The 246,151-nt window shown below is 35.3% G+C and overlaps 34 protein-coding genes, 1 long non-coding RNA gene, 1 other non-coding gene and 2 pseudogenes across 44 annotated transcripts; 19 read left to right on the forward strand and 19 right to left on the reverse strand.

The window, feature by feature from the left end:
• Window positions 1-475: 475 nt before the first annotated feature.
• Window positions 476-3,587, reverse strand: LOC7469638 (adenylyl-sulfate kinase 3). Of its 2 annotated transcripts, none has more exons than XM_052455666.1 (7): window positions 3,183-3,587; window positions 2,803-2,943; window positions 2,241-2,390; window positions 1,912-2,081; window positions 1,715-1,799; window positions 1,584-1,630; window positions 476-912 (listed from the first exon to the last, which is right to left on the reverse strand). In XM_052455666.1, exons 1-7 carry the CDS (start codon window positions 3,385-3,387, stop codon window positions 814-816), a joined length of 897 nt encoding a protein of 298 aa, XP_052311626.1. In that variant the 5' UTR covers window positions 3,388-3,587; the 3' UTR covers window positions 476-813. The 2 variants fall into 2 exon arrangements, with proteins under 2 accessions (XP_052311626.1, XP_002313178.2); XM_002313142.4 differs by having other exon boundaries at window positions 1,963-2,081; window positions 3,183-3,584.
• A 6,900-nt stretch (window positions 3,588-10,487) lies between these two features.
• LOC7478739 (uncharacterized) lies at window positions 10,488-12,132 on the forward strand. The gene is made up of 2 exons (XM_002313877.4): window positions 10,488-11,114; window positions 11,502-12,132. Exons 1-2 carry the CDS (start codon window positions 10,584-10,586, stop codon window positions 11,670-11,672), a joined length of 702 nt encoding a protein of 233 aa, XP_002313913.2. The 5' UTR covers window positions 10,488-10,583; the 3' UTR covers window positions 11,673-12,132.
• A 3,592-nt stretch (window positions 12,133-15,724) lies between these two features.
• LOC7478738 (GLABROUS1 enhancer-binding protein-like) lies at window positions 15,725-17,254 on the forward strand. Its single transcript, XM_002313876.4, has one exon. The coding sequence runs from the start codon at window positions 15,875-15,877 to the stop codon at window positions 17,018-17,020; it is 1,146 nt and encodes a 381-aa protein (XP_002313912.1). The 5' UTR covers window positions 15,725-15,874; the 3' UTR covers window positions 17,021-17,254.
• Window positions 17,255-19,018: 1,764 nt separating this feature from the next.
• Window positions 19,019-21,474, reverse strand: LOC7469635 (uncharacterized). Its single transcript, XR_002983800.2, has 6 exons — window positions 21,297-21,474; window positions 20,878-20,939; window positions 20,520-20,635; window positions 20,341-20,419; window positions 19,846-20,072; window positions 19,019-19,660 (listed from the first exon to the last, which is right to left on the reverse strand). It is a non-coding gene; the product is annotated as an uncharacterized LOC7469635 (long non-coding RNA).
• A 1,752-nt stretch (window positions 21,475-23,226) lies between these two features.
• LOC7469634 (uncharacterized) lies at window positions 23,227-25,543 on the forward strand. The gene is made up of 4 exons (XM_002313875.4): window positions 23,227-23,394; window positions 23,687-23,936; window positions 24,614-24,674; window positions 24,781-25,543. Exons 1-4 carry the CDS (start codon window positions 23,330-23,332, stop codon window positions 25,356-25,358), a joined length of 954 nt encoding a protein of 317 aa, XP_002313911.1. The 5' UTR covers window positions 23,227-23,329; the 3' UTR covers window positions 25,359-25,543.
• A 2,838-nt stretch (window positions 25,544-28,381) lies between these two features.
• Window positions 28,382-31,478, forward strand: LOC7478737 (uncharacterized). The gene is made up of 13 exons (XM_002313874.2): window positions 28,382-28,492; window positions 28,589-28,685; window positions 28,803-28,883; window positions 29,056-29,138; window positions 29,236-29,342; window positions 29,433-29,540; window positions 29,632-29,741; window positions 29,946-30,219; window positions 30,309-30,383; window positions 30,503-30,556; window positions 30,648-30,737; window positions 30,830-30,928; window positions 31,243-31,478. The coding sequence occupies exons 1-13, from the start codon at window positions 28,465-28,467 to the stop codon at window positions 31,294-31,296; spliced, it is 1,260 nt and encodes a 419-aa protein (XP_002313910.2). The 5' UTR covers window positions 28,382-28,464; the 3' UTR covers window positions 31,297-31,478.
• A 1,034-nt stretch (window positions 31,479-32,512) lies between these two features.
• Window positions 32,513-32,586, forward strand: TRNAN-GUU (transfer RNA asparagine (anticodon GUU)). Its single transcript has one exon. It is a non-coding gene; the product is annotated as a tRNA-Asn (tRNA).
• Window positions 32,587-32,686: 100 nt separating this feature from the next.
• Window positions 32,687-35,639, reverse strand: LOC18102085 (probable beta-D-xylosidase 5). Its single transcript, XM_052455667.1, has 9 exons — window positions 35,307-35,639; window positions 35,052-35,219; window positions 34,909-34,971; window positions 34,589-34,745; window positions 33,931-34,242; window positions 33,694-33,871; window positions 33,485-33,663; window positions 33,248-33,344; window positions 32,687-33,202 (listed from the first exon to the last, which is right to left on the reverse strand). Exons 1-9 carry the CDS (start codon window positions 35,592-35,594, stop codon window positions 32,971-32,973), a joined length of 1,674 nt encoding a protein of 557 aa, XP_052311627.1. The 5' UTR covers window positions 35,595-35,639; the 3' UTR covers window positions 32,687-32,970.
• Window positions 35,640-38,120: 2,481 nt separating this feature from the next.
• Window positions 38,121-44,515, forward strand: LOC7478736 (vacuolar-sorting receptor 3). Its single transcript, XM_002313873.4, has 12 exons — window positions 38,121-38,726; window positions 39,296-39,988; window positions 40,108-40,196; window positions 40,339-40,408; window positions 40,495-40,578; window positions 40,843-40,919; window positions 41,005-41,086; window positions 41,859-41,941; window positions 42,022-42,088; window positions 42,969-43,097; window positions 43,180-43,289; window positions 44,043-44,515. Exons 1-12 carry the CDS (start codon window positions 38,417-38,419, stop codon window positions 44,139-44,141), a joined length of 1,893 nt encoding a protein of 630 aa, XP_002313909.1. The 5' UTR covers window positions 38,121-38,416; the 3' UTR covers window positions 44,142-44,515.
• A 774-nt stretch (window positions 44,516-45,289) lies between these two features.
• LOC7478735 (transcription factor bHLH84) lies at window positions 45,290-47,534 on the reverse strand. Its single transcript, XM_024608612.2, has 5 exons — window positions 46,756-47,534; window positions 46,355-46,618; window positions 46,199-46,264; window positions 46,037-46,102; window positions 45,290-45,897 (listed from the first exon to the last, which is right to left on the reverse strand). The coding sequence occupies exons 1-5, from the start codon at window positions 47,347-47,349 to the stop codon at window positions 45,805-45,807; spliced, it is 1,083 nt and encodes a 360-aa protein (XP_024464380.1). The 5' UTR covers window positions 47,350-47,534; the 3' UTR covers window positions 45,290-45,804.
• A 10,089-nt stretch (window positions 47,535-57,623) lies between these two features.
• On the reverse strand, window positions 57,624-62,608 carry LOC7469632 (uncharacterized). The gene is made up of 9 exons (XM_002313138.4): window positions 62,304-62,608; window positions 61,974-62,054; window positions 61,269-61,389; window positions 61,073-61,167; window positions 60,905-60,976; window positions 58,963-59,178; window positions 58,768-58,876; window positions 58,263-58,449; window positions 57,624-57,999 (listed from the first exon to the last, which is right to left on the reverse strand). Exons 1-9 carry the CDS (start codon window positions 62,325-62,327, stop codon window positions 57,912-57,914), a joined length of 993 nt encoding a protein of 330 aa, XP_002313174.1. The 5' UTR covers window positions 62,328-62,608; the 3' UTR covers window positions 57,624-57,911.
• Window positions 62,609-64,030: 1,422 nt separating this feature from the next.
• LOC7478734 (mitotic checkpoint protein BUB3.1) lies at window positions 64,031-68,546 on the forward strand. The gene is made up of 9 exons (XM_002313872.4): window positions 64,031-64,302; window positions 64,378-64,508; window positions 64,653-64,735; window positions 65,558-65,824; window positions 66,276-66,351; window positions 67,145-67,225; window positions 67,879-67,957; window positions 68,043-68,143; window positions 68,220-68,546. Exons 1-9 carry the CDS (start codon window positions 64,180-64,182, stop codon window positions 68,305-68,307), a joined length of 1,029 nt encoding a protein of 342 aa, XP_002313908.2. The 5' UTR covers window positions 64,031-64,179; the 3' UTR covers window positions 68,308-68,546.
• A 6,476-nt stretch (window positions 68,547-75,022) lies between these two features.
• On the reverse strand, window positions 75,023-79,259 carry LOC7469631 (ATP-dependent Clp protease proteolytic subunit-related protein 1, chloroplastic). Its single transcript, XM_002313137.4, has 9 exons — window positions 78,876-79,259; window positions 77,508-77,623; window positions 77,135-77,338; window positions 76,908-77,012; window positions 76,674-76,736; window positions 76,345-76,456; window positions 75,706-75,767; window positions 75,459-75,641; window positions 75,023-75,378 (listed from the first exon to the last, which is right to left on the reverse strand). Exons 1-9 carry the CDS (start codon window positions 79,120-79,122, stop codon window positions 75,295-75,297), a joined length of 1,176 nt encoding a protein of 391 aa, XP_002313173.1. The 5' UTR covers window positions 79,123-79,259; the 3' UTR covers window positions 75,023-75,294.
• Window positions 79,260-88,276: 9,017 nt separating this feature from the next.
• LOC7469630 (zinc finger protein ZAT10) lies at window positions 88,277-89,497 on the forward strand. Its single transcript, XM_002313871.4, has one exon. The coding sequence runs from the start codon at window positions 88,522-88,524 to the stop codon at window positions 89,272-89,274; it is 753 nt and encodes a 250-aa protein (XP_002313907.1). The 5' UTR covers window positions 88,277-88,521; the 3' UTR covers window positions 89,275-89,497.
• A 12,157-nt stretch (window positions 89,498-101,654) lies between these two features.
• Window positions 101,655-106,880, forward strand: LOC7469629 (BTB/POZ domain-containing protein NPY2). 3 transcript variants are annotated; one of them, XM_024609008.2, is made up of 5 exons: window positions 101,655-101,781; window positions 102,746-103,521; window positions 104,276-104,345; window positions 104,833-106,008; window positions 106,179-106,880. In XM_024609008.2, exons 2-5 carry the CDS (start codon window positions 103,460-103,462, stop codon window positions 106,710-106,712), a joined length of 1,842 nt encoding a protein of 613 aa, XP_024464776.2. In that variant the 5' UTR covers window positions 101,655-101,781; window positions 102,746-103,459; the 3' UTR covers window positions 106,713-106,880. The 3 variants fall into 3 exon arrangements, with proteins under 3 accessions (XP_024464776.2, XP_002313906.3, XP_052311872.1); XM_002313870.4 differs by lacking the exon at window positions 101,655-101,781 and adding an exon at window positions 101,791-102,144; XM_052455912.1 differs by lacking the exon at window positions 101,655-101,781 and having other exon boundaries at window positions 102,276-103,521.
• A 4,737-nt stretch (window positions 106,881-111,617) lies between these two features.
• Window positions 111,618-113,050, forward strand: LOC7469628 (LOB domain-containing protein 39). 2 transcript variants are annotated; one of them, XM_002313869.4, is made up of 2 exons: window positions 111,618-112,075; window positions 112,245-113,050. In XM_002313869.4, the coding sequence occupies exons 1-2, from the start codon at window positions 111,892-111,894 to the stop codon at window positions 112,682-112,684; spliced, it is 624 nt and encodes a 207-aa protein (XP_002313905.1). In that variant the 5' UTR covers window positions 111,618-111,891; the 3' UTR covers window positions 112,685-113,050. The 2 variants fall into 2 exon arrangements, with proteins under 2 accessions (XP_002313905.1, XP_024464259.1); XM_024608491.2 differs by having other exon boundaries at window positions 111,699-112,069.
• A 4,224-nt stretch (window positions 113,051-117,274) lies between these two features.
• Window positions 117,275-124,791, reverse strand: LOC18102086 (QWRF motif-containing protein 2). Its single transcript, XM_006379106.3, has 6 exons — window positions 122,873-124,791; window positions 120,152-120,271; window positions 118,992-119,108; window positions 118,813-118,902; window positions 117,763-117,870; window positions 117,275-117,675 (listed from the first exon to the last, which is right to left on the reverse strand). The coding sequence occupies exons 1-6, from the start codon at window positions 124,307-124,309 to the stop codon at window positions 117,595-117,597; spliced, it is 1,953 nt and encodes a 650-aa protein (XP_006379168.2). The 5' UTR covers window positions 124,310-124,791; the 3' UTR covers window positions 117,275-117,594.
• Window positions 124,792-129,595: 4,804 nt separating this feature from the next.
• LOC7478731 (uncharacterized) lies at window positions 129,596-133,959 on the reverse strand. Of its 2 annotated transcripts, XM_024608229.2 has the most exons (4): window positions 132,798-133,959; window positions 132,599-132,678; window positions 130,267-130,310; window positions 129,596-130,072 (listed from the first exon to the last, which is right to left on the reverse strand). In XM_024608229.2, exons 2-4 carry the CDS (start codon window positions 132,675-132,677, stop codon window positions 129,854-129,856), a joined length of 342 nt encoding a protein of 113 aa, XP_024463997.1. In that variant the 5' UTR covers window position 132,678; window positions 132,798-133,959; the 3' UTR covers window positions 129,596-129,853. The 2 variants fall into 2 exon arrangements, with proteins under 2 accessions (XP_024463997.1, XP_024463996.1); XM_024608228.2 differs by having other exon boundaries at window positions 132,599-133,959.
• A 140-nt stretch (window positions 133,960-134,099) lies between these two features.
• LOC7468614 (40S ribosomal protein S29) lies at window positions 134,100-135,246 on the reverse strand. Its single transcript, XM_024608230.2, has 3 exons — window positions 135,077-135,246; window positions 134,483-134,582; window positions 134,100-134,360 (listed from the first exon to the last, which is right to left on the reverse strand). Exons 1-3 carry the CDS (start codon window positions 135,136-135,138, stop codon window positions 134,352-134,354), a joined length of 171 nt encoding a protein of 56 aa, XP_024463998.1. The 5' UTR covers window positions 135,139-135,246; the 3' UTR covers window positions 134,100-134,351.
• Window positions 135,247-135,958: 712 nt separating this feature from the next.
• On the forward strand, window positions 135,959-137,215 carry LOC7478730 (uncharacterized). The gene is made up of 4 exons (XM_002313867.4): window positions 135,959-136,094; window positions 136,235-136,374; window positions 136,515-136,640; window positions 136,763-137,215. The coding sequence occupies exons 1-4, from the start codon at window positions 136,056-136,058 to the stop codon at window positions 136,938-136,940; spliced, it is 483 nt and encodes a 160-aa protein (XP_002313903.1). The 5' UTR covers window positions 135,959-136,055; the 3' UTR covers window positions 136,941-137,215.
• A 243-nt stretch (window positions 137,216-137,458) lies between these two features.
• On the reverse strand, window positions 137,459-139,928 carry LOC7469626 (FAD-linked sulfhydryl oxidase ERV1). Its single transcript, XM_024608255.2, has 6 exons — window positions 139,614-139,928; window positions 139,179-139,256; window positions 139,014-139,061; window positions 138,183-138,247; window positions 137,803-137,880; window positions 137,459-137,697 (listed from the first exon to the last, which is right to left on the reverse strand). The coding sequence occupies exons 1-6, from the start codon at window positions 139,827-139,829 to the stop codon at window positions 137,586-137,588; spliced, it is 597 nt and encodes a 198-aa protein (XP_024464023.1). The 5' UTR covers window positions 139,830-139,928; the 3' UTR covers window positions 137,459-137,585.
• A 3,526-nt stretch (window positions 139,929-143,454) lies between these two features.
• LOC7469625 (probable polyamine transporter At3g19553) lies at window positions 143,455-145,853 on the forward strand. Its single transcript, XM_002313866.4, has 2 exons — window positions 143,455-144,808; window positions 145,211-145,853. The coding sequence occupies exons 1-2, from the start codon at window positions 143,844-143,846 to the stop codon at window positions 145,752-145,754; spliced, it is 1,509 nt and encodes a 502-aa protein (XP_002313902.2). The 5' UTR covers window positions 143,455-143,843; the 3' UTR covers window positions 145,755-145,853.
• Window positions 145,854-149,195: 3,342 nt separating this feature from the next.
• LOC18102087 (uncharacterized) lies at window positions 149,196-151,517 on the forward strand. Its single transcript, XM_006379107.3, has 2 exons — window positions 149,196-149,324; window positions 149,678-151,517. The coding sequence occupies exon 2, from the start codon at window positions 149,800-149,802 to the stop codon at window positions 150,865-150,867; it is 1,068 nt and encodes a 355-aa protein (XP_006379169.2). The 5' UTR covers window positions 149,196-149,324; window positions 149,678-149,799; the 3' UTR covers window positions 150,868-151,517.
• Window positions 151,518-152,325: 808 nt separating this feature from the next.
• Window positions 152,326-154,423, forward strand: LOC7478729 (uncharacterized). The gene is made up of 2 exons (XM_024608497.2): window positions 152,326-152,493; window positions 152,829-154,423. The coding sequence occupies exon 2, from the start codon at window positions 152,964-152,966 to the stop codon at window positions 154,035-154,037; it is 1,074 nt and encodes a 357-aa protein (XP_024464265.1). The 5' UTR covers window positions 152,326-152,493; window positions 152,829-152,963; the 3' UTR covers window positions 154,038-154,423.
• Window positions 154,424-155,275: 852 nt separating this feature from the next.
• On the reverse strand, window positions 155,276-158,511 carry LOC7478728 (uncharacterized). Its single transcript, XM_002313132.4, has 4 exons — window positions 158,023-158,511; window positions 156,657-156,885; window positions 155,894-156,018; window positions 155,276-155,802 (listed from the first exon to the last, which is right to left on the reverse strand). The coding sequence occupies exons 1-4, from the start codon at window positions 158,380-158,382 to the stop codon at window positions 155,716-155,718; spliced, it is 801 nt and encodes a 266-aa protein (XP_002313168.2). The 5' UTR covers window positions 158,383-158,511; the 3' UTR covers window positions 155,276-155,715.
• Window positions 158,512-161,968: 3,457 nt separating this feature from the next.
• On the reverse strand, window positions 161,969-164,786 carry LOC7478727 (leucine-rich repeat protein 2). Its single transcript, XM_002313131.4, has 7 exons — window positions 164,432-164,786; window positions 164,065-164,197; window positions 163,842-163,913; window positions 163,335-163,478; window positions 163,163-163,234; window positions 162,990-163,061; window positions 161,969-162,306 (listed from the first exon to the last, which is right to left on the reverse strand). The coding sequence occupies exons 1-7, from the start codon at window positions 164,508-164,510 to the stop codon at window positions 162,240-162,242; spliced, it is 639 nt and encodes a 212-aa protein (XP_002313167.2). The 5' UTR covers window positions 164,511-164,786; the 3' UTR covers window positions 161,969-162,239.
• A 941-nt stretch (window positions 164,787-165,727) lies between these two features.
• Window positions 165,728-168,491, reverse strand: LOC7478726 (uncharacterized protein At2g23090-like; annotated as a pseudogene).
• A 5,791-nt stretch (window positions 168,492-174,282) lies between these two features.
• LOC7478725 (uncharacterized) lies at window positions 174,283-179,309 on the reverse strand. Its single transcript, XM_002313129.3, has 6 exons — window positions 179,170-179,309; window positions 177,375-177,515; window positions 176,687-176,845; window positions 176,403-176,575; window positions 174,575-176,321; window positions 174,283-174,483 (listed from the first exon to the last, which is right to left on the reverse strand). The coding sequence occupies exons 1-6, from the start codon at window positions 179,185-179,187 to the stop codon at window positions 174,427-174,429; spliced, it is 2,295 nt and encodes a 764-aa protein (XP_002313165.2). The 5' UTR covers window positions 179,188-179,309; the 3' UTR covers window positions 174,283-174,426.
• Window positions 179,304-183,383, reverse strand: LOC7469623 (probable prolyl 4-hydroxylase 9). 2 transcript variants are annotated; one of them, XM_024608122.2, is made up of 8 exons: window positions 183,163-183,383; window positions 182,958-183,071; window positions 182,344-182,501; window positions 182,168-182,270; window positions 180,765-180,860; window positions 180,330-180,395; window positions 180,120-180,239; window positions 179,304-179,568 (listed from the first exon to the last, which is right to left on the reverse strand). In XM_024608122.2, the coding sequence occupies exons 1-8, from the start codon at window positions 183,271-183,273 to the stop codon at window positions 179,476-179,478; spliced, it is 861 nt and encodes a 286-aa protein (XP_024463890.1). In that variant the 5' UTR covers window positions 183,274-183,383; the 3' UTR covers window positions 179,304-179,475. The 2 variants fall into 2 exon arrangements, with proteins under 2 accessions (XP_024463890.1, XP_024463891.1); XM_024608123.2 differs by having other exon boundaries at window positions 182,958-183,085; window positions 183,163-183,314.
• Window positions 183,384-187,502: 4,119 nt separating this feature from the next.
• LOC18102089 (probable E3 ubiquitin-protein ligase RHY1A) lies at window positions 187,503-190,242 on the forward strand. The gene is made up of 3 exons (XM_024609010.2): window positions 187,503-188,017; window positions 188,914-189,101; window positions 189,522-190,242. Exons 1-3 carry the CDS (start codon window positions 187,802-187,804, stop codon window positions 189,964-189,966), a joined length of 849 nt encoding a protein of 282 aa, XP_024464778.1. The 5' UTR covers window positions 187,503-187,801; the 3' UTR covers window positions 189,967-190,242.
• Window positions 190,243-194,258: 4,016 nt separating this feature from the next.
• On the forward strand, window positions 194,259-196,034 carry LOC7469619 (uncharacterized). The gene has a single exon (XM_002313860.1). It carries the CDS (start codon window positions 194,259-194,261, stop codon window positions 196,032-196,034), a length of 1,776 nt encoding a protein of 591 aa, XP_002313896.1.
• A 10,033-nt stretch (window positions 196,035-206,067) lies between these two features.
• Window positions 206,068-209,507, forward strand: LOC7469617 (probable protein phosphatase 2C 63). Its single transcript, XM_002313858.4, has 4 exons — window positions 206,068-206,579; window positions 207,277-207,650; window positions 208,361-208,597; window positions 208,999-209,507. Exons 1-4 carry the CDS (start codon window positions 206,309-206,311, stop codon window positions 209,266-209,268), a joined length of 1,152 nt encoding a protein of 383 aa, XP_002313894.2. The 5' UTR covers window positions 206,068-206,308; the 3' UTR covers window positions 209,269-209,507.
• Window positions 209,508-211,721: 2,214 nt separating this feature from the next.
• Window positions 211,722-214,560, forward strand: LOC7478724 (uncharacterized). 3 transcript variants are annotated; one of them, XM_024608319.2, is made up of 6 exons: window positions 211,722-212,002; window positions 212,127-212,148; window positions 212,287-212,392; window positions 212,912-213,019; window positions 213,124-213,265; window positions 214,290-214,560. In XM_024608319.2, the coding sequence occupies exons 1-5, from the start codon at window positions 211,942-211,944 to the stop codon at window positions 213,223-213,225; spliced, it is 399 nt and encodes a 132-aa protein (XP_024464087.1). In that variant the 5' UTR covers window positions 211,722-211,941; the 3' UTR covers window positions 213,226-213,265; window positions 214,290-214,560. The 3 variants fall into 3 exon arrangements, with proteins under 3 accessions (XP_024464087.1, XP_024464086.1, XP_052311577.1); XM_024608318.2 differs by lacking the exon at window positions 214,290-214,560 and adding an exon at window positions 213,431-213,770 and having other exon boundaries at window positions 211,723-212,002; XM_052455617.1 differs by lacking the exon at window positions 214,290-214,560 and having other exon boundaries at window positions 211,726-212,002; window positions 213,124-213,770.
• An 11-nt stretch (window positions 214,561-214,571) lies between these two features.
• LOC18102090 ((S)-8-oxocitronellyl enol synthase ISY1-like) lies at window positions 214,572-215,631 on the reverse strand (annotated as a pseudogene).
• Window positions 215,632-217,109: 1,478 nt separating this feature from the next.
• On the reverse strand, window positions 217,110-220,703 carry LOC7478722 (pentatricopeptide repeat-containing protein At5g02860). Its single transcript, XM_024609128.2, has 2 exons — window positions 217,749-220,703; window positions 217,110-217,328 (listed from the first exon to the last, which is right to left on the reverse strand). Exon 1 carries the CDS (start codon window positions 220,433-220,435, stop codon window positions 217,946-217,948), a length of 2,490 nt encoding a protein of 829 aa, XP_024464896.1. The 5' UTR covers window positions 220,436-220,703; the 3' UTR covers window positions 217,110-217,328; window positions 217,749-217,945.
• An 849-nt stretch (window positions 220,704-221,552) lies between these two features.
• Window positions 221,553-223,668, reverse strand: LOC7469615 (uncharacterized). Its single transcript, XM_002313126.3, has 2 exons — window positions 223,121-223,668; window positions 221,553-221,903 (listed from the first exon to the last, which is right to left on the reverse strand). The coding sequence occupies exons 1-2, from the start codon at window positions 223,424-223,426 to the stop codon at window positions 221,784-221,786; spliced, it is 426 nt and encodes a 141-aa protein (XP_002313162.1). The 5' UTR covers window positions 223,427-223,668; the 3' UTR covers window positions 221,553-221,783.
• A 4,008-nt stretch (window positions 223,669-227,676) lies between these two features.
• Window positions 227,677-229,761, forward strand: LOC7478721 (classical arabinogalactan protein 9). The gene is made up of 2 exons (XM_002313855.4): window positions 227,677-228,269; window positions 229,432-229,761. The coding sequence occupies exons 1-2, from the start codon at window positions 227,760-227,762 to the stop codon at window positions 229,510-229,512; spliced, it is 591 nt and encodes a 196-aa protein (XP_002313891.1). The 5' UTR covers window positions 227,677-227,759; the 3' UTR covers window positions 229,513-229,761.
• A 7,610-nt stretch (window positions 229,762-237,371) lies between these two features.
• On the reverse strand, window positions 237,372-240,547 carry LOC7469614 (uncharacterized). Its single transcript, XM_002313125.4, has 3 exons — window positions 239,708-240,547; window positions 238,592-238,939; window positions 237,372-238,494 (listed from the first exon to the last, which is right to left on the reverse strand). Exons 1-3 carry the CDS (start codon window positions 240,170-240,172, stop codon window positions 237,871-237,873), a joined length of 1,437 nt encoding a protein of 478 aa, XP_002313161.2. The 5' UTR covers window positions 240,173-240,547; the 3' UTR covers window positions 237,372-237,870.
• Between the last annotated feature and the right edge of the window lie 5,604 nt (window positions 240,548-246,151).

The following is a 246,151-nucleotide window of genomic DNA, read 5'->3' on the forward strand; positions in this document are numbered from 1 at the left end:
TGTTGAGCTTCGAAACCTTCTTACGCTGGCTATAGCAATACATAAGAGAAGCTTTGATAACGGCTCACCTGTAGCTTGTTGACTTTGGGGTTACGCGCTAAAACAATTGGCTTCGAAGGGTTAGAGGACGGTGAGAGAGACTGCGAGATTGCTTAATCAACCAGAAAAAAAGACATTCCAAAATACCTTTTCTAAAGCTGTCTCACGGTTACCTCCAGAGAAATTCTCGATCCAGGCGGATAGAAAAAACATCACCTCAACCAGAACAATCCCTGTCTTGGCCAAAACTAGAAACGAGAAATGAGACTGACAACAGCAGTATGGCAATACTCCACCTCTGCATATGGAAACACTTCAGGACATCTCATGAACTAGAACTGCTGAACTCGAAATTCCAATTTCTTCAACAGTGTTGTAGCAATTGCAACAAAAAGTGGCAGAGAGAAAAGAAGCACAATCAAATATGAAATGCATAGAAATCAAACAAGAATATACGCTCTTATTCTTTCCTTTCTCTCTCTTTCGGTGGCATAACTACGTCCCCCACAGAAACATTCATAAGAATTTTACATATTCCCAAGCCAGTTCCAGATTAATTAATAAATACAAATCAAAAGAAATTAAATTTCCATCCGTGTTGCGGAGGCCAAGAAGGTTTCGTTAGTTAATTGATAAATTAACTGACAAAACACCGAAAGACTAATCGATTTATTTGATATTTATCAACTACGGAAGTGAGCAGCTTCCTCCATTGCTAGTAATACTCCAATAACAAAGGCATCATGACTGAGAGTCGTGATCGCAGCAGCAATTTTATGCTTGGAGATATCCTTTTACCTCCAAGTAAGAAATCACCTTCTCAGCCATGTCACATGGGGTAGAACAGTCTCCTGTGTTGCATTGCAATACTATCTGAAAAAACTTTAAGCAATAAATACCATATATTGATGATATGCAAGAATGTTACAAGCTAAAAGAAGAATTAAATAGTGATCGTGGTACAAGAAACTATGTAAGAGATGAGAAAGAGACAACTACGCTTCTTCACAACACATTGGTAAATATCAATGCGAGCCAGCTACATAACTGTAACGACAACAGAATAGAGGTGATCATGGTAAAGTTTGTTATTCACCCTAATCTGCACCTTCTGCTATTAATATAACAAATTCTAACAACAGATTTCTTAAACCACGTAGTAAGCATGGTTCTATAATGTTCTCTTTATGAAGTCACCCATTTTCAGTAACAAAATATATCCCACGAGCAACCCACATGCACAATATAAAGAAGAGTGTTGGTTAGTTTTTTATAAGAACTCGCAAATTAGCATTCTTTCTCCGCATAGCTTTTTATATAATCTGAAGACAAAACCAAATATCATTATAGCTTTCTTGATGCTTGACGCAGAACCAAATTAGGAGTCCGCAATTTATGAGTTTCATCAATCATCCAAATGAAAGAAAAAAAGCACATTGCATTCCCCTTAGCGGCGAATCATGCAGGTGTATATGAATGTTTTCACAGTGCATCCGTGAGCATTTGTGCTGGCCAGAATATTTTGTTTTGCTCCGTACAATTACCTCAGCATCCAATGGTGGTTCATATGGATCATCAACGCCAGTAAAACCTGTAAGATATAAATGAATGTTAGAACTCTTAAGTCTTAACAGTTAAGTTAGAACTCGGTTGCATTGCGGTTCCCTAAGAATACCTTTGATCTTTCCAGCACGAGCAAGCTTATACAAGCCTTTTGGGTCTCTGTTCTCACAAACTTGGAGGGGAACATCCATAAACACCTGTTATAATAAGCTCTGTCAGGCATGATTAGCAACATGAACAACATCTGAAAGTCAGATCCAAAACTAAGAAGTAAAGGAAAGAAAACAAAAAACTACAATCAAACCCAACTTGCTGCACTTGTAGTTTGAAAAATAAGTCATAAGCTGGCGAAGCACCAACCTCAACAAAATCATCGCTTGGTAACATTGCACGACATTCAGCCCGGTCCCTTCTGTATGGAGAAATCAGGCAGGCGATGCAAATAAATCCAGCATCTGCAAAAAGTTTTGCTACCTCCCCTGAACACAAAAGAGGCAAATTATAAAATTTCATACTCAATCATCTAAAAGTCCATGAGTGTGAGTAGACATTCCAACTGTTGCACAAGCACATGATGGTATAGCAAGTAATTCTTTAAAGAAAAATCAAAAGACGTAAACATTTATTACAGGACTTACCAACTCTCCTTATATTCTCGGCACGGTCTTCTGCTTTAAAACTAAGGTCACGATTTAGACCGTGCCTGATGTTGTCGCCATCAAGAATGTAAGACAAGCTTCCTCTCTGGTACAACATGTGACTCAAGGCACATGCTACAGTGCTCTTCCCTATCAATTGAGTTTCAGGGCATAAGAAGGCATGAAAGAGATATAGCAAGCGGAAGAAAAAGGAGAGGACTAAATACACAAGTTATCTAGAAATCTACAACTTCTTTCCCATAGTGGCAATAGAAATCCAAAGTCAACGAAAAAACAAAAAACAGAATCAACGCGATAAATGCTAAGCTTCATGTCTGTTTGTGTGAAAGCACTCAGCAAAATTTAAACAGCATCCTTTGATTCAAAAAGTCAGAACAAAAAACACACCACGGGAATTTAGGCCAAAACTAGTAAAACATATAAAGCACTGTCGATTTAAATCAAACAAACTTGGTCAAAAATCAGTTGACAATCAACCCAATTTTATTTAAAAGGAAAAAACAAAAAACAAGAAGAATTCAATGAAGGAAGAACAACAAACCTGAACCACTGAGACCGGTGATCCATACAACACAACCCTTTTGTTTGAGAAGCTTCTGTCTGTCAATTTTTTCAACAGGGCATTCATGCCACTTTATGTTTGTTGAGTTTCCCATTGTAGACAATCGGTTATGATTTTTGCCTATCCAAAACCCATGTCAAGAATCAATTCAAAATCCAAACTTTACAAAGAAGAGCAAGAATCCATTCGATAAATCCCAATCGCAATTAATACCTTAATTAACACACTTTTCAGTAAAAAGGACATCAAAAGTCAAACACCGTGGAATTTTTTACCTTTTCACCAGCTAAACTTTAATAAACTGGTTGGAATCCAATTACAATTATAAAACAAGTATTAAACCCAATAAAGAAAGTTACCTGCGTGCCCATTTGGCAGCTTATCCTCCACCTTGCCATTCACATCCAGTTTAAGCGTCCGGGTCTCTTCCATGGCAGCCTTGATCAGGCAAACCCCTCTCGGTTTCAAATCAAGGGGTTGATTACCGCCACTGAAGCTAAAAAATCCGAGCCTTTTCGAGCTCGAAATTCCAGGCAGTGCTGGCTTAAACCCGGAAGCATTCATCTCTCAAACAGATAATTAATATACATATAAAAATGGTATAAACGTAAGGAAGGATACTGTATATTAGAAAATCGGGGTGTGATGAGGTTGAAGATGGGGTTGTTGAACGCGACAGTTATAGAAGTTTTGTAAAATGTGAAAATTATGGAAAGAAAAGAAGACAGGAAGGAATGGAGGTGGTTTGATATTTTAATGATTTATTGAGGCTAATAAAAATACTGACACGACCTCCTGATTTTTAACTGACATGGGATTGTATTTTTAATAATTGAGTTTTGTTTTCGACAGCTATAATTGCCACTGCCCGCTAGCCGTAAATATTTTGGTTTTGTTAGGGTGTTTTTTTTTATTTAAAAAAAATAACATGGTTTGGTAAATATTTTGGAAGAATAATATTGATTTGAAAATATTTGGAAAACAATAAAGTTTTTAACTTGTAATATCGATTCTAACTCAATCATGTTTTGTAATATCGATTCTCATAAAATTATTATTAAAAGTAGTGATTGAACACAATTGTATTTTTTAATATCAATTATATATACAATCATTAACAAGAATAATAAGAATAATAATTGTGTGATGATGTTTTTTTTCAAAAAATAATTAACCTTGTCAAAATTCAATTTAAAATTTTATAAAAAATTGATGGCTAAAATATAAGATTCAAGATCCAATTATCAAAGAGATAAAATGATGCGGAAGGTGAGAGAAATGAGGGAAAAATAAAAAAGAAAATAGATTACCAATGACACACCGAGGATCTTTTTTTGACATATTTGATATCGTTATAAAAATTTAGACGAGATGATTTTAATTATATACTGAAAAATCACTAAATAAGATCGTAATTAAACTTTATATTCAACTCATATAAATTTTTTAAAAAATTGAAGTTTATAATTTATAAAATATAAAAAATTAAGTTAGATATAATTATAAATCTAAACTCAACTCAACTGTATCGATGAATACCTAAATATTTGAAAAGTCTTGCCTTTTCTTCGAGTTTTTTTAATGAGCATGTTTTTTTTAATAAAAAAAGAAAAAAAAACTGTATGTGTCTATTAAAATAGAACCTATTATATATATATATATATATATATATATATATATATATATATATATGTGTGTGTGTGTGTGTGTGTGTGTGTGAGCGAGCGAGCGAGCGAGCCGGCCGAAGAGAGAAACTGCAAAACTTATCAAAATAAAGGGTGCACTAAAACCATCAACGCATCCTTTTTTTTTTTTTTTGGGACAATCAACGCATCCTTTATTTTTTTAATTGAGTTATTCTAGTTTGTAAAAAAAAAAATATAATTTCCTGCTGTGTGATGGAATAAAATTGAACTCCCTGAGCCTGAATTTTCTATTTAGGGCCGTTTAGAACTTTAAATTTTTTATATTTTTAGATTATTTTAACATATTTATACTAAAAAACAAATTTAAAAAAAAATTACTATCGTACTCACAGAAACAGCTGCTGGTATACACTCTCCCTGTGATTGCATTTTTTACTGTCTTTTATAACCAGCAAAAATTTGAATGATACCGAGATACTTAATCTTTCTATTAAAATTCTTCAAGATACTTAATGTTTTTATTAATTTTCTTTGTGAAGGGACACAATATAACATATTTGATATTTTACCAGTCGCTTAATTTTATAATTATAATTACTTTATTAGATATAACAACATTTACATTTGAATTTTTTTTTCTTACAATAAATGTCTAAGCAAAACCTGACAAAAAAATAATTAATACCCCTAGAATTGCCCTAGAAAAATTATATACATACTCTCTTTATAGCCTGTTGGGCTCTGCGGTTGAACTTGCGTTTGACCAAATTTTAAATTTTTTTTTTTTTGCTAAAATTGAGTGCGGTTTGTATTTTTTGGATCGTTTTGATGTGCTGATGTCAAAAATAATTTTTAAAAAATGAAAAAACATCATTGGCATGTATTTCGGCACGAAAAGCTATTTGAAAAGCAACAACTACCACACTGTCAAACACCCTCTTAGTCTGATATTGGAAAGCTGGCTTGCATTTTGTCGTGGGGCAGCTTAATTTTTTTTTAATTTTTAAAAATAATATTCAAGTATTGTTATTGTGTTTTAAAGCATTAAACAAACTTGCTGCTCAAGCTATAAACTCTATTAGGTCCAATAAAATGATTTGATTTCATTATATAATAAAAAAGATAACGACAATAAATTTACCGTATCTAAAGAGAAAAGGTGATAGCGATGACCTGCAGAAAAAAGAAAAAAAATTCAAAAGAAAAAAAAATTACAAAATTAAATTCCAAGATAATCCATTGTTGAAAAAAATAAATTAAAAAGCAACAAAAAAAAAGAGTCTCGAACCAATCAAAGCTAGCATGGAAAACTCGTAACCTGAGTCGTAAGATCTATCTATCATCATACAAAGTAAATAAAAAAAATAAAAAAACTTATTTTTTAATGAACTCGATATTGAAGAATGAAATCAAAAAATAAAATTGATTTAACACAAGATAAAAGGAAAGACCGATGTAAATTTGGGTTAACATTTCATGCCCTTGACTCGAGTTGTAAGACTGAAAACAACAAGTGAAAAAAAATTACGAAGACCAATTCTTAACAACTCAATATCGAATAATGAAATTTAAAAAAGAAAATCAATTAAAAAAATAAAAAAAAACAATTAAAAAAACAATGATAAAATTTGACATAAAAATAAAATAAAATAAAATAAATGATTAACCCTAAATTAATCCAAGCTAGCATAGCTAACCCACAACATATGTTCTAAGGCCATACTATCCTTGTAGAAAAAAAAAAATTTAAAAATAAAGAAGTTAAATTTTTAATAAACCTAGTGTTGAAGTATAAAAAAATCAATATAAAAAAAAAGATTGAAAAGACAAATGGCAATTCAGGTTAGCATTTTATACTCGTGATCTAGGTCACGAGACTAAGATCCAATAAAAAATCTCAATTTTCAATAAGCTCAACATTGAAAAACAAAATTTAAAAAAAATAATAAAAAAAAATCATATCAATGTCAATCTAGGTTAACATTTAATACTTATGACTTGGATCATGAAAACTAGATCACCGTAAAAAAAAAAAAAACTCAGAAAATTCAATTCTCAACCAATCTAACGATGAAGAATAAAAATAAAGAAAATAAAATTAATTTTAGAAAAGATAAAAAAACCAAATATAACATAAAAATAAAATAAAATGATGACGGGTGAAATTGAAAAACAAGTTTATTTAGAAAAACAATACATATAAAAATATAAAAATTAAAAGAACAAGAATGATATAAAAATTAAATAAAATTAAATGACTGAGAATAAAATAAAAAATTCTAAATAAATAAAAACTATAAAACAAAATGAAAACTATAATTAGAAAAAAAACAAAATAATAGGATAACTTTCAAGTTTGACCGAACCAATATAGATCTCGAAGGAGGAGAAAAGGATTTCACTATCACCGAACGGTCGTTGAGATATTTTATTCATAAATCTCAACCAAGAATTATAGCCGGTCTCAAATCAAGCGACTTTTTATATATCCTCGTCGGCATCTCTAACCTATTAATTTCATGCCCAACAAAATTATCTTACGCAATAAATAACCAATCAAACATCTTACCAGTTTCAAGTGTCGCGAAAGTTCTGGAGTCAAACAATAAATTCTCTCTGGACTGTATTTTTCCTCCCAAAAGGGACGCAACAACACGTCATCTGTTTTCCATGCAAGTCCAAGAGTGTTTTATGACAGGTTCATGTCCAGGCTATATATATCAAGCGCTAATTAATAATCTTCGTTGAGCTAATCTAGCATGGTCTTTCAAATGATCTATTTCAAGCCGATTCCCTAAAAGTTGGGCTCGATATTGTCGTGCCTGATTCCCATAAATCATCCTGTCTCTAGGAACTCTAAAGTCTAACCCCTCGTAAAATTGCCACTTTAAGACCTGGCCACCGCCCACCGTAGGCTTTACTTGGCGGCGTTAAGGCACACGCTTTGCCTAAACGGAGCCCATCTAGCCACTCCTATCATGAATTTGGTTATTTTTATTTTTATATTTTAAAAGTATTTTAAAAAAATTATTTTTTTTACTTTAAATTAATATTTTTTAGTGTTTTTTAATTATTTTAATGCTATATTTTTAAGTAAAATATATTTTAAAAAAACAACCATAACCCAAAAAAACCCATAACAATTTATGATTAAGACAGTTCTCTTACGTAATCATTCCTAGAACATTTCTACCTTCCTTCCCATTCAAGAAGAGGATGGAGACGAGCACCTAACCACAAAAAAAAAAAAAAAAAAAAACAAAAAAATTACTCGTAGCATTTATTCTAATAATAATAATAATAAATAATAAACAGAAAAAGACTAGGAAGAGAAATACGGTTTTTGGTGGGAGAAGAAAGGCGACGCGGGACCCCACACCATAATAAATACGTCCATCGTTTCCTTTGACAGTTGTCTCTTTTTGATAAGCTGTGGGGTTTGTCAGAAAAACACGTATGATAATGGCCTTTTAAGATAAAAATACACGAGGATAGTAGAAACTGGAGTCACCATAATAAGTTGGATCCAGCTGGATGGAAAGTGTCACTTTTCTGCGAATTAGAAGGAAGTAATTCCCTACTTGAATTTATAATTCAGATTTTTTTATTCATAATTCAAGATAATCGCGAATATACTTGACATAAAATGACTCATAACAAACATATTTGAATGGAAATAGCTATAAATTAAAATTCACGATTTATTTTAATTTTTTATTAAAAAGTAAAGTTGACTCGATTTGTAGTATTTTTTTGACCTGAAATTTACTTTTAACCATAAATTTATAATTTCTTATTGAAAAAACCTCTAAAAATTAAAAAGAATTATTTATCTATTTACAAAATCCATCTCCAATGGAAAAAATCTCTTTTAATTTAAATATAAAAATTATTGTCAAATCAAGTTTGGCATACGAAATTATTCCCTTTTCTTCCTTATATTGAAACCATAGTTTTTATACATGATTCCAGAGGATAAGTTCTAGATCACTTTCTAGATCAATAGGGAGGTGAATTAACTTGAATGAATTTAATTATTTTTTTTATAAAAATATAAAGATTATATACATTGAAAAAATAAATTAAAAATAAAATTATTAGATTTTAAATAAATCTTTTACTAGCTGATCAGATTACAGATTAATTTTTCATTTATTTTTATTAAACCTGGCTCCGCCTAATTCTCGGATCAAGAATCAACCAGTAGGTCAAGTCAGGTTTTAAAGCCGTGGTTGAAACTGCTATATGTAGTTTTTGTTTTTTTAATAATATATAATAAAGTAGGGGAACAAATTCACTCAGCGAAAGAAAATAAAGAATACACGGCACACCACACACTGTAGTCAGATGCAAAAAGAAAGTGGATTCGACTGTGAAGAAAAAGAGAGGTCGGGTTTGCCTGCCCGATATCTTTCCAAGACGGGCCCGCCTGATGACGAAGAAAAGTCGAATCTCGGACTAAGAAGTCGGGCTTTGAATCGAATCAAGGCCCATCCTCACCCTCCAAATCTAGCGGCCTCTTCCTCTTCCTCTTTCTCGGTACTAGTCCTGTATATCTCCAGCAACCTTTTTCAATAACCAAATAATTAAATAAAAAGAGACAGAAAGAGAGCGCGAGATGGAGAAAAATGAAACCTCCTCTTCGTCCCTGGCAATCTTACCGCACAGCTCAGTAGCTCACACTAACGCTAAAGCAGTTAATAAATTTCTTATCCCGAATTTCTACGTAGGTTGTTTTATTCACAATTATTTCACCTCGTGCTTGCAAATTAAGACAATTTCATTCGAATCTCTTAGGAATGGCCGTCGATGCTGTTGGAAATTTGATTAAACAATGTGCTATAATATTTGTTTTTTACTTTAGGCATGGAAGGAGTGACAAATAGGGACGACAATGGGCATTGAGATGTTAGGTTTCAGGCTCATATCCTACCAATTAATTATTCCTTGGTTAAAAAATTTATACATTATAAATTATTTATTGGTTTCGGGTATTTATTATATGCTATTATTAATTATCCAATAAAAATTAAAATAGTATATTTCGAGTTAGGTTTTGGTAAATTTTAAATCGAGTTTGATAATATTTATATTTTATTTATTATTCGTCGGATAAAATAACTATTTAAAAAACATTTATTTTTTCAGATCATGAGCATCTATCATGTTGATTTTAAATTGCCATTATGATGGACAAAGAACAGTTTATGAAATGAGTAAAGGATCAAAGTATTTTGAGAGGGATGGAAAAAAGGAGGCTTTAACGAGGCAGAAAATCGAAAACAAGCGTGCTCAATATGCGAAGCTTAGTTCTGCTGATATCTCCCATTATCAAACAGTAAAGCTCAAGAATCCCTAATAAATGTTTCTGGTTTTTCTTTTATTCCTCTTGCAATTTATATAGTTGACGATGCACTATAATTTATAGGTAGCAGATAGAAGAATTTTAGAGCTCGGAGCGACGCTTGATCTTTCGAGGATTTGCTTGCATGTGGAAATGGATGCTTTGCATGCGGCTGTTGAAAGTGAAACAATGAGAGTAATCCATCGTTGAAAGGGAAACCAATGGCTGCTAATTATGATGTTTGAATTGGATTAACTGTCTGATAAGCTTTGCAGGCAAGAAGATTTGGGGTTCGTGCTGCAATGCCTGGTTTCATTTGCACGTAAATTATGCCCAGAGTTAATTTCTCTTCCTACAGATTTCAAGAAATATACTCATTACAGTAAAATAACTAGAGAAGGATAGTCAGCATGTTCTTAATAGAGATTATGTAACACTTAAGGTGGTAAATGGCCCTGATTAACTAATTAATTATTTGCAGTACAGGGTCTGTACGGATCGTTAACCTCTAACAGAAGCTACTTTTATCTTCTTCCTACTATACGAACATAAGCTGCAAAGACAGGTCGTCTAGTAAAATCTGTCATCTTTAGGGACCTATTTTAATTTTTAAAACTCGACATAGGACTTAGGAGTCCAATGGTGATCCAATATATATGTGCCACGCTTCACCACAGTGGATAACATCAAAACCTCTCAGCACTGCCTGTCTCAAAGTGTCCATTCTCTTTCATTCTGCTCCGCCACTAAACACCTGGAAAAAAATAAAAATGGAATTGACACCCATTATTCCTACCTTCAAAATCTCTTTGCCAAATCCAGGAAGACAAGCAAGAACCCATATCTCTTGCTTAATTACTCCAGTTTCTTATTTATCACCACCAGACCAAATGACAACAACAAAAACCCACTTCAATTCCAGCAACATTCAATATGAGATTAACACTAACAATATAAAAAACGTAGCTGTGCCAACCATGACTGAAGTATTGGCTGCATCAAAGGCCCAGAACCTGGACCTTCAGCTACAAACACTAGGACCCTTTTTCAGAATCACAGCTAAGAGTCTTGAAACTCAAAATGAGCTTGGGAGAGCTGAAGGGCTGATAAGGGTCTGGTTAAAAGGCAAGATTCTCCATTTGGATTCAATAAGATTGAGAAGAGAAACACTTGGCATGGAAAAATCAATCTTTGGCATTGGTTTGTTCATTGGAGCTGTTGCTATTCGGTACGGGTATGACTCTGGTTGTAAGACTGCTGAGTTGCTTGCTATTAATGACTCTGATCTTTACCATTCTAAGGTTATTTGCCTTCGCTCACAATTCTCTTTTTAGTTTACGGAAATCGAAGCAGCCTATTCCGTTCTCTGCTTTAGGTCTTTGGATAAATTTATCTGCTTTCGTTACCTTTGATTGAAGAGCTAAAGTTGTTTTGATCTGATTATTTAGGCAGAAATTCTTCAATGTTGTGGATTACTGTTAACTATTTGAACCCTTTAGTTATCCACATGGTCAATAAAATTGTGCAGGTTACCTGTAATGATAGGTCAATTACACTGAGCATCAGGACTTGATTATTTATTGCTTCCAAAATATGATAATGGTTATTGAAAAACATAACTTCTTGGATCTTCTACCGAGCAGATGTAAAATCCTTAACTGTATTTGCTTTGTCTCTTGATTTGCTAGCTTGTTAGGTTCTACACTAGAATTGGGTTCAAGGCTGTGTACGAAGTGACGGGCTCGACTATTGGAGACCTTCCTCACATGTTGGTCTGGGGTGGCATTGGAACCCGAATGGATGCTGATGTCGAAGAGCTTCTAATAAAATGGTGTGCCAGGTTCAAAAGTCGAGAATGAAGGGTGATACCCATTGCTTATGCAGTTTATTCTGCAATCATGTGGTTCAAAGGATGGAGTTCTGAACTGAAAAGAATTATGTTTGGCTGAAGGCATTAGCCTAAATTATTGCCCTGATCTATTAGCTCGGAGAAATATAATGATTTTCTTGGAAAATGCTTATACTTTGCGGTTGATATCAAGATGCCAATAAATTCTATTGCTGGTTTGATGAGGCCAAAAGGAAGGAAAAGGTATTGCTCTTTTGGTTTGATGGTGCGTTTCAACGGCAAGACTCGAAATATAATTATTTGCCACTTAAGTTGCAAGTCATTACATTGTAACATGATGTTCAAGCACAGAGCTTACCAGAAGAAATATCATCGACTATTTAGTGATCTGCGGTCTTCTAATACCAGCTAAATACTTTCTGTTCAAAATCTTGTAGGTGTTCAAGCAATGAAAGCAGTTTTTTCTTGAATTTTTTTTTATGGAAACAATTTGCAAGGAAATGTGGTCATGATGTTGGAAATATGTATCCACTTTGTCCTATCTAGTTCAGATTTGAGCATGTAGAATTTAGTTTCCACTAGAAATGAATTGCAACTCCCATTGTTTTCCAAATGATGCTGCTCTTGTTTTGCAGTATGACTTCAACCAAAGCTTTTTCAACATCTAGAATGGTCCATATCATTTTGTCTCATTAAAATGAAAAAAACACTTGCCTGCCATATTCCAGGAATTACATATCACTGAAGTTTTTATAGGATATTAAACAATAGAAATTTTCAAAATTGTGTGTAGATTTGGGTGGGTGCTATTGGACTGATCCAAGTAATTGATCATGATGAATTGCATACTCAAATGATCAGAGCAGTGACTTGCAATAGAAATGTAGGATCTGTCAGACAACATGGCATCTAAGTAACAACAAAAATACGATGTGATGACTTAAGAGAAAACAAGATACAAAACAAAGGAAAGAACCATATAATACACGACAAGAAAGCTTGCAAACAAGATGGATGAAACTAGGAAGAACCTCTTGCAGGCATTTCAAAATCAGAGAAGAGTCTAGGACCTCAGGGTACCCCGTCGCTTCTTGTAAAAGCAGTGAATCCATGTTGGCCTTTCTTGCAGAGCACCAACAGAAGGTAATGAGGTATCAGAACTGCATCAACTGGACAAAACTGAAGAATGAAGGACTTTCAGAGCACGAGGGATAGAATCAGTCCAATTCCTGGAAACGTGTCAAGGGATTGGCATTAAATACGGTAGAAATTGTCAAGTTTGACTTGGGTTTGATTTCATGCTCTATCAGAGTGGCCATAGTCCAGGATCCTCCGACCATCACAATGTTCTCCTTTATTGAAAACCTCCTAGTTATCTTTGCTGCTGCCGCAAATTTCCTCTCACGATCAAAATAGTGTGAATATGTCGCCCCGAGATCGTCACCCTTGCGTGTCCTGAAAAGTTTGGAGAGAATGCGTTGTCTTAATGTCTTGGGCAACAATGGATGACAACAACCACACGCAGAAATCATGCATAATAGAGATATTAATTGCCAATAGAATCAGATGCTTTGTTTTATTATTCTGATTCTATTCACAGTTGATATCTCTTTTAACGCTGACACTGAGCAGGTCTTTTTATCTCACGACATGTTGCGAGTTTAACTAGAAATGATTGTTCATATTTTTCATCAGTGTAGGTAAATTAACTTACAGAAAAATTGATGCTTCACAATTCGACTTTGTCATGCGAATTCCTGTGTCAAAGACGCGAAATTGTCTATCATTTGCATCGTAAGCTGTCCTCATGACAGTTAATAATCAAGTTTAGGAAATCATGACAGTTAATGCAAATTAATCTCTTGTTATTTGTTTCCCTGTTTGTAAATAATCAAGCTTGATACAATGCCAGCACTATATATATATTGTAAACCTTGTTTCTTTCTTAATAATGAAAACATATTCTCTGTTTTTATGGTATCAGAGCATCTCGTCTGGGAACCAAAGCAATCACAACATCAAATTTTAGCCAATCTTCACAAAGGACACGGCTTCATCTGCAAAATGGGATAATCCAAATCATCCACTTTATCTTCACCACTCAGATCAGCCAGGTGCCATCCTGTACGGCAAGCCTTGGTGGAAGATAATTACAGCACATGGAGACAATCCATGACTATGGCTTGGACAGTGAAAAATAAGGTTGGACTCATAGATGGTTCAATCAAAGAACCAGACGAGAGCAATCAGGAAGAAAGTCAACAACGGAATCGGTGCAACAATTTGGTTAAAACTTGGCTGCTAGGATCAATGTCCAAAGAAATTGCTAGCAGCGTCATCAATTGCAAAAATGCTAGACAAATGTGGCTTGATCTGCAGGAACGATTCGCACATACAAACGTGTTCCAGCTATTCAATGTTGAGAATGAGATTCATGATTTTGTGCAAGATAACATGTCTGTCGGATCATATTTTACAAAACTGAAGGGCCTATGGCATGATCGTGATGCACTCTGCACCTTTCCAATATGCACCTGTGGATCACTTAAAGAGACAATCGCATATTTGGAAACGCAGAAAACAATGAAGTTCCTAATGGGACTTGAATAGAAATTTAAAGAAATAGAAGAACGCTAAACTGCTGTGAAATAACTTCGTTTGCATAACTGGCTTTGCTGTTTTTAAGATTATCTGGGAAAACACTCAATTCTTGAATGATATACAAAATGATCCGATGATATCCTTGGCATAAAAAAAGAATCGTTGTTAGGTTGTCCAATTATCAAAACGTTCTCCTTCCTTGATTGAAACATCCTTGAGATGTATTGATGATGTTATCATCTTATATACGGATCCAGCGATTTGCAGGCTTCTAGTTATTAATGGCAGGAATCACTTCTTTCATGTTGAGGTATCTATCACATGGTATCCAATTTCAGTGTCCCCAGGAGACAGAGAAGACATGGGTGAGAAAGGCCGGGGTTTCCGATGATCAAAACAAAAGATCACAGTTTTTTTTTTTTTTTTAATCTCAAAACTACTGTTGTTTTGATACAAAACATAAAAAATCTACTGTGTTCTTTGTGCACACGATTTTTCCATGAGAAATTTTAAAATTCACCAGGATGAAAAGGCTGTTTGGTTCTGCGGTTGAACCTGTTTTTCACTTAATTTCAAATTTTTTTTTTTTTGCTAAAATTGAGTGCGGTTTGTACTTTTTGGATCGTTTTGATATACTGATGTCAAAAATGATTTTTAAAAAATGAAAAAACATCATTGGCATGTATTTCGGCACGAAAAGCTATTTGAAAAACAACCACTACCACACTGCCAAACACCCAATGTCAGTACTTATTCAATGAATCCATTTCAAGGAGAAAGACATTAGCAAGAGAGAGAATCACATTCAATAAGAAGATTTTCTCCCATCTCAAAAAGTAGTATTATTTTACTATTAATTTTTGAATTGATTATTTTTTTGTTATATTTGAAATTCAAATGCTACAACCTAATATGTGGTCATATTTTCAACGGCTATAATCACATATAAAAAGAGCTCTTAAACTATTATTCCCATCCATCATTTTCATATGGTTGAAAGAGAGAGTTTTATAGAAAATATAATTGGAAGAGATCGGTGCAAATGTAGTTTTTTAATAGAATATATATATATATATATATATATATATATATATATATATATATATATATATATATATATTTTAAAAAAAGATTAAAGAGCAAAAATTATTGTCGTTGTATATAAGGATTGCTATTCACAAAACTTAAATAATGAGTAAAACATCAATAATCCTCTATAAAAAAACATACATGCTAGGCATTATAATTAAGTAGTTATATTAGAGAGCGTGAATGCCTACTCTCTTATAAAGTAAATATTGATATAATTATTTCTTAAAAATCACAAAATCTAATTAGTTTCCTCTTGATGATATTAATAATACTAATATTACACGTTAATGAATCTCATTGGCTGTTAGCTAGCATTACTCCATATTACAATAATAAAGTTCGGATGGTTAAAAATTAAATCCTCCAACCGTGAGAAACTCAACGATAAGGAAACCGACAGGCACACTCTCTTGTCCTCCTTTAAAAACTTCTTGGGGAAGACTCTCTTTCTTCTCTCCAAGGCACGCCGCCGCTGCTAATCAAACTCTCTTCCAAAACCCTATCCCTCTCTGTTTCTCTATGGCACCAAAACGTGCTCCTCCCGTTGAAGATCCACCTTCTGCTTCTAGCTCCGAAGAAGAAGAAGAAACTTCCAGTGGTGAAGAAGAAGCATCTGATGATGAACAGAGCCACCCCTCTCCTCCACAGCCACAAACCAAAACCATCCGAACCCAAAACTCAGCCCCCAAAAAACCCGAGCCCACCACTCAACAATCTGAATCTGAGCTCGAATCTGATTCTGGGTCGGAGTCAGAATCCGAATCTGAATCCGAACCCGACCAGAGTGTCAAGCCTATAACCTCTAAACCAATGGAGGAGACCCCACCGAAGGAAGCAGCAGCGGTCAAGAAGTCCAGATCCAAACCAGCTGTAGCCGCCACTCCGGAGAAATCAACAGCTGTGAAGAGGGGTAACGGGGCTGATCGCGATTCGAAAGACTTGAAACGGGCTAAGAGCAAGGAATCCGAGCCTGAGAAGTCCGAGGACTCCAAAAAACAGCTCTTTCAAAGGTTGTGGACTGAGGAGGATGAGATTGCGCTGTTGCAAGGTATAATTGATTTTATTGCAGAGAAAGGTTATGACCCGTCAAAGGATATGAATGCGTTTTATGATTTTATTAAGAGGTCTTTGCATTTTGATGTGTCTATGACTCAATTGAAGGATAAGATTTCTAGGTTAAGGAAGAAGTTTGAGAATCATGTGAAAGGGAAAAAAGGAGAAAGCAAGATTTTTAGCAAACCGCATGATCAGAAGGGGTTTGATTTGTCGAAATATATTTGGGGCAGTGAAGGGACTATTAAAGCTAACGGGAAGAAAAACAATAATAGTAATGATAATAGAAAAGGGAATGCTAAGAAACTAGAGGCATTGAAGGCTGAGTTGGGTATGGATGTGGGGGAGGAGGAGAGAATGGAAGTTGAGATGGAGAGAGATTCAAGTGTCAAAAAGGTTTTGAAGTTTGATGGAAGTGTGAGTGGTGGAAAAATGGATGATTATGTGGTGAGAAATGGATTGGATTTTGCGCATGGAATGAAGAAGGCAGAGATGGAGGAGAAGTGGAGGAAGTTGCATATGGCTGAATTGGAGTTGTTTTTGAAGCGGAATGAATTGATACGAGAGCAAGCAAAGTTAATGCTGTCAGCTTTTAAAGCTGACAAGGATTAGTGTGGTCGAGAAGATACATGTAGAGGGGTTTCATGGTTTAAGTAATAAGTGATCTTGTTAGCTTTTCCTTTTTTGTTTAGGTTTCATAATCAGCACTAAGTTTGGAATGTTTAGCTTCATAGATAATATTATCCGTAGTCCTTTTGTTCTGCACAATTCTGTTTTCAAGGCTTAACTCTCATTTAGTAGCTATGCTATGTTTTATTTCTCATTTAGTAGATGTTTTGTTGTTTATTTCTCATTTCTTATTTCTTATTTCTTATTTCTTATTTCATAGTTATTGTGTTTGATTAGTGGGTTTAACATCAATAAGTTGTTCATTTGTTATCCATCATCGCCTTGTGGTTTGATGTGCTCTGCACAAATTTTTCCATAGGTGCTCTTAACAGTCTTATCTCTGTAGTTTATTGGGGAAATAAGTTGTTTCATCACCATATTGTTTGATGGTTATATGAAATTTGTCTTCACTTTCTGAAAAAGTTTACTCAAATTATGACTATATGGTGTGTTGCAGTAAGAACTTGCATAAAAAGTATGTTGTTTCAATTTATATCAAGGAAACGTTTCTCTCGTAGTTAATATATCCTTGAAAACAAGTTCGGCAGATGATAGAGAAACTATTGGCTTCAGATCGATTGGTGGATAACTTTTCAGATTATTATTATTGTTTTTTTAAGCTTATCTGCCTTATGTTGGATAATATCCACACCATGTGGGTTAATGATGCTTAGCGATAATATGAGATGGCTTTGTGAATGTGGCTTGTTCCAGCCTAGGGTATTGGCACACACATATGAACTTGGCTCCGAAATAGAGTAGAAAACTGAGATCCACTTTAAGCAAATGAACTTGGCTCCATTTCCTATCAACCTTTCGGACATTTCCTACTGAAGGCTAAAGAAACAAAACAGTTGATTTCAGAACTGTCCAGAGGGACTGGACAAGGAACTGGGCTTATTTAAGACCGGGGATGTATCATCTATGATATATAATTGGCAGGTTTGCTTCGCAATAACTCTGCTATTAGAATCGATGGCCTGCTTTAGCAGGAAATGACTAGGGCCTGAAAGTAATCACCCAAAAAGTAAATGCACTTGTTGACAGTTTCTTGAATACCAGTCAATTATAGAGTTTGTTTTGATGACAAAACAAAGCATAGAGAAAATCCCGCCGCTTCTTTATTTGCCATTCCCCTCTGTGCATGACCTTTTGCAGGTAAGACCTTTTGCAGGTAAAAACAAAGGACTTATAAACCAAGAAAGGGGAACGTAGAAATCTTTGGTTTTTCAACAGAATAAGAGCACACAGGAAACTCTTTGGCACAATTTCGACTTGAGGGAGAACAAGAAGAAAAACCACTTCAGTTGATTTTCTAATACCAAAACCAGAAAAAACAGCCAGCACATTTGATTTTCTTCTCCATAGTAATGAATAAATGATGTCTGGTCGAGAATGGGATGGTGTTGATTCCGAAAGGAAATATGCTTGATATGGCATCTGCCTGCATTTTGTAGTCACGTATACTGATTAAGATCTTCTGCTTGCTGTTTCTTGTGTTCAAGGGTTAAAGCAGTTTTCTCCATAATATTTGTTAAAGACTGATTTGACTAGTTGCATCATCAGTGAATCGGTGTATGAATACATGATAATTAGAATTATGTGTGTGACAACAGTCAATCTTTATGAGTTTGAGTGGGTAGAAATTAGCGTCAACTGAAAAGGATTTGCATTAACTGTTGTCGGCAAACATAACGATTCAACGGATGCTGTTTCAACTTTCAACGACAAGGAGGGTAGCTGTCCGTTGTTCTTTTTTCTTGGTTGAAAATGAAAAAAAAAAATGGCTACCTGTTATATAGTTGCCATTTAGAGGAAATAGAAAAGCTCTATCCTGAGGCTCTCAGCTCTGCTTTGTGAAGAAGTAGTAGCCTGCGTCTGTGGGTGCGGTGCTATTGGACTGACCTGACTAATTGCGTCATGATGGATTGCATAGTCAAATGGTCAAAACAATGACTCACATTAAGAGGCACAAGACAATCTAAGACAACCAAAAATATGATTGCTTGAAAAAAGTGTACTTTTGTAGTGCACAAGGCAGACTAACTGCTCAAGTGAATCAGGGTTTAGGTAAATGGTCATAGGAACTTTTCAGCTGTTGGATTTCTAACAGAAGACAAAGGAAAGTCTAGTTCAAGCCTCCTTACCAGTAACTATATATGTTATGGACATGGTAAAAGCAGTGTATTTGTTTGCCTTTCTTTCAAAGCACCAGCAGAAGGTATTGAACGATCAGAATTCCATCAGCTGGACCACACAACTGAAAATGGAAACCTTTCAGATTTCGAGAGAGAGAGACCATATCTGATTATGGGAATCCTGTCAAGGGCTTTGGGGTCAAATTCACTAGAAATTTTAATGCATGTCTTGGGTTTGATTTTATGATGCAGGAGAGTAACCAGCTTCCCACGACTGTCAAACCTTGCCTTAACTGTCGTTTTATCATCCATAATCCATGTTCCTCCAACTACAAGAACATTCTCCTTTTCTGAAAGCATCCGAGAGACCACTGCTGCTTCTGCAACTTTCTCATGATCAAAATAATGAGCATATGATGCCCATAGTAAGATACCCTTGTTTGTCCTGAAAAGTTTAGAGAGAATGAGTTGCCGTAAGTCTCCTTCCCTGTTTAGGCAACTATAGATAATAACAACAGACACAAGCCATAAGCATGATGACTATTAGCAGGTTGTTTAACGTATAATATGTTGCTAGTTTAGCTAGGAAAGTCGGTCCAATTTTTCACCAGTGCAGGTAAAATAACTTACAAAGTAATTGATCCATCAAAATTTGGTTTTGTCACTCTAATGCCTGCGTTAAATTCGTGAAATCTCTTTGAAGCAAGATTGTATGGCGTCTCCATACCAAATGCAAGGTGTGGAGCACCAAAAGTTGCAGAAAGCTGAATTATATGGCGGCTGGTTGAAGGAAGTCTCGTAGATAAAGCAGCATTTTTGTAGAAGTATTCTACTTTATACGGAACTAGAAGCTGCACCTGCAGTGGACCAGAAGAAAAGGTGATTAAACTTCTACATTTCCAATCAATTTGGGTAAGACGAGATAAAATGACAAATTTTTGTTTAATTTGCATATTTTGTCTCAATGCATCTGATCATTTGAGTAAGAGAAAGGACATTATGCAAGGAAACAGGAATTTTATCATTTCTTTCCGTGTTGGAGAATCATACAGTATTCAATGTGATTGAATTTAGGAACCTTAGCTTCAGAATCTTACTCAGGTAAAGCACAAAAACAGTCTATACCTTTTAGAGCTATGATCTGGCAATATCAGTGAAAATGTATCCTTCATGGTCGGCGATGCTCAATGTAAGGTTGTGAAATCTTCCATAAAGCGAAAGAGATCAGATAAAATAATAGTGAAGTAACAGAACATGATTTTAAGTTTACAAGTAAGAGCTGAGAACTAAATCCACGAACTCACTGGTAATTTTGAGTCAACATCGACCTTAACAGAAGCATGAATATCTTCCTGATTGTATTCTGCTGTAACACCTGCAATTGAACCTTGCTCTATCTTGCCAGCATATTAAGTAACAGCTTGAACAATGCAAGACATTCAATTTTTCATCAATATATGGCATTACAAGGAAGGATTAATCATAATGTGGAACAGATCTGTCAAATTTCATCTTAAAATATATAAGAAGAAATTTCTTGTTTTTCTTGTATAGAATTTGAGAGAATCAATTATAGGATTTGATAACCAAAAAAAAACATCAACAAAAATTGAATTCTATTACTATTGCGAGAAACTAGGGCGAGGGAAATTATCAACATACCAATCCAGTACCATTTCTAGTCGAGATGCTGAAGTAGTGATTAATTTTGTAGCTTAGAATGTCTGCAAAAATTGAACAATAACAAACCATTACAAAATTTGCAGAGAAAAGGCACCATAGCTTAAACTGAAATTTGGGAGAGCTCCCATTATCAAGAAAGGTGACTAGCACCGCAAAGAAGTCAAGTAAATGCACTTGTTGAGAGTTTCTTGAAAACGGAGTTAAAAAAATGAAGAAAGTAACAGAACCCTGGAAAAACAAAGGGATGAGTGTGTTTTTCAAGAACAGAAAAGGTGAATTGAGAGAGAACAAGATGCAAATCAATAAAGCAAAGAACAACATGATATATACAACCAGAAAGCTTGCAAACAAGAAGCACGAGTTATTCATAAAAGAAATGCATGCGACTAAAAAAGAACCTCTTGCAGGCTTTACAAAGTCAGAGATTCGGTGTTCTTTCTTTCTTTCCCTTTCTTGATATGATTAGGGTCACCCATTTTGTCCGTGTAGAGTTTTATTCAGGGGGGGAGGTTAAAGGTTAAAGGTAGCAGAATGGAAGGTTTCTTTTTAAACTTCTTGCTAGCCTAAAAGTTCTTATGTCGTTTATAAATTTACTGCTTTTCTGAAAAAAGAAAATGTGATTTATATGGTCGCTTTGAAACAAGATCCTGCACTGTATAAGCTTGAGGTGCGGTGGCATACGTGGCAATTTAAATGTGAAATTTTGGGCTTACCAAAAACTAAGAAGCTATTATCTCTTGAGAGAGTAATTTTAATCATTTTCAGTTGAAATATGGGCTCTTATTGAAAAGAGAAATAACGAAAATCGATAGCAATTTCAATCATTTTTAGCTATACACTTTATAATTCTTAAAATTCAAAATATTTAAAAATAAAATCAATCTGTTAAATAATTGATTAATTTCTTAATTTAAATAATCTTATTCATTTTTTATAATTAAGGTATGAATTTCTAAATGATAGCAAGTAGTGCATGATAAGACAAGTGACCAGTTACTATAGTAATAGCAGGTCGTGTTTGGTAAGTCAGGTATCCAGTAGCCGGTACTTGCAAAAATTTCTTTTGATGGACGTGAGTAGTTTTCAATAGTAAATGAGAAAATACAATGATATTTTGAAAAGATAAACTATAAAAATATATATGATAAAAATATTGAGAATAAAGAGATTATGAACTTTTAACATTAAAGTTTTATGGTGGATTTATAACCCATAAATCTTATTATTTTACTACAGCATGCGAAATAAGTTTCCAAGCAATGCAACACAACCAATTTAAGGGTAATAACATAACAAAGAATAGGATCAAAATGTCAAATTTCTGACATGAAATACAAAGAAAGTTCTTTTCTTTTAGAGGTGAGTATTTTCAGTTCGGTCTGATTTTCATCTAAAAAATAACAAAACCAATTTTTCTTTTTAAAAAAATCAAAACCAAAATCGGTTCAAACCGATCAGTTTCGGTTCGGTTAATTGAAGGGAAAAACTGAAAAAAAAAAACGGTTTAATTTTTTTTGGCTTTTTAGAGCTTTTTTGTGAGTTTTGATGGGGTCATTTAAAAGGCTTGTATTGATATAAAAAACCTATATTCATTATTTGACTTTTCTTTACCAGATTTCATCTCAAATGACAGGAGAAATATCTTTTAATTTGCAACCAGTGGTTTTTTCAAACCAATCAACTCTAATTAAAATCCAAAATAAAATTATACAGCAAATAACATGGAAAAATGATTAAGACATTGAAAACAATGGGCTTAGACCAAGAAAACAATGCCTCTGGTAAAACTAAAGAAATACAATCTACAGGAGTCCCTTGAAATTGAAATAAAATGCATCAATTATCTCTATCCCAGCACCCACAAAAACAAAACAAAAGAAAAAATGCTGCTATTTTAATATTATTGTTAACTAAACCATATGTCTTTAACATTTTATTGCTTGTATTTTCTTAGAAACCAAGTAAGAAAAAACTGTAAAGAAAAAACCCAACTATTGAGGCGCGCATGCATGAACATTAAAAATACATCTGGTTCTCTTAAATAGTTTTCAGTTTAACAAAATAAGTTAATATAAACTGATAAAAACTAAAAAGAAAAAAAAACAATTTTGAAAAAAAGCAGCATCAAGTTTCTCATTAAATATTAAAGAAATTCATGTTAAAATTTTAGAATTACCAATAATATAATGTTACTAGTATTAATTATTCACATAAATGAAGCTTAATTATTTTTTTATGAGAAGAATGGACGGTTTAGATTAAGAAACCAAGTCAACCCCGTAATTTAATAATCCAATCGTGCGAAGATCGAATAACAGGGTCCTCTGCTTCTTATCCAGTGAGGAAAACCTCACGGTATTTCTCTTATAACGCCACTTCACTAAAACCCTAAATCACTGTTCCACCACAATCATCCCCTTCTCTATTCGCGATGTCTCGTCGAGAGCGCGGTTCTGACTCTAGGCGACACCGTTCTGGCTTCGACAGAGAACCCAGGTAGTCTTTTACGGTTTTTATGTGCTGGGTTCTTAATATACTGCATGCCCTGCTTTTGTTGCTCTATAGTCATAATTAGTCTGTCACTGCAATTCATGGTGCGTGTTCTCTAGTTTTCAACCAGTCACGGCCTTGGTGTTTTATATGCCCTACATTTTGTTGCTAGGTAGCGGTAATTGATGAATCACTTAGATTCATGAAGTGGGTTTTTTTTGTTTTAGAACCAAACATGACCTTGGTAATTGAGTTGATGATGTTGGTAATGTCTGTGAGGTGTTTGGTTTTCTTGAAGTCCTAAGAGGTCAAGGAGAGATGGAAAACCAGAGACAGAGAGAGTAACAATTGACTCTAATTTAGATCAAAAGAACCGGCGCCGGTTGCAAGATGCATTGCCTCTTGAGACCCCGTCTGGTCCGGATTCTGCCAAGGTGGAGTCTGGTGGTGTGAGCAAAGAAACAGACAAGAAACCAAATGAACACGGTGAAGGAAGCAAGCATTCTTCTAAGCCAACTGAAGTGCCTTGGTCTCGGTCCTTTTTTCAGGTTTTTTCTTTTTTGAAGTAATTGTTGATATGTGGTTTTGTGGAATTTGTTCTGGTGTCTCATTGTCATTATCTAATGGATGTGAAATCTAGCGCAGTTGAGACAGTAAGTTCAGAAGCTAAGGTATGCTTGGGTGCCTATGGAAATAGAAAATTTGAGTTTGTAGCCATTATAGGACTTAGTGGTCTGGGATTATTTCTATACTTTCCTGAAATGCCATTTATACTATACAGTGGTTGTCTTTGTAAATGTTTATTTGCTTGAGCAGTTCAACTTTTGCAACAAAAAAAAAGGAGAGATTTTTTTTCCTTGACAAATCTTTGGTATCATAGAAGTTTTTTAGCTAATGTGTTGCATGAATTCTTTTAATGACTGGAAAGAGGTGTTTACATTTGCTCACCTTGGGGCAATATGGATCTCTAATACAATAGTATTCTCTATGCATCCTTGTGCTTGTGGGACAAAAAAATAGATTTTAGAGTATTGAATTTATGTAATTGATCATTTGCTCTGGTAAACGAGCAGTATTTCTCTCGATCTTAATTACTGGGTTTTTATTCAGTGCATTCAAAACTTTTTTTCTGGGCTGATGCTGTGTGATTGTTGTCTGCCCCATGCCTTTGAAAGCCTCCATATATATAACAATCTTAGGCTTGCCTGTACATGTCTTTTAACAGCATGATGAACGTGGTAATGCTGGGCAAGGTGGTCGAAGCTTGGGCCGGAGATCTGCTACTGGTGGGTTCCTGATTTCACTTGCATGACCCAAATAATTCTTTGACCCTGTTATTTTTTTATTGTCAAACAATTTCACATACTGTTCCTGTGTTCCTCTCTTTTGAAGAGCGCCGATTTAGGGATTCAAAGGATGATCGGGGTGAAAGGACAGAAAACAAGGCAGCAACTTATGATTCGCGGCAAAGAGATGAGAAGCCACGAGGTAAGGGGGATGACAAAAGTGTATGGGGCCATGATGGTTTCTTGAAAATGGAGGCTGAGCCGCCACCACCTGTGCGGAAAAGACCTGCATTTCAGGAGAAGAAAATCCCAGCGGAGACTGACAATCCTGACAAAGCAACTGTGGAACCTGCAAGGTCAAACCATTCTCATCGTCCTTTGTCGATTAGTGAAAGGAGGGAGGAAAGAGACCGTAACCCTCGCTATGTAGACAGACCCGAGAGGCCTGCTGCAGGAAATAGAGAAGTGAAGAAGAGTGACCTTGCATCAAGAGAAAGATTTGGTGGTGATGGTGGTGGAAATTACAGGGGAAGAGAGAGATTCAGCGACAGACAAAGTTATCGCCCAAGTGGTACGCGAGGAGAGAAATGGAAGCATGATTTGTTTGACGACGCTGATAGGAGTCCAACCAAGAAGAACGAAGAGGATCAAATTGCAAAGATTGAAGCACTCTTGGCATCATAGGAGGAGAGAGGATGCTGTGAAGTTTTTGATCTGCACAATGCAGTGTGTTGTGTTTTTTAAGATCATGTTGAAATTTTGTTGATATTCCCCCCCTTTCAAGACATTTTGAGTGCAGAGTTTCTGGATTGAATTAATTTCTCTTATGAATTCTATTTAATAGTGCAACAAACAGTTGACTTGGCCAATCTAATTAGCACTATGAAAAATGCTACATGCGTCAGTTCATTCCTCAATTACGGACACTGGACGCCCGCCTTCTGGCTCATATGGTTTTGATCTCATTTTGTAGACATTTCTGACCTTCTCATTGTTATTGTTGGTGTTATACTTTATTTCTTAAAGCATGTGTCAATGCACATGCCTGAAATTGATCAAAGGACAGCATCATATTGTTACAGTCATTTATTTTCCCCTGGTCTCTAAGGGGTGCCCTTGAACTCGAGATACTTGGAGGAGAAGGTACCCTGCCGACTGGATGTGCCGGCCGTTGACGTGAATACAATCATTGTCTTGAGTCTCCTGACTTCGATTAGTATGATTTAGATTATTTTATTGTTGAAAAGAATAATTTATACAATCTTAATATGTAAAATCCGACAACGTTAACATAATATAGATGGTTATATAGAATGACATGTGAATTTAACGTTCTTATTCGAGGTTGTAATTCAAACTAATTTGTAGTTTTCCTGTATTTTTAAAGAATATTTATTTTTATATTTATCATTTACATCTTTAAATTTTTTTAAAATAAAAATATTAATAAAGTATCAATGACATGTCGTATAACTGAATATTCATAAATTGATGTAGTATACATATCAAACCATATTGTATCCGTAAATGCAAGGTAATGGTTATTTTGCATAAAATATTTTATAAAAAATATTTTTTTAAATTGATAGATATAAAATTTCACATGACAAACTAATAGATTTAGTTTATTTTCTTAAAAATATTATTAATTTATTAATTTCTATAAATTATTTTATAGTTTATTTATTGAAAATATTTTTTAACAAATAAAGATTTATAAGACATTTTATGAATAATAAACAACTCACAATACTATAAAATTATTTTACTCACCATCATTATCGTTAGCCCCTCCATCTTTAAGCCATTTGCATCGTCAATTGTCACAATCTCTTTCAACATTTCTACGACCACTGTCATTTTATCGCTATTATCTTTTCACTGTCCTACCACTCTAATATGTCATTGCCATTGTTCTAACAAGACTATATCCTCTTAGGGAGCGTTTGGTAGTGCGTTTCTACCTGTGTTTTGTGAAAATTTGAATTTTTTTTTTTTTTGCTAAAATTGAGTGCGGTTTGTACTTTTTGGATCGTTTTGATGTGCTGATGTCAAAAATGATTTTTAAAAAATAAAAAAACATCATTGGCATGCATTTCGGCACGAAAAGTTATTTGAAAAGCACCCGCAACCACACTGCCAAACACGCTCTTAGTCATTGTTATTGTCTCTATTACTAACATTTATATTATCTTCTCATTAGCGCAATTATTGATATTTTTTTATCAGAAGAACATGTAATTATAATTTCATTACATCGTAATTTTTTTTCCACATAATTACCTGTTAAATATTAAAAACAAATATATAAAAATCTTAATTAATAAAAAAACTATGTAAATAAACGCGCTCTAAACATGATAAAAATAATGTCATATCAAATAAAACACTCCTGCTACTTAACCATCTAGTAGGTGGTTCAGTAGTAAGAGTTTGGGATAAAAGGGTTTGCTTTCCCTGTGGTCTTAAATTCGAGTCACGTGGTTGCTAATATGATAGCCATTGGATGTTTATATAGTCATTACTCGTTAATTTCAAAACCTTAAAGATTAGTCGAGGTATATAAAAACTAGTTCGGACACTCATGTTAACAATAAAAAAAAACTCCTGCTACTTATGCTTTCCTGGTAAATCTTAAGGGTAAAATGTCATGATGACCTTGAATAATCCAATAATTCTGCTGTATATAATAGAAATAACTAGTCGATGAGCTCGCGGATTGCCGAGGGTTGAATACAAAATTGTATTAATTTTTTTTCAACTGAAATTAAAGTTTAAATGAAAAAAAAATCATTCGATATGTATGTTTTAATATTTAATATTTAATATCACGTGTGTATTTCTATATTTAAATTTAAACATATTCAATGAATACATCTCATTTCAGTAAAAAATAAAATAAAAATTCAAACGTCCAATTAAATATCCATTTCATAAAAGAATATAATTAAAAGGAAACCCACAGTCAACAATTAAGTCTTATAAAAGCATGTGGAAGTCAAAATTGAAAAGGTTGTTATTTCAGATGCAGTTATAAATTTTTGTAGGAAAATGATAAAATTAAATTATATTAATTTGACATGCTTATGCTAATACACAAATAACAAAAAATAAATATCTAAATGCTAACCTATTTACAAAGAATATTTTAAAAAAAAATATGTTGTGTTAATCTATCTTATTTTTTTTTTATTATAAATATTTTATAATGTTATATCGATAAATAATTAATTATAAAATATTCTTATTATCATAAATTCTCGCTTTATATAGAACAAACTTATTTTTATCTAATTATATATGTGTGTGTTGAGTTATAGTATTTATAATATGTTTATATTTTCTGACCAACAATATTTTTAGTTACGTTCATTAAAAATTATAATATAGCTTGTATAAAAAATCTAGGGCAGGAATTAATTTTAAAGGGACTAGAAAAGAACACGGGCCAGGTTGCCCAAGGTCACTGAGCTGAGCGAATAAGGACCGAAGCGCATGTAGGCTAGCAAGACTGGGCCTAAACAAGAAATTTAAAAAATAAAGGGGCTCCGGCTAAAACTATAAAAACACGTGGCTTTAAGAACCGAATGAGAAAGGGAAAGAGTAAAGTAAATGTCTAAAAGGCCCTTTATCTTAAACTCCTGACTCCGAACTCAAACAGGACATGGCTCCCACCAGTCTCCCTATAAATACATTACCCTCCTTGTTTAGCTTGTTGCTTTGCATTCTCCTTTACTTGTCAGCTTTCTCTGTTTTCTTACTTAAGCTCTGGTTCCCGAACTATATTAAGATGAAGGCAAAAAGATTTCATTACCCAGGTTCACTGTCACAAAACCCTTTTCTGCTGCTGCTGCTTTTTATATGCTTCGTTTAACAAGAACCGTGTTTTGTGATCTAATTAATTTTGTTATCAGGTTGTGACATTATAGATGATTATGGTGATGATCAGTTTGAGATTACCGGCCCTAAGAAACTGGAAGCATATTTGGAAAAAGTTCTATCTAAAAAGAGGTACGCTGTTTAGTTACTTGGCTACAATCTTTTGGGAGTATACTTGGTTCCTTCTTGCACATAGACTTCCAATCTGATATTAATAATTGCTTTTATTTGACTTTTTGGTCAATGAAGGAGATTTGCCGGAAAGGAATTACTACCGCCTATCGTTGAGGCCTTAAACAATGAGTTGGAGCTCAAGTTTGTGGAAAATAAGTAAGCAATTTCTTTACAGAATTATTTTTTTTCCTGGTCCCACTAGAGTAATCTTACTTGGAATAAAATTAAATTATACAAGGAGGGAGAGGTAGCATCCAAATCACAATATAGGGTTTTCTTTATGATGATGAGTCGATGACTCTCTAATTTTGCTCATAATTCTATGCAGCTTGTTTACAGTATTGGGTTTTTGCCTACAATTCATAATAAAAGGGCCTTCCACGGAGCGACAGCTTGCATTAAATGCACTTGGTTAGTAAAGATTTTAAGTTATATATGATTGTCTTTGATGGTTTGGCAATTGGTGTTCAGTGGATGAATTCTGTTGTTCTTGTATTTTGTTTTATAGGTTTGTTGGCAATGACCATTGACAACGAGGATGATGCCCGTGAATTATATAGAAGCTCCCTAGCTGTTCTTTCTGAGACTCTAAATTCTGGGACTGAGACCTTGAAGGTATCATACACTCGTTGTTCTCTATTTCTATAATGATTTTAAAGCAACGAAGGTAATAACACTTGGACTATCTGGCTTTTTCATGTGCAGATACTGGATTCCTTAGCTATGATCACATTTTTCTGTGCAAATTATTCAAACGAGACGGAAGAACCAATGAAAATTATTTGGACATTCTTGGATGCTGACTCTGATAATGTATGCAGTTATTTTTAGCACTGATGTGTATATATATCTTGAAATTTAATAAAAAGAAAATGCTCTCACTTGCCACTTGATTTCATCTCAGGAAGTTGCAAGGAAACATTCATCAGCTGTTCTAGCTGCAGCAATTTCTGCCTGGTCTTTTCTGCTCACAACCATGGAGACATGGAGACTCAACGAAGAACATTGGCAAGGGTATGTACATTGAACACAAGCATTAATGTAGAATTCCTAGATTTCACGGACATCCTGATAGTTTGCTTTTTACATGAATGTGGAGGGTCTATAATAGAGTCAGTGAATTTTTTCACGAGAACGGTTTTCTTAAACTGCTTGCAATGCATATTTTTCATTGCTGCATAAGGGTTTGGAAATAACAGATTGTTTTAACAAATGCAGAGCAATTTCTTATTTTACCAATGTACTAGAGGAAGGTGATGAATCTGTGCATGTAGCAGCTGCTGAAGCTTTAGCCCTGATATTCGAAATTGATTGCCTCAAGAAGTTCTCTACTCTGGTGGATTGCTCACTCTGTGAAGAGGATAGAACCCTGATGGAAGATTTACTTAAAGAAGAACTGAAGAATACTATTGCAGAGAAACTGAAAGCAAGGGATGAAGACTCTGCTAGACAAGGCACCATTGCAAATTTAGATGTGCTGAACTATTTCGAGGTACTGCTTAATTGATTTTTTTTTCCTATGCCCATGCACATATTTCCCTGTAGCCAGCTTACTAATATAAGTTCATTTTTTTACACCAGAATGGTACTGCCCCAGAAGATGTTACTATCGGTGAAGATGGACTAGAGTTACATACATGGTCTCAAATACTAAGGGTAACCAATTCTTCCTTCTAGTTCATTTAACTCTCCGTTTATTTCCTCTAGCTTCTGCACCTATTTCTAAGTGTTTTAGCCCTCAATTTATTTATTTACTTTCCTTTTTTATTCTGCAGGTGAATTTTTTGAAGAATCTTCTAGGAGAAGATCGAGTGGAGAAACACAGCATGGTTTGTTTCTTGATCTCAACTATTTTCATTGTTGCCTCATTACACGTTCTTTTTTGTTTGAAATGCATTAACGTGCTCGCTGTTTAAACAGGAAAAAGAATATCTCCATTACATTTTCTCTGTGAGACCAACAACTTTTAATTCTTCAAATGTTGAACTCTACATACCAATCAGGGAAGAGGTTAGTTTATGAGCTAAAATTCGAATTGTCTCTGCGTGCTTGAGCGAGTGGCAGCAAGTTTTGATTCCTTCTGACATTTTTCTACTTTGTAGGCCACTGTTCGATATTTTTATAAAACAGCCATGTCTCCAAATTCTTTCATCGCCAAAAAAAGGACTCAGCTACGGAACAAGCAGCGCTTAATATCAGAGGTAATTTCATTTTACCATTGAAATGGAAAGATCTTTTTGCCTTAAGGCCATTTAATTCATCAACACCTTTAAGTCAAAACTGAGAACACTTTGAACTAACTACTGATCATAAACTCTCCAGCCATCAATTTTTCGAACCACAGTTGATAGTACCAAGTTTGTTTTATTTATTTTAATATTTTTGTTCGAAGAAAACAGAGTACCGAGTTTGATCCAGAGGCCAACTCTCCTTTATTGTTAAAAGCCACCCCATTCTGTATCAAAATACTAGTTCATTTGTTTGAAAATAACATTCAGCCTTTGGTAACTTGCAGGAGGACAAGGTCAGTCATTTCTTGGACAATGATGACGGGATTCAATTGGCTTGAAGAAGATGTTTCAAGTGCTCAGAGTGACAACAAATTCGTGAAGCTTACAATTAATCTATTTTTGCTCAATTTTTTCTTCTTCTTTTACCAACTAGATTAGAGTTCACTGTTTATGTAATTAACTGGATTAATTTTTTGTTCCATTTAATAAAAGGTGACAGGGTGTCACCCTTTTTTGATAAGTTGTAGCGTATTTAGACCATTGAATGTGTTGGATGTGTCATGATCATGTCAAAAGCATTTTGCAGACCTCAGCCTACTTTCATTTCTCTGTCTAAAACAGTTTTTTTCTATGCACTTGGAGTCTTCGTTAAGATGGAAAACTGCTCTGCCTCTGCAACTATCGAGTTTGAGTTGTAGAATTGAGCAGGTGGCAATTCTTACCACTTGGGGTGAGAAAAAAACCGAGAAAACCGGATAAAAAACAACTGAAAAAACCAAACTGTAAAAAAAAAAACCGACCGGTTCGGTTTTATAAGCATGAAACCGAAAAAACCAGAAAAAACCAGAGCCAAACCGGAAAAAACCGAGCCAAACCAAAAAAACCAAGCCAAATCGGTTTGAACTGGTTTTTGTTCTAAAAAACCGAACCGAAACCAGTCGGTTTGAACCGGTTTCAGTTTTTTTTTTAAATTTTTTTTGATTTGGTTACTTTTTTTTAATAAAAACCGAACGAAAATGATCACCCCTATTTACAGCAGAAATAACATTGAAAACCAAGGATTTGCGTAGTAGATGTTGTTGTATAGGAAATCAAGGATTTAGTCAATGATTTTGAAGCCGTGTTTTTTTTTTGTGCGCGCGCACGCTCATGGGGGTGTTTAAGTATATGGTAACAGATCTGCAAACTGATCGGTAACTTGTTAAGGCAGCTAGACTTTCCTGATATCCTTTTGTATCAGTGACTGCAGTGCAGAAGGATGTTGCATCGAGCAGTCGTTAATGAAATTGACATATTTTCTGAAGTTTCTAATTTTAATATGTTTCACTTTGTTATCTATTAGGGTTATTTTGTTGAAATTTTCAACGCATTACCATTGGCAGACGGTGGAATTGCCTAGTGGTGTGTATTCTTTGCTATGGTTTCTGGTAAAAGAAGAAAATCTTCCTAAAACAGTTCCGAGCTACCCATCTTTTATGGCAAAACTAAGTTAACATGCTACTATGGGGATTCCCTACTTTCACTATGATATTTGAGTTGGACTTGATCACACAAGCTGGAGTAGCTCAGTTGGTTAGAGCGTGTGGCTGTTAACCACAAGGTCGAAGGTTCAAGCCCTTCTTCTAGCGTTTTGTACCTTTTCTATGATTATTTTTTTCTTTAAACTATTTTAATGTACAGATATCATAAATACTAGCTAGTTTAAGGTCAAGAGGTATCCTCAGGTCAGCTCATCTCAATCTAGGATGAGGAAATTTTCAGTTCTGTTTCTATTACATAGATGCAAATCCTCCCACACTACCGCTTTGAGACAGCCTAAGTGCCTAACGATGAGGTGGTACCTCACTTGATGCTCATTAGGAGACCCAATCATAAATGTATGCTTTCTTGTTATCCACTTCCTCTACCCCTCACCGTCCACAAGACCAAGTCCCTTGCATGAATCTCCATCCAAAGTTATATTATTTTTGTTGCCTTTTTTCACCTGCACCCTGTCAAATGCAACCATTTGCTTATTTCATGGACTTGTTACCTCTGCTGGTCCCATTGTTTCTCATGCCAATGACTAGACCAAGTTGCAGATTGGTGCAATTTACACTATAAATATCAATTGCTTGGCCATTAGGTTTAGGGTCTTGTTTGGAGGAATAAACTAGAGAATGCTGCTTGGTCTGAGAGAAGAATTTCAATGGGACTGGTAAGGCAGAAGGAGCGGAAATAACAAACTCTGAGAAAGTTGAGTAGCTTAGTACATGACCAAATTCTTATAATGATTTTACTGTGCAGAACCTGTAGGTTTTTCCAGGGAAGTCATCGGTTGAATTAGCTCTCATGTTCACTTGATCAGAGTACTCTTTTGGATACCATGTAAAAGAGGACCCTCCAGCTGATAAGTAAAGAGATTGTCAGTATGAAGGTGGTTTGTAAACTTTTTTTTGCCTCGAAATAAATATAAATTGGTAATAAAATGCTCAAACATGAGACGCAGAAAATCATTTGGTGTTGGAATTGAGATGGAAAGATTACCAGGATCATCATGGTCTCCAAATATGACCTGAGCGACAACGTCTCCTCCAGCTTGATCAGGATAGCCTACGCACAAAATCCCTCCAATCTTGCTCTCATTCTTGGCAAAAGAGATATCGATAGGACTAGCGGACATTATAACAAGGATCACCTTTCCGTTTGTTGCATTAAATACTTCTCTTGCAAGATTCTGTTTTTATCCTGGCAACATCAAGTTCTCCCTATCCAAGTCCTTTTGCTTAATAGATTGATCAAGTCCCACCACCAATACCACCACATCTGATGTAGTAGCAGCCTTAGTTGCTGCGCCAATAAGCGATTCACCGGTGCAATTTATGAATGGACACCTGGCTTCATATGTAACAGATGAGATATACTTATGCAGTCCTTGTAAAGGGGTAAGGTATTTACAAGGCACACCAGCATAGATGCCACAGTATCATTACCATTTGGTCCGATAACAGCCAAGTATTTTGTGGCATTTTTAGACAAAGGAAGAGCTTCATTATTGTCTAGCAAGACTATCCCTTGCTTTGCAACATTAAGTGCAAGCTTTTGATGTTCTTCACTGCACACATCTGATGGTCCAAGATTTCCAAATGGGTGAAATTGTGGATCCCCGTCAAAGTAACCAAGTCTCATGGGGACTATATAACTGTAGATCAAGGCTCGGTCTATAATAGATTCTTCAATTTTGTTTAACTTGACTGCATTCTCTGTATACCTTGGCAAAAAATCTCCACAATTCATGTTTAATCCTGCATTACATGATCATCTTGTAGTATCAATAACTTAAAAGAGTTGGAATCTTTTATCGTCACAGTCATCAATGATTTGTGCAAGTGCACTGTATACCTGCTTTTAAGTCAAAGGGTTACTGCATCCTCGGGCGTGGCCGCATATCGGATTCTGTCATAATAAACCCCAATGGAATCACATTCTGAGACAATATTCCTGCCCAAAACCGCACAAATAAGTAGTTAGGAACAAAAGTTTAAACATGAAATTCATATAAATCAAAAGAAAAGGTTTTTATGGTCCTGTTACATATTGCAGTATTCATGTAGGCGTGTGAAAGAAGTAGAGCAAAATCGTCAAGATTACGTTGTCCTTTGATAACCCCTTTGAGCAGGTCTGAATCAGCACAAGTAGGAGTACCATTAACCCTGTTATATGAACACATCACACTACTCACATGACCCTCCTCTACACAACTTCTAAATAGTGGTTGAAAAGTGCCCACTAGATCCTTCTTTGTCACCTTCAAAATCAAAACCAACATATATAACCTTGTTTTCAATGTCCAAAATTGTCATCGGACAATTGTACTATAGTAGAAAGGACTCATCAAGAGTGATATATGCAAGCCTCATTGACACATTGATGCAGCGAAATGGCAATTCGTATATGAAATTCATGCATACCTTGGTATCAAAGTGAAATCGATCTACACCTTTCCATTTGTCAAGATCATAAGCAGTATAATGCTTACAAAAACTTGATACGTACCTTAAGCCTATTGCCAGTGGAATTCCCTTCCTAGGCCAACTTCTTGCAAGCCCCTAACATAATTGTCAACATATTTTGACACCACCAAAGGATCCTCTCCTGGTGTCTCCTGGCCTCGATCCCTCCTTGGGTCACAAAACACATCAATAGTGGGACTCCTATATGTCAACCCGGCTAAACCCACATTATACATGGTTCGGGCCTCATTTGACACCACTTGTCCCATCTTAAATTAACCATAATCTTGTATTAAAACTAGCAGCAGACAAAATCACTGCTGGGAAGCTAGTGGCGCCAGGTGCTGTAAATGTACACCATAACCGACACTTGCCATGCCATGAAGTGCCTCGGACCACCATTTGTAAGCAGGGACACCAAGCCGGGAAACTCCAGCTGCATGATTTCCTAGTTGTTGCACCTTTTCTTGTAATGTCAAGCGAGAGATAAAATCCTTGGTTCTGTTCTCATGAGATAGGGATGCGTCACAGAATGGAAATTGGCTCATTTCAGGAATGTTCTTGTCACGGGAAAAATATTGAGCGAAACAAGAAAATATTAGGAGCAATGAGAGAAGAAGTCCTAAGAAAAGTTGTTTTTTCATGGTTTCTCTCACAGTTCGCTTTGTTTAAGAAGTGATAGTGTTAGGATGCTTAGGCATAACAAAAGTTTCTTTAGCTACCAGTTACTAAACAATGATATGGTCATGAATTTTTACAGGGGACAATCTGATAGCCAGGTAGCTGAAATGGTGTTCACAATCAAAAAAGTTCATCAGGGCTCAACCATTGAGTCATGTGTACACAGGCCTGACCTATGGGGAGAGCTAGGATGGTGGTACGCTTCCAACACTATCATGAAAACAACATTTGTCCACTGTGATACTCGCTATTTATTTTTTATTTATTAAAATACTAAATTATCTCTTATGTAACTTGATTATAAAAAAACAAAATGAAAATATGAAAAAGCCCTTAAACACCTGTTAATAAAAATTTTGTTTTTAAATATAATTTAGTTATTTCATAACCAAACTTCCATCCATGCATGGCCACAGTTAGATAGATGTACAGAAATGATTAGCAATTCATTCTGCCACTGAAGAATGCTGCTCTCTTCCAATTTTTTTTTTTTAATTTATTGGACTTCACATGACTAACCAAGCTAGAATGAAAAGTTTTTAATGTAATGAAACAAGAAGGTCCAACTAAACTAATCCAAGCCAATCATATAACCTGTTGTGGGCCTGGCTCACCTAACAGCTCCTCCTTTCAGAGGATACATTTGAAAACAAAATCCTGGTGGTATGATGCCGAGAAATTGGATCAGCACGAACATTTTGCTGTACAATTCATGGCTACAGCTTGAACTACGTACATGCATGGCCAAATATGTTCCTGATATATAACAAAGAGACTTCTTGTTTTTCATCGATAGCAAAGAGACATCATTCGTGACCAACAGTGCCATACTTCGAAGGAAAAGTGATTAACTGAACAAATTTTCTCGTTACCATGCTCCTAAATATCCCCGAACCTGCAAGAGAGGTGGGGCAGTTGACTTCTTAGTTTTCTCCAAAAAATCATAATAGCCCCCATAGTTTGCCCTCTTCTTTTATATGTTTACCCCCGTACGTAGTTCAAAATTCAAATTTGCAAGCTCAGATATTCGCCATGGTGAGCCCCCATCAATACGTGAGGGTATATGGTGTAATTACCCACACCACAAGAGCCCAATACTGTAAATTGTTGGGTTTCCCTAGAACTTGGGGATAAAACAACCGTCCAGAATTATAAATGTCACAATGAATGACATGTCCTTCTAAGATTGGCCGTGCTTTGTCATCCGAACTCGTGACTGGTCAGCAGGGAAGACAATCCGATTTGGCCAACTTGTAATATTGACCCGTGTATTGGGTGGTCTAGAACCACTGGAACCCCGGAATTCTTAACGCCACCTTCTCTTCTTATTGCTGGATAAATTTAATTAACAACAATTTTTTTTTTAAAAAAAGCATACCCCCTAGAAATAAAATATTATTTCATTTAATTTTAAGAGATATAGTTTAATTGATTAAATTCTAAATTTAATTTTTAAAAACCACATGTTTAAATATCATAAATTTCAGGTCATTAAAAAAACCATTAAAAACTTATCTAGTTTTTAATTTTAGTTCAAAAATTTAATCGAGTACACGTGACCCAAATAACAACAATTATTAAAAAAAAAAAACTATTTTCACATTCATATATAGTTCTCCCAAAACATTTGGTAACCGACCCCATGAGCTAACTCTTATCTAGAAATTTATAAGATAAACTTCTAAAAACATATAAAATTAAATTCGTGCCAATCATTTCCAAATATCTGTCTCAAAACATTTAAGACGAGCTCTTGAAAGATCCAAAGGAGCATTAAGGAATAACCTCTATCATTTCTAGGATTTTAACCTAATTGAGCGCTAGTTGCCCATGTGAATTGTTGACTAAGGTGGTAAGATTATACTTAGCTGTGAGACTTGGATCTTGTATTCTTGATTGTTTAACTTAAATACCAAGACACTTGGTTGTTAATTCTAAGGGATAGGCAGGAAGTTAAGGAGTTTTTTTTTATATATAAAAAATGATGACTTGTAACAAACGAAAAGGAAATTATTCCAGTTAATTTAATATTAAAGGATGCATTTTAAGATCTTCAAGAGAAAAAAACTTAATATTAATCTACCTATAAAATAGTTTGAATATATCTTTATTTTATTAAAAAAAGAATGAGACTTGATTGTTAATTGGTGTATTAAATAAGTAAAATTCTTATATTCCATATAGAATTCAAACCGAATAAATAAAAGCATGTCATATAAAAAAATACGCATCAAGTATCTATACATTAATGAAGTCCCAAATATTCGATCGAAAAAAGTTTTGATACACATGAATTAGAACAAATCTATTATTTGACTAGTAGAACTAAAAAATAAATAAATATTTCGTTATTTCACAAATATCTCACACCTATATTTCGGCTCTATTTTTTTTAAAATAAATTTCGATGATGAAAAACATCATCATATCTTATCACATTTGGTATCATAAATCATAGATGTTGATGTTATCGGCAAATGCTAATAAACGAAACACGTACACAGCAAAAAACGAAGAAACAAAACAAATCCCACTCGCACGCATCAGCAGTAACTGCTTCTATGATCCTTCCTTTCTTTTTGTCGACAAGAAACCCAACAATTAAACCAACCCAAATTTTTAGATTTCCTTTTCATTTCTTACAAAACCCAAAAGAATAAATAAATAAAACCCACTTTAATTTTTTTTTGTACGCATTCAAAGACCCAAACTTCTTTCATTCAGCTCCATTTATAGATCAAAACAAGCAAAACCCACAAAAAAAGTCCCAGCCTTTTAATAAAAAATGGTGCTAAAGAGACTATCTTTGAGTCTCTTTTTAGGGTTTTTGTTTACTTCTTTGATAGTACCAAGCTCTATAGCTAGATTTGTTGTTGAAAAAAACAGCTTGAGGGTTACATCACCAGATAAAATAAAGGGTACTTATGATAGTGCAATTGGGAATTTCGGGATACCACAATATGGAGGTAGTATGGCAGGTGCTGTTGTGTATCCAAAAGATAATAAGAAGGGTTGTAAAGAGTTTGAAGAGTTTAGGATTTCGTTTCAGTCGAAGCCTGGTGCTTTACCCACTTTTGTTTTGGTGGATCGTGGAGGTATGTACCCTTTTGATGTTTTTGGACAATTTTTTTTTCTTGTGTGTGGCTGGTCTAGGTTTGCTTGATTGGAGAGACACCTTTTTGTTTTTTAGCTTAATTTGATTGGTTTTTGTAAGATTTGTGGTGTTTTTGTTTGGTTTTGGTTCATTGTGAGGTGCCCTTTTGTTAATTTTATCAAGTTGTCTTTTTTTTCTTATTTATTTATTGCTTAATTTGACTGTTGTTCTGATGTTTTGGGTCGTTTGTGATTGGTTGGGGAGCTACCCTCATTTTGTTTTTGGTTTATTTGAGGGTTTTCTTCTTTAGGTTGTTGACCCCATGTTTGATTGGGATCATTTGCTTATTTTAGCTACTTTTATTAAGTATAGAGAGGTTCAAGGAGGTTTCCGTTTGTTTCAGATCAACTTGCTGAAATTTATGTTGCATATGCTGTTTAGGAATCAGCATTCATTGAGATGTGGGTTTTGTTGGATTTGGGACTTCCTCCTGTTGAACTACAGTCCTCTGAGATTACCAACATAGTTCTCTTGCTAAATCTATAATTGGTTCATTTGATTGCTTTTCAGATTGCTTCTTTGCTTTGAAGGTCTGGAATGCCCAGAAGGCTGGGGCTTCTGCAGTGCTTGTTGCGGATGACATGGAGGAAGCATTAATAACCATGGACACACCTGAAGAGGATGTTTCATCTGCAAAATACATTGAGAACATAACAATACCGTCTGCTCTTATTGAGAAAAGTTTTGGTGAAACATTAAAGAAAGCACTTAGCAACGGGGATATGGTCAACGTGAATCTTGATTGGAGAGAAGCTGTTCCACACCCGGATGATCGTGTGGAGTATGAGCTTTGGACCAACAGCAATGATGAATGTGGGGTTAAGTGTGATATGTTGATGGAATTTGTGAAGGATTTTAGGGGCGCAGCACAGATACTTGAGAAAGGTGGTTACACTCAGTTTACACCCCACTACATTACCTGGTACTGTCCTCAAGCATTCACCTTGAGCAGGCAGTGCAAGTCACAGTGCATAAATCATGGAAGATATTGTGCTCCTGATCCTGAACAAGACTTCAGCTCAGGTTATGATGGGAAAGATGTTGTTCTTGAAAATTTGAGACAACTATGTGTTTTTAAAGTTGCAAATGAGACCAAAAAACCTTGGGTGTGGTGGAATTATGTAACTGATTTTCAAATCAGATGTCCCATGAAAGAGAAAAGGTACAACAAAGAATGTGCTGATGCTGTCATCAAATCTCTTGGTAAATATTTCATAACTTCTTCTTATTGTAAGTATACTATCAATCACACTAGAAAATGGGAAAAACAAGAGTTTTGAATGTGTTGAATGTTCCATGTTGTTCACTTGTCATTGCTTCAGGGCTCGATGCTAAGAAGATTGATAAGTGTATGGGAGACCGAAATGCTGACTCTGACAATCCTGTTCTGAAAGAAGAGCAAAATGCCCAGGTAATTGTCTGTTATTCTTATTCTTCAGTTTAACACAACACTTTAAATCTGCAAGTTTGGATGCTTGTGCTTATCTGCAATCATAGTAATCTCTGATATCAGTTCAACCATGTATAGCTGCTTGACAAAGACTTTCATGTAGGTTGGAAAAGGATCGAGGGGTGATGTAACCATATTGCCCACCCTTGTTGTCAACAATCGTCAGTATCGAGGTCTGCTATTGCCAGCTTGTATATTGGATGAAAAGTTACATTTGGGTGTTTATTTATTTTTCTTTTTGAAAAACTTGTGCTTACAGGAAAGTTGGAGAAAGGTGCTGTTCTAAAGGCCATATGCTCTGGTTTTGAGGAAACAACAGAGCCAGCGGTTTGTTTGAGTGGTGGTAAGTTTTCTTATGCTATTGATCATGATTGCCCTTTGTTCTGAGGCCATCATCTGATGAAATGATGGACAATCCTGACTAAGTGGATTTGAGTGCTTGGTATTGTGAGCGGCCACTGAAAGCATGCTAGGCCTCGAACCATATTACATTTTAGATCACTGGTTGAATACCCTGACTTGCTGAGACTAACATCTACCACTGGCTGCCTTGGTGACTTGTGTGCACTCTTAAGTAGTTCATGATCGGGGAATCTTGTTGATGCAGATGTGGAGACCAATGAGTGCTTGGACAATAATGGGGGTTGCTGGCAAGATAAAACAGCCAACATCACAGCCTGCAGGGTATGAATTAAAACTTGCTGCGAGACGTCGCTCTCTGGCTTTTGATATCTTTAGGTCCTTTAGACAATTGCTTTTATCTATGCAGGACACATTTCGTGGGAGAGTATGTGAGTGCCCTCTTGTCGATGGTGTGCAGTTCAAAGGAGATGGTTACAGCCACTGTGAAGGTGAGTTTATCCTTTTTTTAAATCAGCAGAAACTTATGAAGAATGTAATAATATAGCTGTTCATTCATTTCAGCAAAGCTTGGATGTCCTGCTGATGATTATAAATAAATGTCTGAAAGAAATTATTTTATGGACAATTGTGGGCTTTTATTAGAAAAAAAAAATACCTGCAGTACTGATTATATTCATATTCAGTATAATTTCAAGATTGTGCCATAAAGAAAATTTAGTTCCATGGATGGCACATGAATCTGACCTTTACTCGAGAGACAACATGTGTTGTATGAGAGTTTGCAGGTGGAAGGTGGGTTGACTGGGCAGGAAAGTTCCAAACCTAGTCAACCAGAATCAAATGTGTGAGTTGGTTTTCTTTCATTTTAATTGTTTTGGGCTGCAGTGGGGGGGGGGGGGGGGGGGGGGGCATGGTTTCCAATAGCTGTTCTAGCCATCCCTTGCAAATAACTCAAGTAGGATTTGATCCTAGGTTCTGGACTCAACAGCAATAGATTTACTGCCTAAGCTATCTAGCTTTACAGTTGGTGTATTCTGACCCAAGGTTTGGTGGATCTTACTCTGTTGATCATGCTCCAATATTAATTGTACCTTTTGAGGATTCATACTTGACGTTTGACTCTCAGATGTTAGTGATAGATGTGTTTGCACACATCATAAGAGGCAACTTATCTTATTTTCTAATTTAATCTTTTTGTTATACTTTTGTACCAACATCTTAAAATGTGCTATGCTTTAAAGTGACTATATTGTTTTGCAGTGAGTGGATCTGGGAGGTGCAAGATAAACAATGGAGGCTGTTGGCACAAATCTCGGGATGGACACACCTTCTCTGCTTGTCTGGTTAGTGATCATCATGTTTCTCAACTTGTTATTATCCAGTAAATTTATTCATTCCAGTTTCTAATTTTTACTGTGGACAGGATGTTGATGGTGGTAAATGCCAGTGTCCTCCAGGATTTAAAGGTGATGGTGTGAAAAGTTGTGTAGGTAAGATATTCCTCCATTGTCTTCCTTAATATTGTGCTTTTATCAGGATGGAGAGCTTGATTCATTTTGAAAGGATATTTAATGACCATGCATGCAAATTGAGTCTACTGAGAATTTTATGGTGCCTGAGGTGTAAATCACCAACAGAACAACAGGTCATGTTTGGTTGAGAAATAGAGCATAATTGTTAGGTTGAGGACATACAGCCATATACAAAAATACCAAGTCACTGTCTCATCCCCACCCTTGCCCCCCATTGTGATAAAGGCCCTACCAACAAAAGGTTGTACTTTACGCATTCAGAACTAGCTCCAGCTGTCCCCATGTCTCCACAAATGCTACATGACAAACTCAGCTCTTCCCCCTTGCTTCAACAGGCACTTGATTGATCCTTGTTGACTCTCTTCATACTGCTTTGAAGTTAGAGATTGTCATTTCATTCTGTCCACTTCCAATGTTAGGCCTTTTCTCTCTTCCCTCGTGGTACTACTTGGTTATTGGTTATCCAGGTGCACCTAGTACTTGCCCTAGTGAGTTGGTTATTGTTGATTCATGCATGATTTCTCAGGCACAATTCCACGCAGGTCAAATCTAATCTGCAGTTGTCTAAATCCCTTGCATTCAATTTAGTACATCTATTATGGGATAAATCAAATGTTTTAATTTCTAAAATTTATCTGTGCTTAGGCCATCAGGATGCTCCGATTATACTGATTTTGCTTATAACAATATTTTGAGTATCCACCTCTTGCCAAGTCAAAATTGTTTTGGGTTTTCTCCTTGACTACAGCTGAAACTGAAATCCTGCCAGAGAAATCTGTATGTTTGCCAATGCTGCTGCTTAATATTTTATTTCTTCTACTTATGTTTGACTGTACAGATGTTGATGAGTGCAAAGAGAGAAAAGCCTGTCAGTGCTCTGCATGTAGTTGCAAAAATACTTGGGGAAGCTATGAATGCTCTTGTAGTGGGGATCTTCTGTATATCAGAGACCATGATACCTGCATAAGTGAGTTAGAAATTGTACCTCCTTTGTTTGTTTATGCGATAATGTGGTCCTTGTTTTGATGCCCACCCATGATCAATATCAGGTAAGAGCGGCACTGAAGTGAGATCAGCATGGGCTGCAGTTTGGGTCATTTTGTTAGGCCTGGCGATGGCTGGTGGTGGAGGATATCTTATCTACAAATATAGATTAAGGGTAAGCGTGGTGCCCATCATTTTTTCCCTTTTAAAACCATACCTTTGGTTAAGTTTTACCTTGTTTTTTGCACACTTCAGACATCTGTCTATTACACAAACATTTAGAATAGTGGCGGTCTCTCTATAGTAAAAATCTCTATTCAACTTTTTAGATCCACTATCTGAAGCAATGGTGGTATTGTGGGCTTGCAACCTAGTGGTGGTTGTTTTAAGCCCCAGGAAGGCTAGACCAGCTATTTATGCAAAAATGAAGAAGAATAGGATTATGTGCAAAGTTTCTTTCCAATACACTGCTTTAGTTGGGCCATCTACTACTGTTTTTAGGATCTCTTGTGAAGCAGTTTAGACCTCATTTCTTTAGAACTTCCTTCCAGTGTTGGCATAATAGCTTGGAACATTTTAGAAATGATGGAAATCACGGTATGGTAACTATGTTAACCACTTGTGGCGAATTTAGTTTAAATTGTCATTACTATGGGATAGATAGCTACATGTGGGTTAGCTATGCCTGAATGCTCAAAGGCTCAAAGCCAATCAAATCGAATCTATGGGCAGACTGAAGCTTCTGGGTTTTGGGTTTAACCTTTGGTTAGAAAACCTAAAGCAGCTAGATCAATTAGAGTTGACGTATATGAGTCTGGATTGCTCTTGACATGTTATCTTAAAAGTTCTATGCATACCTCATCGATGTACTTGCGTTGCGTTTGATATGCGTACTCTTATCTTTTTTCTTCTTCTTTTGCTTTGGCAGTCATACATGGATTCAGAGATAAGAGCTATCATGGCACAGTACATGCCTCTGGACAGTCAAGCAGAAGTTCCAAATCATGTCCATGACGAGCGGACTTGAAGAAAACTGTCCTCTGGCACAGTGCATGCCTCTTTTGAAGGTTGCTAGTAACAGCAGTGTTGAAGTGGTTCTATGATTGCCCTTTATCCTTTCAACGGTTTTCAGCGTGGATTTTACACCTGTAATGTACATGGACAATAAAGAGTGCAGATTAAAATTGTACTTCGTTTGTTAGGACTGTAAAATCTTACACTTTAAAGGATTGGATTTGGGCAGATAGCAAGGGATGTGGCTGTAATGTCCAAGAATTTTCGTTCCCGCCCCGTAATTTTTACTTAATTTATGATTACCCTGTAACCGGTCCACCCCCTTTAGACAGGCTGACCTTTTTTGCCGTTATATTTATTTAAATTCAAGTAGCTTTGACGCTTTCATTTGCACGGACGATCAAATTTATGTTGGAAATACTGTTGCCTTGTTCCAATGCGGCTGCCAGGTGAAGCTGCTATTGCCACTTGATGTGTATCTGCTCGTTATCTTTTCTCCTTCCCTTTCCTTTTTACTTGCAGTCACGCAAATGGCACGTTGCAACTACGAAATTATGTGTTATTTACATGAGAAGAAACCATGAACATTATCCGGTGGCTTGTTATTTATATGTGATGTGGATGATCAATGCTCAATGATGTGTAGGACTTCTCCTTGTCTGTTCGTTGGAAGCCCCAACGGGCAGTGCCTGGTCTGGCCACCAGCATCTTAATTTTTGGCCTGAAAGTGGTAGCTGTTAGCCCCTGGACTTTGTTGTGGGTACTTAATCAAAATTCACTTGCAGTTTATATAGACAAATCTCATAATCAAGCTACTCATATTTTTCCAAAAAACAAAATTAATCTGTCAGCGAACCCGTGAATTTGACAGAAGGATCATTTGGCAAGCCGCTTCTTTAGCTGCTACGTTAAATCAAACAAAAGCTAAGGTGGGAATAATTTCTATCGAGGAGAGAGAAGGGAGAAAGAGGAAAATTAAAGGAGCATTTAGAATTGGAGATGTCTTTCTGATTGAAGTTGATCATGACCAGGAGCATTCATATTGGGATTTTATCCATTTCACTTCTTTTATATTGTTGAAGTGCTGCCTTGTCCTGAAGAGAGAGTTGGCTCCTAATCTCTGGTCTGTTCACCTTGAGCCTCTTCTATTGAGCCGAGAGCTTAACACAGTTAGCCATCGAAAATATTCTTTCCTGCAGATTTTCTAAGGAAATTCCTTATGGTTGTATAAAAAAGAATGCACGTTCCTTTATTATATGCAAAATCCTTATTTGTCATCTCCAAGGAAGATAAAAACATCAGTTGAATTTAGCCATATGTACTGACAAATAAGCAAACACAGATCAGCAAATTCTTTGGTTTGTTTAGATATTAATAAAAAGATAAGCCACCAACTGAAAATTAATGACTGTTGGATAACCAAGTTCATGTATATTCTTATGAACGAACTTTTATATTCAAGTATAGACTCTGCTCGAATAATGTCCATCATGTCAAGGTGTCTACATGAAAGAATTTTTCACGACGATCACTCCTCGTGAATTAATTTTATAAGAGGACCTTATATATACTCAATACAGAATAAAACCATTACAAAGTGGCAATGACTTTATTTTAATCTCATCTATTAACAGATATAATCAAAAGCACCACCCTCCTCTTAACTTCTTCTATCGTCATGGTGCGGTAACCTTCAGATGATCAAGACCGATGTCCATCCCGTTGTAAGCGATAGGCGCATACATCCACAAGTCCTCAGAGCTTAGCAGCTGCAGGATTTGAAACAAGAAAATGACAAAAAAAAATGTATCAGAAAATCTGTTTCATGTCAAAATATCAGCAAATTTAAAACAAGCACCATTAGATATATAATTTTTCTTATAGAGAAGGATTTTAATTTGTTCTGACCTTAATTTGGAGTTGCAAAAACTTCACATACTGGACAGCTTCTTCAAGCATTGTGCTAATGTCAACCTGCCATATCAGTAAACCAATCTTGAGAATTTTGCAGATCACAAAATTCGTTGATTGATAATATACAGAGATGATGCCGTGAGATGTACTTCATACCTTTGTTCCGTTGGGGACAAGGGTTTGTAGAATTCTCAGCCTCTCATTTATTCTTTCTCTTCTTTTCTGCAAGACACAAAGGAAGATTTATCAACCACTGTTTCTTCAAATCTAGTAATTGAAATGCTGTGCAAAAGCATTGAAAGGGGTAGTCACCCTTGCATAGAGACTCTGGGGATCAGTGGCTGCCCCCCTGCTGGCTCTTGTTTTGCCACTTGAGTTGAGAGTTGCAGTCCCTTTCGAGCTCAAACTTGAACTCGCTCCTCTATTGAGCTCATGAGAGGCATTGGATTCATCCTCTGAGCAGCAACCGCTTGAGGCAGGCCCATTAAGGCCAGCATTACTTCCTTCATCATTGTTGCTAGTCGAGGCAACCTTCTGGCTCTTCTTTGAACTTGCATTCCTCTTGTTCTTTTGAGCCTAAATCATTAGAATCAAAATAAGACAGTGCCTTGAAAACCAAAACCTTTTCTATATGCTCTACAGCAGAAAATAGAACTCCATCCAGTGCAAATGTAGCAGATTCTAAGAAGGTAAATGCTGGTTATTGTACTTACATCTCCTGAATTTCGTGATCTTTTCTTAGAAATCTGAGGTGGGTTGCTGCTTTTGTCTTCCAGGGGTAGTTCAGAAGCTGGCATCTCTGGTTCTCTCTTGGCCCGAAAATCGTTTTCAGGAAGAGCAGCTACAGTCTGGTTTCCACCAGGCTCCTCATTGCTATTGCTCATTTCTTGGTTTGAGCAGTCATCGCCTTCAACGAGATATGAGTCTCCCATGCAAAAATCCATTGACATTGAGCTATTATTGTTAGCCAAAATTGGATGAGAATCACTCATGTAGTAGCTATCTTGGCTTGTGTTGGGAAAAAGAATGCCACTGCCACCACTATAACTACTACTCCCTTGTGAAAAATGGTGCAAATTAATATTAGCAAAATCCAAAGAATAAAATAAACATTCATTAGCCCCTTCCATGTCCGTTGTTGGTTCGTGGTTAGGCCAGAAACTAGATGGAACTCCAAAGTTTGAACTTGAATCAACCTGATTAGGACAGTTACCAAGCAACTGTGCCATGAAATCAGCCTCCTCACTAGTGTACATTCCACCAAGAGAACTCCACTCTCCCTCTGCCATAGATCCAATAGACTCCATCTCTTTTTCTTGTTTTTTTTTTTTTTTTTTGGTAGCCTAATAGAGAAAGGGTCTTTTGTGTTTTTGACTGAACTGTTAGAAGCTAGATTAGCACGGTGCTTGAAAGGAAACAAGATTAAGATGGCATATTTATACCCAGCAGCAATGAAGAATGTTGAGACATACATTGACTTCACTTGTGTAACCATATCTGAATTCATTATTATAAATTATTAGTATATGAAAGGGTCTCAATTCTCTGTAACCAATTGGGACCAGTCCGTAATGGGGCCCAAGTACAACTCATCTGTAGGACCTAAATCAAGCAATGATGGAACTAAAATATTCAGCAACCCTTCATTAACACCCTAATCTTAAACTTAAAAGACACATGAAGAGAATGATTGTAAGCCTTAAAAAGTTGTTTAAGGGACTTAACTGTGTTTCTGTTTAGGATAACTGTATAATTATTTTAGGATGCAGGTTGAGAAAAGGTGAGATTTGGTAGAGGATGAATAAAGAGAATCACACCTGGCAATAGCTAGATAGACGTGGGAGGTTCTTGTTGAATATGATAATACAAAAAGAATTTTGTTAAAGAGGATGAAAAGGACATGGATAAAGGACGGCTAAATGTCGTGGAGGGATGAGACTTAACATTCTGATCAAAACTAATTGGAACCAGACAATATATCGGTTTAATGGATTCTCTGTCTCCTCCATTCTAGCTACCAAGTGTTCCTTGAACTTAGAATCTGTTTCTCTCTATTAAGAACCCAATCTTAATCAACTCTTAAACATGACATCAGTCTGTCTACAAATACAAACAAGATTTCCTTGATCATTTCATTTCTGTGGGGCTTGTTTAAATGTTCTAACTTTACATCATGCGATATCAACTTAGGACGTCGATATACTACGTATTTAAGGCAATATATATACATGATGTTGATGATCCTTCTGATTGTAACATGGTACTGGGATCGATTAACTAATTTTAACCTTCTGTATTTTTTGTGTTAAGTTGTCTGCGTTGAATTCGCACAAGTCTTCTAGCTAGGTCAGTATAGAGTAACGAATTCCGGCATTCAAAGCAGCGAACTGATTCTTAACCTGTATGGTTTTGCATGCATGGTTTCCAAGTCAAAGACATTAATGCTAGCATCCCGTTTGTAATTTCCAAAGTAGAAAATTACTTTTAATTGTAAGCACATTCCGCAGATTGCAGAGCCATGTTGTGTAAGAAAAAAAATAACGAGAGTCCACACCCCATGAGCTGCGAGATAAGAAAATAACATTAACAAAGATTGGGAACAAAACCCAAAAAATTTCCATATTTCTACAAAGACCATATAAAACGTTACTATATTATATTGTAGTGAATACGTTTCACTTTGAACTAATGATCACCGTGTGAGTAATGAAGAAAAACCAAGGTCCTTAATGCCATATCCCAAAGTCCTAGAGCTACCTCAGAATCCGGCGATCCTTACGCTTTATGGAACGCGTAAATCAAGCATTCTCAAAAGAAAGCTCAGAGGAAACTTCGATGAGTATTTTCATATTACTTACTCCACATTTTTAAAATTTGGCGCCGGCCATTGCACGATCTCTTGTAGGGGTGATGTTACCTTGTTTTGCTGAAGTATTAATTGTACAGGAATAAAATCTTTGCATTGCAAAGATATTGGAAAAACTCTTGTAAAACTGATGTTGTTTCTACACAGCAGAATGAGAATATTACATTTAAAATTGCTGTTTCTAATACAGAATGAGGGGTGTAAACGTTTAAAATCTTGGTTTCTTGATTCTTAGCTGGCCTGCACGACCCCTTCAGAATGAGATAGAATGCAGCATCTCTTGTTGGCTGGCATATGGTGCATGACCCCTTGCAATTAAAAGAACCCCATGAAGAGACACTTCAAGATTTCAATCATTCTATTCATAATCCCCCGCCCTCGATCGTTGGTTAAATATTTCTCTAATTTACCATTAAATTAGAGGGAAAATATCTAATAATAACGTTGCCTCCAAGGATGGGACACGTTTATGCTTTGGTTAATATAATGCCTTACGTTGATACTTACAAAGTATTAAGTATGCAATTAATGTAGTTTTTTTTTTATTGTTTTCCTCCTAACTAAGTGAAGAATCCAATAATAAATTGAAGTATCTTTAGCTTCAGAGGAGTTATAAAGTGAAAATAAGGCAAGCAACTTCTGTCTGTAAGACAAACATATTCTTGTTAAAATGAGTAACAGAAAGACTTCACTCCCAGGTATAGAGATGATTTCGACGGACAGACGTACGTCTGAGAGGATTGAAATCAAGTAGCTAGCTAGGGTTTTCAATGCTAAACGAAATCAGTAATTATTTTTTGTTTGTCGAAACTAGTTCATTGGTTTTAAGACTTGAATGAAATTAAGTTCATCGAGCGTTAGCATCACATGGACTCAACTTGCATTGAAAGTCTCATGATGGATTTTTTCCAACCATGATATTGTTTTCTTTCTTTCTCTGTTTATATATATATATATATATATATATATATATTATTGTTTAGCTTTTGTATGCTAATATTAGTTTTTTTTTTCAATTGAATTTTATATAAATTATTGATACTTTTGATGAATGCATTCACGAAAAAAAGTTATTCGTGATCTGACAATATCTTACAACAATATTCTCACAATTTTACTGTACCGATCATAAAGCTATAGCAGGCATGCATGAAAAAAAATAATCTCTTGATACGCCAAATCATTGTAGAGAAAACCCTTACGTGCAAATTAACAATCAAATCAAGTTGTAATAAATCCACATGCTGTTTATTGATGGGGAAAACGACAGCTCCCATTAATACTATCAATAATTAATTTATTAACGAGTAGCTAGTGTCGCATATTTTGGCCTCTATATATGTTTTGCGCGTTAAGTGTAATACAAGTCAAGAATCCCAAAGAAAATACTACTCTTCTCAATTATTACGATCAGTGGAACCCTTCCAAAAAAAAAAAAAAATTAGATGTATATATAATAAGTGGCCTTATTTGGTGGTCAGCAGCTGGTGCACGACCTCCGCGGGCAATTAAAAGAACCCCCATGAAGAGGCACTTCGCGATTTCTATCATGAATTCATAATCTCAGCCTCGTTTGGTTACTTTTTTTCTTTACAGTTAAATTAAATTAGAGGGAAAATGCAGTATAATAAATTATATAAATCTCACTTAATAATTTAAAATTTTGGATCGAAATGGTTTTTTGACGTGGTATTAGAGTTTTGTCGACCAAGCGGTCACATGAGTTCAAGTCTTACTATTCTCATTCTATTTGATAAAAATTAAGTACAACATAACATGAGTCTGTGTAAGTTTAAAAAAAAAAATTCACTTGATGATGTGTGTTACCGAATTATATAAAGCATATCTTGTGACCTCATCTAATAACAATTTAAACTATATATTAAGTGGAATTACTTCAATGTACGTAATTATGTGCAAGTTTCAAGTTCAAACGACCTCACTTACATCACTTAATTAATTAATAGCTTAAATTTTTAGGTGAAATGATTCTTTGACAACTTATACATTAATGCTAGAGACTAAATTTCTTTAGAATCGTCTTAAAAGTGCAACACCTTCTTTAACATGATGTATTCAAATAAATTTAATAAATTCTTTTCAATACTAATTCAAGGTTTAGGTACAACCGATAATAAAAAATATTATGTATCCTTAATTATCAAACCTAGACATTACGATTGATTTTATCAAACCTACCAACAGATAAATAAAAAATAGTATAAAGATTACAATGGATCACAGGTGCATGGAAGGATTGTAAGGTGGGGGTAAAACCAGAAATTTAGGATTGAGAGTGGGGGGCTAATAGGAAAATAAATTATTTTAAGGTGCAAAACATGTATTTCTAATAAAATAGAATTTAGATTGAAGGGTACAATTAATAATTTTAGAATTAAAATGTATTTATTTCCAAAATTTAGGAATGAAATGTCCCAACCATCCGTCGCATATCTGCCAACCTTCGTGAAAATACAAATACTAATAAATAAATTAAATCCCCTTCAGTTTAAGAAAAAGATCAATATTATTCAGTAATATTTTCAAAAGAGAATTATTAAAATATAGATCAGCCCTGTTTTCTAATTACTTACTTGTTTGTATACAATATAAAACCTTAAATAATATAAAATAAATTATTAAATTGAGCTCTTAGCTAATCACTTATAATTTGTTTTTTGCTATTTACTTGTGTTATTCTTTACTCTTTATGAAAAAATACTGTTAATAGTAAGAAAAAAGAAAAAGAGGCAAGATTTACTATTAAAAATAATTTATAATTTTTTTTTCATGCATGTATTTTTAATTTATATTCACATTATGTATAATTGAGAAAAAAAAAACTGTTTACGTTAAAAATGATGCCTAATAACATAATGTTAGGTGAACATTATTTAGTAATTATTATTTTAAGAGTCTGGAGTTTGGCCACGTCACAACTCCCATCGGCTAACAATTAATGTTACTAAAAATACAGGATAGGTCATTGGTGCCTTTCCTATGCTACGATGACCTAGAAGAGGAAAAATGATTGACGGCAATGAAATTCCTTCCCCAAAAAGGAAATCTCACTAGAGACAATACCCTCTTTTCTATTTCTTCTGATATATTAATATTAAATTCCATGAATTAATATTCTTTCAGACAGGAACCTCCCTGGAAGTAAGAGTTGTCATCTGTGCACAAATTTTAATTCGGGGAGAAACGCCACCAAAAGAAAACTATTAATTAAAATAATAATCACGAAATACGTGCAAAATAGTAATCAAACATGATATTTATTAATGGAGAAAACGACAGCTCCCATTAAAACTAATGAGGAGGGAATATATATATATATATATATATATATATATATTAGCTAGCACTACTTACATATTCTATCCTTGAAGTTTTGCGCGTAAAAGGGCAAGAGTAATTAATGCAAGTCAAGAATCCCAATAGAAATATATCTCCACTCTTCAATTATAATGGGTGGAAGCCCTAAATTAAAAGGGATAAATTGCATGAAATAAAAGGAATTATGAATTGTTAAAGACAGATAAAACAACTTGCAATTTTATTCGCATATTCTTAGTAATCATCCCTTACTTAAAATAGACGGATGTGTAGCCTCTTATTAAGTTTTTTTTATACTGGTCGTGATATATAATTCCTATTTTATATCTAAACTAATGTTAGCCCTCCCGTTGTTTTTTTTTTTTAAAAAAAAAAACAAATGTTGGCTGTGATGATTTCTGTTTTATATATATTTAGGCTATGATAAAGTATTGAGATTTTCTATTCGCTGGCTGAATTCTGTGACTAGTGGATGCCGTAAGGCACTGAAAGTTTGGTGCTTCTTCTTAATTAAAAAAAAAAAAAACCTCATGGCCTCCCCGTGCGAGCATATAAAAGATTGGACGAGCGTCCCTAACGAAATTTTTGTCTTGTTATCATTAAGAGTAGAAGTCTTTAATCATAAGCATTGACATCCATTAATCGTGAAATTAATTTATATAATTATGGTTCTCAAATATTTGTATTGGACAACCATTTTGGCTGCCCAAAGATAATATTGCAAGCTAATTAAGCCCCTTTCTGACCTCCGATCAGGATGGATGCAAAGATAACTGTTGAAGGAAAGAAAATCTGCTACCTGTAAGGGAAGATACGGGATGCTATTTTCCCTGCGCAGAAGATCAAGTAGAATATTATTCCTCCATTATGTATTAGCATATATATCAGTAGCCATTTACATTGTATGTTACTTCATATATAGCTTTTCCTTTTCTTGTATATAATCCCTGCCCTGCATTGCAGAGATAAAGATTAAGTATCAGAAACACTATCCGACGCTTTACATATCAATTACATTGTGCCATTTTTGTCAATAACATTGCAAACTAAGCAAGAAGTAGTAGCCCTAATCTTGAAAACGAGTAAAAAAAAAAAAACCTAGCTGTCGTTGGTAATGTAGCTGCCCTTTCATCTCCGTTGTTCTCCTATTTTTTTTCTCATATCTTTTATTTGTTTTCTTTTTATGGTGTTTCTCATATCTTTCTCATAAAAAAGAGAAAGCACTAATGAAATTCTTTTGTGTGTATATATATATAGAGTAGAGAAGTCCTTCTTCTTTTTTGACAAGCTTTTTAGATTGGCTGGAATGCCATGGACGAGTAATTCAATTGTTCATGTGTAGGGGTCATCTATAATTTTCCAATACAGTGTTGAAGCATATTTATGAATACAAAACAATAATATCTCGACCGGCTCCTGCTCTCTTCACATTCAACAACAATAATAATAACCCCAAGCAAATCTAGTGTGTCTCGCTCTCACCAATGTATTCAATCATGAACAACAACAAAAAAAAATTGCATGACAGAATAGCAGATGGACAAGATAATATGACTTCATTAATTCTAACCAGCTCTGTTGTGACGTTGTCCTTTTTTCTCTTTCTTTTAGGAATAGAGAGAAGAATAGTTCAGTGTTGCTCCTTCGTGCTGTCTAGGAGTTGAATAATAATGATTTTTTCCCTTGATAATGATTTAATTGCAATGAAGACAGAATATATATTATGCTTATATGAGAATGCAAGCTTACCATTTTGTCATAATAATTGAATTGCATTCATCACTATGCTTCCTTCAGATTCTGCAAAGGTCAGTACCCCTCCCCTTTCTATTTCTAAATCCAAGGATTTTCTCATAATATATATATATATATATATATATATATATATATATATATATATATATATAAAGTGTTTAAAAGGAAAGAACAATAATTATTTGGTTATGGAATTCATAATTAAAACACAAAGATTGTCTTATAAAATATTTTCATATCTTGAGAACGTAAATTGTATTTTTATTGTTATAGTTTACATTTTCTCTGATAGTAAAATATTCTCTTTATAGTTTACATAACAAAATTTTCTCTGATTTAGAATTTAATTTATACAGAAATATTTTAAATCAAACAAAAAACAATATTAATTTAATAAAACTTAGTTAATTTAGATAAATTTTTAGTAATTTAATTGACTATATCAAACTCGATATATCAACACCAAAAATTTTAGTAAGAATGTGTTTTTTTCAGATCACACTAAGAGTTGCACTTATTTATATTGTAAAGTTGCAATTAGGATGTTAATTTGCCTAGTTGGAAATGTCGTGTTCAAAATCAGATACCCATTTTCTGACTTGTCTTGGGCCAGGCTATCTCGATTTTTTTTTCAAGTATTTTAATTTTTTATATTTCTTTCTGAAATTTTGCAGCTGGCAGATTAATATTATTTCTTGAGGAAAGACAAATTAATATTATTGAAATAGAGATATTTAGTTTTTTTTTTCCGATTGTAAATAGGATAACAACTAGGATGGTCACATCACCCACCGAGTTCAAAAGGAATCATCTTGAATAAGAAAAGAGATGATGATAATTGAAACTATTTGCCGCATTAGAGTTGAAAGAGTGGCTTCAATTTATTGACTCGAAAAGCCATCTGGAAACTAGCTTAAGGCTGTCTCCCAACTACAAAATCTTAGGCTTGTGGAGGCATCATTATTTTGAAAAAAAGAAAAAAAAACCTTATTAATAAACATTTTTTAATGGCAATGCTGCCTTGAATCTATGTTATATTTAGGGTTGTCCAGTTGGTGGGAAATGGTCCCCTGTGGGACTTTGATGATGCCCATTTGAACCCATTAGAGTTTTTTTAAAACCTTTCTTAGTTAAATTTGAATTTTTTTAAAAAAATTAATATTTTTATGATTTTAGTTACGTAGTGATGTCAAAAATAATTTTAAAAAAATAAAAAATATATTATTTTGATGCATTTCTAAGTAAAAAATACTTTGAAAAGCAACTGTTATCACACTCTTATACATTGAGAGTGTTTAGGAATGCGGTTGAAATCGTATTTTTTAAAAATTTAAATTTTTTTATTTAAAAAATAATTTTAAAAAAAAATATTATTTTAATACATTTTCAATCAAATAATATTTTAAAAATAAATATTATTATACTCTCAAATTCATTCTTAATCTTATTCCAGAAACCCACGGCTAACTTAGAAGTTTCGGTAATGTGGCGAACTGGGCTTAATCTTTGTCTACAGTTTTGAATGATAGTCTCTTCTTCATAAACTACTAGATCATGTAACGATGGAATATTAAAATTTAAATGCTTAAGGATAGAATTCATGATTGGAAGACCAACACAAGAAAACTTGAAATCTCGAGAAATGTCAGGATTTGAAATTGTTAAAATTTCAAGTCCATGTTCTTGTCAAGAGACAATCATTTTCTAAATGAAATTTATTTTTACTGTTTAATTTCATCTTTTCTATTCTGAAATAATAGGCCAACATTATAAACACAATAATTGTATATGTTAACTCAAAGTTATGAATTATTTAGTATATAATCTATAGAATTTCAAATTCGTGATATTAATTATTATAAAACAGGCTAGCTGATTGTTTCATGTTACAATAACTGCGAGTGATAAAAATTAATGCAATTACGATTTAATTAAAATGTAATTTAGAATCGTTTAAAAAAAGATACTATTCATTCCGCGAGTTGTTATAAAAATTAATATAAAAGTAAAAAAAATAACTAAATTGATTTTTTAAAATTCAAAATCAATTAATTAAAAAGAAAAACTGAGAAAAACCGATTTAATCTTTTTAGATTTTTTTTAGGCAAAAGCTAGAAATTAGACAAAGAAACTATTCAACAAACATAGAAGGAATTAAACAAAGAAATTAGTCGATACACATTAATAAATATATAACACAAAGAGGAAAGAACTTACAACTTAAAAGAAAAGGATAAACGATTAAGGTTGCTGCTTTTAGTTTTAGCTTTGATTTGGAGTTAGAACTTCATATTTCTAAAGAGAACAGAGACAGGAAGATTGAGATTTGAGAGAAATCTTGAAAAGGGGTGGCGGTTGCCCTTTTTGGCGTTGACTTAGGGTTAAAAATTATATTTGTGGACTATGAAGAGACAAGAGACAGAGATATTGTGGGTGGGGAGCGGCTGTTGGGTTTGATTTAACCTTTATAGTTCAAAAAAACCTTAATATTTATGCTTAAATTTTTATCAGTTCAGTTAGGTCCATTTCTTTAGGTTTAAATTTTTAAAACCGAACCGAATTGAATTTTTTTTTTTGTTTAATTGGTTAATTCAATTTTTTTTAGTTTGGTTTTTTAATTAAATTTTTTTATTATTTTCTCGTAATTGGTTATTCAAGTTACCCTTATACATTTCATTGTTTTGACATTAGCAAAGACACTATTTAAAGTTTAATTAGATAGCCCATTGACAAACTACAAACTGCAAGATACACCTTTCTAATTCTTAAGATACGAAGTGAGTTTATGTAATGGACTTGTTCCTCGATTTATACCACTTGTTTTCCAGTGCTTTCTTTTTGTAAGGTCAATGGATTGGAGAACTTGACCTGTGCTTTCGACTCCCTCAATATTTGCTTAAACCCAATTTTTTGATATTTAGTTTGCTTCTAATCAAAGGTTTTCTAATGTTGGATTGTTTGCAAATTATACTTCTGAAATTCTCTATAAAAAAATAGAGAGAGAGAGAGAGAGAATAACAATGCTAAATATTGAGAAGAGGGCACGGCGGGCAGTGATGGGCTATATAATGAGGATATGGGACGGGCTAGTGGTCCTTGCCGGTAAACAAAAGCTGAAGTCAAAATGCATGGGCCGCTAATGAACTACAATGCAGAGGAGCACCTGTGTGTAATCTTGGTGCTTCCATCTCTTCCACTAAATCAGATAACGCGCCACCTTCGAGTAGGAAGCAAGGGAATTTCCATGACGAGATAAGTCACGCACTACAAGTAGAAACAAAGATCAGATAACCTCAATTTTACCAACCCAATAGGGTCTCAGAAAGAATTTCAGGGTAGGGTCTATTCCGGTTTTGTTGATGCCAATGACAGGAAACAGTTTTGAAGAGCATTAAGCATGTTTAGAAATGTGATTGTGCTTTACATCCAGAAATAAAATAATTTAGTGACCATGCTTTTAACTCGAAAGCTATTGTAGACCACAAAACATACATGAGAGTGACAATTTTCCTGGTCCATGGAGTTAAGCTGAGCTCCTTCACAAATCCAACCAACACTGCGGGATGACCAGAAATGGACTAAACAGGTAAAAGAAAAGGTAAAAGGGGAAGAAGGCCTAGCTCATGAACCTTTCAACTGGTATTTCTCCAAGTCTTATTAACTAAACATTAGAGAATTACAAAAAACAGGCCAATTTAAACGAAAACATCTATCCTTTAACCTGATTCTCCAACTCGACTATGAATAACCCAGAGAAAGATCTTTTTACATTCACTCAAACACAAGTAACAGGTGCATGCATCAGTGCAGCCATACAAAATGGGAAGCGGCAAAAGCACCACTGACCAGCCGGCATGCATCCAAGGGTACAATGTATCATTATCCTGTTCCATCATAACCTTACATGCATCACTGCTTCTCATCACCTGGCTGCTCCTCTCCAAAACCCCGTTGTGCAATTCTGTAATACAGTATGCCCATAGTTGCCATACAAGCCCTGCAAAAGATCACAACACACTTGCATTAGTGAAGACAGCTATCATAGTGTGTGCTTGCGCTGTAGAAAATAGTCTTTTGTGTCATGTTCTGAAATTTGGGCTCATTGTTCTGGTTAGCAGTAAATCAATTCGAGATAACTGCTTATATATAGGACAAAAACCACACCCTTCAAATTTGGAAGCCTTTACCAAATCAACAAATTTTGTCACCCTATCAGCAAAATATAATACACTGGTCCAAAAAAGGAGGGCTGAAAATTACATGATTGCTATCATGAGGAGGATTTTTCTTGGATCCATCCTTGAATGTTTTTGATTCCTTGTACGACCTTCTGAAGCATCATCTGCATTTAGTGCATCTTTACGTGGAGGTGCAGTAACTGGTAAAGTTGGTAATGCACTAGACCAGAAAGGAAGCAAAGCTCTGAGGAACTTGTGACGAAATGGACCTGCAATGAAAATAGTTGAAATTGAGATGGTATATAAAACCAGAGAAAATTATAGAACCTAAGAAAACTGATTTCAAAAGAATCAGTATCAGCATATCAAAGAGTTCTGATTCGCTAATGATGCTGTGTTTCTGTTTTAAAAACTTCTGATCAACTGCTCACAAAAATAAATAAACTATTTGGAATGATTAGTGTAGTGAGCAGGATAAGATTATAAAAGGTGAAAGTAGGCTCGCAGATAATGGTCTTGTAAAAAGTCCAGCAACCTTCATCATATGATTTGAACTAAACTTCACATATAGGCAAATTTATACTCACCCCTTCGACTGTACTTTTTATGGTTCCCATCTTCATCATCTGCAAAGTATGAAAGTTCAGAATTTTGCCGCTCAACTTGTACGCCAACCTTTCGTGTTGTAGCAACAGGCTGGTTTGCATTACGAAACATACAAGAAATTGAAGTCAGCAAACAAATTGTTTTGAGTGGGAAAAAAAGGAAGAAAAAATGCTTACAATGCCAGTACTTGAGTTTTTCATGTAATTCACCACAGAACTGGGGCTCTCAATCTCCTTAATATCCGACACAGAAATTTTAGAAGGCCCTGTTCCAGTTTCACTTGTCACTGAGGGTGACGAAGAAATGGCAACCAAAGGATCTGAGGTGAATGCAGGAGGTGGTGCCGGCAATGAAATTGGATGGTTTCCAAACAAGTTCTTTTCCAAACCTGTCTGCATTTTTGCAAAGATAAGTTATTAAAATCCTACTTAACTCAACAACACAAGAAAGAAGACCATAACTTCAGCCCCTGTTTCAAGTATTCTTCAGCTAGGTACAATTTAAAAGAAAATGGATGCCAAAGAATTTTCCCCATTAAAGTGCAAAAGGTGAAGCCTTCCTTCTTTTAACCAAATAATAACTAACATGATAAAGATAAGCACAAAAATACAGGAGGAAAAAAGGAAATTTCTATCATATCTGTTAAATTAAAATCCTCATTCATACAATGCAGAAAACCATGGTTCAAATACAAGACACAGCAAAGATCTTTCGCATTGGGATTCTGTCTAATTGCAAAGTCTATGAGCCATCAAGCACCCAGCACCCAACACCCATATTAAACTGTTTGTCAGTCATCATATCAGCAACTTTTAACTGTAGCCTATCACATCAGAGCTCGTATTAAACTAAATCATTCATTCATGCAATTCGCAACACCATGGTTCAAAATCCAACACAGCTGAAAAGATCTCTCACCAGGGGAATATATCAGTCTAATTGCTACTAAGAAGGCACTAAAATGCTAGGGTATACACCTTTTTGAGGATTCACTGGTCAACATTTTGCAAGAACAAATCTACAAATATTAGAAGATGGACATGAAAAAACTATCCGTCCTCAAGAAATTAAACTCCACCAGCAATCTCACATAGCCTAAAATCACCCAATCCAAACAGTTGGCATACCAGGAGGATAATCCGCCTTCCATGACCATGCAACTCATATGTCATGACCCTCTGTCTGTGCATGTGGTGTGAGAAATGCATGTGTGAGAGAGGGAGAGAGAGCAGTAGTCGAGTTGGCTTAAAACTCCCTAGACAAGGAAGCAAATTTGCAACGTGATTACCTTTGCGTTATTAGTATTGCTTTACCCCCAGGGATCTTAGCTTTTAACAATTAGAAGCTATTCAATATAGAACAGATTTATGAAGTTTCCACAGAAAAGAAATCAACAATTAGCACATACATCTTAGGTAACATGCAAAAAATGCACCTCAGGGCTTGGGCTAATTGCAATTCAGCGACTGTTATAAAATTTGGCACTTAAGTGTCATGTGATTTGTTCCATTCACATTGGCCTTAACATCATTAGTTTAGTAATAATGAGGCTAAAGGTGTACCATAAAATTCTTTGCCTCCTAATTTTTTCCATAATATTTCTAAACTAACAGATTAAACTTAATGATAATGAAGCAAATTACATGGCATTGAACCACCAAAATTTAAGCCTTTGTCAAGTGCACATGATCCAGACCATATGATACATATTTTTCATTTTACCCTATCATAGAACCGCCATAATTTAAGCCTTTGTCACGTGCAAATGACCAAGACCATGTGATACATATTTTTCATTTTACCCTATCATAAGTTGGCAGAATGAAGCAAGGAAAGACGAGGATAATTAAAGATAACCAATTGAAAAATAAAATAACCACCAAAAGGTAGCAAAACTAAGGATTTAGTCATATAAGATATAGATAACAAATATTCGATGCAAGACCTACAGTGTACTAAAGTTACATTCACAATGGAAGTTATGTAGTTAGATGGTATGATAATTAATGAAGTAAAGCAGCAGTGCAGCATCAAAAAACACAAATACCCTGATAGATTGCAACTATTCAAGCACTAATGATGGAATACAGTAATCCAAAATCCAAGCTTGAACATTACCTGCATTATAGCTTCTTTCAGCTTTGAATGAAGACGAGATCCAGAGTCTTTCACACTTTTAGGAGGCCATATCTGCACCAACATAGCACCATATGGAAATAAATCAGGGATACAGAAAACACTACTAAAGTAAACAAATGCTGGAGATGACTTTCAGGGTTGTCTTACTGGTGTTGAACATGAAGGACACACATATCCAGCTGGTGCAGTATGCGGAGGGAAGCTTTTGATATGTGAAACCAAACAATTTGTGTGTATAGCATCTACAATAACCCCAAAATAAAGGGAAAATCAAATATTATCTTGTGTGTTTAAGAAAATTTTGCAACTAAAAGCATGTAACTATATCAGCAATGACTCATACGCAAGCAACCCAATCGAGTGGTTTGAGGACCATCCCCCTCTTGAAGCACAGCTTGGCATGAGCAACATTTCGGAGGCCAATCATACTCTCCATCTATTACCCATTCAGAGTATGTACGAACCTAGAATCAATGTAAACATTTGTATAGAGTGAGCCAGTAAGCCTTACAAAATGAACTTTACAGAAACATTTTTACATTATATATGCAAATACATACAGGCACATGTCCACAGTCCTAACAAATGTTAGTTTCATTATATGTTGAAGAATTTTAACCAAACAAACACGTCTAATTCTAATAAATTGTAACCTCAGGCAGTTTCCAATCAAGACATGGATGCCAAAAGTTTCAAAGGGCACATTGATATTTATCCCTCTCTTTTTTCTGTTCTTTTTGGATAGATGATTTGTCATCTCATCCAGAATTTCAAGCTTAAGGAATGGATACCGTGTAGGCAGTCACTTTGGTGCCATCAACATGTTCCTGCTTCTGCCCTAATCGCATCGACTCTTCAGTAATTCCTCTCTTTTAATAACTAATATCTGCTGAATTCTAACTACTTGTCCTATTTCACAACCTTTTTTCGCCTTCATTCTATGCCCTTAATATGTCAAACATGGATAGTACAATATAAATGAATGAGAACCACAGTGCAAACCACGATGCAGCAATCAAAGACTAGTTATAAAGTTGGATGTAAATACCACACAAATTTGATGCTCTGGGAAGCAGATACAATCCCCGCAAACGGGAACCTTGTGCACGAAACAATATAACTTTGTAGCCTGAAACCCAAAAAAAAAAAAAAAAAAAAAAAATCAATCTCCAATTCAAAGAATGAAAAACGCATTGAAGAATGCGTCGAGGAAGAAAGAAATGAAGAAACGCAAAATCATTTACCCTAGATCGAAATTAGATTCCAAGAGTAGGCGTTTGATATCAAATTAAGAAACAACCAGATCTAAATATAAATATCGATCGATCAATCACAAACAACTCAACGCCAATCGAATAAGAGAGGGGTGAGTGCCTACCTTACGGCATTTGCAGACCACCATTGCAGAGAGCTGGAGGAGAATCTAGGAAGGGAGCTCCAATTTTACAAAAAGAATTTGCTAAATGGCTAGAGGGAGATCTAATTGATAAATAAAAATCTGACGCTTAATTATGAAGACTATTTTTCTTCTTCGTTTTTTTTTACTCTTTTCAGTTAATTGAATTTAGTTGGTAAGTATGTCGAGAACAAGAAGAGAGAGTCCCTATGGATTCGTGATTTTGGCCATGGAGATCCGTTTCTGTTTTTACATTTCTCTCTTTAATATTTTTCTTTTTATTTTTAAAGATGGTTAGAATGGCCTTGATCTAAGAGTTTGGGTCGAGATATTTCTAGCTGACTCGATGAAAATTGATTAATGGGCTCGTTGGGCTCGTACTCTTCCGCCCCCTTAATCTCTCTAACTTCATACAATAGGAACTGATGCAGGCCAGCTCAGTTCCTATAAAATAACATTTTATAGTTTAAAAATTTATTTATTTATTTATTTATAGTGCTCCTACATTTTATTTTTTTTAGTTTGTGATATAAAAGATGAGGGGTGGAAAGTGGAAACCATAATATATTTTGGGAGACAGGTCACACTCAAAGTGTCGAATGTTTTTAATTTGAATCTTGAATATTTTAGCTTTTCGTAATAATTAAGCATTTTAACCTTTCAAGACTATTATATATTCTATCCATGATCTTTCCTAGTTTTCTCATTTTAAAATTCATTCTAGTAGTTTATTTATTTCGACACCCCTCTTGCGAACATTATTTCCTTCCTGTAAATGACTATCATAAAAATTAACATGATAAAAATGAAAATATCTTATCAAGGTTATTTTTCTTTTCTCCAAGTCTAATATTTAAATTAGCTTATAATATTTTATATCAGCTTATTGGCAAGGTTTTAAAAGGATTTGTTAGCAAACTTGTTAGCGTAAATAAGTTAAGTTAGTGTCGGTTAATGTGGTAATTATTGATTTTTAAGGTGTTTTTTACATTAAAATATATTAAAATAATATTATTTTTATTTTTTTCAAATAATTTTTAACATCAGTACATAAAAAATCTAAAAATAGCCTAAAAATTATTATTTTTTGAAAAATAATGCACTACAGAGTAAATCAACAAGGTGTTTGGGAGTGTGACAGCAGTTACTTTTCAAGGTATTTTTTATTTGTAAATATATCAAAATAATATTTTTATTATTTTTAAAAAATTATCTTAATATAACCACATCAAAACAATTCAAAAATATAAAAAAATTGGTTTTTTTTTAATAAATTGTTTGCCCAACAAAATCCAATACTAACGGTGTGTTTGAGATTTTGGTGGCGGTTCAAAATGTTTTTTGTTTAGAAATGTATTAAAATAAAAAAAAAATTATTTATTTAAAATTATTTTTTACATCAACACATCAAAACAATCTGAAAATATAAAAATATTATTTTAAATAAAAAAAATTAAAATTTAAAAGAATATAATTAATACCATATTTCCAAACACACCTCTAGCTAAGCTTCAACTCGGTTAATTTATAGATTGAGCTTTTAAGGAAAAAATAAACGTTTAAATTAATCTATTAACCATGAAAAATGAGCTAAAAAAAAGAAAGAAAGAAAGCAAGAGGAAACACTGCGGTGAGCATCACCCTGCCCATCAGTAATACTTAGGCTGCCGCCATCTCATTTCGAATTTAAAAATTCAAATTCCCTCTCCTATTATTATTTTTTTTTGTAAAAAAAAACAGTAATACTTAGGCTGCCCCTGCTCGCACTTTCAAATCTCCTTCTTCCCCCTCAAAACCCTAACAATCAAAACACCGGCTTCCTCGCGCTTTTTTGAATCTCCGTCAGTAAAATCACGCGATGACAGCTGTCATCCCGCCACAATTCTCCGGCCGCGAACTCTCGAATCCCCCAACCGACGGGATCTCGAACCTCCGATTCTCCAATCACAGCGACCACCTGCTCGTCTCCTCATGGGACAAGGTACACCCTCACCAATCAAATCACTCCCAATCTTAACATTTTACTGTAACTCAATTTTTAATTTTGTTATCGTAGACTGTGAGATTATACGACGCGGGTACTAATGTTTTGCGAGGAGAGTTTATGCACGGTGGTGCCGTGCTTGATTGCTGCTTCCACGACGATTCTTCCGGTTTCAGTGCCAGCGCCGACAACACCGTGCGACGGTTAGTGTTGAAGTGGATATTGCACTAAATTGCGAAACGTGTGGATTTAGGAGTTGACTTTGACGAGTAGTTTATTATGTGAAGAATGTGTCTGGGGATTTTCTTTTTTATACTGGTCAAGATTTTTGAATTTTAATGATTTAGGTTGGTTTTTAACTACGAAAAGGAGGACATTTTGGGAAGGCATGATGCGCATGTTCGTTGTGTCGAGTACTCTTATGCTGCAGGTAGGTGTGTTTAAATTATGATTCATTTGATTGCTTATATATTGTACTTTTTTATTGCCGTGGAGGTTATGCTAGTTTTGTTTGCTTTGTAATTTTGAAAGTGAAGTAGTTCTGGTGCGTATAACTTGAGCTTGTCAGATAAAAATCTGCCTCTAAATTCAGCTTCATCGTTGTTGATCTTGTGGACACTTGCATGTATGTCCAACTTGATTTGTTGTGCTTTAATGTTGTCTATCTGCACGAACTAAATGTGTGGCTTATTTGGTTATTGCTTTTGACTTGGATATTTTTGTTAGCAACAACAATGGTATATTTAGTAATAAGCCCCAGGGTTGCAAATGCGCAATCCAAGTGCAATAATGGACAATTGAGACCTGAAGCAGTAAAACAGAGTAACATTTGAAAATGCCTAAACCAGTCAATCCAAAGAAAAATAGACTGGGAAGGTGGAGAATGACTAATTAACACATAGTCGAAGCGTAGAAAATATTTTAAGCTCTAAAGATGAACAAACAGGCAGGACTACAAGAAAGAGGAGCAGAAAATGGCTTGTGGTTACTGGTTTCATGTGCTCATCGAACTTCTATTTTTCAACTTTTACTGGTCTCATGTGCTCATCGAACTTCTATTTTTCAACTTTTCTGTCATGTTAGTTGCTCTGAATAGATATCATACTGCTCTTGTGCTTGTGTTCGCTGTATTTACTTGTAATGAGGCTCTAAAGAGTATTATATGGAATATAATGGGACAACCTTCTCCTTATTTAAAAAATTATGCCGTATTCCTCTCTTTAATTGCTTATCCATCTTTCTTTGACTACAGGGCAAGTAATCACTGGTAGCTGGGACAAAACACTTAAGTGTTGGGATCCTAGAGGAGCTAGTGGGCAAGAGCGCACCCTCATCGGCACATATCTGCAACCTGAGCGTGTTTACTCTCTATCTCTTGTTGGAAATCGTTTAGTAGTAGCTACTGCAGGAAGACACGTCAATGTCTATGATCTACGAAATATGTCTCAACCTGAGCAAAGGAGAGAATCATCTTTGAAATATCAAACTCGATGTGTGCGTTGCTACCCCAATGGCACAGGTATTGATCATAACACTGAACTGACATTGTTTTCGCTGTCACTGTTGCCATATTTTATGATGGGAGAAATCATGTCATTTGGGCTCCCTCTCAATTGAAAGTCACCCTGTTTGCAATGCATTTATATTTGCTTGTGCAATGGCTTTCTTAAATTTTATGTGTTATGAGGTTATTTCTATTTTCTTGTATTTTGCTTTAAATCTCAAGAAATTCACTTAAACAGAAAAGTGATTAAGGAATCTTCTAATACTCATATAGCTTAGCTCTATGTTCTGCTCTTCCATGAATAGCATCCTCTTGGCTTCAATTAGTTCAATGTGGTATATTATTGGCAGGAAAAGTGTCTGGTATATGCAATGATGATTTCCATCTATGTCATGAATTTGTCTTGCATTATTGGTTTAAAGTTCTCTCATGGATGACTCTTATTCACTTGAATTACATGATGCAGGATATGCACTCAGTTCTGTTGAAGGGCGAGTAGCAATGGAGTTTTTTGATTCTTCAGAGGCCAGTCAGGCAAAAAAGTATGGTTCATTTTCCTCTGCACCATCCAGCATAGTGCAAATTTGATTATGTTCTTCTCCCTCATCGTCTTTTACATTTATATGACTTTCATGTCTTTCGGTTAGATGACCAAGGAAATAACTGGGTGGAACACTTCTAATGTTGCATGATAAATGTTTATACTTTGCTCCTCTTGCATGCTAATTTCAGGAACTAAGGGGTGTTTTCAAACAAATCCGTGTGATACAATAAAGTAGAACTTTTTGTTATCCTCTATAGCTCTTCCTCTGTGGGAGAAATTTTGAGGATGAATTAGTCTGTCAGCTCATCCCGGATTAGGTCAATAGCAATATGAAACTTGTATAAAGAGTGAATGGAACCTACATTGGATATGTAATAATTAATCCATGTATCATGCCACTATTGACCTAGTTTATGGACGAGTTGGTAGACAGAGCAACAATTTCTCCTTCTGTGGGATGAACTTTTTGTACTTTCATCTGGGGTGTACTCTCTATTCTCAAAAAAGTTGTGGTTTCTTGTTATCATTTTTTATGTGGTCTCTCCATAATCTGGCGATGATATGCATGTCTCATTTGTATAAGTTATCTAGTCATGAAATTGCACTTAGTGTAACTGTGTAAAAATGAAAGCAGCACATGTATCTTAAGGAGATAAATCCTCCATCGTTTATTTAATTGGATGCCCTTAGGGTATAACTATGTAAAAATGAAAGCAGACTCGTGTATTATTAAGAGATAATATCCTTCGTATTTCATTCAATGGTTTTGATAAAGTTGAAACTTTATGCAGATATGCATTCAAGTGTCATCGAAAGTCAGAGGCTGGAAGAGACATTGTCTATCCCGTAAATGCTATTGCTTTCCATCCTGTGTAAGTTTCTGAATGCTCTCTATACATTGGATTTATGAACTTTTGATTGACAAAATAAGATGGATGGACAGATTCTATATATTCACCAAAATGTTGATCTTCATCGTGTAATACTTTCTCTATTGTATAGTCCCTGTCCTTGTAATGCAATTGTATCTAGCTCAAGATAAATGACTCGTCTGCTGTTTAGTGGCTGGGCTGGTCTTGAGTCTTGACTTGGCAAAAGGTTACTCTAAATGAAAATTGTGTGAATAAATGGACTGGAACAACAATATGATGCCATAAGACACGAACATCAAACCCCAACTTTTATGAATTTTGAAATTCTTGTTAATGATTAGCAGACATTCACCACTTTTTCCAAGCTGACAAGTTCTCATGGAGTAATTAGATGAATTTTTTCTTCATAGAGGAGCATTCTTTCCATTTGTCAGATCCAGGAGTCCATAACTATTATTTTTGCCTAACTTAATTTCATTGAAGCATCCAAGTAGTTATGTCTTGATCAAGATTTTAGCCTGATTTGTTTCTCCATTTCTGAACTTACAATGACTGAAGTTGATATCTTGTTTGGCATGTGGTGATACTACCATCTCGTTTCTCTTTGACTATTTGTTGGGTCACTTTATCTTACTTCCAGACTCAACTTGCAGCTATGGTACATTTGCAACTGGAGGTTGTGATGGTTTCATCAACATATGGGATGGGAACAACAAAAAGAGACTGTATCAGGTACATGATCACTGGACATCTGAAAGCATTAATTTACTAGTGGAAAGCTTATATCGTGTTCTTGTTGTAATTTTACCCTTTTCAGTACTCAAAGTATCCATCAAGTATTGCAGCACTTTCATTTAGCAGAGATGGCAGTCTATTGGCTGTGGCATCAAGTTACACATATGAAGAGGGAGATAAACCGTAAGAGTTGTTCTAATCTCACTCTCCGTCTCTCTTCCATGTTGTTTGCTCTGATTGTTGCAAGTTCATTTTGCAGGCATGAGCCAGATGCTATCTTTGTACGAAGTGTGAATGAAATAGAAGTCAAGCCAAAACCAAAACCATACCCCAACCCCCCAGCATAACTTAGCCTGGTATCTTGGATATGCAGTGTCTTATGGTTTTCTAGGCTTTATTCTTTCCTATGAAGCTCTCCAAACTTGATGTGAACTAATCCTTGAATCAAGTTGGATTGTCCCTGTTGTCTCATATTATTTTAAGTGATCATATAGGTTTGTGCTAAGAACTTTGGATTCTGTAAGTATTCGTCTATCTAGTCTCCTAGATATACAACTGAATGTGACCGAGCAACTCTTTCTTATCATTATGCAAGACTTGCAGCTAAGACGAGCTTAGGATGAGGTTTTTTTTTTTTTTTTTTGCAAGGTCTAGAAAGCTCTGTTTAAATGAAATCAGTGACAATCTGATAGGACCACCGGCACAAACACTTTAAATGGAGGCTCGATTGACCAGGGGAACAATCTGTAAAGAGAACTGGATAAAATTTAAATGGGTTTTTGCTTTCTAATGTTCATATGGCCTTGTTTTTTTGCCACTGATTTGGCGATATTTATAGTCATTTAAATAGAGATCCCTAGTAATCACCTCATCCTTCATCCAATAAATGAATGTGCTAATACAGTCTGCTGCATCTAAATTCTATATTTGATTATTTAATTATAATTTTGTAAGGACTATGGACACCACCTATCTCCACATTGGTATGATATTGTCCACTTTGGGCCTAAGCCCTCATGGATTTGCTCTTGGGCTATACCCAAAAGGCCTCATACTAATGGAGATATTTGTCCATCCTTATATACCCATGATCCTCCCCATTTCTAGCCAATGTGGGACTTTGGTCGTATACCCAACAATCCTCCCCTCGAACAAAGGACCACCGAGCCTCCCCTCAAACCGATCATTCATCCGTCCACTCTCTACCAACCAGGATTCTTCATTCTCTACTTCACCGTGTTGGGGGTCAGAACACGTCCATGAAGCATCCGGAGAGCACTACCTGACTTGAGAGTTTTTGCTCTTTCTAGGTCAACTCCTCTTCACCGTGTTGGGATCAGGACACGTCCATGAAGCATCTGGAGCACACCGCCTATCCAATAGAGCTGATCCATGGATTACATCGTGATTGGGGGCCCACCACCTTTTGTTCGGCATTCCGAGGATTCATCCATCATGGCTAACTCCGGGGCCTGGCTCTGATACCAATTTAAGGACTATGGACAAATATCTCCATTAGTATGAGGCCTTTTGGGTATAGCCCAAGAGCAAATCCATGAGGGCTTAGGCCCAAAGTGGACAATATCATACCAATGTGGAGATAGGTGGTGTCCATAGTCCTTACAATTGGTATCAGAGCACATGGTTTAAAAGGGTGTTTGATTTTTGCTCAAAAATGAAAGTTGTCAAAATTGTATTTTGACCATACCACTGTGTAGAGGAGGCCGAGACGAAGCCACTGGTGAAAACGGCGTCAAAATCGGACGTCAGACATGGCCGCACTCTCCATCACTCTCCGGCAAGGCGTCTGCCCACGCGCGCAGACGCGCCCCACGCGTCTTCTTCGCCCGGATGAGTTGACCCGACCCGAATACCAGTTGACCCGACCCATGTGACTGACCCGGATATGAATGACATCAGCATGACGTAAAAGTGACGTCAGCGTGAATAGTAGACATGCCAGGGATGACATTAGCATGATGTAATTGTGACATCATCATGTACAGTAGCATGGCCCATAATGACATCAGCATGATGTAATGGAGATGTCAGCATGTACAGTCATCATGACATGTCAGCGTCCAGTCAGCAGACACGTCAGCACAGTTGGACCCACCGGCCACGTCATCAGCCACGAGCCTAGCCTAGCCGAGCCGAGTTGAGCCGAGCCGTTTGGAAGCCGAGCCGAGCTGCGAGCCGAGGGATAAGATTCTGTGCAGCAGAGTCTACGTGCAACCGGATCTGAGATTGAATCTGGGCCGCTCATTAGGCCAGAATTGTTTGGATCAAATCTTAGCCGTCTGAAATGCGATTTGGACGATTTCAGACTTGTTTCCAGCTAATTTGATCATTCCGGATGCAATGGTACGATCCGATCGTTGAGATTTGAGACCAAAAATGGCGGTGGTGAATTAACAAAAGAGATTGCCCGATCAGGAGGCATCTGAAGGTCATCATGGTGGTCGATGGAGATGAAGAAGAAGAAGGTGCACATGTTTACCCAATTACATTTGTTGAACTGCTAAGTGGGGAGAATTTTAATTGCTGTGAAGGAAGGCAAAATTGGGACACTCTGGACACCCGATTATGTGGACAATTTGAGGTGTAGAGTGGAAACTGATGAAGACCAATCTTGACGAATCTAAGCACTGGTAGTCTCGCCAGATGTTGAGAAATGATGTATTAAACCAGTATATTCCAGATCACTTGTAAAGGAAAGCCGCAACAAGCTAGCAAATGGTTGTATATACGGAAAGACAGTACGATGGATAGATATGGCCTAAGAAGTTCTGTCTAGGAGATTGGGTTTTAAGCGGGACCAGTGTGACCCCTCCAATCTTTCCTGGGAACTTGCTTAGTGGAAGGATTATCCATACGGTACTATTTTCGTATATATAGCAGTTTGTAATGAAACGGTTGAAGACTAGCAGGACGACGGCACAAGGGAACAGTTGGGTTCCGTATGATCAAGGATCTGATGAAGTGGTGATTTCTCCAAAGAAGTTAGATTCGGTGACTGTGATTTCTCGATGGGAGAATTGATGAAGACCCTGATAATGGAAGAGGAATGCAGCAAGGGGATAAAGATTGGCACCCTATTTTGACTTGGACAGGTGTTATGACAGGATGAGCTGCTGTCAAACATAAGCAAGGAATAGGGGAAAATCTGGAGAACAGAAATTGCACGAGAGCACACGGAGATTGTGCAGGAGTACACGTAGGATCCAACGAGGTACTGTAATGAGACAACAGGTGCAAGGAGAAGAAGTGTTTCCAGATGAAGCTCAGAGCAGAGACTGTTAAAGTTTGTATAACAGGAAGTCTCTTATGCTCTTGATAAAGACAACAAGCGAAGACCTTTCCAATGCATGCAAGGATGGAAAGAGAGCTGTTGCAGAGGCACCTAATTGAGGGGGTGCAAATGCCTGTGATACAAGGCAACCGCCTATGATGAAAGGCGAAGACACCAAAGAGAATTGGTGTAGGTGGAGCTGTCAAGCAGAAAGGCACAGAAGCTCCAAACATAGAAATTGAGGTGGAGGATTGCGAGAAGTATACCGCAACTTTCTCTTTCTATGTAGTCAGTGGCAGTAATCTCTCTCATAAGTGCACATGGTGGTAGAGAATTTTGGAGCCACTTTAAAGCATCTCAGCTGAAGGAGGATGCGACCGCCCCATGACAACGGGCGAAGACACCGTAGAGAAGGTGTGAGGGCTATGAGAGGAGCCCCAGTTCAGACCGCCCTATGACAACGGGCGAAGACACCTTAGAGAAGGTGTGAGGGCCATTAGAGGAGCCCCAATTCAGACCGCCGCATGACGACGAGCGGAGACACCTGAGGAGAAGGTGTGTGGGCCATGATATGAGCCCAGGTCAGAACGCCCCAAAGCCGATGTGATGGCTAGATACAAGTGGACAGGTGTATGGATAGCCAATGAAGTGGTTATGATGAGTATGGAGACAAATGCAGGATTGACTTTCATGGATATTGCCCCCATGCTAAAGATCAATGAGCTAGAAGACATTTGCCTTGGACAATAAGTGTGTGACTTGTGGAGCATTAAGACGCGGCTGCTATGAAGAAGCAGAAGGGCATGCGCAGGTTCCGAGAACGAGTTGACTCTTGTCAAGGTGGTGAGCTCGGTAATGGCATTGTAATACTCAGAGTATGAAGACAGATATGGATCAACCTTTAATGGGCTGCCCCCATGGTTAAAGGTGGAGAGCTACCTGGACTCTTACGACTAAGAGCGAGAGACTCACGGAGAAGTAAGGCGTGGTTCCTAGGGTGGAACAGAGGGCAGGCGCAACTCCTGGATGAGTAGACTCTTGGAAGAGTGGTGAGCTTGTGATCACATTGAAATACTCAATGACTGTCGCACTTGGAAATATTTGTTTGAGGGGGTGTTGGAAGCCTTGGTGTAAGGCTTGAAAAATCATTCTGGACCGAGCATGGTTGATACGCTCGAAGGGGAATGTTGTGTTGAAGACGCTCTCAAAATGAAAGCTTGGAAGAACTGCAGAATGCAAGCTTGTGCTGAAGAAGCAAGAAAACAATTGCCCACACAAATGGCAAAGGGGGTGATTGTTGGGATATTGCCATTTATTGGCAATACCCCACCACTAATTGTGGCTTAGTGGAAGCATCACTAATGCCACAATTAGTGGCATGATTTCGGGACCCATTGTCCCCTTGATGTGCTGGAGAAGGCTGCTAAGAAATGCATATAAAGGAGGCTTATATTTGAGAGCAAGATTGAGAGAATTGTGAGAGTGAAGTGACGAGAAGAAGAGAGAAAGAGGAGCTGCTGCCATGGGCAGCAGCCCTGCTGCCATATGCAGCAGAGTGTGTTAGCTGGGAGTTGAGTGATCCTCCTCCATGTATTTATTGTATCCTTTCTCTATCTCTAAATAATATGGACTCTCTCCCGTGGATGTAGGCGGTTTTGCCGAACCACGTTAAATATTGTGTCAGTGTGCTTTACCCTCCGATGAGCAACTATCAGTACACCCCCGGTCCGCGCATGAGGTGCCGGAAAACCCCAACAAATTTTATTAGGAAATGCATGAGAATTCTATGCTACTTTCGTTTTTCATTCCTGAGCAAATTATAACATGAGCCACAAGAATGTTTCTTGGTGGAAATTGAATTATCAGTTATCACTCTGATGGATGGGCAAACCGAGGCCGCCATGCAGTGTGCGCCAACTCAGCTTTAAATGGCGTGTAATCAATTTTCATTTGGATATAGACGGTATCTCTTTATTCTTCGTGATATTGACCACATTTCTGATTTCTATTTGCATTTTAGTGGGTTGGTCTGGTTTGAGTGCTTGAGAGTTACTTTAATAGACATTTCAGGGGCTATTTGGTACAGTGGTGGTAGAGTTTATTTTTTAAGATAATTTTTTCATGAAATATATTAAAATAATATTTTTTATTTTTAAAAATTTATTTTTATTATATCAAGAAACACAAAAAAAATATTTAAAATAAAAAAAATATTTAAAAATTAGCTAAATGATGGTTCAATTATTGCACCAAACAAGAACCTAGTAAAATTTTTATTTATTAAAAAGATAAAATATTGAAATTTCTTTTCTTAAAAAAAAGAATAGATTAAAATGTTATGTCCATCAATGTTTAAACTTTAACATTTTGCGGAGTTTATCTCCGCAAAATGTTAAACTGTAAGTTATGACATTATCCGCAAAATAACCTAAATTAAGAATATATTATTCCAATTCAATTGTTTTAAGAAATATCACAAAGAAAACCGACCATCTAGGCATTGAATTAAATTGAGAAAAATAATTCCAGTTTTTTTATTAAAAAAAATTGTGTGCTCTTAGTTCATATATCTTCCCAATAAGTCAATAAATCCTAACAAACCACAAGGTGAAATGTCACGCAAAAAACAAAAAAATCAGCTGAGTGAATGCCACTTGATTGAAATATATTTTTTGATGAAATTTTTAGTTATAGAATTATTCAAAATTTGAAAGGAAAAGCTGCAGACACATATTGCGAAATGCTAACTAAAGCGATTTGCATTTTGAGAGGCTTTTGCATCCTATCGAGGATTTGGTATCAAGTTTGTGAACATGGCTTCGTGCTTTTAAAATTTTCGTTTTGTTTAAAATTAATTTATATATATATATATATGGATAATTTTGATGTATTGATATTAAAAACAAGCTTTTAAAAAATAAAAAATATATTTTTTAAATAAAAATACATGCAATGTTATATTTATGGCTTGTGCCATGACTGTGAGCTGATATTTGATTCTGCGTCCTCACTTTTATGAACTGGCTACTTTGAAGCCCTCTAGTCAGCAGGGTCGCCATTTGTCTCTTTCTGTGCTGTCCTCTCGTCGAAAGATTTTGTTATAAAGAATTCGCTATGCATGATAAAAGTACTCTTTTTTCATTCTTGAAACTCGGACGAAGACATTGAAATATCATAAAACATCCTTGGATAGGAATGCCTCTTTTATTTTATTTTATTTTATTTTATCGAGAAAATTACCCTAACCCTTTACTTCTCAATCAAGGCCATCATAATGAAGCTCCACAAACCATGAGATTAAATTTAACTCTTTCAAACCTGCACCACGTAATATTTCTAAACCATAGTTATCCAGTAACCCGGCTCGGGTTTCCTTTCAAACCAGGTAACCAGTTGACCCAATAATAACTCAACAGTCAACCCGTAACTTAATTGACTTAACCTAGGTGAAACTTTGTCAAGATCAACTCTAAGAATTTTTCAGTTTTTATCCAAAACAATATATTCTTAACATTTTTTTTTGCAAACAATGTTGTTTCTTTAAAACAAAACCCAAAATAATATTGTATATAGTTTTGGAATAAACCCGATCTAACCCATCAACTCACAAGTCGACCTAGCCAACCAGCATTGCGAGCCTTAAGCAGGGTCTGATAAACAGTTTCCTGTCAAATTAGCTGATTTGGAATTAGCAGTTCAGCACCAGCCGTGCTTCTAAATTACAGACGAGTCGTTGGTAAGTTTGTGCCCTGCGCAGAAGAAGTCATCTCTTGACGAAAAAGGGGGGAAAATCTACTGTTCAAAGAAGATCAAAACCCAAATACGGATTTGTTTGCGTTACATTACTATTATGAACCAGTGGCCTATTGTTAAATGTAACTTTAACACAGCCCTTGGCCAAGATACGCTTTGTACACAACATTTTTTAGATAAGCATACGGATCCAGAGCAATCTGGCCACAGTGACAAGCGCTGCCATCAACAAAAGAGTGTCCTACCTTGATAGTTTCCTCTGTATGATAGGCTACACTGTATTTTGTCATCACCTAGATCCTGATGGAGCTGCTCTTGGACCAGCAGCTTGTGCCTTCATGGCTTTTGTTTGAGCAAGCAACGCATCATAATCCTGGACATTGAAGGCATATTGTCACTGAATGCACATAAAATCAAACACAAAAGAAAAGCCAAATGCAATGAAAAAATTACCCGTTTCTCAAATGCATCATCATTTGAGCTAAGTAACTTGTCTGCAATCCCATAATCTATGGCTTCTTGAGCTTTGAGATATTTTGGTCGCTGGATGTCTTTAACAAGTTCTTCCTTCGGTTTCCCAGTTCCTTTTGCTAAAAGCTCGATATAATACTCAGTATTCGCATCCAATTCCTTGGCCTGAAAAAAAAATTGTTAAAAAGGGTAAAGGAAGTAAAGGGGGTGGGGTAGGAGGAGGGAGAACCTTGATCCACATATCTACTGCAGCTCCACTTGATCGGTTGACTTTAGGCAAGTATAATTTTGCTGCAATTCAGAATCAAATTATTAGAAGCTCATGCTCAAAACCTCTATATTTACTTGAAACAGGTGCAGATCAATGGCCCTATAGTCTGAATGAGCAGTCAACAGGCTGCATGCACTAGTCACTAATGCCAAGGTCATCAAATAGATCAGGAAAGCAATAAGTACAGCCTTTTCTACAGGTTCCAAACAGCTAGGATGGGGTAAGATCATCAGGTTAAGCCGCAAGTTCCTCTGACCCATAAACACTGTCCAATAACTATTATACCACTTTCCCTACATCTGGCAAAAGATTTTAGGTTATAGAACTTCACCATATCAATCACTTCAATTGTTCTCATGCATCTTTTTTCTCAAGAATGGCACCTTAGCAGCCATATCATCCATATAGTTTGAAAATTGTGAACAAAAATTATTTTTAAACCACATTCAAGTGCACCTAGGATCTCTAATTTTAAATTCTTAACAGACATGCAGAAATGAGAGAAATATAATATTTCCATAGTTCCAAATAGGAATTTCATTTTTCAAAACAAGTCAAGATAATCTTTTTAACTGTAAAGAGAAGTTTGGATCATACTGGACGAGTTTGGCTGTAAAGCGCGATAACCCTTGGCTCCAAGAGATAGAAGCATTGCTGCTTGACCATATGCCATGCCACAATTCACGGTATAGATAGTTGATTTGCAGTACTTCAGGCAAATAAAAAGAGATGCACAGGATAAGTTTCAAGCACATTAAACAATCGAAGAAAGGATTGACAAAAAAAATAAAAATCCTACATGCACACACACAACAAACAAACACAAACATACGATGTTACTCCATAGCATAAACATATAGTGACAAAATAATTGAAGATCTTATGATGAGCTTTGTGCAGATAATATTTTATATTATGATACTTACAGACATGATGTCTGCAATGGCATATGCTTCAGTTTCAGATCCAACAGTCTCCATCTTCTCATTCTAAACAGTAAGAAACCAAGTTAGAGAAGATAATTACACATATTCAACCAAATGAATGTGATTTCAGGCATCATTAGAACACAAGTCAATCAATGGCTTATCTAGATAAGCGACACATACATGTTGCCAGAAAAGAAAAGGAAAAAAGGATAAAAACAATCTGGGGCAAACCTGTGTCCCAGATGAGTTTATATATAGATATATAGGCTTTGAAGGGTCTTCATAATCCAAATACATGAATTGAGCAACAAGAAGCTCTGTGACAGCTGGTACAATCTGCAGTTAACAGATAGGACATGTAAAGAAGATACAAGTCAGACAGAAGGAAAATGGTAAGATAGATAAACAATTCTAGTTGATACTGAGGATAGTAATGAAATTTATAAATAATTTCTCACTGGCATTCCAAGGTAGCATATCCGAGCATCTAAGAGCAAAGAAGGCAAATCCGGAGGAGCAGATTCAGGTCTTCCATATCCTCTGCCCCCTCCACGGTACATGCTTACGCTCATACTATATTTTGAAGGACCTTGATCCATCATGCCTGATACACTATACATCCCTCCGTGATCCAGATAGTTCTTTCTAGATGAGATGCTTTGCTGTCAGAAAAGGTAAGGACATAACAATCTCTCAGGATAACCACTATAAGATTTAGGCTCTTAGATGAAATCAACTTTCAGCAAGCAATAAGAACAATTATTATACAATTAATAATTATAAGATCATCTTGAAGCTAGAAAATGATTTCAAGGAGTAAGAAGAAAGAACCTCTGTGACACTCCCTGACTGACGACGAATGGGATTATCTTCAGTCATGAACATGTCCATTTGTGAAGGAGTAAGACCATAAAGAGATTGAGGTACATTTTTATAATTTTCCATCACTGCAGAGGATGAGATAAAGAGGAAGGGAAGTTAGGATTTGAAGCTTGTCATGTATCTGGAAGAACACACAAATTCAGAGCTGCTGGGGAATTCACAAGTAAAAGAAACTAGAAACGTTGCAGTTCTCAAATTCTAATACAAAAGTCCACTTTGTATTTCATAAAACCAAAGAAAGATAAGTATCCAAACAAGCACGGAGATTCTAGTTAAATGGCATGAAATTCAAGGTCTCAACTTGAATAATTTGGCGTCATGCCATTCAAAACAAGTCGGTCTACATATTAACGGCATAACCTGAAAAACATTAAATTTCTTTCTGAAAATATGAAAAGTTATCCTATAGCTCATTGCATAGTAATGCAATTGAGATTTGTCAAGCTTATCGCTGAAGGGAGATTACTGTTGAAACTTTGAACTGGAAAAAACCAACTGAATTACCACCTCTAACAAAAACAAACACCTATGGTATTATCTTAAGAGCAGGTTCTTGATTTGATGTGACCTGTAGCAGACTAGCCACTAGGTCGCTTCAAAGGATATGAAGGACTCATAAAAGAGAGAACCTGTGGGAGCAAGAGCACATGAGAGCTGAGGTAGGGAAAATAAAGCCCCCAAACCATGTGTACTCTTGGGAGACAACTATAGAAGATCAAACCCCTCAAAACATCAAGCAAGTGCTTGACCACTATTCTCTAGGTGCGCACAACATTGATCAAAAGATAACACAAGGGCTTTTTGAGACTGCTATTAGTATTATTTAAGTAACTTTTTCCAAAATGCTGCAATTCCTCCACCACCAGCCTGCTGAAATTATAATTCTCACAGTTCAACTCCATCTTCTTCTCTTCAAAAGTATCATCCGAAATGCTTTTTGTAGCACCAAAATGTTAACTGAAAAGGCCCTCGTAACTACAAATTCAATACAGGCCCTTGCTAACCTCCTAACTAGAAGCCTGCCATGATATGAGTACCATGCCAGTATACTGTGTTGTTATAACAAAAAAAAAAAAAGGGTTTACTTTCTTCCATTCAACACTACCTAAGCCAAGGTTGAAGAGCAGAGCCCGTGTCTCAATTATCATATAAAAAAATAAAAGGCAACACAAAACACAACAAAACCCAAAACCCAAAAGCTATTGATGATTCAAGAATCAAAATAAGACTAATCGCATGTATAAATCAATCAATAGAGCAAACAATAAGAAACTCAAATAACAAAGCAGAGAGTTAGAGAGGGAGGGAGAGACAGACATCCATCTTTGAGATTTTCTTCTCTAAACTGAGTGGGAATATGATTCAGTGGGTTCCCAGATGCAGAAGGGGACTTGTAATAGCAGCATCTTTGCTGTTGAAGCACCCTTTGATTTCTCGGATTGCTTAATAAAAAGAGGCTGGCGCTTGGGAGAAAGGAAGACTTCTGTTGCAACCCGGTAGCTGGATATACCAGTTCTGGGTTTGGAGCTGCGAGTGGAGATAGCAGAGAAGTTGCCATAGTCATGAATTACCCGCACAGACAGAGGGGGTGATTCTTCTTTGATTTCTATTTGCTATGCCTTCGAGATAGTGAAGCTTGAGGTTTTTGTGCTTTTGGGAATTTTGGGTCTTTTTCTTAATTGAAGTTTTTATCTGGTTCTAAGGAAGAACAACAAAGCACTGCTCTGGGCCCTTCACTCCCGATTCTTATTTCAAACACCACGGTCTTTACTAGTTACTTGTTAGCCCATAATTTTTCATGGGCTTGGACCATGGTCCAGCCCACTTTCGTTGTATCGAAACACAACACCCAACAAAATCACCATTGGAGTTGGAAAAGGGGTCTGTGTGGTCCACAATTTAGAACAAAGCCTAGCAGGTGACGGTTCCAAGAATTTTGGAGTAACTTGTAAGTTGGTCCTTGACTTTCCCAAATTTCAATGCTTACATGGGCCTTCCTTGTCCTCCTCGTCGTTAGAAACGATTAATAAAAACAAAGGAGACCGCTACTTAGCCAGATTTTCGTTTAGATAGAAACTTTGGAGGTCATCATCGCTGTTAAATTTCTGTCTCACCTCCTTTGAGACTCCAATTTGTTTTTTCTTACTATAAAAAAGGTTCAAGAATTTAATATTTATGTGTGTTTAGTATTTTGGTGCTTAATATTTTTTAAGAGTATATTTTATTTAAAAAATATCAAAATAATTTTTAGTATTTTTGACGTTAAAAAACGCTAAAAAATAACATTAATTTAATATTTTTAAATAAAACACATCCAAAATAAGAATTTACAGCACTTCCAAAGTGAAATTGGTGGAGTGGGTTTGGGCCTAACAGATTTCAAAAGGTAGGGTGGATTTAATACGTTGAACTGCCCCTGACCCGTTGGTTCAGCCACCACCGGAGCATCCTCAGCTGAACGGCATGCATTACATTTGCAGCTCCCTCGTCAACAGTCAACAAGATCACTATTCACTATTCACTATTCACTATTCACTATTCTCTGCTTTTGAATATTTGGAAGAGTCCCCATTCACAGTTTACAAACAGAAAGGAAGACAAGTTCCGCTCGAAATTCACGTGTGAAACTGTAAAATATAGTTTATTCATTGGTCTTATATTTGACCTCCACCGCTCCAGGTTTGGTTGACGGGAAAAATATGGTTCTGGGCAAGATCAGAACTCCATTTTTAACACAGCATCGATACGATCTGGCAGTAAAGATTAAGACGAAACTTTAATAATTAAGAGTGGAATATTCGCATGCTTTTGGACTTCGATCCACAGCCATCAGTAAGGCAACAGTAACATGATCGATGTACCCTCTGAGCCTCTAAAACTAAAGGCCATTCCCATTGTATAGACTCTCAAAACTAGCTCTTTAAAGTTTACAAGCAACTTAACCAGACGAGATGGTACGTAGTCCTTGACGTCATCAAATTCCAATCCCGTCTCGGGCCTTGTCTTAGCCATCGTTTAAGGCAATAATTCAACATAAAACAGTAAAATATTCCAATGATAATAATTATAAAAAAAAAAAACAGCAGTCGGTTGACATCATCATTCTATGGATCATCTTATTTCTCCCTTCCAACTTGTTGCCAATAAATTAATAGGAGTGTTTTGGTGAATTAAAACATTTTAAAAAAAATAATTTGTAAAGTAATATAAGTTGGAAGTCATGGATGATATCTATAACATATAAGACGTGACGTATAGTATCTATCTACGACTCGTTTAAATATTCTAATTTTTCAAATATTTTTTCATATGTTTTACTCTATTATTTTATTTTTATTATGTTTTTTTTATATATAAAAAAAAAAAAAAAAAAACTCCAGGGAACTGTGGCTGTGAAGAGATGATAATCAACCAAGAAAAAACCCTTTGTAGGTATATAAGATTCTAGTTTCCAAATTACCATTTGAAAGCAGTGGCTTTATTTATTCAAGGCGTGTGCCTTCGGCGACGACATTAATTAATTGGATATTATTTCGTGAGTGTGGTACACTGTTTTTCGAAAATATTTATTTTTTAAGAATATATATAAAAAAATATTTTTAAATAATTATTCTCAACATCCATGTATCGAAGTAACTTAGGACAAGCCAAGCCTTTCGTGCCAAGAATCAAGACTATTCATGAAAGAAAAGAGAAGGATCACATGCACCTCGACACTTACTCCAGCAATTATGAGTTGGACCACGAAGCAAAGTGTGAATCTGTACTCCTTTTCTTCCTCCGACCCTATTGGATAAAGCCTGTAAAAGTGACGTCTGGGATGCGCTTCGGCTTGGACCATCAGCTATCTTATAATCTACAGTTTCTGACACGGCATGGGTTTAGCTTAAGATCACTTGGCATCACAATTAAAGAAGCCGTGTTCATTTCTATTAGAAGGGATCGTGGATGCTTACCCTCTATAATAACAACCAATGAAATGAAAAATTGGAGGAAATATTCTTTCCATAGGAAAAACATGGGACAAAAATATTCTTTTCATAAGTTTTAATTGGTGTTGTCAAATTAGATAGTATGCTTTCCTTTTTTTACATGGTAAAGTAATTTAATTATCCTTGAAATATATATATAAAAAAAAATTGATATGTACAAGCTTTTTAGTCTTTTTATTTGTTTCATAACATTAAAACGACTAAATTACCTCTAAATCCAAATTTTGTTGAACTTGTTTTTAGGTGTCTTTTCATGTTTTCATAAGGTATTTTTGTTATAATTAATGTGTTGAGAGGTAATTTGATATTTTAATTGATATAGAAGTTATTAAAAGTAGCTAAGGTGTGCATTGCAAACATCAACAGATAGGTGGTGTCCGGCCACTTCAAATGGTGCGTGTGGCGTTGTCCAATGGCCAGACATGAGCTTTCAGGGTGGCATTGGAATCTCCCCAATCATCTTTTCAAGCCTAGACGATAGATGCATGTAACAGACCTTCAATTTGGCATTAAAGGCCTTTATTTTTTTCTCTATCTACCTCGATTCTCGAACCTCTTTTTAATTTTTTAGAACGGCTTTTTAATTTTGTTTCCTTAATATTCAACTCATGTTCTTTTTATTGCTATCTTTTTTATTTATAATGATTTATAAAATTAAAATTGTTTTCCAATTTCATCTTTCTTTGATTTTTTTCATTTATCATGTTTGATTTTTTTTTAATCATTTTCTTGATTTATTTTGTTTTTCAATTTTGTCTCTCGTTGCTTTATTTCATTTATTCTGCATGTCATATCTGGTCCTCGTTATTTTGACTACTATATGTTTTGTTTTTTTTTTTAATTTTGGATGATTAAGAATTTTACATTATGATTTTTGTTAGTTTGCCTTCTAACGGGGTAACATTACCCAATTTAACTTTGGTTATTTTTATGTTTATTTATTTATTTTTTATAATTTTATCGTTTGATATTAGATTTCTGGGCTTTCAGCTTCATGATTTTTGCTATTTTTTTATTTGTATGGTCCCAACCTCACAAGTGGACTGAGTGGACTGCTAGTTTGTCATTGTGACTAGAGTAATTGAACTTCAAGTTTTATTTTATTTTTCTCTTTAAGAAGTTATAATGTGTTTTGGTTTAATTTTTGTTTTGTTATTAAATAAAATGGTAGAAACTTTTAATAACAAAATGTATATTTTTTAACAGCAAGCTTATTTTTTTCTTGATTAGTCATTTTTGTTATTTTTTGTTTATGTTTTTTATAATTATATTATTAAAATTATTTAATCTATCCAAATGTACTAAATTTCTTTCGCTCTTGTAAATCGTTTGAACATTTTTCGGGCCGCCATTCTAGTTTTATCAGACGAATCTTCACTCGGGCAAAACATTAAAGTCAAATTTATGGTAATTATAATTACCATCTACACATTCATGAACAGAAATATACCCAAACAGCTTGCTCTTTAAGACATATATAATAACAAGCCTTTAAAGGCTGCTTACAAGCCGGGTTTTATTTCTTTAGTGTTTGGCATTGAAAACTATTTTAGAAAAATTATAAATTTTTTTATTTTTTATTTTATTTAAATTAATATAATTTTAATATGTTGATGTTAAAAATAATTTTTTTTAAATAAAAAATATTATTTTAATCTATTTTAAAATAAAAAACACTTTAAATTTAAACAAATGCTAATATACTTCCAAATACCCTTATTAATCATTTATTTTGCTGACAACAACCTTGAGTCACGTGAAACTCAACTATAAATCCGCAGAACTGGCCCTTCAAGCTTAGCGCCACGCCCCTAATTAAGTTGTAGGTACCTATCCTTTCACTTGTTTTTTTCCAACTTAATTTATTCCCATCTAATCCCTCGTGCACACAGTAATTACACAAATAAAAGAAACTAATACACACCAAAGCATCCCAAGTTACCAATAAATATCTGAGAAGAAATTGATGTTAACAGAATTCTGGCATCCCGTTAATCTGGCCTCATTACCGAATCATCGATAACGTCACTCAGCTAACTTCTTCACAGTTAAGTCACCTCAGGAGATTGTCCACATTAACACGTGTAGTTAAGGTGGCCTTAAACAGACTTTAACACGCTTGTCGCTTCTCTTTCTTTCCTGTTTTGTAGGTTAGGTAATGATGGCTGAAGCAAGGCCACTGGAACTGTGGTAGGGGATGATAAACAGGAAGAAGGGCTATACGTGGCAAGACCTACATCAGAAACTCCCACGTGGCAATCTGTTAGAGATCTCTAGCCAAAGGATGGCTTAATGTGGTCATCAACAATTGCTTGTCGGTTTATCTCTATTTGTTTGCTAGCGTGTAAAAACCAGCCAAAAAGAGGTGACACGTGCCTACTTTAGAAGACTGGCTCGTTGCTTGCCGTGTGCCCTCACGGTTGCGCGTCGGTGAGCATCAGAAGTCTACTCTCTCTTGTTACTACTAAACTGTACTAGCTAAACTATCTTGTTATTTAATACAAATAACACTGTATGCCTCTCTCTCTCTCTCTCTCTCTTTTTTCAATTTTAAAAAGATTGAGGGATCCTCATCTTATTCACCAACCTAATCTCTGTATTTTTATATTAAAAACATGAGAAACGATTTTCAAGAAAACAATGACAGGTGGGTTTTTATGGGGGATGTTTTAGAATTTTTTTTTTAGTTTAATGTGGGTATCCGGACCAGTTTACACGTACCTCAACTAATTCTATGGGTCCTGAAGTTAACGATCATGTAAGCCTCCAGTGACTATCATATGAGCAACCACAGGGCTCGAATCTGAGATCACAAAGGGAGCAAACCTCTTAGTCTCAAGCTCTTACCACTGGACCACCACCTAGATGGTTGGATGTTTGTGAATTTGATATTATTTGTCTTGATTTTGTAAGTGTGTTTTATTAAAAAAATATTTTTTTATTTTATAAAAAATATTTTTAACATCAACATATTTAAATGATTTAAAAATATAAAAATATAATACTAAATAAAAAAATAAATTTTATCAAATTTTTATTTCGACCACAATCATAAACGAGGCAAATATTTACACGAATCTTGATTCATTAATTCCTTGGTATATGCAATTTTGTTTTTTTTTAAAAAAAACAAAGCATCCAAATCAAAAAAAAAAAAAAAGGTTTTGATATTCCTATCGTTTATCTTCTTCTACTGCAACTGACTAAAAATAATAATAAAACAATGCTATATGTTGATTGTTTCGAACTAGCATGGCTAGTTGTTCTTGTTTGGGTTGAAGATATTTTGAGAGTTGATAAATTTATCAAAAGAAATATCATCTCACCATTATATATCCACACCAGTAAATTCAGATATCAAAACCTGTACGTGCCTATAATTTCTATGCATCGACATAGGGGTTATATTAGAAAATCACAATAGTTAATTTATTTTGAGTATAATAATTAGAGAATTTCAAGAAAATTTACGGAATATATATATATATATATATATTATTTTTTATATTAGCATATCAAAACAATATAAGATTATAAAAAATAATTAAAATTTAAAAAACACTTAAAAAATATAAAAATAAAAATAAAATTAACATACTCTTAGCAAGGGGGTTACTAGCGGGGAGTGAAGCGGCTTGTTTTTTTTTTTTTTTTTGGGAAAACAAACGAGGGATAATCATGGGATTACTGCTGCTATAGACGTGGCAAAGAGTGGGATATTGTTTTGTTCCTGGGCGAAGATTAGACAGATAGCTGTCTTTCTAGATAGCCAACAAACAAGAAACTACCAAGATCCTAGATAAGGCCAGTTAAAAGCGGCAACTAACAGAGGAAGATCTTGAGGACTTATCAGCGCGTGAGAGTAAATAGTCAAAAGGGTAGAAGCACCTAGGAAGCAGGACAGAAGCATGTTTGTTTACTTCCAGAGAAGGAAGACCGTCAAAGCCTCAAATATATCATACCACAACACGTTTACATGTTCGAGATACGGTAACAAAAGAAACGGGGACGAGGAGGAGCAAGGGCGGAGCCAAGAATTGTTTTTATCCTGGGCTATTAAATAAATATATAAATATTTTTTAAGATCGATTATTAACTTATATATATGAATTTTTGAAATTAACAGTAAAGTTTTAATTCAAATACACTACCCAAAATATTAAAAAGTAAATTTGAAAGTACATAAAATTAAAGCGAAAATAAAAATAAACTCACTATTAAAATTACATCATTTGATGTTTTGTGGAATATAATTCATCTATAATCGAATCTGAATCGATATTGTAACAACCCCTCAACCGGGATAAAATAACAATCTCATGTCAACTGAAAAACAAAGTAATTAAATTTTTTTCCTCTTTCATTTTCTCCTTCCTTCACTTGATTCTTCCCTAGATTAGTGTTTTATAAGTTGGACTTTGTAAGTTTACGAGGTTATTCTTTCACTTTTTTTATTTTTTTTCTTAGATTTTTTTTTATGTTTTTCCCTTATTTTTTTCTATTTCTCTCTCGCCTTTTCTTTTTTTTATTTTTCTATTCTGCTTCTACCCAGTCGGCAACATATAAAAAAAAGGAGGAGCTGATTTGTTTTATTTTTTAATGGCAAATAACCATTTTACTCTTAATGAGTCATTTTGCTTTTATTTGACAGTCCTTTTTTTGTTAGCCCTACCAAGCTCCGTTCATTCTAAAATTTTAGCCAGATTTTATTCAACATATTTTGAGATCCCTCGTAAAATTTCAGCTCGATCTGATGGTCGGATTGAAAATTACGTCCAATAACGTAAAACTGGTCAAATTGTGATTTTTCATCAAATTTCTAAATTTCTCCAAAAATTCTGAAATTTTAACCCAAGCTAAAACATCATATTAGAAGGCTCCACGCAAATTTTCAGAATGTTTTGATAATTTAATTGAAAATTACAAAAAAAAATTACATAAAACTAGTCAAAAAATATTGATAAAATCTTGACCTAGACTAAAGCCCACCGCAGCCTTTGCCATACCTCCGCCTATGAGGAGGAGTAAGAATACCTTAACCTGCAAGGAAGATATTATACATGGATCGTTACTGCTAGCCAATTATCGTGTTTTGTGTGAGCACTCTTTAGTAGCTGTGAAAAATGCCAACTAATGTAATAATTGCGGTTACTTTATTTTACATTTTTCTTAGGTTTTTTTTTTAAAAAAAACACAAAACAAATTATCCTTCAGTTTTTAAGGAAATAAAGCTATGAAATTGTTGTGACAATGATTTGAAAAAAAATATTTATAAAAATAATTTTTGGTTAAGGTTGGTTTGATATTTATAAATATTTGGTTTGAAATTAAAATTGAATAAAAAATAGTTTAATGTGCTTGGTTAATAATGTTTTTAAATTGAAGTTATAAAATAAATTTAAAAAATATATATTAATATTGATGATTTTTAATTTAAATATTGTAGATTTAACTACTTCTATTACATCATGAAATGAATAATACTTAATATAAAATATTTTTTGTTGTTCCATTAAACTATCTACAATTTCATCACGTATGAAATACATCCGACAAGGACTATAATTTTATTGATTTCGTAAGCGCGCAACATCAGGTAAAATATCATCAAAAATAAAATTGGGATTGCGATTAAATTCTACAAATATTACGTCATCAAACAATCTCCTTTTAATTTATATAGTGTCATTGAATAATGTGAAATACTAATTTTTTGAATAAAATACAATTAAAAATAAAAAATAAAATTTAATTTATTTTTATTTTACCGGTTCAAACCCGATTCAATGTATTTTTAGCGTTGAACTGGACCCGGTCCGGCTGCAACAGTTGAGTCACCCTCCACGCAGAAAAAAAGAAGAAACAAATAAAAATTACTTTTTATAAACTAAGGTTCGACTCGAACCTCAGTTTTTTAGTGTAACTTATGTCAAAAAAAATATGGTTTGTATTTTAATTCGGTGCTTGCTTCTTGCCGCTGCAGTGCCCAACGGGCACGAAATGTTCTTCGACAATCTCTCAAAGAAACCCAGATTGCTTTCCGTGGAGCACTCCTCCTTTTCCTTCACTGCTCCTCCGAAGCTAACTTGACTATTGAAACTAGCTAATCCACGTCGAGGGTAAATTCATTATTATCGATTATTTCGCCAAAAGCGGCCTGGTCCATGCTTTATAACAGTTCCAAAGCCATACTTAATTCTACGTGGAGGAGAAGAAAAATACCATTTGATAACGAACATCAACATGACTCGGAAACCAGGTAGTATAAGGAAGAAAGGTAACGTGGCAGTATTAATTTGTTCTTGCTTAGTCACGCGCGGGGAAATTTAATAGTGACTTGCTATTACTTTTCCTTTAAAGAAAATTAATACTGATATTTATTTGTTCTTTTTTTTTAAAAAAAAAAACCTAATGCCATTGGTAAGAAGGAAAGGAATTGGAAAGGAGCAAGTCACTTAAATGGAATAATCTTGGAAGATATTCCAAGATTTACTTGGGAGATGCAAAACCCAACTATAAAAGGCAATAAAAATATAATCTTTGCGAGTTTATCCACCTTATTAATGCCCCCTTCCTGACCCAATAAGGCGTGCTCCACACGATCAAAAAGACCCGAAGACTCTAATTACCCTTTTACTAATTTCTGTGCCATCGGAGGTTAAAAAGGCTGGCGTAGCTTTGTTTTGACTTTGAAATTAGAATTAGTCATCCTCACAACCTCTCCATAGCAGCTCAGTCTCCACAAATCCCACCCCTCTCTTCACTCTTTCGCTTAGTTGACCGACTTCCCTACCCGCCAACTCTCCCACTCCACCCCAGCTTCCTCTATATATAAGCCGACCCTCTCTATGCTCCTCACTCGCTAATCTCTCTCTCAATCTCAATACCTTCCCTTCTCTCTTCGGAAAAACTTATTTGTTTCTTACTCTCTTCGCTTTCAAAAGAATTCAATATCATCAAGAATCCCAATTATGGCTCTTGAAGCTCTGAACTCTCCTACAACAGCCACTCCTTTCAATTATGAAGACACATGTGTTAAAAGGAAACGCTCCAAGAGATCTCGTAGTGAGTCCCCTTCAACGGAGGAAGAATACCTTGCTCTTTGCCTTATCATGCTCGCTCGTGGCGGCTCCACCACCTCCACTACCACAGCCAACAAAGAAACCGCCCCCCCAGCACCCCCCCAGCCGCCGACCTTGAATCTTTCATACAAGTGTACGGTTTGCAACAAGGCTTTCCCTTCTTACCAGGCTCTTGGTGGGCACAAAGCCAGTCATAGGAAATCCTCCTCTGAGTCCACCACAGCCGCCGAGAACCCCTCAACCTCCACCACACCTGCAACTACCACCAACACCAGTGGCAGGACCCATGAGTGCTCTATCTGCCACAAAACTTTCCCTACCGGCCAGGCCTTAGGTGGGCACAAACGTTGTCATTATGAAGGTACTATTGGAGGCAACAACAACAGCAGTACTAGTGCTGCAATCACCACCTCAGACAGTGGTGCTGTCGGAGGCGGCGGCGTAAGCCAGAGTCAAAGTCAAAGAAGCGGTGGTGGATTTGACTTTGACCTGAACTTGCCCGCTTTGCCTGAATTTGAAGGTCCAAGAATCGGTCACCAAGCACTATTAAGAGATCAAGAAGTGGAGAGTCCTTTGTCAGGGAAAAAGCCAAGATTAACGCTATCGCTTCAGAAAGAAAAGACCGGCGTGGTTTCTTTGTAAAACTGAATTTTTAGAATTGTAGATTAGGTTCAATTAGGAAGATTGTTGGATTTCTTTGTTTTAATTAAGCGCTATTATTTGTTCTTATCTTTTAGGGTTTGCTTTGATGATGAGTTGGTTCTGTAAAGAGAATTTCTTCATCGTTTGTAGCCTTCCTACGCTACTGGACATTAATTCATTCTTTAAGTACTATTTGGGCAGTAATATTTATAATTTTTTAAAATTGTGTGAGATTGATATTCAATTATTAATTATTCTCGCGGATATGAATGGATTTCTTCTTCATGGCATATTTCAATTTTACTCGAATATTTTTATTTGGGATGGTTGAAGTCTCTAAAGTCTAAACGCGCTTTAAAGGCCTAATTTAGGTAAAGAATACAGTTCAATTTCTGATTTTAATTTTCTATTTTTCAAAAAATAAATAAAAATGTCAGAAGTTCAGCAAACGTGATGAAACCGCTGGTAAATTCAAATATAAAAAGAAAAGTGAAGGACGAGGTGCAACATTTTAGCTTGGTTTTTTTTGTTATGATTTTTTTGAATTAAATAGTAAAGGTCGGTCTCACTGGCCATGGCGACATGTGAATGTTGAAATCAAGCTCCATGCATTACAAATCTTGGTGCATAGTATAATGCCAAACCCATCAAAGCAAGCCAGGTCTTATAATATTCAGCATCCCTTTTTGTGTGGCCTGATACTGAAGCAAGTCATCGCCGCGTGAACAGCGCAGATCCAGCAGGCAAGAGGCCAGGCAGGCAGGGGATTCGTAGTGGGAGTGGTGGTTTTTCCAGACAAAGAACCATCCCATGCTGATCTAGAGTGATCTGAAGTCTAAGCCAATAACCTCCCATGTGGATCATGCCTTTATACACATGCTGGCATGATGACGTGACGTCTTTTGCGTGGCCTAGGACACCTGTAGATGTAAGAATTACTTGCATAGCACCTACTCTTTATATATTCTAGGCTCAGACTTGATTCTGAAGGGTATCGCCGGCGGATCGAATACATCTGTCTGGATTTCATTTACACGTTACTGTTGAATTGAGGTGGAATCCTCAATATTTTTCCCGAGAGTTTTGGCCGGATACCTAATGAATATTGCAGGTGAGAATTTTGAAACAGCCCACGAAAGAAAGAGAGCAAGAAAAAGAAAACGACGACGACTCACGGGATCACTTACATGGTAGAATTCTGGATTACAGGACTGGGGCATGATTAAAAATGAAAATATTGCCCTCTTAAGAGAAAAATTGGTGTTAAAATTCATCAAGTTATTTTTTAGGTAAATTATTCAGTACACAATAGAGCGCACAGCTTGCGGTCTTACAAGGAAATTAATTAACTAATTAATTAATATAATATTATCTATTGTCAGCCAATGAAAATATAGGCTTTTAAGGATCAGACAATCTAGTGGTTAGAGATGCCAGGTTTTCACATGAAAAAAAATCTTATGCATGTATAATAAAAAAAAAAGAATAAAACGAACACAAATTAAGTGGTCCAATGCTGAAATATTTAATACAATCGGGTCCTATATGTCCATTATATACTTAGGAACACATTTAATTCTATCAAGAACCTACTAATTACAAAAAACAAAAAACAAAAAACTTAGCGCTTGATACATTAGATTCTGACCAGTGCTGTATTTTATAACATATTCTCCCCATACGCGGTATGAACTGTGATTTTTTTCCTGTCAAAACGTTCACACGCGAACCTGTCCAATTATTCTTATGTTTATATATATATTATTCTCCAAGCCTCAACGTGGCCAGAATAACGAACAACCATTTACAAGTAGCGGTATGGGAAGCGAGGGCTGAGGCACTGAACAGTGGATAATGGATATGGATGCTTGAAGGGGTCAAGATTTTGATGATGCGTGCCGTGCTATCAATGCCTAACCACACAAGATAATTCTTTCTTACACACTTCTCTATCTGTAAGGATCGATAATATGAAAACAATGCAGTAAGCTACAAAAGAGAATTTCCTCTCTGGAATGGACTCTACAGTTAGAACTGAGAAACATCAGCAAGATTCCCTGGTTTGGACAGTTACTCAAGCTCTCGATACAAGTTAAGAAGGGAGGAGTGAGCCTCTTGGGCGACACGTACTATAAGATAAGATATATACACGTACACTTTAATGAGGGTAGGGTATAATTTGCTTAATGGAGGAGCTTTAACGCTTCCAAGGCATTGAAGAGAAGGCAGGAAAAAGTCGGGAGTTCTTTGCGTGTGGGGAGGTAAAATATGAAGGAAAGGTAAGAGTACAACCATCACATGAAAATGTATGGTAATTAGTCCACCCACGCACACTGTTAATTGCAGGACTTGTGATGGTTAGCCTCGAATTAGAGAGAGCGTTTAAAATAATCCCTGGTTAATTAGCAAGCGTGGAATATTCCTCTACCTCTAGCAGCCATTCGTTTTTGTATCTATATTTTAATGTTGTTTTTAGCGCATGTACCCGGAAAGAGAAAGACCAGGTAACACGATTTAAAAAATAAAATAAAAATAAAGCTATATAAATGTACTTGGTCTTGAATTGTTAACAATACTTGGTTTATGGGAGTGCTTTCCCCCCCCCCCCCCCCCCCTTTTTTTTTTTTTTGCTTTTATAGTAACAAATTGTAAGTCAATTTGTTAGAAAATGGTACGGTTACGAATAGGAAATGAAAAAGACATAGGAAATTAGTGGTTTTTTTCAAACTTTGGAAAAAATATTTTTTTTTGTAAATTTCATACTTTATAGAGCCTCAGCGTGCATGACTATCACCCCCGCGATGTTTTACTTGTCTATTGAGCTTACAAGATGTTCAGTAGATCCGGGGATTAGTTGTGGTGCACGTAAGCTGGCCCGGACACCACGGGTTATAAAAAAAAAAAACATGTGGGAAGTTTTTTTTGTTTTCTGGTTGATTTTAGATTTTTGTATAATATTTTTTAAGGTTATTATGAATTTATCAAGGTATTTATAATGTTTTTTAGGTATTTTAGATTAAAAAAAAATTTAAAAATATTTTTTTAAAAAAAAAAACAGAGTGCCCAGTTTTCCAACAACCCTTTATCACAAAAAATACTAGCCAGTAAATGAAGGATTGTCTGCTGCCACAAACGATACACCGTTTGTGTTTTTTTATATAAAAAAATAAAGGGACAACGACGAGTCTTCTGCTTTTATTATTGGAAAAAATAAAAGTATGGCTCGCAAGGTATGCTTTTTTCATGGGCTTGAAGCGCGAGCCAAGTCTTTTTACGAGTGAAGCGCATCTCCTGTTTTTATTTTTTAAAAATAAAATTTGTTGCTTGATATAAAAAAGTCTCATACATCTTGGTTACGTATAATTAAATCAGGTGAATGATTTAAATTATAGATTTAACAGATTAATTCAAGTTAATTTATATTTTTATTTTTGTTAATTTTTGAATTTAATATTTTAATCTCTGATTTCTTCCCTTGACTATTTTTTTCTTCATTTACTATCAATAAAACGCACTGTAAGAGCCTACATATTCATTTAAAAATAAAAAAAAACTATGCAACGGCAGCGAATCTCGAGTCAAGTGAGGTTCTAAACATGGTGAATTGAATTAATTATGTCACATGAATGTTTTTAGGAATGCTTGCTAGTTTTGGTTTGCTAAATGATCTGGCCTTTTAGAGTCGCATGTTTGCCAAATAGTTTAATTTTTCGAAATTAATTCAAACGTGAAAGACGAGTGCTTGGAAATCTGTGATTTTATTAGAACTACATTGGGTGGCCTCAAAACTACACTGTCCGGTGTAAAGTTTCATCTTATCCTCTTTTTTTTTAGTTGTTTTTTAAAATATTTTTTACTCAGAAAAATATATTAATAATATTTTTTTATTTTTTAAAAATTATTTTTAAGATAAACACATCAAAATAATTTGAAAACATCAAAAATATATTAATTTAAAACAAAAAAATTCAATTTTTTTCAAAAACGTTTTTCAAACGCAGTGTCATACGCTAATCTTGCATTCCAAACAAAATTTGGGCAAATTTTATTTATTTATTTTAAATTATTTTTTAATATATTTTGATATCGTTTTGATGTGATGATATTAAAAATAATTTTTTTTAAAAAAATAATAAAATATTATTTTAAAACATTTCCAAATAAAAAATACTTTGAAAAATAATTATTATCCTACTCCCAAACACTTTCATCAACTTCAAAGAAATATTTAAGAAAAATTAAATTAACCTGAAATCTATAATTATATCCCTAACCAGAGGTGAGATTTAAGAAAACAAATAAAACAAGGATTGCAAAAAGGACATACAACTAGATTTTGATCTGCTGAATCTTAAAATTTCTAGGAAACATGTTTTGAAAATATACTGTTATATTGGCTTGCACAGTGAGTTAATTTTTTTAAAATTTAAAAAAAAATTTAAACATATAAAAATTATTTTAACCCTCTTGAGTTTGGCATAGATATATACCAGACCCAAGCAAATTCGATCTGACAAAGACCCAAGAACACATTTATTCACTTGCGAAAAAATAAGAAATGAAAGGAAAATATCTAAGATGATTTTACACTGCACAGTAAAATATCTATGATAATATTCGCACACCGTTTAGTATTTGTTATAATTTTAATCTCGAAAACTGCTCTACTGACTTTCACAGGTGACTCTTGCTGTCTTAAAAGTCCTAGATGAACACCCAGATAAGAAATAATAGCCGTTAAAAGATAAGGTGTGTCCACTTATCCTTGCGGGATAACTTGTTGAGTTTTGCTGGGCAACCCGATCCATGTATCCCCCCTAGCTAGTTGCCTTGCCACTGACATCATTCGTGTTCGTTCGTTTTTTTCTAAGCGTTTGGGAACGTGATTCAACCTGCATTCTTAAAAGATTTAATTTGATGTGCTGATGTCAAAAATAATTTTTAAAAAATAAAAAAATATCATTAACATATATTTTAACATGAAAAGTTATTTGAAAAGCAACCACAACCACATTGTCAAACAAGCTTATCAAGTTGCAGCTTGTTCTTCACATTCTACTTCATGTATCATTTCCCCTGCGCCGAAGGGGTCGATATCAAATAGCTTCTCGTGCTTTAGCATATTTTATGAATAATACAGCTTTAGTACTACTCTTTGCTGCTCCAGGATACCACCACTGACATCACTGTCAAAATAGCTCATTTGAAATTTTGCCATCATATACATGAACTTACAAACTAATAGGTTAAATTTAACAGTTAAATGAACAAAAATAAAGAGGTTGAGTGTTCGGTAAGAAAAATAAAAACATCAAATAGCGTGACAAAGTGAATTTCATGTATTAGTTTTTTTTTGTCATGAGCTTAATAAATTACTAGCTAATTCACTATTGCTTAAAATTATTATTTTTTTATGTTTTTAAATTATTTTAATAGTATGTTGTTAAAAATAACTTTTTAAAAATAATAAATATTATTTTAATAAATCTTCAAGCGTAAAACACACCGAAAAACAACCTCACAACACTCCTACCTACTCCGGAGCCGTCTCATCAACAACAGTACAATTAGCAATTAAAAATGAGGAGTCGTCACTTCCATCCCGATTTTTGTTGTTGATGTCTTCCTGATTATTACAAAACATTGGTAGAAATCCCGGGCTAGCCACGCATGCATGCACCTCGTGCTATATGGTGATTATTAGTTTATTGTTTCAGCCACCGTCGCTCTCCGAGACTAGCTAGATAGGGTGGAGGCATGCTAAACACAAGGGCCATTGAATCATTCTTTTACTGGTTTTTTCATCGAACAGTAGTCATGGACTGAATTATTCAGTCCTTTGAATGCTTCCCACTGCTTGCATCAGATCAATATTGTTTTCCGATTTGGCAACTTTACAATAAAACACTAGGTCAGCTAAATAATGAACAATAAGTAGTGGTGGTATCGTGCCATTTATCTAGTGGCGCAGACCCCATGACCCGGGTGCATTAAATAACTAAAAAATTATCTATTTAGTTGGTGATTTAATAGTAAGATGACCAAAAAGTTTGTTCTTTTTGTGTTCTCAAGTTTGAGCTTTATGGTTGTTAATATTGATGGCTACTAGAGACTTACCTGGTCTTTAATTTCATGATTTATGAGGATTAGTCGAGGTACATGCAAGCTAGCCGAACACTCCACGTAAAAAAAAAAAAAAAAACTAAGATTTAAATCTTTCCCTAGAGATATCAGCCTGTCGCTATCAGATTCTTATGGGTCATGGCCGATTTTAATGTATATTTCTGCTGGTCCATTTGCTAAACAGTTGGGTTTCATTCGAGGGACACGGCCCAATAAGAATGGGAATAGAGAGGAGTGGGCCAATAATAGCAGGCCGCAGTGAGAGCGATGTGGCCACAGTCGCAAAGTCCATTGTCAGTAAGGAGAACGACATGCCACTTGGATTTACTATTATATTGCTCTTTGAAGAGAACGACGGCCCTTGATTACACACTTCCGACCCCGCGAAATCAAAATCCATCCCCTACTAAGGATTTCCTTGAAAAAAAATATCGCTAAAGAGCAATCGTTAAAAGAAAAATCGAAAAAATACCCAACAATAGGCTGTTCGTAATGAAATGATAAGGCAATCTTATAAAATAATGTTTTTATTTATGATAATTTTTTTTCCAAATAGGAGTACTTTAGAAGAATGCCTTTTCTTCTCTTCTTCATTTCTTCCATCTTTGGATAATTCCCCTGAACTAAATTTAAAAAAATATTAAAAATAATAATTTAAGTAAAAATAAATAAATTTTTAATAAAAAACATATTAAAACTTAGTACCAAACACCCTAAACTAGAGAGTTAGCCTCATAATTTGATGGCATGAGCTGTCTTACTCAAGCCTAAAACTTTGTCGCAAAGTTTTCGGCTTTTAGATGGTAAGTTCCTCAACAATCATTTCCTCGTGGAGGCACCATGATCACAAAAGCTACAGAGGAAAGCCGTACTAGCTCTCATTATATGGGCAACATACAATTTGGCATTAACATATACAATTTTACGGTACTCGTTCCTGGCATCCCTTCTTCTTCTTTTTTTTATTAATTAATATAAATATTCGTATTAATTTGTGTATATTTCGATTAATTTTATAAGTTTTTAAATTAACAACTATATAAATCTTTAATGACTATAATATTAACAATTATAATATTCAAACTTGAAATTACAGGAGAAATAAACCCCATGATCTTAAGTTTCTTCCTAACTTCTCTTTTCTTATGCTAGAAGTGGATGTATTGATAGGCTTGCCACCCTATTGTTTTAAATGCTACTCGTTCTTATTCCACTAACTTTTTCTTAAATTAGGATTTTTTTTATATAAAAAAAAATAGCCACGTGTACAAGTTTGAAGTGAATTGATGTTAATTGTAGCACGGATGTGGGGATACCATCATGTCAGGGACAAGATTTTTAACTGTCCAAAATAATGCTTTTTATTAGGGGATTTTTTTTAATTTGGGATTTAGATCATGCCGTGTTTGAATCTTATCATTCATTTTGAATTTAATGATTTAAATATTAAAATTTTTGTCATTTTTAGCATATATTAAAATCAAAATAATATCTATTTGTTTCGAATCAAATCATTTAGATTTAACATAAAATAAACAAACACTAGAAGATCCCAGTTCATAATTTTGTTGATTTTTTTTCATTGGAGAGAATTTGTCAAACCAAGTGCTATAGGGAAACCACACGAGGGATAGGAGCACAATCGGGTTGGTTCTTCTATTGATACAGGGATTGTCACGTATCATGGTTATTTATAAAATCCAATAGCAGGTTAAACAGGAATTCAATATCTAGACTGATTTAGATTTAACAAGAAATAGAGGAGGGAATTAATCTAAGTACTCTGTTTAAATCTTAGATTGACTCGTGTTTTAAGTTGACAAGCTAAAACCTGATGAAATAGCTATTGATTTTAAAAAAGTTAAAATAATATTATTTTAATTTTTTTAAAAAAAATTGAATTAACATTCTTAATTTGTAATTCTAAGTGACTATTTGTTTGCGTGGTTTACTTCAATTCCGTTGTTGCGTTTGCTGTTGAAGCAAACTACGGAAAATTGATGTTTGGTAATAAATGAAACGTATATTATTGTTCATGGATCTCATTATTAATTCGGTTTAAAATGCAGGGTCGTTAAAAGCAGCTCAATGCTGTTTTTTTTTTATTCACGTGAATAGTGGAGTCACTTTCTACTGTTCTAGCCGGACCAGGTCGGGTCCAGTCTGATCCAGAGCTAAATGCATTGAACCAGGTCCGACCCGGTAAAATAAAAAAAAAATTATTTTTTATTTTTGTAATTGTGTTTTATTTTACCTGATGTTGTTGCGCACTTCAAAAATCAAGGAAACTGTAGTCATTGTTTGATGTATTTCATACATGATGAAATTGTAGATAGTTTAACAGAATAATAAAAATTATTTTATATAAAGTATTATTTATTTCATGATGTAATAGCAACATTTACATCTACAATATTTAAATTAAAAACCTTTAATATTAATATGTATTTTTTAAAATATTTTATAACCTCAATTTAAAAAGTATTATTAACCAAACAGTAAATTATTTTTTGTTCAAACTCAATTTCATCCACAGTTTTAATCAAATATATATAAATACCAAAGCAACCTCGATCAAAAATACTTTTATAAAATTGAATTAACCTTCTTAATTTGTAATTCTAAGTGACTATTTGTTTGCGTGGTTTACTTCAATTCCGTTGTTGCGTTTGCTGTTGAAGCAAACTACGGAAAATTGATGTTCGGTAATAAATGAAACGTATATTATTGTTCATGGATATCATTATTAATTGTGTTTAAAATGCAGGGTCGTTAAAAGCAGCTCAATGCTGTTTTCTCTTCTTCTTCACGTGAACAGTGGAGTCACTCTCCACTGTTCTAGTCGGACTAGGTCGGGTCCGGTCTGGTCCAGAGCTAAATGCATTGAACTAGGTCCGACCCGGTAAAATAAAAAAAAATTTATTTTTTATTTTTGTAATTGTGTTTTGTTTTACCTGATGTTGTTGCGCACTTAAAAAATCAAGAAAACCATAGTCATTGTCGGATGTATTTCATACGTGATGAAATTGTAGATAGTTTAACGGAACAATAAAAATTATTTTATATAAAGTATTATTTATTTCATGATGTAATAGCAACATTTACATCTACAACATTTAAATTAAAAACCATTAATATTAATATGTATTTTTTTAAATTATTTTATAACCTCAATTTAAAAAGTATTATTAACCAAACAGTAAATTATTTTTTATTCAAACTCAATTTTAACCAAATATATATAAATACCAAACCAACCTCAACCAAACATACTCTTATAAAATAATTTTTTTCAAATCATAACAATAAAAACTACCACAATAACAAACATTTAATCTTGTCTTGGATGAAGTTTTATATTAGCGGGCTTCTCCCTACTTTGATAGCCTCTCCCGGTAATGAACAAATTATCATCTCCTGGTTTGGTCCAAACCCATAATAATAATAACAATAATAAAAAAAAGTCTTTGTCCATGTCTGAACAAGCGAGTCTGCAGACACCCTTTCTCCATGTCTGTGCTCTTCAAAAACAAGCAAGGTTTTGTTTGGCAAGTATTAGTTTTTGTGCTTTTTTTATCGGAGGTTGTGCATTGTCTCGCCAAACAGGTTCTAAATAATAAATCATGCATAAGCAAAAGAAAAGAGAAAGACAATTGCTTGAGCAGTGTTACAACAGAAAGGAATCATCTCCTAAGCATAACAATACACCAAGAAAAGTATCTCCTCGATGACCATTTAAACCAGAGAGGAAAACACATTGGGTGAAATGTTAAGGAATTACACACCATTTGGTGTCATGTTTGGATGCTTTCTATTTTTTTTTTAAGTGTTCTTGTAATGATTCACACTAATGTCTTATATTTCGATAATTTTGATATTATAATTTTAAAATTATTAAAAAGATATTAATTTGATATTTGTTAGTAACAAATATTTTAGAAAAACACTTCCACTGGCACTATTAAAGACACCCTTAATCGTGAATAAATAAATTGTGAGGGTGTGGTAGTGTACATCACCCCTGGTATATTTTTTATTAGAAAATAATGAGCAGAAAAATAATTATCTACACATGATAGAAAACATCATGCATTTCATACATGCACAAAACACCATACATTTCATATTCCCGCATGTTTTAAATAACCCCATAACATTAACAACACTTATGTTTTACTTTTTTTTTTTTTTTTTGCAAGATCGGTCGAAAATAAATATTCTACAGAGTCAACACCACGACTTGAATAGGAATTATGACTGGGTGGGTGGTGTTTGTATGTGATATGGTTAATTTTTGAAGTGTATTTTTTAAAAAATATATTAAACAAATATTTTTAATATCAACATAGCAAAATTATTAAAAAAATTTCAAAAACAAAAATAAAAAACTTTTAGAAATATGAATTTTTACCATGCTACTCGTTCAATGTTGAACGAATTCCTTTAGAGACCAGATAATTGATCATATTACTTTGGTTTGACTGGTGAATAGTTTGTTAGGAAATGCTAGATAATCACTTCTGGTAAAAAGAATTGTTTGGAAGTATGACTGCGGTTGCTTTTTAAAGTGTTTTTTATTTGAAAATTTATTAAAATGATATTTTTTTTATTTTTTAAAAATTATTTTGACACTAGCATATCAAAATAATTTGAAAATACCAAAAAAATATTAATTTAAAACAAATAAAAAATAAAATTTTTTAATTTTTTAAAAATATTTTTAAAATACAAAAACAATCATATCTAAATCCTAAACATTCTTACGCGTGCTTAAGCTACCTCGAATTTGTTATTCGTGATTGATGCACGCGGTTATATATGATTTCTGACTGTTTGGTTACTTTGGGTTAGTATTTAGAATTAGAATAAAAATATCGGTATAGAGGACAAAGATAGGTAAATACAATGAATTTGTTTATAAAACAATTTTGAAATAAATATATGTATTTACAAGACAGTAGTGCATCGAGGTATGTTTATTCTTTTTTGTTTTAATCTCTTTTATTCCAAGATAATAACAAAACATTATAATATTATATTATTTCCCAACCCATCATCAAATTTTATTAATGCACGTAACCTATTCTTTAACCAACTGGGTCCCCATCTTATGAACAATCCCCCATTATATTACTCATATCCTAAAATGACAGTAAGAGTTTGACAGAGAACATCAAGTTCTCTTAAAAAAAAGGGTACCTTGGATGGGAGCCATTAATGGATTCGGACGAAGGGATCTGATTGAAAATTCTCAATACATTGAGGACTCGATTGATAAAAGCACAGGTTAGATGCAACTGGGAAGTTGTCTGGAGGTCATGAACTAAAATGAGGGGACCCACAGATTTATCCCTTCTCTTAAATTTTACAAATGTTTTTTTTTTAGTTTAACGTTGGTGTCCGGGCCAGCTTGCGCGTACCTCGACTAATCCCACGAACCCTGAAGTTAACGACCATGTAAGCCTCCAGTGGTCATCATATAAGCAACCACAAGACTCGAACTTGAAACCAAAAAGGGAACAAACATCAAATGTTTTTTTTTTATATAAAAAAAACGGTAAACTGTTTCGGTATGACATCTTGCAAATATATCCTATAAAGGGCACGCGTTGATTTCTTTTTCCTTTTCTTTTGGGTTTTAGGACAACCATCTCACACATGTGACTCTTAGTTACACTTTCCGAATAATAATAATAAAAAAATAAGACTCAAGGTGGTTACCATATGACGCCCTCTACTAAGGGTTTTTTTTCCCTCTCAAGATTCAAACAAAAAAACGCATGTTTTAATACTGTTTAATATGGTTTTATTAGTGTATTTTATCGTTATTTTTTAAAATATATTTCAAACATCAATATATTAAAACAATTTGAATACATAAAAAAATTAATCTAAGTAAATAAAAAAACAAAAAAAAATATTTTAGTTTTTCAAAACTACTTTTAAAATATAAAAATAAACCCATTTTTTTTATTACAATTACAGTACTCTGTCTCTTGTAACAAAGTATGATAACATTAGGGTCATTTAGAATTCCTCCAGCAACTCCAACTTGCAATAATGCACCATAAATTTAGCACAATTCAAACTCAAATCTAAGGAAAAAAAAAAAAACATCAACATAATCGACACTTTTTTCTTCTTCTTTGCCTTTTTAGGGCACGATAATCATTTAATTAACTTTATTCAGAAATGGGCATTATTTGCATCCTTTCTTTTTGAGAGAGAGGCAGAGAAGAGTGATGGTACTAGTAAACAAGTAACTGTGTAAATTGAGGACGCAAAATCCTAAGGGCTAAAAGGTGGGTCATTTATTAAAAAGGAGTGAAGTGGCAACAAAAAAGCTAGCTGTGTGTCAGTTTTGGCGTGCATGACTGAGCAAAGGTAGTGGCGAGTCATGAGTGCCCTCTTCTTTAATGCCCCCTTCTCCAAAAACTGAATGAACTTCTCTTTGCTTTCTTTCTAAACGAGCAAAGAAAATCAAAGACAAGATTTTTATTTTAGGTTTGATGTAATAACCAAGCAATGTAGGATTGTTAGTACACTCATATGAGATAAAACATCTGTTTCTAGCTCATGTTTTTGTGTAAGAAGTTGTGGGATCTTGAATTTCTGTAACTAAGTGACACCTCATTTCTAGGCTATATTTCTGGGTGATCCCCTTAGTGTTTTGTCGTGGTTAATTTTTTTTGGCACTTGAGACTCAAAGTTGCCATCTTTTGAGTGTCACTAATATTGCAATTTTCGGTGAGTGTTCTTCCAAGAGACGTCTATCTATTTTGTTTGTGGATTTGTTGTAGCTTTAAGTCTTGGCTTTAAAGGCTTGTTTCTTTCTTTTTTGATGATTTTTGTTGTTAAAATGGGGTTCTTTCGGTGGGTTTATCTACATTGGTTCTAGGAATATGGTGGTAATATTTATGGTTTTGTAGATTTGGATACTTGGGGTCAGTTTTGGATTTTGTTGGGGCTTACACGGAGAGTGGCTTTGGGGTTTTGTCTTTTGGTTTCCAAGTTGGTTATATTCATACGTCAACATGTGGGGTTTTAGGGTTTTACATTATAGCAATTCTATCCTGATCTTTGGTCACAATTATTTAACTAGATATTTGTTATTTAATTAGATTTCTGTAACATATTATGGTAGATTCCTTTGATTTCAGTTTCAATTTTCTTGTTGGTAGTTGATGTTTGATAGTTCATTACTACAGCATTTTTGCGATGCATAAATCTCATTTATTCCCATGCTTTTGCCTTTTTCTGAAAAAAAATTGAAGATAGATGCTTGTTGTCTGCGTTTTTGGTGGTTTCTTCAACTGATACCAAGATGCTGTTTTTTTTTTCTTTGCAGGTTTTCAAAGTTCAACGGTAAAAATATACATATTCTTTATACTTGGAACTTGGAACTTAATTAAGCTGGATTGGTCTTGCTGATATGAATCTTTTAATAAAGAAGGAAGAAAACAAAGTAACAGAGTAATCAGAGGCGGAAAGATAAATAAATAGGGTGTGAGTGAGGTGGAGTCAGATTTATGCTTGTGGGTTGTCTCTAATTAGTGAATTGTTTAGTGTAGAGTGCCTGTTGGCCATGTCTCCTGGGCTGATTCATTGCCTCCGTACTCCGTGGGCTTTGCCGCCGATTTAGGCAACAGCCATTTCTTTGGCTTTCATTTTATTTAAGAGATCCTTTTAGTTGAAAAACTACTCAATCCCATCTTCTTTACATCCCTTTAACTCACTCTCTCTCTCTCCGTCACACTTCCTGCCTTGGTTTCTGTCAAGATTCGGTCATACCTCACTTACATATATTGTTCACCGTCTCCTGAGATCCTTGTTGACTCTCCCTTAGGCCTAGAAGCCTGTTACAATTGAGAAACTTGGTCCCCACACCTGTAGTATATTTTCCAATTCAGGAATATTTTTCTCGAGTTGGGTTATGTTAATGTTTCATTGGGAATGTGTGGTGGTGAGCGTATAGCATAAGGTGTTTGATTTAGGAGTGATCAATTGAGTGCAGGGAAGGTTTGTTTCGAAACTACAGTATTTGGATCTTTAGTCTGACAAGATGAAGTTCATGAAACTTGGATCAAAGCCAGATTCATTTCAGGCAGAAGGGAACAGTATTAGGTGAGAAGTTTCAAAGTCCAATTTGCGTTCTGTTTTATTCCTTGCTGAAATTTTATTTACGATTCTTGTTGTTGCTTTAATGTCTTATTCTTTTTGGTTTCTTTTAAGTCAATCCTCTTATTGATGAATTTGCACAGCTGCTGTTGTGTGTTAGATCTGCTACTCCGGTTGTTTGACTACTTTCTTTGGAGAACTGTGAAGTTTGGGTTCTCTACTGAAGGTCATACAGCATTTGTATTGCTGGAAATGAGGATTTTATTCAGCCTCTGTTGGCAGTTGTTAATATCATTGATGCTTTAACAAAGTGAAACAATCTTTAAAATGATTATGATTCGCCAGTATATTTAGTTCCATTTGTCCATGATTTTACATTCATGCATGAGCACAGTGTTTGCTGGTGATTTCTGTCTTCTGTGGAGATTGGAGCTGCTTTGCAATGTGAAGTGGTTCAAAATGAGAGATTGTTCTTATGTTTCTGATTACTAAAGGAAAATTGAAATCTCTTCTGGTCCGAAGTTGTTGTTGAATGCTTGTTATTCTGGCTTTTCCCCACCAATTGGGTCTTGATTTTTTGTACTTGGCCCCTGTAAAGTTTGGTCGGCCTGTGAAGATTGTTACATTAAAAAAATAATTAAATGAATGGTTTACAGCTTTGGAATAGAATGTGGTTGCACTTAGCAATATGCATATCGTCAAATTTCTTTAAATTTTTGATTGTTGCTGACATTACTGGGATTTTATATGTCATGTGCAGATATGTGGCTACTGAGTTGGCAACTGATATCATTGTTAACGTGGGGGATATAAAGTTTTATCTGCATAAGGTACACATGATCGATCAATCCAGTATACATTTCTAGTTGATGACTATGGTGTTATCTCTGCAACTTCATCTAGATCTTTGTATCTTAGTGTCTGTCCTGTGTGGTGCCCTTGGTACATAGCATCTCATGATGCTATACATGGCACTATGGGCATCCAAGGTAGCTGACTTTGCTAATTTATTCAATATAAGTGAGCCTAGAATATGATTTTTGGTTCTGAGATGTCAAGACAATGATCTGACATGGCTCAGCTTGGTTTGGCAATGTCTGAAGCAAGGGTAGTATGATACCGTTTAATCGATTCAATATTATTGTTGAATAAACCATCTAACCTTTTGTCAAAGGCATCCTTGGACTGTGGCTACAGTCATAATGGGTAGAGTGCCATGGCTTGGAATGGTGTTGACATGCGTTTAGAAATCTGTGTTAATATGCTATGTTGCTATAATCATTTTGATGCTAATTAATTTAAAATCCTGCTATGCAGTTTCCTCTTCTGTCAAAAAGTGCTCACTTGCAGAATTTGGTAACAATTGCCAACGGAGAAAATAGTGATGAAGTTGAAATTTCTGATATTCCGGGTGGGCCTTCTGCCTTTGAGATATGTGCCAAATATTGCTATGGCATGACTGTGACCCTCAATGCTTATAATGTTGTTTCTGCCCGATGTGCGGCTGAGTACCTTGGAATGCATGAGACTATTGAAAAAGGGAACCTCATTTACAAAATTGATGTCTTCCTTAGCTCTAGCATTTTTCACAGCTGGAAGGATTCAATCATTGTTCTTCAGACCACAAGGTCGCTTTTGCCATTATCTGAGGAACTGAAGGTGACCAGCCATTGCATTCATGCTGTAGCTACCAAGGCCTGTGTTGACGTTTCAAAAGTCAACTGGTCCTATTCGTATAACCGGAGAAAACTCCCCGAGGAAAATGGGAATGATCCAAACTTGAATGGTCTGAGAAACCGGTTAGTGCCAAAGGACTGGTGGGTTGAGGATTTATGCGAGCTTGAAATTGGCTTGTATAAGCGAGTTCTTATTACAATCCAAACCAAAGGCACACTTTCTGATGAGGTGATTGGAGAAGGTTTGAAAGCTTACGCTTACAGAAGGTTGCCAGGTTTCAGCAAGGGTATGATCCAGTGTGGAGACGCAGCAAAATATAGATCAACAGTTGATACCATCGTGTGTCTGTTGCCTGCTGAGCGAGGCAGCGTCCCCTGTAGTTTTTTGTTGAAGCTATTAAAAGCAGCCATATATGTTGACTTGGGCGATGCAATCAAAGGACAGCTGATAAGGAGAATCGGACAGCAACTAGAGGAGGCTTCTGTAAATGATCTTTTGATTCATGCTGGGGAAGGGGAGAACATGATGTATGATGTTGATGCAGTAAAGAAAATGGTGGAAGAGTTTCTGATGCGAGATCAGATTGCCGAGATGGAGTCTGAAGAAGGCCATGAGGTTCAGGAGATAAGAAAACCAGGGATTTTATCCGATGCTTCCAAGCTCATGGTGGCAAAACTGATAGATGGGTACCTAGCTGAAATAGCAAAGGATCCCAATCTGCCCCTCTTGAAGTTTGTTGAGCTTGCTGAGATGGTATCTGGTATCTCTAGACCAGCTCATGATGCACTGTACCGGGCAGTTGACATGTATCTCAAGGTAATAACATCAATTTTTTTAATTCACATCAATTTTTTTTCAAATCAAGGCACTAAACAGCATGTTTGACCCCTCAACTGAGTTTAGGAGTGCAGCCAATCATAAAACTTGGGTGCATTCAATTGCTTAGTGGTTACTGATATGTAGAGTTTTGCTGTTCTTTGATGCAGGAACACCCAGGGATCAGCAAGAGTGAGAGGAAGAGGATATGCAAATTGATGGACTGCAAGAAACTATCAGTTGATGCATGCATGCATGCGGTGCAGAATGACAGGCTACCATTGCGTGTAGTTGTGCAGGTACTCTTTTTTGAGCAGGTCAGGGTGGCTGCCTCATCTGGCAGTAGCACCCCCGACCTTCCTAAAAGCATAAGGGATCTAAACAATGGGTCTCAAAGGAGCTCGAGGTCAGCGAATACTAACACAGAGGGAGATTGGGATGTTGTGGCAACTGCTGAGGAGCTCAAGGCTCTAAAGGAGGAGGTAGCTTCCTTGAGATTGGCTACTGGTAGAAGTGGTGTCGATAAGGCTGTCAACAACAAAATGAGAGGGATGCTCAAGTCGAAGATCCTTACAAAGCTCTGGTCAAGCAAAGGGGAAAAGGGCGAGAATAGTGGGTCGGATTCATCAGAAAGTCTTGGTTCTGCTAACATGGAAGAAGCTAAATCCACGCCTTCCAGAAACATCAGGCATTCAGTCTCTTAGAAGAATTTAGTTATACAGAGTAGTTTTTCTTACATGTTTCTTATTGGCTTTTTGCCATTGTTAATGACAATAACAACTTAAAAACAGTAGTGTTTATCTTCTAAATTCTAATTGAGCAAACTGAGGCATATATACTTTGCAATAACAGTTCTTTATTTTGTTTAAAAAGATTTGCAGGGCAGAAGAAATCATTGAATATTACTGCTGCGCTAAACTAGTATATCAACGGCCACCAAAAGTTAAAAGTATTTTTAAATAAACATTAATCAGGTGTAAAGATATCAAATTTCATATTAATTGATAGAAAACTATATGTGAATTCATCCGTATAACTTCTTAAAATCTAAATTTTGCTTGATATTACTGTGGTATTCTTTTTTCTAATGAAAAAAAATAAAATTATTGTGATGCGCGAGCTAGATTCGGCCCGCTTTTAGTTGATTTGATTCTCTAATGGATCCCCCACTGTTTTGTTTATATTGGGGTACACTTGCCTGCTAATTTGGGCCACAGTTTAAATGAATGCTTGGATCACTATAAATTACGCAGACTTTACTTCAAGTTTGAATTTTGAAGTATGGTTTGTTTTTGTGTTTTAATATTTTTAATTTGTTTTTATTTGGTTTAAATGAATTTTTTTAGTATTTTCAGATTATTTTGATGTGATGATATTAAAAATAATTTTTTTTTTAAAATATTATTTTAATATATATTTTTTAAAAAAATACTTTGAAAAGCAATTGCTATTAAACTTTCAAACACCTCTTCATTTTCTTTGGTAGATACATAGAAGGTACCATATAATAGCAAACGGTAGTAATAATAATAATAGTAATAAGAAGAATGAATTGTTATTTAAACCTCTTTACCTGTTAGTTGTTTTTTTTATTCTATTTTTATTACAAAACGTGTTTATTAAGATTATAAAAAATAAACAACATGTATATTTTTTTTTCTATGATATTAATAAATGCGTTTCTTAAAAAAATTTGAGAAAAAAAAAACAATTGACATGATTAACAAAGTCAAAAGACACATATTCTGTGATTATGCAATTTACTTAACACCCTCAACAAATTATTAACCGAGGGCTAAAATTAAATAAATTAATATAGTACTAGAATTCAATTAACACTAAAATTAATACACGAATCTGATTAATCATTTGCTTATAAAAGCTGTGCTAATTTACAGTGAAATCTTAGTATAAAGATAAATCTTCGGTTTTTATCTAAGTATAGTTTATAGATGACAAGTTGATCAATCAAGTCATATCAGGTAAATATCAAGTCAATTCAAATTAAATCATAAGCTAGGATAGATTTTAGGTTATGAGTTTGACAGCTAGGTTAAGCTGAGCTTTAAAAACCAGCTTTGTTTGATATTTTTCAAATTACGTGTAACAACAACATATCTTAACGGCGTAAATCAGCTCCTTAACTCTGAATTAATCATGCCAAACAATATTTCATGGCTGACCTCATGTTGATAATGAGATGAGAATCTTCGGGTACATAAATTTCAAAAGCAGAGAAAATGTTGGAGCTAGAATGAGTGGAAAATATAGTTCTACACAGATGTTAACTTCTATATGGATCCACTTGTTCTGAATTAATCGCAATCGCTAAAGCTTGTTGTGGACGAGTTTAGTGCAATTATTATCATCAGCTAGCGTCTAATGGTATCCTGCATAGCGATACTTGATATTGCTAACAATATACTGCTTCTTTTAAAAGAGTTTAGGGTTTAAATTCTTTTTGGTTGCAGAAAAAATTAACTTCACATTACCCTTTCAATGCAGGTCAAGAGGAAGGACGTAGGATAGAACTTCAGTAGAAAAGTCTACGTACGAACTGCTTAATATCTGCATGTCATTTTGTATTGATCAGGAGCAGATAATCTGCCACTTCATCCATAAAAAGCAGCGGAGACACCATGCAGCTGTGTATTATTTCCAGATCAGGATCCAGAAAGCTATACGCCTGTGCTTCTTCTTCTTCTTCCTGGGATATTCACAGCAAGACGGGTTGTCATAATTATTTACATGCAGTCAGTGGATAATTGCAGCCTGACTCGAGTGGATCAGATAGAGGCCCTTTCCGGATGATTTGGCAAACATTCGGAAGGAATATAGTGAGTGGCAGGTCGCACTCATCATGTGTGGAAAAGCACTGGGAGGCTGAGCCCATCCCCATGAGCATAGGATTAATCATGTACATGACTCACGAGAGGGATGGCTCATTAGTTCCGTACTTCAATGGCCTTTCTCGGTAGCAAAATCGATCTACCAAAAGATTTATTAATCTTCCCTGTTTCGAGGTCACCTAGTGATCCCCTAGGTCCAAATATGTGATTTGATTACACTTAAAATCAAAGGTTTTTCTATGTTGATTTGATTACACTTAAAATCAAAGGTGTTTTTCTATGTTGATTTGATTACACTTAAAATCAAAGATTTTTCTATGATGATATTCGAATAAAAAAGAAGTTTATGCTGATATAAAAAGAAAATTGCTTGTGGTTTGTGAAAAAAAATCATATAAGAAAGCTATATTAATTATTTTATATAGAAAACACAAGATTAGGCATTGAATTGAAAACGAAAAAACAATATTGGAAACATAGTATGACAAGCAAAAAAAAAAAAAAAAGGTTTCATAGGAAACACATATTAGGGAAGAGCGAAAAAATAAAAACATGTATTAAAAAATTTATACGAGAAATATAGAAAATATGTGTATATTAAATAAGTGTATATATAATGATTATTAAAATAATTTAAAAGTATTATAGTCTTTCAAGAATATTCAAGAGTATTATAGTTAATAAAAAAGTTTCATGAAGTTTTTGCTTATATTGTGTGTGTTATTAACAATAAAGACATTTTATAATTTTTTCTCTAAATCTTTTCTATATTTAAAGAAGATTAAAATGAATCTTGAATCTTTAATACAAATATTCATATATTAAGATAGGATTCAGATATTCAGACACACAAATTAATATTTTATTTTCCCCCCTAATATTAAGATAGGATCCTTTAATTTCTAACGATTAATCAAATTTATTATTCATGAATTAACTCTAATTAAGGTAAATGAATTACGAAGATGTACACATCTCGATGCATTTTCATGTATAATATGAGTTTGCTAGAGGATCAAGGACCATTGCGCTCAACTTTTCAAGATCAGGGATTAGAATGCAACATATACATAACATTAAATAGTTTGAGACTGATCCTAACCGTGAGAAAAACTAAGGCCGTGTAAAATGTGCTGCGGCTACAAGTCACCGGCCCAGAACATGGTGTTAATTAATAATTTATCTAATCAAAAGGTTTCTATATATGCGAGTCGCGAATTAAATAGATTTGCTGTTAATTAATTACAATTAGTTGTAAGAAATTGAAAGCTTTGTACGTAGTTTTGCTAGCCGTTTATCTCAAAGTAAATGGTTAGTCTATTGCCTAAAGACAGGTTGAAATTGTGGCAACTCGTGTTTTTGATCGTTTATTACAAAGGCAGTGCCAAACGAATAGGGTGGTTCCTCCTTGTGCCACCGTGTTTATTTTTATATTTTAAAAATGTTTTTAAAAATAAATTAAAATTTTATTTTCTTACTTTAAATTAATATTTTTTAAATATTTTAAATCAAAAATAATTTTTTAAAAATAAAAATATTATTTTAATATATTTATAAAATAAAAATATTTTAAAAAATAATAACTACCCTGCACCACGGTAACCAACAGCCATGCCTTGATAAAGCTAACTCGATATCGATGCCTCATGTATTGGAATCCCATTCTCCACGAACTTTGGTTATCTGTAGTTTATTTAGTTTGTTGGAATTAATATACACTACACCGTACATATTTTTTTTAATTAAATATTATATATAAATGTGGATGCATATTGGTTCAGTATTTGATAACGATGCCACGTATGGCCTGTAACTGCAATGCATACATGCTCGTCTTTAGTCGTTGAATAATGCTTAATTTCTTACCATTTTCCGCATTCACTTTGCAAATGTTGCCACTTAGTATCAGGAGCTCCGTACGTCAATGGTTAAACAAGTGATGATCGCATATACATCTTTCATTTAAAAAAAATTAATTAATTTTGATTGAAATACAAACTAATCTGAGAATGCTTTTATTATTAAATGAAAAACAATGATATATATAAATATATTATTATTTTTTATTTTTACTTTCTATAATAATAGTAATAACAATGATGATATAAACCTAAGAGGTAAAACTCAACTGTTCAGATTTTAGGTTTGTTTTCTAGAGATCACCAGTTCGAATCTTACAAACTTTAGGGCTACTGGAGGCTTATATGGTCGTTAACTTCAAAACACGTGAGATTAGTTAAGATGTATACAAACTGACCCGAACATCGATATTAATCCAAAAACAAAAACAACGATGATACTGAGTGGACATCAAGATTCATAAGAATAAAAAAATAAATAAACTGGAGATTAAATTCTTTTCATTTCGTATTTTAAACAAGTTGCTTATCTTGAATGAGCCATAGATAGATTTTTCGCTTGGAATCAAGATGTGAAAGGTGATTCGGACAACGAAGTCATTGTTATGCTCGAATAATTTAGTTGTTGTTTCATCTCTCGAAAGGAAAGATACAGAAGGATGCAAATTCTGATAAACTTAATTATATTTTTATATGCACTGAATGTTTTCAAACTAACATTTGGTAACTATATATATATATAAAATACCCTACCGATCTTTCCACCCTCTCCCAGTAAACTCAGAGGGAAACAAAAGAAAACAGAAAAAAAAAAGAATATTCCAACAGAGAAATGAACTCGTAGTTAAATGGCAAAGGAAACCCAATCATTCGCGGAAACACGCAGCTGCTCTCTCACCCACTCTCTTTGGAGCTTAACCCTAAAATGGCTATACCTTATTAAACCACAGTTAACTAAACCTAACCATGGACAATTAAATATGCTTAACCATCTTCAATTATTATCCACTTAAGATATCTCCTAGTGCAAGCTCTCTTCTCTATATATGGTTACTTGTAACTTTCCTTCTCTCTAGTTCTAACACCAATTATATATTCTCTCTTGTGACCAAAGAAAGAAATCCTTTTTTCTTTGCTTACAATCTTATTTTCATTCCCAAGAAAAATCTTGAACAATGAGCTGCAATGGCTGTCGAATTCTTCGAAAGGGATGTAGCGAGGATTGTGTTCTTAGACAATGCATAGAGTGGATAAATAGTCCCCAAGCTCAAGCTAATGCCACCGTCTTTGTTGCCAAGTTCTTTGGCCGTGCCGGCCTCATGTCCTTCATCTCCTCCGTGCCCAAAAGCCAAGGTCCCTGTAAGTCTCTAAACGTCATGCATGTACACTAGAAGAACTATCAGATCTAAAGTAGTTCAATTCTCTTGCATCACAAAGAAAAATCTTGATAATTGAGAGCCTGATCATATATTTAAGAACCATTAAACCTAGCTTAAAGTTTCTGTTTTGGTTGGTTTGGTCTTTTCAGCATTGTTTCGATCGCTTTTGTTTGAGGCCGTGGGAAGAACAGTGAACCCAGTTACTGGAGCTGTGGGGCTTCTCTGGACAGGAAACTGGCATGTATGCCAGAAGGCGGTGAGGACGGTGCTTCGCCGCGGCACAGTAGAACCACAGCCAGAACTCGAGGGCGGAGTTTTCGGACCAGAATTTGATAATGTTTCGGAATGTGATAGTTTTAGGCCGCCATCAGATCACGTCAGTTCAGGATCAAAAACATTGAAGAGAAAGAGGGATGTTGATGCGGCCAAACGTGGACCGATGAGGACTGATCTTGATCTTCGCTTGATGTACCAGCGAGTGGATACACCACCAGAAGAGTCTGAAACCACAACACTGGAGAGTGGTTCAGGGAATAATTGCAGGTTTCACGATGGAGGTGAACCAAAGCTTTTGAGACTGTTTGTTTAACAAGCTATAGGAGGAGGAGCTGGAACATCTATTAGACCTGGAAATGATTCTGTCGTAGAGAAACTTATCAACAGTTATTCATGTATTACCATTGAGGCTTTTGTTGTCTGTTATCAGTGTTATGTTGAATACGCATACATGAGCGACTGAACAAGTCATTTTTCACTTCGGCGTAACATTAGTTTCTTCTCTAGGGCTTTCAGGTATCAAGATCTTGATAGTTCCCAGGAGATTAATTAGCTAGCATATAGTATCATTTCCCACTTTATTCTATGCAGAGGGGTTAACATGAGCTGTTAATAGCATCTGAGCTGAAAGGCTAGAAGCCATTAATATGAATAAAGAAATCAACCATGTCTTCGATCCCTTTCTTAGTTTCTTCTTAATCCTGTAATTTCTTTTCCAAGATGGCGGTATGACTATTTGTTGGAGATGGTAATGATTTAGTTGGGAAGTTGAGGTGATGATTTTGGATCATTGCCATGGATGTATCCACTTTTTCTGAATTTGGAATATTGAGTCATTCTTCACCTTTAGTTATTGTCCGATGTACCAAGCCATTAAACATATCGAACCGCCCACACTACTAGAGTCCCACTCACAAAGAAGAATCATAACATTGTAGAAAGTTTAGTTCATGTATAAGGCTTGGTAAGGTAATAAAATATCATATGATTTCATTGCGTTTGGTGCATTGATTGTTAATATTCTACTTCTATCCGCTTTTGCTTTCTAATTTTGGATAGTGAATGAAAGATATGCCCAGCACGATTGATGCCATTCATGACTTTCAATGGCTTTTGCTACCATGAAAGAGGCACTTGCTGTTTCATTATGCCCCTTTTCTTTCCCAAACTCAAGGCCTCCGATAGTCGGTTTGTCAGCACTGGATTTCCCATTACATGTACTTGTAGCCTATCTCCAACTCTCCCTCTCTTTTTCCTTCCACTATTTGTTTGTTTGTTAATTTATTTTACTCATGGCCTCTTCATGTAACCAATAGCCAAAAGGCTAGCAACATATCCCTCTTCAATCCAGAAAATGGGTTGCATGTCGAATTATCATTTTACTACTTGGCTCTGTCGCTTCATCACCATAAATACATATGATGGACCATCCATGACCCTTTCTTGATTTTCTTAATAATCATCAAGTATAAACACACACATGATTATATATACAATAAAACATTGAAAAATGTACTCATTTATCAAGAAAGAAGAGGATTTTCTTAAAAAAATAAAAATACATCGAGAATAATACAGCTATTTTCCACAAAAAAATAATCTATAATAATCATCTTAATATTTATATTCATGGCAATCTAATTATAAGGTGGTTCACAGGTTGATGTTGTTCACATCTGTGACTTCAAGTTGAAAGTACAAGATCTGTGGCAAAATAACCACTGGAACTTTAGAAACCTGATGACAGTGCTTTCAGAATGTGTCTAACACTTTATCATGGTTGTTCGTATTCTGGCTACTCCTCATCCAGATGTCAGGATTATTTGGGAAGCTAATGATGTTGGTATTTACAATTCTAAGTCTGCCTTTCATTAGCTACTGGACAGATCTACAGCGCTGCAAGGGAACCCAATTTGGATCAGGGTTTAGAAGGTAAAAGCTCTTGAGAAAGTTCAGATGATGGTTTGGCATATTATTCATGACTGTCTTCCTACAAAGCTTCTACGCTACAAACAACATATTTCTAATACTTATATCTGTGGCTGCTGCAACCAGGAGGAGGAAAGTGTTTTGCATTGACTGCAAGATTGTCACTTTGCTAGAATCATATATACGGAAAAATATAGGACTAGTAAATGCTCTCGGGTTTTGGAACATAAATGTTGTGGAACGGTGTAGACAAATGGTTTCTTCTAATGATTCGTTCCTTTTTCTTGAGGGTATTTGGTGGATCTAGAGGTCTAGAAACATCATTGCTTATAGGGAGAATTATGCAGGTGACAATTGGCACATGAGGCAAATTCATCTTTTTAAGGAGGATCTTTGCAATGCTTGGGTCAAGCAAGCTGTCAGCATTAGAAAATAGCAAACTATCTCATGGTGCGGACCTGATGTGGGATTCGTGAAATTGGATGTTGATGGCAATTCGCAAGGTAACTCGAGGAAGATTGGTCTTGGAGGCCTCGTTAGGGATAATGAAGGGAAATGGCTTGTGGGTTTTTCGAGCATTGGAGGATTTGACACTAACTTGCTTCCAGAGCTTCTGGATATTAAACATGGGTTAGTTCTAGCTTGGAACCAAGGCTATAGGAAGATCATTTGCAATTTGGACTGTATAAATGCCTCGAGACGAATTCATGATGGGAATTTCATTTTTCAAAAACTTGGGGTTGTTATCGTGGATACCAAAAAGCTTCTTTCAAGAGAGTGGGAGGTTCATCTTCTTCATTTATTGAGAGAAGCCAACTCGTGTGCTGACTTCATGGCAAAGCATGGTGCTCGAAATCTCGCTGAGATTTGTATGCACGGGAGAATCCACCTCCAGGTTTAAGTGCTCTTCTTCTTGCAGATTCGATGGGCACTAGATATCATAGAGGAGATTAGTTTTTGTTTCTTTTATTTCCAGTGTACCAAAAGAAATTATAAAACATTATTTGTCTTTCATTCAAATTAAATATTATCATGAAAAAATTGTACTTGTTAACTAAAAACCTAAAACCTTACATTATATTTATAATAAAAAATAAATTTACAGCACTAACTAATTATAAAAATATAAAAAAATAATTTTAATATTTACATGGCTAAAAATTACTTGTATATAAAAGAAAAAATGTATGCTTATTTTTCCTTCATTTCAGAAATAGTGAAAAACTTGTAAAAGAAAACCATGGAGAAGCATTGAATTGTTTTTTTCCAAACTCATTAGAAAGTTGAAAAAATAGTTTTCTAGCTAGTTTTTTGGACGGAGAAAATTGTGTTTTTTTTTTTTCATGTTCTTTATCTTTCCAGCTTAAAGGAAAACGGCAAGCCGAAAATATGCTTATCGGTTGGTTTACTATACCAACATGGAAGATTTTTGTCGAAAACTTGTTCCTGGTATATTAGGGTCCCATAAACCAGATGACACTCAAATTGAAAGGAATGCAAGATTTTCTCATGATCCACAAACCATATATAATGAAATCATGCCTTGATAACCTTTCCTCGTTTCAAATAATCATCGTCCTGTTCTTCAAATCATTAAGTTGAAATGTTAAAGTTACAACAGTTCACATTTCACACACCTGATATGCAGTCATGATTAATTAAGATCCGAGATTTGACCATACGATGGAACAATTTGGCCTTGTTTTCAATGCCATGATTACTGGACAGCCACCCTAATTTTTATAGCTTAGAGTTTGTTTTTAAACTAGTTTTCAGTATAATAATCTCTTAATACTTGATTGGGGATTGAAGCTCTAAAGAAACAGAGAGCAAGACAGTTTAAGGAGCAGCAAGAAGTTTAGTAAACTCTGAAGATGCAATGTCAGCTCTCCAAGGTGTGGGTGGCCATTAATTTTTATCCAAACCATGAGATAAAAAGAAATGGCAAACAAAACAGGACATGTGAATGGACAATTAAAACGTGCTTTTCTTGTTTTATTCGACAATAATAATAAAAGGTGGAGAGAAAAACCATAACAAGAATCAAAGAAAGGTTTTGCTTTTTCTGAGATTCGACAAATATGTTTCTGTAGGAGAAGGCGGCTAAAGATGGAAAGGTATTGATGGATTCTATTATTACACTTGAAATAATATTAAAAATTAGGTTAGATCTTCGTTAAAAAGTAGAAGATGGATTCTATGTACCGGCAGCTCATGTTGGTGGTAGGCTGTGGACTTTCACTTCCCCATGCGCCGGAAGCTCTGCCACAACATGAGCTGTCGCTGACTTTCTTAGTCCATACAGTCAATGTAATGTATGTGAAGAAATATATATACGCTTAGCACTCCTTTTTTCTTTGATATCCACACACCCATTTTTACTATAGGTAGAAAAATGTCATTGGGAAGAATTTCAGAAAATCATCATCGTAAGTGTTTGATAAAATTTATTTTTAATTGTTTTTGAGGTGGCAATACACGACTCTTTCGCTTGGTAGTGTACCTCCGTCTCTCACCCTCCAAAGAGAGATAGCAAAATCCAGCCCTCCCCCCCCGCAGATTAGCGTATCAAAGTCTCTAAGGAGAAATGGCCAAATCCATTCTTGGTAAATTGAAAAATTCATTCAATACGTACAGGTTAACTCGGTACTACAAGCTACACATTTCTCGAGTAAACAAATTCACAGTTTTGAGTATTCTATGCCAAGGTCTGCCCATATTCATTCATCGATACTTGGAGCAAGGCACATCACTAATGTCCATGCTAGGCCCCGCCAAACGTATGCATAATCGTGAACATAAAGATTTGGCAGAGAGCCGACACCATGACTGGTTTCACTCAACTCAGACACCATGTTTTGCAATGTTATCACTTGTTCAGTGAACTAACTATTAAGCCTTGTAACTAGACTCTCCCAACCAGAAATTCAGGAATGACAAGTTGACAACATCATGTTAAGATTACAAGAACAAGTAGATCAAGAACTACATAATTTTCAGTAATCAGATGAACCACCGTGCATGTTACATATATAAATATACATTACTTTCCTTTTTGCTGTGTACAGCTAATTAGTAGGAGGCGAAAAACCACTTCCTGTCATCTTCGGATATAAAGATAAATGGAATAAAAGAAATACAAGACCACGACTGGTTCAAAAAAATGCCAAAGGTGAAGCCAAAACTAACTATTCAATCCATGTTTATTACCTTCAGTGCACCTCCACCCAAAAGAAAAAGAAGAGTCGGGAGTGATGTTAGCATTTTAGAGTGAGTGGTCAAGTGAGATCAGTTCTACACACGTGTTGTCAGGCTGGTGGTAGTTGGTAAACGATTAAGTTGTAATATATGTGTTCTCACGCTACAATCCTTAACCTGTTCATAAATATACAATATTTCATAAGCAGACTTGGAGGAAAATGATTCGCTAATCCTGGTGTAGCCTGAAGAAAGAACCATTACCTGCACGGTTGCTAAGGTGGACAAGAAATCTTTACATTGTTGAAGCATGTGTCTTTCCTTAGCAGTCACATTAACAAGCTCAGCCACCAATGAATTCATGTCTTCCACCTGTGAATGACAAGTTGTTTTAGATGTGCGAGTAAAGGCATCTCTATAAAGTCCAAGGAAGCGGCAACCAAATGATTATAAGCAAGTTTATTTGCAATAGTGCATTTTTTCCATGCCCCTTCCCCTTGATTTATCAGCGCCAGAATAAATAAACTCTCAATAAGATCTTTGGCACTTTGGAATTAGATAACAGCATGAACAAGAAGACAGAGTACTGGCACTATTGGGTTCAGGAATGACAGTCGATGTCATAGGAGATCAAGATTGAATGACTGAGCTAATGTCTGTTTCACTGACTTGAAAGGTCAAGACTGATTTTCTTTTTAGGGAGAATGGGATTTCAGGTATGAAGAGTGTGTGCGCGGGGGGAGTGCGGTAGAGGTTGTTTTTTAAAATGCTTTTTATTCCAAAACACATTAAAATAATATTCTTTTTATTTTTTAAAAATATCAAAATAATCTGAAAACATAAAAAACATTAATTTAAAGCAAAATAAAAAATAAAAATTTTAAATTTTTTTAAAATCGCTTCCAAACACAATGCCAAGCACTGCCTAAAGGTAAAAAGAAACCATTAGTAGTGGCGGACTGCATTAACCAGCACTTAAAAGGCAGGACCTGTCCACCCAGTCAAACCAGGCAAACTGTGAGCCAGACTGGGAATAATCCACCAAACTCCCTCAAACCAGAGTCATAACTGGGTGACCAAGCTAGTTAGCAAAACCTGACTCTTCATCAACATAGCAGTAAGAACACCTTGTTATATTTTATTGTTCTTACATTTAAAAACTAGTAGACAAAGCTAAATAACTCATTGTTTGTCTTCAAGGCACTATGTTATATTTTAGAAGAATATTTGGCATGAGTAAGACATTCATAGTTAATGGACCCCTTTCTCGAGCTCATGATATTATATATAACTATAATTACAAGAATGAGCTACCTTTGATGATAGCGAGCATATAGAGGATGCCATTGCTTGCATTACATCAACTGCTGAACCAACAGCATCCTTCAGATTTTGTACATCGGCCTGTAACATAGGAAAGTAAAGTTTGTTAACCTGGTATTATGCTTGTAAAATGCTGCCTTTCATCTTAGATGTTTAATGAAGGAACATACCACTGTTTTTCCAACAACAGGAAGGCGAAGAGTACTGGCCTTCAGAGCTTCGGTTGCTCCTTCCAGAGAACTCGAGTGACCTCTATCAAGATGTGACCATTCTTCTAAATGGGCAATCTGCATTCACCAAGTACAGTAAACTTCAGCAATAAAGATGAGAAAAGCAGAATGATTACAAACTAAATGTGTTTCTGGCAGTGCCAAAACAGGGAAAAATAACAGTCAACTAAGTCAACACAATCAACATGACCAATCCTTAGAAGGTGCTGGTAAGTAATAATTCATCAATCGGTGACCTTTAAAATAGAAGGTGGAAGACCAACTCATATGAAAACGTTACTCCTAAATAAATTAACAATTAACTAAAGGAAATCTAGATAAAGCTCTACAGGCATCTATACCATAGCAAACACCAAGGCCTCTAAATGCTTCACCAGCTCATGGGACAATTTCAGAATCCCCTCTAAATGAATTTTAGAAACAATTTAATAGTCTTCATTATTTTCAGGTCAGGTTCCAAATAAAAGTTAACATCAAAAGAAAATGATATATTGGAAGGTGTTTGGGGCACAAATGGCAGGTAAGAGCATGGAAACAGCAGATCCAAAATCTGTATGCCGCAAACAAGTCACAGTATGAGGGAAATTGATCAGTCTGAGTCCAACAGGTATAAATACCAAACCATATGCATCTTTAAGGCTAAATTGATCTCCCAGGTTTAACTTTTCTACTAATTCTCAAGCTGTGAATCTTCAAGTAAAGAGATATGATATACAGGAAAAGAGATGAAATGGCAGCAAAATTAGGACAAACATAAGATATAAAGGCAAAATGATGGTGACAAAAATTAGATGTTAAAATTCTCACTATTCCCTGAAAGCCCCCAGAAAAACAAGACAGGTGTCTCATACTTGGTCATAGCATCCCAAATCTCCATAGAGTGATGTGGTTGATTTCTAAACATTTCCAAGTTACTTCCAGTTTACATCACTTTATAAATTGAAGTTCCATCACGCATTGCCGTTCAAAACATCAAGATTTAAGCTTAGCATAAATATAAAGAGGGTAAGAGATAATCCAGTTCTGAAAGAAGATAATTTATCAGAAATATTAAGAGGTTCAATACCATAACAAAAGTTAAGTGAATATCTTAATCTTACTTGTCCCTTGAGGATAGAAGTCAGCTTCAGCTTTTGCCTCAGCAATAGTAACTTGACTCTTCTGAGAGTGACAGAATGCCGCAGTTCTGAGATTGTTACCCATGCATTCCACAAATTTTTCTGGTACAAAGAAAAACATCGAGTATAAAAATCACAGCAATGTGTCTGCTACATTTATCCTGAAATTTTGGCAACAACGTTAACTCTTTTCAATAAAATTGTTTCAGGCTAGTGTATAGGGCCTAGAAGCCAGTACAAACAGAAGTTTCTGCAGGCAGTACTGCAAGAACAAGCTCCTGAATTAAAGCAATGCCACACATGGTCAATGCGAACAAAAAGTCGTCAATGAAACACAAAACTGGATACAAAGTAAAAGGGGAGGGAGAGAGTATTGGATAACCTTGAGGTGCATAGAAGTTCATTTATGCTGAATGCTGGTGATCCTATTTGGTTCCTGTTCTCTAAAATGTATTTCAGAAACAAGCGAGAAAAAAAAACTAGACAAATTTTTCTTAAGCAGAATATTGTTTCTTCATGACATCTCTTTAGGAAAGCTTTTGGAACACATAAACCAACCTCTTCCTGTTGTTAATAATGGAGCTTTTTGGTGGAAACAACATTCCAGAAACTGTTTTCAAGAACAGCTAGGCAAACAAGATTTTCAGAATAAAAGGGTTTATTTTAGGGGGGGGGGGGGGGGGGGACACAGGTTTTAGAAACAGGAGCTAAACTTACCCTAACCCTTTAGACTTTACCAGCTTGAACCAAACATGCCTGTCAGGCAAGTAAGGCTGGTAAACAAACAAAACAAGGCTAGACTCCTACTTTAGGATGCAACTTTTCCTTCCATGTGCTTTTGGAAGAGAAGGCACCATGTGAAGGAGAAACAACCCCGAATAAGTAAAAAGAGTTAGATGATAAGTTCGCCTCTTTTCATATTGGACAGCCATTAAAAACTCTGACATACCCTACACCACAAACTCTGAAACTACCCAGAATGGAAGTGTTAGCACCAATTCTCAATCCTGTCCCATCTTCTAAACCTCAAAGGACAGGAGAACAGAAGATATTCAGATACCGAAGCCTCCAAGGACCTCTATAACAGCATCAAGAAACAATTCTCAAAAGCAGGTCACTGACCACTATTAGCTTGATAAAAAGCAATAGCAGAAAAAAGGGATTTAAAGCTTCCACTCAACAGTCAAGTCAAAGCATCTCTCATAACATCCAAATACCACAAGCAGAGAAAATGAAAAATACCCCAACCTCCTCTAATATTTTCCACAAGACCACAACTATAATGGAGAATATTCATCCACTTCCCTTGTTTGAGTCTACCATCCATCTCCACAAACTGCCCTTTCCCATGCTCATATCACCAGAATCACAGAACTAAAAGTGCTTTATTCAAAGTAGCAACTTCCTTATCCTATTTAAAATAAGTATTTTCACATTTACTAAAATGAAATCAGAACTTGTCTTGTATGCCTCAAACTGTCCTTTCCCATGTTCACAAGACCAAAATCACAGAACTAAAAGTGCTTTATTCAAAGTAGAAACCTCCTTATCCTATCTAAAACATTTATATTCACATTTAATAAAATGATATTTGAACTTCCTTCATACACCTCCATTTTCCACTTTTAGCACTCTTCCAGCAGAAATATCCCTTGAACATTTTCAAATTTCTTACGCATCCATGCTCTAATTGTGAAAATTGAATTATATTAAAAGGGAAGACTTGTATAGTCAACAGCCCTTCTAGACAAATACATCTTCTACCCTGCTAGTTCCCACTCGGTCTGCCCAATGTTGCTTTCCATTCTAGCATGGACTCAGATGAACAATCCAAAACAATAAATGGGTCCATATTGGAGTTGTATTGATTATGTATGTAAATGTTTCTTTAAGGTACTTGTCGCATACCTAAGCCCCAGAATTCCACATGGGTCTTGTATAAATAATGCAGATCGCCTGGGAACAGTGAGCGAATGGAGTTTTGGCCATTCCTCTATCTAAAGAAAGCACTATATTGTGTAGAATATTGTCCTAGGCACAAAGATAGACTATGTCAGCTTGGCTCTCGTGAATTTAAGATAGCATAAATCCTCAATTGCATAATGAAGTCTGTCCTTATCAATAGTGTAGCACTCCTTTTAAAAAATAGCAGGCCAAAGCCATCTAGAAAGCAAACTCTATCTCTAGCAAGTACTTAATCAAGTTTCCAAACTCCTTAATGGCATCCTTTTCCAGCACCATTGCAAATCAGCTTAAGTCAAGGTCCTTCATTCACTAACCTATCCTCTCCACAAAACATACACAGAAATGCACTTGCTTAGATTCATGGGTTGTCCTCCATTGTTTGAACTTTGGAAGCGGATTTATTAAATGCTTCCTTGGTTTTTCCACTCTATAGACTATTTGTTGATGCTTAAAGTCCTAAACAGTTTACATCATGCCAGAGCAAATGTTACCCGTGAATATAAAGAAGCTAGCACCCGGTGAAAGAAATTCATCAAGCATTCACTTTCAGATTTCAAATGGAAATTATTTTCAAGGTCAGAAGCCAAAATGAAGACATCAACTATACTAACAAAAAGCACACATCAACTATCACCAATGAAAAACACATTCACCAGATATAAACTACGTTAAGAAAAGAGAACTGGAGTGAATAAATTGAAAACAATGTACATACTAGATGATGTCAGTTTACCATACCTCTGCATTCAGTCTTTGCACCATGAAGGTAGCATCTTCCCTTGCATTTACAAACCGCCATTGCAAATAACGGTTATACAAAAGCCTCAACACGTGTGCATCAACAATTCTATCCTCCCCCATCTTCCCTCTCCTTAAATCAACAGAGAAACTAAGAATTGAGGGTGAACTGCTACTCATTGATCTCACCCTTGAAGGACTAGACATCCCTCTAGATGGAGATGAAGCTGAAGTTGTCCAAAGTTTACTAGGAGATGCAGGCCGTGTAGCTCCCCTAATAGGTGAAGCCGCCAGCATTCTTGGAGATGACAAAGGACCATCACTACTAAATCTTTTTGATTGAATAGCCTTTGGTGAAACACCCATTCTAGAACCAGGACTAGTAGATAAGGGTGAACCTGGATCCTGCAACCTCCTCAACCTGCTATTGGTTTCCTGCCAAAACCTTGCCGAAACAGTAATGCCACGGGGAGCAGTTTTTCGTTTACCAATTTCTGGCACTCCTGAAGTGCTACCAGAGGAAACACTATCACTATCAGAAGCAGTAAGATCACCAGTAAAAGATGACTCATTTACAGAAATAGTATCTGTGTTTTGCCTAGCATTGCCTAAATCCAAGCTCAACCTCCTGCCCTCGTCAACAATAGACTGCTGCAATGACTTGACCCCAAAAAACCCAGATCCAATAACCCTCCTATCTCCGCCGCCACCAACAACAACACTACAATCCAAACTCCTGGACAACAGTGGATTCCGCTCTTTCAAATTCCCTTCTCTACTTCTCCCTGGCCACCTATGCTGATCCATAGGCCTTGAATTCTCACCCTGATCTCTCACTGGAGTAGCTCTCCTCCTCTCAGGAGTGGCTTTTCTAACCACATTGTTTTGTGGTGGTGTCACAGACTTAGCTTTACTAATTGGAAGCGAAAAGGCCTCGCCTTGAAAAGAAACTGATAAGCTCCTTGTTGAAGTAATCAACATCTTTGTAGCAGCTGATATTTCAGTTGCAGTGCGCTGTGGGTTTGGTGTTGTTGGCCTTGAAGAAGTAACAGGCCTCCTTCTATCAACAGATTGGGATCTTTTAGACCCGGAAGGAAGAGAACATGTAGTTGTCGTTAATGGTGTGTGTAAAGGTCCAGAATTTGTAGACCTTGAAAGTAATGGTGAAGCAAATCTCCTTGGAAAAGAAGAACTGGAAGATGAAGAACTTGAAGTGGTGGTGGTGGTGGTGGTGGTTGTAGAAGTGGAAGTGGAAGGAGAGGGAGAGAGGTACCTAGAAGGTACTTGTTTGCCCCTGGGTTTTCTTGTTGCAATGTGGGCACTACCATTGTTTTGTTGGTGGTCTTTCTCTGAAGGTAAAAGTGGGGGTCTTGTTAGATTAGGGGTTTTGTCAGTTGAACTAGCTGCTGCTGCTGCTTGAGGAATGGCAGCCACCATTCTGTGTGTGATAAATCTGGTTTATGAGTTTCTCACATTGCCTCTTGAAAAAAGTTTCGGTTTTTCTTGGCTTATGGCTTCTCTCCCATTAAAGACACAACATTGTAGGTTTCATGCCTAAATCCTGCAAAAAAAGTTGGTGAAAGTTAGGATCTTGAGCAAGAAATAGGAAACCCAAAACGGGTTACTGAGGGATCAGTCTGTATTTTTAGCTTTTACTACTATTTTGGGTTTTGAGAGAGAGAGAGATCAGAAAGAGTTGGTGAGAGAGGTGAGATTTGACATTTGAGAGAGGAGAGGCTCACAGGTGTGCTTATGTGAGTGTGTGTTTTGGGTGTGGGTTTTGGTGAATCTTTGAAGAGAAGTTAGTATAATTTAATTGTGTTTGTGCCATTTCTAAGTTCTGATAAAACTTTAAATTATAGTTAAGAGTATGGTTTTCGTTTGGGTTTTCTAGTCTACCCTACACACCTTAATTTTTGTCTAAAATTCTGGTATTTGTTTGAGAGAGGTAGTGTTTTTTTATGTTTTTTTCTTGGTGGTGTCTCTGTCTCCATTACACATGAAGAAACCCGTTAACTTAATTTCTCTGGCTGGTTAGGTACGTGCAGAGCCCATCTTTCATGATTTAGGGGAAGAACATGATGATTGTTAATTTATTTTATAGAAACTAATCAAAGATCGTGACACTTGATGAACCAGGCATTTGTATAAAATCATGCTTGTACTTTGTTAAGTCCACAAGTCATCATACTCCATTCCATGTTATTATTATATTAAAATGTTCACATCTCTTAAGAGAGATTTGGTATGTGTTAGATAATGAGTTTACAAGTTTTTTTTTTTTGTAAAAATATTTTTAATTAATAATATATTTTTATTAGTTTTTACACTAACATAATAAAATTATCAAATGATATTTTTTAAAAATTAAAAACATTAAAAAAAGCTAATTAAACCATATTACCAAACAAAATTTTAGTGTTTATTTGATATTACATGTTAGTTATCTTAAAAAAATATTTTTAATTAAAAACATATAAAATGAAATATATTTTTTTAAGTTTTTAATATTATCACATCAAAACTTTTTAAAAATATTTGAATAGCAATTCCCACACTAAAATAATTTCTAACACAAAAATTAACACTCATTTAATGTTAGACGAGTATTTTAAGGGTGTTTGTAGTTGTGATTGAAAATGAGTTTTGGAAAGAAAAGGAAATAAATATTTTTAAAAAATTTAAGAATATTTTAAAAACAACCGTTCTTTTTATTTCTAACACGCGCTGTTACTGTAACAATTGAAAGTTGATACAGGCAATCAAAACCAAAAAAGAAAGTAGTCACTGAAAGTAGTTGAACTATCAATTCCTCTCCTTTAACTAATTTTTTAAAATAAATTCCAGGTGGTTTTACAAGTTATTAAGCATTTACTCACAATTATAGCTCCCTCGCGGGGAGGACAAAACTGGGCTGCTGGGGTCATCTACGTTGATTCTTATCATCACATTACTTGATTTATGGATCCTTTTCATCATGTCTGTGAACCAAATTTCTGGCCCCAAGGGCTCCCCAGCAAAAAAAAAAGAAATTAATAGAGCAATGACACCCTCGTGTACCTTCAATTGAACATGATTAAACAGTGTTCTTAGCGAGTAATGACCATAATTAAACAGTAGAGGCACGAACGAATCTAGCTGCTTCAAAAAAAAATAAAAAAACCCAGTGGGATTCTGTTTGTTTTTGAATTTTAAAACTGTTTTTTTTTTAAATTAAAAAAATAATAATTATTGACAGAGTTCCAACTAGGCTCCTAGGCAGCAGCATCTATAGCCAATCCAAAAGAAAAGAATTGTTTTGTCTAAAACCAAATGTGTGTACAAAAATAATTGCAAAATTGGCAGAGCATCTCGCGTGCGTACACGATCTTGGCATCTTGCAAGTCACTCGTTAGGAAGTCACTTCTTTGCTGTTGGATTAGCGAAGAAGCATAGACACTCATAAGCCTGAGCTCACACTGGGTCATTTTCAAATACAGTCCTTCAACAGTACTCACAATGACTACACAACCGTACACCCACAAGCATACAGCTTTCGAAACATTCGTTTTACTGCTCCATTTATTTTTTCATTTCAAATTATATTTTGTATATTCAAAGGTATGTTTAGTTTTAAAAAATATTTTTTAATTTTTATGATGATTTTCATACAATGATGTCAAAAATATTAAAAATACTTTTAAAAATTATTATGTATCATAATATTAAACACGAATGAATTGATTTTCTCTCAATTTAAATAATAAAACCAACGATGATAATATTAAAATGTATTTTTTAGCCCTTTTTTTATCTATTGATATCAAACCAGCATGTTTTCTTTTTCTACTTCTTGTTGTTGTACCTGCATAATAATCTTATAATTAAGGTGTATTTTTTTTCATCACATAATATATCATGGCGCGACAAAAAAGAAAAAAAAAAACATTTGAAGGTGAAAAAGAACTCGTGTGGGTGTGATTAACCTCCTGGATCAGTAATCGACGGAGCAGGAGATGAAACATTAACGGGATTAAAAGAACACGGAGGGATAAAGAAAGAGGGGGCTACCTGAGCTAGACTGAGAGAGACAGCATCGATGAAAAGAGCTCTCAAGCAGACAAGGAGTTTGCTGGTGTCATCGATATGAAAATGCTACTAGCTTAAAGAAAAGTTTTAAGAGTGACAAGAACAAACGCCTTGCCTTGTTGATTTTTGCAAGCTAAGCTAAGCTATATAACCCATTCGTTAGTTAATAATCATAGTTCTTATGCTAATAATTATATAATAAGATGCAACATCTCATTCTATCTCTCTCAGCCCCTCTGAAAACCCTTGCTTTTAACGCTTTTTAATTCTCAGAATTCCCTCCTTAACTTTGTCGTCATCTTGCCCCGCTTACAACCCACCAGCTAGCTAGCCTTGCTTTCTCAGCTCTAGGTCGTGCTTAGGGGACCATTAGATATTAACTAAATTGGTCTTGGACGTGCCTGAACTCAGCAGTTATGTTTCAAGACTATGAAACAAGGTCGATTGCCTGAAATCCTCAGCAAAATTTATTTTTCCATTGAAGTTATTTGGCATTGGGTCCCTTCGAAGCCAAACCTAGTTGACTAGTTGTGATCCAAAAAGAAACAGCAAGCAATGATAGTCAACTGCAAATGGAAATGGAGAGGTATAGAGTCGCATGTCTGATTGCTACAGTTCTCTAATCATATATAACTTCAACATAACTTGAATACGACTTAACTGCATGCTCAAATTTGTGTAAACGGGTATTTTAATTAAACAGGAGTAACTACTGCATTCAAATTGGTGAGTGCACCATACTTCTTTAGTTGACAAAATTAGGTTTGTCTGGTATTTTGGCCTACACTGTTTTATAAAATTATTTTTTACTTAAAAATATATTAAAATATTTTTTTGTAAATTATATTCTACATAAGAAAATACAGAAAGGGTGGAAAAATTACTCGTGTCCTTTAACCCGAGTATTTGCATAGAAAGAAAGAAAAAAATTCGTTTCCCGTGTCCCAAATAGATCAGTTACATCAAAGGAATTAATGGTTAACCAACAAAGGTTGTCATAAGTGGAAGAGAAGCGCTTAAGCAGTGGTCTGAGGTTCCCGTCTAACGCTTGATAGAACCTCGAAAGATTAGTCCTGAAATAACTTGGAGAACCCAAAAACGAATTAATGGTTAATGAATAAAGACAACTTGGAAAACCTAAGAACACCACGACCAAAGCTTTGGTTAGCTGGTTGTTCATCATGGCACTGTAAGTTTGGTTTACTAGACATTAAAGTCACAAACTACAAGGACCATGAATAAAATTGTACCCCTCACCATGAGAAATTACTAGAATTGAAGGGGGACCGCCAGGGGAAGGGGGCGGCGACTGCACGCAAAAATATAGTTTGATTAGCTGCGGTTATTTTTGTATTCCACAGGTGACTTTTACTGCACATAGCTAGCGACTCCTATGTGTAGCAAATATGTATATATATATAAAACTAATATACTATTGGGAAACAGTCTGAAAGCCAAATCACCATTAAAATTCATCTGAAGATGAAGATGAGCATGATGTATTTTAACTCCGTTTGTTAAGCTATGGCTGTACAGAGAAATGATGATAATAGAACTCTGGAAGGCATGTGACTTAAAATATACTCCATGCTACAATTAATTTAAAAGTAATACAACCACTTAAGTGATGTTTGTTTAATTTGGTAACCTCCTTTGAAAGTGATAATATAATTGGAAGTATGATTTTGTCTGGACTCGTTACTTTCCAGCTCCCTTTCACTGCAACCTCACATCTACTTGTTATTAGAGATGAAATAAAAAGAAAAAACGTGACCATGGGGAAAGTCATTTGTGCCTGCATTAAAAAAATGTGCCTTGTATTTTTCTTTGAACGAAAGATTCAGAAAACGAAAAGAAACATTGGATACAAGATATGATTTCAGCATTTTGGACAATTTACACAGCCTCCCTTTTCAACCATTACAATTTAGACCTATGATGGGTGACCTGCAGGTTTTCACAAGTACTTCCCTTCAGTATTTTTCTATCTTCAATTGGACCACACGCAGGAATGAAAACATATCTTGAAGTAATTTAATTCAGTAGCTTATTAAATAAACAGCTTAGCATGTGCCTCTAAGATGTTAAAGATGCACTACTTGAATGCCTAGATGATTTTGTATTATCAAAAGTTTCATGGATGACACAATTATATTCTCTCAGGGATTTGCATCCCAGGTAGAGAGGATAAGGTCCAAAACTCAGTTAAACCCATGAGAAAAGAAACCATAATGGTGAAGAAAAGGAGAAGATGTGGTATAATTATATTCCAATTGGAGAGATGAAGCATTCATGAGAATTCCAGATGTGTACTTCAATGATAGAGATAATTGATTGGTGCTAGAAATTAAGAAATGTGAAAGGGGCACACAAACTACCTTGAAAGAGAAGAAACAATAGTCAGGGAGGTTGGTGAAGGAGATTATTGCAGTCACTTTTAGCATGCCTGTGCTTTTATTTTTCATGTTGGTGATTTCAGTGTATGTGACCATTTAAGGTCACTTTACAGCATGCATTAGTTAAGATCTGCTAGGCTACACCTTACCAGCTTGAATGATGTACCTGGGCACTAAATGAGAGCAAACTAATGCCTGCTAGAAGGTTTCGGTTTCAGGAGTCACATAAATGAGTTTTAACTACGCAAAACGAGTGCCATTTTCGGAATTGGTAAGTAGATCATCCTTTTGTACCAAAAAGCCAAAAACAAGCATTAGACAAGTAATTTTGCAACGATGCGATATATAAGTCTGCCTTTAAGATTTCATCATTCAAGCAAACAAACTAAGGACAGCTTATGATGCTGACTACCTGATGTGAGAGACTTCAGAAAACAACCTCAACTTTGAAATAGCTCCGTATTTCAAAACTACCATGTCTGATGTAAGCACTTGTTTTTGGCTGGTGATAAAATGGTTAAGCAGGCGAAGGAGGTGATTTGAACCTGCCTTGCTTCGGGTGATCCAGCAGTGTTGGTCCTGGAATGTAAGGTATGAGAAGAGTGCCATGCTCGATTGGTCTGGATACTATGGTGGCAGTAGATTTCGGAGTTGGATCGATCTTGCTATAGCCCTCCATATTTATGTTGTCCTTCTGAATCTCTTCACTAGAAATGCGCTGACTATAGCATCCCTCCTGGAAATAGAGAAATGAAAATAAATAACCAGAGAATCCATTAATCTGACATTTAGCACAGTCTAATATATTTAAAGATACTGGATTTCGCAGCCTACATGCAACAGCACAAACTAATGCCTTCTTTACAGCTTCATAAATTCATCTGCAGAGTAAATTTAGGGTTGAGTCGGAATTTACAGAATGAAGCATACCTTTGGTTCTTTGAATGATGTTGTAGCATTGGGGAAATTCAAATCTGGGTTTAATTCGATATAACAGAAATGATCAGAAAAGAGACGGTATTAAACTTCAATTAAGAATTTGAACTTTTTCGTTTGTCACAGGTCATGATACAAAAGTCCGATGAGCTCGAAATAATCAATTTCATATGACATCTTCCTTAATATGGAAAAGTAGGACCACTGACCACTATATTAAGCTAAGCAACTAGGTTATGCAGAACCATGACCTGACATGTTCATTAAGTTTAGACCCATGTAAAGTTCAACCTGAGATCCAGGTAAATAATTGCAGTACAAGTATATGAAAATAGACATGCTCTGATAAGAATTTGTGAAATGTAACACGAGATTGGCAAGCACGAATTTAACTTTGCATGGGTTCTGTGGCGTGTTAATGCGTGTCATCATGAAAACCAGATGAAATAATATGCCTGATTTTGTAAAGAAAGGATAAGGTGATTACAAGAAAAGGTTAGTCCTCAATCATCCTCAAGGGACACACCAGAGTAAATGGACTTCAGCTAATCCTATCTTCTACATGATTATCAGTGGTCCAGTTTGGCAAGTGTGAGGTAAAATCAGGAATCATTATTGTCCTGGGTCAGGTTTCCTATATAGAAAGATATATCAGTCCCTGCTCACGTCCGGTTAGGGCAATGCGATCAAGAACAGATGACCTGAGTAAAAGTTGGCAATTTCTCTTTAGCTCTACATGGATGATTATAGTCTTTCACGGTTTGGTGCTTCTATGTCTGTCGGTGCAGAGCATGTCATGAGTGAGCAAAGTCTGCTCAATTCGCAAACCTAAGTTCTACATGATAGCACAAAAAGATGTTAGCATCATCAGGATCAAGACCGCAGCATATGTGCTTGTTAAGCAGCTAAAATGGAGAGGACAGCACCCGCTGTAAAGTGATGTTAATCATACAATACCTAATGGTAGGAAAAGGTAATGATAATTGATAGGGAATTCTTATGATAAGAGCACCAAACCGTGACATGCTCTGCACCGACAAAGTGAATTGAGGAAGTGAGATTAGAGAACCGATAGTAAATAAATAAATTTTACACTATTAGAGTACAATCTTCATACACACGCGGTGAGAATTTACAAAAAAATCTGATAGGATTTTTATCGGATATAGCTGGTTCAGGTTTTATCTTAAAATTATATCTAATTTAATTTTTGATATTTTACAAATTAAAACCCTATCCATTTAATTTTTTTTTTGAACTTGAGTGGGTTAAATATATTAAATTGGGCTAATTTGTTTTTGAATATTATAGATATTTCTGTGTTGGGTTTATATTGCTAATTTTCACGGGTTTGATCATTTGAATAAATGGATTAAAATATAAAAATTAATTGCAATAAAAAAAACAGAATATATAACCCAAAAAAAAAGACATATGAGTTGAGTTGGATTGACCGGTTTTTGAAAATCCTAACCCGCCACCCAATTCGTGATATTCATTTTTTAAGTCTTTTTTATTCATTATTATTTGTAATATTCATATTATTTAACTTCACGGGTTTGATCGAATAACACAAATATTATAGATGGATTGATTTTTTGAACACTCTTAAAATCGACAGCGTTTAAGTGCCAAAAAGAATTTTCTCTGACCCCGCTCAAGTTTTAGCTCTATAAATTAATGATAATTCTAAATACATTACTTAGTAAGAATGGTGAAACTAGATCATGGTCCTTTAATTGCAAACCTTGCTATCAAAAGAAAACATTTGGTGATTGCTTACTTTACTTTATGATCGCAAGGCACATGCATAGATGATGGACGGTGAAAAGGAAATTGTTGGGAACAGAAAGTGATATGGCCTAGTGGTCCAAAGGACTCATTGCTTGAATAGTAATGGAGTTTGCAAGGGAAAGTTCATCATCACTGGAATAGGGTTTCGCAACCAAAGTGAGTCCCATATACAGTCGCCTAAACTATATGAATTAGTGCTATTAAATCAATCATGAAAATCAAGAAGCTCTTCTTCTTCTCCTTTTTAGCTTGTAAGAGATGACCAAAACAAAAATAGTGATGCCTCAATTATTGATATTGATGCATCTGCAAAGCATTCTAACTCTGTACTTCTTTCTACCTTAACAACTGTTACAAATACAGCAAGCTTGTGGCAGAGAAACGGATGGAGATATGGCAACAAGGAGCGAACAAATTATAATTGTACCTCTTGAAAATTTACTTAGAATATATATACGAAAAGCTAAATCAAATTTAATGAAATAAAAGTACTAAAATGAAATTATATAAAACTTGGGTTAATAGAGCTTACCATGAGAAGACGAGTAAGTGGAAGACAAACAGGCAGTTCCAGCAAGGAGGATCAGAGCCCAGAATCCAAACACAGACATCCTTGCCATGTCAATAATCACAAATGAACAAATTGAGATTCCCTAAACGCCAGTGGCAAAACGAACAATTTAACAGGGGGTTTGCTGTTTGGTAACTCTAAAAGTTGGCCCCTTGACCACCTGTGAGAGAGAGGAGAATCGAGTGATTATGGACTTTATGGTGCCGATTTGCTGTGGAAAAGGAAGGCATATGGAATTGTGCAGACAGTCGAAAAGACATTGGTCATCACTCTAAACAGTCTTGAAAACTGAAATGAGCTTCCTTCGTTTTCTTCATCAATTTCTCTTTAATAGAAGTTTTTAACAGTGTTACACCTGACAACGACGCGTGTGTTCTTTGCAGGAGAAAATTCAAGCATTTTGTCTCACATTTTGCAATTTTTATACATGAACTCCAAAGTTAGCTCTCTTACATTAGAAGCATTTATAATACTGCATTCCCCTTTCCCAGTGATTGTCATCTTCAGTTAAAAACTCAATTTCCCAGTGATCATCCTTCCGAATACATTGGAGGATCCTAAAGGATCTTCCAGTACTGGGAAGAATTTAGATCATTCGGAAGCAATTTTCCGAGAACACTTGATCAATTTTCCTGTAGAGTGCTTGGTTTGCTTCAGTATTGTTTAGGATATAGTCTCTGACCAGCTCCGTTTTGTAGATGCTAATTTATTAGTCCTGAAAAAATTGGCACGAATTCGAGATCGCGTTGGTGAGTAAGTCCTCCCTGCATACCTCACACATTCAAGATTCGCTGAGTACTCGAGTGAGACATTCAAGAGTCCTATCTGCCTGGATAGCATAGAATAGAAGAGGCCACATTCTCCTGACAGATCACGCCATGAATTATGCATGCATATGAACACCTCTATTTGCACCTTATAACAGGATTAAGCAGAGGGAGAAAAGGGTGGGAAATTTGACAACACCCACTGAACTCCAACAAGGTTCGCTCAAAGGCTTGCTTGTTATAGCAACACTTACATCTCTTAATTACACTGTATGTAATATTTGACAGTTGAGCAGACTCAAAATGTAATTTTTGCAGAGCAAGGAAGAGCATAAATCTTCCCCTTGCTTCAAAAAACTGAAAAAGTGCCTGTGATCACCCCGCTACATTACCATGGAAAGTAGGAAAGAGAAAAAACAAAAGTAGAGGCCATTGATATGTTCACCCACATTTACAATGCAGCCTCTCACCTTTATTCTTCACAAACTATACGAGGATCGATGCACCCTACCAGCTGTAAACCATGATTAAAGTACCAGAAAGATGGTAAAATCTCAGTACCCAAAGATGGCAGCTGCCACCAGATCATTTAACAAGCATTGTGATGCGGCCAGGTGTATACCAGAGAATTCAAAAGGAACGCTTGGATAAGAACAAATCAATTATGAAAAGGAGACCGATAATGCTATAGGAGATTATTTGAAAATATTCCATTTCCAACATCAATCCAAGTTCCACAGCAAATCAACTAACCAAAACATTGTCTTAATAGTTAATTCAAACATAAAAATTATAATCAATCATATTTGCGCAAAACACATTTGCTGGTCTAGTGGTGCGGGAGCTATCTCCTACTAGTCTAGTGGACACGAGGTATCTTGTACTGCATAAAACAAAAGCGAGCTATCTTCTGCTCGTCTAGTGGGTCACGAGCTACCAGCTCTTCCTCAGCGGTACTGCAAAAAAAGACATAAGCATAGAATGAAAACGATTATCAACAAACCATAGGCTAATCAATTAACATGCCAAACTAGATTACAGCCAAACTAGATAACGAAAGGCTAGTCAATGAGTTTACCTTGATGAATCCAATCTCCTTAGCATTGCTACGGAAGCACTGTCTGCAGCACATGAGCCCATACTTCCTGATAATACCATGGGGATTCCCACACACGCGGCTGATAAATCAACAAAAAAACAACATGACAGACATCAGAATCCATAAACCAACATCTCATGCTTCTATCTAAACCATCCATGTCACAAATAAGAAGACATTAACAACATGGATCCACTTTGAAACCCTATCCAGAAATTATTGGTAAAATCAATTTTAGCAACCATCGAACTTCAAAATTAAACCCTACCGACCAAATAGCTAAAACCATCATCTTAAGCACTGGATGATAGTGCTCATAAACGCTAAATCATCCAAAACAGGAAATAGTTATTTCTGGGATATTCAAACACAACAATAATAGATCCCAGTTACATAATCAAAACATGACAACAACTGGACAATTTCCTAGAAATAATATAAAAAAGCAATCTTTCAAAACTAACTGCACAGTGAAGAAGCATAAGAAGGAAAACTGATAGAACCCTTTTTGTCATAAGGTAAACAAGATAGGTTTGATATCAGATTATACTTTCATTTTCTCGTATCGATTACCAGGTGCGAGAACCAGGGCCGTAGTTCTTGGGGTGAGAGTTCCAGACATTAGAGTGACCCATCCTTTCTGCTACTGATCGCTAAAGCTTACGAGCCACTAGAGAAAACTTGAAAGCATGGAATTCGCAGAGCGCTTTTGAGCTCGGAAAGGAAAGTGACATTTTATACTGGCGTTACAAAACCCTAGATTCCTGGTGTGTCCGACGGGCCGTAGGATTGTCTGGTTTGGGCCTGTGATTTAGCCCAGAGTGAGTACTAGCTTAGAGCTGTGGGTCAGAGACTCGAAGCCCTCTGTAGGATTCACAAAGGTTTTTTTGCCCTTTCTGTATTGATCCGCTCCCAAATAAATTTTGATATTATTATGGTAGTAAATTAGATTATTTACAAGAGATTATTGCTTATTGGCTGCTTTAGTGTTACCAGCCCAGCCGATACTGCGGATCCATTTTCAAAACTTATGTTTATATTTTTTATTTTTATTGAAATATATATTTAAAACAACTTCAATGATTTAAGTTTTGGAATGAAGATTGTTTTTCTTCCGTCGGAATTTATTTCTCTTATTTATGCACTTTTTATTTTGACCAAACCTTCAATATTTTATTAACAATATGTCTATTTGAACAATAAATTAAAATTAATTAATTAATTTAAATTAGTTAAAAATTATATTTTTTTAACCAAACTAGTTATTTTATATGACTGCGTGAAAAAAAAGAAAATAATTATTCAAGAAAATAGTATTAAAAGTCAATAATAAAATAAATATAAAAAACAAAGAAAAAGACTGAAAGAACAACTGACAACTACAAGTTTAGTATTGGAAAATTGTGAGCTACGGGGGGCAAAGTGGAATATTGTTGAATCTACAGGGTCTAAAATATAGTTCACCCTGACAGCAGATGGTGTCGTTTCAGGCATCCTCTTAAACCTTACTCACAAACTAAACTACAACATCAGAATACAGACAGACTCCTCCATGGCAAATCAAGCTGGTGCCTCTTCCTCTGCTCCTCTGGTAAGCCCAAGAAAAAAATTAAAAGATTTACAAAAATATCTTACAATTTCTAGATATTGACCCAAATAGAGAATTGTTAAAAATCTTATCTTCGAAGCATTAGATTCTATATTCTAACCAAGCTCTGTGAATAACAATAGGAGCCGGGATTTGAAGATGACGAGAACGATATGTACGGTGCCGAATCGGGTTGGGTCGAAGCCCGAACATCATGTGATCACTTGGCTTCTCTGTCGTCTGATCTTGCTCACATACCAACTCCCGATACTCCTTGCAACAGGTAATCTTTTCACGCTCTCTCTCAAACCCTGACTTATTATTTATTTATTTATTTAATAAAAATAAAATAGTTCTTGCAGACAAATCAGATGTTTCGAGATTTTCTGATTTGTTGAAATTATTTTGATTACATGTTTTAAGGTGCCAACATCCAAGTGAGAACTGGTTATGCTTGTCGTGTAAGGATGTACTTTGCAGCCGTTTTGTGAACAAGCATATGTTGCAACATTTTCATCAAACCAGCCATTGTTTGGCTCTCAGTTACAGGTATGGCATGCGATGCGAGTATTGCATTTTGTCGCGGTTATTGCTGGTTTGCTTGATAATTTCTAATCGGCTTTACGCCTTTCTTGGTTTGGAATTTGAATTTGGTTTGCTTTTGATCACAGTGATCTATCGATTTGGTGTTTTGCTTGCGACTCGTATCTAGATGCTCGAGTGATTATACAACTGAAACCTGTTTCTGAGACTGCTCATATATTGAAATTTGGTGAGGCACCTCCATTTCGTTCGGTTGAATGTTCGAAGGGTAATCAAGCCGACGGCGGTGCATCATCAGACAGTTAAACTAATATCTTAGCAATCCAGGCTGGGGTTCTCTCTTGAAAGTTCACAGGGTAATCAAGCTGAGGACCCATCATCTGTCAGCTAAATTTTGTCTCTTTGCTTCTGGCAGCGGTTCTCTTCTTTATTTTTCTTTCCTTTCCCCCCTTTTATTTCAGGGTTCCTTGGTTGGTTGGAACTTAACTGGGTTTTATCTTACTGTTGAATCAAAATGCAAAACAAGTAACCTTGATTATATCTTGGTGACAAGCAGTTCGTGAATGATTTGATTTTTCTTATCTTGCTACCATCCATTGAAAGCTATTTCATTTTATATATTCCGTCTTACAAGAGGAATTCTCTTGCTGCTATGACAAACTATCAAGGTTTAAGAGTGTTCACGTCAGCCTAAGCAAGACTTCCTCAGTTACGCATCCCACCTTGATGGTTTATTGTAAGAAGTTCGATGGAACGTGAAAAGAAATTGAGGCAGGGAACCTTGAAAAGCCTCCCGAGTTAAATTTTGTCTTGCATCTAAATGATGAATCAAAAGTTGAGCCAATAAAATCAAATGGATATTCCTTCCATGAACCGTTATTGACAAAGGTGTATTAACCTATTAACTCGTAACATGGTTTTTCAATTACAGTACTGTAGTACAGATGTACATTAATCTTCATCGAAATTTGTAGTTCCTTGTAGATCACATGCACGTTGCTCACATTCTAGCTTGCCCCACCTTGCATCAACTCGTTCACAAGGGAATACTAGTTTACCAAGGCTGTTCAAATCACCCACATGTTAGCAAGAATACATAATTTTGCCAGGGTCGTTAAGCAGTTTGTCTACGATCAAGACCAAAGGTAGAATTGACATCTTAACTTACCTTCTATTAACTACATTATGCACATGGCACAGCCATTGCGAGAACTCAGCATGAGATCCGGCCTGTACAGGATTTACTCTGCCAAACACATCAGCCATAAGTAAACTATCCATTAAAAATGCAGGCTGTTCAAAGAGGCTTGCTAGTCGTATAGAGTAAACCCCCCCCCCCCCCCCCCTTTGTAGTTTATAGCATAATGGAGAAATCAGATGCAATAAACTGTCCATTATAGCAGAGTATCAAAGAGAAATTGGACGGGAAGTATACTGAAGCACTGTGCAGAAAAGAACCATTTCATAAAGAGGGAGCATCGACAGTAGACAACACCTGGAACACACCATTATGGAAAAGGGTGCACGAGGGGGGGGGGGGTGGTATACCTTAGAACTTCTTTAAAGTGATCTGCACATTCCTGGCAAGGGTACATCCGAGATAAAATTGCCATCTGAATGCCAATGCAATCCTGTTAGTTGATCTTAAAAATCTTATAAGCATACTGGAATGAATCCACAGCTCAATTTTAGACAGGATGAACAGGGATTGAATGAGGAGTGAAACGTAACACATCTAGTTATACATGGAAAGAACCACAATGGCAAGGCAGCCTGAGCTTTTCAAGCACACAAGAATGTGCCATTTGCATATCAGCTTCCTCTAAAATGGGCTGTTCATGTCCAAAGAAAATGCAACTGAAGACAGAGGAGACCTCAAGATCGGCTGGCCAGGTCTAAATACAGCTGGGTCACATCATTGGCAACTACTAGAACAGTAGAACAGGGCATGATTCAGATCCTAATAGAACCTGCCCATGCCACAGGTGTACACTTTTGGTCGGGACAAGTTATAGAATCGCCTGCTCTTTGGTCAAGACAAATCATAGACTAGTACTCAAGATCAACTTTGGTTTTTCTAATATCATTAACAAGGTTCTCTCTCTAAGTTCTTACTGTGTCATGGATTGTTCCTGGTTGATTTACTATTTCGACAAGACTCATCCAAGGCTTCATCTAATTAATTATTGAGAGACATACATGTAGGCTCAAGAATGATAAATTCACCAGTTCAAAAAAAAAGGAAAAAAAAAAAACAAAGAAGAAGAAGAAGAAGAAGAATAAAAATAAATTCATGTGTTTACCATCAAATTGGAATAGTTATTTTGATAAATAGTGTCACTGTGAGAAATATTGCAGGAAGCTAGTATAAAGAGTTACCAGTTCTTTTACGTCCTTCTTTTGCTGTCTAGTTGGATGTTCAGGATACTGAAAGAGAAAAGGTTTAAAAATAAATCCACGGATCGTATCGTCAATAGAATGGTTAAATTTCAACAAATAAAGGTGCAGGGCATTTAGAGGAGTAAAGCTGCATTCTGGGAGCACCTGGGCAGCAAGCGTGTGCAGGAAAGTCCAAGTAGCTCTTCCAAGCTCTTCTTTAGTCACAGGAGCAGCAGACTTTCCCTGAACAAATAGATAATACAAGTTTAATCAAGCATACTTGTTTACAAAAATGGAAGCCCCAAGACATGGCAACTAAAAACTACATGAGATTGAGGAATTCTAAGCTAGTTTTTGACACCTCTGTCCGTATTTTGCAAGCTTTAAAGTTCTCCTTTAATAGTCTAATTTGTGCAGAGGAAACCTATTCTGGAAAACTAATCCTCAAAAACACAATAATCCATTCAGGACTTTTGCCAAACAGTTTGCGGGGTTTAACCTCCTTTCCATAGAAACCAACCAGACATACATATCGGAAACTCAAATTCAAATTTGATGAAGGTTAATGATTATCTAAGGCGAGACAATGAACGGGGTTACCTTGTTAAGAACGTCTTTAGGCTGGACAGAGGAAGTGTCTCTGTTTGCTGGGTATATTTTGGATGATACATGTGATGAAGGCGGGGAGAGAGAGAAGATGGTGTTTTTGCTCGTGGATGAAGATGGGTTCTGAGGTTGGCCTGTGAAATTAGCCAAATGGGTTTGGAAGCAATTTGAGACTTTTTGAAAGAGATGCTGCAATGGATTGTCAGGCATGTTGTTGCAGACACGAGAGGGCGGGAGTGTTGTGAGTCCGAGGAAGGATGATGTTTGGTTCTCTTAAAATGGGAATCCCTTGTCATTTCTTGTGAAAATGTTTTTCAGTTTGCCGGTTTTGTTTGTTTTTACAGTTGGTTGTACAGTGCTTCTAAATTTTTTGAATTTTATATTTTTATTTATTTTTTTTATTGTTCTACTAATATTAAAAATTATTTTAATATATTTTCAAATAATAAATACTATAAAAAATAATAAATTCTATTTTTTTTTTGAAAAAACACTATAGAATAATAAACTCATCCTCAATCCATCAATTGAGACTGAGTTTTTTTTTCCCGATGATTTTAAAAATCATTTCTCATATTAGCCTATTGTTTTTAGATATTGGTACCAGAATTTTAACTCATAAAATCAAAAAAATGAGCAAGCAGTGTCGACTGTCGAGATTTTAACTCAAAAGGTCAAAGAAATCAGTAAACCTTCTTAACCAATAAATCAATCTCATTTTTAGCTAATACATGAGACAGCTAAAAATTATAAAAGGACCAGTGGAGTAGTAACTAATTAACTATAGTAATAAAAGGAAGTCAATTAACTAGAGTAAAATAAAAAATAAAAAGGGTTGTCATGTCGTGAAAGCAAACCTCGTCATTTGGGCTATTCTTTTTATTACTATTAGCTCATTTGACTACGTGTTAGCATTCGTGTTTTTTAAAAAATACACTAAATAGCTATTTGGTTAGTTAAAAATCAAAAAACATGGATCCTACCGTTTATATATGGTAGGACCATGATTTTTAAAAACAGTAAAATACTGTTTTTTTACAAGTTTCAACATGTAATTGAAATTTTTTATTTTTAATGTGCTTTTAGTATCCTGTGAAAAAAATACTTTTTAAAACATACATGTTATATTGACAAACAACCACTTGCAGTGTCTTTATTAGTTCGAAAAAAATCATAACTTACCTGTAGTCTAAACAATTTTCAATATGTTGATGCCATTTTATTTTATTGAGACTTACTAAGAAAAGATGAAAATCATAATTTACCTGTAATTTAAACAACTTTTCAAGTTTTCTCCCCTCCATTTTGTTTTTTAATCAAAAGAAAATGAAATGAACTTAAAGCTTTTTTTTCGTACTTGGATTATGACAAGTCAATTTTTTTATTGTTTTGTTAAAAAGTCTAAATCTCTGTCTAAAAAGGCTCAACATGCTTGGATTCATCCATTTGCTGAGCCTAAACAGACAAAGGATTAGCAAGCTACCTAACCCAGTATCCCTGGGTCAACCACGAGCCAAGTCGAAACGAACATGGATCCAGCGAGCTATCAAACTCAATGTACTTGTGTTCAGTCACGTGTTAAGCCGAAGTGAACGCGAGCCTAGCAAGCTGCTATACCCAATGTACTTGTATTCAATCACATGTTGAGCCCAAGCAAACATCGATCTAGCGAGATAGCAGGCTTGATACCCTCAGGGTCAGCCACGTGTTGAATGCAAATGAACATGGGTCCGACGAGCTGCCAAACCTAGTATCTTGGGTCAGCCATATGCTGAGACCAAGTGGACGTGAGTTTAGCGAGTTGTCAAACCCACAACCCATGAGCTTGGCAACGTGTCAAGCCCAATTATTATGGAGATTTGTTATAGGCCCATGTTACAATCATAAAGTTCCATTTATTTATTCATAAGACTTTTAACATGAAATGTTATGTCGGAGATATTTATCTAATTTCATGTATAGGTGTATAAAAATTCTTTCAATAGCCTACCATATTTTCATCTTATTAATGATATGCAAGAGATATTTGTTTTTTATTAATATTGTGTAGAGATATTTATTCCTCATTAATTTCATCATGAGAAAATAACTCTTAAACCCCTCCACTCCATCAAAACAACAAGGTTTAAGGATTATAAATATCTCATGAACTACACGGGTAAAAGGTTCATAATTTCTTTCTTGCAAGTATTTATGTTTTAATTCTTATAACATTTATTATACAGAAATAAAAAATAAACACCTTTATTTTTAAAATTTAAATCTCATTCTTTTATTTATTATAATATTTTATTAAAAAATCACTAACTTCAGGTTCCTTAAGCCTCATCAAAAGAATAAACTATATTTTAAATGATGTCTGTTGAAGGAGAAACTATATTTTTCAATAGCCTAGTGGATTGAGTGGTTTCCGGGGACAAGGCTGATATAGTTTGTCTTTCATGGGTGCCGAATTTTTGGGCATGTGACTTTCTTTTTTTCTGTTGTTTTGCCCGTCTGGGGTATTTTATGCCTTCTTCGTTCTGCTTATCACAAAAAAAAAAAAAAAAAAAAAAAAAAAAAAAAAAAACACAACAAAGAAACCACTATCAAAGTAGTAAAAATAAACACGTTAAACTAGTTTTTTATTTTTCTAGTCTTTAATTCAAAAAAAAAAAAAACGGAACCAATTATTTAATTTGAACTGATTTTTTTTTCAATCTAAGTTATATTATCAAGAAATAACATTTCCTGATTTGATTGAATTTCCAAACCAATCCGGACCGTGAATACCCTTTACCGAGCCTTACTTCTTGAGCTCCAAAAAATATATATTAACCTGAACATATAATTAATTACTATCCACAGCAGATGATCTCATTACCAAGTATGTTAGATTTTGAATTATCATTATACAAGAATGATGTCTCTTATGCCTCTCAACGAGACACACTAGGATTTTTGTCTTCAGTAGTGTTGCTATTGCTAAACGTTAAAAGAGATGCTTGAGAATTTTAAAGAAGAATCAGTATCTTAAATTGAAAAAAAAAATTATTTTTGTTTGCTTGTTTCGAATGACTTCACAAAGAAAAAGACCCCCTTCTTCTTCTTTTTTTAATGTTGATTTTTTTTTAGGCATGTTGAACTCTTATTTGCTTGACATTCTATTGCTTATATATATATATATATATATATATATATATATATATATATATATATATATTAAAGTGGGTGTCCGGGTTAGTTTGCGTGTACCTCGACTAATTCTATGAATTCTGAAGTTAACGACCATGTAAACCTCTAGTGGCTATCATATTAGCAACCACAGGGCTCGAACTTGAAATTACAGTGAAAGCAAACCTCTTGGTTCCAATCTCTCACCACCAGACCACTTACTAGATGGTTCATTGTATTGCTTGTTGTCTACATGAATTGTTGATCAAAATTAGGTATGTTCTAATATATTTGAACTTTAAATTAAAAATTGTGGATTTTGTTTAAAATAAAATAATATTAATAACATTTTTTACAAAAAAAAATATATCTCTTCATTATATTAAAAAAAAATATTTTTTAAGTTAGAATATATATTATATAATCCACACTGCAAATATTAAACAAAACATAAATATAATTGTTTATAGTATATTATTCTATCTTATCTAATGCCTACTAAACATAAAATAAAATAGATTATTTAGTCCACTACACTCCAATCATAAAATATAATATTTATTTATACAGCTCATTCTTATTATATTTATTTTAATTAATACTGTCATGCGTACCTATTATTATTATTTTTTTATTAATATAAATGTCCGGACCAATTATCCCTAGAAATTATACCCCACTGACTCCCTGCAAGCAGGAGAGTGGGGGTACAACCCCTCCAAAAGGTCTACCTTCCTCGCGTTTCCAAGATGGGAAAACGATTGATAGGAATCCACCAATGCAAAGATAATGAGAAGTTAACGTGACGTGGGAGCACAAATTCTCGGGTTTACAAAGACAAGGCGACCAGGTCTTTCTGCTCTTTGCATCTAAAGATCTAATTAGAGAAAGAAGTTCTACTTTGTTTATCTTGAAATTCAGATTTCAGGAACAGGTAATTTCTTTACTTTTTATCGATTGGTATGGAGAAACTACCTTCATAGATCCATAAAGATCTGAATTTTAGGTGAAACCCAGTTAAACTAAGTCCAGGGTCCCAGTTTAAACCTCCTCTAGATCCTGTCCGTGTGGATGGGTGAAGAGGGAAGTGATGCAGAGAACAAAGCTAAAACAAGTCCAAAACTAACACTATTGCCTCTTATTGCTCTGATATTCTATGATGTATCGGGGGGTCCATTTGGTGTAGAGGATTCTGTGAGGGCTGGAGGTGGCCCTTTATTGTCTTTGCTTGGTTTCTTGATATTCCCTTTAATTTGGAGTATACCAGAAGCTCTAGTCACAGCAGAGCTTGCCACAAGTTTCCCTGGGAATGGTGGGTATGTTATTTGGATATCTTCAGCTTTTGGTCCCTTCTGGGGTTTCCAAGAAGGATTTTGGAAATGGTTTAGTGGGGTTATGGATAATGCCCTTTACCCTGTGTTGTTTCTTGATTACTTGAAACATTCATTTCCTATTTTTAACCAATCAATAGCTCGAATTCCTGCTCTTTTAGGCATTACAGTTTCTTTGACATATTTGAATTACAGAGGTCTACATATTGTTGGATTTTCAGCAGTTTCCCTTGCTGTTTTTTCACTTTGTCCATTTGTTGTAATGGGTCTTCTTTCCATTCCTCGAATTAGGCCTAAACAATGGCTAGTTGTAGATTTTAAGAAATTAGATTGGAGGGGATATTTTAATTGCATGTTTTGGAACCTGAATTATTGGGATAAGGCTAGTACTCTAGCAGGGGAGGTTGAAAACCCTAGCAAGACATTCCCAAAGGCACTTTTTGGCGCTGTGATTTTGGTGGTTTCTTCATACTTAATTCCACTTCTTGCTAGCACGGGGGCATTGAAGTCGCCTTCTAGTCAATGGAGTGATGGGTACTTTGCAGAAGTTGGGATGTTGATTGGAGGGGTTTGGCTCAAATGGTGGATCCAAGCAGCTGCTGCTATGTCTAACTTGGGATTGTTTGAAGCAGAAATGAGTGGTGATGCTTTTCAACTTCTTGGTATGAGTGAGATGGGAATGCTTCCATCTATATTTGCTTCAAGGTCAGTCAATCTGTCTCAATTTTTTTCTTCACTGATTTGAATTCCAATAATTGCTGCTTTTCTTTCTGATTGGAAATTAATCTATTATGAAGCAACACAAGCAAAATATCCGCCATGATCTATTTCAATTATTTCCGAGACAATGTTATCAGGGTGATGCTAAGGCATAAATGCTGCGCATCAATTTATTTTTCAGTATTCGAAATTCAAGTTTTGTTATATTGGCCAAATAAGCCCTATTAGTGCACCTTAAGGATGCGGGTTCCTAATCAAATTGATCGAACCATTTATGCTTTCCAGGTCCAAACTTCAAACATAATCAACTAGACCATAAATATTGTGTAAAGTTTGTTCAAAATGGAAAAATTTACATCATTTGAGTGCTTTAATGTGTTTCTGCAGGTCCAAATATGGAACTCCCACCTTTAGCATTTTGTGCTCTGCTACTGGAGTAATCTTCCTGTCTTGGATGAGTTTTCAGGAAATCCTGGAATTTCTGAACTTCTTATATGCTATAGGAATGCTCCTTGAGTTTGCGGCTTTCATAAAATTGAGGATAAAGAAGCCAGAACTCCATAGGCCTTATAAAGTTCCCCTGCAAACATTTGGTGCAGCACTGCTTTGCCTGCCTCCTGCATTGTTACTTGTTCTGGTTATGTGCCTGGCTTCTATGCGGACATTCTTAGTTAGCGGTGTGGTTATTCTTCTGGGGTTCCTCTTATATCCGACTTTAGTTCATGCCAAGGACAGGAAATGGGCCAAATTTGATACAGAAGAACCGGGATTGCCTTCCAATACATCACGGGAAGAGAACTCGGTTTTCCTACATCCACATCAGCAGGTAGCAGATGAGGCTTCAGTCAGCCTTCTTTCTGATTTGCCATCAACAGAACTGGGCCAGGAAAGCTGTGAAGTTTTGGTGGAAGGAGTTCTAAAATCCGAATGAGAATCCTTGTATATTTTTATACTGGTAATCATACACAAAATTCTGCTCAACACTACCACTAATTTATAAAATAAGTTTATGATCTTCATGACTTGTAAACTGTTGCTATCATAAAGTGCCATATGATGTCCTTGAAGAGCAAAAGTATTTTGATGTCTTGTTAGGTGAGTTTTTCCCAATGAGCTCTTGGAAATTCTGGAAAACAGTTCTTGCCACCAAGTAACTTTTCGGCAGAAAAGGGCATGTTTAAATTTATAACAAACAAGCTTAGAGCCTTCGTGATTTGAGATCAATATTTGCACGACTGGCAGTTGGAAATGATTTCTGGTGCTTTTGAGAGAGATTTTGTGCTCGATGATTTTGCTGTTGGCATCCAAGTGATACATGGAGAAAACTTTTCAATGAACTGCTGCTGACTGGAACACCTCTTGTATGAGTTTTCGGTTTTCACCATATGTTTTAAGTGTTTGAGATTGTGGTTTTTTTTTAAAGTATTTTTTTTAAAAATATATTAAAATGATATTTTTTTTATTTTTTAAAAATTATTTTTTATATCAATGTATCAAAATGATTTGAAAACAATAAAAAAATATTAATTTAAAGTAAAGAAAAAAAAAATTTTAATTTTTTTAAAAGTATTTTTGAAACGCAAAAATAAATAGAGTTTATAAAGAAAATACGAATACTAGTAAATAAAAAGAGATGATAAAATCAAATTATATTGTAGGAAAAATATCTAATTGACTTGAATGCACAATAGGGTTTTATTTAAAATTATATATATTTTAAAACAATAAGGAGTAGGGTTTTATTTAAAACAATTATGATTTCATTTCAACTTTATGAAATCTTGATTAAACATAATCAATACATGTTTATAAATTTATCTAGAATTGACTTTTGGGCATGTAAGGTATGAAGGAATAGGAAGCCCAAGGGCATAAATAATATATATATATTTTTTTTTATCTATCTGGGATGGTTTTAATTTTGAGTAAAAAATGATGTTTGCTTAAATGTATTGTTATAATTTAAATCAATTTATTTATCTCATGGGTTAAGGTTCTTATACTAGTCTAAGTCCATGTATTTATTGTATTTAAAAATTAGGCAAAAAAAAAAAAAAAGGCTATGTTTCCTTTAACCCAAACCAATTTCCATAGGTTTTAATTAGACCGAGCCTAAACCTAATTAACCTGGATTCTAACTTAAGCTCAAAACGTTATCAAATTGATTATTCATTTAAAACGCCCAATAAAATTTACATGATCAATAAAGAATTTACAAAAATAATATCACAACCACCAATGCAATATTAATAAAAGATAAATGAAAATTTAACTCATAGCCTGAATTTGTTAGACACCGCACAAACCACGAAAAAATTGCTAAAATCATTGTCTCGCATTGTTTAAGAAAAATACACTACTAATAATATTTTTTATTATTATTTAATACTAGCATATGCTATATTTCTATGTCTACTTGCATGGAAAATATTTATGCTGTAGCCAGGTGGTGAGAGTCGGTTACTTGTTCATGGGAGGTCACGGGTTTAAATCTTAACAGCCGCATAATAATTTTCAAGCAGTGTTATAATCCATACATAATATAAATTCAAGTACTACTATTTATTTATTTATTATTTTATTCTAATGAGAAACTAAATAATCAAATAAAATCATTAAAATATAATTTAAATTCATAAATCTGAGATTAAAAATAATATTTGAATAGAAAAACATGAAAGTTTCAACTGATTTCACAATGTAAAAATTAATAATTGATTAAGAAAAATACACACATCCTCTTTTTTTTTACCTCCGAACAATAATCATATTGTTGTCTGCAAAATCTAAAAAACTATACGTACAACTATTTTTTTCAAGTAGAGATAGAGTTTTTAGCATGATATATTTTTCTATTAATTGTGACTTAATGATACACATATACACATTGATTATTCTTTTATTAAGAATAAATTTTTCAAGTAATAAAACTTTTAGTTTTTTATTGCTTTAAATAAAATAATTACGATTATGTGTGTGTATTATAATTTTAAATAAAATCCTATTGTGTAATTGAGTCATTGACGACTCTTAGTGGCTGCTACGTGTGAGGTTGAGATTGAGCCACAAAAATATATGTTTGGTTAAAGTAAAATGTGGTTTTGTTTTGGTGGAACTCACCATAAATTGAGGTTGCACGTGAGGTTTAACTAAAGCAAAAAAATTAAGCTTTGCAAACAGTAGCTCACCTTAGTTTTTCTAGAATAAAAAGTAACGTGGGGAGAAACATAAATGAAAAAGAATCGTTTAACATAGGCCAATGCAGGAAGAAAAAGGGGCACCACCGTCTACTTTCCTCTTCACAGCCACAAGAACCGCCTTGAGTCACTATAAAAAATAGCAGCAGCACCATCAGAAATGAGAAAACCGTGCAGGGTAGCCTGCTCTTCCCCTTCCCCTTCTTCTTCGCTGCATTTCTCCATCTCTATTGTTCTACAAAGTGAACAGTGGATAGCGTCTTCACTGTTCATGGTTCGACAGGGTCCGACCCAAAAAAAATACATTGGACCGGCTCTGACCTAGTAAAATAAAAAAAGACAAAATTTCCCAGATGTTGTGTTTTATTCAAAAAACTAGTGTTTAACATTATTCAATGGCACTACATAATTACATTAGAAGAAGATCGCATGATGACATAACATTTGCAGAATTTGATCGCAATCCCAATAAGTTCCCGGTGGTATTTTACCTGATATTGTTGCACGCTCAGGAAGCCATGAAAACTGTAGTCCTTGTCGCATGAATTTCGTACGTGATAAAATTGCATATAGTTTAATGGAACAATAAAAAATAACCTTTATATAAAGTATTGTTCTTTTCATGATGTAATAACAATAGTTAAATCTATAATATTTCAATTAAAACTTATTAATATTAATATATGTCTTTTTCAGTTATTTTATAACCTCAATCTGAAAAGCATTATTAACTAAACACATTAAACTACTTTTTGTTCAACCTCAATTTTAACCACAATTTTAACCAAATATATATTTCACCAAACCAACCTCAACTAAAAATATTTTTTACAAATTTTTTTTCCAAATCACAACCACAAAAGCTATCACAATCCCAAGTGTTTGAGAGTGTGGTAGCGGTTGCCTTTTAAAATGTTTTTCATTCAGAAACGTATGAAAATAATATTTTTTTTTTAAAAAAATTATTTTTGATATCAGTACATTAAAATGATTTAAAAACATAAAAAAATATTAATTTAAAATAAAAAATAAAAAAATTTAAATTTTTTAAAAGTAATTTTATAACACAATGTCATACACTGAAATTGAAGGAGATATTTCCGACGTATATAACACAGCAAACAAACAAGCCCCCGCACGTGTGTTGACTCGTCTTAAAACGACTCACAAAGCCCACCCAAGCCCTTTCGGACAGTGGTCTGCTTCTCTAAAAAAAAAAAAAAAAAGACTCCATCGATCAACCTGAAAAATCCTTACATGGTTGGAGAGAAAGCACAAAAAGAAAGAAACCCAATTATAGTCTGGTACGTACTCCACGCCATCTCATTTCAATTCTCAATTAACTTTTTGGGTTATTTATTTTCGTTAAATCTCAAACGGGTTTATATTATTTTTTTGTTGAATTGTTGCTTGAATCTTTCTAATTTCATCGATTTTTGTTTCTGGTACTTCTGTTTATTTAATGTTGAATTACACAGTTTTTTAACTTTGTTTATTTTATTTTTTTTATCTTTTCAGTTTGTGTAACTTTGTTTTAAATGTTCAAGTTGCATTCCTTAGCTAAATTTATACTTGGGATTTGTTCATGTTTCATTAGAACTAGAAAATAACGTGCGAGATTTATTTGAATTTTGATGAGTTTTTGGTTACTGTGCAGTTGCCGATAGGGTTCTGGTACAGGGTTTGGATTTACGAGGAAGCGTTGTGAATCTTGTGATGTTGTGGGCTTTGCTTTAAAGTTAAGATTTTAACGAGGATTAAGTAGTTTTGGGTGTGAAAATGACCGTGTCCAATCAAATGTCTATGCGAATTAATACTTTAGAGCTCAAATCCTTGATTGTTAAAAAGATTGGGCGGCAAAGAGCAGATAAATACTTTTATCAGCTCACAGGATTGCTTAATTTAAAGATTACCAAGTGTGAATTTGATAAGTTTTTTGTTGGGATTATTGGCAGAGAGAATATCCCTCTTCATAACCGCTTTATTCAATCCATTCTCAAGAATCCTTGCTGTTCAAAAGTTCCACCATCCAAAAGTGCTAAAAGAGCAGGAAGTAACCTCACTGTTACAAATGGATATCAGAAAAATAGTCTTCAATCACTCTATGGGGATGCCTTTCCTTCTTCCCCACGCAAGGGAAGGTCCCCTGTTAATCGAGATTGCAAGTTTAGGGACCGCCCAAGTCCTCTGGGCCCTCTTGGAAAGCCTCAAAGTGTAGAATGTGAGGAATTGAATGCAAGGGGACAAGAACAGCAGAGTGCAACAGAGTTGCTTTCACTTGGTAGTAGACCTCCAGTGGAAGTTGCTTCTGTGGAAGATGGAGAAGAGGTTGATCAGATGGCAGGAAGCCCCAGTGTTCAGAGTAGAAGCCCGGTCACTGCTCCTCTTGGTATTTCCATGAATTTTGGATCTCGGAAAGCTCTTTCAAATGCTTCTTTATGCAATAATCACCTTAAAAGGACTTGTCTGAACAGTGGTGAACTACCTGATACTAGATCATTAAGAAGTCGGTTGGAGCAAAAGTTGGAGATGGAGGGCATTAGTGCGTCTTTGGACTGTGTTAACCTGTTGAATAACGGGTTAGATGCGTATTTAAAGAGGTTGATTGAGCCTTGTATGGCTTTAGCTGGTTCGAGGCATGGAAAGGAGTACTTGAAAAAGGCAAGTGGTCAGTTCATTCCTGGTTTGAATGAGATGTTACCGGGGAAATACATGCAAAGAGAGACAAAATCAATTTATGCATCCATGTTGGATTTTCGTGTCTCAATGGAGTCAAATCCCCAGATACTCGGAGAGGATTGGCCCACACAACTTGAGAAAATCTCCTTGCAGGGGTTTGAAGGGTGATAAATACTGTCTTCACAATAGCTTTAATTGGTTGATGAAATCGGAAGTTAGTTCCTAGTCACATATACATCGATAATTGGTTTGCTTTACATCGTATATGCCACCGGAATGCTTTTTGGGTTTTCAGCTTTAATAAAGTCGTGAATAAAGAAGCCAGTGCTTCATCATGTTATCTTGGTGCAACATAGCCTTGACTGCATCTCGTGCTGTTGCTCGTTTAAGTTATGCACCTCTGGCTTCTTTGCAAACTTTCTTAGTTAGTGGTGCAGTTTTTCTTCTGGGGATCCTTCTTATACTGACTTTAGTTCGTGCCAAGGACAGGAAATGGACCAAATTCGATACAGAAGTACCAGCGGTGCCTTCCTATACTGGTCTACAGGGACAACTGGGTTGTGCCAGAACCACTACTAAGAAGCTGCCAATGAGGCTTTAGTCAGGGTTCTTTTCATTTCCTCATACAAAAACAGATCAAGAAGACTGAAGTTCAAGTGGAAGGAGTTTTTGAAGTCATAGTGAGAAGTTCATGTGTACTTTAGTTCTGTAAATCATTTTAAAATTTTGCTTCAACGGGGTTGCTAATTCAAAAATGTATAGATTATCTGTCTGCCTTGTAAAACTGTTATTCTGATAGTGTAATGTTCTTGAAGTTATTTTCGATGTCTAGGCTGGATAGTCTTTCTTGACGAGTTGAAATCCTAGGAGAGACTTTTATGCCAAAGGAAAATGAGATTAAGATGTCCATCTCTCCATGATTCTGCTACCTAGTTGCTTCAATGCAGGAAGGGGGTATGTTTAATTTAGCAAAAGCCAATTCCAAGTGATTTCATCACTTGACTGGCTGCTTGGAAATACTTTTGCCGTTTTAACATTAAAATATGTTCTTATTTGTTTCTCAAAAAAGAAATTTTTCTTGCCCCGCCATGACTGCAGGCCCAGGGATGCCTAGTAACTTTCCATCAGCTCCAAAAGTATGCCGCTTGTGCAATTTTCACCACGAAAGATCAAGTTCCGTTGGAAAAAAAAATTAGAAACAGTGTCTCGTGTACAGATCAACCCAATCTACATCCCTTTTCAGGGATAAATAATGCCACTAGCTGGATTACAATATAGACTGGATTAATTTGTTGAAGAATATGCGGGACTATGACCCAAAAATTCTATAGGAATTTAAGTCTGAAGTTTTTGAATATTTGTGAAATAAATTATTCATGTACAAAGATTCGATCATTAGCAAACCATGATAAATTCAATCTCGGTTCATAAAAGTGAGTCCAAATTACTTCTTTACTGCAAAAAGGTGTATGTATGAGGATTTTTCTTTGATTTTTCCTTTTGTTTTTGCTTAGGAAGCAGAAAGCCTTTTAATTTTCACTTGCATGATCCATGTTTAGAAAACGAAATTAGCCGAGACTGCCAAAAATCAGCAAACAAACAGGCCTTTAAGAAAGTGTACGTGACGTGTAGTGGTGACTTGTGTCTTAAAAAGCCCATGAGCTATCCTACTGGCTTTGGTCTGTTTCTAAAAGACACCCAACAAAATACATAACCAAGAAAAATAGACAAGGGATCGTTCACCGGAAAAACCCTTGGACAAGCACAAACATTGGAAACCCTAGTCCCAATTCGGTACGTATCTCATTCTACCTTTTTTTAATTCAAAATTCACCATTTGGGGTTTCGATTTTCATTTAAATGGGTTTCTTTTATTTTTCAATTGGGTTCTTAAATTTCCCTAATTGTCTTTCTATTTCTGGAACTTCTGTTTATGTAGTTCTTAAATTCAAGTAATTTATTTGTTTATTATATCAACTGTTTTTGTTTGTGAGCATCTTTATAATAGAATTAGAAGCTGTGGTTTTTAAGCTGAATCTGTACCTAGGGTTTGCTAATGCTTGATTAGAACTAGAAGAAAAAAAGTGTGAGCTTTGTTTAATTTTGATGTATTTCTGGTTACTATGCAGATGGGAACGGTGCTTGGGAACTAGGGTTTTAGGTTTTGGATCTTTGAAGAAGCACTTTAATGATGTGGGTTTTGCTTCAAAGTTTCAAGGTTTTGGATTTGGTGCAGATAAATAATTTTTGACCGAGTGAAAACAATGGCATCGAATGAAATGTATAGTAGAATTGATACTTTAGAGCTCAAGTCTTTGATTCTTAAAAAGATTGGACATCAAAGAGCCGATAAATACTTTGATGAGCTTACACAATTGTTTAGTTTGAAGATTACCAAATGTGAATTTGATAAGCTTTGTATTAGGATAATTGGTAGAGAAAATATCCCTCTTCACAACCGCCTTATTAGATCTATTCTCAAGAATGCTTGCCTTGGAAAAGTTCCACCACCCAAAGGTGTAAGAAGAGCAGGAAGCAACCTTACTGTCAAAACCACAAATGGACATCAGAGAAATTATCTCCAGTCACTTTACAGGGACGCCTTTCCCTCTTCCCCTCGCAAGGGAAGATCACCTGTTAATCGAGATCGCAAGTTTAGGGACCGCCCAAGTCCTCTGGGCCCACTTGGTAAGCCCCAAAGCATGGCATGTGAGGAATTGAATTCAAGGGCCCAAGAGCAGCAAAGCGCAACAGAATTGCATTCACTTGGTAGCAGACCTCCAATTGAAGTTGCATCTGTGGAAGAGGGAGAAGAGGTTGAGCAGATGGCAGTAAGCCCTGGTGTTCAAAGTAGAAGTCCGGTTACTGCTCCTTTTGGTATTTCACTGAATCCGGGTGGATCTCGTAAAGCTCTTTCAAATATTTCTATAGGGAGCAATTACATTCCAGAGACCTGTCTAAACAGTGGAGAGCTGCCAGACACTAGATCATTAAGAAGTCGATTGGAGCGGAAGTTGGAGATGGAGGGCATTGGTGTGTCTTTGGACTGTGTTAACGTGCTAAATATAGGGTTGGATGCGTATTTGAAGAGGTTGATCGAGCCTTGTATGGCTCTAGCTGGCGCAAGGTGTGATAGTGAACAGTTGAAAGGGGCAAATGGTCAGTTCATTCCTGGTCTGAAGGAAACATTACCTGGGAGATATGTAAAGAGACAGACAGAATCAGTTAATGCATCTATGTTGGATTTTCGTGTTGCAATGGAGTCAAATCCACAAATACTCGGGGAGGACTGGCCTGTGCAACTTGAAAAAATCTCCTTGAGTGGTTTTGAAGAGTGATTAATACATTCTCACCATTGTATTAGAAGTTAAGCGGTTGATGAAATGGGATGTCAGTTAGCCACTTACATTGATGATTCAGTATTTTGAATCAATCATTTACTCCAATTTTCTCTCCACTTGCGTGGAGTTTTACAGGCAGTCCCAAAGGGAATAATAACCTGTAGAAGATGTGGTAATCCTAGGTCAGCTTGACCTGGTTGCCTTTAAATGTCAGCCGTCATAACTGTTGCAGGAAACATGTTTATATAGTATAATGTAATACTAGATAGAGGTTAGAACTAGGTATTTTAGGAAATTTACACAATTCATCAACCAATCTCTTGTTTTTTGCCTCCCTGTAGTGTACTGGGTTATCAATGAAATAAAGCTTCCTTGATTTAGAATGCTGTTTACTGTTGTTACTTCTGTTGGGTATAAATATATTTAGGACTTCATCTTGGATAAATTGTCGCTTGTTAACATAATTTTATTTTCCATTCAAGCCCCGTATCCTTACATTTGCTATCCTTATCCAGAATGCTGGAGACTTGGTATCGAATTTGGATGTGAATTTCTGGATATTAACTCCTGTTATTCATACGAAGGTCTTAAACCATCTGCCAATGGTCGGTGAAAACTGATGTTCAATCAATGAAAAGCTTACAAACGTCAACAAGGATGATCCAGCGTTTCATGATGGACAAGTAGTTGTTGACTGAAACTTGCATGATGCACTCATTTTGTAGCCTAGCGCGAGCCTCTCCATCAATCATCATCATCAATTTTGGTCCGCTCCCTAGTTCAGAGAACTAAACACCCTCTTCAATTTCTTTTTTCCTGTTCAGATTATCAGCGCTCAAGTTCTTTGTTACTGGACTTCTCTTTTCTTGACGATGTAAGCATGGACCTTGACATAATAATCTTTTTTTTTGGGAATTTCACTTGACAATGGCATAATAACAAAATCGTGTATGTTTGAAATTATCCAGAAGTCATCTCCTTGATAGAATAACGGCTCGAGTTTGAGTTATTAATGGTAAAATTTGCAGGTGTGATGTCGAAATGAGCCGTATTCTTTCACAGGTGAGGTTACTCTGACTTCACCATGAAGAATATGTAGTCTTGAGCACATTGTGAACATCTTGTATCTGCAAAGAGATCAAACGGCTTCTAGTTCAGCTCTCAGTTGTTAGGTATGAGCTGTCTTTGAGATGAGACATGCAGAGAAGACTGTAAACTCCAATGGTTCACATTGGTTATCTGAAATCCTACTTGCTCATTCTTCTGTATTACCAATTTCCCCAAAAATGGGTAACATTTTTCCATGGTCAGCACTTTAAATTGGAGTTTGTTACAAATTAAACGTAATTCCAGAGAGCAATGTTTCAAAGAGATGTTTCCAATGACATTAAGCCATTGCTTTACAAAACACTTTAGTTCTACTTCACATTTCTGGTAAATTATCTCAAAACAATCATGAGAAGACCATGAAACATGATGGTTGCTACTTGCTACTCTCAGTTGTATCAGAGATCTAACTGACGAGTTCCTCAATTGTCCCGATTTAGATATCATAGCAGCATTTCATTGACGGGATTGAATTTCGTTTCACTGATTATGCATGCAACCTCCAGTGCAGGGCTGTGTAGTTAAAAGACATAATGATGGTGAAATGAAAAGGCAAGTATTGAGCCCATCAGCTGGAAGAGCCTGCTTTATCTAGACTTGCCATATATGTCATGTAGACAGTCCATAGATATGAAAAAGAGTTGCTCACCAGGGGCTGTCGAAAAACACCGAGAACAAAAGTCAGCAGTCCATAAACCAGATCATATGGATAATAGTTTTGACTATAGCAATAAACCTAATTGTACCTGTAAATGGACGGGAATGAATTTGAATGTGACAAAATCACATACAGGCCAGTACATAACGCCATTTATCATTGTAGGCAATAAATCTCGCTTCAACCGGGCAATAATCTCGGCACTGTTCTCACCTGAACCAGGTAACCAAGGCAACAAACACTTCACTTTAAAGTTTCTCAAGTAGCTCATACAAGTGATTGTGACTTCTGGGGGACACACATAACCCTTGAGTCATAAAGATTAGAATGGAATACATTTTTATTGATTGACAGAACAGGGTATGTTTGATGAATACAAGTGAACAAAGATGAAAATGCAGTAGAGGCATGCATGCAGACAGAATGTTTTTAATACCAAGAATTTCGAAATATAGACAATTCAGAACTTTTTAATGCCAAGAAATATCAATTGAACTCAAGAAAGCACCAAGGGTTGCACTTCACAGTCTATATTAGATATGTGGTCAACAACTCACAGTTATCATAGTTCAAATCTTCAGAGTTACTTAAAAACCCCTCTCATTTCAGAGTTATTAAAAACACCTGATTATTCCATGCTTATTAATTGAACTTTGTGCGTTGAATGAACTGGCCATTGACAGCAACGTAAGATATAATTGAACAAAACATTGCAAATTCAATCAAGTTTATTTGTTAGTTTGCAGGCTTCTATGCTTACAGCCAAAAAGCAGCATCTGAAATTGCAAGAATTCCCCATGTAATAGTGCATATGAAATGTGATATCTGCAGAAACAAAAGTATGTGCTTACCCTGTAAGCATGCATTCGATGAGAAGAAAACAACAGTCATGATAGGTCCATAGATGGTCTGACCCATGATAATTTTCTTAAATGTTGTGATTAGATCTCGTTTAGGAAAGAGCTTCGACACGAAGTTGAACCAAAAATGCAATGATGGTCCTATTATCAGCAACCCATATCCGGCCATGCGCAGTATCCTCACCAGATCATAAGCTTCCGAACTTGGCAGTGACATTGTCTGAGGAAAAATAGAAAAAAAATTCATAAAATTATGTCAGGGATAAAGCTAGTTTCCAGTGCAAACATGCAATTATTAATAGCAACTGTTTGCAGCTAAGCCTGGCACAGACATGTGAAGTTCTTGCATTAAAGCAGGCAAGGAGAAAAAACAATTCAACTGAAAATGCAAAGAATAAGAGAGGAGTGGGGATGATTTAACTCGTACCAGTCTTTAGAAGACTTGAATACATGCTTTGTCAGGGCATTCTAAACAAAGTGAGTAACATGCAAACTGAAGCAGTTGCTGGTTGAAAGTTTCATTATCCTATTCCTAATACACAACAGCATTTACCAAACGGGTCTAAGCTGTCGTGTGAATACTAAAGAGAGAGGAGCACTAAGGTGGAGACAATGGATAGCTTTAGTCGATAGTAGTGATATAGAACACGAGTATGAAGCAGATAGAACAGCAAAAACAAAAACATGATAAGTCACCCCAACTTGTGGATAAATGGAGTAACCATAGATTAATCCAAATTCCAAGTTATAACTGCAACACATGAAGCAACGACCCAGATTTGAGAATCTATCATAACTAGAGAAAAAAACCATCCATAATTTCAACCAAATTAACCAAGCAACTAAAGATTCTTACTCAGGTAGAGATATAAGAAGATGGCTTTCTATCACATTAAAAAAACTCCCTAGTTAATACAAAATCCATCGTCTCACAAGGAAAAATAGCAGGACTTGACATTAAATCAAACAACTCTGGCTTCCAAAAATTCAAATTGGCATCACAAATATTTAGCTTTTTGCTAAAATATAATACAAGATCATATCTAAAACCCACCCCCAAAAAAAAGGAGCAGAAATAGAGATTTTAGGCGCAGTAGAAAGGAATGCTTGTTAACATCAAGAGACAGCTAATTATTTTCTTTTTCAATAGATCACCATGATCTCGATTCAATTCTCTCTCATTTAGTGAGTTGCTCCATATATAACTCTATAAACACAAACTAAATCCACAAAAAAAAAAATGAACGGTAAAAAAAAAGTCCTTAAAAAGACCCCATTTTTAAAGCAAAATCACTTGAAACAACAAAGACCCAGCAACCGATAAGTCACGTTAACATCTCCGTGGCTCCATATTTACCTGAGACGACAAGTCAGCAGCAATGTAAATAAGAGAAGAAGTGGCACTTTTAGTCAAAACAGGTCGTGACTTAACCATCCCGAGGTACCAACCAACAAACCCAAATTTGGAAAACTCAGAAGTTCCAGCCTTTGAAGAGAAAGAAGAGGTCAAAAGAGAAGAAGGAGAGAGCTCATTGTATTCTCTTGATCTCTTAAAAAAATTTGAGAAATCAAAGTAAGCTCTTCTTGTCTGATGTTGTTGTCTGAGAATCGAATGAACTGTTGTTGTTGTTGTTGTTGTCGCTGCTGCTGGGTCTGTGATGGTGTGGATGCGTAGCAGGCGGGGGATAGTGGAGTTTCTCATGAAGGAGCCGCTCATTTTGGTGGTGTCTGGAAACTCGGTAGGTGTCTTTCTGGTTTTTGTGAACTAGGGGTTTGTGTTTATTAGAGGTTTTAGAGAAGAGAGCGAGAGGTGGCTTGAAAGAGTACTGGCCTCTTAGTTCGTGGACCAATATAAAATAAAAGGGAGGGGTTTTTTTATACTACTATTAGTCTCACGAGTATGGAAAATGATGTGTACTCGCCTTTTCTCCTTCTATCATTTTAATTGGTTGGCTCTCTCTCTGTTTTTTTCTTCTTTTCTTAATATCATCACTTTCATTCATTTGAATGCTATTTTATTTTTTTATTTTTTTTTAAATCACCATGGAAATCACATTGCAGCAACGTAATTGGAATAGACTATGATGCATGTTTGGCTTGAAAGTTGCTTATAGTTATTGATGTTACAATTAATAAGATAATATAATGTTATTTTATATTTATGCGTCGTTTTTTTACAATAAATAAATAAAAACTAAATACAAATATTGTCACTTGAGGTCAAGAATATGAATGTGAGTAGAAAAAATAAATTAAAAATTAAAAATATTTATTTAATTAAGCTATAAAACAAGAATTCCAGTATTATTTTTTAAGCATTTAGTTTAATCTAAGAAAATGAAAATGATTATTAAAAAATAAAAACTAGATACAAAAATCAGAATATTATTTTTTAATAAAATTAAAGAATCAATAAAATTAATTTAAGTTTTGAATAACATATTTATAAATAAATATATTTTATTTGATATAATTTTTCAATCATGAACTATAATATTATTTTCAAAACTAGGAAAGTGGACACATTTAATTTTGCTTTTTTATTTTTATTTTTTATTTTATGCTTTACCGTGAAATTATACAGTCATTCTATTATCATAAAATTATTATATTTAATAAAATTAATATCAAAGAATAACAATTTTCAATAACTGCAAGTAATGAAAGAATTAGTTTCTAGTTTTAATAACTAAAAACGCATATTTTTTCTTCAAAAAAAAAAACTAAACGCATATTTGGACACAATATAAAGTGGCTAGTATTAGAAATTTGGAGGCAGCGAGTACCTTACTGGCCACAGACCAGCGAGTACGTAACAAAAGCTTCCGGCAGTAGCTGAACTCTTGGAAAAGTACTTGAAACCACACCGATCAAACAAAAATCAAACACCCCTCCTTCCAGCATTTCGGGAAGCCATTGCCCGTCACTTTACCGACACGCGTTCAACTATGCCAGTCTCTTGAATCCACGTATCTTTTATGTTGACACGTTTCCTTGCAGACCCGATTTGCTCCCCATCTATACGAATGACACGTCGTTTTCATTGAAACTAGACTATTTTTGGACTTTTGATGCTGTCTCCGAATCACTCCCGTGTTTGTTAATGTTTTTTTTTTTTTATTTACGTGGGGTGTCCGGGCCAGCTTACGTGCACCACGACTATTCCCCATGGCCCACTGGACATCCTGCAAGCCCAGGAGCAGGTAAGGTACCGCGGGGGTGACAGGCGTGTACATAGAGGGTCGAATCCGGGACGAGAGCAGAACAAGTCATACGATTGACCACAACAGCTAGACCCTCAAGTGCATGTTTTTGAGTAGTGCTAGGGAAGCTACCTCTGCTCCATCGCCTTTCATGTTACCTCCCCTTCCCATGGTGACGTCATATTTATTAAACTCGGGGATTCGGGCTGGAATTTAAAAAAACATTAATCTATAACCGACTTGATTTCACCCTATCAACTCGGTGAATCAACTCATTACCGGTCAATTTCAAACCGTGTACAAATCAGGCGGCTAATTCTAGTCCAGGATCTTCTATTTTTGAATGGCCATTCTGTTTATCAATGAATTTTACATTACAGTCCAGATAGATATCTTGTGGAATCCATCTCAGACCATTAATATCTTGCACGTCGATGTTAATTGGACGTGTCCATTTCAATTGTGACAGTTTTTTTTAAATTAATTTTTGTTTAAGAATATATTAAAATAATATATATTTTTTAATTTTTTAAAATTTATTTTCAATATTAAAATAATTTAAAAATATTTAAAATAACTTTTAATTTTTCTAAAAAACACGGCGCTTTAGCATAAACAAACAAGCACAGCATCCAGGTTTCGGAATATCTAGGAAAATATAAGGACTCAGTCAGCTTATTCTTGTTTTCAATCTGAATCAAAACTAACACTTGCCGACACAAAATGTTTTAACTTTCTACGAATGTCTCGTCTAATTTAAGTGTTTTTCTCTTCCAAATTGGTGGAGAGCGCCTGCCAGTCTTGGGTATGCAAGAAATAATGTCCCACATCGAATAAAAAGAGCAACTCTTCATACTTTATATACTGCATATGAACGACGTGTCATCGCTGAGCTCAGTAGCGTGGGCTTGTAACTCAAGTGAGGGCAAGAAGGTGATGGAACTTTGTTTCGGCACAGAAGGTCGGATTTGGTGTGGCTTCTTACTGGCCTGCCCGTTCCAAGCCAAGAGTGAGCCATGCTAACCAAGCGAAGGCCTGGTTGGCCTGTCTCCTGAAGTGAAGGGCACTGCGTGAGGCTGGTTTCACAGAGCAACGATCACCTTCCTCTCTTGGCAGTGGAAGGATAACAGGCTGGTGCCAATCAGATCCGTATGGCCTAATGGGCTGTTCCAACTGGACCATCATTTTTGTTAAAATTTTAAATTTACATGAAAGACAATCAGATCCGTATGGCCTAATGAATCAGATCCGTATGGCCTAATGCATGAAAGAAGAATAGAGATTATGAAACGATGTTTCTTTGCCATTTTGTAATTATATCTCAGCAAATGGGCTTTGAAGATTTAAATTAAATATTTTACAATCTTCTTACACCTCGTGCTTCTTTTGAGAAGCTCTTAGAACTTGATGGGTAACTAAGCATTGTAAGAAAAACAACGTAAGAGAGAGGTGGATGTTAGTATAAAATGATATGTTTGGAAATATGATTATGGTTGTTTTTGTTTTTCATGTTAAAATATATTAAAATAATATTTTTTTTATTTTTTAAAAAACCAACATGTTGACCAATTGTTATGTTATTTTGATTTGCAAAACACTACTGGCTACCAAAATTAGACTCTCTTGGAAAGTTTTCCACTTCGCTTATTCAGGATGCTGTGTTCAATTATTCTAAATCTATCTTACCATCAGCACCCAAACAAATGCTACAGTGATTTGCGACCAGGAAGAAGGATTTATTAGCGGGAAAACTGCAAGATGATGTTGTGATGGGGACTTGGGAATCAGAGGGAGTAGAAAAGTTGAATCCCACATCGCCACTAAAGAACTAACTATACAATGCTCGCACTTCATCACAGGGGGGGCTAGGTTATGGGACGCGGATCAAGCCCAGGAGGCTGGATCTGCTTGTTGGACTTGAACCATGAGGCTAGTTTCTCTGGTGGAGGGTGGTGCGGGAGGCTGGTTTCACATAGCCTGCGATAGCCTGCCGCTCCTGGCTGTGGTGGAATATCTGGCAGTTATCAAGCAGGTCCACATGGTCTGAACGGCTTGATCAAACAATAATAATAATAAAAAAAATTGCAGGAAAAAACAGGGTGCTAAAACAGAGCAAATTTATAGCAAATGTTGCGCAGCAATCTAATTCGTTGCTCAGTTTTACATATTGATAATGAGTGTACCCTGTCCACCAGTACAATTATTGGGGAAGGTTGGCTAAGAGTCTATGGCCAACTGCAGATCTCATAAAACCATTTTATTTGCTTACCCGATCAACTTTCCTGACATCAACAATGTGCCATTGTCATTGTCAACAACGTATCGTAATGGGGCACTAAATTATCTCAGATAAGTTTCAAGGTTACAGTCTTCAGCATCCGAAATCATAAGGCACCAGTCCCTTCAGCTCAGGTCCATTAAGCCTGTTGTTTGCGAAACTGAAACAGGCCAGCAAAAAATTAACCAAGTAAAACTCACTACGAAAATAAACTATAACAGAGCCATATCATGCTTCGTGCATGCATTATGAGACGAATTAATTGTTTCCAATACAGATGATATACGATAAATTTATGTATAAGAAAGCACGCATTCCATATTTGTCGCGTTTGCAACAATTCATTCAAATTATCGATACCTAGCATGCAACATAGTATTTGTATTGTTCAGGAGTTGCACCAATCCACTTGCTGGTGTACTTGCATCTCCATGTGACTGATGCAAACAGTGCTGATAGCTAGAGTGGAGATCAGGAGGTAAAAAGGGGCACTTTCCCAAACAAGCCTACAGAATGGATGCTACATGATTGAGGATTTTCCAGTTTTCACTATTGGGGCAGAGTAATTATGCAAGGCGAGTTCATAAATGCCACATGCCAGTCACATGTTCGACACTGATTCACACAGGTAACAGGCTCTTAAGGTCACACCATTGAAGTTCTTCCTTTCGGGGTCTAACTACTCAGTGTACTTGTTATATGGGATTTTTAGGGAGACTAACAGTTTCATTTCAGATATGCAATTGGCCATAAGAAATTTAGCAAACGACGAGGAAGTAACTTCCATGTCATAATGATTCAAGAAAACTACAAGCAGACAGTAAGTTAACAGGATCAAGATACCTTTCCATCGGAAACGAGGCGAAGGGGCCATCAACAGGAATTGTTCCACAGAGATTGTTGTTAGAAACATCACTGAAACCAAAAGGAAAACATGACAAAATTAGAAAACTAATATAAACAATCTCCATAACTATTAACTTGGAATTTAAAACTACTTCTTGTTCTCTACTTACAAAACTTTGAGGTCCTTAAGAGTTGCGAGCTCCCTTGGAATAGATCCTGATAGCTTGTTGTTGTTTAGTCGACTGTACCATCAATTCGACCAAATTAAAGTTCCAAAATTGAAGTAATTTCTGAGTTGTTCATATTCAATTTGCTTTGGCCAATTGAAGGGGAAATGCTTACAGGAATACGAGAGACTTCAACTTGGCAAAAGATTTAGGTATTTCTCCTTCAAACTTGTTGCCATACATATCCATGCTAACAAGGTTTTTCAAATTACCCAACTCCTTGGGAATTTTCCCTCCTATATCATTCCTATAAAGCTCCCTGCAGACATTTAAGAATTTCACAACCCAGTTACTTTATATAATCATATGAAAAAGAAATACAGCAGCTTATTCACCGTGCAATTAATATGATGATATATGGTCTTAGAATTGCTTGTAAGATTCTTCACTAAATTCTTCTGATGAAACAAAAGCCTGAACTCTACGAGGTCTCGTTCAAAAAAAAAAAATCAAATGCAAGATGAATTTATATCTATTTCCTTTAAAGAAAAAAGAAAAATCAGAACACAAACGGGATGTAATTCTCAGGGTCTAACTTTCTTCTGTTTTCTGTTTTCACATCATAACAGGTAACAAGATGTAGTCCTTGAAAATTAAAGCAAAAGGGGACAAAATGGCATACAAGTACTTTAGATGCTTGAGTTGTCCAAGCTCTGGTCCCAAAGTTCCAGAAATATTAGAATTACCCAAATCCCTGAAATTCAACAACGAAAAAATAGTGAGAAATAAAACTATATAATATTTTATTGCAAATTAAAAAACATACATGATTATGAATAAGAATTACAACAAATCTCAAAATTAAAATGAAAGAGTGAGAGAGAGAGAGAGAGATGAGAAGTTACAAGCGGGTAACATGATTGTTGGAATCACAAGTGACATGGAACCAGGTGCAGGGACTGACAAGAGCTGGGTCCCAACTCTGCAACGCATTGGTTGGATCGGAAAGCCTACTTCTTAAAGCTTGCAAAGCATTTCCTGAAACCCCCAATACAAACAAAAGCCACGAAACAACATATTCAGAAACCAGCAAACCCAACCACATGTTTTCTTGCCAACAAAACCAAAATCAAATAGTACAAATTTTAAACAAAATAACCCAAACCCGAATTTTAAAACCTATCACAACACTCCTTTTCATGGCAAAATACACACAAAAAAGGAGGTAAACTTTGAAACCCAAAAAGGAGTGAAGTTGATTAGTAGTAGTACCTTCAGAGTTGGTGGAGAGGGAGCGGGGAATGGAGAGAAGAAGGGAAAGAAAAATAGATAGAAGGTAAAGGTGAGCCATTTTTTGAGAGGGTAACTATAGTGAAGAAGGAGTTCGAAGAAACAAGAAAACCAGAGAGGAGAGAGAGAGAGAGATGGTGGGTAATTAATAAAAAAGTGAGTCAAGTCAAATCATTGAGTGGAAGAAGAAGAAACGCTACAAAAGTGGGTTCATTTTCGCACACTGTTTCAACCTTGAAAGAAAGACTGGCTACTGTTACTGCACCACACCGCACAGCAGCAAGAAGACAGTGCAGGTGCAAGTGGAAGAGAGAGAGCCAATGGGAGTGGAGGATGTTGGGTGTTTTAGTCATTGGCTGTGTTTTGGGTCTTTTGCGCGTTCAATGTGCGGGTTCCACTGCGCAAGCATTGATGACTTTGAAGTTTCAACTTTGAAGCCCGCCAGCCGGCAACTCTAGTGATGTATTAAACGAAACGTAAAAGACCATCTCAGCTTTCAAGCGTTGAATTGAAGGGGTTAAAGGGCATTATGGGAAGGAAGAACGTGATGTACGGCTGAGGCCCTTTAACATTTTATTCCACGTCAGACGGACCCACAATCAGTAAAAGTTCAAACCAAGACAACGACCACGACGAAGATAATGCATATTTATTAAATTCGGGTGAATTAATTATGATTTTATTTTAAATAGATTGATATGATTAAATTTGACTAATAAAAAAACAGTTAATTTTAAATAGTGTTTAAAATGTGATAATAATTATTTTTTAAAATATTTTTTATTTAAAAATATATAAAAATAATATATTTTTTATTTTTAAAAATATATTTTTAATATCAATGTATCATAATAATACAAATATATATATATATATATATATATATATATATATATATATAATTTTTTTAAAAAAATTCAAAATTCAGTAAAATATCATTTGAAACCTCGTCTCAAATAACCTCTTTAAACTCGTTTGGCTTTGCGATCTAATTATATTTTTACAATAATTTATTTTTAGTTTTAAATTTATTTTTTTATTGTTTTTTATTGTTTTAATATACTAAAAAGAAAAAAAAAAGGCTTTGGTGCCATCAACATTTTGTTAGAAAGAAGGGTTGGAGATGACTTTTGAGTGCCATCAACATTTTTTTCGAGAGCTGACGGTTTTACCTTAAATCATTACTATGTTAAAACTTGTATTGCTCATAGGCAACTTGTCACTTACCCTTTCATTAGTGCAATAATTCTTTCTCCCCATACTCTAATTAGACTAGCCTTATCTACCTCAGGAAGGAATGCTAAATTGCACTCACAGGAGCCGCTATCTTTACTCCTCTACAAATAATAGAATTCAAAAATTAAAAAAAAAATGAAATGTAGAACCATCAGCATGTACAATGCCATCTCAGACTACATGGGATGCTCATCAGGGAGACAACTAAGTTTGGCATCTAAAATCCACAAGGCAGATCATGAACATTGAACTGAATGGATAGCTTGCATGATCATGAAAATGTTCGAGGAGTAGCAAGGTACATAATAAGTAGTATTCTACTGTCGATTTCTGCATGCAAGTTCCTGTTTTGCACTTCCAGCATCATTTTTTAAGATGCGGGAAACAAGCATACACATCAGACTTAGGGTGCTTTGCTTCAGCATGCTCCCGGCACTTCACCTCTGTTGTGGTGCATATGAATGTCAGCATGCACACCTTGCACTGCACTCAGTATCCATGATCCACCGGATCAATTATGGAAGGAACCAGCACCGGCGTCGAGGGAGACAGCAACAAGAGATCAAGTCACAACCTTGTAAAGGCTGAATAAAATGTCTACTTCATAAAGAATGATAAGAAATTAAAAAAAAAAAACAAATATAATGGAGCCAATGAAATACAAGTTTACAGCAAGCACTAGATAGGTATATCCTAGGAAAATGACCAAGAAACATGGGAAAACTCCCCATCATAAATCAGAATCAAGAACCTCGTACTGGGAAACCTAAAATGCAGAAATGGTTAAATGTTCAAGGACTATGAAATGAAGTTCTCACTGTTCACATTACTAATTGTATACCGTGAAGCGTCATGGATCTCTATAATAAATCAGTGCAAAATGAAAATCCAGCTTCTGCAATGAGCAGTAATTGAGAAAATATCCATGTCCAAACTCGCCACAAGTCTCAAGACATTCTCCACTCTGAACCTGAGAGAGGGGATTCTAATGTTTGCAACACAGGAGAGAAATAAAGAAAACTCAACATAATCTCAAGAAAAATCCATCAGACTTAATAATCTTTAATTCCAATACATCTCTAAAACATGTAATGAAGACATCCACAGTTTATTCATTCCCATAGGATCAAGGTTGTCAATTCCGTTTCGGTAGGTGTTTCGTTTTTTCAATTGAAATGGAATGTTTCAGTTTCGGAGTGTTTCGGCGTGCCGTTTCGAGGTTGTACTGTTCATATATATATATATATATATTCAATAAACATAATTCAAATTTAAGATAAATTAATTATAAATTATGCAATACAAACACAATGCCAAACAAATATAATTTTAAAATTTAAAATATTTCTAAATAGTCAAGATTAAATAGATCTTTAACTTAAAGTAATTCAACTTAAACAAAATATCAAAATCTTATGAAAGTAAAATGTTTTAACACAAATATTTTAAATATAAAGTTAGGTCAATATTATCAAGGCTAATGGAATCTAAAGCATCCCTTGTTTTGCTCAAATTCCTACAAAGTATAAACATGAAAAAAACAACATGAATATAAACCATATATATTAGTGATAAATCTAATTTTAAAAAATTAATATCATTGTTAATGAAAATAGTAATAATAATTTTCAATATTATTATTAATATCATTGTTATTGAAAATAGTAATGAAAAATAATTTTTTTATAATTGGGTGGTTTAATTAATTAAATTGAACAAGGTTCAATTTGATTCAATGGCTTTTCAAGAGCGAAACGGAACATGTGGAATGAAACCGGAACATTCCTGGTGGAATTTAGCCGAAAAATCCAGAACGGACCAAGATTTAAAATAAGATGAAATTTGTTTTATTTTTTGAATTAATATGAAACGTTTCAGTTATTTCGAATGAAAGAAAATGAAATTAACAACCTTGCATAGGATAGCGTCTGACACACATCCAAATCACCCACATACATGAAAATGCGCCGGAATTATTAAAAGGGCCAATGAAAAGTAATTCTATAACCAGAAGTACAACCGGAGAAACTCTGAGCAAGCTTAAAACAAAGAGAGAAGCTTTAAGAGAAAATCACAGCTAATGCAGAATTTCAGGCCAAAGCATCGAAGAAACAAGTTCCTAACATTCTCACACGGATGATCTAGTTACTTATTGCAAACCTCACTAACTGCTGTAGCTAAAAATCCAATCAAATTAAAATCCAGATTTGAAGATAAAAAAAGCTGTCAAATGACTATAGATCATATAATTCGGAAACAAAATAAAATTACACTAACAAGAAATGTTAGTATAAAAGAAGACAAGAGAGACGCAAAACAAGGAAAGATATAGCATACGTATGATATCAAAATTTAAAAGCAAAAGCATGCAAAGAGACTACCTGGATAGACATAGCTTTCTTGTTAGACTCAAGCTGGCTTCCTATACACACAAGAAATCAAATTAAAATAACTCAAAAAAATTCAATAGAAAATAAAAACAACACCACTTAGATCCGTAAATTTCCAAGAAAAGAACCAAACTTTGGAGAAATTATATGAAGTACAAGATATATAAAGAATACCCTTCGCAGCTCTTTGCTTCTCCATGTTCCTCTCACGGGCCATTTTTTATTTCTGACCGTTTCCTCCTCCCATGGTGATTTGATATCGGAATCAGGGAGAAATCTTTATTGAATTTCTGGTTGCGTGGTGGAAATTAGAATTCAGAGGAAGAAGGGAGAGCACTGGCTTTGCTAAGGAAAAGAAGAAGACTCTAGAAACAAATCAATATTAACGAAGTATCAATAGGATGTCAACGTACGGGTGATCGGTTTTCTATTATATTTATATTTTACTTATGATTTATGATTCCCAAGTAAAGAATTTAAATATTTATACCATGTTAATCAAATTTTAAATTAATTATTTATTTAATATAAATAAAAAATAATAGGTATATTTAAATATAATTTTTATTAAATATATATATGCATATCTTATATATATTCAAATTAAAGAAAGATATAAATTATATATATTATATATTTTAGATTGAGTTTGTAGCAGATTTTGAATTAAATTTGTTAATATTCATTATTTATAAAATTAAATAGATACATATAAAAAAAACTTGCATTTTCAAATGGATATCCATTCAATTAAATTTAAATCAACATCACAAGTAAAGGTAGCTATCTTTTATATTTATGTTTCAAAAATATTTTGAAAAAATTTAAAAATTTTTGTTTTATTTTAAATTAATTTTTTTATTTTAATATGTTAATATTAAAAATAAATTTTAAAAAATAAAAAATTCTTTAAACAGATTGTTTGCGGCAACTGGACTGGTGGTTGTCCTCTGTTTTCCGTCTCCTGTGATTTTCCTCATCTCCCAACCGTTTTGTTTTGTCTCTCTCTCAGCAATGGGTAATTGGTATGGTTTTTTAGAGCTTCGGCACAATTGTTCACCTCACCAAGAGCTGTGATTGATTGCACTGTTGGAAGCAATTGATCTCTCTCTCGTCTCTTTTCCTCTCCAATTCTCTCCATCTGTCTGCATGTTTGGGCATGTAATGCGCTGCCTTGCTACTCATCTTGATGTCGTTGACTGTTGTCTATTTACCATTCTTCACATCTTTTTTTTTTTGGTTTTGAGTCAACTACATTTGAGATTTTTATAGTTTGATTATTTGTTTTTATTTTTGATGAGATTTAAAATTCAAAATAATACTGATGTATTGGATAATTGATTTATTTTTTAGTTCAAGGAATATGATATATTCTTTATAGTTAAGGTATCTAATGAGTTGATATGAAAAATCTAGAGATTGATAAATGATAATAGGTCATGTTTGGTAAGGCAGGTAACCAGTAATTATGGTAGTAGCAGGTGGTGCTTTACAAGTCAAGGTAATCGATAGTTGTGGTAATAGCAGGTGATGCCTAGTAAGCCAGATAACTAATAGTTGATATGTGTAAAAGGTTTTTTTAATGAACGTGAGGACTATCTGATAATAAAGTCAATAACTTTATAAAAAGAGAAAGTGAAATGATATTTTAGAGAAATAAATTATGAAAATATATATGTTAAAAATATTGAGAATGAAGAGATTGTAAAACCTTTGACTTGAAAGATTCATGATGTATTTTGAAGGATTTTTTGGTTAATTTTATATGAATTCATCATTTTTTATAGAAATTATATGTTACACCGTCCATCAATTCAATACTTAAACGTGGACAATAAAACCAAAATACCTTCGAATATAATATATCAAAAACATCAAGAAATGACGTATTAAAATTTCAATCTATACTGTGTTTAGTGAGGTTCCAGTTGCATCACAATACTGCAGCTATTTTTTCCTGGTCGTAGTTTAAATTCTGGGTGTTTATTGCAGCAAGTACGTACAATTGTAGAATACTAGCTTTGATACCCGCGCGATGCCGCGAGTTATTTTTTTTTATAAAAAATATTTTAAAAAATAAAAATTGAAAAATCTTGGATTTTTCTGCAAAGTTATACCCAAGAATCTTGGGTGGCTGCAACATCTGACCTAAGAGTAATATGTATAATATTAATAATAAAATTAAACTTACATGACCCAGTAACACCAGACCCAAGAATATTGGATGTGGGTCTGGCTATAAGGTTGTGTAATAAAAGTGTGATAATTAAATAGAGTAATTAAAAAAACAAAGAAAAAAAATCAACAGAAAAAAAAAAACTAATGAAGAAAAAGAAAAAAAAATTGAATTAATTGGGCTAACCCTTTAAACCAGGTTACCCCGTAAAACCTGAGATTTGCGTCATGAAAGTTTGATAACTAAATAGAAAAAAAAATGACGGGTTTACCCAGAATTAACCGGGTTAACCCATCAAACCAAGTTAACCCGTCAAGCCTAGGATACATGTCATGAAAATCTGATAATTAAATAGAAAGAAAATTAACTTTAACAAACTAAACTAAATGAAAAAAAATAACTCGTTAAATCAGGTTAACCTATCAAACCCGAGATTCGTATCATGAAAATATGATAATTAAATAAAAAAAAATTTAACATTAACAAAATAAATCAAACAAAAAAAATTCATTAAAAAGAAAAAACAAAAGAAAAAAACAGTCATATAATATAATACAATATAATAATAATTATAATGAAAAAACGTGGGGAAAGCTAAAGCTAAATTTTCAACCAACTCAATATTAAAAAAATAAATTTAACAAAGATAATTTAAAAAATAAACATTTGGGGGAAACACTGCAGTCAAACAAAAATCATGCAAGGGAAACATTGTAGTAATCCATAGTATTTTTTTTTTCTTTTTGAAAAAAGCTACAAAGTTAAGTTCTCAACCAACTTAATATAGAAAAAAAAACCGAGATCTGTGTAATAAAAGTATGATAACTAAATTAAAATTTTTTTTTCACATTAACAAACTAAATTAAACAAAAAAAATTCATTAAAAGAAAAAAAAACACAAAGAAAAAAGCAAAAAAAAAAAAAAAACCCATAGGCAAAACGACAAAAAATAAAAGAAAAAAAAAATAAAAAAAATCAAGTGTTTCACTGTGTGCACAGCGACACATTATATGTAAAAAATAGAAGAAACAAAAGCGAGGAAAAAAAAATAAAACTGCTATAGTGAAAAACCCACGCGTTAAAAAAAAAACATGTAAAAAAAACAAAAACAAAAAAAAGGAAAAACTGCTACAGAAAAACAAAACTAAAAACGAAAAAAAAATGCAACAGAAAAAAAAAACTGAAAAAAAAAATTGCAAAAAAAAATGAAAAAAAATAAATAAATAAACATGTGGGGGAAACATTGCAACCAAACAAAAATCATGCAAGGGAAAGACTGTAGTAATCCATAATATTTTTTTTTCTTTTTGAAAAAAGCTACAAAGTTAAGTTTTCAACCAGCTTAATATAGAAAAAAAACTGAGATTCGTGTAATGAAAATATGATAACTAAATTAAATTTTTTTTTTACATTAACAAACTAAATTAAACAAAAAAAATTCATTGAAAGAAAAAAAACACAAAGAAAAAGGCAAAAAAAAAAAACTCATAGGGAAAACGAAAAAAAAGAAAAAAGAAAAGAAAAACAACAAAAAAGTCAAGTGTTTCACTGTGTGCACAGCAATACATTATATGTAAAAAAACAAAAAAAACAAAAGCGAGGAAAAAAAAACAAAACTGCTATAGTGAAAAATCTATACGTTAAAAAAAAATGTAAAAAAAACAAAAAGAAAAAAACTGCTATAGAAAAACAAAACCAAAAACGAAAAAAAAAAAAGCAAGAAAAAAAACGAAAAAACAACTGAAAAAAAAAAAAAACTTTAGCTACAGTGAATTTCCTACGCGTTTTAGTATATTACTTAATCCATCAATTCAATACTTAAACGTGGACAATAAAACCAAAATACCTTCGAATATAATATATCAAAAACATCAAGAAATGACGTATTAAAATTTCAATCTATACTGTGTTTAGTGAGGTTCCATTTGCATCACAACACTGCAGCTATTTTTTCCTGGTCGTAGTTAAATTCTGGGTGTTTATTGCAGCAAGTACGTACAATTGTAGAATATGGCACATCGATGTTGGGATGTCCAGTGGAGTTCAAATTCAAGACCAGAGGTAATTTGAAAGTGCCGCAATTCTGCTGCATAGAACACGTGAAAACATAAAAAAAGGAAAATCAAGTTGCTCCAAATGTTTTTTTTTTTTAAAAAGAATTCATTCACCATGAATTTTTTCTATCAAATTTCATCTTATTTTTTTTATTATTGTTTTTTAGATTTTGCAAGGTTTTTTTATTAATATTTTTTAAATAATTTTATGTTTTAAAATTATATTGGTCAATAATTAAGATTCTTGATTAAACTCAAATTCAAGATTTCACGGGTTGTGAATTTTATAAGTTAGATCAGGTTTAAAAGCTTCACTTGGTTTTTTTTTTTTAAGGTTATTTTTTTTTGTTTTTTTATCCCTTCCTTTTGTTTTGTTTTGTTATTTTTTGCGGTTTGCCTATCATTTTTTTTTTAATTTCACCCAGTCATTATTTAATCTCTAAATGATCCATAAAATTATAAATGTTTTTTTTAATTTTACCCCCTATCATTTTTTTTATCTAGCAAATATAGTTTTTATTTTTTTTAATTGCTATTTATTTTGTTAGTGTTCATTTTTTAAATTGTTTGTTTTTTCAAATTTCATTCTCCTTAGGTTTATTTCTATCAAATTTTATCCATGTTTTTCTTCTTTTATTGTTTTTTTTTTTTTGCTTCTACATGCTTTTTTTAATAATATTTTTCACCGATTTCATTATTCAAAATTAAATTCATTGATGATTGAGCTTTTTGATTTAATCCAGGTTCAAGATTTTATGGGTTGCGACTTTTAGAAATTGGACGTGGTTTAAGAGGTTTGTCTGAGTTTTTTTTTTTAAGATGATGTTTTCTTATTTCTTATCCTTCTTTTTTTTATGTTGTTTTTATTATTTTTTTTCATTTGTCTTTTGTTGAGTTGCCCTCTTGCAATTTTTCTCAATTTAACTCTATATTATTTTTTAATTTATGAATAATCTATCAAATTATAAATATTTTTTAATTTCACCCCTATGATGTTTTAATCTTTCAAATATAATCCTCATTATGCTAATTGCTATTTATGTTGTCTACGATCATTTTAATTTGTTTTTTAAATTTCATCCTCCTAAAGCTTTTTTTTGATAAATTTATCCCATTTTTTTTTGTTTTTCTATTGATAATTTTTTCATCATTCAAAATTAAATTTATTGAGAATTGATCTTTTTAATTGGACCCGATCCAAAAGTTCATGAGTTGTGAGTTCTAGAGATTAGATCAGGTTTAAAAGATTTGCTCGAGTTTATATTTTTTTTTCTTTTTTTAAGCAGGTGTTTTCTAATTTTTTTAATCCTTTTTATGGTTTTTTTTTTCAAATTTTTTCAATCCATTTAGCCCTCTATAGTTTTTTTTTATTTCACCTCTTATCATTTTTTAATCTATAAATAATCTATTAAATTACAAATATTTTTCATTTTAACATTTTTATGGCTTTTTTTTTCAAATTTTTTCAATCCATTTAGCCCTCTATAGTTTTTTTTTTTGTTATTTCATCTCTTATCATTTTTTAATCTATAAATAATCTAATAAATTACAAATATTTTTCAATTTAACCCTATGTGATTTTTTAATCTGTCAAGTAAATTGTTATTTATTCTTTTTGTAATCATTTTATTTTGTTTTTAGATTTCACTCTCCTTTATCTTTTTTTTGTTAAATTTTATCCATTTAGCCCTCTATAGTTTTTTTTTGTTATTTCACCTTTTATCATTTTTTAATTCATAAATAATCTATTAAATTATTAATATATTTTTATTCCACCCCTGTGATTTTTTAATCTATCAAATACGATCTTCATTCTATTAATTGTTTTTTTTTTTTGTAATCATTTTTTTTTTAGATTTCACTCTCCTTGTGCTTTTTTTTTGTTAAATTTTATCCTTATTATTTTTTTTCACAATTACATTCTTTAAAATTAAATTTTTTACTTTTGCTGGTTGAAATGAAATGGAGTGCAGCAAATTCAGAAGGTTTTGTAAGATAACCAAGATGAGGAATCAGAGTTGAATCCTCATGTTAATATAATGAAGATACACAGTACAATGTGGTAATACGATTCAAGAGAGAATCTGCCAGCAAGCATTTGGGATATATGGCTGAAAGAATTTACACTTCCTCCGTGGCTTGCCTTCTTGCCTCCTCTTCAGCTTTAATCCAAGCCGCCTGAAATACGGAAGAACCAAACATGAAAATTTCAACAAGACTGGAAAAAAATCCCACGAATAGTATAGGCTAAAAAAATGTGAGAACTTGCCTTTTCCTTTTCAAGTTTGGAGAGATGTGGGCGAATGGAGTTTCCTAAACTTAAGCCTCCCCATGCTTCTTGCAACTCTCTCTCCCTTGCTTCTCTACGAGATACAGAGAGCCTAGCTGGCACTTCTCCAGATTGCTGAGCAGAAGCCATCTTCTCTCTTTCGAGCCTTGATTTTTGTTTAACCAAAATTTGGTCCAAATCACCTTCATTTGTCTGCGTAAGCACTTTTCTGCCACTTCTTTTCACATTCATCTCTTCTTGGTTTAGACTCGATGCCGTTTTCTCTTTCTCTAGTCTAGAGACACGCTTGACCAGAACTCTGTCCAGGCCCTCACAACCTGCAGTAACATTTCCTCCATATTTGTTTTGGTGCCTGTAATTTCCACAGTTGCTTCCCGATGACAATGCTTGCATTTTCTCTCCTTCCAGTATATTCTCTTCTTTATTCAAGTCCACATTTTCCTTCTCTACTCTGCCTTTCTCAACTGATTCATTTTTCTTTCTGTTCTTTGCTTCCTGAACCTCCTTTTCTAGTGTTGAAACATGTTTTACCAGAAACTTATCCAGGCTTGGTACTTCTGGAACATCTTTTCTTTGACCATTAATTGCTCCTCCGAGGTCCTTGCCATCCATGTCAAATGTTTTTCCTGAGTTTTTTCTTATCTCTAGAACTTCCTTTTCAAGCTTTGACGGATGCTTAATCAATATACTTCCCAGGTCAGAAATGCCCTCGGATGTAATCAAGTCACTGACCGGTTTCTTCGAAATAATTTCAAAACTTTTTCTTGAATGCTTCTTTGCTTCTTCAATCTCCTTTTCTAACTTTGAGGAATGCTTCATAAGAATACTTCCGAGATCAGGAATGCTCTTAGAAGTCTTCTTACCATCTATATTGACCTTTCCATCACCAGTTTTATCCGTATTCCCTTGATTCCCAGCCTTGAGTTCATTCCTCCTCCTATCCTTAGCTTCTTGCACCTCTCTTTCAAGTTTTGACATGTGCTTGACCAAGAACTTGTCTAGACTTGGGAGTCCCAACCGAACCTCGTTCCTTCTCATTGTTCCTGAACCAACAGAAGACATTCTTCGGGGAAGGTTAAGTGCTTGACTTGAGGTATAATCAGCAGCAAAGACTGGATCATGCACCTTACTGTTTTCTACTTCTGCCAAGGCAGCATTTAAACCGCATGTAGCAACGATAGTTGCCAAAGAAGAAAGTTCGTCTTCATTCAAACATCTAAGCCTCTCAAGCATCACATCCACAAGCTTGATCATATCCAACTTGTCCAAAGACTGTCTTCTCTTATATTTACTGATTCTTGTCCCAGGACTGGGAAACTTACAATCCATGTCTTTAGATATCAGTTCAAATTCTGACCCAGACTCTGATTCACACTCTGAAAATTCAGAATTACTATCATCCATATCTGGATTCTGACTGATTTTTCGCAGCAGATCTTTGAATTCTTCTTTGTTAAAAGTAGGACAGTTTGCAAGCTTGGTGAATGCAGTTTTGACCGCTGCAGCTACTTGTTTATCTACCTCAAATACAGTTGCAAAAGATGCTGTGACCGTATGAGCAGTAGGCCCCCCTACTTTAACAGTAGATTTTTGAACTTGACAAGGCATCCGAGGACTATTTGGTATATCGAACATGATTACTTCCATAGCTTTTGCAGCTTCAAAAGCTTCGGCTGCATTTTTCTCTGCTTTAAGCAGCAGTTCTTCTGCTTCTTTACTCTGGATCCTGAAATACTAACCAATAAGCTCAGTGCAAGAATGGAAAACCTCACAATATTTCAAATCCTCTGGGCATTGAAAAGTTTACCTGGCAGCTTTTAGTATCCGACACCAAGATGCTTCCACCAGTGCAGCTTTTCGAGCCTCCACCGCTTTGTTTGCAGCCTCTCTTGCTTCAATTTTCTCTCTCAAGACTCTAGAATAATGTGGGTTTGAATCACCAAGCGCCTCATCAAGAGTCATATTCATCCCATCCAATTCCTGGTCCAATATACAAATCAGTTGTCATAAAAAAAGATGCGTGTTGACAGTTTGTTTTTTTCCCAGGGGTGGGGATAGGAGAAAATACAGTAAGCACATGACACAACCAACCTGCAGCATTTTGATTTTCCTCTGCAAGTAGGAGTCCCCCTTCTTGCGTGGGAACCAGTTGATAGGAGAATTCTTACGGTGAGAAGGCTTCTTAATCTGGGATGTAAATTTGCTTAGAGAATTCAATGCTGATTGGCCAGTCCCTTTTGGCGATTTATTCTGCAATATTCAAGAGCGTGAAATGAAAACATCACAATTAACCTCCACAAATTTCAATTATCAGAATAAGAAAATCATCCACCATTACCAAAATCACATATATACCCGAACATGCTGCTGCTGCCCTAAATGACAACAAATGTATTGATGAAATGGTGAACCATTAACTTAGAAATTAAAACTTAGTACTGGCCATTGGATCAAAGAACACAAGTTAAAAGGAGAGACACTACTCACTACTGAATTCCAGTACTTTAGTTTTTTTTTATCAGTTGAATTTTTATCCAAGAAAGAATTAAACAAATCGCAACATTCTTTGATTAATGTTAGAGTTTCTAGAGTTCTAATCAATTCCAACTTTCTTTGAAACATCAAGAAAAGAAATCGAAACAACAACAAACAAGACCAAATTCTCTTCTTCCGAGGATTTTAAGCTTTTGATTCCATTCAAATTAAAATTCAATACAAATTAACAAGAAAATCCAAGAACCCTAAATCTTGAAAAACAACAAAAACGAAAAGGATTTACCTTCCCGATCTTAGAACCCGAAGAAACCTTCTCCCGCGAATCACATTCCTTGTTAACAGGATCAAGAACAAAACTGTCGCTGCTGTGCTTGTCTAACACAGAGATGCATCCCAAATCTAAGCACCCGAGATCCATTGATTGCTGAATTGTACAATTAAATCTCTTGAAAATTGTAAATTCAAAAATATTAAAAAGAATTTACTTGTCAGTCTTATGCTTATTAGTTAGGAGATATTTTGGGTTTTGAGAGATGGAAATGAAAGAAGAAAATTGTTTATTTTTTAGGGGATGTGATTTTATGAAAAATAAATTATGCTAATGTAAATCGTTTTTTTTTTAAAATAAAGAAATAAAAGTAGCCGTTACGGCTGGAGGTTGTTGGTCTCTAACGGCTAGTTTTAATTAAATCTGGATTTGAGTAATTATCTGGTGTATTTGGAGTATGGTGACGCTCATGGTTTCTTACTTGTAGCCTGACACGAGATCATACGTGTGTATAATATTTTTTAGAATGTGATTTTTTAAAAATAAATTCAATAAAATTAACATTATTATTATAGAAAAAACTAAATGCTGTCATAATATTTTTTTTTTCATTCTAATTATTAATTTTTGCCAAATTTTTTATGGTCAAATTAATGGTCATTAAAAAAAGAGAGGATATAATTGTAAAATAGAAGATCAAAGTGTGGAAAAACATGGAAAATAATTAGCAACTTCAAAGTTTGTGTACAAAGTTCACTTTGGTCTTTCTACTTTGCTATTTCTAACTTTTTGGTCCATGTGGTGTTTGAAAAATCAATATTGGTTCACAATTTTTTATTTATTTATTTTTATAATCTAAGAGAGAAAAGAGAGAGTCACTAAATTTAGATTGAAGAGAAAAAGTTTGAACTGACATTGATTTTGATTATAAAAAATATTAATTTTGGTGTTAAAAGATTTCATTTGATGATAAAAGTTTTACTATGGTATTTTTTGGCATTCTCATGAGATGAAAAATTTAAGCTCGAAAAAATTTTAAAATTCGAATTAATTTTAAATTTATTAAGATTTTTAGAGTGTTTTCTAAATGTTTTAAAATTAAAATAGATTAAAAATCTATTTTTTTTTAGCATAAAATACCCCAACCCAATTTTTCCGGTGACCCTCCCGTCATTGGAAACTTTTGGTTACAAATAATACATCGCCTGCATCTTTTTTCTATTTTAAAAAATAAAGGGTTATCCACCTCTTAATATAAAAAAATGAAGAGGCCTAGTGCGCCGATCAAGTTTCTTTTTAATAGTCCGGGCACGCCTAGCCTTACATGTTTCCCCCTTTTTTCTTTCACTGTATTTTACATTATTGATCCATTCAAATAGATTGCATACAAAATAATTTGGATTTTTTTTTAATACCATTTGAAATTCAAATTTTTTGTAGAAAATCATAAGCGTACTTTTTTTTTTGCACAGCCCTTCAAGATTCTTCTTTTTTTTAAAAAAAATTATTTAATTGTTGTGTTTTTTTTCATGAAATTTTATAACATTAGCCGATGTTTTTTTGTGGCAAAACTTCACATTAGTTGTCTCATGATAAAAAAAAAAATTGACTCTCAATGAAAGAATTTCTTGCTGCTACAATTTTTTTTTTTTTAAAGATTTTGTTGCAAATGGCTACACTTTTTTTTTTCTAAAAATTTTTTTACCCGTCCTGTAGCAGAGCAGCCTGGCCCGGTTTATTACATATCCTGTGTTCAGAAATTAGAACCGGACCTTGCCAATTATAGCATGTAAAAATAGAAAATATATACCTCATCTGCTTGCAGCATTCTCACCCCTCTTTTCCTGGTATGTGCACAAAAAACAACTTGAATTTAGTCTGGCACTTCTTGTTTTTGCATTTCTTTTGACATGATAACCAGAGAAATATAGAAGTCTTCCAGTGTGGTAAAATAATGCACCGATAAAAATCTCTTCATTTTTCACTTATAAACTAACCTCCGCGCGCCAGAGTACATGAAATTGTTCATATTGAGTGATGAAATTGATAGTGTGTTTCCACAAAGGTGTTACAACGACTGCAACAGATGATGGGGAATCACAGGTTAATAATATATCTATTCATCCCTAGTCCATATTTGATCTCTAATCCACTTTGTTGCCACCCATTTCACCCCTTTGATGACTGGACAGCTTCCGTGAAGAGATGTCTGCAAAAGCGTAGCGCACATGGGTGAGAAATCACATGCAGAAACTAGAGTACCAACAGCTAAACTAGTCATTATAGATTGAGAAATAAAAATTTCCAAAAACCATGGCTAATGCTCTACGACCATTCCCTCCCCCGCATACTAATTCCTTCAGAATAAAATGAACTAAAGAGGGGAAAATCATGCGGCGCAAATCATCCAGCTAAGGCGGGCATGCAGAATGACAAGAATGCGTTTTGGTTCAACACGGTACACCCAAAACGACCTTGAAAGAATAGCATGACAAAACACCATTCAAGTGAGGAGGTTTTCTGCTATATTCTCTATCCTAACATAACAAGAAGTAGAATGCAGAGTTACATAAAGAACGTTTTCAAAAACTTTATGGGTTTGACACTATGCTTAGCATCACCATTTAACCAACTTTCATGGACCAATTTATTGGAAAACTCTTAAGTTACATACTTAAACATGTCAACATAACAAGTAAAATGCATAGTTGTACACGTATTATTATGGGGTGAAAATGATCTGACAAAAAAAAAAATTACCGGATCAATTGTGCCATTTGGAAACAATGAGTAAAATAGAAGCCCATCACCTTGCCGAGGCTTCACTTTCAAGCCAACACATTGTTTGTAATCAAAACCAGGAATTACTGCAGAGCCATTCTATAAATCGAACCAGTAGGGTGGTTACTATCAGTATGAAAATGATTCAAATCGCAAAGCAACAAAAAGACACAGAATTTGGTCAAATACCTCGAAGGGGAACATGGTTTCTCCACCTTCTTCCACATTAGACAGATACAGCAAGAAAGAAGCAGTCTGCATGATGGTGAATCAATCACAAATTTATAATATTTATTGCAATAACACTTTCACAGTTACAGCAAGATCACATGTTTAATTTTAAGAAAACAACAATCTTTGAGAACAATATAACATACTGTGAAGTAAATACCTTGTAAGCAATTGAGAACAATATAAAAAAGCTTCAAATATGATTTTGGGTATGATGCCATGCTAGAACGACTGAAATGACAACTAGAAAGGAAAGGCATGGAAAGAAAATGATGGCATGCAAGAAAGCGATCTGATTTAATGAACTGCCAATTTGGTACAGCATTCTACATGTAGTGGCGAGGGAGTGGTAAATTAAACATTCAAGATGCTATGGAGGTGCTTGTTATGTACCCTTTGGCTCGACTGTTGACCATATTCGTCTGGGTTAAACGCATCATAATGCGAATCATACTTCTGCCCGATTTCATAACGCAAGATATTAAATGCCTGCAACAGGGTGATATCCACTCAGACAAACATAGAAATGACCTGTAAAGAAAGGTTAATTATTTTCAAATTTTAAATGCAAGGGGACATCATATCAAATACTTGATTAGATAAGAATTATTAACTGAAAAAGATCAAATCAGGCTCACGAGAAAATATATGATGTTATTCTAACATCACACATCCAAAATATCAGAGATGCCAGCCTGGGCTCCAGGTAGCACATATAGGAGGAAAAGCAAAAGTAGAGGGATCAGATTTCACATGCATTTGCTAGCATTTCAAAAGCATTAGACTTTATTTTAGACCGTCAAGGTAACTGTTAATTGACTATATAAATCTACCCAAAACATGGTTCCTCATTATCTCCAACTTTCCCTTTTCAACTAAAAGACTACAGGGAAACTAGAATAGGGTTTATAATCATGTTGAGTTGCAGATTCTGGAATCAGGGTCCCTAACTTCTTTTCTGAAAGCATAAGACACATCTAGATTGCTTATAGCCTTGTACCATTTCTGAAATAAAATGGCGAGCAAGTGCCATGGAAACAGGGCTTAATTGGGCCAATCAATGAAGTCATCAGAAAGAAAGGTAAGCAAGTGACTAGCTAAAACAGGTGTTAATAAAAGCTAGTCTTTTCTGTTAGTTTTTCAATTTTCCTTAGTATTTTCAAGTTCGTGGCATGTTGAAAGAAAACTGACCTGCTAAAACAGTCTCTCTCAGAGGTAAGTTGTGATATCATTTGAAAATCTCTCCGATTTTCTCATATGCATCCTTAACATTGTTGAGAGTTATTTTAACCATTTAATCTGCTAGTAATGAACATCTAAATTGCAGCAGTGTTTTTTTTTCTTTAACTTTTACCAATGTGCTTGATTTAGTTATCAAAGGCCCATGAGCATGATACCAAACAACTTGTATGTGTGTTGCTCATAAACATTTGTCGTTTAAAAAAAAAGCAGGAGAATACCTGGTTCTCTTGAAGAACAAATATTTAGAAAATCGCTAGACAGTGTTTCTTTTTATAAAAAAAAAAAATCAGAACAAAAGAGAGTCAGTGATCCATCAGATTCTATAATCTGGAACATTAGGTTACATAATGTCATAAAGTATTAACAACTGTTGATTGAGTCATATTTAAATAAGTTATTGCCTTAAGCTTTACTAAAAGAAAGAGAAACAAGTAAACACACGGATATGGAAAGTAGTATACTACCTATTACATAATTATTATCACAACCCTATGAATTCCAGCCCCAAATAAAAGCCAAAAAAAAAAAAGGACATTATAACAGCAAGAAAATACCTCTCCATGGGATTGCGGGATCATTGTAGCCTTTGCAATTTTCTTCTCGATGAAGTCCAAGGTCCCAGTTTCATCTTCTGATCCACTAACAAATGATCCTGAACTGTTTTCATGAGTTGTAAGATAAGGACATGGTGCATTGCACATAAAAGGGAAATGAAAAAGAAATGATTTACCTTGTTCTAGTGTCTTTGGTACTCTCAGCAGTTTCTCCCTTTCGCAAAGCTAGTGTAGATGGTTTTAATTTAGACTCAACCATTTTGATTATGCTTTCGCATTGTTCGGGAGTCGCAAACTTCGGAAAATAAAGTGCTCTTGGTTTCCAACTTAATACCTGAAACCATGTATAAAAAAGATGCGCAAACAAATTAGAATATCATTCAAAGCATTTCTAATTAAGCAAAAAAATAAAAATAAAAATTACAGCCTATCCATTCCCTCTCTCACGAAAACATTGGTTTATTTACAAGATTGAAACTCTTCTTTTCCTTTCAGTGCATCATTTTCTGTTTTATTTCTTACCCACCAACACCATCTCCAAAGAGCCATAAATCTTTCCACAGTTCGATATTTTCATTTTAATAATCTTATTTGCCATCATTTCAATAAACAAAACTAAAATTAATTTCCTTTATGCTTCTAAATAATTTACCAAAAAACTATGATCCAATGAAAACTACCACAAATCTATCTCACATCAAACTCCAATAACCTAACTTGATTTTAAGTCCAACTCTCCAATAAATCCCCAATCTAATACTAACCCAAAAACTTTTCAAACTTGAATTACCTGAAAAGGAATGGATTCAACGGAAGCTTCTCCAGTAACCCCATGCGGCATCGTATCATGATCCCCTTCAGCTACTTCAAGCATTCTTAACCTCGGTCTAGTAACAGGTACATCCTGAAAAACCATAACTAAACAATAATCACCCTCTAATCAGAGTAATTAATTAAAGCACAGAATCAACGCACGCAGAGAGAGAGGCACTCACGTGGGGGAAGAAAATGGAACTGTAGAAACCGGCAAGAAAGAACAAAGAACAAAGAATAATTGCAGCTGGTAACCCCAGTTTTCTTTTTGATCGTTTCGTTTTGATTTTCATTTATGAGTCTTGTTGTTTTGGGTTGTGTTCCGTCGATCTTGAAAAATGAAACAGTTTTTTTCTGGAATAATTGAAAGAGTTACATGAATTTTTGTATTTAGAATTTATTAAGAATATTAATTTAAATTCCGAATTTAATATATAAAAAAATGCAAAAGTAAGATATTATTGTTTCTTTCAAAAACTTTTATTTGCATCAATTCTTATTCAAATATCATCGTTTGTTTTTTTGTTGTCGACTGATTTTTCTTATTAGTTTTTTTAATCTTGCTCATAATTAATGGGTTTTTTTTTTTTGGTAATGTGCGTGGATGATGATTGAATATTTTTTTAACAAATTTTATTTTTTAATTCTTTTCAGTGGATAATTAATATGAAATAGATTTATTTATATTTTTCAAAACATTTATATTTTATATCAAATTAAATAAAAATATTTTTTAGTATTTTATTTCAAATATAAAAAATATAATAAGTTATTAATTAAATTTGAATTTATTTATAAATTAAATTTAATTAAACATGTGATAAATAAAATAAAAGTGATTTTTGGGATTGATTGTGTGTTTTGTTTTTTGCGCGTTAATGGCGGGAAAGGAGGGTTTTTTTTTTTTTTCCTTTCCTTGGCTTTGACGTCACGGGGGCGGGAAACAGGTGGTTAGTGCAGGACAATGGGAAGTGTAATCTGGTGAGGCGACCGCAACACAAATTAGTGCAAGTGAAGTTCAACGTTGGATTTTTGGTTTTCTTTGAATTTGATTTGCTACTCGATTATCCAAACTTGTGCAGTCATGGCCCACATGACCATAGTTGTCTGTGAAAATAATGTCTAATTTGTTTATTTTTTTTTAAAAAAAAAAAATTATTTGTTTAAATTTTTTTTTATATATATTTTCAATTTGCTTTGATACCATGATGTTAACAATAAATTCGAAAAATAAAAAAAATATATTTTAAAAAATAATAATCATTAAAATATCATTAAAATTGATATTTTATCTTAATCACTCAATGGAATGACTTTTTATCCTCTCTTTTATTTTTGTCAATAAAAAATCTTTCTTTGTTTTTATCGTCACTTTATAAAGTTATAATCTCCCTTTGTGAAAAAAAAAAATCCAAAAATTAGTATTCTATGAATCATTCATATAGTTTCTCCTTTTTCTTCTTCATAATCTTAAATTATCAAGTTTTTTATTTATTTATAAATTAAGATCTTGTATTTAAAATATGTCTCATGTTTTTCTTAGCTAAGTAAAAGATATAAATTCCGATGGATAGTTTTGGGATGTTTTAGCACAAAGAGCATAGAATTAGCTTATAGAACATGTCGCGAGGTTAGTGTTGGTTCAGATATGTACTTGCATAAGATAACAAATCCAGATCTGAGATCTAAAAGGTCAGTTTGATTTTTTTGTTATTCACTTTTTATTTACAGATATTGTGTTTGAAGATAAAATAACATATTGTTGGGAGTAGCACAGTTTAATTAGTAGCACAACCCCCAATAACATAATCAATTGAAATTGATCCAAAATATACTTGTAGGCTTTTCATATAATCTAGATATAAAATATCTATATTCAATTGATATATTTGTAATATTATAATAAAAATTAAATGCTATGGAAATCACTGTATATTATACAAGAGATATTTTTATTGTAGATTTTAATATTAATTTTACTTTTAATTTTTTATCTTTTCATAAGATATTTCTTTGATTTTTTTAACGAATGGGTGGCGTTTATACTATTAAAAAGACGCATGTAATATTTTATGGTGGATCCAAGTTCCATGATTGCTAGACACCAGACGCTCAAGTCTAATAAAATTACTAAATATTTTTTTAAAATAATATTAATTTATTGCAGAGTGCTTACAATATACTAGCATTCTTTAGTTATGCCAACTTGTAATATATTCTGAAGTTTGTTTTTTAATAAACATCTCCTTGATCGCCAGCATAATAGGGATATTGCTCCTCGATCGAATTCTGAGTGACATCCCAATATATCCATTTCTATTTTCTAATCATCCCATGCCTTGTTTGACAGGTCGCTGATGCTATCTATTTCCGGCCAATGATAGAGCTGTTTGTTTCTGCGTTTCAAAAATATTTTTGATAAAATTTAAATTTTTTTTATTTTTTATTAACTTTAAATTAATATGTTTTTAGTGTTTTCAAATCATTTTGATGTGCTAATATCAAAAATAATTTTTAAAAAATAAAAAAACAACATTAATATGTATTTTGACATATCAGAAATATTTGAAAAGTAATCATAACTATACTGCAAAACAAACCAATGATCACCACTCTTTAAGAAAAATCCATACATTCCAAATTGATAAAATAATATCTTGAAGTTAACAATTATTATATCACAATCACACCCCCTTGATGCCCATCGACCATTTATTTAAGCAACCATGAACAGTGATGATTTTAGAGCCACAGATTGGTATCACGCACCCCTATTTTTTTTTTTTTTTCTCAAAGAGGAGAAATGTTTGTTTTTTGTTTTTTTTTTTTTCTGGTTCCCATGCACTTTTGCTTTTCGAAGGTGTGCGTACCATTAATTGGCCACCCTTCACTACCAGGTGTACAGAGAGAACTTATTCCTCCATTGATTCTGATAGAACACCACTAAGATTTTATCTACTTGTATTTCCATGGTGACATTCCATCAGTTTCGATTGTTGCGTAGCATCACTGTTATATAAAGGACCTTCAAACCATCAAACCTTTAACCTAGAGCCTCGCAGCACTATAACAACCTAGTTATAATAAGCTTCTGTACCTTGTCATCAGTCACGCGGCTTGCTAGAACTATGATTTCAAAAACAAAGATGCTAATGCTTAGGTAATGCTATTAGCTTCCTATAATAATTACTTTCGATTGTGGGTTCTCCTTTGACCTGAAGTTAAACTCTAGTTTACTATACGCGTAGTCAGTATTATATATTTTGCAAATGAGCTTCAATTAATCTTGCATTTCTAGCTAGTGATTTGTGTCAGTTAGCAGTGGATATGTTTTTGTGTTTGCTAATTTGGCCCTGATATTGATTCGAGGTATGGCAGCTCGTGCAGGAAAACCAGGCCACCACTCCAGTGCCATTTTAGCAGTCCTCCATCAGTATACCAGCCAGAAAAATCGAGGAACTCGATCAAAGAAAGCAAGATGGAGGATTGGGCACCTCATCCTCGCACAGGGATTTATGTCCCAAAAGGCCACGAGAAGGTGATGGACGATGTACCAGAGAAAGCAGCTTCATTAAATCAGACTTATTGGCTAAGGAATGTTGATGGTGTTGAGAAACCAGACCCTGACACACCCCATGATCCTTGCTTGTCTACCAATCTTTCTTGAGTTGGTTAACAAGGCTTCGTTCCAGTTTCATGCTAACCACGAGATGAAAACTTAGGAAATAAATTATTAAAGTTGTTGTGGCCCTGAATGGTAGAACATTACTTGCCTACATATGCAAGTAATTAATAACATACAACTAGTCCAGGAAATTTACGGAGTCCTTTTCCTTTTCCGGGATGGTTCTGTTGTTGCTACACTCATGCAATATTCACATTAATGGATGATTCTGCAGCATACTTCGTGATTACTCACAGGGCTATAGCTGTTCACAGTGCAGGGAAAGAAATCCTTAACACTGAGCATGCTAAGTGTTTAGCTGGTAACTTGGTATGGCCAAATTTCTTGGCTGGTATGCGAATGTTGCTGATGCTGTAGTCAACAGTGGCAACTGCCGACAAAAGTGTGTGTGGATAATTATGGCAGGGCCTAGCAAGGAACTTATTCTTTGAGGCAAGCGAACCCTTTCTCAAATTACTCGTTTCTAAACCCCATACCTTGTCTCAAATCGAAATCCTTCATTTCAAGTGTCTCCATCCGATAACAATGAAAATGAAAAGTTTCAAGGGAAACTACAAAGCAGTCCCCAACCAATTTAGAAACTGACGAATGAGTCACCAATCTTCGAAATTTTATTAGTTTCTCCAAGACACCGCAATCTCGCAACCTCAACCTCTAAAATTTTCTAAATTTTTTTAATATAATATTAAAATCTTGTTAATAAAATATTCATAGGTTAAAATCTACTTATCTTTTTTCACACCCTAGAATTCTATATTAAAATCTTGTTAATAAAATATTCATAGGTTAACATCTACTTATCTTATTTCACACCCTAGAATTCTATATAAAAAAAAAAAACCAATTTCACAGTCGTTTTATCTCCTGCTTGCTGCTCTACACTACAATCTGCATTTCTTCGAAGCAAGCAAACTTCCAAACCCTCTCACTCGTCAAGACAAACATCTGCCGCGTTTCAGCGAACCCTCCTCCTCTCTTCCTTCTGAATTCTCTCTCCAATTCTCGAACTTTCATTATTTCTTTGAAACCTCGCAAAATTTCACCTGTCTTTATCTCCATTTTTTATATTCTCCTCTTTTCTTCTTACGCTGCCATTTTGTGGCAACAAATAAACCGGATCGTGAGTTCCCTGGTGCATGACGAGCGCATCGGAGTTGTTTTATCAAAGAAGGTCGCGAGTGAGCCGAGCCAATACCGATCTAGGGCTCGAACCTTCTGTTTCTGACCGTATTTTTTACCAAAATTACAATCGCCGCCATCACAATAATCATAATCACCGTCATGATTTAGACGGCTGTGATCCTCTTCGCAGATCTCCTCACGTGCGGCACCCCTGCCAGCGCTTTCTCTCTGTAAGAAACTTGCATATATTGGAATTTGAGTGTTCAAAAACTATATCTTTAATTGTTTTATTGCTTTAATTACTTGATTTAAAATTGTAATATTTCTTTAGCGGTCGTAAATAATGCAATAAGCAAAAAAATTTACTATAGAAAGCTACAAAAAATTGGTAAATTTGTTTTAAGTGGATATTTAAGTTGAAGTTTCTTTTGATTTATATTCACTGGAGAATAAATTTACTGACGGTCGTCTGGATTCATCGAAATCTGTTATGGAAATCACATAAATTTTAGGCCAAATTAGGAAATCAATTGTATCATTGGCTTTAATTGAGGAATGAGGTGATTTTAATATAAATAAGAATGTAAGATTCCGTGAAACAGCTCGCGTATAGATTGTAATTACTAGCTAGCTAGCTAGACAGCATCTTTTGAAAGATTTGAGTTTTTGGTAGTTTCATGGTTTTCCAACGTTTTATGCTTAACTCGTAATCTGCCGAATGAGAAGCATTCTGCTAGATATCTTAATTATGAACTGATAAAGGTGTGTATTTTGTATGTTGTTGCGCTGCACCTCGACATTGGGCCATTCCATTTGGCTAACGTGTGTGTATTCTTATCTAGTCTCAAGTATGCGTACCTAATATTAAAATCAATAGGATTGATAAAGGTGTGTGATTTGTATGTGTACTCTTTCGCTAATATTTCCTGCTGTTTGTTTTGTTTGCTCAATTGTGTCTGGTTTCTCAATTGAACTTTATGTTCTTCACTTGTTTGGTGAACCATAGGGCATTTTTTTTTTTTTTTGCATTATTGCAATTGTTATTTACCAACTCTCAGTTTTGCAATGCCACTTTATGATTTTTTTTATGCCCCGCTCATTGTTGTATTGCATTTGGCTTGCACAGGAACGTGCCTCATCTCGACTTGATCAAGGTACCAGTCAATTTGTACCAAGCAACAATAACAGCACTGAAACTCTAAGCAGCACAAGCCGGCCAAGAGTGACTGTAAATGACAGACTTCCTGGAGCTGTGGTACTTGCAAGGGCAAGGCTTCTCGAAAGGTTAAGAGGAGTTTCACTTTCTGGAAACAGGTGATTTAGATACCCTGTTGAATTCCCTATATAATGCACAGAGTTATGCATACATCGTGGTACTTGGACCCATCACAAATTGGCAGCCATCAATATTAATGATGGTAACCTTTGGCATTTGTCACTTGTTCATGCTATTCCATCATATGTCTGTGCTGTTAAAATCTTGATAGTTATGGCTGCTGCTTTTGGTCCCATTTCTTATGCCCCCCACCACTATCAGTACTGCTTGTCTTTTATTGCTTGGAGATGCCTGCACTATGTCTCATATGTTACCATAAGAATGTAGATCTAGGCCATATTCAGGAGAAACACAATGACACAGTTTTCTTTGCTAATGCAAGCATGTTTTGTTATCTCTGAAGCATTGGTCATGGAATTAACTTAAGGTACGGACCTGTTTATTTTGGCTTCATTCAGGCAAAGTGGCCGGGCTTTTCTTGGCATCTATAACAGGGAGTATACGCTTGGCGATGAATTGAGGGTTGTTGATGCAGGGGACTGGGGAACTGACATTTCTACAGGGTTGTTTGCTGGAGGTTCCTCTTCCGATGACTCAACCCTTCAAACAGAAAGACTTCACACCGTGCAGGAATCACACAAGAAGAAACCACCTGGTCTAACCCAAGATGCCCTTCACTGTTTGCAATCAGAGGTATTTAGCAGCGTAGAGAAGGGTATCGAAGGGGGTGTATCTCAGGTGTCATGGGATTGTAGTATATGTCTCGAGAGTTTCACAGAAGGAGATGAACTTATTCGGTTGCCATGTGAGCATAGATTCCACTCTGCTTGCTTGGATCCTTGGGTCCGGACATGCGGTGACTGCCCATATTGTCGAAGAGATGTAGTTGTAACTAATGACTGAGAATGAACATGAAGTCCTTCTGAGAAGGTTTTATGTTTCTTCCTCTGCGGCTTCTCTTACATTGTAGACTCCTAGTTCAAAGTTTATATCTTCACCGAATTTCATTAATGTTGTTTCGTCGTTGTTTGGTTTCGTGTGGTGTTCATGTCATACTTGGTTTCGTTGTAAAACACGAAATTATCTCAGCCTAGAGTCCTTAATCCCCACTTAATATTTTCTGTTTGGAGTTTCGTTTATACCAGATTCTGAGTAATACTCCTTGATTTCAAATTTCAATTCGCTGTCATTTTTATTTTTCCAATACTCTCATGCATGGTTTTTCCTCCTTGTCTTGAAGGGAGATATAATGAGGAGGATACACAAGACCTGTCGTGAAGACTTTTCATTTTATTACAAAACGAAGAAAAAAGGGCAAAAAGTGATCTATTATCATCATTCATTTGGAATCGGTCTATTTCATTATCATGAATTCGACTGCAATAACTTTGTGAAGTCATTTGAATTTCTGGACCAATCAAATTTGGCCCAGCTGAATTGGATATAATTCAACATGTTACTTTTAGCAAAGGGGAATGGAAGAGAGACGTTACTGAAGCTTTGCCATGTTTTATTATTAATTTGAGGACACAGCATAGCATATGATGTGGACAACGAAGATGTTCGTTTCTTCTTCACTTTCTAGCCTCCTTCAATGAAAGATTATAATATAATTACTTAATTAGCCATGTTTCATTTTTATAATTTCCCAGAAAGGTAATCTAATGGCTAATGCTTTTTCATCTTTCTGTTACATAGTTCAAGGCCCAATTGTACTGATTTGCTAAACCTAATTTTTAGGCCATTGCTTACCAAAAGCTAATGCTGGCCTTGATAATTTTAGACTTTTTGGCAATTCCAAGTCCTTTGTCCCCATGCAAATGCTCAATATAAAAGCACCTTAATGCCTTTCATCTTCAACCGCCACTACTAGGCAGCACCACTGTGGCTTGATACCTTCTTTGGCATTGAAATGGTTTGCTCTTCCTTCCTCCTTGACCCACAACAGATCCACCTCACCCCACCTACCAACATAACCACCGCCATCGCCACCTCCAAAGAAAAATCAGTAATGTCTTTGAAACCACCAACTCAATCCCCTGTATGTACCCTCAGATTGACATTCCCTCTCTCACCCCTTGTCAATACATCTTCCTCAAAATCACTCCCAAAATAACCCCTGAAAATTTAACTCTGTCGTTAGAACGTGCCTGAAATGACGATCCAAATACCACTCTCAAGCTCATTTTCCATCTTGGGTTGGCACCATCAATGCCAATCCTAATAAAGATGCATTCTTCACTTCACTTCTTTGGTTTCATAAGAAAGATCTTTAATTTCTCGAGTTACGTATTCTTGCAGCCCTTGCTAGTTCTGGGTACCTAAAAGATCTTCCTGACTTGAAGTTAGAGATGGAACTTAAAGGTTACAACAGTGAAGACCCCTTGTTTCAAGAATCCAGTGTGAAAAGTGAGAGCCGGGGTGGTGAGATTGAGATGGACAAAGAGAAGAGGAGAGTTACGAGGAGGGAGAAAGATATGTCTCGCGCTAGAATTGCAGTTCTTTTTCACAATAATGTTTCATGATATCAATACTTGCACAATCGCATTGCAGATGTTTTTGCAGAATTGCTCAAGTCTGATATTGAATTCTTGAAGTCGGCGAGACTGAAAGGATTAGTATGGCCTCAAGATGGTGTTCTTCTATCAATAGTTTCTATGATAGGAGAGCTCTAATTTGTGAAAGCTTTGCAAAGGCAGTTTTCACTTTTGAATCAGGTCCTGTGTAAATTGGTATTAAAAATGCTTACTATGTTTATAGGGTTCGAAATAGCTTGATGAAAGAAGTTCTTGTTCCTCTTCGTAAATCCTTTTGAGTGCAAGAAGGTTTGATTCAATCACACAGAGGGCTGTTGTGTCAACCATTGTGAAGCAAATGTATTCAGGCTTTTCTACTGAGGATTGCAATGAAATGTTTTAAGGTTTATGTTGATATTGCAGCAAGAACATTGAGGAAAAGGGAATTGTTGCTTCTTCATGAAATTGCAGCTTCTTTGAGGGATTGAAGTGGTGGAAAAGTTTTGGACTCTCAACGGGAGAAACTTGTTTACTATGTACAAAAGAAAGGAAGCTTGAGAAACTGTTTGGCGATTTATGGGATATCAAGAGACATGACTAAAACACAGGAGGACATTTGTGTATCACTGGAGCTATTAATTTCAGAGCTCAGTGAAGAACCCTGTAAGGGAAAGATTGTGAATAATACTGATTATCCTACGCTTTGCAAGGTTGAAGGACGCAATCTTCAATCCAACTTTGAGTTCATGAGGCAATTGAACTATAGTCGAAATGTAAATATTCAGATGGTGTTTGATCAATATTGGGATTTTCTGTTCCAGAAAATACAAGCCAAGAGAAGATGCCGCAAAAGATATTTGTTTTGGTGAATTCGGATTTCAACAGGCATCTGCTAACTATTGGGGCGTGTGGGGGAGTTACAAGAGAAAGAAAGGGTATACAGAATTGCCAGAGCTTGTGTTTTGGAATCTGAGAGGTGATTTGAGTTTTCCAGCAAGGCACTCCAACGGGGTGACAATGGTTAATGGATATTCAAATGATTCACTGGCAGCATTGTTGGAGAGAGATGTTGTTCCACTGCTAGAACATTTGGTGAGATTAGTGCACCCTGATCATGTTGTGAAATCAGCCGTTTCTGGAGAGTTGTATGAGAATTTACTTGTATATAATTGATGTATCAGAAAACACTCCTAATAAGAAACTTGGCTTTCAGTTGCATCTGGAAATTGCTTTCAGTTGTATGTCCACGATTTTTCTGCCAATCTCTTGATCAAGTTCCACTTCGCAAATATACAAGTTGTTAATGTATAGTACAATCCTACAGTAAAATTCATGACGAGAACAAGTTCATGAAATAAATTTGGTTTTCTTAGAATCTCCAATCAAGTTCTTCACGCTAAAAAATAAAGAGAGAAAAGGTCCTTAAAACTTATTGTCAGTGCATCTGATGCTTTGATCCTTAACCGGTAATTGGATATGACATCAGATGCTTTAATGATAGTTTTTCCTTACGTTTTTTGAATAAATATTTAGAGGCCATTGCGTGTTTAATGGGATCGTAAGAGTCTTGAGCTTGCTTTCTCAAAAATACATGACAATTCTTTGCCTATTTAAGAGATGAGCTGAAACCTAAACATAGAAGCTTTGCGTAAGCCAGAGTTTGCTTGTATTTTCAAGAACTGGGGTCTTCTCAGATCTTGATTTGCTTGTTAGATCAAATGGATTGGTGCTCTGACACCATGTTTTCTTTCTTGTGTCTTTTGTAAATATCATAGCAGGCAAATACTTGTGTAGCAGGTATGCTCCACCTAAATGTTTGATTTATACGAAATTCTTCCATTATCCAAAATTAAACAAAGTAGACATATGAACATAGAGTGAGAGTTCGTGCATTTTCTCATGCTCAGGCCTGCCATTTTCTCACGTTTAAGAGTGATTATATATGACCAAGCATATAGAGAACTCTTAAGAAAACAAAGAAACTGAAAAGAATTAATGAACAAATCTGAATGCCTCAACATTTTTCCAAGCAAGCTGGTGTTTGTCTAGTATGGTTTTGAAGTTTTAGGTACCCAACTGATCATTTTATGTTTGTTCATGGTCATAGATCCAAACTGAAGAATTTTGGAATTTGATTTGATTTTATGTAAGAATAAAACGCAGCGGAGTTCGTTGAACAGGAATTCTTTACTTTCAGCAAAGAGGAAGGGGGAGGGAGAAATTGATTCCTTGACATGTTGTTTTACTATTAGCTTGACAACACAGGTCTGAAGAATCAAATGTGCTTTCGTCTCCCCTTTCCCATATCAAGATATATGAATTCTGAAAAGCAATTCGGTTGAAACTTTCAAAGAGGCCAAGATTTACAGTATCTGAACTTGGCATGGCCATTCCCTAGAAAGTTTGGACGTGATGTTACAGAGTTCAAGGGCCAGTGGGAATTTATTTCCCCTACGAATAAACCTATTTTACAGGTTTTCAGTTACTGCTGAATATAAGTGCCGACCCAAGTATAGTAGCAACATTTTAGGCGTTTAGCAACTGCAAGTCCTTGGTCCCCAAGTAACGCTCTGCCTATAAAAAAAATCTCGTTGCCTTTCTTCTTGATTCTTCTCCCGCCTCATAGCACCAGTAGGCACCACCACAAACAAACAATTTTCAAGACTCTAAAACCCTCCCATGGCTCCTTCTCCTTCCTTTCTCATTGGCCCACCAGAGAGTTACCGCCGTGCCCCACTCACCACCACCGCAAGAACTCAAAAACCACAAACAAAAGCTCCTGTATGGTACCCTCATATGGAGATTCCTACCTTAACCCCTTGCCAGTTTCTCTTCTTCAAAATCACTCCCAGTACAACCCCTGAAACTCTATTTCGCTGGTTAGAACGTGCCTGGAATGAAGACCCAAATACCACTCTCAAGCTCATTTGCTATCTTGGATTAGCCACCATAAAGGGAAAACCTAATAAATACGCGTTCTTTAACTCGGTTCTTTGGCTTCATAAGTACCAACATTATGTTCTTGCATCAAATCTTGCAGCCTTGGCAAGTTTTGGGTACTTGAAAGATCTTCCGGAAATCTTGTATCGAATCTTGGTGTTTGAGATGGTAAATGGAGGTTACTGTCAAAGCAGAATGTTGGATCAAGGAGAGAACGTGAAAATGGATCAGATCGAGAATGAAGAGATGGAGAAGGAGGAAACGAGGGTTCTGAGGAGGGAGAAAGACATTTTTTGGGCTGAATGTGCAGTCTTTTTTCACCGAAATGTTTCAGCATATCATTTCTTGCACAATTGTGTTGCAGATATTTATGCAGATTTGCTGAAGTCTGATATCGAATTCTTGAACTTGGGTGAGGTTGAAAAGATTAGTTTGGCTGCAAAATGGTGTCCTTCTGTCAATAGTTTCTATGATAGGAGAACTCAGATCTGTGAAAGCATTGCAAAGGCACTTTTCCCTTTCGATTCAGACCCCGGGTACTTTGTTATTGAAAATGCTCACTATGTTTATAGGGTTCGAAATCGCTTGATGAAAGAAGTTCTTGTTCCTCTTCGTAAAGCCCTTGTGAGGAGAACAAGGTGTGATCCAATCACACACAGGCCTTTTAGACCTATTGTGTCAACCGCTGTGAAGAAAATGTATTCAGGGCTTTGGACTGCGGATTACAATAAAAGGTTTAACGTTTACGTGGAGATTGCAGCAAGAACAACGAAGAAAAAAAAGTTGTTGCTTCCTCATGAAATTGTAGCTTCTTTGAGGGATAAAAGTAGCAGCATGGTTGCAGAGTCTAAATGGGAAAGCCTTGTTAACTACTTGAAAAAGAAAGGGAGCTTGAAGAATTGTTTGGCAGTTTATGGGATATCAAGGGACATGAACAAAATGCAGAAGGATATTTGTGTATCGATGGGGTTGTTAGTTTCAGAACTCAGTGAAGAACCATGGAAGGGCAAGATTGTATCTTTTGGTGATGATCCTAAGATTCGCATGATTCATGGAAGTAATCTTCCAGCCAAGATTGAGTTCATGAGGCAACTGGACTATAGTAAGGTTGAAAATATTAAGAGGGTGTTTGACCAAATATTCGAATTTGCTCTTGCGGAGAAGATTAGCCAAGAGAATATGCCACAAAAGATATTTGTTTTCACTGACATGGGATTACAGCAGGTATCTGCTTGCTTGTGGGGCATGTGGGGGAGTTATAGGAGAAGGAGAGGGTGTACAACATTGCCAGAGATTGTATTTTGGAATCTAAGAGGTGAAACTGGTGTCTTGAATTTCCCAGCAAGGAACTTGAATAGGGTGACGATGGTTAATGGGTTTTCGAATGATTCATTGGCAGCTTTGCTGGAGAGAGATGTGGTTCCAACTCTAGAAGATTTGATGAGGTCAATTGGGCCAGATAATGTTTTGAAATCAACCATTTCTGGAGATTTGTATGACAATTTACTCGTATAAGAATGATGTATATTGACATACAAACTGAATAAAACTTGGTTTACAGTGGCTCCTAGAAATCGCCTTCAACTGCTTGTCAACTTCTGAAAATTCACATTCCATGCATATCTCTAAAGCACAGGTTAATTTGTTTTAAAAATCCCTCTTGAATATAATTTGCCTCGAAAATTATGATAACCTGACTACAGAATCCATTATAAGAGTGATCAGAACATGATCAAATCAAAACAGTTGGGTGTTCAATTTAGTTTTTCACACTAAGAAGTAGAGGGTAAGAAAAATTAGGCTTTCGAGGTTGTTGTCAATTGATTAGTGTATGTAATTCCAATGCTTTGGCCAAGACAATAGATTTTTTTTGGGTATTAATCAGAGCTCTTGGTTTAAGATCTTGCAATAAATATGGGGCACATTCAAATTACCCCTCTTCTAATTACAAACCATTTCTATAAGGCTGCGGTCTGCACACCTGATAGAAAGAAGCAGGAGAGACCCATTAATGTGTCTGCAACTCGGCGCTACAAAACCGCTAGTAGTCTCTTACTCTCCGAAGTATCTTTGGCATGGTATGTGAAACCAATACCAAAGTTCACCTCTTTGTGCATGGAGTTAACGAGGATGATCTCAAACGCCCGTTGCGTTGCTACGAAGATGAATCTGTCACACACTTGTTCATTCATTTCAAATTTTCATGGAGTGTTTGAAAGCGCTTGGTTAAATTATAGGGTATCATAACAATTGGTGAATGCCACATTCTATGCCTGGCCAATTAACAAAGTGAGATTGTGCCGAGAATTGGTTCACGGGAAATTTCTGAAGAAAACTCGGTTGATGTTATTCTTCGCATTTGTATGGTTCATCTGGCTTCTTAGGATCAAAATGGTGTTCAGCGAGGAGAATTCAGCAGTTCAGAAACTGTTTGAAATCATTTTCCTGTGGTTAGGCATTTGATTTAAATCTGCATTTTATGGATTTCCTTACTTGACTGAGGACCTCATGCACTCAGCAACAGGTCTAATTCTGTTAATCGCGAAACTGTTTCTTCATGGCCTTCCCCTAGTTGAAAATGGAATCTGGATGGCTCGTCAATCAGAAAACCAGTGTTAGCAGGTATAGGTGGGTGACGTGGTGTGCTAAGAGATTCTCAATGCTGTGATTTCATCTCTGCTGCAGGTTAACTGGAAGCCTTGAATTAAGCAAGGGAAGAACGAAGGGGAAAGAGGTTTGAGAAGGGAGAAGAAGGTTATCACGTCCAGAACGTGTTTGAGAGAAAGAGAGAACAGGGAATAGAGTTTGAGAATTCTGTTGTAAAATTTCCACACCTTTCTGTTACAATGATTAGGGAATTTAAAGACAATATTGTAAATGCCAGCGTGGCATCACTACGTGGCTGTACCAGCTGGCCTACTAGAATATAAAATGAAGCTGCACAAAAACGCAGCCGTTTGGTTCCATTTATTTAAAAATCAAAATCCTGTTTCACTTTCCCCTTTGCTCGTTTGTGCCTTCTTTCCTTCTGTTCGTGACAATGCCCCGTCCATGAAATCAACCTTGTCCTCAAGGTGGAATTGAGGGAATCGCCACTCAAACTCCTCAGCATCCTCCCAGGTTGCTTCTGTCAAAGGTAAGTTTTTCCATAGAATCAAAAACTGAGTTGATGCTGTATTTCCCTTTTTGATCATTCGTCTCTCAACAATTTTCTGTGGTTGTAGCAGGGGTTGTGCAGAGACAATGGGGAGATCGGACTGCACCACATGGTTGCCTACATGCTTCTTTAATTGGGAAACGTGAAAGACGGGGTGGATCACGGCAGTAGCAGGTAATTGTAGTTTATATGCCACTGTTCCAATTTTCTTGATGATTGTGTAGGGGCCATAATACTTTGCTGATAATTTGTAAGAGGGTCGCCTGTGAACCGATTTCTGTCGATACGGTTGTAGTTTCAGATAGACTAAGTCACCCTCAGAAAACATCCTTTCACTTCTTTTCTTGTTGGCTTGCTGTGTCATTCGGTTTTGTGCTTGCAATAAATTGCTCCTGATGAGTTTGAACATGTCTTCTCTTTGGGTTAAATACTGGTCCACAGCCTCCACGGGTGAATCCTTAGGCGTATAGGGAATGTGAACTGGAGGCCCCATTCCATATAAGATCTCGTAGGGTGTCTTCTTAGTAGAGGAGTGGTAGTTTGTATTGTACCACCATTCACAGGAGCTCAGCCAGCGTCCCCATTGTGCAGGGATGGTTCCTGTCATGCATCTTAGGTAGCCCTCGATGCATTTATTGACCACTTCTGTCTGTCCATCAGACTGTGGATGATAGGCTGTAGAGTATTGCAAATTGACCCCCTGCTGTTTGAATAACTCCTTCCAAAACTGGCTGAGAAAAATGCTGTCTCTGTCACTCACAATTGTTGCTGGCATCCTATGCAATTTATACACATTTTCCATAAAGACCTTGGCTACTGTAATGGCAGAGTAGGGGTGGGTGAGGGCCATAAGATGGGCATACTTACTAAACCTGTCGACCACCACAAAAATGACTTCCTTCCCTTCTGATTTTGGCAGTCCCTCAATAAAATCCATGCTAATATCTATAAAAGGAGCATGTGGTACTGGTAATGGTTGCAGTAGACCTGGAGGCTTGACATTTTCCCCCTTGTTCTGTTGACAAACTGGACATTCCCTGACGTATTGCCTCACCAGCTTTTGGAGTTTCTTCCAATAGAACACCTGCCCTAATTTTTTTGAAGTAACCGTAGCTCCTGAATGCCCCCCTACTGCAGAGTCATGATAGAGTTTGATAATTTGATGATGTAAGTTCGGTGCTTGTCCCACTACCACCTTCCCCTTTCGAATGAGAGTGTTATTAACCCATGAGTAGTTGGAGTGTGAGCTAGCATCCTTGGTGAGGTCTGCTATAAGCTGTCTCAGGTTGTGATCAGTGTCCCAAGTCTTCTTAATGTCTTCCATGAGAGAGGTGGAAATGGATGAAAGGGTTAATGCACCCAACTCATTGTGAGAAATTCTGGAGAGGGCGTCTGCAGCTAGATTGTCTTTACCCCTTCTATATTCAATTTCATAATCAAAACCCAATAGCTTAGTTAGCCATACCTGTTGGGAAACATGTGTAGTCTTCTGGTCTAGCAGGAATTTGAGGCTGGAGTGGTCTGTCCTGATAAGAAACCTTCTGCCCCATAAGTAGTGCTTCCATTTTGTAACAGCAAAAACAATGGCCAGCAACTCCCTCTCATAAGTGGACAGGGCTAGCTGTCTAGGACCTAAGGCTTTGCTTACAAATGCAATGGGGTGTCCTTCTTGCATCAGTACCCCCCCTATACCCACTCCTGAAGCATCTGTTTCTACTACAAATGTTTTGTCAAAATTAGGCAGGGCTAGCACAGGGGGTTGGGACATTGCGGCTTGGAGCTGTTTGAAGGCCAAGGTGGCTGTGTTTGTCCATTTAAAGGAGTCTTTTTGTAGTAGCTGAGTAAGGGGTCTGCAAATAGTTCCATAACCTTGCACAAACTTTCTATAATACCCTGTTAAGCCTAGGAAACTTCTAAGTTGTTTGATGGTTGTAGGTATGGGCCATTGCAAGATAGCAGTAACCTTGTGTGGGTCTGTTGCTACTCCCTCTTTGGTGATTACATGTCCCAAGTATTCCATCTGTCGTGTCCCAAACACACACTTACTTTCCTTGGCTACTAATTGATGGGTACATAGCAATTCAAATACCAATCTAAGGTGTTGTAAGTGGTCGGCCATGGTTTTACTGTAAACCAATATATCATCAAAGAAAACTAAAATAAACTTCCTTAAATGAGCTCGAAAAATATCATTCATTAAACTTTGGAAGGTGGCCGGTGCATTAGATAAGCCAAAGGGCATGACTAGGAACTCATAGTGGCCATTATGTGTTCTAAAGGCTGTTTTAAAAACATCTTCTGAGACCATGCGAATCTGATGGTAACCTGCCCTTAGATCAATTTTCGAAAAGATGGCAGCCCCTTCTAGTTCTTCTAGCAGTTCATCTATTATAGGAATAGGGTACTTATCTTTGATAGTGATCTTGTTGAGGGCTCTAAAATCAACACAAAATCGCCAAGTCTGATCCTTCTTTTTCACAAGCACCACTAGAGAGGCAAAGGGACTGTTGCTGGGCTGCACTATGCCTGCCTCCAGCATTTCAGCCACTAGAGTCTCTAGAGTGTCCTTTTGTAAGCCTGAGTATCTGTAGGATCTTAAATTGACAGCCTGGCTCTCGTCCTTCAGGGGTATTTTGTGATCATGTCTCCTAGCTGGGGGCAACCCTTGGGGATCACAAAAAATATGCTGGTAGGCTGTTAGTAGAGTCTGTAATGGTGAGTCCTCATTGCCTTCCCCAGCATGTGGTATTCCCTGAGCAGGGTTTACCAATTCAGCCTTTCCCACCACTCTCAAGCTGCAAAGCCTGACTTCAGATAATAAGGTTTCAGTGCTAAGCAGTCCATTTAGTTCCTCTAGGCGTATAGATTGAGCAATTCTAGGATTTTCTCCTCTTAAAGTTACTTCTCTGTTCTGCCACCAAAAGGATACCCATCTATCTTCATAGTTGGACAATACATTTCCTAGCAGCTTCAACCATTGGATTCCCAAAATCATATCATAGTTTTGTAACTTCATAACATATATGTCTGCCTGAAACTGAACTCCTTGCATCTTCCACTGCAGGTTCTTACATACTGAAGTGCAAGACATGGTGCCACCATTAGCTGCCTCCACCACCATAGGCTTTATGGTTGTCGTGGGGCATTCAAGTTTGTCCATCAGATCAGCATGAATGAAGTTGTGAGTACTGCCCGAATCAATCAAGATTAAGATGGGACATTTGTCTATCTTTCCCCATACCTTAATGGTTTGACATCCTGCTGTGCCATGGATTGCTTGGAGAGATAGATGAGGGGTGAGATTTTCTGTATTCCTTGCCTCCATGGTTTCCTCTTCTTCTGATGAATTATCTCCATCATCCTCTACTATACAGAGGGAATATAGCTTGCGATTTCTGCATCTATGCCCTGGTACGAACTTATCATCACACCAAAAGCATAGGCCCTTGGCTCTTCTTTCATCCATTTCTTTGGTTCTGATAGGTCTGGCAGGTTTGTGGTTAGGGTATACATTATTATTGTTGAAGGGTGGGTTGGTAGGCGTAGGCAACAAGGCTGGTGGGGAAGGTTTTGAAGGATTGAAGGGGTGACTGGGGTTGGTCTTGTAAGTGCTGGCAGGATATGTAAATTTTGCAGGCTGGGAGTTGGAACTTGCCAGGCTATGTTGTTTTGGGTAATGAGGGGTGATTTTTCGGTATGTGAGGGTATTGTTGTGCAACCTAGCTAGGTTGTAAGCTTGTTTGAGTGATTTTGGCTCGAACATTTTTACTAGGTTCTTGATTTCTATCTCCAAGCCTCCTAGGAAGAACACCAAGGCCTGCTTCTCTGAGATTTGTGCTCTATTCCATAGCATATCAAAGTCCCTGATATAACCTTCCAAGTCTCCTTCCTGCTTGTGCTCAGTGAGTTCTTCTAAGGGGTCCTTTTGACCTCCAAATCGACAGCACAATGCATCCACATATTCTGCCCATGTAACCTCATGTCCTTCTAGGTTTCTGGTATAATTCTGATGCCAGTAAAGTGCCAAGCCATCCAAATAATATGAAGCTAGTTTCAGTTTGTCAGTCTCAGGAATTTCTTCTAAGTCGAAATACTGGTTGCATTTGTACAACCATTTATGCACTTCTTCCCCTTCAAAAGAAGGGAAATCTCGCCGGGGTCTGCGTGACCTGTAGGTAGGTGGTCCTTCTCCTGTCCAATCTTGGTTGCTGGCCGGAGCAGGGTGTTGGGGCATTCGAACATGCTGGGAGGAACTTGCTTCACCCGCCAAGGTTTGCAGGGTTTGTTTAATAGAGATTTGTTGATTTGCCATTTCCTTCGTCATGGCTTTCAGCTGGGCTAGGTCATCTGACTGAGCGTGCAACTTGACTTCTATTCCATTGACTCTTTGATTAGCAGCTTCCAAAGAATCATCCATTCTTCTTACATCTTGGGATCTAGTTTCTGGTGCCATTTGTTGAATCCAAAGATGATGGCTCTGATACCAATTTGCTGCAGGTTAACTGGAAGCCTTGAATTAAGCAAGGGAAGAACGAAGGGGAAAGAGGTTTGAGAAGGGAGAAGAAGGTTATCACGTCCAGAACGTGTTTGAGAGAAAGAGAGAACAGGGAATAGAGTTTGAGAATTCTGTTGTAAAATTTCCACACCTTTCTGTTGCAATGATTAGGGAATTTAAAGACAATATTGTAAATGCCAGCGTGGCATCACTACGTGGCTGTACCAGCTGGCCTACTAGAATATAAAATGAAGCTGCACAAAAACGCAGCCGTTTGGTTCCATTTATTTAAAAATCAAAATCCTGTTTCACTTTCCCCTTTGCTCGTTTGTGCCTTCTTTCCTTCTGTTCGTGACAATCTCAATGGAAACAAGGACTTCAATGAGGCAGAACTTCTTGCCATACAAAAGCCCTCCAACTTTTTGCTGGATTCCATGGAGAAAAAGCTGAAACTGTTTTTAATACATAATGGATTTGCTTCAAGACTTCACGCAAAGCAACTACAAGTTCTCCGCACTACTCTTATATTGCAGATTGTTCTTTTGTTTAGACTGTGTATGGATTTCATTTTTACCTTGAGCTTCTGCTCTGCTCATTTTCTATTTTTCCTGATCAATCAGAAGTTTCTCTATGGATCTGGAACTATATACTGTTCCTAACTTAATAAACTTGTACAAGATCATTAAAAAAAAGGGAGGGAGCAAGTACTTCCAAGACTAACCAAGACAATGAACATGCATGCTTGTTGATAAAGAATAATATAAAATTAAAATTATATCTCAGAATCTCGTTTAAAAACTTCCTTTATTTTTTAACATGATAACAAAGTCCAAGTCTTGTTGACCAAAATTAAAATAGTAGCAGTAACTAATCCATCAGGAATTCAAATCTCACAATTGTAATCTCATTGTTTTACCCTCACCTAAAGTGACTAGATGATAACATGCTCGTTTGCTTGAGATGGTAGCAGATAAAATGCTCGTTCGCTTCGTGAATTATTCCCAAAAGTTTCAAACTTGTAAAATCTTCAACTTCTAACCGAAATTTCTCTAATATGAATAATCCGGGTGGCATGTCCGGAGAGCAAAACTAATATGATTTTTTAAAATCAAGCTCCTGTCAAATGGCAGGGCTCTACTTTTGTTGCCATGAAAGCATACAAGAAGCTAGTTATGGAATCTGATGGGAAGAAGAAAATCAAACAACACTTGAAGATTGTGTTTAAGTATGGTAAATGGAGAGATGATGATGGAATACTGATCTACTGGCAGAGACTTGTATAATTGTTCTCAAAGAACGATCAATTGAAGAGTTGCATTGCAGTATATGACATTTTTTAAGGCACGAGTGGTACAATTGTGGAGGAATTTTGTGTCTCTATGGGACTACTAATTTCTCAGGCTAGCTATAACCCATGGAAAGGAAAGATTTTCTCATTTATTGATTAATCTAAGCTCTGCATGATCAATGGTGACAACCTTATATGAAAATCCGAGTTTATTAGAGAACTGGATTCCAGCGAGGGATCAAGTTTTACAAAGATTTATGACCGGGTATTACAGTTTGTAATGACATAAAGTAGTGATAGGATGGTAAAGAGGGTTTTTGTCTTCACAAATCTGGATTTTAGAGATTCAACGAAGGAAAAATAGGCAGCAGAATACAGAGGGGCATGGAAGAGCTATAGGAAGAGAGGGTTCAAAACTGTACCTGAGATTGTTTTTTGGAATCCTAAGGGTTGCAAACCTAATCGTAAAGTAATTGATAGTCAAGTTGATCACCACCATAGAGGGATAGCAGTGGTTAAAGGGTTTTTTTGTAAAAAAAAAAAACTTATCAAGTTCTTGATGGGAGATGATCATTCTACAAATGCTTACACACAGCAAGAGGAGAAGTTGACAGAGAAGAGCTTGGTTCCAGAGATGGATGAGATTTTAAGCTCTGCAACTAGCCGGGATGAATTCAAGAATCTAAGTGTAATGGATTGATGATGTGCAAATGAATTGAACAATATGTTTGTAGTAGCTCAAAATTTCTCTTCTATTCAAGTTTAAGTACTGAGCTTTGCACTAATCTTTTCTCTCCTAGCTTGGCTAATTATTTTCTCTATTTGCTATACTGAAACTTAGGCATTTTTTGTCTGGTTTGTATCAATTGAAAAGAATTAACCAAAAGTTTACACTTTCTTATGAAATATATCACATAAAGAAAGGACATTGAGAACGGTGATGACGGGTCCTGCTAGGGACTACAAAAATGTGTACTGGAATGATACATGAATAATGATCAACCAGGAGTAATTTCTGACAAATTAATCAAATAACTACAAAGAAAAACCAAATTGGAATCTACAAGATTTGCCAAGAAAGCTAGTTTTTGAAGCATTGGAAACCAGATTTTGATGTTTTCAGAAAAACTACGCGCAGGAAAACAGTGAGCAGGAACAGTATCCAAATGAAAATTCTCTGGCTACCTACCCAATTACTCATTAAAAGCCTTAACTCTCTGATTCAGCTGGTTTCCAATGACATCTGTTCTCATTTTCTCCGCACAATAAATGGCAAGCACTCTCCTCTAACTATAAGGCTACAAGTGTTTTTTTTTATGTCACATTATCTGTCATCTTAATTCTGTCATTGGAAAACAGAGACACCATTAATAGTTGCTTGCATTTGCAGCATCGATCACATGGAAGTAACTAGGAGGAGCCTGGAAGTAAATGGAAGGTATAATTGCTTGCGTACAAGACTGTCCAGCAAGTAATTAAAGCCAGACAATACTTTAATTTGGTTGGTAGTAAATTTGGACTTTATTATTTGTGATTTGAACGATTTGTCCACCACGACATGGAATCACTCTTGACTTTTGTTACTCAAAACATTAAATTATAGTGGTAGAAATAGAGTCAATATCTACCATCGTGTTATATATGGTGGAAGCAAAGGTGAAATTGCACTCAAGACTCCAAACGAGTGTAATTTAATAGAGAATTATTTTGATTTTTTTATATTTTTAATTTATTTTGATATATTAATATATAAAATATTCTTTAAAAAATAAAAAATATATTATTCTACTATATTTTCAAGCAAAAAAATATTAAAAAATAACAGCTACATACCACCCTCTCAAACTTTAATTTTTTATATAGGTTCATCCCCTTTTCTTAAATTCAAATTAAAATAATAATAATAAAGTCATGGAGAAAGAAATTTATGCCAACGACATGAAAAATCTAAATAACCATTATTAAAGAGCTCTCTCTCTCTTCCTCTCTTTACATTCAAGCACCTTATTTGCTGTTGAGCTTCATGTGTATATACAACTATTATATATGAAGTACAGGACACTACTCCTAATTAATTACTTTCGGTGAGTTTGTTGATATATGGAGATCAATATTTAATTCAAAAATTATATATATATATATATATATATATATATATATATATATATATATATTAACCAGAAAAAGAATACGACAAAAAGAAGAAGAAGAAGAAGAGATCCTTCCAAGAAATTTGAAGCTAACCCTAATCTAAATTTCTTGGTCATATCCAACCCTAATCCATAGTCACAGATACGGGTCCAAAATGTAGGGTTTTTTTGTATAATAATTTTTGTGGTCATGGTCTAAAATTCTACGTCGAAAGTCAGTAAAAAGGATCATTTCTAATGTCCTATTACAACTAAACAATGAATTAAATAAGCTTGATTTTGTAGACTCCAAGGATCAAAGTCTGCTAGAACAAAAAAAGAAAAATAACCATAAAAAAAAACATTTTAAAAAAATTGTAAAGCAACAAGAAAGTTAAAAAAAGTAAATATATATATATATATATACACACACTCGAAAAGAACTGGAAGTTGCTTATATAATAGTGTAACAGATAGAGAAAGAGCGTTAACGTGGAGTGTACACTGAAAGCAAAAACCGAAAAGCTTCCTGTCATTCACACTTCGTCTTCACGCGGTATCTCTTTTCTCTTTGAATGAAAAAAAAAGGGGCCATATATTTATTTCCACAGAAACAGAGAAACCCAATAAGGGAAAAGCAAAAAAGACACCACCACAAAATTCTAGAACCAAAGAAACAAAGAACAACGAGAACGGGAGCATTCGAAGTTGTTAAAGCAGATGATGTTGAGATCGTGGTACAGACCATTAGAGAGGTGTTTTGGTCGGGTAGCAGGTGGTGGTGGCGGTGATGGATTGATGTGGCATGCTGATTTAAAACAACATGCGTCTGGTGATTATTCAATTGCGGTTGTTCAAGCTAATTCTAATTTAGAAGATCAAAGTCAGGTTCTTACGTCCTCCTCCGCTACTTATGTTGGTGTTTATGATGGTCATGGCGGTCCTGAAGCTTCCCGATTTGTCAATAAACATTTGTTTCCTTACATGCATAGTGAGAATTCTCTCCTCTCTCTCTCTCTCTCTCTCTCCCCTCTTGTTTATTTTTTTTTCTTTTGTTTGTTTTGTTTTTTGTCTTAATTAGTTGTTTTCTTGATTGTAATGATCATGATCACGGTGATTATCTTAAACCCTGAATTTATTTGTGGTTTTGATGTCTTAATCTATTGGTCCTGTGGTTAAGGACTCAAGGTCCAGTCTTTGTGTGTTTGAGTTTGAATTCCCAAACCCCATATCACAAATTATAGAAAGGAAAGAGAGTTTTATTATTATTATTATTATTATTATTATTAATCATACGTTATCTAATTCTTCATTTTTTACTATCTTTTCTTTGGTCACCTTTCCCTTGTTCGTGCTAGTGCAATAGTATGTATTAATATCTTTTCCATTTCAATAGAATGAATCTCGATGTGAGAGGCTGGAGTTTGCTTTTGTGGGTTTAGTTATGTTAGTGTTAGGGTGACAAGTTGTAGAAAACCTTGAAAGTTTCTAGCTTTATTGAATTGGAGCTTTGTTTGTTTGTGTTTTTATTGTGTTTTTATTTGTGGGCCGATTGGAAAAGAAACTAGATAATATGTGATAAAAATAAAAAATTTGGCTGCCTAAGACGTGGACTAAACTGGCCTCTATGCAACAGACTTCTTCGTAATTGTGTCATTCTCTATCTAAGATGTTAGTTTTGATTGCAGAATTTGCTACAGAGCATGGGGGGTTATCAGCTGACGTGATAAGGAAGGCATTTAATGCAACTGAAGAGGAGTTTTGTCATTTAGTGAAGCGATCATTACCATGGAAGCCACAAATTGCTTCTGCTGGATCATGTTGTTTGGTTGGAGCTATTTCAAATGATGTGTTATATGTTGCGAACCTTGGGGACTCCAGGGTAGTTCTTGGCCGAGGAGTTGATGAGGATAAGAAAAAAAAGGTAGTGGCAGAAAGGTTATCAACTGATCACAATGTTGCTGTTGAGGAGGTGAGAAAGGAGGTTCAGGCGCTTCATCCTGATGATTCACATATTGTAGTCTATACTCGTGGAGTTTGGAGGATTAAGGGCATTATACAGGTAAAATGGCTTCTTGTTGCTGAGCAGCTGGTCTTCTTGTTCCTGTTTTTGCTTGTTAGTTATGAGAATTCGGCTGATTGGGTATTGTTTGTTTGTGGCATTATACATTCATTCATTTAGGTGCCAAATATGTTTCTTCATCCTCTTGATTGTCTTTCAATGTCTTGCCAGGTTTATTTTGAGTTACTTGGATAACCTCTGTCTTAAAAACACTATTTTGTAGTGTGTTTGACATAAAGTAATTGGTCTGAAGATGGATCAATTCTGAAGGCATCCAATTTTATGTTCGGTTCTCTTATCTTTATCTTTTGCTTTATGATAGGCATCTGTCTATGATGGAAACACTATAGTTAAAGTTGGCCTAGGGGTTACATTCATACCCTTCCGGGAATCTTATGCTCTGCCTCCTGGTCTACCATTTCATGCAATCAAGTGAAGCAGTATGTCTTCTGATGCATGAGAGGTAAATGAAAACCCCTGAGGCCTAACAAGAATGCTTATGTAATTACCGGAAGTCTTGATCCTTTTTTTTTCCTTCTATTTAACTTATCCGGAGACTAGAAACATCATAGTGTGATGTTCTGGTTGATGAACTGAACCATTGTGTTCATTTGTTACTTGACTCCCTGAAGTTTTGGAGCTGATTTACTATCTTAGGCATGTCGTAGAAGGTGGAATAAACCTTCCCTGTTTCCTTTTTCCCTTTTCAGGTATCTAGATCCATTGGTGATGTGTATCTGAAGAAACCAGAGATTAACAGGGACCCAATTTTTCAGCAGTTTGGGAACCCTATTCCTTTGAAACGGCCAGTAATGAATCCAGAACCTTCCATTCTCAATAGAAAGTTGAGGCCAGAAGACTTGTTCCTGATCTTTGCTTCAGATGGTCTTTGGGAACAATTGACCGATGAAGCAGCTGTAGAGATTGTTTTCAAAAACCCAAGAGCTGTAAGTTCCTGTCTTTGACTTAGATGTTTCATTTACTTTTTCTTGCAACTCTTATTGATATTTAAATCCCGGACCTAATTTATACTCTGAGGTTAGGCAAGTTAGGTTTTGATGGGATCCTTGGGAATGAAAATTGAATTTCTTTTTCATAAAACAAGCTTCATCGAACCCATGAGAATGCAGAATTCAGTTTCATCTACTCGTAGCATCTAAACGCACCGTATTTCTGCTGAACATGGACATTGTTTTGGAAATAGGATATTCCTGACATCTGAACCTTTAAGCAAATGTTTTGGCAAACAAACTAGATGTCATAGATGTTCAATTGTCTGGAGTTATTTGTGCCTGTCCAAATTTTGTTGCTTGCTTGACAATTCTCTGGGCTGTTTTGACACCTGCAGGGGATTGCTAAGAGATTGGTGAGAGCTGCTATTCAGGAGGCTGCAAAGAAAAGAGAGATGAGATACGATGACATAAAGAAAATAAAAAAGGGAACGCGGCGGCATTTTCATGATGATATCACTGTGATTGTAATTTATCTTCATCACCAAAAAGGTTCCTCCAATGGTGGACTAAAGAATAATGTTGTTGGCTGCACCAGTGCTCCAGTCGACATTTTCTCCCTTAATGCAGATCAAGCAGAGGTGGACTTGCTTCAAACAATTTCTTGAACAAGGAAAAACCCTTTGAAGGGGTAAACACTGACTTCTTGATTTCAAGGTATATTAAAGGAGAATACATTTATGTAGATGAAGTTATAGCGGGTTCTGGTGTTAGCCTTTTCCAAGTAAATATATAACTATACTTGTTTCATTCTATCAATGACTGGTTAATTTTTCAGAAATTGTAGCACCAATTTTGTGCCTCTTTTGTAATCCAAATTTTAGAAATTACAGGTCATCATTGATTATTTTTGGGCTTGTAAAATCTGACAGTTCCGGTAGCCAATGGTCCAAGGGCATTTTTACGGTATAAATTGCACTGCACTTGCCTTATTAAAAGCCTCTGACTTCAAGCACTGGCCATTCTTGAACCATTGCACATTAGCAGCACGTGAGGTGAGTTAAGAAGTCATCACATGAGCCTCCCTGCCCTGCGCACAGCATATATTTGTCAGTTGCTTCTACCTTCGTAGCTCAAACCTAAATGATGCACAACTTTCACACGAGGAAAGAACTTCGAAGTCCTCCATAATAGGAAGAAAAAACTACTTCTATGTTAAAAATTGCCGAATTTGAGTTGAATTGAAGTAACAAAAACAAGCACACCCGTGATTGTATAGCAATACGCAAACGCAGACACGAGCCACCCCTGCATCCATGTAGTTGGCTATGCGTAAGAAAGGGGATTGTGAGGACTCACTCAAGCATGGCTCCTTGCAACAATCAAAAAGATCGGATTGGCCTTAGCTTCAGGCTTTAGGTCCCCATTGATGATTAATGAGAGGATATGATGATGACAAAAATGTAATATACATGGATGATATTAAGATAAAATAACATAAAAAGTTTTTTTTTTTTTAAAAAAAAAAGAATAGAAGGATATAGGAAAGCTTTAACCCTTGCGAGACCATGATGCATCCATCGTTATTTTTGCTTTGCCCAACTTTGCATCCTTAAAAAACTCAAGATTGGGAGGATTTGAGGTTCTTGAAAAAAAAAAAAATTAAAAAAACTCCTTGTACTGTAGAGAAACAGTGATGGCGGCTGAATTGCTTGGTGGAGCTGATGTTGGAGCAGTGTTTGGTGAGCTGCTAGAAGCAGTCTTGAATGAGATAAACAAAGCCGCGTTCAAGACGAGACTGAGGCAAATAGAAAAAACTCTACAATCCAACAGTCCAATTTTACAAGACATGGAAAAGTTGAATCAAGCATTAAATCGTAGAAATGAGGAGACAGAAACAATAATAGAAGTAATCAGGAAAGGCAAGACGCTCGTTGTTGTATGCTCAAAAACCCGTAGGTATAATTGTTGGAGAAGGCAGAAATACACAGACAAGCTCGTCAAGTTAGAAGAATCCAGTGCACAAGTTATTCTTTCAAACTGTTATGCCAAAGCAAACAGTAAGGGACAGTCAAGAAATTCTGTTGGAGCTAAGAGGCCAACAGCTCAAGTTCAAAAGGAAAATTGATGGACTTGTTGTCTCATGTACAATCTCTGGTGAATGCTGTTGGATTACAGGTGGCTTTAGGAGAATTGAAGATGGAGCTGTTTAAGGATGGGATGTCCATTGCGGTGCTATCTGCTCCTCCAGGCTGCAGAAAAACAACATCGGCAAAACTACTTTGTCATGTGTCATGTGAATGCTTTCCTTGTTATGTAATAATCTCTACTAGTTCTTAGTAGCAACTCTCTCGTATAGTTTTCGGTCTTTGAACAGGAAAATTCAAGGATAACATCTTTTATATCACTGTGTCGGGAAAAAAAGAAGGCATTATTTAATTACAAAAGAAATATTGTTTTAATAATTTTTTTAAGAAAAATATTTAAAAAACAATATCAATCATCGTATGCAAAAAAAAATCCCAAGAACCTGACAGCTTCAAAGCATGAGCCATGATTACAGTATCGAGTTATTGAAATATATGTAACCTGGTCGGATGAGCAAAGGCGCAAAATTAGGAGAAGCCATAATGATAAAGGTATTAAATTAATATAAATGAGTCAATTAGACCTCCTAAGGCATAACGTGGGTTCGCCCTAGGCCTCAATTAGTATCTTCAATTTTGATTCAAACCTCCTTTTTATAACAAAAATAAATTTAATTTAAAAGATATACATAGTAAAATGTGAAATGTGTGTTTTGTGAGGTATTACTGTTCAATCGTATTTTAAAAAAAAATAATTTTAAATTATTTTTGTATATTTTTATATTGTAAAGTAAAATAGAAAATTATGCAGATAAATAGAAGGATGAGAAAAAGAGAGAAAAAGAATATCAATGATGATATAATAATATTAAAAATATATTTAAAAATTATTATTTTAATATATTTCTAAATTTAAAACAATTTTTAAAAAACCCACTTTTAAATATATAAAATTAATTAGAAAATGCAAGGAGAAATTAGACCAGGTGAGCTCAGAAAGCCCATTTGTTACCGGGCTCAAGAGTGAAGACTTTCGAAACGAGCATGGGATTGGTGACCAAAACAAAGCCTAAAAAAACTCACTATCACAGAGAAATTGAACCCGTTGAGGTTGAGCTCATAAACTTGAAATTTCTTTTCTTGTTCTTAGAACAAGACTTGAAATTTCAGAAACAGGACACTCAAGACAAATGGGAATCAGTGGAGACCCTCGAACATTCAGGCAGGTTGTAGTGCAAAATTAAGGAAGAAGGAATGAGTGCTAGTAGTTTGGTTGCAGATACAGTTTGGAAAACCATTGAATCAACCCAATCAGGTCCTCTCTTTCTATATCTCATGCTTTTTAATATTTAGTTATTAAAGTCTTTTAAACCCACCTTCTATTAAATGACGCTTAGTGTCTTTTTTTTTCCTTCCGTGGCTAATGTAAATGGTGGCAGTGACTGAGGAGCAGCTTTCAATGTGAGAAGCATATAAAATAGTCACTTTCCAATTTCCTAGCTTGCTTTTGATCAAGTTAGTATTGATTTGTAAAAGGGTGTAAATGGGTTGATTGATTTTGGGCCTTTTCTTTGTGTGTGTTGTTTGGGTTAAATGTAGCTTGCATTTCTTGTTTGGTAAGAATCTTGAGAGGGCAACAAAGATAGTGGATCAGAGAGGTGTCAAAAAGATCTCTGGTCAGCCCAGCGGTCGTTCCATCTTTCAGGTTCAATTCTATTCTTTGCTATGCATTGTACTTTAGACTTCAAATTTTTGCACATGGTTGTTCGAGTTTGGATCTAGGGCCTAATTCGGGTTTTAAAATGCAAATAAAATTGGTTTAGGTTGAATTGTTTTGTGATAAAATGGCGGGGCGATAAGCTAGGAACTTCAGTTTAAATGGAATATCTGATGAGTTTGACTGTTTTGGTGTAAATTTATAAAGAGGAATGTTTGAGCAATTTAGTTTGGATTAGCTTACTAAAGAAAGGTTTGAGGATTAAAAGAGTGCAGTTAAGGTTCTCCCTATTTGAGAATAGCTGTAAAATTTTAGGATCAATCATTTAAGAACTGATTTGGCAAATGGGTTTGAGGTGAAATTGGATTATGGTGAAGAAACTTGGTAGTTAGCACTGTGAACAAATTGTTAAATATGTTTCATTTAAAAAGATAGAAGTAAAGATTAAGATTTGATCATTTAAGAACTCATTTGGTAAAATAATTTCTTGTTTGCTGGTGTTGGTAGGTGGTGGGAGAATCAAGGAGGAAGGAGGAGTATTTCTGTTTTCCTGAACACTATTGTGCCTGTTATTCATTTTTTTATGACATTGTCAACAGAGGAGAACAACTTTGTGTAAGAGCTCTTTTTTTTTTTCCTTATTTATCATTTCAGTTTGTTGAAACCACTTTTCTATAATGTTTTATGATTAACTCTTTCATTTCTTGAATCCATTTCAGTGTAAGCATCAATTAGCTGCAAGACTTGCAGCAGCATTAGGAGCGTTCATTGATGTTAAAGTGTCTGATGAGCAACTGGCTCTCTTACTCATCAAACTATAACATGTGGAGATGGAAGGGATCTGACTTTAAAAAAGAAGAGGTATGGTCCAAGAGAATCGTAGCAAAAGTTTTTATTAATTTCGTAGGCTTCTGACTTTGGAAGCAACTACCAGCAATGAAATTCTACAACCACTTCCAGGAGATGAAATAATACATCACTAATTCGGTTGAGCTTTGCAACTTACTGTACCTCAAAATCTTTCAGAATTCCATAATCAGGTCTACTTCTCAACAAGCGATGCAATATTAGCTTTGATCCTTTACTGATGCAACGATGGCCATACTCGGAACTCTGGCTCTGGTGCTGCAAACGATTATGAACATTTCAGTCAAGATCAAACAGGCTTTAGTATAATTTAGATTTAGGAGACTCTGGCACCACATTTCATTTCATTTTGATCTTGATTTATAGAAAGTGCCATTCCCCGTTGGCATTCATGGATTACATTAAATTTTTGTCATTCTTGTGTTGTCATTGTAAACTCAAGAATCTAACTTGTTTCCACGGTTTGATCTTTTGGTAATATTTGCACCTTGACTTGAAATGATGCTTAAAATATCTTAAATGTTGCATGCATGCTATCAGGTGCAATCCTAAAAAGGACAACCATTGAACTTGCACGATGTTTATGCCCCACCAATGTTGTTTTATACTCTGTAGTTGTTGTTCCATTGCATATAATAGATCTTCACATCTTTAGTCATGTTGAGTTTCTTTTTCTTTCATTTTCATTAGATTAGATGTTCATGAAAAATGCAATGCACAGTGAATCATCAATGCTATTAATGAACGGATCATTTTTACATGTTAAGCAAATAATGTCTAGCCCCACTTTGAAAATTGTCTCAAAAGCATCACTAATCAGAGACGATTTGAATCACTGATGTTATCCATGAACAGTTCAATGTTACATGTTCAGCAGATGTGTAAACGCCACATTTGAAATTGTCCCAAATGCATGCTAATGCCAGTTGATTTGAATTGTGTTAGTGATCTGTTGTCTCGGTAGTTCAATGTTATGTTCTCCAATTATGTAACCCAAAGAGCTATTTCAACATTTCAGCCTTCCTGTGGCGTGCGAAGTAAACGATGGGGTTTGTTGGGAATGGAATGGGCCAGGTCTAGACTCTAGCCTGGTATCGGGGTACAAAACTGCTGACCGAGAAGAATCTACTTGGTCGTTGTTTCCGGCACCCCCACAATAGAAAAATAACTGGTTACAAGCTTGCAAAACATTATGAAAATGTCGTCTTCTCATCACGTTCTCAAAAACTGGTGTAACCTGGAAGGCTTACAAAATGTTGGGATGAACATCCTTTGAGGATTTCTGAAAATGCTTGGCAAAGGCTCTAAATCCCTTTTGTTTTGTTAATCATGTCCCATTGAACTGCATCTCCCTTGTCTCATGTTGCTCTTGCTTTGCCTGTATTTTGATGGCTAAAGTGCCAAGTAACACACTGCTCGCTCATCAGTATGTCAATTAATACAACAACAACAAGGATTAAAGTTGCGACAGCAGCTAAAAATAACCACCAACTGGGATCTGTTTCAGGAAACTAGATCTCGTAAATGAACTAGTGTTACTGGAAACATCAATGGAAGCCCCTCATACTTGCTTATCGTGGCGTAAGCACTCAGAGTCCTCGCCATATTCAACAAACAAGCCGGCGAAAACCCAAATATAGCTCCAGGCCTATGAACAGACCATTTCAAACCCCCCTTCCTCTGAACCTTATTAAACAAAACATCCTCTGATAAAAACTCAATGAATTTAGCCTTGGAAGATCCTCATGTAATGGAGGGTCATGAGAGCTGAACCTTAAACAAGACTCAAAAGAACCCAAATAATGCTTGCGTCCTGTTTGCAAGCAAATGTGCTGCAAGTTTGGAGTGTTTGGGATTACAGCTTTAAGCACGTTATGTAAAATGGTGCTGTTAAAAATGCAGTTTTCAGCTTCTGTAGACTTGCTAGCCCAGGAAACGTAAAAGATGTGGGTTACATCTGTGAGTTTTGAGAGCTTTTCAATGGGTTTATGCATCGTTCAAGACATCACATCGGATTTGGAGGTATTTAATTTGGTGATCGGATTGCCAGATTGGCCGTGGACGGCGTGCAACTCTGTAAACTTTCCAGGGACCACCCGGGGTGTCTGCAAGAGGGAGGATCCCGGCCAAGCTGCTGCTTACAATGCCTGTGGCACCTATTATGAGGGCCACGCTTTGGTACTTTGGTGGTGCATCACCATCCTCTTAAGGTTTTTTCCGTTTTATTTGATCAAATAAAAATTATTAGCTCGCCTATAATTACATAACAGGAAATGGAATATGAAGAGGAATAAATTGAGTTTTTTTATAAAAAAAAATGCCTTTGCAGCACCTATGGCTCCTGCCCACCACCACCTCATTGTGATTGTGTTTTCTGATTTTGCAAATCAGAGAGAAGGATGGAGAGAAGTGCTTGCAAGAAGAGGGAGATTACAGAGTTGAAGATGAGTAATTACGTCGTGGAAATGTGTAAATGGACCTAAAAATTCAGTTTATTTATTGAAACACCTTGTTTATATCATGGTGCTTCTATCCTTGTTATTGGGGTTTTGGTAATTAGGCATTTTGTTTACCTTGTACGCTTTATTAGTTCATTGTCACATTGAAAGTTAAACCATAGAAAAGAGGGAGTTCTGACAACTGTTTCTGGTGTTTGGAGCATAAATCATCATTGTCAGCCTAACGTGATCCCTACTTAAAGAGGGTTCTTATAATAACTAAACCATGAAGTTGGAACTAATACTATCATGGCTTGTCTGGACTCATACTTGATGAAATCGACAGCCACATCAGATTATTGCATCTCTGAAGAAGATAGGAGCTAATTTGAGTTGCGAAGGACGCCATTCATATGTGCAGGCAGCGGAATTGTGGATGGATTAGCATTTGTGTTAAAACTTTTTAGCAAAATGAGTGAAATTCATTACTTGATTAAAAATAATGTATTTTATGCTATTTCTATCCAACTCTGAATGACAAGTTAGTATCAGACCCAGGGAGCTGTCATCCGACTATTGTAATGACCGGTTTTAACTTGGAATTTTTAGCGTGCAATCCTGTTAACTCTGAGGTCTAATGCTAAATCATGTCACCAAGGAAGACAGAGACTCTGTTTCTATGAGCTAATTACTTTTCTCTAGTGGATAACCAAGGCAAAATATAATACCTCTAGATTAGGACCCAGGCCAGCTTGGAAGTTTGAAGTTCAAAATCCTTTGCTTTAGCAGAGAAAATCACAGTAAGAAATGAAATATGGTTTTGGCAATATTTTAAGCCAGCCATTAAGCAAGTTGTTTGAAGTAGACATGAAACCTACGATGTTGTTCCTAGTAAGGATGAATTTTAAGGACTTGTCATTGATAATACATCAAATAAATTACAGGATGGTGACAAATGCATGCAGGATTGTTTGCTAATGTACTGAGATGTGATTGAAAATATGATTTGTCCTGATCACAATTTTAAAAATGTTTAATTACTCGATATATATCATAGTTTTGCATAAATTTCACTATAAACTCTCTTTTAAAACCTTGGTCATGCTTGAAGCTACTTTTTCAAACCTTAATCGTAAAAACTACCACAACAAAACGAGCCAAACACACAAGAAGTTCAACCGGGAATACAAGGATGATGATAGACAATTACTCCTATATAAGTTTCTCCTCATTAACAACGTTTCTGTTTTTCATAATCATTCTTGATGATAGAACAGTCCAGTGGACCGCTGAAACACACTGTTGGCTTTCATGTTTCTGGTTTCGAGTATAACTGAGCTTCACAAAACTAACAAATGGAGTTCAAAAGCCACATTATCGTGATCTTTAGGGCATAGCTATTCATTAACTCGGCATTTATATATAGCTTTTTACTTTTTGTTACACCTACAATATATACATTGTACACACCTTTAGCAACTTTCAGTATATATCGCCAGAAGCCAGAACTTTATGTAAGATCACGTATCATCAGCTAAGAAATGGCCAATTAGCAACTCTCCTGGACAAACCATTCATTCATCCTTCTTTCTTTACCACATAGTTCGAAGCTCAAGAACCTAACAACAATACATGAAAAATCACATCTTAGCAATGAAAATTAAAGGCCACCTTTCCAATGACAGTAAAATTTTGTCAAAATAAATAACTCCTTCATACTCAGGAAAAGGTTAAGATAGGGTGAGGCCAGGAAATGCTTTGGCAAGAGATTCAAAACTAAGTTCAACTAACAAAACAATACTTTTAATCTATATGGCCCATAAGAACAAAATGAGGATATCCATCCCAATTCCATAGTTACAGAGAAACAATTTTCTTCTCAAGTAAATATAATAAAAATGCCATCTTTTACATTAAGAGAATCAAATTATTAATCACAATGATGACACGTTGCAGAGAAAATTTTCAAAATTTTGATTCTCATAACCACCAAATGCTAATGGTACAAAATGATTCACATTTGATAGAGGTACTCATACCTTGAAGTCAATAACTCCCCTTTCCCCTTCTTTTCATGTCTTGTCTGGATCCAAGCACTGCCCTCCAAATAGATGTGTTCCTGAGTGCTTGCATCTCTTCAGCCTCTAGGAAACATTAGGAAGCTTTTGCTGGATCATCCATATCAACCACATCTTCATGCCTAATCAAAACATGAGACGGATAAGAAAGGGATTGCCTATGACCATTTGGTTAAACGTTCTAATAACCTGCACTCGTCCTCCCTGGAAATGTGTGGATCAAGCTCATGAAGGCTGCTTATGAACTTGATTGCATCATCCCGGCGATTAAGTTTACAGTATCCATCAATGACTGAGTTGTATGTATTCTGGTTCGGTTTACATCCATGCTTGATCATGTAGCAAACAACATCAATAGCCTCCTCAAACATTGAATCAGCTGCATAACTTGCAACAAAAGTATTATATGTGATTACATCTGGAATAAGCCCAGATTCTCTCATTTCTGAGAATATATGTGAAGCCTCTTTCATCCGCCCATTTCGGCAATACGCAAAAATTACGGTGTTGTATGAAATTATATCTGGTTTTATTCCCTTTGCAAGGATTTCTTTTAAAACTTCTTCTGACCTCTCAAAGTTCTCTGATTGGCTGTGCATATACATCAAACTATTGTAAGTTGCCAAGCTAGGAGTGAACCCACTCTCTTTCATGAAGTTCAAGATCTCATTTGTTTTGGTTACCATCTGCCTCCTGCCGTAAATAGCAATCATGGCATTCAGAGTACTCAAGTCAGGTGAAAAGCCTTTTCTCTTCAACTCCAGGAATGCACGCTCAGCTTCTAATAGGAGGTCACATTTACTATTAACTAAAACAAGGGTCTTCAAGAGCACAGCATGAGGTTCAATTACACCAGAGCATATCTCCTCCGCAAGAGCAAGCATCCGTCCAATCTCCTTGCCATTGGCATAAGCATGAAGCAAAGAACAGTGTGTCAGTTCATTGGGCTTGCACATACCATCTTGCATTTCAGCAAGTATTTTCTCTGACTGTTCCCATAGCCCTCCTCGAGCTAATGCTGCCAAAACAGCATTATAGGTGGAAAGATCAGGTGTGATCCCAGTATCCAGCATTCTCTTGTACATAGCCATGGCTTGGTCAAATGAACCACACCGACTGTACGCACTGATTAGGGTGTTGTAGGTATCCCTCTCCGGTACAAAGCCAACCCTCTTCATCTCCTTGAAAACTCCAGACACTTCTGAGTCCATCCCATTTTGCCCAAACACTGCTAGAAGGGTATTCCAAGTAACAATATCAGGTACACAGCAGCAAATTTTGATCTCCTCAAAAACCTTCATCATTTCTGCAAACTTTCCCCTGTTACCATGCATCTTAATCAAGGCATTGAAAGTACAAATATTAGGTTTGCAACCTGCAGTTCTCATTTCCTCAAAAACCCTCATTGCAGACTCATCCTTACCAGTCCTCACAAATCCTGACAACATTGCAGTGTAAGTAAAAACATCCAGTTTAATCCCTCTTTCAACCATCTGGTTTTTAAGCTCCATTGCTTCTTCCAACAGACCATCCCTTGCATAAGCAGATATCAACGAATTATATGTCACAATGCTTGGTGAACATCCATTGACCTCCATTTCTCTTAATACCTCGATCGCCTCCTTAATCCGCCTAGACTTCCCATAAACATCCAATAAAGTATTATAAGTGACCTTATCAGGCACAAACCCCATCGATTTCATATCCTCAAAAACCGCAGCAGCTTCTTCATACAAAGATCCTCGTCTACAACAGGTTATCAGCGTATTATATGTATACTCATCCGGCAAAATCCCAGCATTCTTCATTCCCTCAAACAGACCTGTAATCTTGTTCCAAGGCATACCCATTTTTCCATACACATTCAGAATCACATTATAAGTAATCAAAGTTGGTTTGCACCCTTCTTCCTCCATCTTCTTAAAAACCATCACAGCTTCCCTATACCTCCCATTACTAACACAAGCAGTTATTAAAGATGTATACGCATAAACATCAGGTTCAAACCCATCTTTATGCAAATTATTCAACAAAGATGCTGCCACCGAAACTTTTCCTTCTTTACCAAGCATATTAATAATCACAGCCACAGCTGAATTACTCAAGACAGATTCATAACCATTCCTATTCTTAAACCACTCAAACACACTCATAGCCAGGTCACTTTTTTTATAAAACCCTAAACCCTTAATAATACCCAAAACATCATTACTTAACCTCTCCTTACCACCACTACATACACTCAACTCTTCTTTATAGTAATCAAATAAAAGACTCAAGATTTTATCTAATTCACTGGTTTCGAAAGAAGGGTCATTTAAAGAATCTAGAACTCGCTGACCTTGAAGGGAGAGACGACGGTGGGTCCAGGGTTTGCCACGGTTAGGGTCACAGGCCTTGCCAATTCGGGTTCGGTTTCTTGGGATAGGAAATAGATCAGGTTGGGTTTGCGGGTTGATGGGTTTGGAAAGATTGGGGCTTTGCTTGAAAAGGAAGTCCTGCATAGGTGGGGTGCCATGTTGTGGTGGTGGTGAAGTGGGTGTTGTTAGTTTTAGCTGTTGTTGATGGAGGTGAGATTGGAGAGGCAGTAAGAGTTTTGTTGGAGGTGGGTTTGTGAGGAGAAGAGGGAGAGCTAGTTTCTCTGTCATTTTTTAGAGTGAGAGGTTTTAGGAGGGCTTTGGGCGGGTTTAAGGATTATAAGTTGGTTTCTTTAGTTGAGTTTGTGTGGTGTTTTGACTTAAGAAAGGAGAGATTTTTCTGTGTGGTGTTTCAAGTTGAGATTCTTAGAGAGGGGATGTTTGAGAGGGGAGGAGGGTTTCAATCCTACGTGGTGAGTGAGTAGTGGAGATTGCCATGGTAGCAGACAAGAATCTCTGGCGAACAGATAGAGCTTGCCATGTCAGCAAAAGGTGACTCTCTGCTTCGGAGGAGAGAAGAAATTGACAAACTAGAACTAAACATTATGATTGAAATTTTTCTAAGGAGTTGAAAGAGGAATTGTTGCGGATTAAAAAAATATGAGTTTGTTTAAGATTGATTTGATGAATTTTTTCATGTAAAATAAATAAATAAATAAATTTATATAAATAAAAATATATTATTTTAATTTAAACAAAATTAATATTTAAAATACAATTATATATAGAATCCATATAAAAAACAAAAATTATTTGAGTAACTAAATTAAAGCTACCATAACATCAAACTCTCTACGGGAATTTCGAGTTAAAAAGTCTCTCTCCAATCTTGCGGAGTTCAAAAGCTAATGCCGTACATGTGGTGATATGGAATTAGCTGATCTAATTTGTGTTTCCCGTTGCAGGAATGACTGTGTAAAGATTCCATAGAAAATTAGGAGACCCAGAAGCGAGGATTAGATTAGAACTGTGTTCCACTCTTTCTTGTTTCTGCAACCAAATATTCTTCAATAAAGTTCCCTTTTCTGCAATTACTAGTTTTTGCCCTCACGCACTCCCATTCTTGGGGAGTTCTGTGCAAGAACTCGTTATGAGTCCAACTCCAGAGACGCTCAATTGCCAACAATCATTTCAACAACTCTATTTCGTAATTAAGGTAGGTAAGTGCAGGCAAGGGGCGGCTTAATACGACTGCTGCCATGATCATTTGAGATAAGTTTTTCAGTTAGATCAAAACTATCTAAAATCATACCAAGAGCCTGTTTTATGCAGCATGTACCCAATATGAAAATATTGCCAGAACCACAACTACATACAAGATTCAATCAAAATTTGAGATTCATCAACAGAAGCATAAACTGGCAGAAAGTTATAATATCATCTTGAAAATCGTACTATGTAAGGAATCCATAAGCAAAATTCTTAACAAAGCTAGTTCTGCATGTAAGTACTGCTAATTAAGACTAAAAACACAAGCCGCCGAAAGCACCAGGCATAATTTTGACTATTATCGTCAACAAAAAAGATAGCCCTGCCACGGGAAAGATGACCACGAAGACTGGATCCATAATCTTGAACTTCATTTGAGGAAATGAGGACTAATCAACCCAGCAATCTCAAGAAATCCAACCTGGTCTCTACCAGCAAATATCTTCTTCAACTTCTCGTCACAAATTATGTTCTTCTTGTTACTAGGGTCCTAAAAAAACGCAGCAAGTCCAGTCAGCTCCAAATTAATGAGATAACCATATATGCGTACACCATGGATGTTCTATGCAATGGCTCAGAAACAGCTAGAAAAACAAACACCAGATTCATGCAAAAATGACGAACTAGAGGAGCAATAATACTGCAGTTCAAGAAAAGAGTTAGCACCAAATTAGTAAATACACCACTCAACAAATAAAGGGAAGTGACCGCACCAGCAGATGGACTAACAAATGTTCTAAAGGGTGAAGTAAAACGGTAATTAAGTGAACATTGTATCCATTACTCAAACACCAATCATGCTTTTTGTTTCAACCAAATTATTCAGCTGGAAGCTAACCCTAATAGTGAAGGACGATAGCTGCTTGGAAATGACAAGCCAACAGCCAGTCTTCGTGTTGAACCTCGCAATTTTGTAAGCGCTGCCTCGCATTTTCAGGTTAGTAAAATCCAGTACCTCTAATTAAGCCACATTCATATAAACATACTGCATGTGGTCGTATCAACAAAGCAGTGCATACCACATTCATGTATTACAAATTTGAAATTATTCTGAATTGTTTCTCAAACTTGAACTACCTACAAAATCATGTCTCAGCCAAAATTCTATATAAAATCATGTCTCAACCAAAATTCTAGTGATGAAATCTATCCCTAACATGAGAGACACCTTGTTCATACATCAACGAATTCACAGCAATAATGATCAGGCCATGCAAGAATAAAAAACTACATCGAACAAACATATCCAAGTATAACACCATTCAATTAATTACATGAGCAGCAAACAAACAATACCCAAGAACCCACAATTATCCAGCAGCCTCATAACATTATCCAAACCCACAAAAGAAGCAACGCGTAAAACATATTACATTTTCAGAACTAAAATACAATAACCGCATAACCCACACTTAAAAAACTCATAAAAGTAAAAAAAAAAAATAATAATAATAATAATAATAATAACAGCACCAGAAGCAGAACTGGAACATTTCGCTGACACCAGCACAACCTTATCCACAAACATGACATGTCTCCAGCTAATCAATTAAATAATCAACAGCATAAAAACCCATGAATAAAAAACAACCACATTTTACCGTTCCAAAACAACCTTATCCAAACGTTTAACTAAAAACTAAGCACAGGAAATGACAGGAACCCAAGATTTTAGAACAAAATGTAGACTTCTAATAAAAATTATACCTGAAGATTGTGCTCCTTGATATGGGCCCATATAAGCTTGAGAGCCTGAGTACGAGAGACCTCAGGAGCACCAATAAAGTCCGCCATTTCAGGTGAGACTCGCCTCGGCTTCATTATGCCGCGTGGAGCACGGTTTCCGGTCGATGCCGTGGCGCAGGTAACTACAGTACTACGCACCATGCGCGGGTTCGCGGGAGGCGCAGCCAGAAACCTGAGAGGAAGAGTGGATGTAGGAGAAGGAAACTTGAGAAGCGGCACCGTTTCGGTGGATAGGAAAGTAGAGAAAATCCCTGAAGAAATTGCCATTTGAAAAAAGAAAAAAACTCGAGAATTTTGTGTTTCTGAGAGAGGGGGAGGGTTTTGAATTAGCTTGATTTTTTTTTTTTTCCTTTTAAATTTTGGTGTTTTGAGAGAATGCGAAGAGAGATAAGGGTTTTTTGGGTTTTGTGCGAGTGAGAAACACAGAATTTGTCTGATCCCGCCTTAATCCTGGCGTACTATTCTTTAACTTTTTCACGATTTTTTAAATACTTGAATGCCCCTGCCTGGGTCAAGCACTATAAAAAAAACAGATCGTTCGATTTTTGTTGGGTCAAGAGTGTCCTGGTGTTTGAGGACAGACATCCACCAGAAATTTGGGCAGTTTGAGGATGGGGATGGAGGAGTTGGGTTGGGCTAAAGGAGAAATAGAAAAGGCCAATATATACAATGGTAGACCTGGGAATAAGTAGTGGATCTGGGTTTCAGAATTAGGTTTTAGCTTTCATTTCATTCTCTGACATGGGCTTTAGGTGACGGAGGTGTGGTTGAGGGTTTTGGCAAAGGATAGATGTGCCACCGGCAAAGTCCATGATGCAAATGTTCTAACATCTGACATTTCACGACAAGAGACAGAGACAACAACGATGATAAGAGTCTCGCGGTCAAATTAACTACTTACATATTTACATGCACAGAGATACCGTGTAAAATTATCTAATATTAACTAGGATAGGATATTGATAAACTGATTAGGTTTTAGATTTATTATATAAAAATTATTAGTTTAAGTTTTATAAATTTTATAGTTTGGAGATTTATATAATTATTAATTTTAGAATTCATGGAATTAGTTAAGATTCGCGCAAACTAATCCGAATACTCATGTTAATAAAAAAAAATTACCCAATATTCTATTATATTTCTTTCTTTTCCATATAATGATACTAGTGAAATTTCATTACGTAATAATTATTCGTTAACCCTACTTAGACATGAAGGGGAAAAAGCATATAAAATAAAAGTATTGAATTATTGTTTGGACAGCGTTGTCTGATAAAAAGAGTAGAATCTCTTTTTCCCGTAATAATTGTCTTGAGAAGTCAAATTGTGTGGCTTTTTTTTATTTTGTCCGAGAATATAATTTATCTTTCCCCAGGGACAAGCTCTGCTAGCTATCTTGAACTGTTAATGCCTCATTCTCTTTGACAGAACATCCATCCAAGACCCTCTGCATGCCTGCTAACCAGCTCTCAAGAATTGATAAAATTAAGCCAATTGACGAGAAAGGCTCGTTGATGCCGTCGTCTGGCCTGGATGTATCGCGTCGCATTTTAGCCAAATTGATCAAAATTAAAACACATGGCACCAATTAACTTTCTAGCACAAATACAACAGCTAAAAAAAAGGGTATTTCTCTCTAATAAATGTATGGTTTTCTTTTCTTTTCTTTTCTTCTCATAAAAGGGAAAGGCCTGTCCACGACGAAAGTGGAATATACTGTTACAACTTTAATATAGTGATGAAGCCAAACCAAAATGCAGTCCCTCCATGCATGATTAGTGTTGTTATGGTCCGACTATTTGCCCTAGCTAGTAAAACCTTTCCCGGCTTGCAGTTGAAACCACGTTATCATAAAGGCAGCCTAGGATTAATTAAGAGGTAGGAAGGAGGTCAATTTAACCTCAAGGAAAAGAAACTAAAGGGCCAACAAGAGGAGGATAGCAAGTTACAATCATTCACATTGCAGGAAATGATCGTTAAACTAACTTGCCCCCCCCCCCCACAGTCCACGTTCCCTTTTACTTTACTCTCGTTTACATGGACTTTGGACCTACCTTTTGTATGATTTGTCCTCATGAACCGTACCTCTTATATATAGTAATGTTTCAATTCGATCGGACCAGGAAAATCAAGATTCCAGAGAGTAATCTTGTTCGATAATTATCGTGTAAAATGCGAGAGGAAACGTGTATGTTAACAACTGAAAGGTACTCTAAAAAAAATGGGGGTGTTGTTGTGGATTGAATTATGGAGGGAGTTGAGAAGGCAAATCCTTGACAGGCGTTATAATGGCACTGTGATACATGTGGACAATGCTAAGATAAAGGATTGAAGAAGAAGCCATTAATTGTCACATTGTTTAACATGGATTGGAAGGGCTAGGCACTGGCTATATATCAATTTCAGTTTCTATGGAATGCCCAGTCAGTCGGTGCTTTTTTTGCGTTGAGAATAATCAACCACCTAAATTTCTGCTTTCATCACTGCATAAGTGGAAGAATCCTCTCTCTCTCTCTTTTTGCGTGGGATTTCTTTTTTTCTCTTTATATTTCTTTTTGTTTTTTGTCTAAGTGATGTCTCTAATTGATTGATTTTCACGTATGGATCAATTATGTCAAGATTTAAAGATTCGTGAAAACTTTACTCCTCGCAATCTAAGTAATCTTACCTGATTTTGAACTTTTAAAAACTGGAAATTAAACAGTGTAATTATTAATCGTTTGACCAGTTCCTCAATGTCAAATATGCAAATACAATGAAATTCTCCGACCATCAATCTCCAAACAAAAAAGAAACATACAACGAAAAGGACTATAAGCCTATAATTAAACGCTTGTTGAGAAAGATAACTGCAAACCTACAGGGACCTCGGTGATGGAGATGGAGATGGTGATGGTGATAGGTCAATAAAAACAGAACCCTTGATTAAGCTATTAGTAATCATAATACTGCAGAGGAGTTTCTTGGGGTCTTATGAAAACGAACATCTTAATTCTTTCATCTTTATACCAAAAAAAAGAAGAAGAAAAAGGAAAGAAAATCTAACGGAGGATTGGATTATAAGCAAAGGTCATCCATCTACCATTTCCTTTCCAAATTCTAACCAGTCTGGATGAGACACGTGAACCCAGTTTAATGATCCCTCACACTCAACAAGCTTATTAGGAGTTAGGACCACCCAAAAAAAAAAAAAAAAACAGTATCTTTTACTGGTAGAACTGGTTGCAGGCTCACGGCAACACATGTAGCTGGAACTCGTTGGAAATTTTACTCGTTATCATCGTTTTTTTCTGCATAATTTTCATGTCTCCAGGCCTAATTTTGTATTTATTATTCAAACTCAACGACGAACTGGCAAGGATTATTTAGCCTCCAGGCTCCCTAAAGAGCGCCTGTCACGGCGAGACAGCTAGCACAGCAAGGGCCACCACACAATGGCGGTGCTCCAACATACCAACTAAAATTTGGCAGATTATAGCCAAAACTTAAGCGTAAAATATACATCTGCCAGTGCCAATCCAATGGCAATGTTATGATTAAGGGCCAGCTCATATGAGGGCATGGCCCACTGATCATAATCCTCCTGTTGCTTATTCGGTAAAAAGGATCGCTCATTATTCTTGACTAGTAGAATACCTCTCATTTTCACAGTTGTCGAGTTGGATTTGAAGATTAATTCAAGAAATGCGAGTCAATTCATGTATTAGTGAATTAATAATATGATATATTAAAAACAATCCAACATATTGAATTTATATACATATATATTTTAATTTCAACATAATTCTTAACATTGATTTTAACACAATTCTTAATTAATTGAAAAGGGCAAAGATTTAAAGACTTGAAACTTGACTTAACAAGTATTAATTAAAATATTTAAAATATAAATCAAACTTAAAATCTTAAACATTTATATGACAATCATAATTAAAAAAATGCAAGTTCTTTCACCCATGCATAATAAAATTTGATTGTATGAACAAGACTAGGAATTCTCGATGTGCCTGATTTATTTAGTTTATTTTCATTTAAAATTGAAGAAAGATTTATTTTATTGAGTTTTTTTTATTTAATCTGAACTATTGAAACCGATATTGAGCTCTACATTCGCTAGTGGTTGACAAATGCATGGCCATTTTTAAGGACAAAAGAAAATCATTCCAACAAAATCATTAATAATCATGATTTTTTGAATCATGTTAATGTCCGACGACTCTACCATTTTCACTCCTCCCACAGAGAGAGGACAACCCCCTAAGCTAACCCATATTCATCATTAATACACAACTTAAAGAGTAACTAACAATTCTTCTTCTTCTTTTTTTTTTAAGGAAAAAAAAGCTGGCTGACTGCTACTAACGTGTCACCCAGATCTCATATCCAAATCACATGCATTGCTGGTCCCACATCAAACAACATAATCGACGCCTCAGATCTGTTTGGTAGCTCATTGGCCCCACCAATACCTCTCGAACTTCCGAACCTTCTTCCTTCTACTCTATTTATAATCCTCCCTTCCTTTCTTTATTTCCTCACTGATCAGGACTGCACGCAAAGAGCAGAGAGAGAGAGAGAGTATCAAAACTAGCAAAAAATGATGCTAAAAAAAGCTGTCATCCTTCTTTCTTTGATCTGCATTTCGATTGCTGGTGTTTCTGGTCAAGCACCAGCAACGTCACCAACAGCAACACCAGCACCACCCACACCAACTTCTTCTCCACCGCCAGCAACCACTCCTCCACCAGTTTCAGCCCCACCTCCTGTTACCCAATCTCCACCTCCAGCTACCCCTCCTCCAGTTTCAGCCCCACCACCTGCCACCCCTCCTCCCGCAACCCCACCACCAGCAACTCCTCCTCCCGCCACCCCACCACCAGCAACCCCACCACCTGCTACTCCTCCACCAGCAACCCCTCCTCCCGCTGTTCCTCCACCAGCTCCATTGGCAGCTCCACCAGCTCTTGTTCCAGCTCCAGCTCCCAGCAAGCCTAAGTTGAAGTCTCCAGCTCCATCTCCCCTGGCATTGAGTCCTCCATCTCCACCAACTGGCGCTCCTGCTCCAAGTTTGGGTGCTTCCTCTCCTGGACCCGCTGGAACCGATATGGTAAGTCCATTATTGATCCCCATCTATATTCTCATATGATTATATTTTGCTAAGCATTTATGTGATCTGGTAATTTAGTTCAACGTACCCTTTAAATTTAACAAATATGATCAGTCATTTGCTCTATTAAAAAAAAAAAAGTTTTATTCATGCACAGTTAATCTCTTTTTTTTTTTAATATCAGATTTCTAATGTTGCTAATTTCTTTATATTCAATGTAACTGCATTGCTGAATCTTTTGTTTGAAAACTTGCTAGATGTCCTAGTACCATAGCTGGTAGTAGTTAATTTAGTTAGGATCTGGCGCAATGCAGACAAAATACTGTGTAGTTTGCTATTGTAAACCGGAGTGTTGTTAGTGCTGCAGGGAATTGTTTGTTTTTATATTTTAAAAGTGCAAGAGATTGAAAATTTTTATTTTTTTTTAAATTAATAAATTTTTGATATTTTTATACCATAGCTAATTTTAAAAATAATATTTTAAAAAAAAATTAATAAAAAATATTTTAAAAAACATCTACAACCATTCTTACAAACGAATAATAATTCCCGATGCTGCTGCCTCTCTCGGGTCTAGGTCTTGGGCTCTGCTTGATGTGGTTATTACCCGGTGTGAATATAACTAGATTCGGATTAAGAATTGTGCACCAACAAGCAGTAGCTGTTTACAGATCTGATTTCAAATTCAATGTTTGACCTGATTTGATTAAAATGAAATGAATCCATTATATTTTAAATCAGGGAAATACAATAATAATAATAAAAAAAAAAAAAAGTACTGTATGTGCAAGACGCGGAATCCCGAGGACTTCCTGTGCTGTCTTCGCAGGGAGGACCACCCCTCTTCTGCTCAATTGCAGGGCTTATAGAAAAAATAAAATATAAGTGTTTTTGGGCTCAAATAACTGTCCAAAATCGCAAGTTGGGTTGCATTCAATGGGGTCCACCGATTTATATTTGGGCCTTGGGCCTTATCGGGTCCAGCTGCGGTCCATTACCGTCCCAATTAATTGCTTGATTAGTTTTGTATACGCAAGCAATTATGGTGGTTTCCCATGCTTAATTGCATAGCCTACCAGAGGTGGGTTTTTACTTCTTAGCGTGTAAATGTTGTGTCTGTAATGTTTTGACCTTTTTTCCCACAAAAACTGTGTTGTTGCAGAGTGGAGTAGAGAAGATGGGGTCCGTGCAGAAGATGGTCCTGAGCCTGGTCTTTGGATCAGCATTCTGGTTGCTAACTTAGACATATCATCTTTGTGTCTCAGTTTTTAATTTTATTTTTATTTTTTTTTAATTTCTGCTGTTGTCTACATATATTACTGGCTGCCATTTTAGCCCCTGCGCGGTGATGAGATCTTTTATTACCAGTACTTGAGCCATATATTATACATTCGGTTGGATTCTTTGGGGAGATTTTTGAGGGAAGCTTTTGTATTCGAGGGGAGTTGTTTTGTATTTGAGATTGTTGATAGTTTCCTCTTTCTCTCTTTTATATTTCCTTCTTCGTTATTTGCCTCTGCCTTTAGTATTCTTCATCTCTCTCTCCTCTGCCTGTCCATTTCCAATACAGGCAAGCACTAGCTTATGGCTTCCAAAGAGAAGGAGAATCCTTCCATGTCCCAATTAATACAAGATATTAATCTTATAAAACTTGATTAACTTGATCTTGATTTTAATAATTTGGTTCACCTGATCGAAACTGATTAAATTAGTATCAAGAAAAAACATAAAATGAAAAAATAAAGTGACATTATCTTAATAAAATAATTTGACTTAGATTAACTCAATAATTTAAAAATCAAAATTCTTTTCGAGTAAAGGAGTTGAGTATCACAGCTGTGGCTAAAACCTTTCCATTAAATTTTATGCAATGGGATGGAGCCAATTACCTTTGGTAACGTGCTTGAAAAATCAAAACCAACAGCTAGCAACGACTTAAAAGTTTTCGAGGGTTGAAAAGGGGATGCCACTAAGAATGAAAAAAACAAAATAGATCGAGAAAATATTTTCTCGAAAAAAAAATCAAAAAAATAAGAAAAATTAAATAAATTGATTAAAAAATCTTTTAAAAAAATGTCTGGTTTTGGTTTTAGAATTCCAAAACTAATAAAATTAGATGGAACCGAACCAATCCAACCCAAAATTAAACCTAGTATAAAAAAAATATTAAAAAAAAAAACTTTTCCCCAACCCCATCTCATTGCCAAATAGCAGCCGCCCGTGAACTTTTTCTTCTTCTTTTACTTTTAAGAATGTCATAACTTTTTAACTTCAAAGCCCGTAAGATTAATTAAGATACATGCAAGCTGATCCAAACACCCTCATTAAACTAAAAAAAAAATATCATAACGTTGACAGAGACTTATACATCTTCCTCTATGTTTCAAATGTAAATGATATGTAGATTTATTACTGCCACCATGGTCAATGTCACCATGGTATACTCCGATCTACTGGAGGATGAGACACGAGGTTCGGATAATTGAACGGTAAATTTCTCACAAGTCTGAACGGATTTATCACTGCCCTCTTCATAGGAATTTACGTGCAAGGTTGGTAAGACAGAGGAAAAAAAAACATTATATATTCAGGTTAAATTTACTGGAGCCCGGCATGAAAAGAAAATAAACAAACCGAACCAAATAAAAAACAGTTAGTTTGAACGGATTTTTAATTTAATTTAATTCAAAATCATGAAAAAATTAATTTTAATTTGATTATTTATTTTGATTCAAAACCAGATTAAAACGAAAATAATCAAACCAAGGATGCCACCCACCGGCCCACCCACCTCATCTGATTTATATTTAGTTATTCTTGTAAATATAAATGTTTCCGTAAGGGCAGTGAACCGCCGGCCTCTGTTACAGCTGTGGAGTCTGTTGAAAAATCATAAATGGCTTCTGTTTTATATAAACACAAGCGTCAGTCATAAATGGCTTAGTTACCTTGCAGTTGCTTCGTCTATAAAAGATTCCAACCTATTCGGCCTATGCATTCATATGCAGTACCTAATTCTTTTTCATTAGCAATCACTGCATTTTGTCGTGCCTTCGGAAGCTTCAACCACATTCACCCATAAAAACCCAAATGCCATCATTGACATTAATGATTTCTTAAGAAAATAAACTCTTCAAACTTTTTTTTAAAAAAAATAAGCTACTCTTATTCTTGCATGAAAGGCATGGATTTTTCTTATAAAAATATGATACAAAAAATATATTTTCAATTAAAACCAAATATTCTAATTTAGTGAATATTAAATATAGACCCTAAAACATAATTAAAAATTATGTATTGAAATTATAACTATAAAAATGAAATAAAATAGCTGCATAATACACATGCACGGCAAAAAGAACAGGAAAAGCAGTTTTTTTGGATTGGAGTTAACGCTTCAATATGGGTCAATTAAACCAGGCCCGTGTAGCCCATAAATAAGGCCCATGCGTCTGGGCACCTATGGCGACAATACTGCTGGCCCATAAAATACCTAATCCTTCAATGAGATCTGCCGTCCTTCATGGTCAATGGAGGAGTATGGGCATATCAGTATTATATGGCCCTTGTGCAAATATTCAATTATTAATCCAATAATCTTCAAAGTACGTGACATGTAAATTGTTTTTTATTGATATGTACAGTTGATTTAATATATATATTAAATAAACGATTGTGATGTTTTGATTAAATGATTAAAATACTTTTTTTTTATTTAAGTTCACATGTCCTTTTTAGACCCACCTTGACACATGAAAAATCACTCATGTCTTTATCTATCATATTGATGTTCAATAATGTTTTTAATATAAGTTTAACCAGATACTCGTTGCTTGTTTTTAAACTCAAGAAAATATAAACAATAGCTGTAAAACATTCATAAGATTTTACAGGTATAATTTTAATTTTCAGCGAGAGCGCCCGCTAGGAGGACAGCTACCCGGGTTTTCTGCATTGCAGTACCCAGAAAAAGACTAGCACTAATAGCAAGGCTATTTTTTTCCTATCCAACGGTCCTTATTGTGTCTTTGAACTTGGACACAAATCAACCCCTTTTTTAAAAAAAAAAAAAAAAAATAGTAATTTTACTTGTAGAATTAATGGGTGGTAGTACAGAGGCTCAATAAATAAATATTCATCGGTTCTTGGATGCTGCTGCTCTATCATTAATACTGAACCCTCTATTCTTGGTAATCCATGATCTAGTGGAAGGTTCCTTTGCCGACACCGCCTTCATAGTATTTATTTATTTATTTTATTTATCTGCGGATGCAAGTTCCCAACTCTTAACAGTCAACACCACTATCCATATTTATATTTTTTTTCAAGTGCTAAACACAAGAAATTTAAGAACATTTCCTAAAATTCTGGTACGTGTAGGATTCTTGTTATTAAACTAGACATGTTGTAGGATTGTCAAGGTCAAAGCAATTATTCAATCACACTGAAGGTCATTTCCCATAAGCTCTCCAGAAAATTAAAAAATCCAGATTCTCCATGGTGGTGTTTGATGAATAATAGAAGTTGATTTTTGTATTTATAAATATATTAAAACAATATTTTTTAAAATTTATTTTTGATATTAATATATTAAATCAATTTAAAAATACAAAAATATATATATATATATATATATATATATATATATTAAAAAAAAATACAATGACACTACTTCTTCTATCATCTTTTGACTTGATTGAAAGTTTCACTTCCATAGCATGGATATGCCAGCTAATTAAGCTTGACACTTGCTTGATCCTCGGTCTTTTCTCTTAAATTTGGTGTGGTTTTCTTGAAATCAGATAGCAGGAAAGTGTTTCTCAAGAAGGTTGAAAGATTTGAAAAACAGTTCAAAGTCAACTTCAGTTTCTAACATAGTCATCTAGGAAGATGAGCTATACTTAGAATAATTAGATACCATTCCCCGTAAAGAATTTGGAGGCATATACTCGTATATAACCAGGTCTTTAAACCTCACCAAACTCAATGGATCCCCTACTCCCTAGAGGGCCTAGACGATTAAATAAGACCATCCCTCAACTCGTCCTGTCTTGACTCATCTCCCTTTCCCATATGGAACAAGCTCACTAACCCAAATACACACGTGTGTGCCCACACACACGTCGCTTCAAACCAGGCAGCACGCTACACAATTCCTGGCTACCTGCCGTTCTTTAATTCTAAAAGGCAAAAAGGGAAGTTGAGGTTATACGCCAGCAACTTCAATGCCAACTAAACTTGTTGAGGGATCTAAAAATCATTGTATTTGTTGAAGGGTCTAAATCCTCGTATTAAGTTATTAACTAAACAGTAATTAAGCACGCATCAAAATCAATATTTAAAAAAACAATATTTAAAATTGTCGTGTAGAAAACGTGATGTTTGAAAGAAATTCTGACATTATGTTACCTCAAAAAAAAAATATTAACAAGATTAATCCAACAATTTCAGGAAAATATCAAACAATAATGGACTCCACCATCATTAAAAAAACGTTAAATTCTTTATAAAACAACGTAATTTATTTTTATTTTTATTTAAAAAAAAAGCAATATAATTTGATTGCAGGTATGGATAAAGAATCTTAAAAGCAGATGATATATAAAAGTCTTATTTTTAAAATATTGATAAATAAAAAATATATTTGATAATAACATTAGAACTACCTCGATAGCTGGGATGGTGTTTTTAAGTCTGATGTGTGAATGAGAGGAACGTGCCAAATATTATTACTACATAAAACAAAAACAAAGGTCGCAGCAAACATTCGTGGTTGTTGAAGTAATTAGCTGACTTGACATTCCACCTGTAAATATTGAAAAAAAAAACAGGTGAGGACGTTATGGTAGCTAAGATATCATTCTCATTTGAGCCTACCTGGTGCGCAGCCTAACTGCATTATCATTTATCACTGCGCACACCCAAATTACATAATGGCCGAAGGAATAAAACTGATGACAAAAATAAATGCTTTTTTGATATAATAACATTATTTATATATAAAAAAATAGTGAAATAGTATATTATGTTTTTATTTTGTTGTGTTTCTAAATATGATATTTATTGGATGTTGTTATTTCCAAGTGCAACAAAATAACTATCTGCTTTATAATAATAACATTTTAATAGTCGTATTTCTAAAACTTAACAACATAATAAGAGCATTTCTGTTAATTTCCTAGCTTAATCGGTCAGCCAGTCAATTCAATTGTATGAAATGGTCGGCTATTTTACACAAAAAAAATATTTTTATGAACTTTTATTCCAAATATATTTTATCAATGTTAATAATATAATTGGATTTGTAATGACAGATAATTCTAAATAATTATGTATGAGTCTGACACAAATAAACGAGAAACTAACCAAAATAGCTTTTTCATTAAGTTTTGTCCATTAAGACAGTGAATGTCAATCGATGGTTAGCAGTTAGGTGGCGGCGATTTTTTTTTTCATTTTCCCCCAATTTACTCTTTGCGGGATTCACGCCAGTCCAACAAAAAAAGTGTTGTGTTATTTTTTTTTTAATTGTTTTTTTTTTTTTATTTTTCAATATTAATTTTTTTTTTAATTTCATTATTTAATATTGAGTTGGTTTGAAATTCAGTTTCATGATTCTTTTCTGTGGGGTGATCCTAGCTGTGTGATTCAAATTACATGTTCAAAAGGTTAGCCCAGATTGACATCGATCTTTTGTTTAAATCCTTTACACCAATTTTCTTTTATTTTTATTTAATCCCCTGGAATTAGGTTTGTTGAAAAATTAGACTTCATGATTTTTTTTATTTTTTTTTATGTGGGGTGAGCCTATTTTAATGATTTAGATTGTAAGTTTGACATATTAACTAGAGTTTACTCGAAATTTTTTCATCATTTTTTGTATATTTTATTTATTTCATCCTTTAATGCCTCGTAGTTTGAAAACTGAACTTCATATTTTTTTTATGTTTCACTTTTTATTAGGTTATTTTGTTTTTATGATCAAACTCACAAGATTTGGCAAACTTGTCCATATTTGCTGGATTTTTTTTTATCCTTTTATTTATTTTTTTTATAATTAGATTATTAAAAATTGAATATCATAATTTTTTCCATTTGTTTTATACATAGTTGTTTCTACCTTACAACTTACGTCGCATGTGTCGCATGTTTGGCATGCAATCTTAGATCTTGTTGTCCAACATTTAGTTTTATAATAATTAAAATTCATGTTTTTTTATTTTATAGTAGCAAACATTATTTTCATGTAGGTCGTTATTATTGCCTTTTCATGTAAATATATGGTTCATTTATTGTCTTGACTTTTTTCCCCTCATATAATTAAATGAAAATAGCTCATTGGACTTAGTCAGAGTTAACTTCAGTTACAATTTTTATTTACTTCTTGGAAATAGAGTAGCAACATTTGAATACTTTTTTTATATTAAAAAAATGATCTAGCCCATAGCATAGCGAGATTCAGAAAATAAAATTGTACATCAATCGTCTATCTATGTAGAAGACCATAAACAAATGCATGATAGTAAAAAAAAACGTTTCATTTTGTATAATCTAGTTAAAGAAAAATAAATTAAATTTAACCAAAGTAATGTTATCAGAAGTAATGGAAGAGAAAACCATCAATTAGAAACCTGACCATACAAGGACATACATCATACTTGTTTGAGGTTGTGATAGTTTTTATTTTTACACGCTTTTTAATAGTATTTTTTGTTTAAAAATACATCAAAATAATTTTTTTTATACCAGCATATTAAAATCATTGAAAAACATTAAAAAAATTAATTCAATATATTTTCAAGACAAACACACTTTTATAAACGATCTCAAACTCAATTTCAAGCAAGCAAGAAGTAGAAGAGTGGAACCTTCCATAGTATATAGTAAATGTAACTTCATTATTTCCTGAAAAAAATAAATTAGATCACATAAAATTTTAAGAATTTTCATTAAATTTGGTACATCAACTTAAATTTAAAAACCCTCAATTAGACTATTTACTTAACACAGGTTTTAAATAAAAAAATTTTAAAAATAAAATAATCTAAATGATTAATAAAAAAAACCTAAATACACGTGTATGAATGATCAAAACGGTTGAGCCCCTTACAACAAAGCCCGTTCACATAGACCCGAAGGTCTATGCCCTTGGGGTAGTCCACCCCCTGTTTTTTTAAGGAGTAAAAATAGATGACCTGATGTCATGAGCATGAAACATAATATTATTCACAAAATAAATGGAACCTACGATCTTCAACTAAGACACATGCTAATCAAATGAATTACAGCATAAAATAATTAAAATATATATTTACACGGTTCATTTTTGCATAAACAGCCAAATAGACCTGGTTAAAATGTGAAGAGACAGTGTCTGCAAAAGGCAGGGAAAAAAAAATGAGGTATGACGAAACAAAGCAGTTTAGGAAGAGAAAGCAAAAGCAAGGGGAAGAAATCACATGGGGTTTTGGAGACTTTTTACCCCGTACCTTGCTGTAATGACATGTTTCATGCACAGGTTTCGCCTCAAACGATGCAAACCCGCATAAAAACCTAAGCTCATGCCAATGGGGGTTTGGATCCAAGGGTCAAATTCTCTTAATTAATATACACTGCCTTTAAAAAAAGTCGAAGACCCCACCAAGAAGGGGTCAAGTGTAGAGAGGAAACAATGGAATAATGCTGCTGAGCTTTCCAACGTCACCACTAGATGCTGTCAACCACTGTGAAAAGAGAAATGTGGGCACTAAAACATCATGTAAGCCGGAGGAATCAAAATATTCAAAACAGCAGCAGTCAGAAATGAATCAGGTCCAAACAATAAAAAAAAGACCTGTACATTGCACGATGAATGAGATAGAAAGCTCTAAACGATGGGAGGTTGAAATGTTTAATTTCGTGCAGATCCAAAAACTTGAGATGAAGGAAGTGATGTTGATCTCTACACTCATATGCATGAAGCATTCGATGGTTGATCAACAAATATCATGGTTCACATCCTTTTCAACAGCACTGGAAAAAGTGCCGCAAAACACAGAAACATAATGGTAAAGGAACTGGTTCGTCTCTCTTGCATGCATTCAACAGATACAAAAAATTCCATTTCCTTCAAAACCAAGAACCTTCAATATGAATTAAGCAACCACACCAAGAGTAACAAGCCCACAAACAGAAGTGAACAAAATAGACATAAGCGTTAAACTCATGTTAGCCAGAAGCAGTTTTCCTTTCCACCGCCACTGCTGTATGCACTCAGATAGAATTAGTTGAAGTATAGAATGTTATTGTTCTGCTATTTTAAAGCTTCACCACCTTCTTCCAGGCATGGAAGGTAAACTAAAACTAAAACCTCCATTTGTTCTATCCCTAATTGGAAAACCGAGCTCCAACTCCCTCGCTGGATTCTGCATTGAGAGTATAAAGATTCGTCTACGCCCCGGTTTGAGACAGTGAATGATTATGCTCTATTTTACAGATTAACAGAGGTAGATCCCAAAGTCCAAAAAATGACTTCAACTCCTACTTCGTAATACCTAACCCGTTAGTCAATTGTAGCTAGTTACCAGTATAAACAATTGTAGTGATGCAATCCTACCCTGGATTAGACCTCCGTCTTCCATGTCATGTTATCTCCACAGCTATCATCTGATTTATCTAGTGCTGCAACTTTCGCCCGAAGTGCTACTAATGCCACTGCACTCTTTCCCCTTTCATCATGAGGTAGCTCACAAGCTTCACTAAAGGACCCTGGTTTTAAATCTGCTGGGGGGATAAAACAGTCTACTGAAAGGCCAGGCACGTTGAATGCAACCTCTTCAATAGTCCAAGCTTCCTCCATCTTTGTCTTGGTATGGCTCATTGCCACCTCACCAAACCTGTAAAGAGTCACAGCAGAGCGACCTGAGTGGGCAATCATGATCCCCTCAACTGGCCTGTAATCATCAAGGAATGAATTGATTGTCGTTTCCCAGTAAACTGCATCCCCGCCAATGGATTGGTTGCGGGTCAGATGTGAATCCTCCATATGAACAAGAAGTCCAGTCTTTTGGCTGAAGTAGCCAAACAGAACATGCCTTATGATCTCGCCCGGGCCTTCACTCCGAGCTTTCAGAGTCTGTGGATCAGCCAATACCTTTAGTATAAAGCAATCCTCGCCATTTATGTTTTTCTCTCCTATGCACCTTGCATCTGCAAACATACTAGCTGTGGTTCTTGGATCAAGACCCTGAAATGACATAAACAAGTCCACAGATGAGCCAATTACTAGAACAAATGTAAATGTCCAAAGCACAGCTTGCAAGAAGTAGCATAAAAAACTTCACCTGGAGCGCTCTACGCAATGGTCTAACAGGACCTTTGGCAGTATGTGCACCAAGCCAAGGTGTGTGCCTCCAGACAAGTTTGCCATTGCAGCCAGCACGAACCTTATCACCCCCAACGGCAAGCTCAACATACCACATATCAGGATTCATCTGCCAAAGCACAAACCCACCTGACTCAACACCTCTAGCATCATTGCGGTTCTTCACCACCCTTGTGGGTGTTTCAGACTCCGAAACTATCATCTTAAGCTTTCCCATGGCATATGCATTTCGAATCGAGGTCTGCACCTGCTGCCCACCAGACGCTGCCATGTACTGCTGCAATATGTATTGAGCAGAGGAAGTTTCCTGCAGCAATACAATCCCATGGAAGACAAAATATCATGAGTGGCTCTTTTCAATTTTTCAAAAAAATTGGAGCGATTTCCACCAAGTTATAGAGCAGAGAAATGAAGTCGTGTCCAAATTTGGAGAAAATACGAACATTAACACTGCCAGTTAGCAACAACCTATTTCACACTACGATGCAAGCATCAGTTTTAACTTATGTGGAAAAAGAAAAAAAGAAAATCCTTACAGCATCACATTTTTTCAATAACGTGAGCAGCAAAACATGTAACATAACATCATGAACTTTTAATTCTTTGACTTTTCCTCTGTTTTCTCAGCAACCAAACAAAAGATGAACCCAAAAAAAGCAAATAAAAAAACCCAACCAAAAAAAAGATTCCATGGATTTAGCAATTCACCAGTACAATAACTCTCAAGTATCCAGTAGCTCACCAAACAAAACCATTACGTTCACAAAAAAAAAAAAAAAAATCGTTAGTCTAGATATAAACACCCCAAAACTAACTTTCTCCATTCTTAAAAGGAAAACATTAAAACCCAAAAAGAAAAAGAAACCCACAAAACTAATAATCTTACTTAGCCAAGGTCCAATCCAAACAAACAGTGTTCGTAATTAATAAATTGAAAAAATATTCCACCTTTATTTTGGTTACCCCCCCCCCTCCCAAAAAAAAAAACCTTACAAATCACACACACACACACAACAAAAACCCTTTTTACATTATTAACAATAAAGAAAAATAGAGGGAGAGGGAGAGAGTTTACAATGGGGGTGTCTTTAATGCTAAGGTGAGGCAAAGGGTCTAAAGTGCTAACATGCACCGGAGCCAATGGTGCACCCATGACACCAAGCAATAACCTCAGATCAGACCTCTTATAAGCCAAACTAGTAACAGATGGAGTCCTCGATAACTGCCCTTTCATCCACTGACCCAGACCCGGCCCAGACCCGGCCCGTTTATGCTCACCCACCCCTCCATCGGGATCCGGGCCCTCTATTAGTGGAGATAACGTTTCCCCTACCATTGGCCTTGAGCTCCTCGATTTCCCAATCAACGGTTCTGGTTGTGCGGCGTAGGATGAAGTGTCCTTTCTGTGTTTTTTTCGGTAGAGAAGACCCGACATTGATGAAGCAGTTCTGGCCGGGCTGTTTGAGCGAGAACGAGAAGGGGAGAATCCTCCGACTATTTCTTCTTTAAGTGCTGAGAAAAAACCTTGCTTTTTTTCCATTTTTGTAGGGGTAAAATTGAAAAGAAAAGAGGCGATAGAGAATAACCGGTAGTGAAGAAGAAGAAGAGGTGAGATTTTTTTTGGTTTTGTTAGAGACTAGTTAGGAGAGTTTGTTGAGAGAGATGAGTTTTTTTCATGGGAGAAGTGAAAGGAATGCTTTTCTGGTGTGTGAGTGGTGGAGAGAAAGGAGAAAATGGTGGGAAAACAGTTCGGGTATAGACTGAGAGGAATGGAGAGTGTGTGCGTAACAGTGTAGAGGTGTGTTTTGGGAGGGAGTGAAAAAGGTTGTGCTATATAGAGAGAGAGAGTGCGGGTCGCGTGGGTGGGTGCCTGGGTAGAGGCCAAATTTGGGAGTAGTGGGCTGGTAAGTTCTTGCTGCATCTGCCAAGCCGAATTCTAACGACAGCTTTCTCTGTGTTAAATAATAAAGCAAAGTATAACAACATTCGCAACAAGTTAAAACCTTCAAGGATTAAAAACACTGTCATTGCAAGGATATATATATAAAAAACTTATTATATTCACTCATGAGCTCCCTTGGCAAAAAAAAAAAGCTACTACAATTCTTTATATAAAAAAAAACAGTAAAATCCTGATAACGATGGATATAAAAAATAAAATATAAAAAAATTATTCTTTTAAAACAGGAAAAAATACCAGAAAAACAAAAATACATACAAAAAATAAAAATAACTAATAAAATTTTTTATTTTTCTAAAAACTTCTCCATCCAGGTTACAAGGATATAGCGGTGTAGCTTGAACTAATCTCTGCGAAATTTCCAACCATAGATTTTCACTGGAAAAAAAAAGAGAGGAGAGGTATTGACAGGTGGTTGAGTGTGATTGATTGATGATTGCTATTATTTTTTTGGAATAGAAACGTCTATAATTCAAAATTGAAGGAAATCTACGCTGGCCAGAAATTAATTCAACGATCAATAATTGTTTTTTAATAATTGATTGCGCGGAATTTGAAGTGCCGGTTCAATAAGTATCGCAAATTAATTACACGATTGAATGAGTTAATTACACGATCTAGTTGAAACGCCAGCTGAGAGTAACTTGGCATTTATAGCTAATTTATACTCTAGCTCTAGGTTAAAGAATGCAAGACTCAAGTAATAAATGTTCTAACTCGTCAATGTAGCAGCAAAAATATTTTCGAGTTTGAGTTTTGTGAATATTTTATAAAATAAAATTAAAAAAAATTATGTTCCGTTTTAATTTTATATTCTAGTTCCGTCTAAAGACAACAAATGCACCTTAACTCAATAACTAAATCTAAGTATTTTTATGAGAATAATAAAATATAATTTTTTTTACTTATAAATATTCTAAATTTTGTGATAAAACATTACCAATGACTAGTTTTTCCGATAATAGACTACACTATAAGATTTCTGCACTGATCCTTAACAAGATACAAGATTTAATCCCTAAATAAAATATTCTAAAGTAACAGAAATAAACTCGCTCGGTTAGTGTCCAAGTGTTCACGGGAGGGTGTGACCGTCATTTACTGGTTACAGTAGGATTTGTAGCCAATATAAAGGTTTGCATGGTGATACGTGGTGGAAAACAAGCGAGAGTAGGGAGATTCACACTCGAGATTTTATTTTTTTTCCGTGGTGTGCTGAGAGAAACAATTAGATACGATACTCCCTTCTCTGGCAAAAATATATAATCTGTTCGAAAAATAATTTATAAATCTCCCATTTTCTTACTTCTACAATAAACAACAACGTCTAACCATAAACACGTGTAAGCTGCCGTGGTTAAAAAAATATTTTAAAAAGAATTGTTAATACAATAAAAACAAGCTCTTAATCCAACAAGATCAAGTGACAAATTTACCTCCTCGTAGAGAATGAGCAAAATGTTGGTTGGCATACTCATACCGCTATGTCTGGTATGACTTTTTATAAATTAATTTAAGTTATTTTTTAACCATTGATTAAAAAAATATAAATATATTTAGTTAGAAATAATTTTTACTTGAATAATTTATTTTACACACACACACCATCATCGAAACGTTTTTATATATACGTTTCCAACATCTTTTTAACCTGCTTCCAAATTGGAGAGAGATCATTGTCGACGAGGAGCTTCTTAAATTACCTGTCCCCTCAGTGGCCTCATGGAAGCAGCATTTCATAAAACTAACACGATACAGGGAAGCAACGAGGATTAGCGGTCCTAATTAATTTCTCTCCAATTTGTACATTAATTATATTGTTTTTTATGACAAGTAAAATATAAAACCATCAAATCTGGACGTTTGGTTTTTTATTTTATTTAAAAAAAACGATGAATCATCCATGGTGAATAAATTTTCAAACGGTGTGTCCATGGGTTATTTGTTTTCTTTCAAAACCGACAAGGAAATCACGAACTGGTTTCTGGGAGCACTCTGTACACGTGAAAGGCCATGGACCAGGTGCGCCATTTGTTAAAGCAATCCTTAAACCTAATTCCGGACTTCCTCGACCTGACCATCTGACGCTCATTGACAGTTCATTAAGCCAGGCTTTGTGCATGATTATCCATGATAGTTACCACGTGTGACACGTTGGGGCCACTCGTGATAATTTTCCTTTCGCCTGATAAATACGTTCCAAGATATATAAATTAAAGAGCAAAAATAAAACAAGTATGAGAGCATCTAAGTTGAGTAATCACGAAGTCTTTGTCAAGCAAGTTCTTTCCTCTTTTTTAGACTTTATAGTCGTAAAATACTTCGTTGCAATTATCACATATCAAAACTAAATTCGCTTTTTTAATTGATAAATTCTTACATCATTATCCAAGGTTTAAATAATAAAAAAGATTGCATTAAGAATAGCTTGAAAATTATTAATTCTGAAACGTGAAAATCTCAAGAGTATATATATTTAACATTGAAGAATCAAAATCTAAATCTAAAGGCTTAAAAAATTAGTTAAAACTTTCAAATCTCATATAGTTAAATCTCTGTAAATCTCAATATTGACGATTTTCATTTCCTTAACTTTCTGTCCAAGGATACCGAAAGGTGTCGCTGGCTTATTTTTTACTGCCACCATCCAGTCTGCACCTGGGGGCTGATCTCTGCCATGGACCAAACAATCAGCAAAAACTTTGGCCTATCGGGACACACCACTAGAACAGAAAAATAAAATAAAAAGAATTATCATTATATTAACAGATAATGAAATATTTTAGATATGCAAAAATGAGAGTGCAATCCGTGGTCTGACGAGTGAGAAGGACTTTTTTTGGGCATAGCAGATCCAAAAAATAAAAAAAATAATACTTTTTACCTTTTTTTTGGTGTTGATTTGCAGCTCAAATGAAAGAGCCAATGAAAAGTTTTTTTTTTTTTTTTTTTTCAAAGAGAGAGCGCGCGCATATATATACATTAAAATAAATTATTTAAAACTTTGTTATTGTTAGGATTATTGCCATTATGTGCAGCAATCATAGAGCATTTACAACCTATCTTCTAGAAGAGGATGGCTGCCATTGCCATTGTCAAAGAGGGCTGCTAGGTGCAGCCACCTTTGTTGAAGAAGAGCTGGAGTTGGCAGCCACCATTATTGACCAAAGAACAAATGGAGCAGCACCATGGATGCCTATAAATAGAGGCATACGGTTGAGAGCAAAATGAGAGAGTTAAGAGAAGGAAAGTAGAGCCAAAGATGTGAGAGATGTAGGAGAGTGTGGGCTGCCAAGGCAGCCAGCAGTAGCTGCCATTGCAGCACTAAAAAGAGAGAAATAGAGTGAGGTTGAGAGTTGCCAAAGAGGGGATGATTCCTCCTCCTCTATTGTTGTACATCTTGTTCTCTCCCTATATAATGCAATGGCTTCTCCCGTGGATGTAGGCGATTTGCCGAACCACGTTAAATATTGTGTCAGTGTGCTTAGCCTCCAATGGGCAAATATCAGAACATCACCGGTCGGAATTCCCTACAGTTATTTCATCAATTAAACTTTTCTCAATATTTTTTAAAAACTAATATTAAATATATTAAAATACAAATAGGGTATTAAATATATTTTTTCCCATTATAACACACATAAAGAAAGTTTTATTTACATTATTAAAAAACCATACCAACAATTTGACTCATTTAAATTATTTTTGCCATTAGAAATGCTCCTGACCCTCCATCTATAACCTTTTATGGCTGGAAAAAAAATACTTTATTTACCCTAGATATTTCATCAAGATGATAAGATTAAGATTGGAGTGATTGTACAAAACGGTAGCCTTTGGTTGCTTTTCGATCCAGCTTAATTTGCTAACAATAAGTGTGTGTTTGTTTTGAATTTTTTTTCTTGTTTTAATTTTTTTTTATTTTGAATTGTTTTGATTAAAAATAAAAAATATTATTTTAATATATTTTTAAATAAAAAATACATTAAAAAACAATTACTGCAACCATTTTAAAAACTATCTGAATATCCAAGTACAGTACTACCGAGGACAGATTACTTTGAAGTTTGAACACGTTATACTTACCAAGTGTAGTATAAATTAAATGTGACCACCTACGACGCTGGAGCTCCGTGGTTAAATTTAACAGGCAAGCAGTGGCGGAGGCAGGGGGCTGGGCAGGGGACCGCCCCTGCAATGAATGTTTTTCCCGGTTTTTTACTAGTATAAAATAACTGAAATTTTATTTTTAAAAAAATAATTTTTTTATTTTTTTTTTCTTGCTCGGCTCCCGGCAAGCATGTTAAGAATCCTATAACTGCATCATTCATCGGCGTAATTATTAAATAGAATTTTATAAATGCTGTTTAAAGTTGCATATCTACGTGTGATCTGCAAGAAGATCTTATGATTTAATTTTCACATAAATACAATAATCATCTATTGGATGCAAGGATGTAGACGAGATATATAAAAATAAAATAAAATAACGTAGAAGGAGAAAAGGTATAATATACTACTTGTCGGTATAGATAAACAGTATGATAATTCATCTGGGCTTGAATATTTTAGCCTTAACGAGGTCAAGGTGATTGGATTGGTACAGTACTGGCGCTGTCCTAAATTAGAGAATTCAACACTAAATTCACAGAATGAGACAATTAACCATGTGAAAATGTTAAAAGTTCCCGCGTTAGAGGACCCAAAGAAACGCGTTTATTAGCTTTATTTCTTTCTTTATGGTTGCCTACAGCTGAGAGAATCCTCCTACTATATCTTCAATCTGCAAGAGGAATTAAATTGATTTTTTAATATGGTATCAAATTTTTAATAATTAATTGATTTCGAGTTTAAATTTTACTATTTTTATTTATTTAATAAAAATTAAATACAAAATAATATGAGTCTGTATAAGTGTTAAACTTAAAAGACTTTTACTTGAAAGAATATGTTAAAATATAATATAAATTATATCTTTTAATTTTATCTAACAATTAAAATTTTTGAGTTAAATTAATTCTTTGACAGAATTCAAATCTACAAGAACCCAAAACCAAAACCAAAACCAAAAGGTTATTAATTTGGCTCATCTTTCCCATTAGAAAGATAGTTATTTGCTCAGCTTAACCTTACGTAACAGGAACATGTGCAGTCTAATTTGCCAACAGTGATGTAGAAATTTCTACACGAAACACCAATAAATTGCCTGCAAATGAGGGCATGCTTCCATGCTCATAGTTTCCTAAGACCATACTTTGCTTTCATACTGGCCGTTGCTATAATTGCCCATTGCAGAAACCATATATATATATATATATATATAGTTGCATGTTCCACCTCGTTACTATTACAAGTCTACTCTTGTCTGTTCTTTTGTGAGCATGGCCTGTTTTTTGAATGTGAAAAGAAAAACAAAGAGGAGGTTCAGAACCAAACTAAACGGCTGCATTATTGTTCTAGTACAACTCCATTCTCGTGAGGATTGAGGGTTGGCCACCAATATTCAAGTTTATCAATGGAATAACGTAATATTTTTTAATAATTGAAACCCCCTTTCGA

Source organism: Populus trichocarpa, chromosome 9 (assembly GCF_000002775.5).
Source record: "Populus trichocarpa isolate Nisqually-1 chromosome 9, P.trichocarpa_v4.1, whole genome shotgun sequence".
NCBI lineage: Eukaryota > Viridiplantae > Streptophyta > Magnoliopsida > Malpighiales > Salicaceae > Populus > Populus trichocarpa.

Coding starts and splice junctions, on each gene's coding strand:
- LOC7469638 (XM_052455666.1), bottom strand. CDS start 3,387: ATGAATGCTTCCGGGTTTAAGCCAGCACTGCCTGGAATTTCGAGCTCG. Junction 2,082..2,240: donor CGAGAATATAAGGAGAGTTG/GTAAGTCCTGTA, acceptor TTTTGTGTTCAG/GGGAGGTAGCAAAACTTTTT. Junction 913..1,583: donor AACCACCATTGGATGCTGAG/GTAATTGTACGG, acceptor AAGTTTTTTCAG/ATAGTATTGCAATGCAACAC.
- LOC18102089 (XM_024609010.2), top strand. CDS start 187,802: ATGACGAGCGCATCGGAGTTGTTTTATCAAAGAAGGTCGCGAGTGAGC. Junction 188,018..188,913: donor CCTGCCAGCGCTTTCTCTCT/GTAAGAAACTTG, acceptor TGGCTTGCACAG/GAACGTGCCTCATCTCGACT. Junction 189,102..189,521: donor GTTTCACTTTCTGGAAACAG/GTGATTTAGATA, acceptor GGCTTCATTCAG/GCAAAGTGGCCGGGCTTTTC.
- LOC7469617 (XM_002313858.4), top strand. CDS start 206,309: ATGATGTTGAGATCGTGGTACAGACCATTAGAGAGGTGTTTTGGTCGG. Junction 206,580..207,276: donor TTTGTTTCCTTACATGCATA/GTGAGAATTCTC, acceptor TTTTGATTGCAG/AATTTGCTACAGAGCATGGG. Junction 207,651..208,360: donor GGATTAAGGGCATTATACAG/GTAAAATGGCTT, acceptor TTCCCTTTTCAG/GTATCTAGATCCATTGGTGA.
- LOC18102087 (XM_006379107.3), top strand. CDS start 149,800: ATGACCGTGTCCAATCAAATGTCTATGCGAATTAATACTTTAGAGCTC.
- LOC7469630 (XM_002313871.4), top strand. CDS start 88,522: ATGGCTCTTGAAGCTCTGAACTCTCCTACAACAGCCACTCCTTTCAAT.
- LOC7478727 (XM_002313131.4), bottom strand. CDS start 164,510: ATGGCTCACCTTTACCTTCTATCTATTTTTCTTTCCCTTCTTCTCTCC. Junction 163,914..164,064: donor AACAATCATGTTACCCGCTT/GTAACTTCTCAT, acceptor GTTGAATTTCAG/GGATTTGGGTAATTCTAATA. Junction 162,307..162,989: donor GCCTCGTTTCCGATGGAAAG/GTATCTTGATCC, acceptor GGCCTGTTTCAG/TTTCGCAAACAACAGGCTTA.
- LOC7478739 (XM_002313877.4), top strand. CDS start 10,584: ATGGAATTGACACCCATTATTCCTACCTTCAAAATCTCTTTGCCAAAT. Junction 11,115..11,501: donor CTGATCTTTACCATTCTAAG/GTTATTTGCCTT, acceptor TTGATTTGCTAG/CTTGTTAGGTTCTACACTAG.
- LOC7478734 (XM_002313872.4), top strand. CDS start 64,180: ATGACAGCTGTCATCCCGCCACAATTCTCCGGCCGCGAACTCTCGAAT. Junction 64,736..65,557: donor CGAGTACTCTTATGCTGCAG/GTAGGTGTGTTT, acceptor CTTTGACTACAG/GGCAAGTAATCACTGGTAGC. Junction 67,226..67,878: donor GCTATTGCTTTCCATCCTGT/GTAAGTTTCTGA, acceptor CTCAACTTGCAG/CTATGGTACATTTGCAACTG.
- LOC7478730 (XM_002313867.4), top strand. CDS start 136,056: ATGGCAAATCAAGCTGGTGCCTCTTCCTCTGCTCCTCTG. Junction 136,095..136,234: donor CCTCTTCCTCTGCTCCTCTG/GTAAGCCCAAGA, acceptor GAATAACAATAG/GAGCCGGGATTTGAAGATGA. Junction 136,641..136,762: donor TGTTTGGCTCTCAGTTACAG/GTATGGCATGCG, acceptor TTTTGATCACAG/TGATCTATCGATTTGGTGTT.
- LOC7478737 (XM_002313874.2), top strand. CDS start 28,465: ATGAAGGCAAAAAGATTTCATTACCCAG. Junction 29,139..29,235: donor GCTTGCATTAAATGCACTTG/GTTAGTAAAGAT, acceptor TTTGTTTTATAG/GTTTGTTGGCAATGACCATT. Junction 29,343..29,432: donor CTGGGACTGAGACCTTGAAG/GTATCATACACT, acceptor TTTCATGTGCAG/ATACTGGATTCCTTAGCTAT.
- LOC7478738 (XM_002313876.4), top strand. CDS start 15,875: ATGGCACCAAAACGTGCTCCTCCCGTTGAAGATCCACCTTCTGCTTCT.
- LOC7478721 (XM_002313855.4), top strand. CDS start 227,760: ATGATGCTAAAAAAAGCTGTCATCCTTCTTTCTTTGATCTGCATTTCG. Junction 228,270..229,431: donor GACCCGCTGGAACCGATATG/GTAAGTCCATTA, acceptor GTGTTGTTGCAG/AGTGGAGTAGAGAAGATGGG.
- LOC7469619 (XM_002313860.1), top strand. CDS start 194,259: ATGGCTCCTTCTCCTTCCTTTCTCATTGGCCCACCAGAGAGTTACCGC.
- LOC7469631 (XM_002313137.4), bottom strand. CDS start 79,122: ATGACTATGGCAACTTCTCTGCTATCTCCACTCGCAGCTCCAAACCCA. Junction 76,737..76,907: donor TAAACTCATCTGGGACACAG/GTTTGCCCCAGA, acceptor CTTACTGTTTAG/AATGAGAAGATGGAGACTGT. Junction 75,768..76,344: donor TTTACAGCCAAACTCGTCCA/GTATGATCCAAA, acceptor TCTGAATTGCAG/CAAAATTATACTTGCCTAAA.
- LOC18102086 (XM_006379106.3), bottom strand. CDS start 124,309: ATGGTGGCTGCCATTCCTCAAGCAGCAGCAGCAGCTAGTTCAACTGAC. Junction 119,109..120,151: donor CTTCTATCCTCAAGGGACAA/GTAAGATTAAGA, acceptor TGGTGAATGCAG/ATTGCCCATTTAGAAGAATG. Junction 117,676..117,762: donor CCACCTTAGCAACCGTGCAG/GTAATGGTTCTT, acceptor ATTTATGAACAG/GTTAAGGATTGTAGCGTGAG.
- LOC18102085 (XM_052455667.1), bottom strand. CDS start 35,594: ATGAAAAAACAACTTTTCTTAGGACTTCTTCTCTCATTGCTCCTAATA. Junction 34,972..35,051: donor CAAAATATGTTGACAATTAT/GTTAGGGGCTTG, acceptor AGTTTTTGTAAG/CATTATACTGCTTATGATCT. Junction 34,746..34,908: donor GATTTCACTTTGATACCAAG/GTATGCATGAAT, acceptor TTGATTTTGAAG/GTGACAAAGAAGGATCTAGT.
- LOC7478729 (XM_024608497.2), top strand. CDS start 152,964: ATGGCATCGAATGAAATGTATAGTAGAATTGATACTTTAGAGCTCAAG.
- LOC7469615 (XM_002313126.3), bottom strand. CDS start 223,426: ATGGCAATTTCTTCAGGGATTTTCTCTACTTTCCTATCCACCGAAACG. Junction 221,904..223,120: donor TCAAGGAGCACAATCTTCAG/GTATAATTTTTA, acceptor GCGTTTTTTTAG/GACCCTAGTAACAAGAAGAA.
- LOC7469634 (XM_002313875.4), top strand. CDS start 23,330: ATGTCTCGTCGAGAGCGCGGTTCTGACTCTAGGCGACACCGTTCTGGC. Junction 23,395..23,686: donor GGCTTCGACAGAGAACCCAG/GTAGTCTTTTAC, acceptor GTTTTCTTGAAG/TCCTAAGAGGTCAAGGAGAG. Junction 24,675..24,780: donor GGGCCGGAGATCTGCTACTG/GTGGGTTCCTGA, acceptor TCTCTTTTGAAG/AGCGCCGATTTAGGGATTCA.
- LOC7469625 (XM_002313866.4), top strand. CDS start 143,844: ATGGGTGAAGAGGGAAGTGATGCAGAGAACAAAGCTAAAACAAGTCCA. Junction 144,809..145,210: donor CCATCTATATTTGCTTCAAG/GTCAGTCAATCT, acceptor GTGTTTCTGCAG/GTCCAAATATGGAACTCCCA.
- LOC7469629 (XM_024609008.2), top strand. CDS start 103,460: ATGAAGTTCATGAAACTTGGATCAAAGCCAGATTCATTTCAGGCAGAA. Junction 103,522..104,275: donor GCAGAAGGGAACAGTATTAG/GTGAGAAGTTTC, acceptor TGTCATGTGCAG/ATATGTGGCTACTGAGTTGG. Junction 104,346..104,832: donor TAAAGTTTTATCTGCATAAG/GTACACATGATC, acceptor CCTGCTATGCAG/TTTCCTCTTCTGTCAAAAAG.
- LOC7478725 (XM_002313129.3), bottom strand. Junction 176,576..176,686: donor GGAAAATCAAAATGCTGCAG/GTTGGTTGTGTC, acceptor ATATTGGACCAG/GAATTGGATGGGATGAATAT. Junction 174,484..174,574: donor CCAAACTTGAAAAGGAAAAG/GCAAGTTCTCAC, acceptor TCCGTATTTCAG/GCGGCTTGGATTAAAGCTGA.
- LOC7478736 (XM_002313873.4), top strand. CDS start 38,417: ATGGTGCTAAAGAGACTATCTTTGAGTCTCTTTTTAGGGTTTTTGTTT. Junction 40,409..40,494: donor CAACAATCGTCAGTATCGAG/GTCTGCTATTGC, acceptor TTGTGCTTACAG/GAAAGTTGGAGAAAGGTGCT. Junction 42,089..42,968: donor TGGTGTGAAAAGTTGTGTAG/GTAAGATATTCC, acceptor TTGACTGTACAG/ATGTTGATGAGTGCAAAGAG.
- LOC7478731 (XM_024608228.2), bottom strand. CDS start 132,686: ATGGCAAGGATGTCTGTGTTTGGATTCTGGGCTCTGATCCTCCTTGCT. Junction 130,311..132,598: donor CACTTACTCGTCTTCTCATG/GTAAGCTCTATT, acceptor AATTAAACCCAG/ATTTGAATTTCCCCAATGCT. Junction 130,073..130,266: donor CATCATTCAAAGAACCAAAG/GTATGCTTCATT, acceptor CTCTATTTCCAG/GAGGGATGCTATAGTCAGCG.
- LOC7469614 (XM_002313125.4), bottom strand. CDS start 240,172: ATGGAAAAAAAGCAAGGTTTTTTCTCAGCACTTAAAGAAGAAATAGTC. Junction 238,940..239,707: donor GCATTAAAGACACCCCCATT/GTAAACTCTCTC, acceptor GTATTGCTGCAG/GAAACTTCCTCTGCTCAATA. Junction 238,495..238,591: donor CATTGCGTAGAGCGCTCCAG/GTGAAGTTTTTT, acceptor ATGTCATTTCAG/GGTCTTGATCCAAGAACCAC.
- LOC7478728 (XM_002313132.4), bottom strand. CDS start 158,382: ATGAGCGGCTCCTTCATGAGAAACTCCACTATCCCCCGCCTGCTACGC. Junction 156,886..158,022: donor CTGCTGACTTGTCGTCTCAG/GTAAATATGGAG, acceptor ATTTTTCCTCAG/ACAATGTCACTGCCAAGTTC. Junction 156,019..156,656: donor ATCGAATGCATGCTTACAGG/GTAAGCACATAC, acceptor TACCTGGTTCAG/GTGAGAACAGTGCCGAGATT.
- LOC7478722 (XM_024609128.2), bottom strand. CDS start 220,435: ATGACAGAGAAACTAGCTCTCCCTCTTCTCCTCACAAACCCACCTCCA.
- LOC7469626 (XM_024608255.2), bottom strand. CDS start 139,829: ATGCCTGACAATCCATTGCAGCATCTCTTTCAAAAAGTCTCAAATTGC. Junction 139,257..139,613: donor CTAAAGACGTTCTTAACAAG/GTAACCCCGTTC, acceptor CTATTTGTTCAG/GGAAAGTCTGCTGCTCCTGT. Junction 139,062..139,178: donor TGCACACGCTTGCTGCCCAG/GTGCTCCCAGAA, acceptor TTTCTCTTTCAG/TATCCTGAACATCCAACTAG.
- LOC7469628 (XM_002313869.4), top strand. CDS start 111,892: ATGAGCTGCAATGGCTGTCGAATTCTTCGAAAGGGATGTAGCGAGGAT. Junction 112,076..112,244: donor GCCCAAAAGCCAAGGTCCCT/GTAAGTCTCTAA, acceptor TGGTCTTTTCAG/CATTGTTTCGATCGCTTTTG.
- LOC7478735 (XM_024608612.2), bottom strand. CDS start 47,349: ATGGAGTCTATTGGATCTATGGCAGAGGGAGAGTGGAGTTCTCTTGGT. Junction 46,265..46,354: donor CCCAGAGTCTCTATGCAAGG/GTGACTACCCCT, acceptor TGTGTCTTGCAG/AAAAGAAGAGAAAGAATAAA. Junction 46,103..46,198: donor TTGTCCCCAACGGAACAAAG/GTATGAAGTACA, acceptor CTGATATGGCAG/GTTGACATTAGCACAATGCT.
- LOC7469632 (XM_002313138.4), bottom strand. CDS start 62,327: ATGGTGGTCTGCAAATGCCGTAAG. Junction 59,179..60,904: donor TGAAAGAAGCTATAATGCAG/GTAATGTTCAAG, acceptor GCAAAAATGCAG/ACAGGTTTGGAAAAGAACTT. Junction 58,000..58,262: donor CTCCTCATGATAGCAATCAT/GTAATTTTCAGC, acceptor GATCTTTTGCAG/GGCTTGTATGGCAACTATGG.
- LOC7478724 (XM_024608319.2), top strand. CDS start 211,942: ATGAGTGCTAGTAGTTTGGTTGCAGATACAGTTTGGAAAACCATTGAA. Junction 212,003..212,126: donor CATTGAATCAACCCAATCAG/GTCCTCTCTTTC, acceptor AAATGGTGGCAG/TGACTGAGGAGCAGCTTTCA. Junction 213,020..213,123: donor ACAGAGGAGAACAACTTTGT/GTAAGAGCTCTT, acceptor AATCCATTTCAG/TGTAAGCATCAATTAGCTGC.
- LOC7468614 (XM_024608230.2), bottom strand. CDS start 135,138: ATGGGTCACTCTAATGTCTGGAACTCTCACCCCAAGAACTACGGCCCT. Junction 134,583..135,076: donor GGCCCTGGTTCTCGCACCTG/GTAATCGATACG, acceptor TTGATTTATCAG/CCGCGTGTGTGGGAATCCCC.
- LOC7469623 (XM_024608122.2), bottom strand. CDS start 183,273: ATGAAAATCAAAACGAAACGATCAAAAAGAAAACTGGGGTTACCAGCT. Junction 180,396..180,764: donor GTCAACAGTCGAGCCAAAGG/GTACATAACAAG, acceptor ACCATCATGCAG/ACTGCTTCTTTCTTGCTGTA. Junction 179,569..180,119: donor CAAATGGCACAATTGATCCG/GTAATTTTTTTT, acceptor ACGCTTTTGCAG/ACATCTCTTCACGGAAGCTG.